General features: G+C 40.8%; 2 protein-coding genes and 2 pseudogenes across 2 annotated transcripts; 3 read left to right on the forward strand and 1 right to left on the reverse strand.

Annotated features, from left to right (window-relative positions):
• Positions 1-49686: 49686 nt before the first annotated feature.
• Positions 49687-211880, forward strand: LOC124803364 (cilia- and flagella-associated protein 45-like). The gene is made up of 8 exons (XM_047264550.1): positions 49687-49929; positions 50185-50325; positions 58644-58804; positions 78472-78661; positions 84650-84823; positions 95997-96170; positions 186161-186376; positions 211569-211880. The coding sequence occupies exons 1-8, from the start codon at positions 49687-49689 to the stop codon at positions 211878-211880; spliced, it is 1611 nt and encodes a 536-aa protein (XP_047120506.1).
• On the forward strand, positions 120975-121092 carry LOC124803582 (annotated as a pseudogene).
• LOC124802616 (cyclin-H) lies at positions 128761-213343 on the reverse strand. The gene is made up of 3 exons (XM_047263502.1): positions 213288-213343; positions 152333-152691; positions 128761-130727 (listed from the first exon to the last, which is right to left on the reverse strand). The coding sequence occupies exons 2-3, from the start codon at positions 152681-152683 to the stop codon at positions 130068-130070; spliced, it is 1011 nt and encodes a 336-aa protein (XP_047119458.1). The 5' UTR covers positions 152684-152691; positions 213288-213343; the 3' UTR covers positions 128761-130067.
• A 65737-nt stretch (positions 213344-279080) lies between these two features.
• On the forward strand, positions 279081-279198 carry LOC124803514 (annotated as a pseudogene).
• Positions 279199-288358: the final 9160 nt, after the last annotated feature.

Raw genomic sequence — 288358 nt, forward strand, 5'->3', positions numbered from 1 at the left:
ATGCGGGCTGCTGTTCCTCGGCTGTGTGGCTGCGATGTAAACAGGAACTGATCACGTGCACAGAGAGGTTTACTATTACCTACGCTCCAGGGGTATTATTCAACGTTAAAGGGGCCTACACATGCACCAACCGACCGACCGACAAATTGGATGTGTGCAGGTATTTTGACCGACCGATACACCACTTCCCTTGTCGAGATGTCGGGCGTTTGGACGGCCCGACAGCCCCCCCCCCCCCCCCCCCTTTCCATCTCTCCCACATTTCGCAAAGTATGAATTGTATAGCGCTGTTGTGCCAACCACACAACTGTAATGAGTAAGAAGGTGTCAACGTTACCTTACTCACTACAGGAATATAAAAAGAATTTCATTTCGAGCTTAAAACGAAACTCGTAGGAACTCCAAGGACTTTCGTAAGAAAGCTCACGCGGAGTGGAATGCGACGAATGCTTGTATACGATACGTTTGTGACGTAAGCTTTTTTTACCATATCATACCAGACTACGAACAATTATCATGTCTACGTGCCGTTAAGCGGAGAGACTATAATAGTCAACGTTTGCTCTATCGTCTTCTGAATTGCACTCCCTCTTATTTGTCTTCAACTGTACTATCCGAACAGCACAGCAGAAATACTCGTTCTCAACAAAGTAAAATTGTCTCTGTACCAACACATAGCACTGTCATGTACTCAGAATCATTTTCATATATCCGACTTTGGAACAATTTTCCGCAAAAACAGAGAAATTAAATTTCTTGCAAACTTCAAAAGACAAGTAATGGTTCACGCTCTATCACAACAGCCATCTACATTCTGTGCAGCTCATTCTTATCAGTCTCCCTCCCCCAGAACTTGTCCCCAGCTCTTGTCAGTTATATTACGTTCTTTCTTAACAGCCACTGTCACTGTCATTTCAGTCTTCTCCCCTTCCGTTATCCATTTCGCTCCTGATAATCTAAAGATGGCTTCAGATGTGCCAAAGCTAAACCTTATCATTCCAAATGCCCTTCACTATAATAATAACAATTATTATTTTTATTAGCGTCATTTATCATTGTTGTTATTATCATTATAGGTATTATAATTGCCATTATTGTTATCATTATTGGGAGGTTTCGTGATATGTTTTGTATGTGTTGCTCATGGTCAGACTTAATCTGCTGAGGCTAAATATGCAATAAATAAATAAATATTTATTTCCTTTGTTGGCTTGCTGTTCACATAATTTTTTTACAAATTAACTACTTACTTTTATCAGTTGAAATTACTGTCTTTCTATGGTGAATTGAGTTACATCCATTGCTATGGCTCCTTGGACCTTTCGCATGAGCAAAATGAGTAATTATTATTTTCTTATGCGAACCCCAGCAGAGCAACAAGTGAAGTAAATACTCGCTCATATTAGGTTATTCTTCTCTTTCACGCGGGATGCCCGCAGTACATACCAAGTAGTTCAGAACAACTTAATATCTTTGTCTACTGTGGTTAAACGTTTTTTGTATTGCATTTGTAGCCTGAAGTTGAGATCTGTACCTCGAAACATAGTGCTTTATTAAATAATTTAACTAAATGAAGAAAAATTGGTGACTGGTATCGGCCTCTGAGACACCTTCTCTTACTTATTTAATTTATTGTGCATTTAAAAGGAAGTTTATCATCACTGGAATTGCTTGCCGGCAAGGAGTTTATCGGCAGTCCTTATATTTAGAAATGTATTTTCTAAACGTAAGCAAAAGTTGTGAGTCGGCCGGAGTTGCCGTGCGGTTCTAGGCGCTACAGTCTGGAACCGCGTGACCGCTACGGTTGCAGGTTCGAATCCTGCCTCGGGCATGGATGTGTGTGATGTCCTTAGGTTAGTTAGGTTTAAGTAGTTCTAAGTTCTAGGGGACTGATGACCACAGCAGTTAAGTCCCATAGTGCTCAGAGCCATTTGAACCAAAAGTTGCGATTTTATCAATTCGACTCTCTTACAGGGACAAGATGTCATTGTTTAGCTTCTCTTCTCGCACTACCAACATGTCAGTAGGGTCTAGCTCTGTATTCGTCAGCCGCTGTGAACCAGCGTTTTTCTATTAGTGTTGTTTTAGTTGCAACTCCTCAAAACAAAAAGAAAAAAAACAAAAAAAGGTCGCTCCACGGAGAACTGTGTAAACTTGCATGTTGTTTAATCGCATTATGAATCTCTCCTTGTCAATATTTCACTATCCTGCTTCAAATTGCTTAGCTGTCAAATGGTCGTTAATGGGCCAATGATTGTCTGGAGAGTGATTTGCAAACAGAAACTGGAGGGAGTTATCCAGTGTGAAACCCTGCAATATACTGTAACTTTCATGTGCCACAAAAATTTTCTTGGTCACCACTCAATTTAATTAGAACTGGGAAAATTTAATATAAGAACTGAATTAATCTCTGAATTGGTAAGCATAACTAATGTAAACAAAAAGCTCGAAGTGAATATATGGAATCAGCATATGCGAACATTTTAAGTACAGCCATTAAATCAAATAATTGAGAGCAAGCAGGAACTTAAACCTCAACAGAAAGAGTTAGATGATCAGACAAAAGCGTACAAATATAAGACCTGTCTTTTGCTCTTCAGAAACGCCAGCTGGGATGTATTAAAATAATCTTACAAAAGAAGACGGGTTTGTCGGAGAAACAATCATCACCCTTTAACGTAATTTATTAAAATAAAACATCGTATTAAAAATACGCAAAGTAATTCTAAACTACGATCTGTCGTTGCCTGTGATTTAATTAATTAACTCACTCATATTATTATTATATTGAGTGCTGAGGTACATTGCGATGATGAAAGTAAAGGAAATCATAGGCGCGGATGGAAAAAGCTCATACAAACCTACTATACCCACACACACAATAATAGATATAAAAAGCATTATGACCGTCACAATAAGCCAAAGTCTCATCCCTATCGCTATGATTGAATTATTGTGGCCGGCCGGTGTGGCCGAGATGTTCTAGGCGCTTCAGTCTGGAACCGCGCGACCGCTACGGTCGCAGCTTCGCATCCTGCCTCGGGCATGGATGTGTGTGATGTCCTTAGGTTAGTTAGGTTTAAGTAGTTCTATGTTCTAGGGGACTGATGACCTCAGCCGTTAAGTCCCATAGTGCTCAGAGCCATTTGAACCATTTTTTGAGGGCGTGCTCTCGGCACTCGGGATTGGAATGTTGGTGAGTGAAGACGGTACGCTTGAGAGCAACTTGGCGCTGGTGAGTGTATTAACGTGTGATGGTGTGTAGCTATTGTAACTGATGTTCGATCTGCTAGTTCATTTTCAAGTTCGGTAATCGAATTATTATATTTTTCAGAGTGTAGTCATGAATGTATTTTCTGTATTTAGTAAGTTTTTCCGATCCTTGCTTTGTGCAACCAAAACACCTGGTGTAGGAAGTTCGTTACTCCAGCACAGATTTAAAATTCAATTGTCTGACTTTTCTTTTAATTGAGATGTATTTTTGACTTTTTCTCGAGTGTACTTGTTTTATTTCCACTACACTTCATTTCGTTTCGGTTTTAAGATGTTCATGCCACATGTTGGTAATTTCACAGTGTGTAATTTCAGGACCATCTTCGGTATCTTTTATTCTTAATTCCACATAATATTTTACTGCTGTTTGTGTCTATACGGTTTACATTTGTGTTCTTGAAGTTTTCACGAGTCTTAGTAATTTTGCTTTGTTCGTGAATTTGCGTGTGTTTCATGCCACCGTAGCTTAGCTTCATGTGCAAGGTCATGCAGATAAATTTCTTTGTTGGAAAGTGTTCCACAGTATTCGTAATCACAATAATTCAGAATGGTTCCAGACTTATAGTGCCTAGAACCGCTCGGCCACAAGGGCCGGCAGCACGCTCTCGCTGCAACGAACTTCCCCTAGGTAACAGGAAAATACCAGAATGGTCCTTTCCGCCACCAACTTAACTAATGTCGAATTACTACTGAAAGGGTACAAACCTCTTTGCCTTGACTGAGAAAGCTCGTCGGCTACACTGTTGCTACCACAGCAGGCAGCCAGATGCTGTACTGCTACCATATATAAGACAAATTCAACATACATACTCACTCATTGATACAGAAGATAAAGATAGAAAAGATATTTGGGAGCACAAAAATGTAGATTATGTACATTGTATTGCATGCTTATTGGAAAAATTGATACTTTAATATAACTGTGTACCTCTGAATGGGGACAAACACGAAGTACAAAGCTAAATTACAAATACTTGAGCGTGACTGCACGAAATACAAGTTAAATAGTATGAAACGAATCTAACAGAGGCATTTCAACTGTTTCTATTAATATACTTATGTTTGATCTTAATCCTCTTGGTTTCACAGGGTGAATTGCCATTTCCTAATCAGCATTCGCGCCATTAACCTCATCTTCAAGCTCAGACATCACTGCAAAGAAATATGCATTCCTCTTCATTATCATACTTGTAAGTCTTACCTCATCACAAACTCTTTCTCTGCCACTGTTAACTTCATTAAACATAGTCTGAGCATGAACATCAACACTGACGGTATCGTCATCATCCCAAGAGGTACTGGCAAAAGTAGCAAGTTTATTGTTGGACATAAGCGGACCAACAGCTATAGCATGCAAATATATTAATATAAAATGGATTACTTATACAAACGGTCTTAGAAGCTTCAGTAATGAAGATGAACGCAAGTTTAGAGTTTGTGAGGCTCACCTTGGAATTGGGAAATTGTAGGAATTATACTTTATCTGTAAAGTGGTGTAGAGAACTAAAGAATGTCAGCAAACTCCAGGAACGAAAGAGTGTAATGTTCCTAGTACAGAAAGATGGAGAAGAAGAGCCATTAGGAAAGCGCAAATTCTGGTGAGGGACAACAGGACAAAGGTAAGTGTGATACTCATATCAGTGTGAAGTCTCTGTGCAGGTCTGCACGCGGGCGAGTGAACGTGAGACATCCATGGTGCCTGGAAGCGTAGCTGCGCTGTCGAGGGAACAAGTTCACATGTAAAATCCTGGCAACCGGAGCTGCAGTCATTATCCCAGAGCATCTAGCAGTGCAAGCTGCAAGACGCATATATGAGAGAGCATTGCAGTGTTCCTATACAAGTGTCTTAGTGTGGGCGCGCAGATTCAAGAACGTCACCCACCACAGTGACATTGTTGTTGGTTCACTTTACATATGTACTCAATCCAGGAGTGAGCTGCAGAGAAAGCACTGCAACCAGCTTTAGGCATGGTGATCACACTAGCCATCACCGCTCCTGACACCATACCTGGATCAGTTGGTGCTCATGCTAGGACAACTGGACCTGCAGCACCAGCCCCAACTCTGGTCGGCAGGAGAGCCCGAGGGCACCATACGTCTGGAGGCTGTCAACATGACCAACCCCCACCTCACCACAAAGGAGCATCGAACTTGATGGCACCTAGATGAACAGCCTCATCTGCACCACCACTGCCTCCAGCTTGACAGCTCAGGATTGCTGGACTCACAGCAGAACAACCTCCCAGACGACCTCTAAGGGTCACTTTCGGCCCTGCGGCCTACAAGTATCCGATAGCGTTATCGATAACACACCGCCAGAGATATCCACGCAGCTGGGGGAGGTCAGTCACCCAGATGCAGCGTGCCACTGCCAGCAACAAGACGAAAATTTCAGATACCCGCTCCGTCACCTGGGCGTGGACAAAAGCCTCGTTCCACAGATGAAGGAAGGCCAGCACGGCAGTACTTGTCACTTGTGGTTCTACTCTTGCACGCTGCCTACCTACGAAATCCATGGGTGTAATTCTACGACGATGAATGCTGCAATGTTACTCACACTTTTCTCATGGACTCTATTTCGATTATTTGTGATTATGCAATTGACTAGTCTTGATGAACTAGTTTTTGATGTGAATAGACTGTTATTACTCCAATAAGTGACAATTTGCGTGTCGTTTTAATGCTGTCAAGTCGTGCATTAAAGTGTGGCTGTGAGCAAACATTAAATCATGAAACCAGTTGGCGTTGAGGGAGCGGCATCACCATAAACAAGGCGGCCAATATTGTCTACAGAAAAGGCAGATAGCCATTCCACAGTTAATGGAGAGCAGCATCTACCTTGTATTCGAGGCGGAATTGCTCTGGCTGAAAATGGAAACTATGGCAAAGTATCCCAACCATCAATATGACATATCAAAGAATGCTGCACATTGTGTGGCAGCACAAAATAAACTTGAAAGTGTGTTGCCTATAAAATAGCAAGTAATGTCTGCCACACACTAGGTCGTTGCAGAGTATAAATGTGAACACAGAATTAATGGACTCGAACCAGTATGGAAAAAAATACGAAAAATCCAATGTATTCATGTGCTTAGGACACTTATAGCTTTTTTCTTGTTTTGTTGGCAAGTTGACTATTTCTGAAACAGTTTTTTCCTGTGTGTGTAGTGGTGTGCGTTGATACTTCGTGACAAAGTAAAACACATTATTATTACCGTGAAGCATATGGACAATCAGTGATGATAGGTTCCTGCAGGGGTTGAGATACAAAAGTCGATGCAAACAGTTAGTCCTAACAATTAAATTTAAGAGCAGAATTGGTTTTTTGTTTAATTAAGAGGAATAGTGTTAAAGTAATTTTTTCCAATTTAAGCGCATTTCTTGTCGAGTATTAATATTATTAATTAAGCGAAATTAGTTTCATTGGAAAAAAATACTATTCTTGTTTGTTGGTGTACCTGTATGTTCGTTTTGTTTAGGGTAACCAGCATATTCCTTATCATTATTTTGATTTTGTTTTACAGGATTTTCTTATCTAGTGTAAAGTATAATAAGAGTTCTAGGTATAAAATTTAATAAGAAATACAACCTTTTATTAAAAATACCTAAACAGCCTTGGTTGATGTACCTATTAACGCCTTTTTTATTGTGGTACCGGGATATTTCATGCCATGATTTAGTTTTCTATTGGAGATGTGACTAAGTAATATAGATTTGCTAAAGAAGGTTTTAAATGATGGAGAGTAGTATGGCTCAAGTTGTGTAGTGTAATTTACTTGTTAGTGTACATGTATGGACCCTTTGTGAATGGTAGCAACCATATTGCTTATCATCATTGTGTTTTTCTTTTGGCCGGGTTTCATGACAAATATTAAGTATAGTAAGAGTTTTAGATACAAAATTAAATAACACGCACAAATTTTAATGAAAAATACCTACATAATCTTTGTTGGTGTGACTATTAATTGCCTTTATTGTGGTAAAGGAATCTTTCATGACATGAACTGGTTTTCTGTTGGAGAGGTTAACTTATATTTGACTATGTAATATGGATGTGCTAAAGGAATATTAAATGCTGGTGCATAGCTATGGGTCAAGTTGTGCAGCGACTTTCTTTTGGAGGAGTTTTTTGTCTAGTGTTGAGTGTAATAAGAGTTTCATATATAAAATTATATAAGAGACACCGGTTTTAGTGAAAAATACTTACATAGTCTTCATTGATTTACGTGTTAATGGTTTTTCATTGTGGTACAGGGATCTGACACGTCATGATTTAATTTTCTATTAGAGAGGTTAGCTTATATGTGACTATGATTTATGGGAAAAAATACTATTCTTGTTTTCTTGTGTACCTGTGTGTTCTTTTTGTGTAGGGTAACCAGCATATTTCTTATCATTATTTTGATTTTGTTTTATAGGGTTTTCTTATCTACTGTTAATTATAATAAGAGTTCCAGCTATAAAATAAATAAGAAATACAAATTTTAGTGAAAAATACCTAAATAGCCTTTGTCGATGCACCTATTAATAACCTTTTTGCATTGTGGTACTGGGATCTTTCATGTCATGATTTAGTTTTCTATTGTAGATGTAACTAAGTAATATAGATTTACTAAAGAAGGTTTCAAATAATGGAGAATAGTTATGGCCCAATTTGTGTAGTGTAATTTACTGTAGCGAAATTTACTTTTTAGTGTACATGTATGGACGGACCTTTTGTTAATAGTAGAAAGCATGTTGCTTATCATCATTGTGTTTTTCTTTCATCTGGGTTTCTTGCCAAATATCAAGTATAATAACAGTTTTAGATACAAAATTAAATAACAGGCACAAATTTTAGTGAAAAATACCTACATAGTCTTTGTTGGAGTACCTATTAATTGACTTTTTTGTGGTATAGGAATCTTTCATGACATGAACTGATTTTCTATTGGAAAGGTTAACTTATAAGTGACTATGTAATATGGACGTGCTAAAGGAGGTATTAAATGTTGGAGCATACCTATTGGTAAAGTTGTGCAGTGAAATTTATTTGTTAGTGTATGTGTATGTTTCGTTCTTTTACAGTAACAAGAATATTTGTTATTATCATTGTGAATTTCTTTTGGAGGAGTTTTTTTGTCTAGTGTTGAGTGTAATAAGAGTTTCATATATAAAATTATATACGAGACACCAGTTTTAGTGAAAAATACTTACGTAGTCTTCATTGACTTACCTATTAATGGTTTTTTATTGTGGTACAGGGATCTGACATGTCATGATTTAATTTTCTGTTAGAGAGGTTAGCTTATATGTGACTACATTTTATGGGAAGAAATACTATTCTTGGTTTCTTGTGTACCTGTGTGTTCTTTTTGTGTAGGGTAACCAGCATATTTCTGATCATTATTTTGATTTTGTTTTATAGGGTTTTCTTATCTACTGTTAATTATAATAAGAGTTCTAGCTATAAAATAAATAAGAAATACAACTTTTAGTGAAAAATACCTAAATAGCTTTTGTTGATGTACCTATTAATAACCATTTTGCATTGTGGTACTGGGATCTTTTATGTCATGATTGAGTTTTCTATTGGAGATGTAAGTAAGTAATACAGATTTGCTAAAGAAGGTTTTAAATAATGGAGAGTAGTTATGTCTCAAGTTGTGTAGTGTAATTTACTGTAGTGAAATTTACTTGTTAGTGTACATCTATGGACCTTTTGTTAATGGTAGAAAGCATATTGCTTATCATCATTGTGTTTTGCTTTTCGCTGGGTTTCTTGTCGAATATTACGTATAATAAGAGTTTCAGATATAAAATTAAATAACAGCAAAAATTTTAATGAATAATACCTTCATAATCTTTGTTGGTGTGCCTATTAATTGCCTTTTTCTGTGGTACAGGAATCTTTCATGAGATAATTGGTTTTCTATTGGAAAGGTTAACTTATATTTGACTATGTAATATGGATGTGCTGAAGGAGGTATTAACTGTTGGAGCATAGCTATGGGTCACGTTGTACAGTGAAATTTATTTGTTAGTGTATGTGTGTGTTCCTTTCATTTATGGTAACAAGAATATTTGTTATCATCATTGCGATTTTCTTTTGGAGGAGTTTTTTGTCTAGTATTGAGAGTAATAAGGGTTTCAGACATAAAATTATATAAGAGACACACATTTTAGTGAAAAATACTTACACTCTCTTTGTTGATTTACCTATTAACGGTTTTTTATTGTGGTACATGGGTCTGTCATGTCATCATTTAGTTTTCTATTGTAGAGGTTTGCTTATATGTGCCTACGTGTTAAAAGAAGTATAAAATGATGGAGAGCAGTTGTATTTCAAGTTGTGTAGTGAAATCCTTGTAACTGCTAAGGTAATTATTTATTACCAAGTATCCCACTCTTTTACGATGGAGGAATGCAATGATTGTGTATTATGTTGGAATTCTATTAAATCCAGTTAATGCCCATTCACCGATATGAATGGTTCATGATAAGTCTGTGAGCCTTAGAGTAGCAAGAATCAATTCAGCCGCCTTACCTACCCTACCCTGACTGTTTGAAGCAAAGTGTTTTCGTTATCATCGGTTTGTAGGGAACAAATCCAGTTAGACATCGAAAGAAGAGACAGGTTGATGTTCAGTTTTACTATATGGGAGGAGAATTTTAATTGGTGCCTGTGGAGTTTTCGTGGGAACAGTAGTGGCACCGTGAATACTGGGCGAAAAGGGTCATTTCTGCAAACAGCTCCTATTGTGATAGGTGTCCACAGGAACTCGTTGGTGAGCTCAGCTACAGTGCTTGCATATGTCCCAGGTGACATTATGTGAACTTGTAGAGGCTTAGTGAGTCTGGGGAACACTGACGCTTTAGCAGGTAGCGTGAACTACGCAGCAGTGGTTCACCACTTCCACATTAGGCGTATGGTTGAAACGACCTAAACGAGGGAATATCGAGGACGTGGCCCATTGCTGCTGTCTCCAAAATTGTTCTAGACGATTCTTATTAGCAGTTCCGAGGTATCCAATATGTGGGCTCGCAACAGGGAATGACAAGCACATTATTGGTCAACGAGGAGGAAAAAGTATCAAGGGATAAGAGACACCCTTGAGTTGGAGACACAGCGTGGCAGTGCTCCAGCGTGAGCATGGATCGAGAGAGAATAAAAGATGATGTGGATGTAACTGTGTACAAGTACAGATTTGGGTAGCAAATGAGACGTCTGATAGATGAAATGATCAGGCACTATTATATTTGAGCTGAATTAAATGAGTTTGATTCAGTGGAAAATATTGTTAGGCGTTCTCCTACAAGTGCAGATATAGCAAGAAGGAAATTGCTTCAGGAGAAGTAGCCTTGTAACCTTTCGATAGCAGACTGGAGATAAACGCGCCATCATTTAAATTCCTTTCCAGAGCCGGGGTAGCGTTGGTAAATGTGGGCACAAAAGCCTTTGTACTGTACTGTTACTTTGTTGTTCTGTTTCTATTTGCTAGTTTCCATCTTAGTAGTTTACCACCTTGTTAATTTTAATATACCATTTTGTGGCCAGTCTTGTATGATTGTTCATCTCTCACATTCCAACTGTAACGAACTAATGCACGTGAAAAGACAACTGTAAATTTTCTTTACAATTTTTTTAAATATACACTATATGTAAATAAATTCTCTGCACAAATTTTGTAAAAATTATTAAGCAATTTACTTTATACTGTATTCGAAATTTGTAGAATATATGTATAATGTTTTATACACTGGGCTTTGTCAGGTCATAGAATTGTAAAACTGTTATGAGTAAGTGGTTTTCCAAAGTTCCTTGTAAACGCTACAAAATGACTGCATGAGACCTGCTCCGAGGTTTTCCCATAGTTGATTGTAAAGAAGTGCACTGGACACATGTTGTGTTTGCCTCTGTGTGCGAGGCAAAGTGGAACAACCACGAATTTGGCAGTGGTCACAAGAAGAGACATCTTAATGGCTTCAGCTAACTTGGTGTTGTCAGGCAAAAGTTCTAGCCAGAATTACCCCACGTCACTCACAAAGAGCCAGAGAAAGTGTACACGAAAACCCGTCACCACTGTAATCAAGATGTTGACAGTTTGAGAGGAGTATTGTTTAGACTGTTTAACATGTACAAGACAAGCCCAGTGCATGTATTTGTTAAATAATAATAACACAGTTGTTCCAATGCAATTATAATTTTGTCGAAAGTGTTTGTCATTATCCTACTGCCATTATTACCTGGGATAAGTTCCTGCACCAAATCCTAATTACAACCGAGTATCATTGCGTTAATGAAATAACCTACATTTATGTATAATGTAAACGAGCCACTGAATTTGTTTGCAATATCGGTTTTAAAGTAATCTCGCTAGCTGAATTGGCTTAACGACTAAACTGTTTCCTAAAGATTGCCAGTCATAAATTTGAATAGTAATCAGTACTATCAAATTAATTCAATTATTTTTATGGCAATTAATGCCATGAACCTTTTGTATTTTTCTAATACGTTAATCGTGTTTGTAAACCGACTTTGTTGTGGCTTGACATCCAGTATTCCAATGTTGAATAATAATTTTGAGTGCAAAATTATTTCATCTACATCTACATACATACTCCGCAATCCACCATAAGGTGCGTGGCGGAGGGCACCTCGTACCACAACTAGCATCTTCTCTCCCTGTTCCACTCCCAAACAGAACGAGGGAAAAATGACTGCCTATATGCCTCTGTACGAGCCCTAATCTCTCTTATCTTACCTTTGTGGTCTTTCCGCGAAATATAAGTTGGCGGCAGTACATTTGTACTGCAGTCAGCCTCAAATGCTGGTTCTCTAAATTTCCTCAGTAGCGATTCACGAAAAGAACGCCTCCTTTCTCTAGAGACCCCCACCCGAGTCCCTGATGCATTTCCGCAACACTCGCGTGATGATCAAACCTACCAGTAACAAATCTAGCAGCCCGCCTCTGAATTGCTTCTATGTCCTCCCTCAATCCGACCTGATAGGGATCCCAAACGCTCGAACAGTACTCAAGAATAGGTCGTATTAGTGTTTTATAAGTGATCTCCTTTACAGATGAACCACATCTTCCCAAAATTCTACCAATGAACCGAAGACGACTATCCGCCTTCCCTACAACTGCCATTACATGCTTGTCCCACCTCATATCGCTCTGAAGTGTTACGCCCAAATATTTAATCGACGTGACTGTGTCAAGTGCTACACTACTAGCGGAGTATTCAAACATTACAGGATTCTTTTTCCTATTCATCTGCATTAAGTTACATTTATCTATATTTAGAGTTAGCTGCCATTCTTTACAGCAATCACTAATCCTGTCCAAGTCATCTTGTATCCTCCTACAGTCACTCAACGACGACACCTTCCCTTACACCACAGCATCATCAGCAAACAGCCGCACATTGCTATCCACCCTATCCAAAAGATGATTTATGTAGATAGAAAAGAACAGCGGACCTACCACACTTCCCTGAGGCACTCCAGATGATACCCTCACTTCCGATGAACATTCACCATCGAGGACAACGTACTGGGTTCTGTTACTTAAGAAGTCTTCGAGACACTCACATATTTGGGAACCAATCCCATATGCTCGTACCTTAGTTAGGAGTCTGCAGTGGGGCACCGAGTGAAACGCTTTCCGGAAGTCAAGGAATATGGTATACATTTCATCCACGGTTCGCAAAATATCGTGTGAAAAAAGGGCGAGTTGCGTTTCGCAGGAGCGATGCTTTCTAAAGCTGTGCTGATGCATGGACAGCAACTTCTCTGTCTCAAAGAAATTCACTATATTCGAACTGAGAATATGTTCGAGAATCCTGCAACAAGCCGATGTTAAGGATATTGGTCTGTAATTTTGAGGATCCGTCCTTCTACCCTTCTTATATACAGGCGTCACCTGCGCTTTTTTCCAGTCGGTCAGGACTTTACGTTGGGCAAGAGATTCGCGATAAATGCAAGCTAAGTAAGGAGCCAACGCAATAGAGTACTCTCTGTAAAACCGAATTGGAATCATATGTGATTCAGAGAAGTTACTTCAATATTTTCGGGGAGATTAGAACTGTAGATTTATAATGGTAAGCATTATTGTGTCGCAACTCCTTTTCATTTTCTTGTACAAGTTATGTAACTCACAGTAGTGACTGTACAAATCATAGTACCAGCCATTATTCCAAATTTGGCAGAACATGTGTTTGTTTAAGTTAGAGTAACTTCATTTTCAATCGAATATGAATATTTTACGTTTGAACTCACGGGACATATACAGAGTAATTAATTGTTTACGTAGTGGAACTGTATGTAGTGGACTCGAGGCCATTGGTTCTGCAATATTCTTCTTTTTACTTTCGCAGATAGTGAGCCCTTCTACATCTCCATAGTGACTGGCACTATCTTTATCGAAATTATTTGAAGCTGATGGGGAGATGAGACTGTTGTTTTCGACAGTATTTGTAGATTGCCTCACCTTGTATCACGTTGGCTTCGGAAGCGATTGCCTTTTTTAAGAACTTTTAGGCAAAGAGCACATAGTTATACTGATACAGTCGAATGGCTGTGACGGTGTGACATGACGGTTGAAGGAATCAAGCTCCAATTCTTGTGATATGAAGTAGTCAGATGGAATAGGAGCCTGCTTTAGTCTCACAGGGTACTCAGTATTTTGTGATGTTAGTGACACTAATCTATTACATACGACATATACATAGCGCAAGCAGCAGGCCTATGATTAGCCTTAGAGAAAGAAAAGCATGTAAGAAAAAGCAGGTAAGTTAAAACTAGGTATAAAATAACTACACGAAGGACTGGGTGAGGACCCGTTTTCGCAAATTTTGTGAAAAAGTTCCGGGGGGACGTATTTAAGTAACGAGGCGAAATTATTGAACCAAGCTGCCTTCACCAGGAAATCACAGTAGTATAAGAATGTAAAAGTTACAAAGAACACGTACCTTATAAGTAGCGATAATGTATGCAGGGGACTGGTGAGGACACTATAAATAGCCTGAATCATAAAATTTGGAAACATACCGGAAGTTGACAGATTTAACAAACCAGATCGAATTATTGAACCAGGAAAACTAATTAGAACTGAAAAGTAACAAGGAACAGGTAAGGGACAAGTAGAAGCAGTAAGATGTACGGGTCAGGCGAAATTAAAAAGAAAATAGAGTGTCCTAAAAAAGAAGCCACAAAAACCTAAAAAAAGCTGTAAGGTTTCATTAAACAAGTAAGATGCAAGTAGGTATAATACATACAAAGGACTAGGTCGGTATTCTACACTCCTGGAATTGGAAAAAAGAACACATTGACACCGGTGTGTCAGACCCACCATACTTGCTCCAGACACTGCGAGAGGGCTGTACAAGCAATGATCACACGCACGGCACAGCGGATACACCAGGAACCGCGGTGTTGGCCGTCGAATGGCACTAGCTGCGCAGCATTTGTGCACCGCCGCCGTCAGTGTCAGCCAGTTTGCTGTGGCATACGGAGCTCCATCGCAGTCTTTAACACTGGTAGCATGCCACGACAGCGTGGATGTGAACCGTATGTGTAGTTGACGGACTTTGAGTGAGGGCGTATAGTGGGCATGCGGGAGGCCGGGTGGACGTACCGCCGAATTGCTCAACACATGGGGCGTGAGGTCTCCACAGTACATCGATGTTGTCGCCAGTGGTCGGCGGAAGGTGCACGTGCCCGTCGACCTGGGACCGGACCACAGCGATGCGCGGATGCACGCCAAGACCGTAGGATCCTACGCAGTGCCGTAGGGGACCGCACCGCCACTTCCCAGCAAATTAGGGACACTGTTGCTCCTGGGGTATCGGCGAGGACCATTCGCAACCGTCTCCATGAAGCTGGGCTACGGCCCCGCACACCGTTAGGCCGTCTTCCGCTCACGCCCCAACATCGTGCAGCCCGCCTGCAGTGGTGTCGCGACAGGCGTGAATGGAGGGATGAATGGAGACGTGTCGTCTTCAGCGATGAGAGTCGCTTCTGCCTTGGTGCCAATGATGGTCGTATGCGTGTTTGGCACCGTGCAGGTGAGCGCCACAATCAGGACTGCATACGACCGAGGCACACAGGGCCAACACCCGGCATCATGGTGTGGGGAGCGATCTCCTACACTGGCCGTACACCACTGGTGATCGTCGAGGGGACACTGAATAGTGCACGGTACATCCAAACCGTCATCGAACCCATCGTTCTACCATTCCTAGACCGGCAAGGGAACTTGCTGTTCCAACAGGACAATGCACGTCCGCATGTATCCCGTGCCACCCAACGTGCTCTAGAAGGTGTAAGTCAACTACCCTGGCCAGCAAGATCTCCGGATCTGTCCCCCATTGAGCATGTTTGGGACTGGATGAAGCGTCGTCTCACGCGGTCTGCACGTCCAGCACGAACGCTGGTCCAACTGAGGTGCCAGGTGGAAATGGCATGGCAAGTCGTTCCACAGGACTACATCCAGCATCTCTACGATCGTCTCCATGGGAGAATAGCAGCCTGCATTGCTGCAAAAGGTGGATATACACTGTACTAGTGCCGACATTGTGCATGCTCTGTTGCCTGTGTCTATGTGCCTGTGGTTCTGTCAGTGTGATCATGTGATGTATCTGACCCCAGGAATGTGTCAATAAAGTTTCCCCTTCCTGGGACAATGAATTCACGGTGTTCTTATTTCAATTTCCAGGAGTGTATAAACAGCCTCCAACGAAAAATTGCATAATATATTTAGAGGCGACAAATTTAAGTAATCAGTTGAAATTATTGAATACAGTTGTCTTAACGAGGAAACTACAAAATAAATAAGGACTGAAAACTAACAGGAAACAGGTAAGTTAAAAGTTGGTACAGTATATATGCAGAGGGCTGTATTAGGATTCTACAAGCAGCATATTTATCTAAATTTGGGAATATGCTTCAGGTGGACAACTTAAAATCTCAAAGTTATATTATTGAGCAGGATTCACTTAATCATTAAGGGAAAGCAAATTAATCAGGACTGCAAAGTTAGAAATAACAGGGAAGTTACGAGTATGTGTATTTTGTGCAAGGGGCTGGAACAGGATTATACAATCAGTATGTATTATCAGATCTAGCACATGTTCAGGTGAACAGATTTAAGAGTATGGACGGTATTACTGAAAAAGGCTGACTTATTCAGGAAACCAGGAAAAAGTCAAATTTACAATGTTACTCAGAAGAAGTAAGATACAATTATGTCTAATGTATGCTCAGTGCTGGGTGATGATTCTACAAACAGCCATCATCGCAAAATCTGGAACATATTCCAAGTGGAAGGATTTAAGTATTCACAAAACCGCAAAACAAATCAGAATTGGTAAGTAACAAGAACCAGGTAAGTTACAAGTATGTAGTATAAATACAACAGACTGGATCAGGATTCCACAGTCGGCCCGTATGACAAAATGTGGGAACATATACCGTATTAAAGTAACTAGGTGACATTATTGAATCGAGCTGTTTTTAGCACAAAACCACAATATGAATTCGGTCGGAGAGATTACAAAGGACAGGTATACTATAAACAGGCGTAATGCATGCAGAGTGCTGATATTACAGGATTCCTGTATCATAAAAATTGATAACGTATTCTAATTGGAGAGATTTGAGTGCCTAGACCGAATTATTAAACCAGGAAACCACAAAAAAATCAGAATTGATAAATGAAAAGGAATAGGTAAATTGCAAGTAACAGGAATACATGCATAGAATGGGATGAGGACGACATAACCATTCTGTATCACAAATTTTCGGAACGTTTTCTGAGGAGACAAATTTAAGTAATCAGGCGGAATTATTGCACAGAGTTGTCATAAACAGGAAACCACAAAATAAATAAGAATTGGAAACTAACATTGAACACATAAGTTACAAGCAGGTGGAATATATACAGCAGGCTGTAATGAGCATTCTACTGTCAGCCTGTAATGCCACATTTGGGAATATGCTTCAGGTGGACAGATGAAAATATCAAGTGGAAATTAATGAACTGGGCTATCATAATCACCAAGGGGCAAACAAAGAAATCAGAATTGTAAAGTTAGAAAAAAATTGTGTAATTTATGCAGGAAGTTTGATCAAGATTCATAAAGTCAGCGAGTACTACCAAATTTCCGACATATTCTAGCAGATAGATTTAAGATTCCTGGAGATGTTGCTGAACCAGTCGGTCTTAATCAGGAAACAACTCTAAAATGAAACTTGCAAACAAAGAATAGGTTATACTCCATACGACGAGAGAAGAGCTCTGACAGTTAGCCTTGGTGCAGGTGCTTGGCGCATCCACGACGGCCAATCAGATCATGAACATTTGTTTACGTTACTGTGGCTACGCCCCAGTGTTGTTGTAGTGCTGGGCGACCGTTGGTTCCAGTCAGTTGCACCACGTGCTACGTTCCGGTTTGTGTGTATAGGTGTGCATTCCGCTACTTCTGTGAGTTTCTCGCTGTGTATATGAGTGGAAAAGCGTGTATAAGTGTGTATAAGTGGCAAATGGCTGCCTATAGTGCAAAAAAGAGAGCTTTTGGGAATTGAGCTACGCTGAAATCCCAAGCACGCGAATTTATATACAGATTGCATGTTTACTTTGAAGGGGAAAGGGACAATGGTGAGCATTTGATATCAGTGAGTAAAGTGGTTGACAAGAGTGGCAGAAGAACTGAACGTCTCTTCAGCGACAGTGAAGAGAGTCACAAATGATAAAGAGATTGCTAATTCAGCTGCGAGCCCTGTTATTGTGATGCCTGGAAAGTCAAGGGAGAGACCGTGTCATGTGAGTGAAACAGACCACTTTGCCAAAAGTGCTATCAGGCAACACATACTTACGGACTATAGCAGGAAGGAGTATCAGACACTTAAAAAGTTTATGGCATCTCTGTCGGACAGTGGTTTGTTCATAGGCAGAACGACAAGTCTCTCCATTGTTCTGAAAAAAAACTGGCTTCCGTTGGAAAAAGTGCTCAGAATGAAAGGTATTAATGGAATGCGGAGACACTGTAGCATGGAGATGTCTTTTCCTGTGCAAGTTGCTAGAGTGAATCCGGAAAATGTAATATGGATTGACGAAACATGGGTCAACGTGCGTCATGAACGTTCCGTCGCATGGACAGACGACACGCGCCACAGAACTGTGAGTGTGCCATCTGGTAAGGGAGGGCGACTAATTACAGCCACAAGTAGGTGTAATACATACAGTGGACTGGATGAGGATTCTACAGTCAGCCTACGTCACAATGTTTGAGAATATGTTTCAAGTACTTAGCTTAAAATATCTAGGTGAGATTGTTATACCAGGCTTCTTAATAAGGAACTACAAAAAATCAAAATTGCAGAGTTACAAAGAACATTTAAGGTGTAAGTGTGTGTAATACATGCAAAGGGCTGAGTGACGATCTCACAAACAACCCACATCACAAAAATGTGAAAACATATTCCAAGTAGATGGATTTAAGTAGCCTCAAAACCAAAAAACGATTCGGAATTGGAAAGTATCAAGGAGCAGTTAAGCTACGGGTGCATGGAATAGGGGCCTTAATTTCATCCATTGTTGTCAGTATTTCTTCCGTGAATCTGTTACCTTCATAAAGTAAATAACAACCGCTCTCAAAAACAATCGTGATTTTATTTTGAGGGGATTTTTCATCATTTTATGGAATATCTCAACAGACTGAATGAGTATATTAGAATATGTTTGTATCATAAAATGTGGGAACCCAGCGGACATATCTAAATGACTGGGTGTTATTACTGATCTGAAATGTCATAACTAGGAATCACAATATACACAAGAAAAAGTTACAAAGGCAAGGTAACGTACAAGTATGAACAGGTAACACGTGCAACGGACTTGGTGAGCACTCAAGAAAAGGCCTGTATCACTGAATCTGGGAACATATAACAAGTGGACCAATTTAAGTACCTAGAAGAAATTACTTAACCGAGGTGTCATAGCTGGAAACCATAAAATAAATGTGAATGGAATATCTACAAATCACAGGTAAGTTACAAGTAGGTGGGATGGGTAAGCATTCTATAAGCAGCCTGTATCATAAAATCATGGAACATGTATCAAGTGGCCAGATTTATGTATTTTGATTAAATTATTGAACTGAGCTGTAACAACTGGAAGAAAAGCAACTAAATAAGAACTGAAAATTTGCAAAGAAAAGTGAGTAGGCTATTTGTGCAAAGGGCTGGATGAAAATTCTTCAAACAGTCTTTACCACAAAAGATGGGAACATAAATTGAGTCTACATATTTAAGTGTCTACATGAAATTATCGCACAGGGCAATCACAGAACATATTGGAATTAAAAAGTAACAACATACTAGTAAATTATGACTAGGTTAAATGTATACAAAGGATTGGCTGAGGATTTTACAATCAGACTATGGCACAACATTTGGGAATATGCTTCAAATGGACAGCTTAAAATGTCAATGTCATATTACTGAACCGGGATGCCTTAATCACCAAGGGAAGACAAGTTAGCCAGAATTGGTAAGTAAGAAATAACGGGAAAGTTATGAGTATGTGATGTTTATGCAAGGAGCTAGATAAGTATTATACAATCAGCCTGCATCACAGATTTGGCACATGTGCAAGTAGACAGATGAAAGTTTGTAGGTGATAATATGGAAACAGGCTGTCTTAATCTGCAAACTACGAAAAAATAGAAAATGCAAAGTTACAGCATCAGCCTTCTCAGAAAATTTGGGAACATATACCAAACGAACGGATTAAAGTATTCACAAACCAACAAAACAATTCAGAATTGGAAAGGAACAGCGAACATGTAAGCTACAAGAATGCGGAATTTATGAAACATACTGGACGAGGATTCTAAAAATCAGCCAGTACCGCAAAATGTGCGAACATGCTCTAAGCGGACATATTTAAGTAATTAATGGAAATTATTTAACTGAGCTTCCATAACTAGAAACCAAAATTTAAGTAATAACTGAGAAGTTGCGAAGATTAACATGCAGTTATGTGCATTATGTGTTAAGATCTAGGCAAGTATATGCCTTGTATAAAAAAAGCTGGGAACAAACATCAAGTTGAAACATTTAAGTATCGAGAAAAAAATTATTAAAGCGAGTTGTTATAAAATAGAACTGAAAAGTTACAAAGAACATGTAAGTTACATGTACATGTAATATATGCATATGGCTGGGTGAGGATTCCACTAATGGTCTGTGCCACCAAATCTGGAAACATGCATCAGGAGCACAGACTTCAGTAATTAGAGGAAGTTATTGAACTGATCTATCATAGCTCGAAACCACAAAATAAAGGAGAATTGCAAAGTTACAAAGCTCAGGTGAGTAAGTAACATACGCAAAAGTATGGAGGAAGATTCTGCAGACAGCCTGTATCACAAAATTTGGAAACATATATGATGTGGACAAACGGCCTTGCCACAGTGGTAACATCAGTTCCCATCAGTTCACTGAAGAAAAGTGCTGTAGAGGTTGGCTAGCACTTGAATGGGTGACTGTCCTGGTCCGTCAAGCGCTGTTGGCAAGCAGCCTGCACTCAGCCCTTGTGTGACCAATTGAGGAGCTACTTGATTGAGAAGTAGCGGCTCTGCTCACTAAAACAAGGGAAAAACAAAAAGTCTACATTGCAAAGTAAATTTCTTAAAAAAATGCTTCTCTTTAATATCATCCCAAGAATCTTCTTCCTCACTTTTATCAAAACATAACAATGTGTACAACTTGTTTTCTTGAACATTAGTTACTACACGAGACTGGAAGTTCCATGTATTTGAAGAGACAGAAGGAATTCTCTTGTTGCAGAGTGTCCTTAACAATTCACTTTACTTAGGCAATGAAGTGAAAAACATTGTAAAACAAGAAATATTTGCGAAGAACAATGTAAAAGACTTTATGATTTTGCTGCAAGCATTCTGAATAATGAAATTGTGGGCATACTTGGCATATGAGCAAGTACTCTGCGTCAGAGTCTGTACTCCACCACGACTTCTCTTCATTAGAGGGTCGCCATCGTATGCCTGAGCAATCAGTTGTTCTTGAAACTTGAAGGGTTCTAGAGTTCTTTTTAGAACCTCACTAAGCCGACATGCTAGCCTATCATTAATATTTTCGAAGAAAAAGAATTTTTCAGCAGTTTTTTCCCCTTAATATACTGCAGTATAATGACATATTGACTTCTGCTCGTAATAACTATTGTTTCATCTGCCTGTGTACAAACAAAAGTGGGAGCACTAATGTCTTTCATCAGTTCTTCAATGTAAACTTAATACATGCACTCTAAATGTTCCTTTTTGTATCATGTGTGACATATCTTTATGTACAGAAATAGTAGAACTGCTGAAGTGGTCAGTGCTCATGTTGTCAACATTTCCTTGAAGAGATAACAAATCTAAGAAATTGCCACAACAGTTTGCTGACTCCTATTTTTCGTTGTGAGCCCTTGGTGGTAACACATGAGCACCACAAAACATTAAGCACTCTACTATTCTGTTTAATATGTGTCTATACTTCGTAACTAATTCATAAAGTTTCTGAATTGAATTTCATACGCTGAATCAGTCTCAGCAGCAATTTAACTGAGCCAAACACTCCATATTTATAAGGATTTCTTAACTGTAGTCCACTTTCTTTGTGTTTCTTAATTCGTTCACTTAAATGCTTTAGATCTTTACAGCTGACTGTTGTCCACAATCCTTCACCACCAAAAATCAAATAGTAGATACAAAATAATTTTTGTGTCTCTTTACTCCTTGTTAACTAAGACTTTTTACAGAACCAAGTGTTCCACAAAGTTCTCTTCTTCTTTCCATCGCGTTTAGACATCAAGAAATCTTTTGGTTGGTGCGCTTCTAACCACTTGATTCTCATCTTCTCTTCGATACTTAATAAATGAAAGGGCGTTTTAAGCAAACAATCTATGTTATTCATTTTAAAATCACTGTTCGAACATTCGAGTTTCAACCACACAGCTCCAGAATACAGGACACTGTGGAGAGGTGGCCTCATTCGCTGTTTACCAAATTTCCCATTGATTAATTGCAATAGGGGCGGGGGGAAGGAATGCAGTAAGGCACGTGACAGCAATTACAGTTAGGTGCATGTAGACAGGTGGGCAATGGGGGAGAGTGGGAATGTGACAGGGACAGCAGGGTTGCTGGGGTGTGGGGAAAGAAGGGCATGGGTTAGGTGGTCTGTCCATTGCGCCAACTCGAACTGGCCCTAAGTTGCACTAGGGCAAAGGCTGAGGTGGAGAGAGAGAAACAGCTTGGCCACGTCGCTGCACCTGAAGTTTTAGGAGCTGGGGGTTGGGGAGTAAGGAATATCTGCAACTGGCGCCATGGCATGGCTGGGGTATAGGGAAAAACAGATTCATCACTGAAGAATGGTATGCTTTGCGTGTGTGTGAAGCAGAGAGAACTGCGTGTGACCACATCTGGTTTGTAAGCTATATTGTGGCACAATCATGTCGTACTCGAAAAGTTAGATATAAAACTGAAAAAAAATATATGAAAATTTTTTATGGGGCCTAGACCCTCTGACCCTTTGGAACAAGTTGCCACTGAAGTGTAATATATGACAATGGATAGTTGAGTATTCTATAAACAACCTGTATCATGAAATATGCGTTCGTATATGAAGTCGACAGATTTAAGCATCTAGACGACATCCTGAACCAGGAAACCACAAAAAATCTCAATTGAAATGTAACAAGGAACAGGTAAGCAAAAGGTTGGTGGAATATATCCGATGGACTGGTTTAGGATTCTACAATCAGTCTGTAGCACCAAATATGTCTCATGTTTTAGTAGAAACATCTAAAGTTCTAGACAATATTACTGAAACAGGCTGTCTTAATGAAGAAACCAAGAAAAATCAACATTGGAAAATTACAAAGTACAGGTAAGATGTAACTATGTGTAATATTTGCAAAGGGCTGCATAAGGACTCAACAAACAGCTCACATCACAAAATTTGAGAACATATTCCAAGTGGACAGATTTAAGTATCCATAAAATCACAAAACCAATCACGACTGGAGAGCAGCACTGAAGAGGTAAGTTAAAAGTGAGTGCAATATGTGCAAAGGGCTGATGAGCATTCTACAATCAGCCTGTATTGCAGCACTTGGGAGTATGACTCAAGTGGACAGATTAAAATATCAAGATGAAATTAATAATCCAAGAGCCTAACAATGAAATCATAATTGCGAAGCTAGAAGGAGTGGGAAAGTTACAAGCCTGCGTAATTTATTCAAGAGGTGGAACAGTATTCTGCTGTCAGCTAGTATCACTAGATACAGCATATGTTCAAATGGACAGCTATAACATTCTAGGCTATATTATTGAACTAGGCTGTCTTAAACAGGGAGCAGATACAACAGAAATGCATTGTTATGAACAACAGGTAATATGCAAGTATGTGTAATATATGCAAAGGGCAGGGTTTGGATTCTATAAACAGCAAACATTTAAATATTTGAGCACATTTTCCAAGTGAAGAGGTTTCTGTATTAATAAAACCACAAAAGAAATTAAAGCTGAAAAGTAACAACTAATAGGTAAGCTAGAGGTATGGGGCAGACATGCAGTCGCCTGGATGAACATCCTACAATCAGCCCCTATCACAAAATGTGGAAACATGTTACAAGCAGACATATTTCACTAACTATGTGAAATTGCTGAAGCGAGCTGTCATATCCAGAAACCACTATATACACAAGTGTTAAAAAGTTACAATGATTAAGTAACATACCCATATGTGCAATATATGAAAAGTGTTCGATGAGTATTCTATAAACAGCCCATATCACAGAACCTGGCAACATACATAAGGTGGACAGATTTATATATGTAGAGGAAATTACTGAACTGAGCTGCCACAAGTGGAAACAACAAAATAAATAAGAACTGATAAGTTGGAAAGAGTACGGGAGGGCATAATTGTACAAAGGGCTGTATGAAGATTCTACAAACAGCCTGTATCATGAAATTTGGAAAGATATATCCAGGTTACTGATCTAAGTGTCTAGACAGAATTATTGAAACAGGAAACCTCAAAACAAATCAGAATTAAAAAGTAACAAAAAACTGGCAAATTACAAGTATGTTGAATATATTGAATGGACAGAATTGAAATCCTAGAGTTGGCCTGTGTTACAGTATTTGGTAACATGCTATAAGTGGACACCTCAAAATATCAAGGTGAGTGAGCTGGAACAGGATTCTACAACTAAATTGTATCACGAATTTTGTCTCCAATTTCTCCCATTCAAATGGGCATATTTAAGATTGCAGATTATATTGCTGAACTAGGTTGCCTAATCAGGAAAACAGGAAAAAATCAAAATTGCAAAGTTACAGACACCTTGTAAGATGCAAGTATCAATAATATATGCAAAGGGGAGGTGAAAATTCGACAGGCAGCACTCGTCAGAAAATTTGGTAACCTATTACGAGGTAATGCACCAGGAAACTACAAAACAAATCAGATATGAAAAGTAGCGAAGAACAGGCAAATTACAAGTGTGTGGACTACGTGCTATAACCATCCAGTACTGCAAATTTCTTGAACATTTTCTGAGGTGACAAATCTAATTAACCAGGTGAAATTATTGAACAGTGTCGTCTTACAAGGAAAATAAAATAATTAGATATTGAAAGCTAAAGGCAACAAGTAAATTATAAGAAGTGCAAAGGGTTATATGAGGATCCTACAATCAGCCTGTATTGCAAGGTTTTGGAACATGCTTTAAGTGGCCAGCTTAACATATCAAGATGTTATTACTGAACTGGGCTGTCTTATTCACGAAGGGCCAAATGTAGGAACCAGAACTGCAACGTCAGAAAGAACAGCAAAGTTATGAGTATGTGTAATTTATGCAAGGAACTGTATAAGAATTCTACAACCACCCTTTATCACCAGATCTGGCACATGTTCAAGCAGATAGATTTAAGACTCTAGGTCATATTATTGAAACAAACTGTCTTAATGATGAATCTAAGAAAAAATCAAAAGTGCGAAGTTACAAAAAACAAATAAGATTTATGTGTATTTAATGTGTTCAAAGAGCAGGTGAGGATTCTACAAACAGCCTGTATCAAAAAGGTGAAAACGTATTTCAAGCGGACGGATGTCACTATTCACATGACCACAAATCGAATAAGAATTGTAAAGTAACAAGGAACAGGTAAGCTGTAAGAATGTGGAATGTACACAATAGAGTGGATGAGGATTGTACAATCAGCCTGTATCACAAACTGTGGGAAATTCTCCACATGGACGTATTTAAGTAACAAGGCGAAATTATTGAACCGAACAGTCATAACTAGATACTACAACATAAACAGAAATTGAAAATCTACAAAGATTACTTGTAATTAGGTGTAATATGTGCAAGAGACTAGGTGAGTATTCTACAAAGGGCCTGTATCACTGTACCTGAGGACATCTATAATAATTTGCGAATACACTTCAAGTGGACAGCTTAAAATATCAAGATGATATTACTGAACTGGGCTGTCTTTATCACCAATGATAAAGAAAGAAGAATTGCAAAATTAATAAGAACAGAGAAGTTACAAGCATGTGTAATTTATGCAAGAGCTCGCTAAGGGACTCTACAATTAGCCTGTATCATCAGGTATGCCACATGTTCAAGTGGACACATTCAATATTCGAGACAATATTACTGAACCAGGCCGTATTAGTCAAGAAATCAAGAAAAAATCAAAATTCGAAAGTTACAAATAATAGGTAAGATGTAACTAGCTGTAATATATGCAAAGGGCCGAATGAGGATTCTACACACATCTCACATCACAAAATCTAAGAACATATTCCAAGTGGACAGATTTAAATATTCTCAAAACAACAAAATAAATCCGAACTGAAAAGTAACTGGGAACATGAAGGTTACAAGTATTTGGAATATGTACAATGGACTGGACAAGGATTCTACAGTCAGCCTGTATCGCAAAATCTGGGAACATATACGAAGCCTACAGATTTAAGTATCTAGGTGAAGTTGCTGGAGCAGGCTGTCTTAATCGGAAATGCCTTGCACAAAATATTTCATGGGATGCTTACTTCATGTGCTGCTCATGTGTACGAAAGATCCTCTTACCAGGATACTTATTACATGTAAGCATCCACAAATGAGACCTAAATTCTACACTGTCTCCCTCATTGACGAATGATCCTTGAAATTAGTTCTGAGTAGATGCACAAGCTACGACATCGTCGTGAAAAAAACAGTGACCCGTATATGTAATAAGTTTCCTTTAATTTGCGTCTACGGTCACAAACGTTTTGTTACAGATTACCGGTTTCGGTCTTTAATGACCATCATCAGATCTGTTTCATAAAAACAATGTTCTAATGTAGAGCAGCCATAGTGGCATCGTCAAATGTTAAATACGGAATCAGCACCAGCATCGTCAAATACATATAACATCACACGCACGATTCATGTTGTCAGCAGTACTTCTGTTTCATACGGTACTACTGTTTCATACAGTACAGCCCGATCGAAGTGGTCCTGCAGATTCTCGATTAGGTTTAAATCCAGAGAGACTGGTGGCCAGGGGAGTACAGTAAATTCATCTTGCTGTCCTTCGAACCACGCATGCACACTGTTACCAGTGTAACACACTGCATTGTTCTGATGACAGATACCATTGTGCCGAGGAAACCGAACTTCATGTGGGGATGTACATGGTTCCCAGTGATAGATGCATACTCGTGTTCATCAACTGCTGTTTCCAGAATGACTATATCACTGTGGGAATGCCAGGAAAACACTCTTCAGGTCATAATGTTTCCTTCCGGTTGCAGGGTGTTTGCTTTCAGACGTTTCACGTCATACAAGCCAACGGCCATCAGTCAGATGGACGTCCAGTTGCGGTATTGTTGTGAAAATTTCAGCCTTATTCGCTGATGAACAGCAATCAGCCTGAGTACATGAACCAGGGGGCTGCTGCAGAGGACCATACGCAGCAACCGTCGTTGAGCCCCTTGGTTCATATGGACGATCAGTTGCTGAAGAGTTGCACGTCTATTCGCCTGTACAGATCTCTACAACTATCGTTCACCCCTACCATCTACGGCCCGTGGTGCGCCAGTTACCTCGGTGCCAGTTTTGGATAGCGCCATATTGCCATGCACTGTATACTTTAACCAGGTGGCATGTAAACGGTATACAACCTTAGATCTTTCGGAAATGCTTCCTGTCTTGCCACGACATGCCAATGATGTACCCTTCTGGACGTCAGATAAATCGCTCCGTTTCTACATTACGGCAACGACTGCACTGTTGTCCACGCCCACGACACGTTTTATATACCCTCCGCTACTAGTGTTGCCACTTGCTGTCTGTGAGCGGTTGTTGCATGTTGACGTTTAACATATGCGGTGGTCAATTAATGTGACTGGGCCGTGTATATTGTTCGGTCAGCTGTGCAGCATCGTACAGCTGTGTCATGTACCTTGCGTAAAAATGTGGGCTCGCCTGCAGCGAAACAAGTATCCTCACGGATAGTGCAACGACGTCTGGAGCACCATGGGCTGTTAACAAGACGGCCATTGTTGATGCTTCCCTCTGACACGTCCAAGATATAGGTTGGTTGGCTGGTTGATTTGGGGACGGGAACCAAGAAACGAGTTCATCGGCCCCGTCGGATCAGGGGAGGATGGGAACGAAAGTCGGCCGTGCCCTTTCAAAGGAGCCATCCCTTAGTTTGCCTGAAGCGATTTAGGGAAATCACCGAAAACGTAAATCAGGACGGCCGGACACGGGTATAAACTGTCGTCCTCCCTACTGCCAGTTCAGTGTGCTAACCACTGCGCCATCTCGCTCGGTGGTAGAGATTGGTAAGGGTGGGTGGCGACAACACTGGACATAGGGCGGCACCATGTCATATTTTCAGACGAGTCCCAGTTTGTGTATGGCATCACGAAGGACGTACCTACGTGTAGTGACTGCGAATAGATTGGCAGATTTTGCTCATCATCATCATACGGCCTACCTGCCGTGATGGTATGGCTTGCCATTAGGCACAGAACACAGTCATCTCTGGTTTGTGTAACATATTATTTGGAGAGAGGGCGTTAAATTTCTGGCCGTTAAGGCTGGCGGATGTGCCCTATCTTCGACGACTCCATGACGTCCTAGCAACAAGATAACCCAACACTACACTTTCCTTACAGTACTGATCGAGACTTAGGGTATACCATTGGAGTATTGGAATGTCAAGAAACTGGCACATCAGCATCCTTGACTTATAAACTCTACGATAGAGTTGTAGCTTCATGGAATTATGTGCCAGTATCTTATCTGTCATCCATGGACAATTCCGATCGATGCCCAGCTGGGTTGGAGTCATTGTTGCTGCCAGAAGTGGTATCACTGTGTACTTACACACGTCAACAAAAGATCTGCATCACGACTTTATTTCGAAAATCTCGGCTCAGAAAAAAATTGACACTGAGGCATGTGCGTATTTTCATTTTCAATGTCTTCAGATTATTAAATTAAGAAAAAAAAGTGTAATGACAAAACCATCTGATTCCCATGAGAAGAGGGGTCACAGCACTTCTCAGCGCCCCTTGCTCGGATATAGGCTTCAGTGCGTCTTGGCATATCACTGATGAGATCAATCCAGCCCTGGCCCAAATTCTCCCACTCTTCAAAGTCGCACAGAAGGTGTAACCATTGTCGGCGTCCAAAAACAGCTCATTTCAATCGATCACGCACATGTTCTGTTGAGTTCATGTACAGGGTACAGGCAGAAGATTCCATTATTATGAGTCTTGCATGCTGAAGGAACGTGTTCGCAAGAAGAGCACGATGAGCACTTGAGTTATCACCCGTAATGATCTCTTGCCCATCAGTAGGTCCGTGTGTTGCGGTGAAAGCGTAGTGCTCGCCACAGTCGTCGGGAATGGCGATTCGCACCATGCAATCGTTTCCTAACAGACTGATACGATATATGACGTCTTGTAGATTCTTCGAACGCCGAATTCAGTTCTGCAGCATTGAGCCCACGTTTCATTTGATTCGAAAGTCGTAGATATCTATCATTCTGTGCACCTGTCGAATGTGGACGGACTATGAAATGTAAGTTCTCAACAATGGCTGTCAAATGGAACCGATTCCATTTCCACACCGCATATCTTTGACTCTGGTGCACTCGTCCAGCAACTTGCCTGGTTAACAAATCTTCTACACGTAACGTGATGATGCGGAGCCGACACTTGGTCGGGAATTATCCTTCGTGGCATGATGATGTTCACTCTACTGTTCCACAGATGTCTCTAAAGCGTCCACAATGGTGCTATACTTTCAATTGAAACGCTGCAGTCCATCTGAGTGCGGCGTGCTACCAATAGGTAGCGCTCAAAGTAATTGTGTGAATGTTTACAAACAACGTGAGGATCGGTACAGGAGCAAAAAAATGGCTCTGAGCACTATGGGACTTAACATCTGAGGTCATCAGTCCCCTAGAACTTAAAATTACTTAAACCGAACTAACCAAAGGACAACACAAACATCCAAGCCCGATGCAGGATTCGAACCTGCGGCCGGTTACAGGAGCAATCACAATAGCAATACACCCGCACAATACGGGGATAACGCAAAACTTTTGTCGAAGTGTGTATATGTCGCAATCTTTATACTACCAAATCACTAAGAAATTTAATAACGTAGTTTCCCAACTGCAACGTACACGAAAAATAAATGGAATTTCGTTAGCTGCTATTGTTCTGGCATTGCAGTTTTAATGACCAGCCGTACACATTGCGTATTTATTATCATTAAACTTTTACTTCCGTTAAGTGTCGCTAATAGTTTCATGGTATTCCGATAGTTTTACTGTTACTGTTGAAATACCAATTGCTGAGACGTTTTGTATGACAAAATAGAAATATCTGTCTCTAAGTAGAAAGTTGTCTGTTAACAGGCACCACTATTTCGGCTTAGGCGTTGTTTCATGAACATGCCGATGAATTTCAACATGGATCGTGGCCAGATGAATCATCGTATTTAATTAACAAGCCTAATCTGTGCTCAGTTCTGGGCGGGTAATTCCATAAATATTTTCTCCCTTCTCATCAGGGACTAAATAAGACGACTGTAAGAATAACAGTATCATGTTACTCTGTAATAACTTGACCAGCTGCATGAAACCAATATGCCACGAACTACAATTTGTGCTACACACTCAAGTTTATTAAACCAGCGTAAAAATACTCCTCTCGGAGCACAAACGCGAATATGCTCCTGCTCTAAAACATTCTGAAAACTGGGCTACCAGCTGCCTCATTCTACTTTCCTCAGCACCTTTCAAAATGTTACCAAACATTTTGGCATGCGAACGTATTCGCGCTCTTTTTAATATGGAACTCACATCTCTCTCCCACAACATCCCAAACAGTAACTTGATCAAACCCTCTAGTCCATCGCTGTAAGTCCCTCGTACCCATTCACTCCCACTTGCCCATCCTCACTCACTCACTTAGCCCAACTCATTATATCTTCATGTCTCCCTAATCGTCACTGTCTCCTGTCTCACAGTCACAGTTTCTTTGTTTCGTCCTACAAATACTGTCTTCTCTCACTGTCACTGTCTCTATCTAGCTGTCTCCTATTGCTACTATCTCATTCATTCCTTCTCAATGCTGCTCTCTCTTCTCACTCTCATTATCTGTCTCCTGCTCGTTGTCATTGTCATAGACTCTGTCTCATTATCACTGTCTCTCGTTCACTTCCACTTTCTTCTGCTTCATTCCTCCCCCACTGACACTCTCTCCTTCACTCTTTTTCTAGCTCTATTCTATCACTGGCACTATGTCCTTCTCTTTTTCTCACACTGCCAATATCTCCTTCGCTCTTTCTATACCACAACCACTGTCTTCTATCTTCCACTACTTATTACATTTCCGCCCCTTTTCCGCTGCCAGTGTCTCCTTCTCTCTCAGCATAAAAAAGTGCGAATATTTTCGCATCCCAAAATTTTTGGTAAAATTTTTAAAGGTGCTAAGGAAGGTAGTATGAGGCAGCTAGTATCTTACTTTTCAGTCAGTCTTTTAACGAACAGGAGCATATTAAGCTTTTTAATGTTTTAATAGGAACATTTTTCCGCTGATACTACTCTTTTCCCAACTACAGCAGGGCATGTCACTTTATTGGTCTATAATATGTTGATACTTTACTTGCTTGAAACTGAAATAAGGGAAAACTAATTTTACACTTCAGACCGGAGCTTAGGTGCATGTTTTGCATGTGCTGGAGTACTGCAATATGTGCTTCCTAAAACCCTTCTGATGGCAACGAAGGCACTTTACAGCAATTTCTCCGTGTTGCGACACTTTATAAACTATGTTTTCATCTCACACCAGATATTGCATGCGTATTTTACGCGTAGTAGGGTAAATTTGCCAACGTCAGATCACCGAAGTTAAGCGCTGTCGGGGCTAGGCTAGCACTTGGATGGGTGATCTGCAGAGCGCTGTTGGCAAGCGGGGTGCACTCAACCCTTGAGACAAACTGAGAGATACTTGATTGAGAAGTAGCGGCTCCGGTCTCGTAAACTGACATACGACCGGGAGAGCGGTGTGCTGACCACGACCACATTCCCCTCCGTATCCGCATCCAGTGACGCCTGTGGTCTGAGGATGACATGGCGGCCGGTCGGTACCGTTGGGCCTTCCAAGCCCTGTTGGGACGGGGGGGGGGGGGGGGAGAGAGAGAGAGAGAGATGGTAAATTTGAACCATATCTCGGAAACGGATAAATATATTCAAGCAAATTTTCACGGTTGTTCAGGATCTGGATCTTAGGAATACATCATAAATATTACAGCCATTTTCTGTGCATAGCCGTATTGGAATCCACGTTTTTTGTGTGTTTCTCGAAAACGCATAAATGTTTTTCAAAATGGGAAGCTGGAACTTCTAGATAAATTCCTAAAGAATAAAGTGTTCAAATTTTTTTCAATTTTCTGCGATTAGTTATTATTTAGATTTGGCTTCACTTCATATTTTACGTGGAACTTCTAGATAAATGCCTAGAGAACACACCGTTAAAATTTCAGCAACTTTCTGAAGTTATTTATTTTTCAGATTTCGCCTCACACCATATTTTACGTGCGTATGATATGTGTAAACACAGGGTAACTTTGAACCTCTGTGACTCGGAAAAGGATAAAGATATCAATAAAATTTTCAAGACTGTTTGAAATCGAGAGATTAGGAAACATTAATTCGTAACAAAGCTGACACGTCGCACATTTAGCGAATGATTAATGTTATTTATTTATTACAGCTTTTTGCAACCGTTATCTGTTTCAGAGAAAAAACACTACATGACTATCTCTGAAATACTGTGAAATTCCATAGCTTATAATCTTCCGGGTTGCAGTGCATGACAACTACTATCTCTGTACCCTTGCAACAACTACAGGAAACGCGCCGAACTTCCTGCAATACATATGCTTTACGATAAGTCCAGTCAGTGTTGTTAAAGAATCTTTCAAGAAAAAATTTATGTGACTCAAGGAACTGCATCGCTGCTTGACCGAACCGAGGTACGTAGAACCTTTCGGTACCAAAATTTATTGTTTTACGGGAAGTGGTGATATACGCTACATTTTCTACAGTGATTAACTAGAAACGAAATCTGACAACCTCACTGTTCAAATGGTAATTGACTGTTTAGTTTAATACTATTAACGGCGTCTGTGTCACGTTCAGAGGGACTGAAAACGCTAAAAAATGAACTATAGTTTCTTTGGATATGACAAGGCATAGTTACTGTTAGATCATCTGACAACCTCATCAAGCTTTGGCAGTTCACTTCTAGATATCATATCTGTCCTCTCAAAGCGTAGTTATTATAATTCTTACAAAGTGTCGTTCGCATTTTTACAATATGTGCTAAATACGTGAAGTTCCATTCGTAATAGGAATCTTTAAGATACTTGTCTTAAAAGGGTGAATTCATTACTCCATGATTCTCTGAAATATAATCGTTCCTTAAATCCGAGAAAATTAATCTTCTACTTATAGATTTTTCTAAACTGTTGAATGTGATATCAAAGTGGAGGTAATGAAATGATTAACGCTGCTTTGAAATACTTCAAATTTGTCGTACAGATGTGATACATGAAGGAAAGACAGGTACAGCTCTTGAAAAGCTTCCAGAGAAATTTTGTACCATTGGTCATGTGTTTCAGTACATGATTTATTTTTATGAAAATGTGGAAGATAACTTGCAATAGGTTACCTTCAGTTGAATTGATAACGGATATCTCATTTAAGTGGTGTAAATTGGACTCCTGTAATCATCCAAGGGTGCATTATTGTTTGGAAAGAACACCTATAACACAAACCGCGCTTAATCATCTACATTGATCACTAATTCTTGGCTGTAGTTTATCCCTGGAGAAATATAATGTGGGCAGCGGAATTCTATGCAACTAGGTTGTCGAATTCATGTGGTAACCAGATCTCCTCTTAAGCTTCTGTGGGTGTTTATCATTCGTACGTCAAACCCGTTGACTGAAATATGGGTATTTTCAGAGAATGATTGCCTATCGAAGTCACGGGGTCCAGACAATACATATCGAACTTGCGATCGTAAATGGATCATGCAACTCTGGTGGCGGGCGTTATGAGTATGTTAACGGTGGTCACTACAGCAATGACAAAAGAGGAGCGTTACAAAAATACTTGTAATTGCAAAGGAGACGACTTACTTTACTCGTCGTCAGTGTTGTCTTCATGTTAAAGTCCATTAAGGCGGCCTGGATGGATAATTTGGAAGAGTCGAACCATGTATTCTTCCTGATACTCGTTCGTTTTACGCACTGTCCGTAATGACATTGTAACGGTATTTCAGCATCGAAACTGTTCTTACTAAGTTTTACACACTTCGCACCACCACAGTCTACACAGTCCCTTCTTTTCTCGTCCGGTAGTACTCCATATTTGCGACAAAAAGTCAAACAATTTTCTATGCTGGATAAACATGGAATTAGATTTTTCCATGTGAGAGAAACCGCCAAAGAAACATCAAGAACATCAGACGTCCCACACACTAACGACATAAGTCATCTGGGTTTCCCTAGCAAGTCACAAATAGTTCGGGAGGTATGTAATTTAGAGCAACTACGGGAACAACCGGAAACAGATAAAAATGACGATCACAAATAATTGATCACAACGCCCGCCACAGGAGTTGCACGATCGATTTACGATCGCACGTTCGATATGTATGTTTGGACCCCGCGACTTCGATAGGAAATCATTCTTGGAAATTACCGAAATATGGAGATGGTTTAATCATAGGCCAACATGACTCTCTTCGGGTCATAGGTTACAAGATGTCAGCGTCTACGATGTGTTGACTTATTGATGTCGATTTGAAGATAGTCGCTCGACTATGGAAGAGCAGTTTATGCAGTTGAGTTGGAAATATCTATCATTTAGCCTCTCTTACGTCTCTCCAATAACACAGATGAATTACGTAATACAAATGAATGAAAAGTTTTGAAGCTTGTTTTTTGCTGTGTGTTATAAGGTTTATTCTGTCGCAACTGTAGACTTTGACGCTTGAAAATGAGCTTCGAATCTCGATACTGGTCGATGTTGTGAACGGAGCAGCATTACGCAACCGGCGGTTATAAGGATACTTACTCTCAATTTAGTTTCCAGGTTTTACAGCTAAATATATACAGGGCATGGTGGATGTTACTTCGCATCCACATTAATGATTTTCTATATTTTTCATTTGCATTTTGAGCAAGAAAAAATAACCGCCTACATGGTTCAATATGCATACTTATGAGCCAGCAGTCTTTCTTGAAAACAAATACTCTAAATTTATGCAGCGGTGTAGCATGAGAACAATGTCGCCTTTCTTTCAACTATTCTTGTTTAAATTTTCTGAGCATCTTTTCTGCATAAACCTTTTACTTTCATGGAATACTCCGACCTATTACGATCCCAGCGGTGGCATCTTTCTGAATTCGTTCGATATTGGCTACCATGGCTTCTTAGGAACGCATGGTCTTGAGGTAGCTTCCTTAAATGGTAATCAAAACGCCCTTGGTCCCGATTTTGAATCCTGTCCCCGCTTAAATGTTGAATAGAAACCGTCAGCAATGGCGGCCGAAGACATCTAGCATAAGAAGTCAGCCTCATTCCGCAAACGGTCTTGTCAAGGAGGGCGGTGGAGTGAACAAAGGTTCAGGGCACTGTTTTGTCCTTCCGATGGGGAAACTAACACTACAAACGGAGGAATCAGCAATAATCAACGTCATCAGGATGCAGAAGACAATGGAAACTACTCCATCACTCCATTAAACACACATAGCGTGTACCCACAGAACATGTGGCAATGGAAACCACTCCATTAAGGACACATAACGTGCATTCAGACTCTGTGCGGTTTGTGATTTTAAAAGTGTAATGATAATCTCTCCTTTAACAAAAGATTACGGAATAGTCTCTCATTAGGATCTCTGGGAAGAGGCCACCAACGGGGAGGTGACAATGAGAGAAAGATTGAATAATCAGCGAAAGGATAACGTTCTACGAGTCGGGGTGTGAAATGTCAGAAGTCTGAAAGTGGTATGGACGCTATAAATTCTGAAAGAGGAATGCCAAGGCTCAGTATAGATATAGTGCACGTCAACGAAGTGAAATGGAAAGAAGACAAAAATTTCTGGTCGGATGAATATATGATAAAATCAACAGCAGCAAGAAATGGTATAACGGAAGTAGGTTTAGTTATGAACAGGAAGTTAGGGAAGAGAATGAGTTATTGTGAACAGTTCAGTGATAGAATTGTTCTCACCAGAATTAACAGCAAACCAACACTGACAACGATAGTTCAGATATACATGCCGCCTTTGCAAGCTGAAGATGAAGAGATAGAGAAAGCATACGAGGATATGGAATGGGTAATTCAGTACGTAAAGGGAGATGAAATCTAGTAATCATGGGGGACTGGAATTCGGTTGTAGGGGAATGTATAAAAGAAAGGGTTATGGGACAATATGGGCTTGGTAGTAGGAATGAGAGAGGAGAAAGACTAATTGAATTCTTCAGTAAATTTTAGTTAGTAATAGCGAATACTTTGTTCAAGAAACACAAGAGGAGGAGGTATACTTGGAAAAGGCCGGTAGACACAGGAAGATTTCAGTTAGATTGCATCATGGTCAGGTGGACATGCAGAGATTCCGAAATCAGATACTGGATTGTATGGCGCACCCAGGAGCAGATATAGACTCAGATCACAGTTTAGTAGTGATGAAGAGTAAGCTGCAGTTTAGGAGAATAGTCAGAAAGAATCAATGAGCTAAAAAGTGGGACACGAAAGTACTAAGGAATGAAGAGATGCGCTTGAAGTTCTCTGAGGCTTCAGATAATGCGATAAAGAACAGCTCACCAGGTAGTTCAGATGAAGAGGAATGGACATCTCTAAAACCGACAATCACAAAAGGTGGAAAGAGAAACATATGTACTAAGACGGTAACTGTGAAGAAACCATGGATAATAGGAGAAATACTTCAGTTGATCGATGAAAAAAGGAAGTATAAAAATGTTCAAGGAAATTCATAAATGCAGAAGTACAAGTCAATGAGAAATGAAATAAATAGGAAGTGCGGGGAAGCTAAGGCGAAATGGCTGTAGGAAAAACGTGAAGAAACGTAAAAACAAATTATCGTTGGGAGGACTGACTGAGACTTTAGAAGAGTCAAAACAACCTTCTATGATATTACAAAGCAGTTGTGCTGCCATTAAGAGTGCAATGGGAATTCCGTTGAATGCAGAGGAGAGGGCGGATAGGTGGAAGGAGTACGTTTAAGGTCCCTGTGAGAGGGAAGATTTGTCTGATGATGTGATAGAAGAAGAAACAGGAGTCGATGTAAAAGAGATAGCGATTCCACTGTTAGAATCTGAATTTAAAAGAGCTTTGAAAGATCGGATAAGGCAGAAGGGATAGATGAAATGAAATGTCGTGTGACTAGGGCCTCCCGTCGGGTAGACCGTTCGCTGGGTGCAAGTCTTTCGATTTGACGCCACTTAGGCGACTTGCGCGTCGATGGGGATGGTGATGATTAGGACAACACATCACCCAGTTCCTGAGTGGAGAAAATCTCCGACCCAGCCGGGACTGACATTCTGTCGCACTGACCACTCAGCTACCGGGGCGGACAAGGGATAGATAACATCCGATCAGAATTCCTAAAATAATGGGGGGTAGTGTTGGTAAGTGGAACGTATGAGTCTGGCGATATATCACATTTTAGGAAAACATCATCCACACATTTCCGAAGATTGCAAGAGTCGACAAGTGCGAGAATTGTCACACAATCAGCAGGACATCACATGCAACCAAGTTGCTGACAAGAATAATAAATAGAAGAACAGCAAAGAAAACCGAAGATGTGCTATATGACTATCAGTTTGGCTTTAGGAAACGTAAAGGCACCAGAGAGGCAATCGTGACGTTGTGGCTGATAATAAAAGTAAGACTAAATAAAAATGAAGAGAAGTTCATAGGATCTGTCGACCTTGGAAAAGTGTTCGACAATGTCAAGTGGTACAAGATGATCGGAATTCTGAGAAAAATAGGGGTAAGCTATAGGAAAGAGGGATAATATACAATATGTACAAGATCCAAGAGAGAATAATTAGAGTGGATGATCAAGAACTTAGTGCTCGAATCAGAAAGCGTGTAAGACAGGGATGTAGATTTTCGCACCTACTGTTCAATCTATACATCGAAGAAGCAATGACAGAAAAAAAAGAAAGCTTCAAGAGAGGAATTAAAATTCAGAGTGAAATGACATCAGTGAGTAAGTCGAAGAAAGACGAAAGTAATGAGAAGTAGCAGAAACGGTGGTTACGAAGTAGATGAAATTAATGAATTCTGATACCTAAGCAATAAAATAACCCGTGACCGACGGAGCAAGGAGGACATAAAAAGCGGACTAGCACTGGCAAAAAAGGCATTCCTGGCCAAAAAGAGTCTACTAGTATCAAACATAGGCCTTAATTTCAGGGAGAAATTTCTGAGAATGTACGTTTGGAGCACAGCATTATATGACAGTGAAACATAGACTGTGGGAAAATACACTCCTGGAAATTGAAATAAGAACACCGTGAATTCATTGTCCCAGGAAGGGGAAACTTTATTGACACATTCCTGGGGTCAGATACATCACATGATCACACTGACAGAACTACAGGCACATAGACACAGGCAACAGAGCATGCACAATGTCGGCACTAGTACAGTGTATATCCACCTTTCGCAGCAATGCAGGCTGCTATTCTCCCATGGAGACGATCGTAGAGATGCTGGATGTAGTCCTGTGGAACGGCTTGCCATGCCATTTCCACCTGGCGCCTCAGATGGACCAGCGTTCGTGCTGGACGTGCAGACCGCGTGAGACGACGCTTCATCCAGTCCCAAACATGCTCAATAGGGGACAGATCCGGAGATCTTGCTGGCCAGGGTAGTTGACTTACACCTTCTAGAGCACGTTGGGTGGCACGGGATACATGCGGACGTGCATTGTCCTGTTGGAACAGCAAGTTCCCTTGCCGGTCTAGGAATGGTAGAACGATGGGTTCGATGACGGTTTGGATGTACCGTGCACTATTCAGTGTCCCCTCGACGATCACCAGTGGTGTACGGCCAGTGTAGGAGATCGCTCCCCACACCATGATGCCGGGTGTTGGCCCTGTGTGCCTCGGTCGTATGCAGTCCTGATTGTGGCGCTCACCTGCACGGCGCCAAACACGCATACGACCATCATTGGCACCAATGCAGAAGCGACTCTCATCGCTGAAGACGACACGTCTCCATTCGCCCCTCCATTCACGCCTGTCGCGACACCACTGGAGGCGGGCTGCACGATGTTGGGGCGTGAGCGGAAGACGGCCTAACGGTGTGCAGGACCGTAGCCCAGCTTCATGGAGACGGTTGCGAATGGTCCTCGCCGATACCCCAGGAGCAACAGTGTCCCTAATTTGCTGGGAAGTGGCGGTGCGGTCCCCTACGGCACTGCGTAGGATCCTACGGTCTTGGCGTGCATCCGTGCGTCGCTGCGGTCCGGTCCCAGGTCGACGGGCACGTGCACCTTCCGCCGACCACTGGCGACAATATCGATGTACTGTGGAGACCTCACGCCCCACGTGTTGAGCAATTCGGCGGTACGTCCACCCGGCCTCCCGCATGCCCACTATACGCCCTCGCTCAAAGTCCGTCAACTGCACATACGGTTCACGTCCACGCTGTCGCGGCATGCTACCAGTGTTAAAGACTGCGATGGAGCTCCGTATGCCACGGCAAACTGGCTGACACTGACGGCGGCGGTGCACAAATGCTGCGCAGCTAGCGCCATTCGACGGCCAACACCGCGGTTCCTGGTGTGTCCGCTGTGCCGTGCGTGTGATCATTGCTTGTACAGCCCTCTCGCAGTGTCCGGAGCAAGTATGGTGGGTCTGACACACCGGTGTCAATGTGTTCTTTTTTCCATTTCCAGGAGTGTAGTATAAGAAGAGAATCGGAGCATTTGAGATGTGGCGTTACAGAAGAATGCTGAAAATTAAGTAAAAAAAGGAATGAGGAGGTTCTCTGGAGAATCGGAGACGAAAGAAAAATATGGGAAACACTATCATGAAGAAGAGACAGATTGATATGACATTTGTTAAGACATTATGGTATAACTTGCATGGTACTAGAGGGAGCTATAGAGAGTAAAAACTGTGGAGGAAGTCAGAGATTGCGATAGATCCAGCAAATAATTAAGGACGTAGGTTGAGAGTTTTACTCTGAGATGAAGAGGTTGGCACAGGAGAGAAACTCGTGGCGGGCCACATCAAACCAGTCAGAAGACTGATGACTACATTATTGGAAGTTTCGAGACTGGTTTTATTCCAAAGGTGAAGTTTCCTATCAGATGTCACCAAGGCCACAAAATAAAAGGACTTTGTACAAGTCTTATGTATTTTACGTGTGGCTACTGTGCACTGTTCACACTGCTATTCTCTTATTGGATGACGAGAGGCAGTACTATGGAATAACGTCTCTATAAATTATGTCCAAATAATGTGAACAGTCGACGAAACGGATTGGTCGTGTGGAAAAAAAAAAAAAAAAAAAAAAATTCTACACAATTTTCTACACAAGTGATCTGAAGATGGCGATTTAATTTCGCTGAAACTAGTTATCATTGTGTATTTTGATGCGCTCTGAACGAATAAACTTCAGTAATAAGAGATTCTGAGATCGCCTCCAATACAGCTGACATACAGATGGCATATTATCACAGTGCTACAGTGATCTGTATACGGATTCCTACGCACATACCCTTTTTTCCAGTACTCACCCTCCAAATCTAAGTTTGTTCATACCATTCAGACTTTCACGTCAGAGACAGAAAATGCCTCATATCATGACTAATGACCATAGACCAAAAATTACAAAAATCTACGTTTTCCGTTCGCCGTATTTAGTACCGATTTTTATGTGTTTCTCTCAATTAAATTCGCTTCGTACTCCTAAATATTTGAAAAGTTTTACGAGTTCTAGAAATTTACTACTTTTCGTTTAATCGAACTCTTTCTTTCGCTTCTTACTCCTTACTATTTGAAAAGTGTTAAAAGTTCCAGAAATTTACCACTTATTGCTTAATCGAATTATTTCGAGATTCAAAACACTCACAACAATGAATTTTGTCAATGTATCTTCTAGCATTAGGATATATCTGTCTGATTCAGCAACCCTACGATGCCGATGTTACGTCTCTTGAGAATTTGGTCAGGAGTTGCTGTTATTTCTGACGCATTTTTTTGTTCTGCATGACATTTTTTTTCTATTTTGGCAGCTCTCGTACCTTCAGATATATTCTGCAACATCTCGTTTCAAATAGACCGCATTCTGTATTTCTTTACACATTGCTTTGTGTACTTACTGACTGGCGCCACCTAGAGTGAGTCACTTATCTCTGGTTCCGCGAATCTATCTTCAGAACTCACAGAGTGTTCACTGTCTTCTTATTTGGCCTGTATGTCCCTTACACTCAACAATGCATTAGCAACTTCGTAACTTTTCTATTTTTGTACACAGAATCATAATCGAATTGTTCAAGCTCCAGTCAGGACAACATATCCGCCATGCTTGCTATCCGTGTGCTATCTCCTGAAAGCACATGATCTGAAATACTTTACAGAGCAGACTACACCTAACAATTCCAATTCTATCATCTTGAAACTTTTCTCCACATTATTAAGTGTTCTGGGAGTATAAGAATATGGTAGGTCATTTCCTACATTGCCTTGGCTCTGCAAATCTCCTAGTCCATCCAGGCAAGCATCAGTGGTTATAATGAACTGTTTTGTGAAATATGATTACTGCAATGCGTGTGGTTTTGTTATCTTCTCTTTTAACTTCTGAAATGGATGGTTGTTACATGGTTCAACTTTTCTCCTTTCTTTAGTTGTTCATGCAGTAATCTAGCTCTCTTGCTGAAACCATTTATGAACCACCGGCAATATCCAATTAACCCAAGAAACGACTTTAATTGTTTTGTGGGTAGTCTTCACAACATTAACTTTCTTTGTGTCTGGTATTAAGCCATCTCTAGACAACACATACCCCAAGTAAGTTATTCCATTGTGCAAGAACTCGCATTTATCAATTTGTAATTTCAAATTAAGGAGCCTCAGTTTTTCAAATGATTTTCTCAACATGGCATTATGCTCCTCTAGCGAATGCCCAAAAACGACAACTTCATGTAAGTAAATGAATCATTTACCACATTTCAAACTCATCCTTAATAGTCTTGGCATACGTTTTTTCTCTTACTGCCTGTAAGCTGTACTGAAAACCGTTTTTTGAGGGTCCTTCTCATCTAGTAACACGTGGTAGTATCACTTCACTACATATTATATCTAGAAATACTTTGCTTTCCCTAAACTGTGTAGAATTTCATTTATTTATGAACGAGGGAAAACTGTTGACGTAGCATTCATTTAAGCATTGTTAAATAGGTACATTTATGATAACCACTAACGTCCATTTTGGTCAGAATAATTTGGAAGTTCCACTTATGAAATAGAGCTGTTAGTTTATAGATTAGGATCTCGCTTATCTACCTTCCCCTGAGGTAAGTACAGACGGTAAATCTCGCATGACGGATTTCCTACAGCATCACAGAACTATCTGAAGTGTGCTCATCTCCCTTAACGCCCTTTAGTAGCAGCGTAACTGTTGCTACTTCTTCTTTGTCAGAGTGGAAACTCCCTCTCTGAATGTCTTTGCTCAGCGTTCCCAATCGTAGGAGACTGCTGGGTGATGACTCCACGTGAATGGAAGCTAGCAATCATGTACTTACAACAAGCCTGATAAAATTGTGTCACTGGAAACTGACTCATCATTTAAGATATCAAGTGTCTTCAGTGGCTGCGTCTCCTGGCCGCAGACATCTAACTCCAGGCATGAAACTATACTCGGTGGGACCCGCAGAAACAGCATTTTCATTTCTGCTATTTGTTCACGCATATCGGTAAGCACTTTGGTTTCTTCACTCGGTTTCTTCCACATTAACAGCGGCGGCTGTTGTCACAGATTACAACGTAGAATGGTACTGATACTATGTATGATTCCAGTCCTCACAGACATCTTCAATCTCTCTGTTTTTAGTTGTAAATATGCTACTGAATGGAAGCAAACCTTAATTCAGCCAATATCCAAGAGCCTACTTTCTGCTCCTTGAACAGAAGTTGGGGGCGGGGGGGGGGGGGGGGGGGGAGCTGGAACACTTTTCAGACTTTCGTCTCCAGCCAGCTCTGTAACTGAAGTTTAGTATATTTTCTTATTTTGTTTTTAAGTGATACCATTCCGTTTTTGTATGCTGAAATCTTTTTCGGATTTTCAAAAATACCCCAGAAATGGAAGGTTTCTCCAAATGTGAAAGATGATCCAAGACATAAGATGGTCACATACCAAGGAACAACTCTTCTACTGAAATTTAAAAGTGCTGCAGTCGAGAAAAGCCTATCAATTCTGCGTTTAATAGTCTATAGGTTACATTACGCTGAAGAGCCAAAGAAACTGATACCGCTATCTAATAACGTGCAGGGCCCCTGCGAGCAGCCAGAAATGCTACAACACGACGTGGCATGGACTCGACTAATGTTTTAAATAGTGCTGGAGGGAATTGACACCGTGAATCCTGCAGGGCTGTTCATAAATCCGTAAGAGTGCAAAGGGGTGGAGATCTCTTCTCAACAGCACGTTGCAAGGCATCCCAGATATGCTCAATAATGTTCATGTCTGTGGAGTTTGCTGGCCACTTCGAAGAGTGTTCCTGGAGTCACTCTGTAACCATTCAGGACGTGTGGGGTGTCGCATTCTCCTGCTGGACTGCCCCAAGTCCGTCGGAATGCACAATGGACATGAATGGATTCAGGTGATCATACAGGATGCTTACATACGTGTCACCTGTCAGAGTCATATCTAGACGCATGAGGGGTCCCGTATCACTCCAACTGCACACGCCTCACACCATTACAGAGCCTCATAAAAAAAAAAAAAGGTTCAAATGGCGCTGTGCACTATGGGACTTAACATCTGAGGTCATCAGTCCCTAGAACTTAGAAATACTTAAACCTAACTAACCTAAGGACATCACACACATCCATGCAAGAGTCAGGATTCGAACCTGCGACCGTAGCGGTCGCGCGGTTCCAGACTGAAGCGCCTATAACCGCTCGGCCACACCGGACGACACAGAGCCTCCACCAGCTTGAACAGTCCCCTGCTGACATGCAGGTTCCATGGAGTCATGAGGTTGTCTCCATACCCGTAAATGTTCATCCGTTCGATACAATTTGAAACGAGATTCGTCCGACCAGGCAACATGTTTCCAGTCATCAACAGTCCAATGTCGGTGTTGACGGGCCCAGGCGAGGCGTAAAGCGTTGTGTCGTACAGGGATCAATGGCACACGAGTGGGCCTACGGCTCCGAAAGCCCATATCGATGATGTTTCGTTGAATGGTTCGCACGCTGAGACTTGCTGTTGGCCCAGCAATTTGCGGAAGGGTTGCACTTCTGTTCACGTTGAACGTGTCTCTTCACTCGTCGTTGCTCCCGTTATGCAGAATATTTTTCCGACAGCAGCGATGTCGGAGATTTGATGTTTTACCGGATTCCTGATATTCACGGTATACTCGTGAAATGGTCGTACGGGAAAATTCCGACTTCATTGCTACCTCGGAGATGCTGTGTCCCAATGCTCGCGCGCCGACTATAACACCACGTTCAAATTCATTTAAATCTTGATAACCTGCCACTACAGCAGCAGTAACCGATCTAACAACTGCGTCAGACACTTGTTGTCATATAGGTGTAGCCGACCGCAGCGTCGAATTCTGTCTGTTTAGCCGGCCCGAGTGGCCGTGCGGTTCTGGGCGCTACAGTCTGGAGCCGAGCGACCGCAACGGTCGCAGGTTCGAATCCTGCCTCGGGCATGGATGTGTGTGATGTCCTTAGGTTAGTTAGGTTTAATTAGTTCTAAGTTCTAGGCGACTGATGACCTTAGAAGTTAAGTCGCATAGTGCTCAGAGCCATTTGAACCATCTGTCTGTTTACATATCTCTGTATTTGAATAAGCATGCCTATAGCAGTTCCTTTGGCTCTTCAGTGTATTACTCTACAATATACCAGTTATCAGTAAGTGAAAGCAAATTAATTAGGAGTATTATCAGAAACCAGCTATAAGGTAAAGACATTTTAAAATAAAAGGTATTGAAAAGTGATATACAATTTCATTTTCAAGACAGATAAATTTGTTAAACCATTAAAGAAACTCAGTTCATTTTCTAATATCATATATTCTCTAACGGAAGATCCATTCCGTTTCAATGTACAAGATAGTGCATCACGGAGGAAATACGGCTTAACGATCCATGCGTTATATAATGGAAAATCCAAGGCAGAATAATGGCAATATTATGAAAAGGACATATTGCTACTCACCACATAGCGGAGATTCTGAGTCACAGACAGGCACAGCAAAAATCTAATAAACACGCTAGCTTTCGGCCAGAAGGCCTTCTTCCGAAATAGACAATATACACAAACACATTCAAGCAAACGCAGCTCGCACTGCATGTTCAAATGTTCAAATGTGTGTGAAATCTTATGGGACTTAACTGCTAAGGTCATCAGTCCCTAAGCTTACACATTACTTAACCTAAATTGTCCTAAGGACAAACACGCACACCCATGCCTGAGGGAGGATTCGAACCTCCGCCGGGACCAGCCGCACAGTCCATGACTGCAGCGCCTTAGACCGCTCTCGCACTGAATGATCACCGTCTATGACCAGACCAGACCGACCTCGGCAGCCAGAGATGATCATGCAGTGCGAGCTATGTTTGCTGAATGTGTTTGTGTATGTTGTCTATTTCAGAAGAAGGCCTTCTGGCCGAAAGCTAGCGTGTTTATTAGTCTTTTTGCTGTGCCTATTTGCAACTCAGCATCTCCGCTACATGGTTAGTAGCAATCAACACTTTTCATACTAGTGTCAAGCGTTATACAGGGTGTAAATTATATGTTGACAAACCAGAATGACTCGAAAAATAAACTTCACACGAACAAATGTGTAGAATTCAAAGTTGATTATTTTCGAGGGGGACATCTGCTGGTGCTAAAATTAGCCCGCCACCCCAGCCACCTGTGGGTGGGGCGGGACACAACTTTAAAATTTCAAATGTGAACCCCCATTTTTTATTGCAGAATCAGATTCTACATAAAAACTACGTACTTTTGTCTTAAACATTTGTTTAGATTCTTGGTAGTTGGTGCCGTAACTCTTGCAAATCCATGTTCTCATTTTTGCGTGGAAAATGGTGACGGATAAATAAAAAGTAGGAAGTTTGGTTAGTTAGTTAGCTAGTCAGATGATTCGTTTGATAATTAAAATTTGTGTGGCCTCATGACCACGAAACAAACAAAACTTACGCGAATCTACGGAAAAAATTAATACAGTATTTGGCTCAACATTTGTAAAACTCTTAATCCCCTCTCTCAAACCCCACCCTATGGGGAGAGAGGTAAAGTTCTCGTTGTAGCGAATCAAAATTTTCGAAGTAAATAAGTATTTTTTATTTATCCCTAACGATTTTCGACGCAAAAATGAAAACATGAATTTTCTTGAATTGCAGCGCCAAGTACCAAGAATCAAAACAAATTTTTAAGACAAAATGTACGTAGTTTTTTATGTAGAATCTAATTCTGCAATAAAAAATGGGGGTTCCCATTTGAAATCTTAAAGTTGCCTCCCGCCCCACCCCCAGGGGGCTGGGGTGGCGGGTTAATTTTAGCACCAATAGATTATCCCCTCGAAAATAATCAACATTGGAAGCAACATATTTTTCGTGTGAAGCTTATTTTTCGAGTTATTCTGGTTTGTCAACTTAAAATTTACAACCTGTATAGCTAGTTTTAAAACTATATGGAATATTACTCACCATAAAATTGTGCAACTGAAGAGTTAACAGTACCTTCCAAGCAGCTTTAATATTTCATGCAGCACTCAAATGTGTGAAACTAAAAATAGTTACAAATGCTGCACACAACGCAACCTCATACCTCACAACAAAAACAGTACAAAATGCCAGAAACAGCTTATAGCAATCTCTAGTGTCCATTCCTTCATGCGATTCTAAAACCGGTCACTAGATTGAAACATCGACCAGATAATTTAATGCGTTCTTCGGTACGCTATCATCAAGGTTCAGCGCTCTTTCCACACTAAGAGCTATCCGGTTTCATTGTGTTTGCACTATACATACGATTTCTTGAATTTAGTGCAGTACAAATTAACCATAACGTTCCGCTAGAAGTACACTACTTGCCATTAAAATTGCTACACCAAGAAAAAATGCAGATGATAAACGGGTGCTCATTGGACAAATACTTCATACTAGAACTGACATGTGATTACATTTTCACGCAGTTTGGGTGCATAGATCCTGATAAATCAGTACCCAGAACAACCACCTCTGGCCTTAATAACGGCCTTGATACGCCTGGGCATTGAGTCAGAGCTTGGATGGCGTGTACAGGTACAGCTGCCCATGCAGCTTCAACACGCTACCACAGTTCATCAAGAGTAGTGACTGGCGTATTGTGATGAGCCAGTTGCTCGGCCACCATTTACCAGACCTGGAGACTGTGCAGTCGAACATTTTCTGTACCCAAAAAGGCCCGTACAAGACCTGCAACATGCGGTCGTGCATTGTTGTTGTTGTGGTCTTCAGTCCTGTGACTGCTTTGATGCAGCTCTCCATGCTACTCTATCCTGTGCAAGCTCCTTCATCTCCCAGTACCTACTGCAGCCTACATCCTTCTGAATCTGCTTAGTGTATTCATCTCTTGGTCTCCCTCTACGATTTTTACCCTCCACGCTGCCCTCCAGTACTAAATTGGTGATCCCTTGATGCCTCAGAACATGTCCTACCAACCGATCCCTTCTACTAGTCAAGTTGTGCCACAAACTCCTCTTCTCCCCAATTCTATTCAATACCTCCTCATTAGTTATGTGATCTACCCATCTAATCTTCAGCATTCTTCTGTAGCACCTCATTTCGAAAGCTTCTATTTTCTTCTTGTCTAAACTATTTATCGTCCATGTTTCTCTTCCATACATGGCCACACTCCATACAAATACTTTCAGAAACGACTTCCTGGCGCTTAAATCAATACTCGATGTCAACAAATTTCTCTTCTTCAGAAACGCTTTCTTTGCCATTACCAGTCTACATTTTATATCCTCTCTACTTCGACATTCATCAGTTATTTTGCTCCCCAAATAGCAAAACTCCTTTAATACTTTAAGTGTCTCATTTCCTAATCTAATTCCCTCAGCATCACCCGACTTAATTCGACTACATTCCATTATCCTTGTTTTATTTTTGTTGATGTTCATCTTATATCCTCCTTTCAAGGCACTGTCCATTCCGTTCAACTGCTCTTCCAAGTCCTTTGCTGTCTCTGACAGAATTACAATGTCATCGGCGAACCCAAAGTTTTTATTTCGGTTCCATGGATTTTAATGCCTACTCCGAACTTTTCTTTTGTTTCCTTTACTGCTTGTCCAATATACAGATTGAATAGCATCGGGGAGAGGCTACAGCCCTGGCTCACTCCCTTCCCGACCACTGCTTCCCTTTCATGTCCCTCGACTCTTATAACTGCCATCTGCTTTCTGTACCTCCGCTTTCATGCATTATCCTGCTGAAATGCAGGGTTTCACAGGGATCGAATGAAGGGTAGATCCACGGATCGTACCACATCTGAAATGTAACGTCCACTGTTCAAAGTGCCGTCAATGCGAGGTGACCGAGACGTGTAACCAATGGCACTCCATACCATCACGCCGGGTGATATGCCAGTAAGTGCGATGACGAATACACGCTTCCAATGTGCGTTCACAGTGATGTCGCAAAACACAGATGCGACCATCGTGATGCTGTAAACAGAACCTGGATTCATCCGAAAAACGACGTTTTGCCATTCGTGCACCCTGGTTCGTGGGTGAGTACACCATCGCAGGCGCTCCTGTCTGTGATGCAGCGTCAAGGGTAACCGCAGCCATGGTCTCCGAGGTGATAGTTCATGCTGCTGCAAACGTCGTCGAACTGTTCGTGCAGATGGTTGTTGTCTTGCAAACGTCTCCATCTGGTGACTCAGGGATCGAGACGTGGCTGCACGATCCGTTACAGCCATGCGGATAAGATGCCTGTCATCTCGACTGGTAGTGATACGAGGCCGTTGGGATCCAGCACGGCGTTCCGTATTACCCTCCTGAGCCCACCGATTCCATATTCCGCTAACAGTCATTGGATCTCGACCAACGCGAGCAGCAATGTCGCGATACGATAAACCGCAATCGCTATAGGCCACAATCCGACCTTTATCAAAGTCGGAAAGTGATGGTACGCATTTCTCCTCGTTACACGAGGCGTGACAACAACGGTTCACCAGGCAACGCCGGTCAACTGCTGTTTGTGTATGAGAAATCGGTTGGAAACTTTCCTCATGTCAGCACGTTGTAGGTGTCGCCACCGGCGCCAACCTTGTGTGAATGCTCTGAAAAGTTAAGCACTTGCATATCACAGCATCTTCTTCCTATCGGTTAAATTTCGCGTCTGTAGCACATCATCTTCGTGGTGTAGCAATTTTAATGGCCAGTAGTGTACTTAGTCACAGACTAATTAACCAAGCCCAACGAAGCAGAAGAGCTACACATGTAAGTAGGCGAAAACACAGCAGAACGATCTCTTGTTGACAGGTACGATGGGCGTTACTGTGGAAGATGACGTTTGTCCAAAGAAAGAGGAAGGTGGGCAGAAGGAGAACGAAGACGGCGCTCAGGCGGAACAGCTAGACATCCCACAGCCCGGAGTTCTGAAGCTGGAGAAGATGCGCATCGTGACTCCAGACTACGTCCGTGAGATCACCGTGCCCAGGGCCAAGAGTTCCCCCGAGGCGCCGCTGATGCATGCTGGCGACTTCCAGAGACTGCGGGCCCAGGCCAAGGTATGTCTGCCATCTGCACAGACAGGAATACATGTATTGTTTCGTTATTTAGGAATGACACAAGGTTTTCGTAGGACAAAATACACTGGTTTATTATAAGTCTACAGAATAACGCTTAACAGCGATACTAAATTTCCTTTGCGGCAAAGAAAGCAAGACAATTCGTGTCTGGTAAGACACAGATAGGTAAATTTCGGAGAAATTATTAAATAAAACTGTTCACAGCGCAAAACTTTATCATGTATACGGTTGTAGGTTCTGACGCTCGAGGAGAGGAAGGCGCTGTTGGACGAGAAGGAACGGATGAAGGAGAAACTGCTGAGCGAGAGCCAGGCCAGGAAGGACCAGATGAAGGAGTGGGAGCAGCAGCGCCAGCAGGACCGCAGGCTCAACGACGTGAGTCTGCTGAGTTTGTAAGAGCACTCGACATGTCGTTTAAGAACAACAAAAAGCATAGTTCATGTATATGTGTATGTATACGTATGCAAATTTAGAGCTTGATTTCACAAACCTGGAATAGGCACTAGGCAGTGGTCTAGTAGAAGCCATCCCGGTGCTGGCCTGAAATAATTTAGGGAAACCACGAAAAACCGAAATCAGGATAGTCCGATGCAAATTGAAGTCTCCACCCTCCCAAATACAAATCCAGTCTGTTTGAAACAGCGCAACTTCAGACGGCTTATTCCTTGTACGAGGGTAATCCCAAAAGTAAGGTCTCCTATTTTTTTATAAGTACATAGACCTGTTTATTTCTACAATGGTTTACATCAGTTTATAGCTTGAACATTTAGCTGTTCTTCAACACAATCACCATTTCTGTCGATGCATTTTTTGTAGACGCTGTGGCACTTTTTGTATGCCCATGTCATACCAGCTCGCCACCATGCTGTTCAGAAGGTTATGAAACTCTTCTTTCACCTCATCGTCGGAGCTGAATCGATTTCCGGCCAAATGTTCTTTTAACCTAGGGAACAGGTGATAGTCAATGGGCGCCAAGTCAGGACTATAGAGTGGATGGGTGATTATGTTCCACTGAAATTGTAGCAGGAGAGCAGCGGTTTGCCGAGTGATGTGTGGGCGAGCGTTGTCATGGAGAATGTGATCGCCCTCGCTCAACATTCCTCTCCTCCGGTTCTGAATTGCCCGCTTGATTTTTGTCAGAGTCTCACAGTACCTGTCAGCGTTAATTGTGGTCCCAGTGGGCATAAAGTCGACCAAAAATACCTTTTTCTGTTCCCAAAATACGGTTGTCATGACTTTACCGGCAGACTGTGTTTGTTTGAATTTCCGCGGCTTTGGCGAAGAAGGATGCCGTCACTGGCGTAATTGTTGCTTGGTCTCAGGTGGAAAGTGGTATGCCCAGGTTTCGTCACCCGTGACAATTGAGTCCAGAAAGTTGTCCTGTTCGGCTGCAAGGCGGTGCAGAATGCGCGGGAAGCATCAACTCGTTGCCGCATGTGGTCCTCAGTCAGCATGCGTCGCACCCATATTGCGCGCACCTTCCGGTGTTCAATGTTTCCGTTAAAATTCTGTGAGCGGTGCTTCGGAAAACCTCCGAAACCAACGTGCAGAGATCATCCAGGGTGATCCGCCGATCTTCACGCATGCTTTGCTCAACCTTCAACACTGTCTCTTCAGAAATTGACGGTCTCCCGCTCCTTTGTTCGTCGTGAATTTCGGTCCGACCAGCTGCAAACTCTCAACACCACTTACGAACATTTTTGACATCCATGCAAGACTCACCATACACTTCCGTCAATTGGTGATAGATTTCAATCGGCGCAGTGCCCTATGCGTTCAAAAACCGAATAACTGCGCGCAATTTGCACGTGGCGGTAACATCCAACAGGAGATCCATACTCAACGGCTGTCAAGCCAAGACTGAGCGCCTCAGAGCGGCTTGCGCATGTTTACACACAGCGCGTGAAGCACTCTTCATAACAGTGTGACCAACTGCCACACAAACAGAGTTCTGTACTTATGAAAAAATGGGAGACCTTACTTTTGGGATTACCAAGAATTTATTTACTAATGTAGACAGCTAATACTACAATGTTTTCAATACCGATCACCGCACACAGCCTACATAAACATATTATTTCATAATATAATTCTACACACACTATCAGCTGACATCAGGGTCACGGTAAAGATGCTTGAATTTCATTTTGTGTACCGGAAATTCCCATTTGCTCGCCTAAGTAAATGAGTCAGCATACCTCCAAAGGAGTGAGATATTTGGCTCAGAAAGAGGATAAGATGTTAGTACTATACGGAACTTTAGTGTCAGGTTTCCAAGAGAAGAAAAAAGATTATTATAATACCTTCCTCTATAATAGTATAGTGTGAAAGCGTGTTATGAAATGATGGAGAAGTTTTATTATTATAACTTCTTTGTGCTACATTTTTTTACCAAACACTTATTCTGTTTAACCTAACTAATCCTTCATTGTACAGAATGTATTACTTAAGAGGGACATTTAACAGCCTCTTTAAATAAATCTGTTTCAGTAACCTCTTTTATCTCCTTAAACAATTTACTCCACGATTTTGTTCCTTCATAAAAAAGGCTCTCTTGTTCTTTGTGTTAATTGTTTTTTGGTAAATGTAATTTCAGACTAGATTTTGTTCCATTATCAAGCCGTTTGTGAAGTAATTATTTTCAATGTGTACAACTGGCAAATGTTCTCACACAGTGTATTCAAAATCCTTATTGCTTTGAACAGATCTATACAATGAGGCTGACTGCTATTTTTAGTTATTATTCTTGTTGACCTTTCCTGTGGTTTGGAAAGTCTCTACACTTTTTTTGCGTTTGTTCCCTAGGAAAGAATTCTACAGCTAAGAAATGAGTGTACATATGAATAGTATGTAACTAAAAGACACTGACTGTAACACACTGATGACGGGACTCTGTGGATTAAGAGTATTCGCATAGTTAGAATGATACTAGTAGCTTGTTTAATTAACTATTCTGGTATTCACATTTGTGCACCTATTGATGACTCCATAGACATACAGCCTACGACAAATAAGTCTGATGATTGAAGTCACAGAACCGTAGCTGTCATCGCAGTTTCATATAGTATCTCTGTAATCGGGTCCAAGAACGCACACATTGCTTCCAGCCGATAATAGTTTCATCTTTTATTTAGGATCGATCGACACTGTTGGGGGGATGTATGAATGCTTCCATGCGAGTTTTTATTTTTCCACGATTGCAAGGCAAATTTTGAACCTATATCTCATAATTCCTCCGTATAAATTGTCACCACATAGCCAAATTAAATGATGATCAACTAGCATAACTTAGGTAACCTTTGTGACTGCAAAGAACTTATTGGAAACAATGAAAAGACATTTCTCTGTTCCTAAGACGAAGGTGGTTCTTGATGATGCTAGTAGGGATTGGATGAATGCTCTCCGTGTGGAAGGTAAGTACACAAGTGATCAGCTTGATGTAACATATTCGTACGAGGGGGATAAACGTGGGACTTATATGGTCTCAGATGGTCACGCGAACTAGGGTTTTACGCGCTTGAACACTAGTTCTCTGTGTGCTATACGACACATGACAGGAGTTGTCGTCGTTGTCGTTGTTGTTGTTGTTCTTGGGGTCTTCAGTCTGAAGACTAGTTTGATGCAGTTCTCCACACTAGTCTATCCTGTTCAAGCATCCTCATCCCGCATATCTACTGCAATCTTCTTTCATTTACACGTACTCACTGTAGTCAAGCCTTGGACTCCCTCTACAATTTTTACCACCCGCGCTTCCCTCCATTACGAATTTGATGATTCCCTGGTGCCTCAGTAAGTTTTCTATCAACTCACCCCTTGCATTAGTCAAGTTGTGCCATAAATATATACTTTCCCAATTTGGTTAAGTAGCTTCTCATTAGTTACACGCTCTACGCATTTAATTTTCAGCATCCTCCCGAAACACCACATTTCAAAAGCTTTTATTCTTTTCTTATCTGAAATGTTTTACGTCCACGTTTCATTTCTTTCAAGGCTACATTCCGGAAAAATACCTTCAGGAAGGATGTGTTATTTAAATTTTTATTTGATATTAGGAAATTTCTTTCCTTCAGAAATGCTTCTTTCATTGTTACCACTCTGTATTTTACGTCTTCTCTACATGGGACATCGTCAGTTATTTTTCTACAATTCAGTGTCTCTTTTTCTACTCTAATTCCCTCAGCATCGCCTGATTAATTCAACTATATTCAATTACTCTTCTTTTACTTTTTTATGTTTACCTTATATTTCAAGGCACTATTCATTCCGATCACCTGTCCTTTCAAGTGATGTGCCGTCTCTGATAGAATTACAATGTCATCAGCAAGTCTTAAAGTTTTTTCTTCATTCTGAACATCGACTTTGTTTTCAAATTTCTTTTTGGTCTCTCCTTAGCTCGCTCAATTTACAGACAAAATAACATGGAGGATTGGCTATAACCCAGTCTCACTCATTTCTCAAATACAGCTTCTCTTTCACGTCCACCGACACTTATGATTCAGATCCAACTTCCCTTTCATGTCCTTCGACACTTATGACTGCAGTCTCAAGTTGTAAATAACCTTTCGCACCCTGTATTTTATCCTTCATACTTTCAGGGTTTCAAAGATCGTATCGAGTCAACATTGTCAGCAACTTTTCCTAAACCTACAAATGCTATAAAGCTTCTCTCATGCTAGTCATAACTCTGAAATGAATCGCGCAGCTCTTTCCTGAAAATGTTCAGTATCTGCAGTCATCTATAAACAGATTTCCAAACATATAAGCAGCACACAAGAATGTGCCGATGATAAGCTTGCAAAGTGCTTCTTTCGTCAACGAAAGTTATACCTCTCTAGGAGTTCTCTCAACAATTAGTAATCTGGCATTTCACACTGTCGCTTCACATTTAATTGTACCAATGGGGTACGCTGAAGCACTTAAGCTATGTTTCTATCTCTGATGCTGTACACAAGGAAAATAAGTTCCTGTGAAAGAATCAGAAAGGATTCATGAAAAAAAAGACTGTTGTGTGTATTTTCATACACAATATCTCTCAAGCAGGAGATGCAAGTTACGGGTAGATTTTCGTCTACCTAATTTCCGAAAGGCATCCTGGATTGTACTACATCGTCGACTGCGTAGCAATATACGATCATACGGAATGTCTTCGAAAATATGTGACAGCATCGTCGAATTTTAGAACACAGTAGGGGAGACGGGTGCACGTTTACTCACGGGGCACGTTTACGGAGAGCACTTTTCTCGGGAATCATCCTTGATAGAGCGCCACCGGCTTTGAAATATTAGTATTGCCATCTTCAGAGGGCCCTCACAGACTTCACGAGACCAGTTGAGTGGAAGTCTTAGCGCGAAGAAGGTGGGTAAATTTTGTTACCCAGATATCGAAGATTGTTGGGTGCATACCTTTTAGAGTTAGGAACAGATAAATATGTGTTGGTTTACCGTGATTATTCTACTTTATAAGGCATATTTTTGGTATAACCTGAAAGCCTGAAAATTATTACTGTAGTGTAGAAACTAGTTCAGACGTGGCGATGGGGCACATTTACGCATTTCTGTTGGGGCGCTTTACGCACTATTTTGTATTGACATCTTAATTGATACCCCAGTCAAGGAAGCTTTAAGACAACAGCGGTTGGAAACGCAGTCTAAAAATATTAAGGTACATTAGAATAAATTGCTAAAAAAACTGTTTGGACTTAACGAATATCAAGCAGAAAGAATTAATTCTACGTGAGCGAGGACTAATAAGGTCAATAAATTGCTAAAAGCAAGACCAAGGAAAATGTGGAAAGGCCTGCTTGTGGTGTCGTCATTAGTGTGGCAGGTTTTCACATGGTAGCTCTCTACGTTCTCCTGTCTTCTGTTATCCTCTTTATGTAGTGTAATCTCTTCTTTCCTTAGTGTCATCTATCATCTTGTATCTTCTCCTTCCTCTCTATCTCTTGTCATAAACTAGTTCTTCTAAAGCGTCTGTTAAAAGGAATTCCATCTCAATGAATGTCCGATCCAGTTCTTCTTCCTTTCTCTTACAACTAATAGTAGACCTGTGAAGAGGAGTCGGCCGGAGTGGCCGTGCGGTTCTCGGCGCTACAGTCTGGAGCCGAGCGACCGCTGCGGCCGCAGGTTTGAATCCTGCCTCGGGCATGGATATGTGTGATGTCCTTAGGTTAGTTAGGTTTAATTAGTTTTAAGTTCTATGCGACTGATGACCTCAGAAGTTAAGTCACATAGTGCTCAGAGCCATTTGAACCATTTTTGTGAAGAGGATGGAAATGGCCTTGTATTTACTGCTTGAAACGATACGACCAAACCAACAGGAAACCAAGAATGGGTCCTTGCTTTAGATGTAAAAGTTGGGCTCACGACGATTGTGCCACAGTAAACACTTTATTTTTTATGTGGATAAATTTCAACTCAGACAGTGATGATTAATAGGCCTTTAATTACCATTCGAACTTCTATGTAGGCCATAGTATGCTAACTTCAGGGGTAGTGATTGTATGTGGTGTTATTTCAATGATTACGAAGCCTAGTCATATTTACAAAGAACTTGATAGTATGAGATCACATATCGATATGACGTCACGCCCCATCTGGCCTCAGTGCATTCACTGGTTCGGTTAGAAAGGTGTTACGTCCTCCCCTGAGACGAACTGCCCTGCAACTGTTGTAACTAGTTCTTGATGTCCTGGAGGCACTGATCCGGGGATTTTGGTAGTCATGGTAGAATCTCAGCATCATGCAGACAGTTCGTAGAAACATGTGTCACGTGAAAAACGCCACCACGATATTATCGCATGAGAGGTACCACATGAGACCGCGGGAAACTATGTTGTGCCGACAGAGTTCCCTCAGTCATTACCAGTAGCGTCCTGAAGTCATACACGATGACTTCCAGCACCAACATACCATGAGCAACAACACCGTGCCTCTCCCAAAAGATCGTAAGAATGGGACTTCTTCCCAGATCGCTGCCATACTGACCGACGTGGTCATCTGGGGTAGAGCAGAACTGCAGTTCATCGCTGTGCACACTGCGCCGACATCAACTGTGAATGCTTCCCGGTCGCGGAACGACTCCAAGCACAATTGGGCGAAGTGGGGCGGTGGTTAGCACACTGGACTCGCATTCGGGAGGACGACGGTTCAAACCAATATCCGACCATCCTGATTTAGGTTTTTTGTGATTTCCCTAGGTCGCTTCAGCAAATTCCAGGATGGTTCCTTTGAATGGGCACGGCTGACCTCCTTCTCCATCCTTCCCTAATCCGATGGGACCGGTGACCTCGCTGTTTGGTCCCCTCCCCTAAATCAACCATCCAACTCCAAACACAGCAGTTTGTATTGTAGTGTAAACGACAGCCCATGTTTGAGATAGTAATTCCCGAGTCAATCTACTGCTAATCTCCGATCAATTGTGCAGGATGACAAAAAACGTTACAGGGAGACTATTACTTGTTCCCGGGGACAGGTGCAGATGTGAAGCGATTACGATTTGCTTGGCGCACAATACAATATTCCTCCCTAGTCGTGGTCACACCTGTTCGACCGGAAGCCCGTTGACGAGTAAGTGTGTCCTCGGGTTCCTATGCAGTCCAACAGTGAACCCCTGTCACATATGAATGCCCCACAAATCTCGATATTGTGCGACTCGAACAACTGACCAAAGGGAGGTCCACAATGAGGCCAGTTTCAAACTGTGCCAGGTGCTAATAACGCTGTCTCATACGAGTATGTGGCATCTCTGTGCCGTCCGCAGTGATCACTCAACATCTGATGCTATTCACGACTCTTATGTACCTTACCTGAACTCGTAACAGCACTAAAAATGAACAACATTAACGGACTTCAGTGGGCGTTCTAACCGCCACAGAGAATTGCAGCGCTAATCATTTACATAGCCGCTGATGGTATGTATGTGTACGAAGTTACACTGACATCCGACCATGTCTGGGAATTTCACTTTGTATTCCAGGCTGTGAATGATGGATAAATTGTGCGGCCACCTCATATATCTGACATACTGATCATAAGAAAAATATAAGAGAGATTAAGGCACGTAAACTGGTATACAAACAAAAATTTTCCCTTGGTACGACGTGTCCTTCGAAATGCACTGCATAGTAATTTGGAGACTAAATATGAGAATTCTTTCTTTGTCTTTCTTTTGCTACAGCCTTTATCCCACATTGTGTGCAGGGTCGGCATGGTTATGAACGGAATTGGCATGGTTAATTTTAAGGGGTGGCCAGATGCCCTTCTTGCCGCCACCCCCTACCCCCCGGGATGAAAGTAGTTTACCCCAGCTGTCTGCGTCTAGTGTAAATCGTGAAATTGTGGGAATATCTTTCAAATGTCTGCGAGTCGTGTAACTGAGGCGGGACGTAGGGACCAGCCCGGTATTCACCTAGGAGGATGTGGAAAACCGCCTAAAAACCACATCCAGTCTGGCCGGCACACCGGCCGTCGTCGTTAATCCGCCGGGCGGAGCGATCCGGGGCGGGCGCGCCTACTCGAGTCCAGGAAGCAGCGCGTTAGCGCTCTCGGCTACCCTGGCGGGTAAATCTGGCAATGTAATACAGGAAATATTCTTCATCTCATGCATACGAAAACTAGACAAGATGCAGATGACGTCGAATCTTTGCAGAGGCGAGTTCCTCTCGATGACACGGTGCCTCTCCGTATTCCAGCTGGAGAGAGATGCTCGCAAGAGAGCGACTACGCTGCTGAAACACGCGTTCGAGCTGCGCCAGGAGAGCGAGACCGAGGTCCAGAAGGCCAACCGGCTCATCCTGAGCACCCGCTGCCACGCGCTCCGCGACGCACAGGTGCAGAGCAACATCATCCGCAGGTGAGTAACAGTCCTCGCCGTGCCCACTACCACACACAGCTGTTCACCTCCGCCAGGAAGTACACTACCCGATCAAAAGTATTCAGGCACAAATTAGTGGACTTTAAGGGGAGGTTTACTATCTTTCTCCCGAAAAAAGCATGTTCTTTGAGAATTTTTTTCTCGGATGTGTTATAGTTACCAACGTCAAATTTGGTCAAACTGTTTATTGATATTTCCTCTACAAACTGGAATTTTTTCGACCGGAAATGTCGGAGAGCAAAGGCGGAAGTGCCGTCGGAACGAAACAAAATTTCGATGTAGACCTCCACGCGCGGTATGTCACAGGTCAGCCGGCTCGTCTAAAATCAAAATTGAGTTTGCGTTGGCGAATTATATAAGATTCTTTAGGAATTGTACCTCGCTTAAGTTATTTGTATCATTGGAAACAAAATGGTGGCCATTTGAAACAAAATAGGGTTTTTTCATCGATTTTTCGACTTCGTCGGCCAAGTAAAAATTTTTATAGTTGATGGATCGGAATAACAGTGGTACAACTCCTAGACAATTTAGTTAGTTTCACCGGAAACAAAGAATTATGCCAATCGGTTCAGTAGATTTGAAGTTACCTTTCAGCGCGATAAAAAAAAAGTCATTTCGAGAAAAACGCGTTTGAAGTTTTGACTGTATATAAATGAAATATTATGCAACTTACGGTCAATCCGCTATTCCGGGTCCATAAATTAGTCCTTCCTCTTCCTCATAGAGGGCGTTCTGTTCGATCTGGGCCATCCTGCGCGGCTCCAGAGCCGATCGTAGCCGCGCGGGATTAGCCGAGCGGTCTCGGGCGCTGCAGTCTTGGACCGTGCGGCTGGTCCCGGCGGGGGTTCGAGTTCTCCCTCGGGCATGGTTGTGTGTGTTTGTCCGTAGGATAATTTAGGTTACGTAATGTGTAAACTTAGGGACTGATGACCTTAGCAGTTAAATCCCATAAGATTTCACACACATTTGAACATTTGAGCCGCTCCTACGGCCGGTAACAAGCGGTTTTCGGCCGCTTAAATCCGGTGGTCGTCCGAATGTATGGCAAACTGCGTCGAATGGAGCCTCAGGGCGACGTCCATCGTTGTCATGGTCTTCAGAACTACTGAATACCCTTCATTGAAGCTGCTCACTATCAGGAAAGTCGCAGTCTCCACAGTCTTCGCACCAGAATGCAAATGCTTGGAGGCTAACTTCCAAACACACGCGTTCAAACTTTCATTTGAATTTTGTGTGTTTCCTCCCAAGCACCGGTACAATAACTCGTCCTCCGAAAGGGCTTCGTAGATCGGATGCATTACTTTTTGAACTTCTTTGGAGAGCGGCTGGTCGTGGTGATATTCGTCCAGATGTCCGGTAGCCTCTGCAATGCGCCACTTGCACCAACTAGTTTCCCCAGCCGGACAATTTTGGTGTTGTGGGTGGTCATTCGTCGAACACTTGTGGAAATACGTTGCCCAAATTGCCTTCTTCATCTGTTCCACCGAATTGGAATTCCATCGGATTACCAAGCCGTAGTACGTCGTAAGCTCCTTGATCACTTGATCACTTGATCCTTGGGCAAGCACATAGAATAATTTTTCGCGGCTACAAAGTCGAAATTCCCGAAAAAAACTGGTGCGTGGAAAAGTCCGATTTCAAGCAGGTCCATTTTTTTGCTCAACCGCGAATAACAAACATTTCTGTTCCGTATTCTGAAAAACCGTTTCAGGGGTGGATTCTGAACACTTTTATGGATCCAAAAATGCAACTTAAAAAATCGATTTTTTTGTACCAAAAGATAGTAAACCTCCCCTTAATATCGGGTGAGACACCCTTCGCCTTAGTGACGGCTTGGGCTCTCGTGGGGACGCATTCAGTGACGTCTCTGAGTATCTGTGGAGTAATGGCAGCATGTTCTTCCTCAAGATCCGAAACCAGAGAAGTAGTGCTGTTGGATGCTACGGTCTCGAGCGAATCGACGTACTTACTCAGCAACCGGTGGACCGGTGTATCATTGGATTCACGTCGGGACTCTGGGCAGGCCAGTCGATATCGGGAATGTTGTTGTCGTCCACAAACCTTTGCCTCGCATATGCTGCTTTACGACAGAGTACACAGTCATTCTGATACAGTCATCGTTTCCGATCTGTTCCTCTTTTTTATGCAACACAAAATACTGGAATCGTGTTCATATCCTTCCACATTCAATGTTTTCACATCGCAATAATGGGACCACAGCCTAAGCACGAAAAACACCCGGATACAGTAAAGCTACCTCAACTGTACTTCATTACACATGATGGCAGCTAAAGTTTTTCGGCCTGCCGCTGTGGTCGAGCGGTTCTAGGTCATTCAGTCCGGAACCACGCGGCTGCTACGGTCGCAGGTTCGAATCCTGCCTCGGGCATGGATGTTTGTGATGTCCTTAGGTTAGTTAGGTTTAATTAGTTCTAAGTTCTAGGGGACTAATGACCTGAGAAGTTGAGTCCCATAGTGCTCAGAGCCATTTGAACCATTCGGGCATGGATGTGTGTGATGTCCTTAGGTTTAAGTAGTTCTAAGTCTAGGGGACTGACGACATCAGATGTTAAGTCCCATAGTTCTTGGAGCCATTGGAACCATTTTAAAGTTCTTCAGGTATTCGCCAAACCCAAACCCTGCCGTTGGATTGCCACAGGGCATCTCTCCAAATTATTCGTGTCCAGTGATCCATCTCTAATGGCGTCGCTCTTTACACCATCTCAGGCGCCTCTTAGTACTGACTACAAATATGTGTGGCGTACAAGGGTGTAAGACAGGGATGTAGTCTTTCGCCCCTACTGTTCAAACTATACGTCAAAGAAGCAAGGACGGAAATAAAAGAAAGGTCCAAGAGTGGGATTAAAATTAAAGGTGAGACCATGGCTGTCAAAGATAAAAGACCAACGCAGTTATGCCTTAAAACAGATAACTTATAGAAAGGTTGACAATCTTAAACTCAAAGCCTCTGCACCAGGTTATGACTAAAATGTAACAAACTATGCATGGATTTATATAAGTTCAAACACACTACGCTGACTTACACTATTAGAATATATCGGCCCTTTCACAACGAATGCTGCATAACGCATGCATCGTTATTAACGAAAGATGACATAGGACATAAAACAGCGAAACTGTAGTATGTAAGATGTAACTGCGTTGGTCTTTTATCTTTGACAGTCATCGTCTCAGTTAGACATGCGCAATGTTCCCCGCCATGTTGTTTTGCAGCGCATTATCTAGTCCTACTTAGTTTCACGTGAGCTCCCGAGGCCCACCGCACGGCGTCCATGGAGACGAGGCGCACGCCAGAGCTTAAGTCTCGGTGTTGATTTAGTACTTATGTATCGCATTTTTAAAATGTGACTACGCCTATTCAGGCTGCTTTAATTTTATTTCTAGACCATCCCCTCTTAGACAAATTATAGATTCAGGTATATCTTCTGAAGAAGGCTCAATTATTTGGGCCGAAACCTAGGTAAAGGTTGGTTTCATTACGGCAATCGAGGCTGATAGTTTCCTATATATTAGAGTATCACGATTGCTGACTGTGCTGCAATGTTGAAAGTATTAAAATATCAGTGTTAAGATTCGCTGATGATATTGTTTCACCCACCCACCCAGTTACACACACACACACACACACACACACACACAAACGCGCGCTTTGTTGGTATCCTCAGTGAAAATGACAGAATTTCTAAACCCGCAATCATCATCCTAAATTTATAATATTCGAATTGAGATAAACACAAAATATCGTAAATCAAAAATCGGAACACGCATTGAAATCCCAAGTCTTAACTTGAACTAGCAACTAAAATATCAAAATCACAATATAGACTAACAACGAACATTTCAAAGAATCCCAAAGAAGTGTGATAGGCCACTTACTAGTCTGCCCCCTTAGCTGAGTGTTCAGCGCCTCTGACTACCATGTAGCGGGCGCGGGTTCGATTCCTGACCGTATCAGAGATTTTTTTCCTCTTGGGAATTGATATTGTGTTGTTCTCATCATCATCGACCCTAAGCCGCTAAATGTGGCGCAACTGAAAAGACTTGCAACTCTACAGCCGAACTTCCCCTGGTGGGGACTCCCACACATCAATTTACCATATGATCATTTTATTTCAGGACCTTAGCGTTTACACTATATTTTAATTATCTAGAGGATAGCATTGTAAGCTCCATGAGGATGTTCGTGGATGGTACAATTGTGGATAAAGAGGTAGCAACGCCAGAAGACTGCAGGAAAATGCAGGAAGAGCTGCAGAGAATCGGTAATAGATGAAGGGATTGTTGGTTGAGCTTCAACATAAACAAATGTAACGCACTCCGCATAATTAGGCGAAGAAATCCACTAGCGATCGATTACATTGTCGGCGGTAAATCACTGGAAACAGTTACTACCACAAAGTACCTAGGTGTACTCATTCGGAGTGACCCAAAGTGAAACGGCCACACACACAAAAAAAATTACAGAATAGGCAGAAACCAGTCCATGATACACTGGGAGAACCTTAAGGAAATGTAATTCATTTACGAAATAATTGTCTTACAAAACCCTTGCAAGATCGATTCTTGAGTGTTGCTCATCAGCTTTCACGTTGAGTTAACAGAGAGAAGATTTAACAAAGAGCGCCGCGTTTCGTCACGGGACCGTTTACTCGCCGCGAACGTGTTATGGAGATGCTCAACAAACTCCAGTGGGAGACATTACAAGAAAGGCGCTGTGCGTCACAGAGCCGTTGCCTGTTGAAATTCTGTGTTTGTACATCCCAAGAAGAGTCTAGTAGCACATTACGTAGAGCGAAATGACAATGAACAGAAAATAAGATGGATTAGAGCTCATATGGAAGTTTACCTACATTCATTCTTCCCGCGCGTCTTTGACGAATGGAACAGGGAAGGGGGCAAACGATAGCGGTACCAGAAATGCCCCCCCCCCCCCCCCCCACACACACAATAGACACCCTGATGTGGCTTGCTGAATATAGATGTACATGTAGAAAGACAAAACAAGCCATGACTCGTAGCCATATTGTAAACTGGTATTTAAGTGCGTGTCTAAACCAACACGTTCTTAGGTATCAAGAAGTGGTTAATCTGGTTGTGGTTGGAAGAGGATGGGTAGCGGGCCATAAAATAATAGAGGAAGACCAACTCTTGAATACAGTAAATAGGTTCAAATGGATGTAGCTTGCAGAAGCTGTGCAGAAGTGAACAGACGTAGCATAGCCTAGTGTGTGTAAGTCAGCAACGAGTCATCTTTTGGTTAGCGTTGCTGCCTCTCGATTAAGTTTGATTCTCAACAAGTTCGGGGATTTTCTTCGCTCTGGACTGGGTGTTCGTATTGTTGGGTTGGGTTGTTTGGGGAAAGAGACCAAACTGCGAGATCATCGGTCTCACCGGATTAAGGAAGGATAGAGAGGGAAGTCGGCCGTGCCCTTTCAAAGGGACCATTCTGGCATTTGCCTGGAGCGATTTAGGGAAATCACGGAAAACCTAAATGAGGATAGCCGGACGGAGGATTGAACCGCCGTCCTCCCGAATGCGAGTCCAGTGTGGTTCGTATTGTTCTCACTATCACTTCATGCTCACGATCATTGATGCGCAAGTCGCCGAAGTGGCATCATATAAAAAGACTTCCTCCAGGGGACAGAACATCCCAGAAAAGGGCTCCTGGGCAAATATGCCACATGCGCATTTCATGTTATTTCAGCTTCTATAACTTACGTGTTCGAGTGGTCTTTCCTTTATCAACTGCAGAGAAATCATTTCATATCCCCATTAAACTTGTACACGTCTGACATAACAACTGAATATTTTACATGTAATACTCTACAGTGTTACTCGATATGTAATAACGAAAGTTAGGTCTTTCGATGATTAGTTGCCGTTATTTTATGGCCGCACTATCAAGTTGACTAGGTACTCACAATGCAATTATCAGTCAGTGTATTATCACATACCAGTGCACCATAATTACAATCTTTAGGTGTTGATTGTATTTTCTGTTACTACCACGTGTTAGAGAATCTTTACACCTACAATATACGTCAGTATAATAATCTGCATAACCGACTATAGTAGCGCCGCCTCGCTGTGTGATGCTACATCAAGAGGTAATCGGAAACCTAATTAAAGAAATTTTTATCTCTGTGTTTAGCTGGTAATAGGAGGAGAACTGGTGTTGCACGTTCTTGTGATCACTAACGGAAGTTGGGCTATGTTTCCACTCAGTCGTACTCAAAAGAACACACTGGCCCTTTCAATACATCTTCACCAGGAAGTGACTCATAAAAAATTGCCCTTTTAGTAAGGGGAGTACCCTTTGAGGAGGAATATGTTTAGCTACCAGCCAGCATGTTTTTCAACCCGCTGGGTGATAGCGGCAGGGAACTGTGTGAAGACCTCACTGATCAGCCAGAACATAATGACCACCGACCGACTATCGATATAAACCCAACCACGTGATAGCAGCGTCACCTGCCGGGTAATGACTGGTAGTCAGACACAGGCACGGTGCATGTAGTATCACTGAGCGTGCTGTCCGTGTTTAGAATGGGGAAGGTGAGCGATCTCTCCGAGTTTGACCGAGTGCAGATCGTGATGACCTAGCGGCTAGCACGAGCATTTCGGAAACTGCACGACTTGTCAGGTGTTCGGGGAGTGCTGTGGTGAGTATCTTCAATACGTGGCGAAACCAGGGTGAAACCACGTCCAGATATCGTGGAGTTGGGTGGCCACCGCTCTTTACAGATGCCGGACGTTGTAACTGGGCAGACTGGCGAAATGAAACAGGCGGCGAACTGTGGTGAAACTAACATCAGACTTTAATGCTGGTCAGAGTACAAGTGTGTGTGAACACAGTGCACCAAACACCTCTAACGTTGGGCCTCCGTAGCGAACGATCCATGCACGTACCAATGTTAACACCACGACATCGGCAACTACGACTGAAATGAGTACGTGACCATCAGCATGGATATTGGCACAGTGGCAGAACGTTGCATGTTCTGATGAATCTCGATACATTCTTCATCATGCCGATGGAAAGCACGAATCCGTTGTCTTCCAGAGAAACAGCTTCTTCATGCATGTAGTGTGGGAAGAGACAAGCTGGCGGCGGCCCCATTATGCTCTAGGGAACATTCAAGCGGGCATCCATGGGTCGAGTGGAGCTCATGTAAGGAACCATGACGGCCACGGAGTATCGTACGCTGGTTGCAGACCATGTGCGCCCCTTCATGACGATCATATTTCCCGATTTCCCGACACCAGTGGCATTTTTCAACAAGATAGTGCGCTATGTCACAAGGCCAGAGGTATGATGGAGTGGTTCTCCTGCCCCCCCCCCCCCCCCCGCCCAACTCGCCAGATCTGAAACCGATCGAATACATCTGGAATGTGGTTGAACGTGGCGTCACAGCTCATCGCCCCCTTCCCGGAATTTACGGGAATTAGGTGACGTGTGTGCACTTCAGCTGCCTCCAGCGACCTACCAAGGCCTCATTGCTTCCATGCCTCGATGCGTCACAGCTGTTACCCGTGCCGAAGGTGGACACATCGGCTATTAGGTAGATGGTCATAATGTTCTGTCTGATCAGCGTATACTGCCACAGCATCTACTATTACAGGTTCCGTACACAGAGTTCAACCTATAGCGTGTAACACAACCCGCACTAGGCTAGCCATGAAAAGCCAGGACTCCCTGCTGGCCAGCCACGATGTAACCAGGCCATCTCCCAGGCCCAAAACGACACTGAGGATTTCTAAATTCTTGTCCTGTTAGAGGCCAAACACAAAAGCGTAGCCGCTGAAATCCCCCAGGATCCAGAAGGACTACTGAAGTATCGATCGCTCTCCCACACAGTTGTTCGCCCTGTATCTCCATAACCAGTACACCACATTTACGACTGATGTGGCGAACTTTCCTGCCTCTAACTATACAGCAAAGAGGAGGTGTCAGTCTGCTTGCGCTAGAGATAGATAGAGCAAATGAAGCGGAAAGCAGCTAACTATAAAGCATCCATCATTTTCTCTAAGACCTCATGATCTTATGCTGTCGAGAGACAACCTTATTCACAGCTCCCCCTCAAGATGTACGCATATCAAGAGTGCTGAAAATATGCCACCTGTGACCCCCTAGTTATTTCCATTGGCGCACAAATCGCCTGCCTTGGATCCACTTCCGGCCGGGGTGGCCGAGCGGTTCTAGGCGCTACAGTCTGCAACCGCGCGACCGCTACTGTCGCAGGTTCGAATCCTGCCTCGGGCATGGATGTGTGTCATGTCCTTAGGTTAGTTAGGTTTAAGTAGTTCTAAGTTCTAGGGTACTGATGACCACAGAAGTTAAGTCCTATAGTGCTCAGAGCCATTTGAACCATTTTTTGGATCCACTAGAAGTCGTACGCCTATAGTTCTTGGACACCAGACTGCTCGTCAGAACGCTAATCTCAAACTTTTTCCATCGGTCATGGAATGATTATCTGTGGTCCTCCAGAAGCTCATCCATCTGTCAACGGGAACATTGGGCTAAATTTCCCTCCAGCCTCCTCCTCTCCTCACTCGCTACCTTCCTACTCACTCACTCCTCAAAGTGAACTATTCGAGAGGAATAACAGCGTGCTGACAGTGAGGTATAACACTGCCTGACACCGAAACATAAATGCGACATTTACTCTGTACACGCTCTTAGCACAGCCACCATCATTAAACAACTACATAGAAAAATCACACTTGCCAAATGAATTACGCAAATATAACGAAGAAATAAAAGAAATGAAATAAGATTCTAAGGTTTCCCAACAAAAATGCCATATGGCACCACTGTTTTCTATACGTAAACAACTTTTCCTTAGATTGATATACATACATCAAAAAAAGTTTTACATCACCTAAGTTCCGAGAGTTCCGGTACCTCTACAGAATATTGGAGCAGAGATCAACATGAACATCATTCCCGCCCTTTTTATTGCTCATGAAAACCACACAGTACATGTTGTACCACCAATACAGCAAGACCTTCAGAGGTGGTGAACCAGATTACTGTAAACACCGGTACCTCTAATACCCAGTAGAACGTCCTCTTGCATTGATGCATGCCTGTATTCGTCGTGGCATACTATCCACAAGTTCATCAAGGTACTGTTGGTCCCGATTGTCCCACTATTCAACGCCGATTCGGCGTAGATCCCTCAGAGTGGTTGGTAGATCACGTCGTTCATAAACAGCCCTTTTCAATCTATCCCAGGCATGCTCGATAGGGTTCATGTCTGGAGAAAATGCTGGCCACTCTAGTCGAGCAATATCGTTATCCTGAAGAAAGTCATTCACAAGATGTGCACGATGGGGGGTGCGAATTGTCGTCCATGAAGACGAATGCCTCACCAATATGCTGCCGATATGGTTGCACTATCGGTCGGAAGATGGGATCCACGTTTCGAACAGCCGTTACGGCGCCTTCCATGACCACCAGCGGCGTACGTTGGCCCGACGTAATGCCATCCCAAAACCAGCTGGGAACCTCCACCTTGCTGCACTCGCTGAACAGTGTGTCTAAGGCGTTCAGCCTGACCGGGTTGTCTCCAAACACGTCACCGACGATTGTCTGGTTAAAGACATATGCGACACTCATCGGTGAAGAGAACGTGATGCCAATCCTGAGCGGTCCATTCGGCATGTTGTTGGGCCAATCTGTTCCGCGCTGCATGGTGTCGTGGTTGCAAAGATGGACCTCGCCATGGACGTCGGGAGTGAAATTGCGAATAATGCAGCCTATTGCGCACAGTTTTAGTCGTAACACGACGTCCTTGGTTGCACGAAAAGCATTATTCAACATGGTGACGTTGTTGTCATGGTTCTTCCGAGCTATAACCCGTAGGTAGCGGTCATCCACTGCAGTAGTAGCCCTGGGGTAGCATGAGCGAGGCATGTCATTGACACATCTTTTCTCTCTGTATCTCCTCCATGTCTGAACAACATCGCTTTGGTTCACCCCGAGACGCCTGGACATTTCCCTTGTTAAGAGACCTTCCTGGCACAAAGTAACAACGCAGACGCGATCGAAGGGCGGTATTGACCGTCTAGGCATGGTTGAACTACAGACAACACGAGCCGTGTATCTCCTTCCTGGTGGAATGACTGGAAGTGATCGGCTGTCGGACACCCTCCGTCTAATAAATAGGCCCTGCTCGTGCATGGTTGTTTACATCTTTGGGCGAGTTTACTGACATCTCTGAACAGTCAAAGGGACTGTGTCTGTGCTACAACATCCACAATCAACGTCTATCTTCATGAGTTCTGGTAACCGGGGTGATGCAAAACTGTTTTTTTGGTGTGTGTATCACGTATACACATTCGAGGTCGAGCGCAAACATATGAAACGTTAAATGCATATTTCCAGTGTATGGAGACTTCAACGCTTGGTTGAAAGACGAACCCGGAACTGGTAGTGCTAGAGACCTGTTCCATTGCCTGATAGCTTAAACTAGTGCCCATTTGAATTTCTTGTGAAATGTCACAAAAAATATTGAACAAGAATGAAATGACTTGAATACACCACACAAACGGTATAACACGCTTTCATAGGGTATTGTTTGCTCTCAAAAAGGAAAAGAACAAAGATTAGGGTTTAAGACGACGACGAAAATTAGCGCCAAAGGACGAGCTCTGATTAGAAGAGATGGGGAAATTAAAGGACGACGTTCGTTTCAAAGGAACCATATCAGCATTCGATATGATAGGTTTAGGGAAATCATAGAATACATAAATTTGGTTTCTCGGATGACAAGCTGAAGCATGCTCCAACCAAGAGTAAGTCCACTGTGCCACCTTCCTCGGTGTTTCCTCCCATTTTTCAGCTCAATATATGATGTCCCTTCAGAATTTTATTCAGATATCTCTGCCTTAAATATCTGCCTCAAACATATATACCATTCCGCATCTGTTGACTTAATGCAAAGGCCATACGTGGCAGCGTCTTTTAAGCTAAACATGTATACAAGAAGTAAGAAAATCTTTTCAGTTAGGACTGCGTGGCTCAAAGAGGAGTAAATTAACACCATCAGAATTGTGAAGCGCAACAAAATGCCGGGTGGCTGTAATTAAAGTGCAGTTTCTCACAGACGTCCAGTGTGGTCTTTAATCATCGTATGATACCGAAACTTGGTATATATTCTAATGCGTCATTGCGGAACCGATTTACGCTAGAAAAATTATTCAAATTTTGTCCATCAGGTGCAAGTCTGCCTCCGGTGGTCATATTGAACAAATTGTGTAAGCGGCGGTTAATAATATCAACATTATGCCACTTGTTTGACCTTTTCTGCCCTCATGCCGTTGCTAATTCATGACATATGGAAACATTCTGTACTTCTTTCTTGCATTCACATTGCCAGATTTGCACGTGGTGCGCAAAACTGGAATTAATTTTTTCAAGCGTGAATCGGTTGCGCATTAGAATATATACCAAGTTTCGCTATCAAACGATTATTACAGTTCCCACTGGACCTCTGTGAGTAGCTGCACTTTAATTATAATCATCCAGTGTAAACAAGGAAAATATAGAATGTTTCATGAGGAATCTTTATTACTAAACAACTATCCCGGAACACGGGGTACGGTATCCACGCCCACTCACAGGTTCTCTGTCTAGCGGCTTCCTGGGACAACAAAAATATGGTTCTCTATATGTAGCGTAATCAATGACCGAATTTAAAAATTTAAAGCCCTGTCATAATCTGGTAATTAAGAGGTACAATCTTATGTTAAGGCTTGACACAGTAAGCTATATATTTCACTTAGAAACTGCGTTTGTCTCGAGGAACGTAAAAGACGGCGAGCAAACGGCTGGATTTTATTGATCCACTATTTGAGAATGAGAATAGTTAACGACTTCGAGCAAACTTCGCATAAAATATCAAACCTTTACAAAATTTCTACTCGCTAACACCTCCCACATCATGATGAAAAGAATAAGTTTATCGCTTACTATGTTTCTGCTGTTCATGCAGTAAAGCAGCAGCATCAGGCATGACGTTTTAATGTTTGAATTTATTACTTCTTTACTGCTTACTCTATTCGCAACTCAGCTTGCAGACAGTACCGACATATATCACTGAATGTACCTTTAATATTATAACAATGTACGATACATTATTCAGGAGATCTGACGTCGTAAAAATTGAGGTGCCTGAGAAACTAGCCATTACTTCAAATAGAGCGCAAATTATCCTGTTTCTACTCATCCAGTGTTTCATAATAGGAGCGCTTTGCGACTTTTAACAAACTTTAAGCATAATTTCAAATCTTTCCAATAGTTTTTCTCGCTAAAGGCAAACGTTTAGCACCTTAACATATTTATAAATTAATCAGACATTTCAAGCTGTTTTATACGTGAGAGTTCGATTTTTTAAAGAATTACTAATTTACTAGAAGTAAATATTTTAGGAGGTGGTAGAATAGACTAATTCGAACAATACATTCTGTATAACATGTGACCAATTTTTACTGCTCATGCAGATACAATTAACAGAACGTAACGCGAACAAATACTCACTGAAAGGGTTAGGCAAATGATTACGTTTAATGTTGATTTTCATAAAACCATCTCCGGCTTGAATGGAATTTCAGATTCTCTTGACAACACCATATGTAGCTCTTGTGACGTCGTCTTAGAGTATTTTATGAGAGCAGCACTATTCGTAACTCGAACACTCAATTTATCTCTTGTGTTTACTTTTCCTCTGTGGCCTCCTCCTACCAACCATACCTATAGGCAAAAATCTGAAGAGGTACGGTCCGATTAGTTTGGCGACCTAGAAGCGTTACCATTTGTGTCGATACATGATGTGTCATCTGACCTTTAGAATATGGACGGACACCGTCATGCTGGAAGAACATACCCACCCTTGCAACCAAAACAGCGTCTTACAGTAATGCTGCAGATTCTGTTTCCAGAAAGACTGCAGGAAGAGGCTCTGTAAGAAAATTCGATAACACTGCCGGGCCAATCAGTTGATATTCTATCATACCACACTGCAAATTTACGGAGAAACGTTACTGAAAATGTGTCTTCAAAAACACGTGTTGGTTGTCGTCGGACCAACGATATGAGTTAAGAGAGTTATTGACACCGTCACGAGAAAAAGTGGCTTCATTAGTAAGCAGTATTAATGGGATTGGCAAAAATGGTCACGTTTCTTGGCCACCACAGTCCCCGTTCCTTACCCATTTAGGTTTTTGCCTATAGGAACAGTTTAAAGGTCCACAAAGAAAAAGTAAAAACAAGAGACGAAGTGACTGTTGGAATTATGAATAGTACTGCGTTCATAAAATACGCCAAGACGATCTGAGAAGAGTTACTGCCAAGAGAATTGAAAAGTTTCAAGATTTTAAACATGGCTGAAACAGCAACTGTTGAAATTCTTCACAGCAAATGATGACAGCCAAAACAGTTGCAGGATAAAGATTTATTAAAATTCTTGACAACGGTTTCAGTATATCTAAATATACCTTCATCAGAAGTAAAATACACTAAACTCACATCCTGCAATGGAGATTCATAAAACAATTGTGCCAAAGGTGTCGTCTGCCCATAATTATGTTGTATAAATGGAGATGATGTTTTAACTACTGACGACGCCTTTGGCACAATTGTTTTATGAATCTCCATTGCAGGATGTGATTTTAGTGTATTTTACTTCTGATGAAGGTATATTTAGATATACCGAAACCGTTGTCAAGGATTTTAACAAATCTTTATCCTGCAACTGTTTTGGCTGCCATCGTTTACCGTGAATTGAAAATTGCTTTCAAATCGGAGGTGGAATTCACCGAAATCAGTTTTTAAATTAATCATTTTTCTTTACTTACCGCTTTCGGCTATTATTTTCTGTAGTTTACTTTTTAGCAGCAGTATCTGTGTAATCAATAAAAATTGGGTACACATTATATGGATGTTTAACGGGAAATACACTCTAAGACAAGACAAAAAAAACAAAAAAAAAAACGACGCATCACGAAGGAATTATCCGAATAGGACGGAAATCTGTAGATGTAATATACATGATTTCAATTTTAAAAAATTGATGATTTATTTTGGAAAAAGTGCTTCACAAATTGAGCAAGCCAATAACACGTTGGTCCATCTCTGCCCCTTATGCAAGCAGTTTCTCGGCGTAGCATTGATTAGAGTTCTTGGATATCCTCCGGAGGGATATTATGCCACAGTCTGTCCGATGGGCACGTAGAAGAGCCATGCCCACACTCCTCCAAACATTCTCAATTTGGGAGAGGTCCGGCGACTTTTCTGCGCAAGGTAGGATATGCCAAACACGAAGACAAGCAGTAGAAATTCTCGCGGTGTGGGGGCGGGCATTATCTTGTAGAAATGTAAGTTCAGGATAGCTTTCGATGAAGGGCAACAAAACTGAGCGTGCTGTTAGGCTGCCGTGGATGACGACCAAAGGGGTCCTGCTGTGAAATGAAATGGGACCCCAGACCATCACTCATGGTTGTCGAGCCGTATGGCGGGCGACAAAAGGGTTCAAATGGCTCTGAGCACTATGGGACTTAACATCTGTGCTCATTAGTCCCCTAGAACTTAGAACTACTTAAACCTAACTAACCTAAGGACGTCACACACATCCATGCCCGAGGCAGGATTCGAACCTGCGACCGTAGCAGCAGCGCGGTTCCGGACTGAGGCGCCTGTAACCGCTCGGCCATAGCAGCCGGCTGGCGGGTGACAGTCAGGCTGATATGCCACCACTGTCTGGGAAGCCTCCAGACACGTCTTCGCTGGTTATCAGTGCTCAGTTCGACGCGGCTCTCACCACTGAAGATAGTTCTACTTCAATCAATGAGATTCCAGGCCGAATAAGCCTGACACAACTGCAGATGGGCTTGTTGGTGTACGGAGGACTATAGTAATCAGCGCAAGGGATGCCTTGAGCTCAGCCTCTTTCTGTGAGCCATCTGTTGATGGTTTTTGAGGTCACTGAAGCACCAGCTGCACGTCGGTTCGGTGATAATGATGAATCCGGGTCTCTAATTGCCACTATGTCTATTGCACGGTCCTCACGTTTTATCGCCTCTCTAATGATGATGATGATGATGATATTTGGTTTGTGGGGCCCTTAATGCGCGATCATCAGCGCCCGTGTAAATTACTAACCTGTTCACTGTCCAGTCTCGCCACTCTCCCAAAATGATGATGAAATGATGAGGACAACACAAACACCCACTCCGCGGGTGGAGAAAATCCCCGACACAGCCGGGAATCAAACCTAGGACCCATGATTCAGAGGCAGCAACGCTAACCACCAGACCACGAACTGCGGAATGTCGTTTCTCTAGGTCGACCTCTTCCTTCTTGATGCTGTATTCGGCCATTGTTTACCCATTACCTCCGACATCGTCGAACAGTGACCTGGTATCAAAATGGTTCAAATGGCTCTTAGCACTATGGGACTTAACTTCAGAAGTCATCAGTCCCCTAGAACTTAGAACTACTTAAACCTAACTAACCTAAGGACATCACACACACCCATGCCCTTGGCAGGATTCGGTTCCAGAATGTAGCGCCTAGAACCGCTCGTCCACAGTGACCTGGTATCGACAAGTTCCCTGAGTATTATCCTTGCAGCTACGCGGTGTAACATGCGCTGCAGCGTCACACATTCATAGATCGGCGGCCAAAGTTTACAGTTTTGCATTCTCGGTCAAAACCTGTACGAATGTCAGTTTGTGATCAGTTTGCATAATTCCTTTGTGGTGCGTCCTTTTTTCTTTTTGGTCGTAGAGCGTAGTCGACATTTCCACCTGCTACTACACTGTTCCTCTTGGAACCGCCTGCGTACCATAGTTGACGCTACAGTAACAGGGGACTGGGTGTTTGCGTTGTTCTCATCATTTCATCATCATCATCATCACCATCATCATCATGGGTGACATTGTTTAGATTGGAATGTGAAAAAATTGGACTGTGTGAAAATTGGGACTTTGTACCGGCGCTGATGACCGCGTAGTTGCGCGCCCCACAAACCAAACATCATCATCATCTAGAGTAACAATTACAAAATACCCAAAATGTTACGACAAAATACAAAGCATTATTAAAAACAAATGGCTCTGAGCACTATGCGACTTAACTTCTGAGGTCATCAGTCGCCTAGAACTTAGGACTAATTAAACCTAACTAACCTAAGGACATCACACACATCCATGCCCGAGGCAGGATTCGAACCTGCGACCGTAGCGGTCGCCCGGTTCCAGACTGTGGCGCCTAGAACCGCACGGCCACCCCGGCCGGCTATTAAAAACAGATCAATAGACATTTACTGTTCACTTTCACTCGGAAGTACATAAAAATACAACTGATCTAAACGATATATACACAGTATTCAGTACCGCTGCTGCTGCTACTACTGAGCTGCTTTCTGCTCTACAATTTGAGATATATGGACTGTTTACTGTTTAAAAATGGTTCAAATGGCTCTGAGCACTATGGGACTCAACTTCGGAGGTCATTAGTCCCCTAGAACTTAGAACTAGTTAAATCTAACTAACCTAAGGACATCAAACACATCCATGCCCGAGGCAGGATTCGAACCTGCGACCGTAGCGGTCGCCCGGTTCCAGACTGTGGCGCCTAGAACCGCAGGGCCACTTCGGCCGGCATTACTGTTTATAACGGTCACAAAATTCAAGTAAATCAAGTGGCACTGTCGCTTCCAATGGATTGATTGGCACTACAGTGCTAATACATTTTACAGTAGCAATAGCAAAATACGTAAATTCTTAAATTCTTACAAGAAAATAAATAGCAGACAAGTAAATAGTCTGTTGACTTCTACTCAGAAACATGTAGGAAATCTAAAAGTGGTATACGAACTAAATCCTATTAGTCCAAGCGGTCTGTGACGGATTAATGTTAAGTTTACAAAAAATATTACCTGAAAACAAAAAAACAAAAAAATGTGAGCGTACAGGAATTCAAATTTTAAAGAAAACTTCTTTTTCATGAAACTTGTGTCAAGAGTTATAAATTGGGTTCTCTATAATTTGTTAACATTCATGTTCCCATGGTATTTACGGCAAGTATAGCCACCGATAAGTCAAAAAAGTAATTGTATGAAAAATTAAAAAATATATTAATTTTAATTATTTTTCGATATATCTCGAGGTTTGTTTTACAGTGCTCTGGAATAACTGGCTAGAACTTCTCAGCATATTGCCCTACAGTAACGGTTTTTGGCTGATTTTCTTCCCAGAGAGTTGTGCTACCGCTTTATTAAATAATTTTTACGATTATATTAATTGTAAGGACCAAAAAACGACTTCGGAAAACTTCCCACTCTGTGCTTACACACTTAACTTTAATACTCAATTAATAATACTAAAAGTCAATGAAAAATATGCTACCATTTTTTCCGTGAGAAGCTAAGCATTGAATATGGACCTCTAGCGTATCGCTGTAAAATGTCAATTACATCCACCAGACTTTAAAAAAAAGTTATCTCGGCTCCAGAGGATTATAGATTTTTTTGAAAGATCGTAAAAACTGCCAGCGGTTTCATTCTTTAAAATTTATTTTCATAAAATAAACGTTGAGATAGTTAGTTTAAAAAACCACCCGTAATAGTGCAAGTTTTCCGAAGTCAGATCGTTGCAATTAATGCAATCGCAAAAATTATTGAATGGCTTGGTAGCATAACTCTTTGCGAAGAAAATAAGCCTAAAAACGTTTCTGTAGAGTCATCCACTGAGAAAATCTAGCCAGTTCTCAAGAAAATCAGTATACCTTGAAAAATAATCAGTATTTCTTAATGTTTCAAACAAGTATTTTATTGACTTACTGTGAGCTATACTTAAAGTAAAATAGCAAGTATGGGAACGTAAATTTTAACGAGTTATACACATCCCGATTTTACCATTTTTTTCTGTACGTGTCGAAAGATCAGAAAGCAATCAATAGTAACAAAAAAGGAATCGCTAGATCTTTTTTAAGCCAAAACTTCTTCATTGAATAACATAGTAGCACAACTCTCTGCGAAGAGAAAAAACCCTAAATCAAACCAGCCGCTGAGAAGAGAGAGCCTATTATTGAGAGCGCGGTTTTTCCAAAAAATTCGGTACATCTTGAAAAATAATCAACATTGGAAAATTTGGAAATTTGTGTTAATTTCTTATGGGGCCAAACTGCTGAGGCCATCGGTCCGTAAGCCTACACACTACTTAATGTAACTTTAACTAACTTACGGTGTGGACAACACACACACCCATGCCAGAGGGACTCGAACCTCCGACGGGGGAGCCGCACGAATCGTGACAAGGCGCCCTAGACCGCGCGGCTACCCCGCGCGGTAATCAACATTTTTTAATTCTTCAGTTATGTACTTTTTTTTTACTTATCGTGGTCAATAGTTGCAGTCAATAAAGAGTATGGGAAGGCGCCATAGAGAACACGATTTTTAAAGTTTTTTTCGCTATATCTCGAAACGTAAGATAGTAATCGATACTCCTAAAAAGCAATCAATACATCTTTTTAAGCCTTACAACCTCGATCTTCGACGTTTTCCGATGGGAACTATACTTTTTCACTTACTTAAGGGGCGTAGGACGTAAAACGGGGCTGACTTGGAGCAGGAAAGGCACCAGAGGACATTTTAATTTCCACTGTCTATACTTTTACAAGTAAATTCATAAAACTTTGTAAGCATGACCAGGAAGGATTCAGGATTCACACTTTTAGCAGCGGAAGTTCAAAATCATAACAAAATAATTTTTTTACATGTGAAATTTCATGATTTTTTCACTTACTATTTGCTGCATTTTTTGCTATAGGTACACTTTTCTTCATAAGTAAGAGAGACTGTTCGATGAATTTTGCACAGCATACAAACCGTACTTACAGGTGTCTGAAACTCTAGAATCTATTTAATTTATGAAACAATGAATGGGCTGTTACGTTTTAAACTTTATGTTTAGAAAAAAATCAAATTTTGTAGTTAATTATCTCAATTTTTACCACAGTTTTTAATAGATTTGGATAATTCTAGAGTTTCCTACACCTGTAAGTGTGGTTTGTATGCTGTGGAAAACTCATCAAATAATCTCTCTTACTTATGAAGAAAAATGTACATATAGCAACAAATGCTGCCAACAGTAAGTGAAAAAATGACGAAATTTCATATCTAAAAAAAAATTATTTTGTTATGTTTTTGCACTTCCAGTGCTATGAGTGTGAATCCTGAATCCTTCCTGGTCATGCTGACAAAGTTTTATGAATTTATTTGTAAAAGAATAGACAGTAGAAAATAAAATGTCCTGTGGTGCCTCTCCTGCTCCAAGTCGGCCCGTTTGACGTCCTACCCCCCGTAAGAAAAATCGTTTCTTCAGCTTCGCAGGTTTTTTTTATTTTTCTTTTTTTGCTAAGTTCGCCATCTTGGATTGCTTTCATGAAAAAGAAACGCTATGTAAAATTTGGTTTCCTACATGCTCAATTTTTGATAGCCAGGTAATAATTTCTGCAATCACTTCTCCATAGTCCTTTGCTGTGATGGTGCTGCTGCCGCTGCTGTTTATTTCGAGTTTTCCACGCAGCCTGACACAGCGTGACGGCGGTCACTGCATAGGCGGGAGGTGGAGGCGGAGGAGGCGCGGCTGGACCAGATGATGGAGCAGGAGCGGCAGCGAGCGCTGCGCGCCGAGGCGGAGCGGTGCCAGAGGCAGGCCGAGCGTACACGCGACCACGTGTCCAGCCTGCTCACGCAGATCCGCCAGAACGAGGAGCTGCGCCAGCTCGAGGCCCAGAAGCGCGCCGACGTGCGTAGCCTGACTTATTGACATACGGTCCCTTTTTCAGCCCACTTGTAACCACTCTAGGCACTGGCGTAGCTAGGGCAAAACTGGATATGAAGTGCACCGCAGCCAACACGGGGTGTGTGAAAGGAGATTCCTGGCTCTGTGTCAGATGTGCACATCCTTATCTGATCGCCTCACAGTTCAGTGCAACACAGTGGAGGTGTAGTAACATCTCTATACCTTTCGAACTATCAGTAGAGATTTAAATTATATCGACGTAGCCCTAAAGATTATTTCTAATTTATTATGTAAATTGAAGGTGGATGGGGGACAAAGAAAAGGAACAAATGACATCAGCTGCATCGGGACTTAAAAGCGACGAGTGAAAATGTGTGCCAGACTGGTATTCCCCTTGAACTCCAACAGCATTGCAGATACTCTCCAGCTGTATTGGAATAGCACCTGAGCTTCGAATAAACTGGGGGATCCGGCCTGAATCCAGGCGTTGTTGCTTGAATCGAAGGAAACTACACAGTGCCAGAGACTTTTTCAAAATTTGGAAACTATAACCTATCAGAAAATGCAAAAAGGTGGGAATTTAAGGAGATGGGACCTGGATAAACTGACTAAACCAGAGGTTGTACATAGTTTCAGGGACAGCATAAGAGAACAATTGACAGGAATGAAGGAAAGAAATACAGTAGAAGACGAATGGGTTGCTCTGAGGGATGAAGTAGTGAAGGCAGCAGAGGATCAAGTAGGTAAAAGGACGAGGGCTAGTAGAAATCCTTGGGTAACATAAGAAATATTGAATTTAATTGATGAAAGGAGAAAATATAAAAATGCAGTACATGAAGCACGCAAAAAGGAATACAAACGTCTCAAAAAATCAGATCGGCAGGAAGTGCAAAATGGCTAAGCAGGCATGGCTAGAGGACAAATGTAAGGATGTAGAGGCTTATCTCACTAGGGGTAAGATAGATACTGCCTACAGGAAAATTAAAGATACCTTTGGAGAAAAGAGAGCCACTTGTATGAATATCAAGAGCTCAGATGGAAACCCAGTTAAAAGCAAAGAAGGGAAAGCAGAAAGGTGGAAGGAGTATATAGAGGGTCTATACAAGGGCGATGTACTTGAGGACAATATTATGGAAATGAAAGAGGATGTAGATGAAGATGAAATGGGAGATACGATACTGCGTGAAGAGTTTGACAGAGCACTGAAAGACCTGAGTCAAAACAAGGCCCTGGGAGTAGACAACATTCCATTAGAACTACTGACGGCCTTGGGAGAGCCAGTCCTGACAAAACTCTACCATTTGGTGAGCAAGATGTACGAGGCAGGCAAAATACCCTCAGACTTCAAGAAGAATATAATAATTCCAATTCCAAAGAAATCAGGTGTTGACAGATGTGAAAATTACCAAACTATCAGTTTAATAAGTCACAGCCTGCAAAATACTAACACAGATGAATGGAAAAACTGGTAGAAGCCGACCTCAGGGAAGATCAGTTTGGAATCTGTAGAAATGTTGGAACACGTGAGGCAATACTGACCTTACGACTTATCTTAGAAGAAAGATTAAGGAAAGGCAAACCTACGTTTCTAGCATTTGTAGACTTAGAGAAAGCTTTTGACAATGTTGACTGGAATACTCTCTCTCAAATTCTAAAGGTGGCAGGGGTAAAATACAGGGAGTAAAAGGCTATTTACAATTTGTACAGAAACCAGATGGCAGTTATAAGAGTCGAGGGGCATGAAAGGGAAGCAGTGGTTGGGAAGGGAGTGAGATAGTGATGTAGCCTCTCCCCAATGTTATTCAATCTGTATATTGAGCAAGCAGCAAAGGAAACAAAAGAAGAATTTGGAGTAGGTATTAAAATCCAGGGAGAAGAAATAAAGAGGTTCATCGATGACATTGTAATTCTGTCAGAGACAGGAAAGGACTTGGAAGAGCAGTTGAACAGAATGGACAGTGTCTTGAAAGGAGGGTATAAGATGAACATCAACAAAAGTAAAACAAGGATAATGGAATGTAGTCAAATTAAGTCGGGTGATGCTGAGGGAATTAGATTAAGAAATGAGACACTTAAAGTAGTAAAGCAGTTCTGCTATTTGGGGTGCCAAATAACTGATGATGGTCGAAGTAGAGAGGACATAAAATGTAGACTTGCAATGGCAAGGAAAGCGTTTTTGAAGAAGAGAAATTTGTTAACATTGAGTATAGATTTAAGTATCAGGAAGTCGTTTCTGAAAGTATTTGTATGGAGTGTAGCCATGTATGGAAGTGAAACATGGACCATAAATAGTTTGGACAAGAAGAGAATAGAAGCTTTCGAAATGTGGTGCTACAGAAGAATGTTGAATATTAGGTGGGTATATCACGTAACTAATGAGGAGGTATTGGATAGGATTGGGGAGAAGAGAAGTTTGTGGCACAACTTGACTAGAAGAAGGGATCGGTTGGTAGGACGTGTCCTGAGGCATCAAGGGATCACAAATTTAGCATTGGAGGGCAGCGTGGAGGATAAAAATCGTAGAGGGAGACCAAGAAATGAATACACTAAGCAGATTCGGAAGGATGTAGGTTGCAGTGGGTACTGGGAGATGAAGGAGCTTGCACAGGATAGATTAGCATGAAGAGCTGCATCAAACAAGTCTCAGGACTGAAGACCACAACAACAACCAATCAGAGCATAAATCGTTTCAGCAATTTGTCTTTTGAAGAGGGTCACGTCTAGCTTAAAAACCATGAGCCTCAGAAATGGCAAGGAGTTGTACATATTATCAGCCATGTTTAACACAGGACAGGTTTCAGCTGGTTGTTAGAGGCCCTTCCTGGAAAGTGGTCTCACTAGCCCAATCAATGGAGACCAAAACAGATCGAATAGTGGAAAAATATGTCTAGTCACAAATTTTTGTACACTTGTAGGAGGAAGTTCCATGAACAACTGAGGGAGTTCCATCAACAACATACTGACCAGTGCTGTGTGATCTCTGGAGTGACGGAGGAGCATTTAAAGGTCACTTCATGTTTTTCTTGCTTAGGTCAAAAACTGTGGCTTCTAGCAAAAATGTTTCCCAGTACAGAATTAAATGCCATCAAATTTCCTACGAAAAGATCCTATTATTTTTTCTAGGACTAATAGTTTTCACATTGCAGGGAATGGAAAACCACAAATTATTAAAATATTTTTAAGGGTTAAAATTAATGCTTACTGTTAAATGAAGTGTGTTAAGAACAAATATTAAATGTGTGTACGACATTTAAGTGTATTAGATCTGTATTAAGGAATAATTTGTGTTTTGGGAGTATAATGAGGTGGAGGGAGGATGAAATGGAGGGTAGATGCATGAGGGAAGGTAGGTCACTGGTAAGCACTTCCTTTCTCCATAGATCTGCAAACTAAAGAGTGAGCATCTTATGAATTAGTGGCAACACAGTGAGCAGACATGGCCAGGAGGTTGTTTATTTTCCACAAAGTGCATTAACAATACATGAAATACAAGTAAGAGTTACTTACAATGCTAATGCAAGAAATGAATATCGACAGATTCTTCACAGTTCCCTGTACACTGTTCTGAAGTGCTACACATGAAATTAATTCTTAGCTATCTTCTGTGAAATGCAACTTGCTCCACCACCAGCACTGGCCACTTTTTGGTTTACAGGCTGACTATACCTTTCCAGCATTTCCTGTCCATTTCTCTCATGTCAATAAACAAAGTAATTTCACTGACCTTGTGCTTACATAGTGGAGTTATTTTCAGTTTATTAAGTAAATCCTTATTCACAGTTTTTAAGTCAACTTTTATGTGGAGTATGTTCATATAAATAATGGCTGAGAACTATTTAATTTTTAAGCATGATGTTGCCAGTGACCTATGTAGAGTTGGTGGGAAAGGGATTGATCTAGTAAATGTGGTATCCTGCTGCTGTCTATTATTAACAGCATATTGTAAATCTGTGTAACCATACTGTAGTCACTGGGTGCTGAACTGGTGAATGACCAGAAAGTTACTGCACTTCTCTCACCATCAACTCTTTTAGTGGCAGACTGCATAAATCTCTTCCATACAGGAATTGCAAGCAGCAAGAACTTGCAAAGTGGGCTGCACTGAGCAGAGGCATCTACCACACAAACACAGAATGTCTTGAAAGAAGGGTGTGAATATGTCTGATGGAATGGGACTGATCATGTTGAAATTTAGAACAATAATCTGCTGTAATGCTTTACATGTCAAAATATTTAGTAGAGACAATTAAACTAACATGTTAACTTGGGATTGGCTCTTCATTGTGGTGGCCATGTGAAATCACTAGCTGTTGAGGTCATTTAAGTTCGAGCTCAGTTAAGAACTGCAAATAAGTACTCACTTAATTAATGGAAAATAACTCCTCTATGTAAACATGAGTTCAGTGAAATTATTTTGTATGTTCACATAAGAGAACTGGACATAAAACATTGAGGAGATATTGTCTTTTTGTAAAGTAAATTGTGAGCAGTTCTCATGGTGGTGGAAGTCACCTTTCCCAGAAGAATGTTACAGCTGCTGTACAAGATAACTAAGAAATAATTTCCCTTTTGCATTGCAGAACAGTGTGCAGAGATTTACCTAGAATCTGTCCATATGCATTCCTTACATTAGTATTATTAGCAACTCACATCTGTCTTTCACATATTGTTAATGCACCAGACACATTTACATACTGCACTGCCAGAGATTTGTAAGGTAAGCTGTGGAAGGATTGACATAACTTTATAAAACACCCTGTAGTTGCTTTTTGTGACATAGTGAAGTAAAGAGAATAGGAAATTGCCTGCTTGCTCTTCAGCTTGCTGACATATGAAGGAGGGAACTGCAAGATCTCAATCTGATGACTTTCTTTCCCCCACATATCTGTTCTCCACCACCACTCCAGCACACCACACTTCCAAAACACAGTTTATCTCTTAATGCAATTCTACTGTATATAGATGTGTTACACATGTTTAATATTTGTTCTTAACGCACTTCATTTCACATTAAAACACTAGTTCTAATAACCTGCAGTTTTTCCATCCCCTGCATAACTATTAGTAATAAGAAATGAATAGGACCTTCTTTGTAGGACATGTAATGAAGTTTAATTTTGTGCTGGAAAGATGTTTTTGCTACCAGTTGCAGTTTATGATTTATTCAAGGAAAACATAAGAAAGTCATCTTTAAGGCCCCTCCCCTTCCCCCCCACCTTTGCCATGTTCACTCTGCACCAATCATGATTTTTAGTATGTTGTTCATGGCACTCTCTCCCGCCACTGTGAAAAATTTGTGACTACATGAATTTGTTCCTCTAATTTTCCTTTGTTGCTTGGACTAGACCAGTAATTTTCCAGCTAGATAAAAACACTTATTCTGACCATACTTGATGTAAATAGCAAATTCAACAACATTTGTGAGTCTATAGCTACAATCAACAAGCAATACAGAAGTTGAGTAAGGAAGGCAGAAGGTGAAAGATCCATGACAAAAATAGCAATAATAAAAAAGAGGGAAACTGGAAGACTGACTTCCAAAACCTAAATGGAAACAACTGAAATAGAACCTAGCACTGTATCTGTGCCAGTAGTACAGCTGACCATAGTAGAATTGAACACATAAATAAAACTTGTGTCAATTTGTCATAGAAAAAATGTTGTTTAATGAAGTAAATTTACAGTGGATGTTTACTCCAAACATGTAAAAATATGCTCAGATTTATGTCAATGATGTATTATTTCCAGTGCTTTAAAAATACTGCCAAATCATGCAAATGTATGTGTAATCTGGGTTATTTTCAATTCACACCCTCTAATGGCTAATTTTCCCATGAAAAAAATTGGCATTTCATGGCTCCTGACAATGTAGAAGATGTAGCATGTGCTACATCAATGAACTGCCACTGACTGGCAAGGCAGTTCTGTAGTAATATGACAGACATAGTTTTACTTTCCATTAAAATGTTTACTTTTTGCTTCAAATTGCAGGAGAGCCGGCGGATCAATGAGGCACAGATGAAGTTACAGCTGGAAGAACTGGAGGCACTGCGCAAGAGGACTGCTGAGCAGCAAGCATCGCGGATCAAACTGGCAGAGCTCAATGAGCAGCTGCTGCGCTCGAAGAAGGAGGCACTCGAGGAGCAGCGTGATGCAGACCGCAAGGTGACTGCCACTGGATACAAGTATGGACTGGTCATTCAACAGGCAGCCACAGAAACTTAATGCTCATGCATGAGACCCTAATCATACAGCTTTGCGAGGCAAGTCTTAGCTAATGTAAATGAGGTCCCTGCCAAAAAATGTGTTTCACAGTGAGCAAGATACCTGTCAGTTTTGGGTTCAAAACAAACTGGCTCACTTCTCTTGTCTCACATGATGTAAACATTGTTCCTCGTTGTCTGAGAGACAATGAACCAGGAGGAAAGGAGGAAGTACAACAAAAGTGTGATGATGTGGTTCTCTCATCCAAACTGATGGCTCACCCTTTCCATGTCTGTTTTGCACCATGGTTTTCTCTGTCAATGAAAGACCAAAACATCTGCCTCAAGAAACAGCCTCACAACAACTGTTTAATGAAGCAAGTCTTGCATAGCAGAAATACAGTTTTATGATTTCTAGCCATGTGTCTGATTCAGTTCCAGAACAACCCAATAAATTATTGCATGCTACTTTGTACTGGGTGCAGATTTTGCTCATCTTCTACATGACTGTAGTTCATACTTAGATTCATGTGTACTGTTCTAGTATGAGGTGCTTTTCAGTTGTTTCTGAGAAACTGAGGTTCACAGTCTTATGAACCTGTTGAGTAGCACATGAGAGTGTCAGCCACCAAGAGCAGTCATTAGCACAGCTGGATACAAATGACATCAAATGCTTCTTTCACTAAAATAAATCATGTTTCTTTGGAAAGAAATAATAATTATAATCACTGTAGTATATTTATGGCAAAGTATAACAGGGAATTGTGATGAAATGAACATTTTTTCAATGAATTTGTGATTGTGTCACAAACACAGTGTACATTATTCAAAGCAGGTATAGCTCAACATGACCTCACTAAAATATGCCCATGAATGGCGTCAATAAATAACTGTTCATTTCATCATGATTACTTATTATACCTCAATTTTATCTCTCCATGAATGTACCATAATGGTTAACATTATTATTATTACTGTTATTGTCATTTTCCAAACAAATATGATTTGTTGCAGTGATATAAGGTTTTTGTAGAAGATCAGTAAAAGAAAAAAATATTACAACACTAGAATGAAGGATGACAGATGTCTAGTTTGCCAGTTTATCCAGTTGTGCTAATGATGCTGATTGATAACTAGTGCTTTTGTATCATATTCAACAGTCTTGAAAATATTTGACCATTATTTCTCAAAAGTTTTTGAGAAGTGCACTGTACTATAGCAGCATTTTCTACATCTATGTATGAACTAAAACTGTGCAAAATATGAGCACAATCAATAACCTATTACGTATATGCTTTCCAGATAGGCAGGTGAAATTGGAATTCTCAGGAGAGAAGATTGTGAAAAACATCACCAAATGCTCAGCACTGTGTTACGGCACAGAATTCTTGAATGGTGGCATAGAGCTGTTATTGACACAGCTTCATAACATGACAAATATCAGAGGATGTACTAAAGGATGCCCATATGGCAGTTTCTAGTGTGTATGGGGAGGAGAGAGGGGGGCAGACCTGTGAGTATGGAGTATTTTTAATATTTTGGAAGACAAATGTTTCCCTGAGAGCTAGGGGCAGCTGTGGCCCCCTCTTGCTCCCAGGTAAGGGCACCCTTGGCTGCATTGTCTATACAGATGATCTGCTAATTATAGTATCTGTTAACACAAGTGCTAAATTAGAAGAAAACAGTAGGGAAGTTCTGGAAACAATTAGTATCTGCTGCACAGAAAATTAATTAATGCCATCAACGCTCAAAACAGTTTATATGTTATAAAAGGAACAATATCAAGAAACCCCACATTCAGAAAGGACCAAACTGTCAAGAGAAAGGAAGTATATAGGTACCTCAGCAGAAAGATCTAAACATTCATGTACATGCAGAGATAATTTTCTGGAGAGGCATTGAAATCATGAGCAAAATAACAAGAATTGGCTAAAGTAGCTTTCAGTTGCACCTGAATGCAGTAAGAACATGTCATAATGCAGTCTTAATTTGTATTGTGGGCTCACAGTGCCAGAAAGGAAAAGACAGCACAAGATCTTCAGTGAGCACAAGGAAATGTATTCTTGTGCCTGACATGCAGGTATACAACAGCACTGAGAGAGGTGTTGCTGGTGATACTAGGCTTACTGCCACTAAACATAGCTGTAAGAAAGAGAGGTGTACAATATTGGATCAAAAAGGGTGAATACAATTAGTATAGAATATCCTGGTGCAAGAGCCACATCAAATAAGGAAATAAAGGCATCCATTGATACAGAGTGGTAAGAAATCTGGGACAGGGCAGAAATAGGAAGAGGAACCTACCAGTTCTTTGCTAAAATAAAAGTAAAATCAGTAATGTCACATTTTCTTCTGACAAAGCAGCTATACACTGCCCATTGGGACATAGTCCATATCTCAGCTACTGACTGAGAATATACAACACAGTCACAGACAATAGCAAATATGGAACAATCAACACCCTGGACCACATTGTCTGTAAATGTGCCATTAGATGCGATATTACAGACCAGAATAGGAATGTCTTTGGTAATGCGTCAGTCTGTAACATAATAAGAAGAGAAGTTGAACTTGCTTACTAACTGACATCTTACATGGCTGAGAGGCAACCAACAAGATGCCATGCACCATGAAAACAAGATGCACCACAGCAGAACATCCATTTACAATAGCCTTCCAGAAGCAAGGAGGAGACGAGCCTTGAAAGGATCAGCAAAGGTTTCCTGAAATCCTAACAGCCATCACCCAATCTCTACACCTTGGGTGGCATGACAATACAGCCCCTGTGTGTCCTGAGATGTGCCTCAGTGAGCCAGGGACTAACTATTTGGACAATTGAGGGAATTTAGTTTTGTTCTGATATTAAGTATAACAGTGTAGTGTCATGTGTGTTGTGGATTCTGGGTCACATACATCTGTGTGCCATGTGGCCAGAGAGTATTACATAGATTTTAAAGATTGTTTATATTACTTTTCTTTAAAATACATATTTTACGTAGCTTTTTTCCTTGGACACCATATGCTTAGCTGTTCTAACGAATTCAAAATTCATATAAAATATTCTGTTTTGTATTCATATTACATCCAATTCATGTACAACATTTGGGCTATTCTCATATGTAGATAACAGACTAATAGAAGATAGCAAATAGAGAAGTAGGCTTCCCTTTGGCAATGAATGTGAAAAACAATCATACAAGTATTATGCTATTTCTGTCCCTTTTTATGAGCACCTGCTCATAACAATTGTAAACATTATTTGTAGAGCCAGTAGTTCATGCATAAATAGATGATTTTCACAATGCTACTAAACATTTCTTCTTAAGAGAAAGCTGATCAGAAATTTTATAAACTTATACACTCATCATGTAGTTACAAATGAATCTCTGCAGCAGAGTGTGTGCTGTTTTGAAATTTCTTAGCAACATAGGAATCCATTCACAGCTTACACCCCATCTGCCAATGTCTTTCTCACCCACTATTAAACCTGCACAGAAACTTCCCTGCACACCTTGCTAGACTAGCACTCCACGAAGAAATAATATCATGAAGAAATGGTGTAGCTACAGCTTTGATAGCTGTTTCCAGAACAAATATTTCACTCTGAAATAGAATATATGTGAAACTTCCCAGTAGATTAAAAGGAAAAGTGAGATACTGTTAGAGTTGAAGCTATGAGGAAAGAAAGTTAGAAATACACCTAAGTCACAAATATATCTCATTAAAAACTCTTTCTACAAATTATCTGAATACCTGCACTGCTGATTGCTAAAATTGCAAACCCAGTAAGGATATATAGTAAAAAAATAGTACTTATTGTGCATACACTATGTAGTAAGATTAAATTTGTAAGTGATTTATGGTAAACAGGATCTGAAACTTAGAATGCAGAGCTGCCATCAACAATAGCTCTAACTGTCTGGGCATGGAGTTAAACCTGGTGTGGATGACAGAGTTACATCATTCTAGGCTGCTTCAACTAAAGTTCAGTACCCACAGTGGCTGGCAAGTGATGGCACACCAGGCTCACAGCAACCCATAACTAGATGTTTTCAATGTGTGAGAGATCTGGAGCATGTGCTGTCCAAGGCAACTTTCAAATAACATTTGTATTGTGAGGCAGGTCAGGGCAGCAGGAGCAACTTACCATCTTTTACCCCTTGTAGAAAAATAATATCACAGAGACCTCTGAAATAGGGCACAGCCACCAGTCTTAACAGGTCACTGATACAAGAATCATTCAATAAGTAATGTGTCACATTTTCTTCTCAGCCAGTTTCAGTTGAAATAAGCAGAATTTGTTGTGGAACATAATGGATTATTCCTGCTTCAGCCCCTATAGTTTCATGAAGTTCTGATAGGTAGCAGTGCTATATGTAGTCTTGAAAATGACATCAGTAATGGAGGTGCAGTCCAAGTAGAGATCTGTCACTGAGTTTCTTTAGCAGAAACCAGAGCATCACAGATGCTCTTAGGTGCTTGTAGAATGTCTGTGGAGACCTGGCAGTGGACAAAAGCTTCATGAGTCATTGGGAGGGGCATCTGTCATCATTGCAATAAGGTAGTGCAAACCTGTCTGATCTCCCATGTGCTGGCCGGCCGCACACAGCTGTGATTCCTGCAAAGTTCAACATGCAGACACTCTCATCTGAAGTGATCAATGGATTACAAGCAAACCTATTGCTGCACAGCTGAACATCTCTGTTGGTAGTGCTGGCACACTTATCCGCCAGTTGGAATAATCAAAGGTGTGCTCCTGTTGGTTTCCTTACCACCTAACAGAATGCCATAAGGAGCAATGAAGGACCACCTGCACAAAATTGCGTGAACATTATGAGGCTGATTGTGACAATCATCAGTTGAACATTGTCACAGGCAGGGAAACTTGGGTTCGTCACTTTGAACTGGAAACAAAATACCAATCCATGAAGTGACGTCACACCATCTCTCCTCCAAATAAAATGTTCAATCACACCCTCACCCAGTAATTTCATGGTGATGATCTTCTGGAACTCTGAAGGGGTTTTATGTTATCTATCCTCCCTCATGGAGCAATGATCACCTCTGAAGTGCATTGTGCTACCCTCAGGAAATTGAAGAAACAACTTCAACTTGTCCATTGCTACAGAAATGCAATTGTTCTCCCCCTCCACGACAACACAAGGCCTCACACAAGTCTGGGCACCCAAGAGGAACTCATAAAACTTTGTTGGACTGTTCTTCCTCATCCACCTTACAGCCCAGATTTCACACCTTTCGACTTCCATCTGTTTGGCTCAATGAAGGATGCACTTTGTGGGAAGGTTATTGATACAGCAAGAAGTTGGCTCCAACATCAACCAGTAGAGTGGTGCTATGCATCCATACTGGCCCTCCCAGTAAAGTGGTGTAAGGCCATCACATTGAACAGGGATTATGTTGAAAAATATAGTTTTGTAGCCAAAAGAGTGGAGAATAATATGGTGTATTGGAATCCTGAATAATAGCAACCTGCTTTCAGAAAAAAAATATGTTGTTTTACTTATTGAATGCCTCTTATGTAGCAGGTGTTGTCTAAATTGTGAACCAGTGGTGATTCTGTTAGGCACCCATTGGCACTCCATACAATATGTTAAGTATTGGCAATGTTCATTCTCCTTGGAGCCTCCACACACAGATATGTCCAAAATGACATGCAGTACCAGATGACATGGTGCCACTCCAGTACTTGGTGTCGTCATTTGGTACACCATTGTTGGCACACCTCTCTGCAGCTGTTACAGGAGAAGACACAACAATTATGACAGTCCATGGTGCTTTAGATATCACTGACTGGGCATATATCTTGCTGCAAACAAGGCCCCTTTGTGACTCATGGTAAGTGATGTGGCTGTACAATTCTGCATGGTCAAGTAAACAATGTGTCTGTCCTCTCATGTGCTCATTGCATGGGGTCATTGAGCTTCTGCACAGCATTGTGAGTATGGCCATCCTGAATGTATTGCTTTCATATTTGCTTGAAAATTGTGTTACCTATACCAATTTGAGCACCAATATTGTGGAATGATAAACTGCACTCTCCATAGGCCATCTTGCCATTGCAGAATTCTGACATGTGCTGATAAATGTTTGTTCTTCATGTGTGAGGCATAATGTGATCTTCACAAACAGCCCACCTCCAAATCTGATTCCTGACTGAGAAACCTGGTGTGTAATGTTTACTTATATACCAAATTACCACCTACTTTCTAAGGTTTTGCTGAAATGGATGTCATGTGCATATCCTAACATAGGACACTTGCTGCCAGTATGGCATTTGTTGCATGCCACTTCCATGGTGTTGCAAATTTGATGGCCAGCAGTATAGTTTCAATGACTGAAAAGTTCTGTTAGTCATGTGGAAAGGATATGGCCAAAGTTGCATGACAAGTGGTAATGCTCTGTAAACAGATCTCAGTGTTTACAGATGTAGGTAACAATTTTCCTTGAATAATGCCAACATTATCAAGTGAATCTTAAGCTACAAATAAGAGATAAGAAGCAGTTGCTTAGCAGAACTGAGGGTCCTACTGTTTTTCCAAAGTAGTACCTTTCTTTCTAATTTACTCGATTAAAATTAGCTACCATACACTATATGATCAAAAGTATCTAGACACCTACTAGTGGACATTACTTTGGGGTGTGTCACCTTCTACCTTTATTATCATTAAAGCTCTGCTGGGGACACATTCAATACAGTGTCAGAATGACTGTCTGGAGGAATGGCAGCCTATTCTTCCACAAAAGCCAAAACCAGAGAAGATTATATGTTGCATGCTGAGATCTGGAGTTAACTCATTATTCTGTTTCATGGCAAAGGTGTTCCACTGGGTTCAGCTCAGGACTCTGGGCAGGTCAGTCCATTTCAGTAATGTTATTACTGATGAACCGTTGCATCACATATGCTGCTTAATGGCACAGTGCATTGTCATACTGGTATAAATTGTCATTGTCTCCAAGATGCTCCTCTACTGTACACAGTGCACAACACTGTAAAATGTGTTCAAAACCTTTTGTATTTATCATTGTCTGAAGTGCAATAGGGGGACCACAACATACCCATGAAAAGCACCACCAAACCATAACACCACTGTTTGTACTCCACATTAAGGCAGGTAATGTACTCCAGGCATTCACCAGCCTTAATTGCTTTAATTGGACTGTCACAGGGTATAGCATTATTCATCACTCTAAATCATTTATTTCCAATCATCCACTGTCCAGTGGCAGTGCTGTCTACACTGCCTCCAGTGCTGCTTAGTATCGACTACAGAAATGTGTGGCTTATGAGGAACTGCTTGACCATTGTACCCAATATTTCAAGGCCATACTTTATGTCTCAAGCAGATCTCAATCATCTTATGTGTGATTTAAATTTGCCAAAGCAATAGGCAGCATTTTTAGCTTCATAATTAACAGGATGAATTCTTATTCTTCAGAGTACAAAGTGAATGTTTGTTGGGACCACCATGCTGTTTATTCTGAATATTTCTTCACAGAAGATGACTTTTTTGTAATGATATTGACTCTGTTATGGGGAATCACAGCCATGATTTCCACATAAATTAATGGCACTTGTACATAGACACCAACAAAGAAATTCTGAAAGCACTACTTCTCCATTATGGGAAGTTAGTCTGAAGGAGACATATAAGTACTTTAAATTGCTTCTCACACTTCTCCAGTAAGGGATATACAAGTGGCATATATGTACAAATCTCAAAGTAATAGCAATTTCCTTCAGTATTCAGCTTGAGTACGCAGAGGCAGAAAAAAGCATTATTATGAGAAAAAGTGCTACTCAGAATAAACTACTACCTGAACAGAAGAATGTAGTGAATGCTTCTCTTGTTGATGTCAAAAATTTCTATTTACCTCCAAGCACATTAAATTGGGTCTCGTCAGAAACTTCGTGAAAGCCATGGATAAACATTCATGAAGATTCATGTAACCCTACTCCTGAGAGACAAGGATTAGTGAAGCAAAAATAAAGGAAGGAATATTTGTTGGACACCAGATTAGAGTTTTAATGTATGAAAAACTTTTTCTTGATTTTTTTTAGTTATGTTGAAATTCTGCAATGGCTGCTTTTCACAGGTGTCAGTAAGTCAGTTTGTGGCAACTCAGCAGGTAATAGTTTGCTTTTCAATTCATTGAAGACCGCCCTGGTAGCTGAATGGTCAGCATGACAGAATGTCAATCGTAAGGGCCCAGGTTCAATTCCCGACTGGGTCAGAGATTTTCTCCACTCAGGGACTGGGTGTTGTGTTGCCCAAATCATCACCATTTCATTCTCATCGATGTGCAAGTCACCAAAGTGGCGTCAAATTGAAAGACTTGCACCTGGCGAATGGTCTACCCGATGGGAGGCCCTAGTCACATGACAGTCAGTCAGTCAATTCATTGAACATTCTTTCATTGCTGTTCTTCACTTGTTTTGACTTTGTTTGACTTCTTTTTCTCAGTAAGAGTTGTGCTTTCATTTTATCTGCTAGATTGCTCCCTACATTTTTGTAGTAGCTTCGCAATATTGTTACACATCCATGGTGGGTCTTTCCCGGCCCCCACAATCTTACATGGCACAAACTTATCTAGCATACAGCTTACAAATACTGGAATTCCTGTCAAAGATCTGACCCCTTTTCCTTCTCAAAACTGAAAGTTGACTGTTGAATCTTCTTCTTCTTCTTTTACTTGCCATTACACATGTTTCTATGGGGTTGCCTTTGTTATTTGGGTTTTGACAATGTTAATGACAATTGACGAGTGGATGATTTTTATATAGCATATATTGAAGTAGGGTGTGGGAATCAACCTGATATTTACCTAGTTGTATGTTCACTGCTGATGGTTAGGAGTTTTTAAAATCATTTTCCCTGTGATTTTCTTTGCCAGAAGTATTTTCTACCTCTCTTAACTTTTCAGTCAACACCAATGTCAATTCTGCACCTATAGTTTTGTGGTTAGTAAGTCCTATCTCCATTATTGCTGTAGTCTTCAGGCAAGACTGGTTCAGGGCAACTTTCCAAACTCATCTTAACTACTGCCACTTGAATTCACTCTAATCCACTCACTGTATTCAATACTTAGCCTCCAACCTTGGTTTTTAACCTCCACATTTCCCTCCATGACCAAATAAAATATGCTTTGATGCCTCAGGATGAGTCCTGTCAAACAGTCCATTCCTTTAATCAGTTAGTGTGATAAAAGTATTTTCTCCCCAATTTGCTGATCTTTAGTATCTCTCGGAGAAACTACATGTACTATTCAACTGATAGTATATGTCCTTTGCTAAATGACTGAATTACAGAGTCATCATAAACCTTAAAATTTTTATTTCTTCTCCCATAATTCTTCATAGCTTCCTCTACCTCATAATCAAGTACAGATAAAATAACATAGGGAGTAGGCTACAACCCTGTCTCACTCTTTTCTCAGTTAATACCTCCTTTTGTTACCTTTAATTCATAGAAGAGCGGTCTGTGAAAAATTCAAAGCTGTTAATTTCCAGTAGAATTAAAATGTTTTCCTCATGGTCTCATCAACTTCACAAATAATTTTTAGGAAATATGTTGAACAAAACTTCCCTGCCTACAGTCACAAAAACTTCTCTGACACACTACAGTCTTTCCTCTATACTCCACAAAAACTTGGTGTCATGGTGTATGAAGTGCTGGCATTGAAGCTGGACCTCATGCCAATAACACTACCATTTTTTTAATTAATTTATTAGTTACATGCTGTCTATCACGGGAAGTCTGGCAGCACCCTGGCTATTGCACTTAACCTAATTATTAAAACCAATTTAAAATACATACAGATACATATTTTTAAAACAAAACAGCAACTACAAGATGTCTGACAAGATGCTGATGGGTATGTAGATAGGATAAATGGCTTTTGTGAAAGACTTCACAACCTGGGAGGGGAAACTGGTTAAGATAATCCTGGAATAGGATGTGAGGGTACTCAGAGATGCAAAGGTCCTCTGTGCTGTTATAGGCATGACAGCAGGGCAGAATTCTCAATTATGGGGATACAATCTCCTCAATTATTCTGTGATTGTTGTTTACAAGAATCCATAGAGATTTATCAAAACTAGAATTAACTGCAGGTTTGGGTCTATACAAGGTCACCAATTTTCATCACTTGTGTGTCATAATAAAGGTAAACAACAAAGTCAGACATTAATAATCAATTACACACTGCACACATAAATACAATGTTACTGTATGCATAATTTGAATTTGTGGAACAGGTGCTGCCACCTGGTCATCCACCCGTACTCTATCCATATCATTATATTATCATTGTGACATAATCAACACATCAATTTATGTTTATTAGAAAATTCATCGGATCAGTTGTGCTGGAAACACCCTGTACAATAAATTACTGAGTGATCGGTTGCCTACTCTAATATCCTTCCACTCCAGTAATGTGTTGACAGATTCGGAGAATGGTGGTGATATTATTCGTGTGGCAAATATGTCTGTGTTGTGCCTGCCACAGTTCCAGGGGCTGAGGCAAACACATCACTTGGGAATGGCCATTGGCCTCTACACGAAATAAATACCCAACCAGTGAACAGAGTGGCAGTCCATATTTCACTGCTCAAGCCACCATATCCTGATTGTCAAATGTTTTAAAACTTTTATGTTACTTTCGGGACACAAAGTTTGAGTAGAACTCTGTGTGTGAGCGTGTAGTTGTTTAAGACTGCTTTGGCTTTGCTCATCAGTAACGCTTTTTGCTTATGTTGTTGCAGTCATAGCATTTGCTTTCTGCTGCATTGTTGGTTATCAGCTTAATGTAGATTTTGCTTTCACATGCTAAGTTGTTAGGGGCAATGGCCTGCCTAATTTGTGACTGGCAGTAGCACAAAACTTACTTTGTTGCAGAACAGAAAAGTGGTGTTCCCTTACATTTTAAGTATATCGCAGTTTTAAATTCCACTATGATGAACTGTATGCCTGCTCTCTGGCAACACTACTGTCTTCAGTATACCACAATAACAAATTACTTTCTTATGTAAATTGAAGGAGGTTTGCAGTCCTGCCTGAGGTGCACCATTTGCCACACCCCTTTTATATAGCACATTCTTTTTTGCCATACAGGTTGAAGAATATATGCGTCGAAAGGCAGAGCGTGAAGCAGCTGTCGAGGAAGAACTACGACTGCAGCGGCTGGCCAGAGAACGTGAGATAGCACAACTGCGGACAATGCAGGAGCGTGCTCAGGGGCTGGAGGCAGAGCAGGATGAGATGAAGGCCCAGAGAGCACAGGATGAGGTGAGTGTCAGGCTTACCAAGACAAACTGTGAGGCAACAAGAAGCTTCACACTAGAAAAACAAAATGTGCATGTGTATGGGAGTGACTTCATTCAAACATAATCAGCTGTTTAGTTTGAAACTTCCTGGCAGATTAAAACTGTGTGCCGGACCGAGACTCAAACTTGGGACCTTCGCCTTTCACAGGCAAGTGCTGTGCCATCTGAGCTACCCAAGCACAACTCATGACCCGTCCTCACAGCTATACTTCCACCAGTACCTCATCTCCTACATTCCAAACTTCACAGAAGCTATCTTGCAAACATTGCAGAACTAGCACTCCTAGGAGAAAGGATACTGCAGAGACATGGCTTAGCCACAGCCTGAGGGATGTTCCCAGAGTGAAATTTTCACTCTGCAGCAGACTGTGCACCGATAGGAGGATGGATCCTGAGTCGTACTTGGGTAGCTTAGACAGTAGAGCACTTGCCCACAAAGGCAAAGGTCCTGAGTTCGAGTCTCAGTCTGGCAAACAGTTTTAATCTGCCAGGAAGTTTCATATCAGCACACAGTCCACTGCAGAGTGAAAATTTCATTCTGGAAACCTGTTTAGTTTATTTGCCTGCAATCATATGACAAAGAACATATATGCCAAAATTATAAAATCATTCATTTAGACCTAAGGAAATTTTTCTGTCATACTTAAAAAAGGCTGCTCCTTTTCTCCTGATAAATTGGGCAATAAGGTCAGTTACCGTAAAAGAGTCAATTACTGTAAAAGAGACTGAAATTAGTTGTCGGTGCTATATGTCATTCAGAGAAAAACAATTTATCTTTTATCTATAATGAAAGAGAAAGTCATATATTGCATTGTATTGAAAAATTGTCCTCTTGTCTATAAAAGCAGCTTATGTATAAGACATAGGACAGATCAATTTATATATATACATGTAAAAAGCATATGATGATACATTACAGAACTTACATTTCTATGCATACACATTTTAAATAAAAAATCATTTCTGAAATACACTTCATACTTTTAAATATCCTTATATGAAGCAAAAACAATGATGCTGTGTCTTATAGATTCTCAAAATGTTTTGAGCTCAGTACTTGCTGTTATGTTTTCAGGAAGTTTGTTATGAAGGTTAATTTCCATATAGAATGTACCTTCAAGCACAGGGAAATGTGGATTTAGGTCAAATGTAATTTTTCACTTTGTCTGGTACAGTGATAATTAAAGTTACAGCTCGTTTTGCAATCTACCATCCATACCTATTTCATATATTTTGAAAAATGCATGTGTTTCCATAAAGTACTTGGTAAAGGAGGGTTACTGGAGATGTTATACAGAAGAATATGAATCTCTAGGTTACATGAAAACATGATGCTAAAAATCCTTTCTGCAATTAGAATGTACTGTTAGCTACGTTTGTGTTTCCCCAAAATGTGACCCTATACTTAAGGTGATAATCAAAGTAGGCACGATATTCACTCTTTACTGTCTCCTCATTAAAGAGGTTTAGTGAATAAAGAAGACATAGAGTGTACAAAATAACTTGTACTGTACCTGTACAGATGGAACATTAGGGGAGGGAGGGGAGATGGGGGGGGGGGGGGGGGGGGGGCAGGCGGGTGGTTCTGTTGTGAATAACCACCAAGCAGTAGGGGAGATACAGTTTGACAGACAAAGCCTGTGCACAAATGCATATTCTGCACAACTTGTAAGGTATAGTTAGCTATTTTGCTAACTCTTATATTAGCAGGTTATCTACAATCAATAATTCAACAAATATAGATGTTAAAAGTCAACAGTTTCTTAGTAGAGTACTAAAAAGAAATAATCACGTAAACAATGAATCAACCTTCACAAAACAAGTCTGACAAGGCACTGCCAAAAGGGAATGTCATAAAATACAAAAGGGGTAAAAATGTAGCCTATCTGACCACGTTGTTTACTATGATACAGACAATGAAAGATAAAAAACATAAGAACATATTTCTCCGACATCAAGTGCAAGTCTCCCACTGACAACTTGTTTGTCAGTATTAACTAAATATAAAATTTTCTTCTTCTTCTGCATTTGTTCTGAAGCACAGAATCACTGGGAGGTACTTGCAACTATGTTTTCCACCTGCTTTTCCATTCTCATTGTTGTGGGACTGGAATAGCTAGTGGTTTTTGCAACCCTCTCTAGTACATTTTTTAAATGAGATTATGTTCCCTTGTTTGTCTCTTCCAACATTTAATGACACTTCATATACTCATGCATGCCTGATTATGAAGAACTTTTTCTGTCCTATGGTGCATAAAAACTGCAGTGCCACACTAAGGAATGGAGAGAATGCTTGAAGCATGCAGGTTGGTAAACGATGGCCAACTAAGTTGGCCACTCACTCAGCACAAAGGGGTGGATTTTCCAGTGCTTTGGATGAAAGTGTGTTTCTGTGCAAGAACCATGTTATTTAGTGCAAGCTCTAGCAGGGTTTGCCTAATTTTGCATTCAGATAATCTATATACATATTCCATTTTAAATCACTTTGCAACTGTAATCCTAAGAATTTGGTGTCTGTACTGCTGTTGTTGTGGTTGTGGTCTTCAGTTCAGAGACTGGTTTGATGCAGTTCTCCATTCTACTCTATCCTGTGAAAGCTTCTTCATCTCTCAGTACCTACTGCAACCTACATCCTTCTGAATCTGCTTAGTGTATTCATCTCTTGGTCTCCCTCTATGATTTTTACCCTCCACGTTGCCCTCCAATGCTAAATTTGTGATCCCTTGATGCCTCAGAACATATCCTACCAACCGGTCCCTTCTTCTTCTCAAGTTGTGCCACAAATTCCTCTTCTCCCCAATTCTATTCAATACCTCCTCATTAGTTATATGATCTACCCATCTAATCTTCAGCATTCTTCTGTAGCACCACATTTTGAAAGCTTCTATTCTCTTCTCGTCCAAACTATTTATCGTCCATGTTTCACTTCCATACATGGCTACACTCCATACAAATACTTTCAGAAACGACTTCCTGACACTTAAATCTATACTCGACATTAACAAATTTCTCTTCTTCATAAACGCTTTCCTTGCCATTGCCAGTCTACATTTTATATCCTCTCTACTTCAACCATCATCAGTTATTTTGCTCCCCAAATAGTAAAACTCCTTTACTACTTTAAGTGTCTGATTTCCTAATGTAATTCCCTCAGCATCACCCGAATTAATTCGACTACATTCCATTATCATCGTTTTGCTTTTGTTGAAGTTCATCTTATATCCTCCTTTCAAGACACTGTCCATTCCGTTCAACTACTCTTCCAAGTCCTTTGCTGTCTCTGACAGAATTACAATGTCATTGGCGAACCTCAAAGCTTTTATTTCTTCTCCATGGATGCTATCATGAAATATACCATGATGTAACAGTTAATTGGCAAACATTCATCTTCATTTCTCAGCACTCTCTGATGCTGCAGTAGCTGTAAAAGAATGTTGCGAGTATCTGCTCCACCAAAATTTTCTGCAACTTGCTGAATTCTTAACAGCGTAGCTAATAATTTGGTAGTGCCCCGGTAGCTTAGTGGTCAGTGTGACAGACTGTCAATCCTAAGGGCCCAGGTTAGGGACTGGATGTTGTGTTGTCCTAATCATCATCATTTCATCCCCATCGATGCGCAAGTCGCCGAAGTGGCGTCAAATCGAAAGACTTGCACCAGGTGAGTGGTCTACCTGACGATTGGTCGTCATCACACGCCATTTTCATTTTTTCAGTGCCAAGAGAAATTTTGAGAAATCCATGACAACAGAATTACATATTTATATTGTAAAACTGTAACAAAACTGGTTCACAAAAATATGTTGGAAAATGGAGGACAAGATGGCTAATTCATCACTGCTTATATATATTTCTAACAATAACTGCTTATATCATCTATCATTAGAAACAGAAAGTTTATGAATTAGAATGAAAGAATTGCTGGCCGCATCCAGTTACACATTAATTTGTTCCTGTCATATTGCAGCATAAAGTTTCTCATGGCTTTTAGCTTTTAATATTGAAATTCATATTTTATGATAGTGATTTTTGTTAAGTTGCTTATATCACAAAGATTATTAGTTGGAAAATGTTCCTAACATATGCAGAAGTTTATTCCATAAATGCCAACAAAAAACTGGTTTCAATCCTTCTAAAAGGTGTCCTGGAATTACAAAATGAGAATTGCTTATGTTTTATTTCCAAGTATCAACTAGTAACAGACAAACCAGTGCAGAGATATTTGTATGATCGCTGAGGTCAAAATGAAATTAATATCAGAATATGAATCAGTATAATAAATTGACTTCTATAAGATCAGATAAGTGAAATAAGATTGTTACAAAATTTATGTAAGCCTATAAATATGGCAGCCTGACATCTGACGTCAACAATTTACGTCATACCCATCCTAAAATCATATACTGGTATGCTTCAACCAACTGGTTCAGCATTGATAGAGGTAAATGGGATGTACTTATTCTTGATTAGAGTGCCGTGAATTGTTAGAGAGTTCTTTTTTCCACTATTTAGTATAAGCTGATTATTCTCTGCACAGTTGCTAAGTTGTTTTGTGATGGTGCTTACTGATTTTTGTAGTTTGTCATTACTTTCTTCTTCTAATAGAATTTTATTTATTTATTTAGGCTTTGGTTTAATAGACTCTTGGGTCATCTGCAAATACAATAGTTTTTGAGCATCCACGATGAAGATTAGATCATTAATGTACAAAATGAACAAATGTGGTTGCATTTCTGGTCCTTAAGTTACGCCATATTTAATCAGATTACACTCTGAGATACGTTAAGTAATATTTTTAAACTTGACACTGGGTGTGTTTTATGCTCACTGCTGTTTACAATTACTCAGGAAAGCACTGATCCAAGTTTTGGATACACCTCAAATACCACACTTTTTCAAGCTTTGACTGTAGACTCTTATGATCCACCATGTCAAAAGCTTTTGATAGGCCAATATTTAAAGTACTCATAAATGGCAATTATTGTTGATCCCTTATTTTTTAACTAGTATTGTTTATTACACAGGATTTACGTTTTATTTATGAATTCCAAAAGTTTGTCTTGTACAATTACTTGAAATAGTTTTTTGAAAATGTAGGAGGAAATTGTAATGAGTTTGAATTCCTCCCACTTTTTTTATAAACTGAAATTACTCAAGACAGTTTCAGTACCTGAGGAAAAGCTCCAGCTCGGGGTGAACTATAATGTAAGTGTGTAAGTGGTTCAGTTAAGTTTAGAGCACTCTTCTTTAAGACTGGTATTGAGGCCCAATCAGTGCTTAAAAGTTGGAGTGTTTTTTAGTAATTTTGTTGCTTCTGCAGCTTTGTCTTGTGTGACAGTACTGATGTACATTGAACTGTAACATGTACTAATTTTATACAGGGTGCAGCAGAACTGACTGAGCAGTTTCTATCGATTACCACTGGGGCTGTGGTTGGGAGTAGGCAGTTGCATGTGGTCTGCCTTAGTTCAGCTGTTGACCCTATTTCAGTTGGCAACATGGTCTGGACTGGTGCACATCAAGGTTTTGTCATTCACACTTATTATGAAAACAACAGATCTGTGATAGCTACACAAAGAGCTTTTCGGCAACAGTTCAACATTCCATGCAACAACACCATTCTTAAAGCAAACACCAATCGGTCCTGGGTTTTGCAGTTGGAGGAAACTGGTAGCACACTAAGAATAGATACACATTTCCAATGCAGATCCATCAGAATGCCAGAAAATGTGCAGCAGGTGAGAACAGCAGTTCAACAATCGCCGCAACATTCTGCTCGACAAAATGCTGTTGCATTGAGAATTTCAGACCACAGTTTCAGATGGATTTGCAATGCAGTTTGAAGTTCCGTCCTTTCAAAATAATGATTGCTCAAGAATTACACCAAGTAGACTAGGCCAACTCTCAAAATCTGTGTGAGCAAATGCTTGCTCAGATCCCTCCAAATGCAGCTTTCTTCAGTAGTGATGAGGCATATTTTCATCTTTGTGTGTGTGGGCTGAAAATAACCCCCGAATTATTCATGAAAGACCGCAACATTCTCCTAAAGTGACAGTGCGGTGTGCCATATCACAATTTGGTGTAGTAGCCCCTTACTTTTTTGAGGAAGAAGGAGTGACCGTGGCAGTGAATTCCACATGTTACGTTTCAATGTGGCAAAATTTTCTGAATGGACGAGATTGTTGAAGAGTATGGACTGGGGGACTTGTGGATCCAATAGGATAGAGCTACTGCTCACACAGCTTGAATTTCACTTGATGTTGTGGGAGAAATGTTTCCAGGATGCCTCATCTCTTTGAGGGATGATGCCAGGTGGCCTACGCAGTCACCAGATTTGAGCATTTGTGACTATTTTCTTTGGGGATATCTGAGGGAAAAGGTTTTCAAAAGCTGCCCTCACACCCTACTAGAGTTAAAAGAGTGGATTATTGATGAAGTAAATGCCATAACCTGCGATATGCGTGCAAGAGCTGCTTGAAATGTCAGGGACCATCTACAAAAATCTATTGATGCTAATGGCTGCCATCTTGAGGACATTATTTTCAAAACTAAATGAATGTAAAATGGTATATTGCACTAATTTAGAAAATAAAAACATTTTTTCTCTATACATCCAGATTCACTTTTTATAGCTCCTTAAAACTGCTTAGTCACTTCTGCCGCACCCGGTATTTGTTAGATTGGATATTCTTTTTCATGTTTAGTTCTATCATATAATTTGAAAGACCTGTAAAAATGTTGTAAGCTACTTCTAAGGGGCTTATAACATTTTTTTTATTTTCTTGTAGAAATGCTATATTTTTACATGGTGGTATGTTTTATCGTTTCCTTTTTGTAGTACTTGTTGTGGTCTTTGTGTATTCCATATATCTGGTAACTTCATAGCTTACACTCAAGCAGCTGCTATGTACAGGACAATGAGGAAATAAACAGTAACTGCATTCATGATGCTAGAGTACAGCTGTATAACTTCTACAGTGTGGATCTGGAAATGTTGGCAGCAAATAGTGAAAGGAATTGTGTACATTGTCATGAAACTTTCCTCTGGACAACTCCACAAGTAATTAATTTGTATCAATGTTGGTCTAATGGGCTACCTACTGTGGCACATCAAGTACTCCAACAAAAACACTTCTGCCCTCAAGTACAACATTTCAAAGTACTTGTAAGGTGAACATGGCAGCTTGATGCTTGAATCACTAGGCTCACATATGGGAGAATTCAAAGTCAAATGTGCATAAATTTGGGTTTCCTATAGATTCCCTAAATCACTTAAGAGGTATGTAAAACACATGCAGAAAAGTGTATGCATAAATTTGACCTGGAAATAATGTATTCTGTTATAGTAAACCATCACCCACAGTCTCTATAAATTCTTTAAATGATATCATTTTCACTTTCACCTGTAACTGTTTTGTTGTGCTATTGCAGTTTTGTTTTTTGTGTCATTTTCAAGCACAAGATTTACATAATTTTACTTGCATGTAAGTAACACAACCCTACTCATGTCACTGATAATAACCATTGACTCTGCTACCATCAAGGGTAACAGTTCGACAAGAATGTTATTTTCTACTTCCATACCATGAAAATTGACATTCCAGCTCTTCAACAGCGTAGATGGGATCATTTTTATGCAAGACAGCACACCTGCGCACATTCCAAATCCAGTTCAGCAGCTGCTGAAGTGCCATTTCAGAAATGATAGAATTATCAGCTGCCATTTCCCTGCAGCCTAACTGTCCCAATCACTTGATCTTAATCTGTGTGACTTCTGGCTGTGGGGCTACCTGAAAGATGTTGTGTTCAGTATTCCCATTGCAAACTTAGCTGCACTGAAGGTATGCATTGCATAACACATACTGAATGTGACCCCAGAAACATTTCGATCAATTGGTGGACCAGGCTGTCTCTCTATTTCAACTTGTTGCATAAAATGGTGGAAAGCATATTGAACATGTCTTTCACCAGTCACATGGGAATTAATAATCCAATTTGATTTTGATTGATGCTTTTCTGCAGTTTATGGCCTGAGGATAGTTAAAAATCAGTGTGATTGATGCTCTTTATGTGGTTTCTGGCCTCAGGGCAATTAAAAACCAATGTGATTGATGCATTTTATGCAGTTTTTGGACTCAGGACAATTAAAAACTGATGTGAGTGATGCTTTTTATGTGGTATTTGGCCTCAGGACAATTAAAAACCAATTTTTTCCCATCCAGTGTGTTGTGACCTTGCTGTGGTGGATGGGCTTACGTAACTAACAGTATCATACCTGTACACCCATGCACACTGAGTAGTACAGTTTGTTTAATGTCAAACGTACATCTTAGGCATTGTTGTATAATTCATTTGTCATTTGTAATTGACCACTATTAAATTATGATGCCTACAGTGCCATCTATTGCTACATTTTGTAACCATTTATTTTTCTTCTGCCATATGTTTCCCCCTTCTCCGATAATATTCCATTGCAATTTGACTTCATTCTGACCAATGGTATCATTTCTACAGCAGTTTGAAAGTTTAACTTTAATTATAATCACCCTGTATATCAGCTGAAAGCTGGAGCCTGATGTTATGCACTGCTGCACACCTTTGCATGACAGCTCTAAATTCTGTACAGTCCTTCATACCATCCTGTACACACAGGCCACGAGGGTTCTCACTGTTTTTCTTATGTTCCCGACTTCTGCATCATGACTCAGACTCTCCTTTGCTCGTTCTACAGGCATCTCTTTGGCACACAGTACACCTTCCACAGTTCCTTACCATGTGCTGCTATGGCCCGGCTGCCAGTTACTTCTTGTGGTGCTGCCCTCGTTGAAGTATCCTTGCAAGCCCTCTGCAATATGGTACAGCTGTCTGTCCACAATGACAACCCATTGCATCTTTACCTGCTACAACCCTACAACCTCCCTAATGCTCCCTACCTCCTTCCTGGAGTGGGGGGGGGGGGGGGGGGGAAGGGGAGCTTTTCTATTTTTTGGGAGGAGTAGTGCAGTGTATGCAAAGCTGGGCACCTCCAAAGTGGGCCACTCTTGTTTCTGGCACAACATCTGTGCCCTGCAGTTTGCCGGCCCTTGGTCTGGAGGTGTTCCTCCTTCAGAGACATTTTACATGCCTTGCTTATTGCATCATGTATTTTGATTTGGTGCTGATAACAAACAGGCTTAATACTAGCAGGCACCGCCAGGAACCACCATCATTGTTCATAGGCATCATATGCAGCAACTAAGGTGGCACTGCTATTGGGGATTAGTTTGCCCCTGTGGGCCACATGATGATCAACAGCCCACAGGTATTCCTCCACCACTGTGCAACCTCCAGCAATCTGTTGCAGTCACAGCTTTGCTCCAGGCCACTCACACTGGCCACCCACAGTGTTCCATCTGTCGGAGCTTCAACCTACTCTCTACCATACTGCATCGCTCTGTTACACTACCCAGCAGCTAACACACATCTTTCAGGGGCTCAGTGCTACTGTGTAGTGGTGCTACATCAATTATTGAACTGAAGTTTTATTTTGAATTTGAGTTGTATTTACCTCTGATGAAGGATGATCATTTCTGTTATTACTGTCTTATGTGAGACTGATTTTCTGTGATGATACTACAATAAACATGTATTATTAGACTATTGGAGAATCATCATTCTTCGTTGTGCTGTTCACTGTCATTATATTGGGCTGCACACAATATATGCAAAAGCCATGCTGTTTGGACTTCCCTGTCATTGTACTCTGAGCCATCTTGTCTTTGGCTTGATAAACAAGTTAACCGTCTAGCATTTACTTATATTGTGTGTTGCAGTAGTAATGAAATACTTTGTAACTGAAGGTAAGTGACCATAGAAAATCATGAGAAGACATTGTACAAGCTACAGCAAATAAAATGTACATAATATGATCATCCCTAATTTTCACAACGCACTTGATTTGCCTTGCACATAATGTGCAGTGACTGTAACATTTAGTCTTGACTTCAAGATGAGCTAAATATACAAATTTAACAATTATAGATCTAAGCACAATAAGTTCGGACAGCTATTTAGAACATGGCCTTAATTTTAACTATGGACACAAAGAGCAACTTATTTGATGGGTGTCTTATTACATTAAGTTAAAATTAAAAATAAAACCAATGGTAATATAAAAAGTTAGCTCGTCACAAAATTAAGGCATGGCATCAGTTCACAGTGTAGCTGGTACTTCTCCATTCCAGTGCTACATGTAAGCAAAATTTATGTGGCACAACTATGCAAATTCCTGGATGGAATAATACTTAATCTTACTTCACCTTGTGAGGTCTAAGTTTCTCCCAAAATATACAACGCTCAAATAACTTACTGAATACAGCCAGGTGACATCATCGGCAACTGCAATATTTTGAAAGGAGCACACCTTGCCATTTTCAAGGCAAAACTGCAGCAAATAAGCATGGCGCAAGGGAATTTAAAACCTCGGTTTTCAGAGAAACTCTGTAAAGATAACACACACAGAAGCCATCTGTAGTGAAATTAGTAAGCAATGGATGAGGTGGCATAAAATCTGTCCCTCCATTTATTCAGAAGGAAGAGAGCAGGATTCCACACAGAATATAAATGAAAACCACCATCTCTACCTTTATAAGGCTGCTTGCTAATTTAATTTCAACAGTGTCCTTATTAACACTATCCCAGTTGCTGTTATGGCATGTCATATATTGGTCAGACTATAAGGTCTACGAGGACCACTGTACTGAACATAATCGGCACACACATTTACAATAGCAAAGCAAATCTGTCACTGCAGAACATTGTCTTGGCACTAGTCATCCTATGGAATATAACAACATGGAATATAACAACATGCGCTTCCAGCTATTGCCCAGATAGCACAGTAAGCCAGTTTCAAACTTGTTTCCAGATGTAAAGTTCAAGTATATAAGCTTGATCAAAGCTGGAATATTCAAGCCTGTTAGTTGGATTCAAGCTTGAAACAAACATCAAAGTTGGCAGAGTTCAAGCTATATTTCAAGCTTGACTTATCAAGTTTGGCTCCAGCTGTATCTACACACGTGGAATACAGCCTGGTATTTACAGCTTGTTTTAAGCTATATAATTATTAATCTGAATTTATTGAACCTAATTAATTAAATAAATATCAGAATGGAAATGGTGTGAAAAAAATTATCAAGGCATGTACGTTTAAAATATTTTATTTTCAAAGTGTTTAAAATTGTTTTATTTTAAAATTTAATTATTCTGAAGCCCCTCCGGCCCCAGCACACAGAACAGAGCAGGATCAAATATCGCTGACTTCGCTGGTATAATGATCCTGTAACAGGTAAAAGAAAATGTTAGCCATACCTAAACATAAAAAAATGTAAAAAGTTGAAACTGATCAACCTAAATATAATTTATGCCCCAGATTAGCAAAATAACTTCAAACTCACTGATGTAGTAAGAATCATTAACTAGTATAAACGTCACTGAGTAAGCAGCTGCTTCTGGTGACTTCATTCCAAAGGGTTTTTAAAGTAATTTGAAATAACTTTTTGTTTGAAATTTTGAAAGTAAAGATGACATTTGGGTAACTTCACAACAGTCAACAATCATTAATGCACGTCACAAAGATAAAATGGCCGTAAACCCAGCAGAGTCAGACATTTGGGTAACTTGACAACAGTCAACAATCATTAATGTGCGTCACAAAGATAAAATGGCTGTAAACCCAACAGAGTCAGTGCAAGGCTTATAAATGCTTGTAGCGCTTCCCATGGATGTCTATGGAAGCTATGCTGCGCGCGTGTCTGCTGTACAGCCATCCAAGGAAATTACAGTTTATTTCAAGCTTGGGAAAATTATTTTAATTCAAGCTAAATTTTTACAGCTTGATGTAAACTGTGTAACAGGTTGATTTTTCAATCTTGAATTTTCAACTGAACCTAAACTCAATATCTACCTTGAAATAAGCTGTGTAACAGGTTGATTTTTCAATCTTGAATTTTCAACTGAACCTAAACTCAATATCCACCTTGAAATAAGCTTGAGTGCTAGCTGGGTGGGATAGAATTATTAAGGAATCTGTTGAAAATAAATTAGAAAGTAACTTCATAGATCATGGTTTTTGTTTAAGTTCTGCATAAAATCCTGCTCTCTCCCTTCTTAAAAAACAGAGGGGCAGAATTTATGCTACCTCACCTGTTAATATCAGTGGTTGTTGCCAAAATCACGTGGTTGAATTCCCGTAAGTTATTTGTACTTCATCTTCACAAACTGAAGTTATCTTCCTATGGCTCCATGTTAATAGGCAAGATCAGTATGCCTTATTCATTGCAATCTTGTATTCTGAGCTTTTGAAGAGGAAATAGTCTATTGAAGTGTTCCACACAAAATTTTCATGCAAAATAATGGAAAAGCAATTACTTACCTATAGCAGACAGACGTGTGGTGCATAAAAACAAGCAACACAAAATAGTGTTTACACAAGCTTTTAAGCTCTTGATTTTTCTGTAGTAAAAGTACATACATTCACAAGCATTACAACACAGACCCCCAAAGCACAAGTCTGTGGCCACTGTGAAACTGACTGACCAAGGGTGTGTGTGTGTGTGTGTGTGTGTGTGTGTGTGTGTGTGTGTGTGTGTGCACTTATATTAGAGAAAGAACAAGTGCTTGAAAGTTGGTGTAATATTGTTTTCTGTTGTGTGTTACTATGCACCATACATCAGTCACATTACGTGAGTGGTTGCCTTCCCTTTCTCTTACATGAATATTTATGTGGAACACCCAAGTAGAATATTTCCTCTTTAAAAGCTCAGGTTTCAAGATTGCAATGAATAAAGCATACTGACCTTGCCTATTAACCTGCAGCCATTGGAAGATAAAACTGATGAACTTCAGTTTACAAAAGTGAAGTATAATTACGAGTGCAGTGTGGGTACTGAACTGTCAACAATTTATTTAAAAGCAATTGTGAAATGTGATGATCTTTCTGTTGGTAAAAATTTCACTTTGATCTAATATGTTATGAAGTGAATTAACTACATAATTAAACTTATTATTAGGCTTCCCCAGGAACATGGACCTTATCATGGGGAGGTGGCTTGCATGCCAAAACTGTACAGATAGCTACTTATAGACAGGCCAGGCAAATGCATGGCTTCTGAAGAGGGGCATTAGCCAGTGGTCACACAACAGTCTGGATGATCAACAGATTTGGCCTTGTAACACAACAAAAATGGCCTTGCTGGTATTGCAAACAACTGAAAGAAAGGGGAGACTTACAACTGTTATTTTTTTCACAGGCATGCAGCTCTTCTGTAGGGTTAAATGATGATAGCATCCTCTTGGATAAAATATTCCAGAAGTAAAATAGAAAATAGTCCCCTGTTTGGATTACTGGCTGGAGACTACTCAGGCAAATGTCGCCATCAGGAAAAATGAAACTGGCACTATATGGGTTGGATTGTGGAATGTTAGATCCATTAATTGGGCAGGAAGGTTAGAAAATTTAAAAAGGGAGATGCATTGGTTAAAGTCAGATATAGTGGGAATTACTGAAGTTTGCTAACTTCTTGTCAGGTGAATACACTGTTATAAATACAAAATTGAATTGGGGTAATGCAGGAGTAGGTCTAATGTGAATAAGAAGATAGGAATAATGGTAAGCTGTTATGAGTAACATAATGAACACACTGGAGTAGCCAAGATAGAAACAAAGTCAACACCCACAACTTTACATGCCAACTACTTTCACAGATGATGAAGAGACTGAAGGAATGTACGATGAGATAAAAGAAATTATTCAGATGGTTAAGGAATAGGAAAAGTAATTTTGATGGGATACTGGAATTAAGTAGTAGGAAAAGGAAGTGAAGGAAAAATAGTAGGAGAATACGTACTGGGGTGAAGGAATGAAACAGAAACCCACCTGGTAGAATTTTTAAGAGAGCATAATTTAATCATCACCAACACTTGGTTTAAAACTCATGAGATATGGTTATATACAGTGAAGAGACCTGAAAACACCGGAAGGTTTCAGACTGGTTATATAATGGTGAGAAAGAGATATCAGAACCAGATTTTAAACTATAGGACCTTTCCAGAGTCAGATATGGCCTCTGACCACAATTTATTGGTCATGAACTGTAGATCAAAACTAAATAAACTACCAAAAGGATAGGAAATTTAGGAGACATGACCTGGATAAGTTGAAAGAACCAGGGGTGGTTGGAAGTTTCAGAGGGAGCATTAGGCAGTGATTGATTGAAACAAGGGAAAAGAATACAGTGGCAGATGAATGGATTTCTTTGGGAGATGAAAGAGTGAAGGCAGCGGATGATCACTTAGGGAAAAAGACAAGGTCTGGTAGAAGTCCTTGGGCACCATAGGAGGTATCAAACTTGACTTTGAAAGGAGAAAATATAAAATTAAAGCTTATGAAAGGGAATACAAACATCTAGAAAATGATACTGACAGGAAATGCAAAATGCCCATGCAGGAATGGCTAGAGGACACATGTAAAAATTCATGTAGAAGCATGTATAATTAGGTGAAAGGTAGTTACTACCTAGAGGAAAATTAAAGAGGCCTATGGAGAGTAGACAAGCAGCTATGTGTGCATCATAACACATGGAAAACCAGTACTAAGCAAAGAGGAGAAAGCGGAAAGGTGGAAGGAGCATATAGAGAGCAGATACATGGGAAATGAAGTTGAAGGCAGTATTATAGAAAGAGCGGGCACTGATGACTGTGCAGCTGAGCGCCCCACAAACCTAACATCATCATCATTATAGAAAGGGAGGAAGACATAGATGAAAATGAGACATGGTACTGTGAGAAGAATTTGACAAAGCACTGAAAGACCCAAGTTGAAACAAGGCCCCTGGAGTAGATGACATTCCATCAGAATTACTTATACTCTTGGAGAGTCAGCCATGACAAAGCTATTCCATGTGTTTTGTAAGATATATGTGGGCAAATTACCCCTACACTTCAAGAAGAAAGTTGTTGTTGTTGTGGTCTTCAGTCCTGAGACTGGTTTGATGCAGCTCTCCATGCTACTCTATCCTGTACAAGCTTCATCATCTCCCAGTGCCTACTGCAGCCTACATCCTTCTGAATCTGCTTAGTGTATTCATCTCTTGGTCTCCCTCTACGATTTTTACCCTCCACGCTGCCCTCCAGTACCAAATTGTTGATCCCTTGATGCCTCAGAACATGTCCTACCAACCAATCCCTTCTTCTAGTCAAGTTGTGCCACAAACACCTCTTCTCCTCAATTCTATTCAATACCTCCTCATTAGTTATGTGATCCACCCATCTAATCTTCAGCATTCTTCTGTAGCACCACATTTTGAAAGCTTCTATTCTCTTCTTGTCTAAACTATTTATCGTCCATGTTTCACTTCCATACATGGCTACACTCCATACAAATACTTTCAGAAACGACTTCCTGATACTTAAATCTATACTCGATGTTAACAAATTTCTCTTCTTCAGAAATGCTTTCCTTGCCATTGTCAGTCTACATTTTATATCCTCTCTACTTTGACCATCACCAGTCATTTTGCTCCCCAAATAGCAAAACTCCTTTACTACTTTAAGTGTCTCATTTCCTAATCTAATTCCCTCAGCATCACCCGATTTAATTAGACTACATTCCATTATCATCGTTTTGCTTTTGTTGATGTTCATCTTATACCCTCCTTTCATGACACTGTCCATTCCGTTCAACTACTCTTCCAAGCCCTTTGCTGTCTCTGACAGAATTACAATGTCATTGGCAAACCTCAAAGTTTTTATTTCTTCTCCATGGATTTTAATACCTACTCCATGTTGTGGGTTGGCAAGACAGCCAACCCACTATGAGAGGAAGCCAAAAGGCACGCGTTTTAGCTCACGCAGGCTGGTGTGAGGTCTGGAACAGGTCAAGGAAATGAGACTAACAAAAAACGTACATAGCTGCTGGAATACTTAACTTTAATCCATAATTGGTGAACATCGCTCTTGACGGTACATGTTTTACAGCATCAATAGTAACTGGTAATGGCACCTTGCTAGGTCATAGCAAATGACGTAGCTGAAGGCTATGCTAACTATCGTCTCGGCAAATGAGAGTGTATTTTGTCAGTGAACCATCGCTAGCAAAGTCGGCTGTACAACTGGGGCGAGTGCTAGGAGGTCTCTCTAGACCTGCCGTGTGGCGGCGCTCGGTCTGCAATCACTGATAGTGGTGACACGCGGGTCCGACGTATATTAACGGACCGCGGCCGATTTAAAGGCTACCACCTAGCAAGTGTGGTGTCTGGCGGTGACACCACACTCCGAATTTTTCTTTTGTTTCCTTACTGCTTCCTCAATATACAGATTGAATAGCATCGGGGAGAGGCTACAACCCTGTCTCACTCCCTTCCCAATCATTGCTTCCCTTTCATGTCCCTCGACTCTTATAACTGCCATCTGGTTTCTATACAAATTGTAAATAGCCTTTCGCTCCCTGTATTTCACCCCTGCTACCTTCAAAATTTGAAAGAGAGTATTCCAGTCAACATTGTCAAAAGCTTTCTCTAAGTCTACAAATGCTAGAAACGTAGGTTTGCCTTTCCTTAATCTTTCTTCTAAGATAAGTCGTAGGGTCAGTATTGCCACACGTGTTCCAACATTTCTACAGAATCCAAACTGATCTTCCCCGAGGTCAGCTTCTACCAGTTTTCCATTCGTCTGTAAAGAATTTGCGTTAGTATTTTGCAGCCATGACTTATTAAACTGATAGTTCGGTAATTTTCACATCTGTCAACACCTGCTTTCTTTGGGATTGGAATTACTATATTCTTCTTGAAGTCTGAGGGAATTTTGCCTGTCTCATACATCTTACTCACCAGATGGTAGAGTTTTGTTAGGCCTGGCTCTCCCAAGGCTGTCAGTAGTTCTAATGGCATGCTGTCTACTCCCAGGGCCTTCTTTCGACTTAGGTCTTTCAGTGCTCTGTCAAACTCTTCATGTAGTATCATATCTCCCATTTCATCTTCATCTACCTCCTCTTCCATTTCCATAACATTGTCCTCAAGAACATTGCCCCTTATAGACCCTCTACATACTCCTTCCACCTTTCTGCTTTCTCTTCTTTGCTTAGAACTGGGTTTCCATCTGAGCTCTTGATATTCATGCAAGTGGTTCTCTTTTCTCCAAAGGTCTGTTTAATTTTCCTGTAGGCAGTATCTATCTTACCCCTCATGAGATAAGCCTCTACATCCTTACATTTGTCCTCTAGCCATCCCCGCTTAGCCACTTTGCACTTCCTGTCAATCTCATTTTTGAGACGTTTGTATTCCTTTTTACCTGCTTCACTTACTGCATTTTTGTATTTTCTCCTTTCATCAATTAAATTCAGTATCTCTTCTGTTACCCAAGGATTTCTACTAGCCCTCGTCTTTTTACCTACTTGATCCTCTGCTGCCTTCACAATTTCATTCCTCAAAGCTACCCATTCTTCTTCTACTGTATTTCTTTCCCCCATTCCTGTCAATTGTTCCCTTATGCTCTCCCTGAAACTCTGTACAACCTCTGGTTCTTTCAGTTTATCCAAGTCCCATGTCCTTAAATTCCCACCTTTTTGCAGTTTCTTCATTTTTAATCTACAGTTCATAACCAATAGATTATGGTCAGAGTCCACATCTGCCCCTGAAAATGTCTTACAATTTAAACTCTGGTTCCTAAATCTCTGTCTTACCATTATATAATCTATCTGAAAACTTTTAGTATCTCCAGGGTTCTTCCATGTATACAACCTTCTTTCATGATTCTTGAACCAAGTGTTAGCTATGATTACGTTATGCTCTGTGCAAAATTCTAGCAGGCGGCTTCCTCTTTCATTTCTTAGCCCCAGTCCATATTCACCTGCCATGTTTCCTTCTCTTCCTTTTCCTACTGTCGAATTCCAGTCGCCCATGACTATTAAATTTTTGTCACCCTACACTACCTAAATAATCAATTTCTTCATCATCTGCAGAGCTAGTTGGCATATAAACTTGTACTACTGTAGTAGGCATGGGCTTCATGTCCATCTTGGCCACAATAATGCGTTCACTATGCTGTTTGTAGTAGCTTACCCGCACTCCTATTTTTTTATTCATTGTTAAACCTACTCCTGCATTACCCCTATTTGATTTTGTATTTATAACTCTGTATTCACCTGACCATAAGTCTTGTTCCTCCTGCCACCGAACTTCACTAATTCCCACTATATCTATCCATTTCCCTTTTTAAATTTTCTAACCTACCTGCCCGATTAAGGGATCTGACATTCCACACTACGATCCGTAGAATGCCAGTTTTCTTTCTCTTGATAACGACGTCCTCTTGAGTAGTCCCCACCCGGAGGTCCGAATGGGGGACTATTTTACATCTGGAATATTTTACCCAATAGGACACCATCGTCATTTAATCATACAGTAAAGTTGCATGCCCTCGGGAAAAATTACGGCTGTAGTTTCCCCTTGCTTTCAGCTGTTCGCAGTACCACAACAGCAAGGCCGTTTTCGTTAGTGTTACAGGGCCAGATCAGTCAATCATCCAGACTGTTGCCCCTGCAACTAATGAAAAGGCTGCTGCCCCTCTTCAGGAACCACTCGTTTGTCTGGCCTCTCAACAGATACCCCTGCGTTGTGGTTGCACCTACAGTATGGCTATCTGTATCGTTGAGGCATGCAAGCCTCCCCACCAACGGCAAGGTCCATGGTTCATGGAGTAATAATTCCAATTCCAAAGAAAGCAGATGCTGATAGGTGTGAATATTACCAAACTATCAGTTTAATAGATCATGGCTGCAAAATACTAACACATATTTTTTACAGAAGAATGGAACTGACATTAAGCAAGATCAGTTTGGGTTTTGGAGAAATGTTGGAACATGCGAGTCAATACTGAGCCCATGATTTATTTTAGAAGATAGGTCGAATAAAGGCAAATCTAAGTTAACAGCTTTTGTACATTTAGAAAGGTAACGGGGTGAAAATACAGGGAGCAAAAGGTTATTTACAACTTGTACAGAAACCAGATGGCAGTTATTAAGAGTCAAAGGTTGTAAAAGGGAAGCAGTGGCTGAGAAATGTATGAGACGGTGTTGTAGCTTTTGTCCAATGTTATTCAATCTAGACTCTGAGCAAACAGTAAAGGGAAAAAAATAATTGGAGAAGAAATTCAAGTTCTGAGACAAGAAATAAAGAAATTTTCCCCAAGACATGGAGATTTGTCAATGACACTGTAATTCCGCCAAAGACAGAACGTTGGATGACTTGAAAGAGCATTTGAATGGAGTGGAATATGTCTTGAAGGAAGGATATAAGATAAATATCAACAAAAGAAAAACAAGAGTAATGGAATGCACTTGAATTCAGTCAGGTGCTGTTGACAGAATTAAATATGGAAAAGAGGCACCAAACACAGTAGATGAGTTTAGATGTTTGTGCACTGAGATAACTAATGACTGCTGCAGTAAAGAGGATGTAAAATGTAGATAAGTAATGGCCAAAAAAGTATTTCTTAAGAAGAGCAATTTCTTAAGATTGAATGTAGATTTAAGTGTTAGGAAGTCTTTTCTGAAGGTATTTCTCTGGCATATAGCCTTGTATGGAAGTGAAAGGTGGACAATAAACAGCTCAGACAAGAAGAGAGTAGAAACTTCTTAAATATGGTGCCACAGGAGCTTAAATATGGTGCCACAGGAGATTGCTGAAGATTGGATTGGTAGATTGTGTAACTAATGAGAAAGTAGTGAATAGAACTGGAGAGAAAAACTTGAGGTAAAACTTAGCTAAATGAAAGGACTGGCTAGTAGGGCAATTTATGATATATAAGGGGTCATAAATGTAGTATTGGAGGGACACAGGGGAAGGGGTGGAAGATATAATAAGCAAGTTCAAAAGGATGTAGGCACAGGGTAGAGTAACAGGGAGGGCTGCATCAAACCAGTTTTCAGACTGAAGACCACAACTAAATTAGGCTCTGCCTTATTGCTGATTTGGCATATATTCAACCAGCTACTATGATGACTTGTTTACAAGAATTCTTGAAACACTGACAGAACTGCTCCTTCCATATAAAAACTGCAGATATTAAAATTTTGAGCTGTTAAAATGGAAATCAGGGGTGAGAAGAAAATGTCAAACTTTTTGTGGTATACATTAAAATCACCAAATCTAAATCACATAAACAATGAACTCAACAAGCAGGCAGAATGGCTGGATAACATAATCTACAATTTTCAGTTAATAGAAGCTGGATTTAATGTAATTAAATTAGGGATTTCTGGTAATGAAGCACTGTGGCTCAGGACATCTCTAATCAACAGAACATACAGTGGAAAGTGGTATTACTGAACAGATAACCTAAAATAATCATTTAAATGTAGTGAATTAGAAGAAATTAGTCATAAATATGAGACAGAATTGCAGGGCAGTACTTATCAACACGAGGCAAAATGTTTAGTACTGCTGATAAAAACACATAAAAGTAAAAGTGTGTGATATTATTCCAGCATGTTCTGAAGACAAAATTTTAGATTTCTAATATTTAAATCAAGTTAACAATCTTTGCTATATTTTGAAACCTTGTCAAGACCTGATTGAATGTTGTTGCAGGTTTTTTTTTTACAGATAATATTTCTTTATAGAACAATACCATCTGCAAAAAATCTTTGTATGTCCATCCTTGTAATGGATGGTCACAGGACTTTGGCTGTTCAATATGAAATGAAAATTAAAACACCTGCAATCATCTCTTTTACATGTAATTTATTGAAGCAACCAGTTTTGATGTTGAATTACACCATCTTCAGGCCTATGTAAAAAATAACAACAACAACACACTTACGTGAGCAAAAATAGTAGTAAAAGGCTGATATAAAAATTGAGAGATCAGTAATATCCTAGGGAATTTACAGTAATTATTTACCAGCAGCCAAAATGTACAGGATGTTACATCAGTGTTAGTGTACTATGTCGCATACTTAATAAAATCAAAAACGTAATACAAAAAAAAAACAGCACATCTACATCTACATCTACGTCCATACTCCGCAAGCCACCTGACGGTGTGTGGCGGAGGGTACCTTCAGTACCTCTATCGGTTCTCCCTTCTATTCCAGTCTCGTATTGTTCGTGGAAAGAAGGACTGTCGGTATGCCTCTGTGTGGGCTCTAATCTCTCTGGTTTTATCCTCATGGTCTCTTCGCGAGATATACGTAGGAGGGAGCAATATACTGCTTGACTCTTCGGTGAAGGTATGTTCTCGAAACTTCAATAAAAGCCCGTACCGAGCTACTGAGCGTCTCTCCTGCAAAGTCTTCCACTGGAGTTTATCTATCATCTCCGTAACGCTTTCGTGATTACTAAATGATCCTGTAACGAAGCGCGCTGCTCTCCGTTGGATCTTCTCTATCTCTTCTATCAACCCTATCTGGTACGGATCCCACACTGCTGAGCAGTATTCAAGCAGTGGGCGAACAAGCGTACTGTAACCTACTTCCTTTGTTTTCGGATTGCATTTCCTTAGGATTCTTCCAATGAATCTCAGTCTGGCATCTGCTTTACCGACGATCAACATTATATGATCATTCCATTTTAAATCACTCCTAATGCGTACTCTCAGATAATTTATGGTATTAACTGCTTCCAGTTGCTGATCTGCTATTTTGTAGCTAAATGATAAAGGATCTATCTTTCTGTATATTCGCAGCACATTACACTTGTCTACATTGAGATTCAATTGCCATTCCCTGCACCATGCGTCAATTCGCTGCAGATCCTCCTGCATTTCAATACAATTTTCCATTGTTACAACCTCTCGGCACACCACAGCATCATCTGCAAAAAGCCTCAGTGAACTTCCGATGTCATCCACCAGGTCATTTATGTATATTGTGAATAGCACGACATAGTAAATTACCATTAAGCAAACAGTAGTAAAATATAATATAAGAGATAGGTACAAACAAAATAAATCAATATGTGGATGATACATGGGTAAGTGGACGGTAGTTAGGTGACACAATGGATTGCAGAAAAGTGTACAGGAATATCTTTAGACTACAGCAGGTATATGAAAAGGTATATTAATTGAAATCAGAAAGCAAGGAAACCAAAGAAATGCACATCTGTATGACAAGTAGTCCTTACAAGGGACAAGTAAGGTGATAGTGTCAACTATCATCAGGGAATCTGATATAGTCAAAGTGGTTAAAATGAATATGTAAATATACAGGGTGGTCCATTGATCGTGACTGGGCCAAATATCTCACAAAATAAGCGTCAAACGAAAAAACTACAAAGAACGAAACTTGTCTAGCTTTAAGGGGGAAGCCAGATGGCACTATGGTTGGCCTGCTAGATGGCGTTGCCATAGGTCAAATGGATGTCAACTGAGTTTTTTAAAATAGGAACCCCTATTTCTTGTAGCATATTCGTGTAGTATGTAAACAAATATGAATGTTTTAATTGGACCACTTTTTTAGCTTTGTGATACATGGCACTGTAATAGTCACAAACATATGGCTCACAATTTTAGACGAACAGTTGGTAACAGGTAGGTTTTTTTAAAATACAGAACATAGATACATTTGAACATTTTATTTCGGTTGTTCCAATATCATACATGTACCTTTGTGAACTTATCATTTCTGAGATCGCATGCTGTTACAGTGTCATTACCTGTAAATACCACATTAATGCAATAAATGATCAAAAAGATGTCTGTCAACCTCAATGCATTTGGCAATACGTGTAACGACATTCCTCTCAACAGCGAGTATTTCACCTTCCGTAATGTTCACACATGCATTGACAATGCCCTGATGCATGTTGTCAGGTGTTGTCGGTGGATCACAATAGCAAATATCCTTCAACTTTCCCCACAGAAAGAAATTCGGGGACATCAGATCCGGTGAACGTGTGGGCCATGGTATGGTGCTTCGACGACCAATCCACGTCATGAAATATGCTATTCAGTACCGCTTCAACCACACGCGAGCTATGTGCCGGACATCCATCTTGTTGGAAGTACATCGCCATTCTGTCATGCAGTGAAACATATTGTAGTAACATCGGTAGAACATTACGTAGGAAATCAGAATATATTGCACCGTTTAGATTGCCACCGATAAAATGGGGGCCAATTATCCTTCCTCCCATAATGCTGCACCATAAATTAACCCGCCAAGGTCACTGATGTTCCACTTGTTGCAGCCATCGTGAATTTTCCATTGCCCAATAGTGCATATTATGCCGGTTTACATTACCACTGTTGGTGAATGATGCTTCGTCGCTAAATAGAATGCGTGCAAAAAATCTGTCATTGTCCCATAATCTCTCTTGTGCCCTGTGAGAGAACTGTACATGACGTTCAAAGTCGTCGCCAAGAAACTCCTGGTGCAAAGAAATATGGTACGGGTGCAATCGATGTTGCTGTAGCATTCTCAACAGCGACGTTTTTGAGATTCCTGATTCTCATGCAATTTGTCTGCTACTGTTGTGCGGATTAGCTGTGACAGCAGCTAAAACACCTACTTGGGCATCATAATTTGTTGCAGGTTGTGGTTGACGTTTTATGTGTGGCTGAACACTTCCTGTTTCCTTAAATAACGTAACTATCCGGTGAATGGTCCGGACACTTGGATGATGTCGTCCAGGATACCGAGCAGCATACATAGCACACACCCGTTGGGCATTTTGATCACAATAGCCATACATCAACACAATATCAACCTTTCCTGCAATTGGGAAATGGTCCATTTTAACACGGGTAATGTATCACAAAGCAAATACCGTCCGCGCTGGCGGAATGTTATGTGATACCATGTACTTCTACGTTTGTGACTATTACAGTGCCATCTATCTCAAAGCTAAAAAAGTGGTCCAACTAAAACATTCATATTTCTTTACGCACTATACGAATATGTAATAAAAATGGGGGTTCCCTTTAAAAAATGCAGTTGATATCCGTTTGACCTATGGCAGCGCCATCCAGCGGGCCAACCATAGCGCCATCTGGTTTGCCTCATCAGGCTAGACGAGTTTCATTCTTTGTAGTTTTTTCGTTTGATGCTTATTTCGTGAGATATTTGGCCCGGTCACTATCAATGGACTACCCTGTATATCTATATGTTGTGTAGTAAATACAAAATTTTGAGTTAGGGTACATCATGACTGTAATGAGGGCAAATCAGTCTATAATTTGTATCCAGAAATGTGCCAATGAACAGCACGGAAGTACTGTAACAAATATGGCTGAAAAGATCACGTTTAGAATTGTGTTTTGGATGGCTAGTTTTGCTGCTCGGTTCCTGTGTGAGTTAGGAACTTGAGGTAAAAAGTGTTTGGTTTAGCCTGCACCATTGGCCATTTGTGTAGCCTTTTGAACATCTGTTTTACAGCAGCTACGTTACAGTATACTAAGCAAGGTTTGAACAGTGAACTGGTGCTGGCACTATGACAAATTGATTAATTCTTTCTGAAAAAGATTTTTATTAAGCTGAAATTACAGGTCAGCTAATGGCACCATTGGTATGTGCACCATTCGGGTTTTATGTGCAAAAACATTCAACATTGTTTGGATTTTACTTGCAAAACAGTCATCTTTAAATAACTTCAGATTGGAGCGAGACCGAAGGTTCAAATTTGTTCCAACAAGTACATCACTTAAATTTGTACAAATTGATTCAAACTTTGCACAAAGGTAGACAAAGGGTTAGAGTTAAAAAGAAATTTTTTTAACCAATAATCCTTATCTAGCCAATGGCCTTGCCACAGTGGTAACACTGGTTCCCATCAGATCACCAAAGTTAAGTGCTGTTGGGCTGGGCTAGCATTCGGATGGGTGACCATTCGGTCTGCCGAGCACTGTTGGCAAACGGGGTGCACTCAGCCCTTGTGAGGCAAACTGAGGAGCTACTTGATTGAGAAGTCGTGGCTCCGATCTTGGAAACTAACATATGGCTCAAAGAGCAGTGTGCTGACCACATGCCCCTCCATATCCGCATCCAGTGATGCCTATGAGGTGAAGGTGACATGGTGGCTGTCAGTACCTTGGGTCTTCATGGCCTGTTCGGGAGGAATTTAGTTTAGTTTTAATAATCCTTATTTGTTGTTGGGATAAGATGGTTTAAAGTCGAGCTAAATGTAGGACAAAAAATTTGGTCTTACGTGAATGGAATGTGTGAAAACAGTTTAAACTGAAGCAAATAAATAAAAAAGGTATTCTTATGATAAAACAGAAAACTCGTTTTCAAAAATCTACCTTCATTCAGCTCTTATATGCAAAAAACATGTTTTTGTGAGATTTTTTTCCCTAGATGGCCCTTCTTTGTTTCCCACTTGTATGAATCTGTCCAAATATCATAAGAAGGTGGACAAATACTAGTAATGGTAGTTCTGTTGTTTTGTGAAAGCTTCATCCATTGTCATGATACAAGCAACATGGTTTGAACAATAGTAAAAAAACCTATACTGGACCAGTTCTTACCCGAGTCAACAAAAATTTATATCAGTTGCCAAGCTATGGCAGTCTAATGTCAAAATTACAGTAGAGTAAAAATTTGGAACCAGAATCAAAAATACTACTATCACAACACAAAAAAAGATGAATATGTTGTGGGTAGAGTTAGGGATGTAAAAGAAGATAACTTGTTTCTCAATTTATTTGGCAGCTTCAAAGACATTTAAATCAAAAGATCTTGAGATCTTCATGTTTTTTTACTGGTTAACCCTACTTCCCCAGTACAATGAGCTCTCTTATACCCACCCTCTATTAGGTGTATGGCAAGGCATGTAAGAACAAATAGACACAAACTTGTGTGCTTCTAGAGAGTGGGATGCATTTACAAAAGGAAGTACTGAGAATAGTGAAGGATGCTTCACACCAGGCAATGGCATCAGCTGGGAGGATCTGCTGTGGTCGGTTGCAGCCTCAGAGCAGCCACTGTGATAATAAAGAACATGAACAGCAGAGATCACAACACACTCCATGGTGCACACATGGAGCCATCGGTCAATGACTCCATCTAAACTTGTGCCTAGTCCTATCAAGTTAGCAAAAGTTTTAAAAACGTGTAAGATATACAGTTATAGCTTAAAGGTAAGGACAATCTACAGATTGGTTTCAATACCACAGTGCTTTGTTAGGTGTGGTTCTGTCAGATGTGGTATGCCATTACCTTCTTCTGGTGTTTGAACTGACTCACCCAAACTGTTATAAGGGGACAAAGTTCAATGTTGAATCCAAACCATGGTGCAACTTGGTATTTTTTACATTAATATTACCAGAGGGTAAATGAGTGATGAGTGACATGAAAGTTCTGGGACTGACAGGAGACCAAACCCAAGACCTTGGATCTGTAGTATTGCATTTTATCACTGAGCCACATAGTGTAAGATCTGTAGCCAGCAGAATTACCACATTTTTTGTGAGCTGACAAACTACGTAATCTCCTTAGGTGTTATAGACTAATGGTCTTGCCTCAGTGCTGGGCAACCATCTGGGTCTGTTCGGTGCTGTTGGTAAGCAGGATGCCTTCAGCCCTTGTGAGGTCAGTTGAGGGGCTACTTGAGTGAAAAGTAGCCGCTCTGGTCACGAAGACTGACAACAGCTGGGAGAGTGGTGTGCTGACCACATGCTACTCCACATCCGCATCCAGTGACGCCTGTGGGCCGATGATGACACGACAGTTGGTCAGCACCGTTGGGCATTCAAGGCGTGTTTGGACTGAGTTTAGGAGTTATACATCAAAAATTAATATCTGTTGGCAGTGTATACAGTGCCTAGATAAAGTATTACTCTGCAAAGTGAACGGTAGACGTGGGCACAGTGATAACCAACTTGATCAAGTATGGAAGGTCATCATGGAAAATGCCTTCATGAGCAAACACAATTCACTAAGTTAACTAACAATAAGAAGGAGTGACAGAGTTGATGCAAAAGGTGAAGAAATGTGCAAGAAAAATGTTAAAGTAAGTCTGTGGTGTCTATGTCAGGAAGGACACAGGTACCTCCCCCAAAGAAAAAGAAGCAAAATGCATACAATAACTACCACAATGACAATATGGAATATTATGTTAGCAGGTAGCAATTACGAGGTATTGCAAGCAATACAAAGAAATACAACCTCTGAGAAGACTTCACAGAATATCATGCAGAATGTGCCTTCAGAGTTAATGATGTGAAAGAAAAATCTGCATAAATGAATTAGAGTCCTCAAACCCAGCTCACATAATTTACCTTTCTGAACATCATGTGACCACTGGTATGGAACTTTTAAGTGATACAGGATTTGCGTTAGCATCTCACTTTTGTAGAGCAGAAATTGAGACAGAAGGAGCTGCCACATTGATCAGGAACTGTCATAAAGTTAAGAACATAGACATTCATAAATTTTGCCTAGAACAGCATATGGAAGCATGTGCAACAGAAGTAGAATTTCATAAAAAAGTCCTTCATAACATTAAGAGTATATCGAGCACCTACAGGTAACTTTTGTTCCTAAACCACCCTGAAGCTGTACGGGCCCATTTAACAACCAAAACAAAGAAATAGTGGTTGCTGGTAACTTCAATGTAGATTTCCTTAAAGACTCACCCAATAAGAACTTATTTGAGCTAGTAACATTATCATTCAACTTAATTCTCATTGTAAAGTTTCCAACAAGGGTAGCCAATTGCTGACAAACAGCCATTGATAATATCTTTATAGAAAAGTCCAATGAACAAAATTATATTACAAAACCAATAGTCAATGGCCTGTCAGGCCATGACATGCAGTTCCTTCTGTTAAATGTTAATACTGAACAGGATATAAAATCTGTTAAATCGGAACTCAAGAGGGTAATCAATATGCCAAAAATTGATTATTTTAGGACACTCCTCAGAGACATTCACTGGAGTGATGTTTACAGTGCTCATGGCATGAATGAAAAATATAACACTTTTGCCAATAAAGTGCTTATCTCATTTGAACCCTGTTTTCCCCCAAAACTAACCAAGGTTAAAGCAAAGTCTACAAAGAAGCCATGGATCACTCAAGGAATAGAGGTATCTTGTAAAAGAAAAAGAAACCAGTATCTGTCAACCCAAAACAGTTTGGATGTTGATGCTTTAGCATATTACAAGAACCACTGCAAAATATTAAAGACTGCAATACTGACATCAAAGCAAATATATTACAAGGAAAAGATAGTCCAGCCAGATACCAAAATAAAGACAATATGGGAGGAGACCGGTAGAACCAGACACGAAGAGGGGCAGATAGCATTAAGAGTAAATGATACATTGGTGACAGATGTGTATAGTGTTCCAGAACTTCTTAACATTTTATAACTGTTACTGAAAAGATGGGGTTGTCAGGTTCTGTAGATGCTGCCATGGGGTACCTCAGACCAGACATTTCAAGTAATTTCCATATCATGAATTTGACCCTCACTACCCCAGCAGAAGTAATGTCCACCATAAAATCTTTAAAATCAAGTGGGTATGATGAAATATCAACAAAGTTAATTAAAGAATGTGATTCTGAGTTAAGTAACATATTAAGCTATCTGTGTAACCAGTCGTTTATCAGTGGAATATTTCCTGAATGGTTGAAATATGCTGAAGTTAAGCCACTGTTTAACAAGGGTGATAAAGAAATATTGCCAAATAACCATCCAATTTCACTTTTGCCAGAATTCTCAAAATTTTTATAAAAGGTAATGTACAATCGGCTTTATAGGTAATGTACAATCGGCTTTATAACCATCTTATCAGAAATGATATACTGTCAAAGTTGCAGTTCGGATTTCTAAAGTGTTCTGATATTGAGAAGGCTATCTACACTTACAGTGAAAATGTACTTAATTCATTAGACAAAAAATTGCAGGCAACTGGTATATTTTGTCAAAGGCATTTGACTGTGTAAATCACAATAACCTTTTAAGTAAATTAGAATATTGTTGTGTAACATGAAACGCTGCAAAATGGTTCAAATCTTATATCTCTGGCAGGAAACAAAGGGTGTTATTAGGAAAAGGGCATGTATTAAGCAATCAGGCATTGTCCAACTGGGGACTAATTACATGTCGGGTCCCACAAGGTTCCATCTTAGGGCTATTACTTTTTCTTATGTACATCAATGACCTTTCATCAGTAACATTATCAGATGCCATATTTGTTTTGTTTGCCGATGATACAAACGTTGCAATAAATAGCAAATCAAGTGTAGTCTTAGAAAGATCGTGTAATAAAATATTTGTAGAAATTAATCACTGGTTCGTAGCCAATTCTTTGTCACTAAACTTTGGAAAAAAAACCTTACATGCAGTTCAGAACTTGTAAGGGGTGTCCCAAGAGTACATGCCTAACATGTGATGACAAGCAGATAGAAGAAGTGGACAGTGTTAAATTCTTGGGATTACAGCTTGATAATAAATTCAACTGGGAGGAGCACACCACAGAATTGCTGAAGCGTCTGAATAAATCTCTACTTGTAATGCGAATTCTGTCAGACATAGGGGATATAAAAATGAAAAAGCTGGCATACTATGCTTTACTTTCACTCCATAATGCCATATGGTATTTTTTTTAGGGTAATTCATCAAGCCAAGCTAAAGTTTTCCAGGCACAAAAACGTGCAATAAGAGTTATATGTGGTGTGAACTCAAGAACATCCTGCAGTGGCCTGTTTAGGAAACTTGTGATACTAACTACTGCTTCCCAATATCTTTACTTCTTAATGAAATTTGTCGTTAAAAATATATCACTTTTGGGGGGCAACCTAACTTCTGTACCGTTGCAGTGCAGTAATGTGTGCATTGTACACTCATGCTCATAAATTAAGGATAATTGCAGAATGTGGTGCCATACAACATGGCACTACACAAAACTGGCGCTAATAGCATAGGCACATAGGGGAACACACGACACAGATCTGTACGTCCACGGTATTGGTGATAAGTTGAGAAAACTGTCCCGAAACCCATGTGCTACAAAATGCCACTGTTTCCTGTGCATGTACCCTGACATCAATATGGGATATGATTACTATGCACATGTACACAGGCCACACAACGGGTTGGCATACTCTGGATCAGGTGGTTGAGCAGCTGCTGGGGTATAGCCTCCCATTCTTGCACCAGTGCCTGTCGAAGCTCCTGAAGTGTCCTAGGGGTTTGAAGACATGCAGCGATACATTGACCGAGAGCATCCCAGATGTGCTCGATGTGATTTAGGTCTGGAGAACAGGCAGGTCACTCCATTCGCATGATATCTTCTGTTTCAAGGTACTCCTCCACAATGGAAGCTCAGTGGAGCCACGCATTATCATCCATCAGGACGAAGGTGGGACCCACTGCACCCCTGAAAAGGCAGACATACTGGTACGAAATGACGCTCCGATACAACTGACTTGTTACAGTTTATCTGTCAAAGACATGTGTACGTGCACCAATCATAATCCCACCTCACACCATCAGACCAAGACCTCCATACAGGTCCCTTTCAAGGGCATTAAGGGATTGGTATCTGGTTCCTGGTACACGCCAGACGGAAACCCAGCAAGAATCACTGTTCAGACTATACGTGGACTCGTCCGTGAACATAACCTGGAACCACTGTGCAAGTGACCATGTTCTGTGTTCTTGACACCAGGCTTTATGGGCTCTCCTGTGACCAGGGGTCAGTGGAATGCATCTCACAAGCCTCCGGACGAATAAACCCAGTCAGTTCAGTCGTCTGTAGACTGTGTGTCTGGAGACAACTGTTGCAGTGGCTGCAGTAAGGTCCCGAGCAAGGCTACCTGCAATACTCCGTAGCAGTCTGTGGGCACTGATGGTGAGATATCAGTCTTTTTGTGGTGTTGTGCACTGTGGACGTGCCGTATTGTAGTACCTGGACACGCTTCCTGTCTGCTGGAATCATTGCCATAATCTTGAGATCACACTTTGTGGCACACGCAGGGCCCATGCTATGACCTGCTGTGTTTGACCAGCCTCCAGTCGCCCTAGTATTCTATCCCTCATAACGTCCTCAATTAGTGTTCTATGAGCCATTTTCAACACACAGTTACCATTAGCATGTCTGAAAATGTCTGCACACCTACCTGCTGCACCATACTCTGACATGCACCACGCATCTGTGTATATGGACTGCTGCCAGCGCCACCGTGCGAGAACCGAGGTCAAATGCACCGCATGGTCATACCTCGAGGTGATTTAAACCCACAAACTGCCCACCAGAGCATTGTTTCACCATATATCAGCATTATCCTTAAAGTATGAGCATTAGTGTAGATAAGTATTGTAGTAGTTCTATTATATGTTTATTACCTTATAAATAAAAACAACTTTTTTTTTTTAAATTCAGTGAATTAATGCAATCTTAGTAAATGAGTTTTTTAAAATGATCCATTCATATAGTGTTCATTTAAACAAAAAACAGCCAAGTCACAGCACTGTATGGTCGCAATGTTTTGACGAGTTCCTTACTTTTCATTTTCACCTTGACGAGTTTCCTACTCATCATTTTTGCCTGAAGACGAAGAGTAGGAAACTCTTCGAAACACTGCAACAACACAACACTACAACTTGTCTGATACAGTGAGATTTCACAATGAAATTTGATGAGAAAACCTGCAACACATATAGGTAGGGACTGGCTGATTGCACCGACTGAGCTTTCATTCACAGTCATTAACAAAACTTACAACAGCCACATGGTGATATACGACCCTTTGTTTTGAATATAATGACTGCATGGTAGGTAGTGTACACTGGCTGATAGTAAGACACTAAAGTGCAATTCTTCTGAGTAGAGAAGTAGTATATCGATTGACAGCAAATTCTAAAAATGTTCTGCCTTCAGTGATGCATCTCAGATTTGAAACTTTTATATCAGAGTTTATTATGACCATGTAAATTTTTGCTGGATGAAGGGAGCAGTGTCAAAGGAAAATGAGAAGGCACAACTGTACTGGTTGACATGCATCTCCAGCTTTCCAGAGGAAGAACAAAATACAAACGATGTGGTGATTTTTACATTTACTAAAGCTTATCTTCTGGTAATTTTTTTTCTGACCACCACTTCTCTGTAATATTCCTATCCCAAAGGAGCTTATTCAAACCTTTTATATGTCCCTCCTGTAAGGTTGGTCTTTGTTAGGCATTTTTCCACTCTTAAAATGACTATTTTCCTTTGCAGTACATGATTTACTACTTTGTATTTTGATTTTCTGTTGATCTACTAAGTCTCTTTGGCTGTCAGTCTCAAATTGAGTTGTATATGTACTTGTAATTCACGCTTTTTTATTCTGTTAGTGAAATAATTATTTTCTGTGTTTGTATGCACCCCTCAAGACATTTTTTTATTTTTTATAAGCATACGTAAACACTTTAGTTTGCCTTTCTGATTTGCAAACTGCTCATACTGTCTTTTAAAAAGAAAACAGCTTTGAAATAACGACACCATCAGTTGGCTTTTGTTATAATGTGAAACAGTGAGAACCGTCCAAATAAGTTGATACAGAAAACAAATCAAAATATATAAACCACTGATTTATTTTACACCTTCAGTAATACATTAAAAGCTGATGAAAATGGTAAAGTACTCAAACATTTGAGTAATAAATAATTATTTACATTACTTTCAAACTCTTTTCCAATCCTAACATAAATCAGGCAATAACCTAATGTCCCTTCAGGTACTTAAACCGCACTGGCTATGAATGCATGCTCTTAAGAAAAAGACAGCCGATACCAACATCTTTTGATTCATGTTGATGTTAATCATTGGCAACTTTTTATTTTGGTAACTACAGTCTAATTATTTTTATTTAAGAGTAATATTTTCTGTTTGTTTGCTTGTCGACAGTCTCAGTTTAGGTGTATACATTTATGAAAAGAAATATCTTCAGCCTTTTAAAAATCATGTATTCATTTCAAAGTATCACAATACTGAAACAACTGGAACTTATGCAGTATGAGCTTCTACTGTTTAACAGCCTTATGTTGTTATACAAATTTACATAAACTAAAACTAAAAGCTACTTCTTTTCTCACAAAAGCATCATATTTCTGCATATTGTCCAATTAAAAGAAAAATAAACATGTTTTGGAATGTAATGGAAACAATAAAGAATACACAAATTGTTTCAGTCTCAAATCTGGCTTATGAATATATGCTGATTTGTGCAGGTATTTTATCTGTTAGTAGTCGAGATAAGTCACATCTGCAAATAATTTAGTTTCAACAGTTATTGTCTGTTAAAAATACTGAACAATTTGTGTATTTAGCAATATCTCATTTTTAATGTGACAAGAAAACAGTGTAAATGTTATGCCATTAGCATGTTCATCTCTCTCTCTCTCTCTCTCTCTCTCTCTCTCTCTCTCTCTCTCTCTCTCTGAATACATATTTACCATGAAGATGACATTTTGTCCAAGGTATATTGATTTAACAGTTTCATATAAAACTTTTGGTACAAATTTATGTAACCAAATTTGATTACAATCCTAAAAGACTATTTTAATTACTGCACACACACACAGTCTGAGACAAGGCACTTTTTATTTATTTGAATTATAATACTTGTAGCAATGCAGATGGAATAATACACATATGGTACATCTTGTGTGTATGACAAAATGATTTGAAAACTGTGAAATAAGATATATTAAGTATTTTTACCAGCTATCATATGCATCAGTGATGTCGTGCACACAAACATGAATAAAGATTGTAGCCACGTTTATTACAAAAATATACCTGCAGCAGAACATAAAAACAACAAAAATTTACACTTGCATAAAAATAAGTATCTGGTTGCATAAAAACATGTATTAATAAATAAAAAAGGAAGCTAGTCATTAAGCTGCAGGTGAATGCACTTTTGAGACACCCAAAAGTGCCTCATCATTTGCTGATTGATCACGGATCATTTTGGTGTACAGGTACCGTTCGTCATCATCGTCATCTTCATCAATCATGTCCAACATTCTTTTCTTGTACACATAACTATCAGGATTATGGGCTTGATTTCTACACTTTTCTAACTTCTTCTCCAACATACGCATCTGATCTTTTGGTGGTAATTCAATACACTTGATCAAAGAACGGATACACCTGACAGCTTCAATAAGACCCGAAAGGTGCTCCCTACCAGATGGGCCAATCAAAATATCCATTACGTATGAATCTAGATTCTCATTGATTTTGCTTGCAGCATGGAGTATCGCAGCTAGAGCAATTTGTGATGGCGAGTACAGGAGGATAGCATCAGTCAGGTACACACGCTCCAACATTTCCTCAATTCCTGGTCTCAGTCTCTCTGGGTCACGTAGACTACCACGAGATTTAATGTCCACAAGCAGGCCTTCCACAGGTCGGAATGGATGATGAACAGTTAAGTTATAGTTAAGATGTAGCATCAACAGCAATTCATTGTTTAGGATTATCTCGGCAGCCTTTTCACGATCTCCTTTAATATTTGACACAAACTGTGCCATTGACACGTTGAATTCTTCTACCTGAAAGACATTCAACACATGAATGTTATTTAATTTGGTTCAACTTAAAAACAATATGGATACCAGTTCTCACAACATTTACTGAATTATTAAAACATAAACCTGTTGCAGCAAATAACAAAAAATTAACACTAGGGGATTTAGCTAAACAGCTTCCTACTAGGGCATATTTTACAGCATGGAAGGAAAAAGAATAAATACCTTGAATAACCTGGCAAAAACAACTAATAGAATAAAGAAAGAAGATGCTGACTACATACAGATTCCCATACTGCATTTCACAGCACAGTTACCTTTTAAACTAATGAGGAAGGAGCACTTATGGTCTTCCCCAGAACAACACAAGTACCATACAGTAACACTTAATCCGTACCCATATAGTAATGTAGTGCAGCATGCAGTGATCTACTTACATTCTATTCATGTATGTTCCTCACATTAGTTAAATTAGTAACCAATTTGTTTTCTACAAGGGTAATCCCAAATGTAAGGTCTCCAATTTTTTATAAGTACATAGACCTGCTTATTTCTCCAATGGTTTGGTTTACATCAGTTTACAGCTTGAACATTTAGCTATTTTTGACAATCACCATTTCTGTCGATGCATTTTTGTAGATGTTGTGGCAGTTTTTGTATGCCCATGTCATACCAGCTGGCAGCCATACTGTTCAAAAAGTTATGAACCTCTTCTTTCACCTCGTTGTCCGAGACGAATCGCTTTCCGGCCAAATGTTATTTTAACCTAGGGAACAGGTGATAGTCACTGTCACTGGGCACCAAGTCAGGACTATAGGATGGATGGGTCATTATATTCTGCTGAAACTGTTGCAGGAGAGCAAAGGTTTGAGGAGCGATGTGTGGGCGAGCGTTGTCATGGAGAATGTGTACGCCCTTGCTCAACATTCCTCTTCTCCGGTTCTGAATTGCCCGTTTGAGTTTTTTCAGAGTCCCTCAGTACCTGTCAGCACTAATTGTAGTGCCAGCGATTTAGCTCCGATGACAAGATGAAAGAAGAGGTTCATAACTTTCTGAATAGCATGGTGGCGAGCTGGTATGACATGACATACAAAAACTGCCACAGTGTCTACAAAAATGCATCGACAGTAATGGTGGTTATGTCGAAAAATAGCAACATGTTCAAGCTGTAAACTGATGTAAACCATTGCAGAAATAAACAGGTGTAAGTACTTATAAAGAAACAGGAGACCTTACTTTTGGGATTACCCTCGTGTATAGTGTTAACACTTTGTATTTATGTGTTCTTTATATTGCACATGGAGAAAAGAGGTTTCTGTGTACCTTTCCTAGAATGTAATTTCAATTTTTCAGACCTTTTCTTGATGCTTCTACCAATAATTAGTGATCCAGGTATCACATGATTTGTATATTTTCAGGTTGTTATGGTGTAATGAATAATCTGTCAAATTTTGAGATCGGCTGTCCAAATTGCTGCTCTTCTGCTGATATCCTGGCCTCATTTCTTTCTGCCACAGTACTATTGCAATTACGTAAATGTTCTGCTAATTGAATCTACATGCCTTCCTTAAACACTAAGTCCCAGAACAATGAGATGGAAGTTAAAATTTCCATGTTGCTGTAACTCATAAAGTAGCCCTTATCTCTACAGTGCTCCATCATTGCTGGACTCGTCTACTTGTAGCACATGGGTATTAATGTAGGTGTCCAATGCATCCATCATGAACATTTCATATTTAAAGTAATAGATGAACTGTCCCAACTCCCACAATGAATCTGGTGAGCACTCATTTTCTGAAGTAACATGTTCTCATTCATACCAATTCTGTAGTGCTGCTGTCTTCATAGGTGAGCAGAAGTTAAGTGACACAGTGTTTCTCTATCTTTGAGGAAAGACTCCCTGCAGGATGAACTCTTACATCTGAAGAACATTTTCGAATGAATGGATATTCCCAGCAACGAGTTCGCAAGACATTTCACATGAAACTAAGAATAGTGAGGACAATAAGAATTCTACTTTGAAGTCAAATACATTTCTGCTGTAAGTGAGAACTCTTTCCTCAAAGAAGGCCAGATCCTTGAGAAACATCTTGTCAAAGTGATCTTCTGTCCTCCTATGAAAGCTATAGTCCATCACATTTCTGTGAAGAATGACCTATCGCTTCAAAAGGTGTCTGCATGCAAGATTCTTTGTGAGAGTTGGAGCAGCTTATGTACTGATAAAACAACACTAAATGTTTGTGACACATGCTATGAAAACCAGTGGTGCACTCACTTCTTACAACCAGAAAAGTCAGCAGTGATTAAACATTGTACACATCTAGCTCACTCTAAGAACTAGTGATATGAATTGTTTAACTTCCTCCTCACTATTTTGGGGCTCAATGTTTGAGAAAGCCATTTGATCAACTGAATATCTAAATAACTGCAATAGTCAATTTAATTTAGATACAACATGGAATCTGGCCACTGCTATCACTAAATTTCAAAGAAGTCACTGCAGTGTCATCATCACTAAAGACACAACGGAAAAGGTTTGACTATTTGAACATTCTCTCCATCTATCAGAGCGAGCGCACACATCTGCAAGCTATACCTCTTTCCTGCTGACCAGTAGCTGTGGTGCAGACTCTCATGTCCAGCCCCTCTCTGGCACTGTGTCATCATCTCTTGGATCACTCCGAAAATGGCCAGAAAATATGCAGCCAAAATACATACATCAAAAAACGTTTTGCATCACCCCAGTTTTCAGAACTCCTGAAGATAGGCATTGACTGTGGATACTGTATCACAGGCACAGTCCCTTTGACTGTTCAGAGATGTCCTTAAACCCACCTAAAGATGTAAAAACCATGAATGAGCAGTGCCTATTAGACGGAGGGGGTCCGACAGCCATTCAGTTCCAGTCATTCCACCAGGAAGGAGATACACGGCTCACGTTGTCTGTAGTTCAACCATGCCTAGATGGTCAATACCGCGATTTGGTCGCATCTGCATTGTTACTTTGTGCCAGGAAGGGCTCTCAACAAGGGAAGTGTCCAGGCATTTTGGAGTGAACCAAAGCGATGTTGTTCAGACATGGAGGAGATGCAGACAGACAGGAACTGTCGATGACATACCTCTGTCACGCCACCCAAGGACTACTCCTACAGTGGATGACCGCTACCTACGGTTTGTGGCTTGGAAGAACCCTGACAGCAACACCACCTTGTTGAATAACGCTTTTTGTACAGCCACAGGATGTTGTGTTACAACACAAACTGTGCGCAATAGGCTGCATGATTCGCAACTTCACTCCTGACGTCCATGGCGAGGTGCATCTCTGCAACGACCACACCATGCATTGCGGTACAGAAGGGCCCAACAACATGCCGCATAGACTGCTCAGGATTGGCATCATGTTCTCTTCACTGATGAGTCTCTCATATGCCTTCAACCAGACAATCGTTGGCGAAGTGTTTGGAGGCAACCCAGTCAGGCTGAACGCCTCGGACACACTGTCCAGCAAGTGCACCAAGGTGGATATTCCCTGCTGATTTGGGGTGGCATTATGTGGGGCCGACATAACCCGCTGGCAGTCATGGAAGGCACTGTAATGGCTGTATGATACGTGATGGCCATGCTCGGACTGATACTGCAACCATATCGGCACCATTTGATGAGGCATTCATCTTCATGGACAACAATTCTCGCCCTCATTGTGCATAATGACATCGCTTGACTAGAGTGGCCAGCATATTCTCCAGACATGAACCCTATGAAACATGCCTGGGATAGATTGAAACAGGCTGTTTATGGACAAAGCGGCCACCAACCACTCTGAGGGATGTATACCGAACCGCCGTTGAGGAGTGGACAACCTGGACCAACAGTGCCTTGATGAACTTGTGGATAGTATGCCATGGCGAATACATGCATGCATCAGTGCAAGAGGATGTGCTACTGGGTATTAGAGGTACTGGTGTGTACAGCAATGAGGACCACCACCCCTGAAGGTCTTGCTGTATGGTGGTACAACATGCAATGTGTGGTTTTCATGAGCAATAAAAAGGGCTGAAATGATGTTTATGTTGATATCTATTCCAATTTTCTGTACAGATTCCAGAACTCTCGGAACCAAGGTGATGCAAAACTTTTTGATGTGTGTACAAGTAGAAGAGTCGGAGTTTACATGGCTACTTCCTCAATAAGCCTATTTCAACAAAGTTCAAAGAGAAGAGAGAGTGTGTGTGTGTGTGTGTGTGTGTGTGTGTGTGTGTGTGTGTGTGTGTGTGTGTGTGTGTGTACAAGACAGACTGAAAAGCGGGGCACCAACTGCCTCATCTTATCTTCCTCGGCACCTTTAAACATTTGTGTAAAAAATTTTGGCATGCAAATATATTCACACTCTTTTTAACATGCAACTCACCTCTAACTTCCATAAGCTCCCCTAACTGTAACTCACTCACATCCACTAGTCCATCACTGAAAGTCACTCATATCCATCCACCCCTACTTGCCATATCTCACTCATTCATTCAGCCCAATTCGTTGTTATTATCTCTGTGTTTATGCTTGAAAATGAATCCAAATGTACAATCAAATTCCTCAAAATGTCTCATAGCTGATTAGATGGGAGTAGCTCCAAACACACAGGACAACACAAATAGGCATATTTATACTTCGTGTTGCACACAACATTAAAGTTGTCCCTCAGTTATTAGGTAAGAGCCAAAGAACTACATGCTACAAAGAGATTGCATTTAGAAATGCTTATCAATAATGTGAGAAGGTCAAATTGTACTGCACTACAAATGAAAATGTCAAGAGAGCAAAACAAAGCCAGACAAGAACTCAAGTGAAAAATAAACTTTATGTTGTGCATACATATAAATGTTCTGTAGATGACTGCAGAGCAAAATATTTTCCTAGGTTGGCAATACAAGTCATAGATTGGACTAATAATTTTCTTAGATACACCTTGAAATGCAGAGATACAGAAAAATACAACCAGCAGACAGTGTACAAAAATCAATTGTGGAAGCACATTTCAGCCAGACAGGACGATAGTTTTATGTATGCTAGAAAGAAAACTGTAACTCGAGTTCCAACTGTGCAGCAGTAGGTTAACATTAAAATGCAACTAAGCATACCATAGTGGGAAGATTTAAGATAGCATCTATGTAATTCATGCTGCAGATAAAGGTTTGTTAAATGCAACAGAAGAATTGTAAATGATTAAGGGGAAACAAAATAAACATGAAAAATGTGATACATGAACCATGCAAGTTCAATGTGAATAAATTTTTCTGCTTTCTCAATGAGGTGTGTTAACAAATGGTTTGTACATATCAACATGACACACATTCCCATAGAAGTCTTGTAACTTCTTCAGTTGTGCTTTAATCATACACCTGACCAATAAGCTTTGGGGTAAATATTACAGATTCAAATCATACCAATTTGCGTCTGGTTCTGATATGGAGGCATTACCCTTTGACGTGCTGTAAGTTGATGTTTAGCGATTAACTTTATGTGAGATTGTAAAACATTGCAGTCTGCACAGATCTGATGATGTTTGCATCTCAAGAGCAATTTGTGGCCTTTTATCTGAATATTAATTACAATGGTTGCTGTTGCCCCAGCAAGGGATGCTCGTGTTTGATGACTATGTCCTATAACAGCAGCTGAATGATACACAGTGGTGGAAATTATTATAACAGTACAAGGCTATTTACATATTTGGTATTGCACGAATTTTTCCTGTACAGTGTACAACAAAGCAAAACAAAATACATTCTCATTTCACCATTAGAATTAAGTTGAGTACTTAAAAATTGAGAGAAGTCAGTCCTTTGGGTAAGAAGGGACAGAAGCTGGTATAAGGCAGGTCTGCTAGAAGACGCACACAATGGTGAATGTCACTAGTTCGCTACAGTTACAGCTTGGAGGCCCCTATCGGCTGATGAGCAAGCAAGTATTAAGACGTACAAAGAAAAGGGCCTGTCTAATTGCCAGATTGCTAAGAATTAGGGCATTTGTATTGTGTTATTGATAATTTTGTCAGACTGGGTGCACAGTATGACAAAAACGGGAAATATGGCAAGACACAGGAATTGTCAGAATCAGATATGCATTTGATTCTGCATAAAGAAAAAGTTGACAGTTTTTGTGTTCCTCTCAAATAGTGGTTGATTTGCAATTATCAGTCACTGCCAAATGCATTAAATAAATCCTAGCCCAAGACATGAATCCAGCATTCAAGAAACAGCTCCATAAGCCACTTTTAAACAATGTGCATAAGGAGGCTTGACTGAAGATTGCAGAAACTACGTTGTGGACTGTAAAATGGAACAAAGTAATTTTCAGTGACGAGAAAAGGCTTAATTTGAATGGCCCAGATGATTTTCAGTATTAGCGGCACGGCCTCCATACAGAAAAACACATTTGGACGAGTAGAAACTTTGGCGGTGGGCAGCATTTTCTGCAAAAGCCTGTCCAACATAGCATGGTTGCCCAAAAAAGGAAGTCTGATGATTATACAGGAATGCTGGAAATTGAACTGGTTCATATATTTGAGAAATTTGAGATGATAGTGTAATATTCAAACATGATAATCCTGGGATGTACAGGTCTGCCAAGACAAAGTTGCAGTTTCTAGATAAAGGAATTCCATTTCTGAGCTGGCCATCGTGACGTCTGGATTTAAATCCCATGGAGAATATGTGGGGGATCGTAGCATGATGTGTTTATTGCAATGAACAACAGTCTGAGGCTGTGGCTGACATGAAAACTGTAATTCTAATGAAGCGACCTCAATCTCAGAAGAAGAGATCACTGCCTTTGTACAATCAATGCCTAAGTGGATTTCCGCAGTTATTAAGAACAATACAGATTTGACTAAATTGTTGTGATTTATTAACTGTATACATTATGTTATTTTGATGACAATTCATAAGTGCTTTTATATCAGTTTTCAACTCTTTAGGTTGTGTCGTTTCTTCAATTTTTTTAAGTACTAATGCAAAAGGTAAAGTGAGAATGTATTTCATTTTGTTTCTTGTCAACTGTACAGGAAAAAAAGTGATAAATACCAAATATGTAAATAAGCACTTTTTTTTCCACAAATAACCAATTGCCGTTATACCAGTTTTCACCACTAGAACAAGATTTTACTCACATACCATGGTCATGACACACACAATGTTAAACAGGATCCTGGTCTAAAAATTTGGTTTTAGGCTCATTGCCTGCATTTACGTTAGTCTTGGTTAGGCAATGATGGACCTTGCTGAGAGAGATGGCTTGAACTCCTCAACAACGCAGATAACAGTGGAATGGTAGAGAGACAGCACGAAGGTGGTTCACTGCCAGGCACTTTATTGTGAACAGCAGAGTAATCACATTGGTGTAGACTGTAGGTTCAACAAGGATGGATGACTGGTTGGTTGATTGGGGAATGGGATCAAACAGCAAGGTCTTTGATCCCATGATCTAATGTGACAGAAACCAAGGGAGGAACAACACAAACAGCACAGTCTAGTCGCAAACAGCACAGTCCAATCCAGTCGCAAACAGCACAGTCCAATCCAGTCGCAAACAGCACAGTCCAATCCAGTCGCAAACAGCACAGTCCAGTCGCATACAGCACAGTCCAGTCGCATACAGCACAGTCCAGTCGCATACAGCACAGTCCAGTCGCAAACAGCACAGTCCAGTCGCAAACAGCACAGTCCAGTCGAAGGGAAGGGGAAACAGAGAAACAAAAAGGTAAAAGGAACTTGGGGGCAGCAGAAAGAGGAAAGGAAAGGAGGGGGAGGGGGAAGTGAGAGAAGGGGCATCCCAGAAATGCTACATGCATTGGGGCACCAGCATCACCACCAACCCTTTCCAATGCCTACACCATACCATGGTGAAACACAACAGAGACAACACCAGGAGGAGAAGACACAAGAAAGAGGGAAACAAAAGACGTCAAAATGTAGGGGAAAATGTGGGGAGAACCCAGCCAGTGTGGAGGCAAGGTCGACACCTCCATAGCATCAAACACAATGTTAATTGATGGACTCCATTTCCAGAGTGAAATTCTAGGTTTTAAACCTGTGAGGACAAACCACTTTCATGAAGAAAACTGAGGGGCAGACATAACATGTGAGGGTTGCTCACTAACACCTGGGACAAGGAAGGTGGGACGGAGAATTTAGTGTGAAGAGACAAAAGGCGGGGGCAGTCCAGCAAAATATGGATGATGGTGAGAGGGGGGGGGGGAAGGGGGGGGGAGTTCTGGGGGTCCCCACACCTACAAAGGGGAAAGGGGGGGGGGGGTGGCTCATTGTGGATAAAAAGAAAAACCATGGGTCAACCTAGTATGGCCAATACAAAAAGAGCAAATATAGACTGGGACACTCAGATGTTTAGGACGGGTGGTAGGGACAGAGCATCGAGTGACATTATACTGAGTGCACTATCCGAAAATTACCTTGAGTAATTAAACAGAGAACCGACTCGTGGAGATAACATCTTGGACCTACTGATAACAAACAGACCCGAACTTTTCGACTATGTATGTACAGAACAGGGAATCAGTGATCATAAGGCCGTTGCAGCATCCCTGAATATGGAAGTTAATAGGAATATAAAAAAAGGGAGGAAGGTTTATCTGTTTAGCAAGAGTAATAGAAGGCAGATTTCAGACTACCTAACACATCAAAACGAAAATTTCTGTTCCGACACTGACAATGTTGAGTGTTTATGGAAAAAGTTCAAGGCAATCGTAAAATGCGTTTTAGACAGGTACGTGCCGAGTAAAACTGTGAGGGACGGGAAAAACCCACCGTGGTACAACAACAAAGTTAGGAAACTACTGCGAAAGCAAAGAGAGCTCCACTCCAAGTTTAAACGCAGCCAAAACCTCTCAGACAAACAGAAGCTAAACGATGTCAAAGTTAGCGTAAGGAGGGCTATGCGTGAAGCGTTCATTGAATTCGAAAGTGAAATTCTATGTACCGACTTGACAGAAAATCCTAGGAAGTTCTGGTCTTACGTTAAATCAGTAAGTGGCTCGAAACAGCATATCCAGACACTATGGGATGATGATGGCATTGAAACAGAGGATGACACGCGTAAAGCTGAAATACTAAGCACCTTTTTCCAAAGCTGTTTCACAGAGGAAGACCGCACAGCAGTTCCTTCTCTAAATCCTCGCACAAACGAAAAAATGGCTGACATCGAAATAAGTGTCCAAGGAATAGAAAAGCAACTGGAATCACTCAATAGAGGGAAGTCCATTGGACCTGACGGGATACCAATTCGATTCTACACAGAGTACGCGAAAGAACTTGCCCCCCTTCTAACAGCCGTGTACCGCAAGTCTCTAGAGGAACGGAGGGTTCCAAATGATTGGAAAAGAGCACAGATAGTCCCAGTCTTCAAGAAGGGTCGTCGAGCAGATGTGCAAAACTATAGACCTATATCTCTTACGTCGATCTCTTGTAGAATTTTAGAACATGTTTTTTGCTCGCGTATCATGTCATTTCTGGAAACCCAGAATCTACTATGTAGGAATCAACATGGATTCCGGAAACAGCGATCGTGTGAGACCCAACTCGCCTTATTTGTTCATGAGACCCAAAAAATATTAGATACAGGCTCCCAGGTAGATGCTATTTTTCTTTACTTCCAGAAGGCGTTTGATACAGTTCCGCACTGTCGCCTGATAAACAAAGTAAGAGCCTACGGAATATCAGACCAGCTGTGTGGCTGGATTGAAGAGTTTTTAGCAAACAGAACACAGCATGTTGTTACCAATGGAGAGACGTCTACAGACGTTAAAGTAACCTCTGGCGTGCCACAGGGGAGTGTTATGGGACCATTGCTTTTCACAATATATATAAATGACTTAGTAGATAGTGTCGGAAGTTCCATGCGGCTTTTCGCGGATGATGCTGTAGTATACAGAGAAGTTGCAGCATTAGAAAATTGTAGCGAAATGCAGGAAGATCTGCAGCGGATATGCACTTGGTGCAGGGAGTGGCAACTGACCCTTAACATAGACAAATGTAATGTATTGCGAATACATAGAAAGAAGGATCCTATATTGTATGATTATATGATAGCGGAACAAACACTGGCAGCAGTTACTTCTGTAAAATATCTGGGAGTATGCGTGCGGAACGATTTGAAGTGGAATGATCATATAAAATTAATTGTTGGTAAGGCGGGTACCAGGTTGAGATTCATTGGGAGAGTGTTTAGAAAATGTAGTCCATCAACAAAGGAGGTGGCTTACAAAACACTCGTTCGCCCTATACTTGAGTATTGCTCATCAGTGTGGGATCCGTACCAGATCGGTCTGACGGAGGAGATAGAGAAGATCCAAAGAAGAGCGGCGCGTTTCGTCACAGGGTTATTTGGTAACCGTGATAGCGTTACGGAGATGTTTAATAAACTCAAGTGGCAGACTCTGCAAGAGAGGCGCTCTGCATCGCGGTGTAGCTTGCTCGCCAGGTTTCGAGAGGGTGCGTTTCTGGGTGAGGTATCGAATATATTGCTTCCCCCTACTTATACCTCCCGAGGAGATCACGAATGTAAAATTAGAGAGATTAGAGCGCACATGGAGGCTTTCAGACAGTCGTTCTTCCCGCGAACCATACGTGACTGGAACAGGAAAGGGAGGTAATGACAGTGGCACGTAAAGTGCCCTCCGCCACACACCGTTGGGTGGCTTGCGGAGTATCAATGTAGATGTAGATGTAGATGGCAGATGCTGCCAGGAGAGGCAGAGGAAGAACACAACATGGGGGAGTCTCCTTGATTGCATGAAGTTTATTAAACAGTGGGCTCCTGAAACTCTCGTAAGAGGAGGCAGAATAAACAACAGAACACCACTGGAGTGATGGAGGCTTTTGGACCCAGGAAGAGATCCATCTGAATTTAGGGATGAGAAGCTAATCAAGGGGGCCAAAAGGGGGGGGGGGGGGGGGAGAGAGAGTTGGGAGAGTACAAGGAGAAGAGGCCAAGCGGGAGATGAAAACAACAGTGGAGTGAAGCAAGACAGAGCCCACCTAGTAAACCCACTCGAGGGTGGGCAGTAGACAGGAGATGTTCAGAAGCTGCGAAAAGAATAGAATATGAGAGGTGAGCAGGGGAAGAGTGGATAGTGATGGCTTAGGAAACCAGAAGATGGGACCTTCAAACCAAAAGGGGAGGAATCTCATCGTCAACCGGAAGCTTATCAACAGGGGTTAGGTGGAAGGTACCAATGGCAAAACGTACATCACAATGGTGAACTGGGTTCAAGAGGAGCATCATGAAGGTGCACCTGACCTATAAACTTGACAACCACAGTCCAGACGAGACAGACCTAATGCCTGATAAAGGCAGAGAAGGGCTGACTAATCCACACCCCATGAGTTGTGGGCACAGAAGTGAAGGGTACTGGGTTTACAAAAACAGCCAAGCTTCAGAAGGTATACATGGGGCAACCAAGTATGCTTGTTGTCAAAAAGAATGATGATGATGATTTGGATTGAGAGGGCACTCGACATCGTGGTCATCAGCACCCTGACGAAAAGTCAACATGAAATCTATGGGTGGGGACGAAGGCTGTCCTCACATGTGGAACAGTTTACAACGTACTTAAGTCTGCTGCCCTTCCCCACCAGTTTAGGAATGAGGCCTGACAGTTCACAAAATTTCACTAATCTCTTAACACTGGTATCGGTATCTACGAGGATGGTGGGCAGATCTCCAACCAGACCAAGGGCTGCCATAATATCAGTATACAAGACACACATAGTCACAATATGCTGAACTGAAAGCGGCACGCCACAAACTTCACAGAATGGTGGAACCTCCTACCGGAGGAGGAAGCCATGTGTGAAAGGGCTATGCCCGATGCGCAGTCCGGTAAGCAAAACCTCCTTCCAGCGGCGAGGCTGACATGAAGTCCATCAAGCCCTTTTGGTCGACTAGAGTGACCACAGTTTGTAGTTTGACACCTGCAACCATTCAGTCTCCCATTGACACATGATGCATCTGTCAGAAAATGAGATAATGGCATGAAACAGGATGGGACATTGATGGGCAGCACCATCCCAACATCTTTCCTTGGCAGCTCTGTCAGCCATGTTGTTACCCTGTATCCCAACGTGAGCAGGTACCCAGCTATAGATCACCTCCTTGCCATGGCATTGGAGCTGCTGTAAGGAGTCGTGGATGAGCTGAATCAGCGGGTCTACCGGGTACATTTGGTGAAGTGCTTGCACTGCAGTAAGAGAGTTGGAACAGACAAAAAAACTTGTACGGTGATGTCTGTGAACCCTCTCCAGTGCCATCAGAATGCCATATAACTCCACATCGTAATTTGTAAATTGTTCTGGAAGACTTTAACAGCAGGAGCTTGTCTGGATGACTTACTGACAGTAAAGAAGTGTTCAGATAAAATGTGAACCATGTCTTCTGGCGTGTCCACCAAGACCCCAAAATTTGACAAGGCCGTAAGGGGCCTTGCCTGAAATCTGTCTTATTGATTCCCAAACGTGAACAGCGGAAGTGGACTGGTTAATGGAAGTCATGAATCCCCTCCAGGAATCCCTCTTCCATTCTTTGATCACTCGCCTTGCATGTGCTCTCACAGACCTGAAGGTATGAAGATTGTCTATAGCTGGACACTGTTTGAAGTTCCGCAGAGCTGTCTGTCTGACCGATTGCCAATCCACAGTCATCATTCCACCAAGGTATAGACCGTCATCTGAGATGGTTACTAGAACTGGGGATAGATTCTGTGGCAGCCCTTTGGATCTCAAGAGTGATGTGGGCCACTGCCTCCTGTGCACAATCCTTTTGTTCAAAAATAGCCTGCCGACTGTACTATAACCAATTTGCCCTTTGTATCACCCACCTGCGTGGTCTCCTGCTGGCCACCATCCTAGGTGGCAGACTAATCCACACTGGGACGTGATCACTAGAATGTAAATCTGGAGCCACTTCCCACTGAACTGAGTCTGCAATAGCTGGGGAATGAGAGCAAAGATCAACAGCCAAAAAAGACCCTGTAGCTGTGGAAAAGTGAGTCATCTGACCTGCATTCAGGAGGCAGATATTCTCAGAATGGACGAGCAAATCTTTGACATTTATAGCATCGCATGGGATTAGGAACAAACGGGCATACCTTAAGGTGGATATAGCCTGCAAGAATATGTTCCGGTAATTCGGGAGTACTAAATGTTAGAATAAACGTTGTCAATTGTTCCAATTTGCCATTGACTCTCCTCATATAATTCTGTACTTTCATGACACATTCTTCCACTCTTCACGGCTCTCTGCAGGGTCCACCTCCATTACATAGGAGCAGGTAACCACCCTTACTACAGTTAAGGCTGTTATGCAATTGAGCCTCGACTGGGTAGTCACCTAGGTCTTACATCCCAGAAGCTTAGATATTTGGTTGGAATTAGCAGTTTCCACTAAAAGCATTCTATTACGAAGTCATTTGACACTTTTCAGAGACCCAGCAATACCTTCTAATGCCTTGTGAATATAGAAAGGGGATATCTTCTCAAAGCTTCCCCCATTTCGCTTGATTACAATGAAAGTGTTATGGCACACTAATGCCCTGTTACTATTACTCTGAGGATTCTTTTTGGCAGGATAGACCAACCGAGCTCTCTTTGAGGAGTGAGTGTACGTGCTGCCTGATGGCACATCTGTCCTGTCAGTAGTAGTAGTTTCATGAGAGAGTTCCATAGAGATCCCATGAGACGCTAGGGAAACAACCATCGACCCAGGCAGAGCCCTGCATGCCTGAGCAAGCCTGATACCACTGGGGGAGGGGGGGGGGGGGGGGGGCAGGTGCCCCAGAGGTTGCCTGCTAAATACTGTTTTATCTCAACAGCCATTCACCTCCTCAGCACATAGCACACCTTGAGGTTGAGGGGTTTTTATAGAGGTGTGTACCTTCCTCGCAGTCCAGGCAGTGAAGCCATGATCCCCGTTCTCTGAAACGGACATTTTACCACTGCGCCACACAATGGTCATTGAAGTATGACCAGAGCTTATGGTGACAGATGACTGGTGGCACTTACCTGTCTCCAGCTCAGGACCCCAGGGCCACCAAGCCCGTACACAGCAAATGAATGCTGAGCCCCTGAGGGAGTCAAAAAGAAGACCCACGAATTGGAACTGAGGGACACAGTCACATGTTATGCGTCAAGATAGTACAATGACAGAAATGCGCCACCCTCGACTTAAGGGGGAGAGAACTAGAAAATGTGTGAGCCTGTCCACATGGAAGAACACCAGATAGCATCTTGAAGCTGTCGTTCCACAAAGACTACCAAGTGGGAGCAAGCTCAAATACACAAATCATACACACACAGAGCAGGGGTGAGCAACTTTCCAGCAGAGGCCACAAGTCCATTAATAGTGATGATAAAAAGGACACTTAATGCAGAGCCCTGTGGAATGCCATTCTCCTGGATCTGCAAAGAGCTGAGCACGGTGTCAACTCAAACTCTGAAAGAGAGAGGAAATGATGAATAAAAATTGGGAGGGGGCCCTTAAAACCCCACTCACGGAGCATAAGTAGGATGCGACAGCACCAAGCTGTCTTATCCCTTACACCTTACAAAGATCCAAGGAAACTGCGACAAGACGGTGGTGCTGAGAAAAGGCTTGCCAAACTACAGTTTCCAATCAAAGCAGCACTAGTAAGGAGATAAAAGTTCCTGAGATTCAAGAAACCAGCTGAGCTGATGATCCCTCATCCATACAAATAACTTGCAGGAGACAATCATCAGACTGATGGGCTGGTAGCTATCACGGGACAACAGATCCTTGCCAGGCTTAATGACAGGCTCCACAATACTGTCCCTCTACTGAGATGAGAAAATGCCTTGGAGCCAAATACAGTTAAACAACAAGAGGAGATATTATTCTGTGGAAGTTTGAGGTGTTGAAGCAACCTCTGGTTACGGATGGAACCAGAGCCAGGGCTTGAATCACGGAAAGATGAGTCAGAAGAAGTTCCCTTTTATTGTAGGATTTCGTCTGACAAGTGATAAGACACAGGTGGGAAGATTCAGCCCGTTGTTTCTGGATGAGGAAGTTGGCTGGATAGGAGGCTGACACAGATGCCACTGCAAAATGGATCGCAAGGTGTCCTGCAAGAACTGATGGACCCATGTACTAACAACATCCATATGGACCAACATGCAAATGCCACTAGATGCCTTCAAAGGGCTGACCCAGTACTGACAGAAATCCTGGAACCCACAAAGGATTACTTTGTGAACATCAGTAAAAGGAGATTCCTGGAACTGACACAAGCTGCTGAGTAAAAAGAAATACGAGATTGCAATTCTGGGAGGTGACAGTAGTATCCATTACAGTTCCACTGAATGACTACAGAACAGTGATCCAAATGGGAGGGAACAGACTGAAGCCAATCATGTCACTGGTCACCATCCATCACCAAGGACAGTGTGACATCCATAAATAAAGACATCAGACACAGGTTTTGAGATGGGAGATGGCACCTCCAGGAGCACCAGGGAGGGGGCCTCCAGGAGCACCAGGGAGGGGGGGGGGGGGGGGCTCTTGTCCAAGAACTTACATTTTTTCTTCTTCTTCTTTTCTTTCATACGTCAAGGAGGGCACACACTGAGGGAGAGCAGGCTTGTGCAAGATCCAGAACGGAAAGAGAGCGAGCAACTTTGGGGAGCATGGACAGTGAGTCCCCCAGCTGAGTTGTGTGCCAAAGAAGGTGGAAGAAGGGGGAAACTTCTCTGCTGACTAGGGAAGGAGAGTGGGACCCAGAGGGGGGAGTATGGGAGCAGCATGGGGAGGGGGGGAGCGGGTAGAGTGGAGGAGAGAGGAGCGATATACTGGCGTAAAGAGGAGGGAAGGAGGGGGGGGGGGGGGGACAAAAGGACATAAAGAGAGACAAAGTTAGACTTAAACAATGAGTAAAGTTGGTCCTATTTCTGCTGAGCCTCAGTGTACAATAAATGATCATGGGACTTACAGTCTCATACCTTCTCTTCCTTCTTATCATCAGGGCAATTTGGCGGGCAGGAAGAGTGATGGCTGTGACAGTTAATACACATGAGTGACAAAACACTGGAGCTCCCCTCATGGAGTGGATGTCCACATACTGCATAGAGCATCCGTCGTACAGTGGGAAAGCTTGTGCCCGAAGCGCAAATACCAACAACACCTCATGGGTGGCAGGGTGTACAGCTTCACACCATAATGGTAACACATAACCTTGACCTTTTATGGGAGGGTATCTCCTTCACACGCCAGAATATAGATGCTGATGTCAGTGCGATTGTCCTTAAGACCTTCCTGAACATGCCTGTCACTCCAGATTGGCCCAGGGCTCTGCATCAGTTTGAAGGATGAGGTCACTACAAAAAATGAATCCCTGAACCATATGCAAAGTCTGGTGAGGAGTAATGGACACCAAGTTGTCGCCAAGGAGGTCACAAACATGGACTGCAGACTGGGCAGCAGAAGTAGTTTTGATCAACAGCAAACCTGACTCATCTTACTTGCCTTCAATATTTTCCACAAAAAATAATGGCTTGGTGGTGGTGAAAATTTCCCCATCAGGCCTAATGCAGATCAGGTAGTGGGCAAAGTGTTTCACCCTAAGCTAGTAAGCCTCTTCCTAGGGTGTAGTCAGGGAAGCAAAGGCCACAGGGTTGTAGAAAGCAGCATTAAATGACCCATTATCAATTGAAGAGACGGCCTTAGAAGAAAGGCCAGTTTTTGTGGAGGTCAATACATTTCATACGCAAAGCTTCAACTGATACCACCCACTCCGATCAGGGGCTATCGCCATGAGCACCACCTAGGCACAGCAAGGATTGTCTGGCACGGCAGCCTTTTTCCAGGAGTTCCAATGCTCCAGAATGATGAGCAACCACTCTTAGGCATACCTGAGGAGGTAACAGATCAGGTATCGAAAGTGTGATCGCTGTGTTATCAAGAGGTCCAGCCAGAAGAGTACTTAACAGCTCCATGCGCAGACTTGCTACATGTGCTGGTGACCTAGTAGGGTGATGGGGGTGGGGCTACAGCGGGGAAGGAAGAGGGGAAGGAGGGGCAGCGGGGAATCTATGCTGTAGATGCTAGGGAGTTCTTCACCAAATGGCTCACACTAAGGAGAGAAAATTTAGACGTGAAAGTCAAATCCCAAACAGGGGACCAAAACCTTCAAAAAGGAAGGACAAAAAGGAAAAGGCAAGAGGAACAAAAACTGGAAGGAATACAAGAAACCAGGCAGATAGTCAGGTCAAAATAAGTAAGAACACCAAGAGAGGGGAAGGCAGACAGAGAATGAGCACAAGGAGGGAGGGGCATGGGGAAAGAAATGTAGCTCAGGAGGGAAGAGTGGGCCGCAATAGTTTGGGGCCCTGTGTGCACGTCACACATGAACTTAGGAAAGAACTGTGAGCCCCCTGGGGGCCAACGACAATGGAATTTGTGGAGAAGTCAAACAAACATGTAGCTCCTGAAGAGGGGCAGCAGCCTTTCAGCAACTGCAGGGGCAGAAGTCTGGATGGCTGGCTGATCCGGCTTTGCAACATTATCAAACATGAAACTACAGCTATTACTTTTCCTGAGGATATGCAACTCTACTGTATGGTCACATGGTGATAGTATGCTCTTGGATAAAATATTCGAGAGAGAAAATAGTCACCAACTCTGATCTCCAGGTGGGAACTTCTCTGGAGGATGTCTTCATCAGAAAAAATGAAACTGGCCTTCTACAGATCAGAGTGTAGAATGTTAGCTCTCTAAAATGGGCAAGCAGGATAGAAAATTTAAGAAGAGACTTGGACAGGTTGAAGTTAGATACTGTGAGGATTAGTGAAGTTCAGTGCAGGATGAACAGCACTTCTGGTCAGGTGAGTACTGTGTTATACAGGGTACCACTTTCCACTGTGTACCAGAAGTCTAGGTATAATCATACATTGTTACAGAAACTGCCACCTAATACCAGCTGTACCATGTAACCACAGTTACAGTATGTGTTGAAAATGGTTTCCATGTGTCTCAACACATCCATGTATGTGCCATAGCATGTTCTGTCTCACATGTTCACATTGGCCAGACTGCATTCAAACAGTGTCGAAGGCAGCATGAATACACTGCTCCAGTGCCTCCACTGCACTGATGCTGATAAATCACTGTCACCACACCATGGTGAAGATACCACTCAATGTAAAGGTGGCCTCATCCGTGAATAGGATGGGTGACACAAATCCCAGAATTGTTGTTGCCTGGTGACAAAACTGCTCCTGATGTAGAAAGTCTGTCGCTAGTAAGCCCTGCACGTGCTTTATGTGATAGGGGTAGTAACAACTGTCATGGAGAATGTTCCTCACAGTTGTCTGACTTACCCTGTACTGGCAGGCCAACTGCCTGGTGGTCACCTTCCACATTTTCCTCCAAGTCTTGTGTCCGAACATTTCAGATACGTCCTTCACGAATTCCTGCTTCCTGAAATGACCCTTTCTCAGACAAATGGCGAAACACTGTTGCAAATATTGAAAGCTGTGATTGTTATCAGCAGGGATACATCTCCTGACATAATCTTGCTGCCTGCCACTTATTGTCATTGACCTTTCTGTAATGGAACCATTGTGTACAACACTGGATCACACCCACTACAAGGTGAGTCAGCAAGAGAAGTGAATCGGCTAGAAAATTATGTATTACTAAGGCAGAAGAGGATGCTAGGGCATAAGGTAAGAGGAACAGTACCACCCTCTAGGAGACCATGCATACTTTAACTGTTGCTGCATGGTACAGCATGTATTACACTACAGTCTCTGAAACAAAGTATGATTGAATAAATGGTCTCTATCATGGAAACCATGCATTTCCAGACATAAGTTCATTAGGCCTTTTTTGTTCTGTACCCTCTCATCAATCAATTTCTAGAGTCTGTACATGGTGGAAAAAATCACCCACTATATACAAAGTCAAATCAGAGTAATGATGGAGTATGTCTAATAATGAATAAATGTGTGTAAGCTGCGATGAACAGTGTAGTGAATACATTATCACAGCCAAGATAGGCACGAATCTGATACCTGACACAATTTTACAAATTTATATGCCAACTAGCTTGGCCGATGAACACATTACAAGAATGAAAGATGAGGTAAAAGAAACTGTTCAAGTAGTTACAGCAGAGAAAAATTTAACTGTTATATGGGACTAGAATTCAACAGAAGGAAAAGAAAGACAATGAAAAATAGTAGGAGAATAAGAACTGGAGGAAAGGAGTGAAAGGGGAATTCATCCGGTAGAATGTTGCACAGAGTATAGTTTAATCATTGCTAACAGTTGGTTTATAAATGGAGACAGGAGGTTGTGTACATGGAAGAGACCGGAATACACTGCAAGTTTTCAGATTTGCTATAGAATGGTAAGGTAGAGGTTCCGGAACCAGATTAAACTGTAAGACACTTACAGGGGCAGAGGTGGAAGCAAGAATATGGGACCTAGAAAAGTTGATATAACTAAAGATTGTTCTGCATTTAAAACAGAGCATCAATGAACAACTGACAGGAAAAGGGGGAAGAAATACAGTAGAAAAATATGGGTGGTTTTCAGAGATGTAATAGTGAAAACAGTAGAGGCTCAAACAGGTAAAAAGACAAAGCCTAGTAGAAATCATTGGATTTCCCAGGAGATATTGATTTTAACTGATGAAAGGAGAAAATATAAATATGCAACACATGAAGCAGGCAAAAGGGAATACAAATGTCTAAAAAATGACAGTGGTAGGTAGTACAAAATGCCTACACAGGAATGAATGGCTAAAGGAGACATTAGTATATAGAAGCATATATAATTATGTGAATGATAGATATTGCTTGTTGAAAAATTAAAGATGCCTTTGAAGAAAAGAGAGGCAGGTGTAGAAATATCAAGAGACCACATGGAAAACCAGTACTAAGCAAAGAAGGGAAGCTGGAGGGTGGAAGGAATATATAGAGCGACTGTACAAGTGAAATGAAGTTAAAGGCAATATTACAGAAAAGGAAAAGGATGTAGATGAAGATGAGATGGGAAGTATGAAACTGTGAGAATAATTTGACACAGCACTGAAAGACCTAAGATGAAACAACACCCCTGGAATAGATGACATTCCATCACAACTACTGATTATGTTAAGAGAGCCAGCCATAACAGAACTATTCCATCTAATGTGTACGATGTGTGAGATGGGTGTAATACCCACAGACTTCAAGAAGAATGAAATACCAGAGAAAGCATTTAAAAACTGGAATACACTCTTTGAAAGTAGTAAAGTAAAATACAGGGAACAAAAGATTATTCACAACCAGTAAAGTAACCAGATATAAGTTACAAGAGTCGAAGGGCACAACAGGGAAGCTGTGGCTGAGAAAGGAGTGAGCAGGGTTGTAGTTTATCCCCAATGCTAAACTGTACATTGAGCAGGCAGCACACGAAACCAAAGAAAAATCTGGAGAAGGAATTCAAGTTCAGGGATAAGAAATAAAGACACTGAGGTTTGCCGATGGCATTGTAATTTTGTTAGAGACGGCAATGGGTTTGGAAGAGCAATGGAATGGAATGGGCATTCTCTAGAAAGGAGGATTAAGATGAACACCAACAGAAAAAAGAAGAGTAATGGAATGCAGCTGAATTCAGTAAGGCGATGCTGAGAGAATTAGGTTTACGAAAAGAGACACTGAACACAGTAGATGAGTTCTGCTATTCAGGCAGCAAGATAACTGATGATGGCTGAAGTGAGAGGTTGTAAATGTAGACTACCAATGGCCAAAAAAAGTAGAGTGTAACCTTGTACAGAACTGAATGTGGACAATAAGCAGTTTAGACAAGAAAAGAGTATAAGCTTTTGAAATGTGGTGCTACAGAAGAATGTTGAATATTATATGGGTAAATTACGTAACTAATGAGGAGGTAGTGAATAGGACTGGAGAGAAAAACTTAGAGCAAAACTTGACTAAAAGAAAGGACTAGCTGATAGGAAACTTTATAAAATATAAAGGGATCATAAATTTAATATTGGAGGGGTGGGGTTATTCCCAAATAGAAAGACTTGCACAGGATAAAGTAGCTTGGAGAGCTGCAGCAAACCAGACTGAAGACCTCAACAACAGTGACATTTCCTATTCTCCACTATTGGCATAGCATTTCTTTGCCTTTTCTTACCTCCCAACTATTTTTCTCACAACAAAAAAGCTCCTCTTTCAAAAAATAGGTTTCTATCAATGCTCTTGACATTTATTCATCAGCGATCGGTAAGCCTTTGTCTTCTTTGTGTTAATGTAGAATGTGAATATCTATAATACTTGTGCTATTCAAATGATCTCAAATTAATCTTGCCTGGTGCATTGCTACAAACAACCTGCTTTGTTCTTAAGATTTCAGTTTTAATTTATATGAAGTTGACACACATAGTAAGTTTCAAGTTTTGTCTTCTCTAGTGAAATCATTTTTACAAGCAGCACCCTAAGTTTATATTATCAAAGCTATAAACTCACAAAATTACTATGTTAATCAACAATCTAATTTTACTAATACTATCATTTAAATAGTAGATCAATATTAGTCATTTTTATATAAAATCTCTCTCAGACCTTTGTTGCCAAGTAGACACATGTAACGAGCATCTCCTTAGGGTGATAATCCATAGCAGAGTTTCGCAGATAGAATCGTTTGAAGTAGTGGAAAGCAGCACCCATAACAGCCCGTGGAACTGGAGGCTGAAAGCGTCGACAAAAATCTCGTAGGTGGAGCTCAAACTGACGCACCAGGCAACGTTCTTCTGCAGCTGTCAGGAAGAATCTAGACATGTCACCTGCCTTAACGGCAGCTTCATCTTCACGGTGGCGTTCTATGTACTGGGCATTGGCTTCTGTACGTAATGTAATAAGCTCTGACTCATTACTGAATGTCCAGCTGCGTTTTTGAGTGCTGGACATATACATGATAGTGCCTGTGCACAAACAAAATGAAAGTATTAGAGGCATGAAGTTAAAAATATACTGCACACAATTAAAATTAAAGATTTAAGAACAGAAACTTTCTGCTTACAAAGCAGCAGCTGATATAGGAACTGCCACATTCAGAGTAACATCATCCTTTATGTGACAAGTGAGAGGAAAGAGTTGGAGAAAACATAAGTATTCTAGGATTAAGTAGAAATGTCACCTAGTATTCCATCATGAGAAGGAAACAAGTCACTAAATTTGTAACAACACATGGGATTTCAAATAATTAGAATTAACAACCAGAAAGCACAATTACAACAGAAAAATTATTAGAAAAACACAATGGGGTTAGAAGCACAGCCGGGCACAAAGTAGATAGTGACAAACAAAAATTATCTAATGGAATTTAGGAAATAGCAGAAAAAGCAAAAGATAAAAGATAGCTAAAACAAGCATAAGTAAATAAACCTAAAGTGAGAGAAACTGGCAAGCTAAGGAATAAAATTGTGTTGACAACAAGAGACAATTGTATAAATTAATTCTAACATGGAGGGCAGAAATGAAAGAAATGCAACTAATCTTATTCCCACATGGAAAGACAATTGTATAAATTAATTCTAACATGGAGGGCAGAAATGAAAGAAATGCAACTAATCTTATTCCCACATGGAAGTTCTGGGATACTGATGATGGAAGGAAGAATCTTTATTGCCTGCCTAGTGAAGCAGTGTGTTGCAGTCCACTCTGCAAATTGTTTTGCATTTTGTTACTGGACACTTTTTGCCCCAGTCCGTGCTTTCTTTAAAAAAAGTCAGTGTCAGAAATAAGATAGGTTGCTACATAATAATCATCATCAGTAGCAGCAGCAGCAGCAGCGGGTGGCGGCCACATTTCCTATCCAAGTACCGAGCCCAGGTATGCCTGCAATTTCTTTTTCAATGGGAAACAGCTTTGAGTGATATTCACTCCCGCAATATTTCATGTCTCATTGGTCTGGATGCCTCCCTCAGTCTCTTGGACTCCATTCCAGCTCCGCCTTTGTCTAGCAGTCAAAGATGTCTTCCCCCCTTTTTTGTCTTCCCTTGTAACCTAACAGAGAACTTTCTATGCCCCACTGCACAGTTGTAAGCTTCTGTCTAGTATATTCATGAAGTGTCCAGGTTTCATAGCAGAAAATCTGACTGCGGAGGAAACTCATGAAAAACTATTTTTTTCAGTTTTACTGCCATGTTTGACCTGGAGATTGAGTGTCTTCCAAATGCTTGCCAGCCTAGCTAGATGTGTCTAAAGAGTTGTGATCTTTTGTCTCCCATCATATTTAAAGCTAGCCAAGGTAGATGTATTCTCTGACACTGTCCAGTAGTGTGTTTCCTACTGTGCATCAGTTCTTAGACATAACTTTTGTCTTAGAAAGAGTTACATTCAGTTCCACTGTTTGATATTCTGGAGTGATATCTGATCCCATTGTTTGTAGTTCTCCAGCATCATTTGCCAATAGTACAATGTCAACTGCAAATCTCAGGTTGTTAAGTCTCTTCCTGATGCGTCTAATTCCTTTTTGTTCCCAGTTCAATTTTGACACAGTCATTTCCAGAAAGGCTGAGAAGAGCTCGGGAGAAATGAGATCACCTTGTTTCACTCCTCTGTGAATCGGAAACTCTTAGAGTTAAACCCCTGACACTAACAAAAGCTGCAGAGGTTTTGTGTATATGGTACAGTATTTTAACATCAGACACCTCTACCTCTTACTCAGCTAGGGCTTCCAAGACTGCAAGATTGGGCTAACCGAATCAAAGTCTTTTCAAAATCTACAACAGCTATACATAAGAGGCATTTGGCATTCATTTATCACTTCTCGGTGAACAAAAATATTACCTGGTAAGCAGAATGCAGCCTGCTCAATGGGTTGAGTCACATCAAGGATAGGGCTAATACGATTTAACAATATTCACGTAAAAACTTTGAACTAAATGCAAGTTAGGCTTATGGGATAACAGCTTTTACGTCATGATTTTTTTGTGGAGCAGTGTTGTTATTTCTTCATTATATGAGGCCAGGATTGATGCATGGGCAATAGAAGAAGTAAATATTTCTGCCACATGCTCATGAGATTCCTCACTAGCAAACTTCAGAATATCAAAGGACAACTCATCAGAACAAGCAGCAGTGACCTTTTTCAAGGTATCAAAAGCATATCTGACTTCCGAAGGAAGTGTTTGGAATTTTGGGTGCAAAGGTGAAGTCAGGTAATGTTGTAATTACCTTTTGTTTTGTATACAGATTACTATAAAAACTCCTGATGAAATTTAAAATTTCCTCTCTATACGTAAGTCTACCATTGTCTCCATTTATTGCAATAATCTGCTTCTGGGCAATCATAATATTCTGTTTCTGTTTACCTCTATTTACGCACGTTTTGCTCTCTAAACTGGATCTTAGAATGGTCTCATTGTTTTTATTTAAATTGACTGTTCAGAATACTCTATTTGCCACATATGGTATATCTCACAACTGGCCCTTCCTCTGACAAAGCAATTCTTGGCAGTGACTAAGGGTTTGGTGGGGCAACTGAATGAAGGTATGTAAAACCGATTTTTATAGCAGGGACAGTAACAAAGTATGAATCAAAATGAAAGAAAAAGAGTTGAAAAATGACGTATGGTTTGGCCAAGGTATTAAGTCAACAGATGAGAAGAAGAAAATCAGTTATTTGCATCCTACTGATGATGTCATGTGATATGGATAACAAGCTCAGATTGGGGAATGAAATCGCCTGCAGCATTTAGAATAATCCCAGTGTTTCTCCCATAAAAACCACAGAAAATCTAAATCTGAATGAGTGGGCAGTGATTTGAACTACTATAGCCCTAAAGGAGAGTCCACTATCTGATCACTGTACCATGTTGCATTGATTGCAAGGATAATGTAAAGTTGTTACAAGTGTTATATCAGGAGGAATGAACAGGAAGGCTTCATTTTAGCCATGGCAAGAATTTAAAACCTCAGGGGGAAAACCGGTTCATATTTACGTAACATGCTGATACTGTATGATAAAGAGTTACAATCATTTGTTGCTTTTAGATGAATTAACAGTTCTTGACTGGCTAATATAGTTTAAACAACACTGGCTGAGTTGCATGTAACCTATGGTCTAGGAGTAGTGCCTCTGACTAGTAATCAAAATTTCTACGAACCAAAATCAAAACCAGCAACGGTTTAAATTCTGAATAAAAACCTTCAGCAATGGTGGCCAAACATTTCTGGGTTTGAGTGTCACCCTTGTTCCGCCACAGACCTTGTCAAAGAGAACAGGGCAAGAGGTCTGGGGCATCCTCTTGCACTGGAGATGTCAAACTGCCACAAAACCCAGAAAAATCATCTATCATCAACAGCATGGTAATGCAAGGCAATGAAAATCACTACATGATGTGTATCCACATAACACGTGGTCTGTAATTGAAAAAGTGTCATAATAATCTCTCCTCATGGAGAAGATAAAGCAATTAGTTCTCTATTTGGATCTCTGAGAGGAGATCGCCTATGGGGAGGTAACCATGATCTATAAAAAAATTGAATAACCAATGAAAGGGGAGCACTCCATGAGTCGAAGCATAGAATGTTAGAAGTCTGAATGTGATAGGAAGCTAAAAAAAGGTTGAAAAGGAAAATGCAAAGGCACAATTTAGAAATCATGAAATGAAATGGAAAGAAGAAAAGGTTTCTGGTTAGATGAACACAGAATTATGTAAACAGTAGCAAACAATGGTGTAATGACAATACATTTTGTTACAAATAGGAAAGTGGGGCAGAGAGTGAGTTACTGTGAACAGTTCAGTAGTATGGTTGTTCACATCAGAAGCGAGGCAAACTAACGTCAAAAACAATACCTCAATGAAAATAATCAATTACTGATAATACAATATAAATGGGTAGATAAAAAATCTACTCACAAACAGCAGCACGGGAACACACACACACACAAAAGGATTTAATGTTTACAAGCTTTTGGAGCCCGTGGCTCTTTCTTCTGGCAGAAGAGTTGAAGGGGAAGGAAGAGGGGTGAATGAAAAGGACTGGAGAGGTTTAGGGAAAGTGGTACAGTTCAGAAAAGTTGCCCAAAGCCCCAGGGACTTACCAGACAGGATGAGAAGTCTACTAGTATCGAGCATTGGCCGTAATTTGAAGAAAAAACTTCTGGGAATGTCAGTTTGGAGCACAGCATTGTATGGTAGTGAATCATGGACTATTGAAGAACAGAAAAGTAGAAAATTGAAGCATTTGAGATGTGGTGCTACAAAAGAATGTTGAAGGACTGATAAGGTAAGGAACGAGGAGGCTCTCCATACAATGGGCAAGGAAAAGAATATATGGAAAACATTGACAACGAGAAGGCCAGAATAATAGGACGTGTTTACACAGCAGCAAATAATGTCTATGGTACAACAGGGTAAAAAACTGTAGAGGAAGGCAGAGATTGCAATTAGCCAACCAATAATTGAGAATGTAGGTTGCAAGTTCTGCCCTGAGATGAAGATATTGGCCCAAGAACGGGCTGCATCAAATCACTCAGTAGACTGATGACATAAAAAAAGGTTGGGTGTAAGGACTGGATAGAGAATGACTGTATACTGGACTCCAGCAACCACTCTCTGAAAAACACGGACAAACTGGCTTAAGAAACAGAAGAAAGTTGGTTATAATTAAATAAGCGATGGTAGTGGCATTATTAGGCACAGAGCACTAGTGCTCTGTTACATAAAGATGGAGAAGGAATAGAATAATTCCTCCTCCGCTTTTGCCTGAATCAGAATGCTTGGCCAGTAATTTGGATCCTGGGCCTCCCAAGTACTATTCTAGTGTTTTAACCCTTTTCTCACCTTGTGTGCTGGTTGACATATGGGTCATTCCGTGTCAAGTCATCCAGGCCATCGTACCCATTATCTAGTTGTGAACTGAGATTTTGTGTACTGATTTTCTATCTAATTTCATGTACTTTTGCCCATTTTTATTGCTTTATGTACATTTTGTTGGTAGCAACTGCTGAAAGTTTGATGCAATGCGTTACTTCAAAGCAAACTGTAAAAATTTGAAAAGTGGCTGCAGTTTTTAAACAAAAAATAGTATGCTGGCAGTTTTTTCCCTGAATATCCTTCCAGGCATGTAATTTCAGAAAACACATTAGAATTGTCCAATTAAATTTTTGTGAATTAATTTTATTTTTAAATCAGAAAAAAATTTTGGACAGTTGCCGCCCCCCCCCCCCCCCTCCCGCCCCGGAAAACAGTGAAAATATTGGGAAGTGATCTACAAATAATAAAGTTTCATCACACAAAGAATCAGTTTTGAGAAATGAATGGCACTGGGGAGGGGGACCATTCCCAAATCAACTCAATGTAAAAACACATAGCATTTTGTTTATAATAATTAAGCATTTTGTCAAAAGGCAATATTATCAACACTGCACAAAATGCTGTGCTACGTGATGAGACACTTTGATCCTTAGGTAATATATTTTTGTATGAGAACCACTTTTCTTTCACCAACTTTGAGGACTCTTTGCTTAGAGAGTAAGTATGGCCTGTTGCCATGTTGACATCAACTTGACACAGAATGTGAGAGAAAGTAACATCACAAACATCATTATCAAGCCAATAGGATGGGGATGGTCCATGAGGATGCATGAACCCCACTGTAACGTCTCCTTCTTCACAATTCACCTTCTCAACAATTCCCAAACACCAAGAAGACTCATATGCACATTCAACATAACAGGTGGGCTGCTCAGAGACCAAGTTGGTGGCACAAGAGTAAGTAACTGAATTTTTTCACGATTATTTGTATACTCAATTTTCTGTTTGATTTTGTCCGTGAGTTCATCATGATGTTTTGCCTTTTCTTCCAGTTCTGTTAAATCACTGTCAGGGATAGTGCTTGTATCAGAAGCCAGCTCAACTTGATATGTATGTGAAATTTTAGTTTTCAGAGTTCCAGCTGAGCAACTGAATGCAGCTTTGCAGGAGATACTCCTAAGCTAGTTAAGCTAGTACTGAGCACAGATTTTTCAGGATTCTGGATCTTCACGTTACTGTCATTTATATAGTCTGGTGATGAGTCGTCACTTGCTTGTTTTTCATTAATAAGTTCAATATATGTTGGGCACATTTTCTCCCCAGGAATAATGCTAAAGCCTCTCATTTTGAAGGTCTCTGCCTTTTCTAAACTAATTTCACCACGTATATCTTGCAGATACTGTCCAAGAAAACACTGCTTACTTGTACTTTCCATACTGCTTCAGCCATAAAACCAATGTCTGTCATAAAAAATTCGAAAGATGATTGGTGTAACCTAAAAAGTAATTAAATAATTAAAAATCATTCTATTCCATTGTTTCATTACAAAATTATTTCATGTTATTATTGTAAAATTAGGGGATTTACTTTTGTTTTGGAATGAACAGTTAAAAACTGCAACAATTGAATTTTTAACTAATAACTGACTGAGTACAACTCAGTACAAGAGCTCAGGACTGCATGCTCAATGAACATGACTCAAAACAAAGGAACTGAATGATGTAAATGGTTGTAATGTCAATAAAACAATGTTCTCAGATATGATTTGTTCCTAGGGAAATCCAGTGTAGCCAACTTCAGCAATTTGGTGGTTACATGGTAGTCATGAATTAGCAACTTCAATATTTTTGTTTAAAAGAAATTATTTGCAATTTTTTATGAGATGTACATGATGGATATTCACTACAAGAAGCATGATTATACAAATATAAATCTTGCTCTTTAACTAAAAATTCAAGCTTCCACTGCAGAAACTGTGAGGACTATTGTATTTTTAAATTATAAAGGAGCTTGTCTACGAAAGTCTGAATTCCTGAATCTATAAACTTGGTTTTATCATAAGTGAAAAGGTAATTGACCTGCAACACCAACATTTTGGAAATGTGAATATATCTGGGTAAACTTCCACTACCCAAAATTTCAAGGATTTGCGTGACAATGGGTGTCATTTCCTAAAATTTCTGGATGATTTGACATGGAATGACCCATATGAGAGCTGTCCCAGTGTGGACTGGTTTCCTTACCATTTTTCTAGTCCATGAAAGTAAAATAGTTAATAGAAAGTACAGGCTTTATTAAGGTGAGGAGGAAGAACACTGGTTTGCATTCAGATGAGATGTTTATTAGCCTACTCACCACACTATTGAAACCCTATTGAAGCAAACACAAACCGTAGAATAAGCAATGATTCTCAAGTTTCAGAACATGTTTTACAACTACAGGGGTCAAATATGAAAAGAGCATAGAAGGGGTTTTTTACTTTCGATATGGAAGATGAGATAGTACAGGTAACACAAAACAAGCCACACTCAATGTAAGCCAACCATTACGTGTTAAATAAACTCACTATGTGTGGCTTCTTTTTCTTCTAGAATATCTTAGTTTCTCATGGTCTCTGTGAAATGTTTTCTGTTTTAGAGTGTTCATTTTACAAAAATTTCAAAGTTACACGTTAACTGTATTTTATACATCTAAATAACACTTCTATTGTATGCAATAGCTTCTGAGCTACTATTATGTGCAAACATTTATCAGTTTTCTGTGTAGTTGTTTCCTGACCCAATGATCTTCTGAACCTCAAATATTCCCAACATAAAAGCTGTTGAGATACATTCAGTCTGACTTAATTTCAATGAAAATATGGCTAAAGATGCTGCATTTCATTAGATCATATTTAAAAGACTTTTTGTTCAGTTGTTTACATCTGATATAGACGATAAATAAACTATAATATTAAGCAATTTAGATTTTAGTGTTTTGGCGCACTACTGTCATAACAGTCGATTACTTTGTATTTTCTCAGTTTATTTCTGTTCTTGTGATATTTTGGTTTACCATTCTATTTCTTTTGCTGATCTGGTATTACTTGGCATACTCAGGCACTGACCATACGTTTTGGTGAATGTGGTGTCATTTATCTAACTCATCATCATCATCATGATTTCCTTCCAGCAAGTGGGTAGGTACTTTGTGAACGATATGCCTCCATTGGTTTCTGTCCTGGTATAGCTTTTCCCTCTCCACTACATCCCATGTTACTCTTCTCTTCTTGTGATCTTACTTAACCTGGTCTGTCCATCTCTTTCTAGGGCACCCAACTGGTGTTCTTCCTGGTACCTCCATCTCCAAACACTGGCATGGAGTTCGAATTGGGTGCATTCTCTTCACATGACCGAACTACTTCAATTGCAAAGCACTCATTCTCTCCTCTGTAGTGAATGTCACCTGCAGGTCTCTCCCTACATAATCATTACTGACTCTGTCTCTCCTAGTTTTTTTGTAGAGCTGACCTAAGGATCTTCATTTCACATTCTTGTATTTGACTCTCTTCTCTCTTATTTATGAAACAGGCCTTTAGATTATACATCATCACTGGCAGGAGATAAGTTTTATACATGGTCTGTTTGGCTTTTTGAGGGATTTCCTTGCCCCAGATTAGATTTCGTACTTGGTGCAAGAAGCTAGATCCTTTTGTTATTCTGTTTAAGACCTCTAGTTTTGAACTTCCATCGCATGACATGATGCTACCCAGATAATTGAAGCTTTTCACATATTCAACCTTCTCCCCCTCTAGTATGATGTGACAGGGTGTGGGTGTCCTGCTCATCTTCACTGCCACTGTCTTGTTCCTACTCATAGTTAACTTGAATTTTTTAAATTTTTTGTTCCAGTAATCTCGTCTCCTCTGAACCTCCATTTCCATCTCTCCCCAAATGGCGATGTCATCAGCAAAAACAAAAGTGTTTAGATCTTCATTTTCTTCTTCCTTGATTTCTTTCATGATTGTGTCCATAAGTGTAAGGAAGAGTAAAGGAGAGATTTCGCTGCCTTGATGAACATCTCTTTTGTCTTAAACCATTTTGATGTTCCACCTCCTACTTGTACGCTGCACTCACAACCATTGTACAGCATCCGGACTTTTTTAATTAATGAATCAGGAACATTAAGTTTTCTCAAGCATTCCCATATCTTATCCCTTGGTACACTGTCATATGCTTTTCTCCAACTCCATGAATACTACTATCAAGTCCTTTTCTTTTTCCCAATAAGGGAGAAAATGAGCTCTATTGTTCCCCTATTACTTCTGAACCCACGCTGTTGTTCCTCTAACTGATGTTCTAGAATTTTCTGCAATCTTTTTTCTATGACCTTTTTCATTATCTTAAGGCAATGTGATTCCTCGGTAGTAGGTGCATTTCTTTCTACTACCTTTCTTGAACAATGGTATTATAATGTTATTATAATTCCTTTTTTCCATTCATCTGGCACTGTTTTCTTTCCATATCACTCCCAGCACCTGGTGCAACCATTGTATTCCATGGACTCTTGCGTCTTTAGTCATATCGGCTGTCAGCTCATCTACTCCAGCTGCCTTCCCACTTTTCACCTGTTTCAGGGAATTCTCAGTTTCTAACCAAGAGATTGGATCCTGCTCTTCCTCTAATTCAATGACTTCGGTGTCACTTTCTTGTGCACCTTCCCCATTCAGTAAGATTTCAAAATAATTCTTCATCTCTTCTCTGATACCTTCCATGTCCCTAATAATGTCCCCATCCTCTATTTCAATCGCTTTTATGTCTTCTCTATCAGATCTTTTACTTTTCAATAACCCATATAGCAGTTTCTGGTTCCCTTTGCTATCCTGCTCTAGTTTCTGGGTGAATATTTCCCTAATCTTTTCCTTTTCTTCTTTCACAATTCTCTTTGCTTGGAGTTTCTTTTGTCAATATTCCTTCTCCAGTGTTGTTACCTTGTGCTGATCTTTTGGTACCAGCTGCTGGTTCCGATTTCTTTTTTCAAAAATGTTTTTCTTTGTCATATTACGTTTTTTAATTGCATCTTTTACTCTATTATTCCACCAACTGGTTTCTTTGTCTTTCACTTTACCCTTTATATTGCCGCATATCTGCACAGCACTGTTAACTATTGATGTTTTAAGTAGGTTCCACTCTTCCTCTGCACAACCCCTTTCAGTTTTTGTGCTACTATATTTTGGAAACTTCTCTTATTTTATTCTTCTTCTTCTTCTTCTTCTTCTTCTTCTTCTTCTTTTTTCAAATTCCACTTCAACTTCAACTTCCACTTCCACTTCCACTCCCAAAGAACAAGCCTCAGATTTGTCTAACTACTAAGTGAATATTATAGGTGTGAAAATGTAAAAATATTAAGGCGAAGAACATGCATTATCAAACCTTAACAAAAACAGATTTTAATTACCAGCAATCAGATATATATTTGCTAGCCACTTTCAAATGTACAGTCTTAGACATAAAAACTGACCGCCGGCCGGCCGCCACAGAGACTAAATCCGAGTCGTTCACTTAAGGTGGCCAATAAAACTGACCGCCCCTGACAACTCTTAAGTCCGGCCATCTGCACAATCTGGCAACACTGTAAAGATACGGAAGTGTTAGAAGGAAGTGTTGTCTACTTCCTAGTTCAGATGGATGGAGTGAGCCCATGGTCTTGCGGTAATCGTCATGCATTCTAAACTTAGAGTCGCATGTTCGCATCCAACTGATTTTTTTTTAACACATTTCGGTCTAAAGTTATGAGTCTGATTGAACATCGAAGACAATTCGCTTAACATTCTACCCACCCGCAATAACAAGTATTACAGAAACAATTCCACAGGACAGCTCGTGGCTGCGTCGCGATCATAATAGCTTACGCTCGAGCGTTTCCTCGCGCTGCAGCGGCTACCGGCCACCGGCCAGACGCCACACGCCGCCTGAAATCCGGCGCTGCCCATGTGAAGGCGGCGCCACGCTGTCAGTGTACGTATCAATGCCATTTTCGAATTTGAAGTTCTAGTTATCATCTTGCAGTTAAGCATTGGATTTTGCATACTTGAAAATCATGAACTACAGTTAAGCATTGTAAAATTGAGTCGCAAGTGGAAAAAGGTGTAACATCTGCAACACAACGTTTACTTTTGGTATAACAGAGGGGAGAATGTAGAGGAGGCAGCTAGAAACATTTGAACTGTGCGTGGAGCGAGTGCTTTTGGGAAAAATATGCCAGAAAGAGATATTCTTGTTTCAACAAAGATCGTTCTGGCATGAATGATTTTCCACATTAATGAAGTCTCAACTACTGATATATGTGACATTTTACCATTTTACCATCACGCGACATTTGCATTCAACAGGCAAAGTTCAGAGGTCTGGTGTAGGAGTACCGCATGCTCTAATTCGAAACAACAAAAATCAACGGAGTGACTATTATTGAACGTCATCAGGTCGCTCACTGAGCATTCCTTTGCAGTACTGTTACTGGTGACGTGATCGTTAACTTCCTAAGAAGTAATGAAAGGCAAAGCCACACCAAAAAACGTAGACTAGAGCAAAGAGTAGTGTGAATATAATATTTTATGTTTGATAGCTCCATAAGTGTGTTTTGGACTACGAATTCTGCCCCAAAGGGGTGTGTGCAACACAGCTGGAATTTGTTGTCAACAACTGAGAGACCTTTCGGTCACAGTGTAAGAAAGTCGATCAACAAAACTACATCACCTGTGCTACTGCATGATAACTCACTCTATTGATTTGAGAAACAAAACTATCCAGGAGATAGGGAAGTCCTCTCTCAAAGCACTTGCCCCTCTCGTCATATATTCGTAAAATTTTACCTTTCCCGCTCTTGATCGATCAACCGTCAAGGCAATTCATTTCTCGACGAAAATACTCTTAAAACTACACTGGTTTAATGACATCGTTAGAACCAGTGGTCTTCTGCAAACGTAGAATTTGCAAACAACTTAGGCATAGTCAGATTGTTGTAGACATCGTGAAAGAAAATTCAGCTGCTGATTAATTTCTCTTTGATGATTAATGTTACGATTAGAAAACTAATGGAAAATGCAATTAAATTATTCACTGTGCCAATACAAATTAAATTCAGCTTACTACAGAAACATTACGACGGCAATCTATCTTAATAAAGTATTGTGTGTCTGTAAGACGATTGAGCCTATTTTAACACGACTTTTGACTTCGAAAAGATCTGTATTTACTTCATTTCCTGTATCATTCGCAAGTATTATGAAAATGTGGCATTTCATAGATAAAATTATGTATTCACAACAACAAAAAATATGTCGGCAGATAACAAAAGTGGCATTATGAAATTGGCAGTACCGTCAGTTTGCCGCTCTGACACTAAGGGTTACTGTAAGTAGCAAGCCGAATTTTGCTCGAGCGTTATCTTACGATTCCGTTACTGAGTTTGTATCTGCCTGCTTGTAGCTCAGCTACAAAAGAATAGAAAATCTGGCTTTCAGTGAGTCTCGAAAGGCGAACGAAAGCAGCTTGCACCTGGTAGCCAAGCATGTTACCTGGGAACTCGTTTTTTTCTAAAGTGGAAAGACATCCTTTTGTAGTTGAATTGTTAGCAAATGTCAGTCAGACATGTGCCGTTGGTCTAAGTGTTTCGGTATGTTGAATTTGTATCAATGATTTTTCTACAGGTTTTTTCTGTTCCAAATAGAGTGTTGAAGTCTCCCATTAGTATTTTCACGTTGTTGTTGTTGTTGTGGTCTTCATACCTGAGACTGGTTTGATGCAGCTCTCCATGCTACTGTATCCTGTGCAAGCTTCTTCATCTCCCAGTACCTACTGCAACCTACATCCTTCTGAATCTGCTTAGTGTATTGATCTCTTGGTCTCCCTCTACGATTTTTAACCTCCACGCTGCCCTCCAATGCTAAATTTGTGATCCCTTGATGCCTCAAAACATGTCCTACCAACCGATCCCTTCTTCTAGTCAAGTTGTGCCACAAACTTCTCTTCTCCCCAATTCTATTCAATACCTCCTCATTAGTTACGTGATCTACCCAGCTTATTTTCAGCATTCTTCTGTAGCACCACATTTCGAAAGCTTATATTCTCTTCTTGTCCAAACTAGTTATGGTCCATGTTTCACTTCCATACATGGCTACACTCCATACAAATACTTTCAGAAACGACTTCCTGACACTTAAATCTATACTCGATGTTAACAAATTTCTCTTCTTCAGAAACGATTTCCCTGCCATTGCCAGTCTACATTTTATATCCTCTCTACTTCGACCATCATCAGTTATTTTACTCCCTAAATAGCAAAACTCCTTTACTACTTTAAGTGTCTCATTTCATAATCTAATTCCCTCAGGATCACCCGATTTAATTTGACTACATTCCATTATCCTCGTTTTGCTTTTGTTGATGTTCATCTTATATCCTCCTTTCAAGACACTGTCCATTCCGTTCAACTGCTCTTCCAAGTCCTTTGCTGTCTCTGACAGAATTACAATGTCATCGGCGAACCTCAAAGTTTTTACTTCTTCTCCATGAATTTTAATACCTACTCCGAATTTTTCTTTTGTTTCCTTTGCTGCTTGCTCAATATACAGATTGAATAACATCGGGGAGAGGCTACAACCCTGTCTCACTCCTTTCCTAACCACTGCTTCCCTTTCATGCCCCTCGACTCTTATAACTGCCATCTGTTTTCTGTACAAATTGTAAATAGCCTTTCGCTCCCTGTATTTTACCCCTGCCACCTTCAGAATTTGAAAGAGAGTATTCCAGTTAACATTGTCAAAAGCTTTCTCTAAGTCTAACAATGCTAGAAACGTAGGTTTGCCTTTCCTTAATCTTTCTTCTAAGATAAGTCGTAAGGTTAGTATTGCCTCACGTGTTCCAACATTTCTACGGAATCCAAACTGATCTTCCCCAAGGTCCGCTTCTACCAGTTTTTCCATTCGTCTGTAAAGAATTCGCATTAGTATTTTGCAGCTGTGACTTATTAAACTGATAGTTCGGTAATTTTCACATCTGTCAACACCTGCTTTCTTTGGGATTGGAATTATTATATTCTTCTTGAAGTCTGAGGGTATTTCGCCTGTCTCATACATCTTGCTCACCAGATGGTAGAGTTTTGTCTTGAATGGCTCTCCCAAGGCCATCAGTAGTTCTAATGGAATGTTGTCTACTCCGGGGGCCTTGTTTCGACATCGCCCTTGTATAAACCCTCTATATACTCCTTCCACTTTTCTGCCTTCCCTTCTTTGCTTAGAACTGGGTTGCCATCTGAGCTCTTGATATTCATACAAGTGGTTCTCTTCTCTCCAAAGGTCTCTTTAATTTTCCTGTAGGTAGTATCTATCTTACCCCTAGTGAGACAAGCCTCTACATCCTTACATTTGTCCTCTAGCCATCCCTGCTTAGCCATTTTGCACTTCCTGTCGATATCATTTTTGAGACGTTTGTATTCCTTTTTGCCTGCCTCATTTACTGCATTTTTATATTTTCTCCTTTCATCAATTAAATTCAATATTTCTTCTGTTACCCAAGGATTTCTATTAGCCCTCGTCTTTTTACCTACTTGATCGTCTGCTGCCTTCACTACTTCATCTCTCAGAGCTGCCCATTCTTCTTCTACTGTATTTCTTTCCCCCATTACTGTCAATTGTTCCATTATGCTCTCCCTGAAACTCTGTACAACCTCTGGTTCTTTCAGTTTATCCAGTCCCCATCTCCTTAAATTCCCACCTTTTTGCAGTTTCTTCAGTTTCAATCTGCAGTTCACAACCAACAGATTGTGGTCAGAATCCACATCTGCCCCTGGAAATGTCTTACAATTTAAAACCTGGTTCCTAAATCTCTGTCTTACCATTATATAATCTATCTGATACCTTTCAGTATCTCCAGGATTCTTCCAGGTATACAACCTTCTTTCATGATTCTTGAACCAAGTGTTAGCTATGATTAAGTTATGCTCTGTGCAAAATTCTACAAGGCGGCTTCCTCTTTCATTTCTTCCCCCCAATCGATATTCACCTACTGTGTTTCCTTCTCTCCCTTTTCCTACTGACGAATTCCAGTCACCCATAACTATTAAATTTTCGTCTCCCTTCACTACCTGAATAATTTCTTTTATCTCATCATACATTTCATCTATTTCTTCATCATCTGCAGAGCTAGTTGGTATATAAACTTGTACTACTGTAGTAGGCATGGGCTTTGTGTCTATCTTGGCCACAATAATGCGTTCACTATGCTGTTTGTAGTAGCTTACCCGCACTCCTATTTTTTTATTCAGTATTAAACCTACTCCTGCATTACCCCTATTTGATTTTGTATTTATAACCCTGTAATCAGCTGACCAAAAGTCTTGTTCCTCCTGCCACCGAACTTCACTAATTCCCACTGTATCTAACTTTAACCTATCCATTTCCCTTTTTAAATTTTCTAACCTACCTGCCCGATTAAGGGATCTGACATTCCACGCTCCGATCCATAGAATGTCAGTTTTCTTTCTCCTGATAACGACTTCCTCTTGAGTAGTCCCCGCCCGGAGATCTGAATGGGGGACTATTTTACCTCCGGAATATTTTACCCAGGAGGATGCCATCATCATTTAACGATACAGTAAAGCTGCATGCCGTCGGACAAAATTACGGCTGTAGTTTCCCCTGCTTTCAGCAGTTCGCAGTACCAGAACAGCAAGGCCGTTTTGGTTATTGTTACAAGGCCAGATCAGTCAGTCATCCAGACTGTTACCCCTGCAACTACTGAAAAGGCTGTTGCCCCTCTTCAAAAACCACATGTTTGTCTGGCCTCTCAACAGATACCCCTCCGTTGTGGTTGCACCTACGGTACGGCCATCTGTATCGCTGAGGCACGCAAGCCTCCCCACCAACGGCAAAGTCCATGGTTCATGGGGGGGATTTTCACGTCATCTTGGTGAATTTTGCTCATAGTATTTTCGTGTGTGTTCCAGAATTTTCCGACATTTTTGGTGTTTCTCTTATTTTCAATGTTGGTGGGGGCATATGCATTGATGAGAGTATATTTTTTACTGGGGCTCTGAACGAGCACAGTCATAAGTCGATTGTTGATGGGTGTGATTTCTTTGACAGAGTTGATGATAGATCTGTGTTCGAGAAAAGCAATGCCGAAGTTTGGTACGCCTTTCACTACCTTTAGTTGTATTTTGCTCTTGAAGATGCAATGGTTTCCGTAATGCAAGGTTTCACTGTCAGTTAGTCGTTGTTCATGAAGAGCAAGGATGAGAATTTTTTGTTGGTCGATTTCTTTTGTGAGATTATTTAGTTTTCGTGCTTGGATCAATGTACCGATGTTTAGTTTTCAAATTCATGTTTTCTGCTTGTAGGGAAATTTACCAGAGATCTTTGATATTCTATGCCGTGCTAACCTGGACTCCCCAGAATCCAAAAATCCAACTGCCGCCTGTCGACAGCCGGGTTGTGTACCACCTGGGGTAAAGTTGACTTTGCTTGCACAGTTCATGTTTGCTTGTGTTCCGTTGGTTTGGCTTGGGTGATACCAGGACCGGACAGGACCAGAGGGTGTTGAAGCCTTTTGAAGCAAATATTTTCAGCCGAGCTCATTGAGCTAACAAACGGTGACCAGAGTAGCGGTGATTTTCACTCAGACGTGCGTGAATTTTGGGTTCAACAGATTGAGTAGCCGTTAAGGATTGTGTTAAGTGTTTGGTTCACCCCAAGTATTTGATTTCCTCGGTACCACCCGTACGGCGGAGGGTTTCCCCTATCGGCCCCACGGGATTTTTATTATTATTATTGTCATTATGTCATCAGCAAATCTGATAGGGTGCATCTTCCCACCACTGAAATAGATGTGCATTGATAGATTCAGTATTTCCATCACATAAATATGGGTTATAATTACGTTACATTGCTGCTAGTAGACATATTTCTCAGTTTTTCTTAGGCAGTTGCTACCTGTTACTCCATCATATGAATTTATGCTATTGTTGCATTGTTGCAATACAGGCGTTCAAATTATCCGATTTCTGTAATTTCATTTCGATACCAGATCGCTCTAATCGGATTAAGCCAGTCAGGCTTATTGTGGATATCTGAATACGACTCTCATCGTTTGATAGACTGGGTAAACCACATTCTTAATCGGACGGTTAAATGTAGATCACTCGTTTATGACAGGGCCTGAATTCTTAAACACTGTGGAAAATAATAACACAATGTGCTTATTACTAAAATGTTATTTAAATATAAATGTATGAACGAACGAGATAAGTTTATTTACAGAAGCAGAGCCCCATCAATCATAGCAGAGCAGTGCGAGATTGGTTTCAGGGCCAAGAGAGGATAAAGCTGTTGCCGTTTGTTCCACGATCATCGTACATCAACCAGATAGAGAATATGTGGGCAGAGGTAACAAGGTCATTGCCATGTGCACCTACAAATGCAAGCGACTTTTGGACGAATATAGAAATCGTATGGTGGGAAGTAAACCATTACACTACACTGCCGACGACTTAATGAAGTCAATGCCCCTACGCCTTCGAGAAATCTTACGTAATGATGGTGGGTGGGTTGGTTACTAAAAGTATACTCGTCCACAAAACCCATGTGGACAATTATCTGATAGTCGGTCAAGCTTTGCTTTGTCGCATCTGTTTAGATACAAGTCCATTTACTTTCAGTCTCCTCCTTACAATTCTTACAATGCAAGGTGATTGAAAAATCTCATCCACTCGACGCCAACTGAGGAATTGACTAGTGCATGTGTTGCTCAACACACACTAGTTGTCACCCTCACTGGAATCAATGACTGACTGTGTGTGTGTGTGTGTGTGTGTGTGTGTGTGTGTGTGTGTGTTTTCGTGTTCACGCACGATCTGAATCAAACTATTAACATTAGAGAGACAAGCAACAATAAATATTGTATGAAATATGACTGTAAAGTATTTTAATGCGATGGGAAGTTAGAAACTGAATTTTTACCCAACCCACGACCTGCATATTACGTTACGTTAAGTAAGATGTATTAACTTTATAGTATCGTTAGCAGAGACAGTGCGCTCTTGTTGTCGAGGCTCGCGACAAGTGCAGCGATTAGCAGTGCCCAATGCCGCCGCGATTTGTTTATGTTGGTTGAGCGTGGACACTGCAGCAGACGCTTCGCCATAAATAGAAAGAAATCACCTTGGCTCTGACTGCAGTGAGCGGATATCACTGCCTGCGTGTTCTTATAGTAACCAACGTGAGACTCTACTCACAGGTGCCATGGAGCAATTGCAACGGGTATCATGTCATTAGTCATCAGAATATTAAGCAGCGATGAAATGTCCACTCTATTTGAATCCCAAGAAGATAGGAACCTTCTCACAAAGGAATGTGAGGTGATATCTAAATTTATTCAACATACAAAAATTAACTGCAGGGCTTTCATGTATGCAGTAGTAGCACACAAGGAAATATTATGTCTCGGAAGCGTATATTTCATTTCCTCTTCTCATATTAACGCCCTTGTTTTAGTATGAAGTGAGAAAAAAACATGAAAAACTAAAGTTCCTGAGAAGCATATCAGTCATTTCCTCTTCTCATATCATAACTTTTATTTTAGTATGATGTAAAAAAACAAACAGTTTAAGTTTGTGAAGCGTAATATGACACAAGATGGTTATCGTAGGCGCTATCGGAAACGCAAAAAGCAGGGAGCTGTCCATTCTTTTGTCCAACAGTCTGTCTCCTTTCATGCATTACTCCCGCTGGGAGATTCTTATTTAAGGACTTGTTGGCATCAAGTTCTTCATCAGAACAAGCCTTATGTTATTGTGCTAATTACGGTATGGAAAAAATGCAACAAAGACGATTTCCCCTAAAGCAGTGGGGATATTTGCAAAACTCTGAATTCAGCAATGACTGCCAGCCACCATAACACTTGACAGAATCCATGCGGCAGGCAACACAACTGCGCGTGCACTTCAGACTTCATTCAGTAAGACGTCAGGAGATGGATGGAAACGTCTAGCAATTACACTTTTATAATTCCCATATGAGTATTCCGATAGCCAAAAGAAGCCGTTAGTGTGAAACTATCGGGAACTGCATTAATATCAAACTGCAAGAACTTGAGACAATACATGGACTCTTCTCTTCGCTGGGTGACCTATTACTGTTATTTAGAATTCTCTCCGTCCTAGGCGTAATGCAAACGGAACTTCAGAGGCGCTTTCCGCTATTCTTCACAAACATCAGCAACTTGTAATCACTGCGAATTACAACTGCGTGATGATATGGCTCAGGTTGTCAGTAGTTGTGGTGGTGTTATGCTGTCAAACTGCTTACATTAACGTTAATGGTGGCACAAATAATTTAGCGCTGACTACCTACTTAAGTAAAGATAGTGTTGTGGCGTCGTCGCTTCTCTTTATTTGGCCTCAGCTTGAGTAATCCGATCTAACGATCATAGCACTCCATTCGCGGGCTGCTAATGATACAGTATGACTACAGAAATCATTGCGGGTATTACATTAATTCTCCAATGAATTGCTTAATAAATATTACCCTCAGCTATGCAGCTGGAATGACCCCTTACATAGGACGACGGTTCAATCCCGCGTCCGGCCATCCTGATTTAGGTTTTCCGTGATTTCCCTAAATGACTCCAGGCAAATGCCGGGATGGTTCCTCTGAAAGGGCATGGCCGACTTCCTCCCCAATCCTTCCCTAATCCGATGAGACCGATGACCACGCTGTCTGGTCTCCTACCCCAAACCAACCAACCAACCTTACATAGGTACTCTCTGTTGCACTTGATTAAGGGATCAGTTCGCTGCAATCCAGCTTCTACTGTTCGTAAACACTCGTATACTTCATAAATGGTTCAAATGGCTCTGAGCACTATGGGACATAACTTCCAAGGTTATCTGTCCACTAGAACTTAGAACTAATTAAACCTAACTAACCTAATGACATCAGACACATCCATGCCCGAGACAGGATTCGAACCTGTGACCGTAGCGGTCGCGCGGTTCCAGACTGTAGCGCCTAGAACAGCTCGGCCAAAACGGACGGCATACTTATTACTCACCATTCGTTATTTGACTAAATATGAACTACAATCTGATTCGCATACATATGACATGGGTTAGCGCCAGCACAAAGCAATGACTAAGGGTTGGATGCTGTTGAAGTCCCGTTACACTGATGGCAAGACTAATGTTCGCAAATCACCTCTATTGCCTCGCAAACCAATTGCATCTTAAATATCGAAGGACCGACGTCCACATTGTCACAGCGCATTGAAATACAGCTAAGACGGCAGATGAATATTTGTGACCGACTGGGCTTCGAACCTGGACCTCCTGCTTACTAGACAGACATGCTGATCACTGCACTATTATTTATTTATTTATTTTATTTTATTTTATTTTATTTTATTTTATTTTTTGAAGTTTGAGAAGACTTTCAGCACCAGGTAGGCAGAGGCCAAGAGGGAAGGGGTCGAAGATCCGAGGCCTGACCTCAATGCCTTCCCCATACCTGTCACTGAGTAGCTGCATTACTCCCATGTATTCCATGTTTGCACCCATATATACCTTTAAATTGTGGAAAATAATTGAAGTAGTAATTAAGGTAAAATAAATTACAGATTGCGTGCGTTCCTTGTAGAACATAACTTGTAACAGTGAAAAAGGTGACGGAAAAATACATAACAAACATTCTTTCAGAAATATATTCACAATTTAAGTTATTTAGCACTGGATGCATATGAGGTCTGTAAGGAAGCCATATATTTTTCCACAAATGAAAAAAAAATTCGGAGCCAGAGGGGTTTTGCCAAATTAGAATAGTTCTGATTTTAGAACCAACGTAAAAGAATATTCCAGGAATAAAAAAAAAGTGAAAGAACAGTATTGTGCTTCTAATAAAAAAAACTGTCCACCTCTTCGTAGTCCATATAAAGCAATAGATAAAAAAATTGAAACCATTCCTTATACTTGTTATTCTTCTTCAGCGTAAAATGTTCTTCTGCAATATAAAACATGTACTTTTCAAGTTCTGTTTGTTACGACGTAAAACACAAACTGTCCCAGAAGCCACGAATAACTGTTATTCTTTGCGGACGGGTAACATTTCCAGTCGGGTTGTAAAGCTTCAGTTATCGGTATATGACTTTCTGCGGTTCTGTTGATGGTGCTAATTTCTTCCTAGTCCAGTTCCAAATTCGGATTCTATTTTTACATAAGAAGATGTGCGCTACAGTTTCTACAAGCCGACATTTGTCGCAGTACGGAGATGGTCTCAATTTGATTTTCCATAATCGTTCCGCTGAGGGTATGGTTTCGTTTACAACGTCGCACCATACGGCACTGACTAGTTGGTAGAATTTTATTGTTGATATTTTTCCAGAAGTTCCTCCAGTTTTTTGTAGATTAATTTACCGGAATTGGCTTGTGAAGACAACGTGTGATAATATAATCATAGACAGTTCTAGTGTTGGTTTGTGCTGGTGGAAGTCTTATACAGCTCCAATCGCCATTGTGCTTTCGGACGTAATCTAGGCTGGCATGGTACATCAACAGGAGCGTTCCTATCCCCAGGATCTAACGAGAGGAACAGAAGTTTCGTGATGCCTGTCTTAGTGGCATGTAGTAGTTTAAAAGCACGTCTTTAATACCAAGTCCTCCATTTTGCCTCTGCAAAGTCGCCGTGTGGAGGGATACTTTAAAGATATTTTGTTTCCACACATACCAAGAGGCTACAGCTAATATTTTACGTGCAGTGACCTGCAGTATCGGCAAGACTGCTGCGACATGATATATTTTGCTAAGTGTGTATGTATTTATAAAGTGAACTTTCTGCAGTCGGTCTAACAATCGCATGTCATGGTCCTTCAACAAGGTTCCGATGACATTAAGTTTCCGCTCCCAATTCTTGGATTTGCCCTTAACCTCAAGCCGAGTTGGAGTCTCTCTTCAGTTACATCCAACCAGTGTGCACCTGTTGCACTATTGTAAGAACCGAGATGCAAGTTCATTTGGCTACAAGAATGCGTATGTTCCTCCAGCATGACGGGGCTCCTGCACATTCTACTCGTCAGGTGACATTATCCAAACCTAACATTTCCCGGAAGGTGGATCATTAGATATGGGCACTTTTCTTGCCCTTCAATGTCCTCGGACCATATCTCTTTGGATTTTTGCCTGCGGGGATGGTTAAAGGCGAAGTCTACAAATAAGAAGTAAACCCAAGAGCCGATTTGATCGTTCGGGTTACGAATAGTGCAGCCCTCATAAAAGAACGCAAAGACGACCTCAGTAAGGCTACACGTGGTGTTATCAAGAGAAGTCAAATGTACATTGAAGTTGGTTGGTGAATTTTTGAAAATAAACTTTGAATGTCCTCATTTGCCTTTGCTTTGAGTTTGTTAGCGTTACGTACTAACAGCTGTATCTCTGTACTCAATAAAAAGTGGACGCATTTATACAGAATTTTTTTCGTCTGTACTACCACCTGCTAAAACATGTACTATTCCTCCTGAAACACCCTGTATATTGAAATATGTGTGGTGTCTGTTCTTTCGGACATGTCCAAAAGAAAATGCTTCAAGGCATTCTGCAACGACCTTCGATCTAGTTGCAGGGGCTGATACAGATTTCAGAGCTGCTTGGCTGTCTGAATAAAAGTTGATGCTACAATTTTTGTAGGGTCTACTCTAATTTTCCTCCGTGCACATGCTGACAGAAAAAAAGTGTAATACTGTGGCCATCTTCTCTAAAGAGATTCTAAGCAGTACACCAGACCTGGTACTTTCATCTGTTTTCGACCTGTCAGTAAACCACTATATTATGTCTCCTGCACGGTGTTGTGGTTCGTTTTTCCACTGCTACCTGCTTCCAACTGTTACATGGCAAAGTTTATTGAAACAGCTAGAAGTTATTGTGTAGTTAGTCGGCATTTCCCCAGCCATCGCCTTACTGATTTGGGATTCCGTATATTCTAACTATATCCAGTTATTTCCAATTTTTAGCCTATTTGTCCCTGCCGCTGCCTCCATTTTAAGCCACAGGTGCAAGGCGGGCATGTCTAGCATAATATCCATTCCATGAGTGGATGTCCTGCTAATTCCATCTGTTTGTGAAAGCAGGCCAGTCTCTGCACTTTGCCAGACTCCCTAGCAGCCACCTTCTGTTCGACTCTGTTCATATTATAGGTCAATAAATTATCATTGGTCTTTTTGCAGGGATGTATATCCAGTACGTACTGGGTTTAGACCCCAGTTTACCCTAAAGCAGCTTCTAGTGCTTATAAGATTATCTTTCACAGTGGAACATATTCTTTATGTGAGGTGTTCATAATAGTTTTCCATCCAGGGCTACCTCTAGATACACTACAGCCCCTCTAAAGTTTCATCGAGAAACGTAATTTTTCAGTATGTGTGGTGGACATGCTTCTCCATAAATAATACTACACCAATTTTCGTGGGGCTTGTCTTTAAATACTTTTTCACAGTGTTCAGTGCACATAGGTTTAACAGTACTAGCAAATTTTCTAAGTCTTACTGTGAATAGATCGTCTACTTATTCTTTTCAAGAGTAGTCTCCTACATTCAGCTCATCTATGAGTTCATTCACCACTAGGTTCTTCATCTCTAACCATTTACTCGAAGGTCGTATTACCCGACATCCAGGAAGAGACAGAGAGCATCCAGAAAGGGTAGTGCTTTTTCCACCTTCCCAACAAGTTGGTGAAGTGTTACTTCACATGATTTGCTTCGCAAGTATTATGAAAATGTGGCAGTTCATAGATAAAGTTATGTATTCACAACAACAAAAAATATGTCGGCAGAAAACAAAAACGTGGCATTATTAATTTAGCAGTACCTCACGGTTTTCGCTTTGACACTAACGGTTATTAAAAGAAGCAAGACAAATTTTGCTAGGGCGTTGTCTTACGATTCCCTCATTGAATTTTTATCTGACTGCTTGTAGCTCCGCCACAAAACAATTAAAAATCTAGCTTTCGGCGAAGCTCGAAAGGCGAACAGAGGCAGCATGCACTTGACAGGCAAGCACGTTACCTACGAGCTAGCGAATAGGCGCGGTGTATTCCACTTACATATTGACCCAGTAAGCGCTATGGCAGATGAACCACAACATAAGAGGCGACAGTAGTTGTATTTCTCATGTGGAACGACTTTCGTGGACTCAAAAGGATTAACTGATATCCTTATGTCACGTCTCAAGCGAAAATCACTCAGTATTAAATTGAAATGACACGATAATATCAAGTGAAAAGTGAATTTAGCAGGATAGTTCTGTGCCATCAAGGAAGTGACTCGTCGGTCACAGAGTTGCCAAACATATTCTGCGATGTTGCCAAGTTTCACTTATACCGCCAGGAAGGATACCAGCTGATGTGTTCTGTGAGAGACCTCGGAAGTGACTATTGCTTCGTTTCAGAAGTTGCGGGTGGCAAAGGCAGCAAGATCCTCATTATATGTCAATGAGTCTTATTCGCATTTCTGTAACTAGGTTTAGGGGCTATAGTGCAATTACTTGTAATACATCGATGCACTGAATGCAAACTGTCATAAATTAATAACTGCGGCAATTATTTGTGTTTTACTGACTTAATCAGACAGAAACCTTGAAAGCGTATTCACCAGACGCGATTCACAGTTTTGGAACTTCTCCAGTGGTTGAGTTGGCAATGTATATTTGCTGTACAATATTGTTATTGAGAGCAGCGTATTCACCAGACGCGATTCACAGTTTTGGAACTTCTCCAGTGGTTGAGTGGCAATGTATATTTGCTGTACAATATTGTTATTGAGAGCACTTTCATTGGCACATCCACCAGAAGACAGGCATGGCCTGGCTTATTGTTGTCAGCTTTCCTGACGGATATTCTGCCTTTGTTCGAAACGTGAAGACTTAGGGTGAATTCGAACATTCCATATGGCGAAAATTTGATGTTTCTATTCTTCCAGCTCTAACATTCAAATAACAGTTACAATACGCGGCAGAAAAGCGCCTGTGAATCAACAGTTAATAATGCAATCATAATTAGTGGAATCTGACAAATTCCATCTGTCATCACATAATTGTGAAAAACTGCTTTTTTCATCTTCACAGCACCATAGTATGAACTCAAGGGTTTCATAGGATACCTATACTTAATTTCGTTGTGATCGTTTTCAATGTCAGTACGGGAGGAGCAAAAACATCTGACTTGAAACATAGTTTTCCAGCGGGATTTGAATCTTTGGCTACAGTTGCAGTAGCACGTCCAGTGAGGTATCAAGAATGTGAGCAATCACTCACTGCTATATTATAGGCTAGGGCAGAGAGAAGCTGGTTTCCAACAAAGTAAACGACGAGAGACGCTGTCGCTGTCACTTACTAAACAGGAATTGTTCAGAAAATTACAAATATATCTAGTGAAATGAGTAGGTTGATGCAGCTCCAGTCCGGCACTATCACTGAGTTGCCAAACATTTTCCGAATAGCACTTAATACAAAATGTGTATATGTGTGTGTGTGTGTGTGTGTGTGTGTGTGTGTGTGTGTGTGTGTGTCTGTTCTTTCGGACATTTCCGAAAGAACACACACTACGAATCGAAATAGACAGCCTTGTTAATCAATTAAAGATTGAAGGACGGATGTCCAGGCTGCCATGCGCATTAATATAGAACAACGGCGTCAGATGAAAATTTGTGCCTGACCAGGTTCGAACCCGGATTCGTAGTGTCTTTCCTTTCGGACATTCCCGAAAGAACCGCGCATGTGGTATTTGGCAAAGATGGGAATTCGCGTCTGACGAGGAGCGTATGTAGATAGGTGCTGAAAAGAGGCTGGCTGCTGCGTCCCGACAGTGCCCACCGTCGGAGGTTCGAGTCCTCCCTCCGGCATGGGTGTGTGTGTTGTCCATAGCGTAAGTTAGTTTAAGTTAGATTAAGTAGTGTGTAAGCTTAGGGACCGATGACCTAAGCAGCTTGGTCTCATAAGTTCTGACAACGAATTTACAAAATTTTAAATCTAAAATACTGCATCTCGGTTCTTACAGTAGTGCAATAGGTGCGCACTGGTTAGCTGTAACTGAAGAGAGACTCCAACTCGGATTGTGGTTAAGAGCATGATAACTTAAATTGTGAATATATTTCTGAATGAATGTTTGTTATGTATTTTTCCGTCACCCTTTTCACTGTTATAAGTTATGTTCTACAAGGAACGCACGCCATTGGAGGCAGCAATCTGTAATTTATTTTACCTTAATTACTACGTCAATTTTTTTCCACAATTTAAAGGTATATATGGATGCAAACATGGAATACATGGGAATAATGCAGATGCTCAGTGACAGGTATGGGGGAGGCATTGAGGCCAGGCCTCGGATCTTCGACCCCTTCCCTCTTGGCCTCTGCCTACCTGGTGCTCAAAGTCTTCTCAAACTTCAAAAAAAATAAATAAATAAATAATAGTGCAGTGATCAGCATGTCTGTCTAGTAACCAGGAGGTCCAGGTTCGAAGCCCAGTCGGTCACAAATATTCATCTGCCGTCTTAGCTGTATTTCAACGCACTGTGACAGTGTGGACGTCGGTCCTTCGATATTTAAGATGCAATTGGTTTGCGAGGCAATAGAGGTGATTTGCGAACATTTGTCTTGCCATCAGTGTAACGGGACTTCAACGGTATCGAACCCTTAGTCATTGCTTTGTGTTGGCGCTAATCCATGTCATATATATGCGAATCAGATTGTAGGTCATATTTAGTCAAATAACGAATGGTCAGTATACAGGTACGCCGGCGGGGGTGGCCGAGCTCTTCTATTCTGAAGTGCACGCACAGTTGTGTTGCCTGCCGCATGGATTCTGTAAAGTGTTGTGGCAGCTGGCAGTCATTGCTGAATACAGACATTTGCAAATATCCCCACTGCTTTAGGGGTAATCATCTTTGTTGCATTTTTTCCATACCGTAATTAGCACAATAACATAAGGCTTGTTCTCATGAAGAACTTGATGCCCACAAATCCTTAAATAAGAATCTCCTAGCGCGAGTAATGCATGAAAGGAGACAGACTATTGGGCAAAAGAATGGACAGCTCCCTGCTTTTTACGTTTCCAATAGCGCCTACGATAAGAATCTGGTGTCATATTATGCTTCACAACCTTAAACTGTTGGTTTTTTTACTTCATACTATAATAAAAGTTATGATATGAGAAGAGGAAATGACTGATATGCTTCTCAGAAACTTTAGATTTTCGTGTTTTTTCTCACTTCATACTAAAATAAGGGCGTTAATATGAGAAGAGGAAATGAAATATACGCTTCCAAGACATACTATTTCCTTGTGTGCTACTACTGCATACATGAAAGCCCTGCAGTTAATTTTTGTATGTTGGATAAATTTAGATATCACCTCACATTCCTTTGTGAGAAGGTTCCTATTTTATTTGGATTCAAATAGAGTGGACATTTCATCACTGGTTAATATTCTGATGACTAATGACATGATACCCGTTGCAATTGCTCCATGGCACCTGTGAGTAGAGTCTCTCGTTGGTTACTATAAGAACACGCAGGCAGTGATATCCGCTCACTGCAGTCAGAGCCAAGGTGATTTCTTTCTGTTTATGGCGAAGCGTCTGCTGCAGTGTCCACGCTCAACAAACATAAACAAATCGCGGCGGCATTGGGCACTGCTGATCGCTGCACTTGTCGCGAGCCTCGACAACAAGAGCGCACTGTCTCTGCTAACGGTACTATGGAGTTAATACATCTTACTTAACGTAACGTAATATGTAGGTCGTGGGTTGGGTAAAAATTCAGTTTGTAACTTCCCATTGCATTAAAATACTTTACAATCATATTTCATGCAATATTTATTGTCACACACACACACACACACACACACACACACACACACACACACACACAAACACACACAGTCAGTCATTGATTCCAGTGAGGGTGACAACTACTGTGTGTTGAACAACACATGCACCAGTCAATTCCTCAGTTGGCGTCGAGTGGATGAGATTTTTCAATCACCTTGCATTGTAAGAAATGTAAGGAGGAGACTGAAAGTAAATGGACTTGTATCTAAACAGATGCGACAAAGCAAAGCTTGACCGTCTATCTGATAATTGTCCACATGGGTTTTGTGGACGAGTATACTTTTAGTAACCAACCCACCCACCATCATTACGTAAGATTTCTCGAAGGCGTAGGGGCATTGATTTCATTAAGTCGTCGACAGTGTAGCGTGATGGTTTACTTCCCACCATACGATTTCTATATTCGTCCAAAAGTCGCTTGCATTTGTAGGTGCACATGGCAATGACCTTGTTACCTCTGCCCACATATTCTCTATCTGGTTGATGTACGGTGATCGTGGAACAAACGGCAACAGCTTTATCCTCTCTTGGCCCTGAAACCAATCTCGCACTGCTCTGCTATGATTGATGGGGCTCTGCTCCTGTAAATAAACTGTTATCTCGTTCGTTCATATATTTATATTTAAACAACATTTTAGTAATAAGCACATTGTATTATTATTTTCCACAGTGTTTAAGAATTCAGGCCCTGTCATAAACAAGTGATCTAGATTTAACCGTCCGATTAAGAATGTGGTTTACCCAGTCTATCAAACGATGAGAGTCGTATTAGGATATCCACACTAAGCCTGACTGGCTGAATCCTTATCGGATTTGCTGATGACATAACAATAATAATAATAATAATAATAATAATAATAATAATAATAATAATAATAATAATCCCGTGGGGCCGATAGGGGAAACCCTCCCCCATATGGGTGGTACAGAGGAAATCAAATACTTGGGGTGAAACAAATACCAACACAATCCTCAACGACTACTCAATATGTTGAACCCAAAATCCACGCACGTCTTAGAGAAAATCACCGCTACTCTGGTCACCGTCTATTAGCTCAATGAGATCGGCTGAAAATATTTGCTTCCAAAAGCTTCAACACCCTCCGGCCCTGTCCGGTCCTGGAATCACCCAGGCCAAACCAATGAAACACAAGCAAACATGAACTGTGCAAACTGTCGACAGGCAGCATTTGCAATTTCGGATTCTGGGGAGGTCAGGTTAGCACGTCAGAGAATATTGCAGATCTCTTGTAAATTTCCCTACAAGCAGAAAACATGCATCTGAAAACTACACGCTGCGTGGGATTAGCCGGCGGTCTAAGGCGCAGCAGTCATGGACTGTTCGGCTGGTCCCGGCGGAGGTTCGCGTCCTCCCTCGGGCGTGTGTGTGTGTGTGTGTGTGTGTGTGTGTGTGTTTGTCCTTAGGATAATTTAGGTCAAGTAGTGTGTAAACTTAGTGACTGATGACCTTAGCAGTTAAGTCTCATAAGATTTCACACACATAAGGACTTTTTTTTTATATAACAATACATCGATACATTGATCCAAATACGGAAACTAAATAATCCCACATAATAAATCGACGGACAAAAAATTCTCATCATTGTTCTTGAAGAACCAAGAGTAACTGTCAGTGAAACCTTGGAGTACGGAAATCATTGCATCTTCAAGAGCAAAATGCATCAAAAGGTAGCGAAAGGCGTACCAATCTTGGTCATGGCATTTCTCGAACACAGATCTATCATCAGTTCTGTCAAAGAAATCACATCCGTCAACAATCGACTTGTGACTATGCTCATTCAGAGCCCCAGTAAAAAATAAACACTGATCAATGCACATGCCCCCACCAACATCGAAGATAAGAAAACACCAAAAATGTCGAAAAATTCTGGAACACACTCGAAAATACTATGAGCAAAATTCACCAAGATGATGTGAAAATACTAAAGGGAGACTTCAACACTCTATTTGGGACAGAAAAAACCTGTAGAAAAATCATTGGTAGAAATTCAACACACCGAAACGCTTAGACCAACGGCACACGTCTGACTGACATTTGCCAACAATTCAACCACAAAACGATGTCTTCCCACTACAGGAAAATACCATTTCTCAGGTAACATGCTTGGCTACCAGGTGCAAGCTGCTGTCGTTCGCCTTTCGAGACTCACTGAAAGCCAGATTTTCTATTCTTTTGTAGTAGAGCTACAAGCAGGCAGATACAAACTCAGTGAGGGAATCGTAAGACAGCGCTCGAGCAAAATTCGTCTTGGTACTTTCAGTAACCCTTACTGTCAGAGCGAAAACCTTACGCTACTGCCAATTTCATAATGCCACTTTTGTTTTCTGCCGACATATTTTTTGTTGTTGTGAATACATAATTTTATCTATGAAATGCCACATTTTTATAATACTTGCGAATGATACAGGAAATGAAGTAAATACAGATCTTTTCGAAGTCAAAAGTAGTGTTAAAATAGGCTCAATCGTCTTAAAGACACATAATACTTCATTAAGATAGATTGCCATCGTGATGTTTCTGTAGTAAGCTGAATTTAATTTGTATTGGCACAGTGAATATTTTAATTGCATTTTCCATTAGTTTTCTAATCGTAACATTAATCATCAAAGAGAAATTAATCAGCCGCTGAATTTTCTTTCACGATGTCTACAACAATCTGACTATGCCTAAGTTGTTTGCAAATTCTACGTTTGCAGAAAACCACTGGTTCTAACGATGTCATTAAACCAATGTAGTTTTAAGAGTATTTTCGTCAAGAAATGAATTGCCTTGACGGTTGATCGATCAAGAGCGGGAAAGGTAAAATTTTACGAATATATGACGAGAGGGGCAAGTGCTTTGAGAGAGGACTTCCCTATCAATACAAGTGCCTGAGAGACGACTTTCCTATCAATTTCCTGGATAGCTTTGTTTCTCAAATCAATAGAGTGAGTTATCATGCAGTAGCACAGGTGATGTAGTTTTGTTGCTCGACTTTCTTACACTGCGACCGAAAGGTGTCTCAGTTGTTGACAACAAATTCCAGCTGTGTTGCACACACCCCTTGGGGCAGAATTCGTAGTCCAAAACACACTTATGGAACTACACTCCTGGAAATGGAAAAAAGAACACATTGACACCGGTGTGTCAGACCCACCAAACTTGCTCCGGACACTGCGAGAGGGCTGTACAAGCAATGATCACACGCACGGCACAGCGGACACACCACGAACCGCGGTGTTGGCCGTTGAATGGCGCTAGCTGCGCAGCATTTGTGCACCGCCGCCGTCAGTGTCAGCCACTTTGCCGTGGCATACGGAGCTCCATCACAGTCTTTAACACTGGTAGCACGCCGCGACAGTGTGGACGTGAACCGTATGTGCAGTTGACGGACTTTGAGCGAGGGCGTATAGTGGGCATGCTGGAGGCCGGGTGGACGTACCGCCAAATTGCTCAACACGTGGGGCGTGAGGTCTCCACAGTACATCGATGTTGTCGCCAGTGGTCGGCGGAAGGTGCACGTGCCCGTCGACCTGGGACCGGACCGCAGCGACGCACGGATGCACGCCAAGACCGTAGGATCCTACGCAGTGCCGTAGGGGACCGCACCGCCACTTCCCAGCAAATTAGGGACACTGTTGCTCCTGGGGTATCGGCGAGGACCATTCGCAACCGTCTCCATGAAGCTGGGCTACGGTCCCGCACACCGTTAGGCCGTCTTCCGCTCACGCCCCAACATCGTGCAGCCCGCCTCCAGTGGTGTCGCGACAGGCATGAATGGAGGGACGAATGGAGACGTGTCGTCTTCAGCGATGAGAGTCGCTTCTGCCTTGGTGCCAATGATGGTCGTATGCGTGTTTGGCGCCGTGCAGGTGAGCGCCACAATCAGGACTGCATACGACCGAAGCACACTGGGCCAACACCCGGCATCATGGTGTGGGGAGTGATCTCCTACACTGGCCGTACACCACTGGTGATCGTCAAGGGGACACTGAATAGTGCACGGTACATCCAAACCGTCATCGAACCCATCGTTCTACCATTCCTAGACCGGCAAGGGAACTTGCTGTTCCAACAGGACAATGCACGTCCGCATGTATCCCTTGCCACCCCACGTGCTCTAGAAGGTGTAAGTCAACTACCCTGGCCAGCAAGATCTCCGGATCTGTCCCCCATTGAGCATGTTTGGGACTGGATGAAGCGTCGTCTCACGCGGTCTGCACGTCCAGCACGAACGCTGGTCCAACTGAGGCGCCAGGTGGAAATGGCATGGCAAGCCGTTCCACAGGACTACATCCAGCATCTCTACGATCGTCTCCATGGGAGAATAGCAGCCTGCATTGCTGCGAAAAGTGGATATACACTGTACTAATGCCGACATTGTGCATGCTCTGTTGCCTGTGTCTATGTGCCTGTGGTTCTGTCAGTGTGATCATGTGATGTATCTGACCCCAGGAATGTGTCAATAAAGTTTCCCCTTCCTGAGACAATGAATTCACGGTGTTCTTATTTCAATTTCCAGGAGTGTATCAAACGTAAAATATTATATTCACACTTCTCTTTGCTCTAGTCTACGTCTTTTGGTGGGGCTTAGCCTTTCATTTCTTCTTTGGAAGTTAACGATAAAGGCATCACAACACGTCACCAGTAACAGTACAGCAAAGGAATGCTCAATGAGCGGCCTGATGACGTTCAATAATAGTCACTCTGTTGATTTTTGTTGTTTCGAATTAGAGCATGCAGTACTCCTACACCAGACTTCTGAACTTTGCCTGTTGAATGCAAATGTCACATGATGGTAAAATGTCACATATATCAGTAGTTGAGACTTCATTAATGTGGAAAATCATTCATGCCAGAACGATCTTTGTTGAAACAAGAATATCTCTTTCTGGCGTATTTTTCCCAAAAGCACTCGCTCCACGCACAGTTCAAATGTTTCTAGCTGCCTCCTCTACATTCTCCCCTCTGTTATACCAAAAGTAAATGTTGTGTTGCAGATGTTACACCTTTTTCCACTTGCGACTCAATTTTACAATGCTTAACTGTAGTTCATGATTTTCAAGTATGCAAAATCCAATGCTTAATTGCAAGATGGTAACTAGAACTTCAAATTCGAAAATGGCATTGATACATACACTGACAGCGTGGCGCTGCCTTCACATGGGCGGCGCCGGATTTCAGGCGGCGGGTGGCGTCTGGCCGGTAGCCGCTGCAGCGCGAGGAAACGCTCGAGCGTAAGCTATTATGATCGCGACGCAGCCACGAGCTGTCCTGTGGAATTGTTTCTGTAGTACTTGTTATTGCGGGTGGGTAGAATGTTAAGCGAATTGTCTTCGATGTTCAATCAGACTCATAACTTTAGACCGAAATGTGTTAAAAAAAATCAGTTGGACGCGAACATGCGACTCTAAGTTTAGAATGCATGACGATTACCACAAGACCACAGGCTCACTCCATCCATCTGAACTAGGAAGTAGACAACACTTCCTCCTAACACTTCCGCATCTTACAGTGTTGCCAAATTGTGCAGATGGCCGGACTTAAGAGTTGTCAGGGGCGGTCAGTTTTATTGGCCAGCTTAAGTGAACGACTCGGATTTAGTCTCTGTGGCGGCCGGCCGGCGGTCAGTTTTTATGTCTAAGACTGTACATAATCTCAAACAATTTTCTCATTGTTGCGCTATATATTGAACATAATACGGCCACTGCTTTTTCTCCATAGGTCGAACGAGAATGGCGCAGAAAGGAATTAGAAGCAGCTCGTAGGAAAGCTAAAGAGGAGGATGATCTGAAGAAAGCACGGGCAGAACAAATGCTTGACAGGAGGAGAACTATAGCACTTGAAATAGCCAGAGAGAAGAGAGAGTTTGAACGCATTGTAAAAGCACAGAGAGAATGGCAAGAAGAAGATGAAAGACAGGACAGAATGAAAAAGGAAGTTAGTGTAATTTTGATAATTAATATTATTAGAGAGCTTAGGTATTTGACAGTGTGATTGTTAGTACCTCAAATGATTCCCTAATCTCTTCCACCAACAAGGGAACAAAGTAAAATCTTGTAGCCAACAATTTAGGCAGATCAGATAACACAGAGCCTCTGACAAGATATTACATTCACATCACTGAAAAGAAGAGGGCCGATCCAGTGGTATACCTGGTGCAGCCATAAACTTGAATAACACACTCATAATGAAACATAACATGCTGCAATATGTACGTCATAAGCTCCACACACAGAACATATCATTAAATAATGTATCCCTGAAGCAAAGGCCAAAGCTAAATCCAGAAGTAAGTAGGATGACTTCATTTTGCCTTTACAACATGAAGAACAGCAATGACAGCACCTTATTATCCCTTTCTCCAACTGATTTTTGACCCCTTATCTCAGCAGTGAGGTTGTCACTGCACTTACAGGGACTTTATGCCATACCACTGTAGGCAGCACACTGATCACTGCTGTAGCCACCTGTTTGTTCTCCTGAATTCCTTTACCATCTGATTTACAGCACAATATATACTCCAAGAAAAGAAGAATAGGGGGGGGGGGGGGGGGGGCAACTGCATATGACACACCACACAGGAATTATCTGTATGGGGTGGAAATCAGAAGTCAGTAGATGTGATTTACTTGCACAGGCAAACAAATCATTACAACTTCAGAAAAATTGAATGCTTTATTCAAGAGAAAGAGTTTCACAAATTGAGCAAGTCAATAATATGTTGGTCCTCCTCTGCCCCTTAAGCAAGCAGTAATTCAGCTTGGCACTGACTAATAAGAGTTGTTGGGTGTCCTCCAGAGGGATATTGTTACAAATTCTGTCCAATTAGTGCGTTAGATTGTCCAAATCCCAAGCTGGTTGAGGCCCCTGCTCATAATGCCCCACACATTCTCAACTGGAGAGAGATACAGTGACCTTGTTGGACAACATAGGGTTTGGCAGGCACAAAGACAAGCACCATAAACCCTTGCCATGTGTTGGCGGGACTTATCTTACTGAAATGTAAGTCCAGGATGGTTCACCATGAAGGACTACAAATTGGTCCATAGAATATCACCGATGTACCACTGCACTGTTAAAGGTGCCGTGGATAACAACCAAAGACATGGCAACCCAGCCCTTCAGTTCTGGTTATCAGGCCATGAGGTGCGCGACAGTCCGGTTGGTATCGCACCACTGTCTGGAGTGTCTCCAGACACTAGTGATCGAGGCTCAGCTCGAAGTGGGACTTATCACTGAAGATAATTCTACCCCAGTCAATGAGATTCCAGGCTGTAGACGTGTCTGGGGATGCTCCAGAGAGTGGTGGGATACCACCCTGACTGTTGCCCGCCGTACAGCCTAACATCCAGGAGTGATAGTCTGAGGTGGCATTTCTTTTCATAGCAGGACTCGATTGGTACGTATGTTGGTTGGTTGGCTGGTCTGGAGTGAAAGGGACTAAATTGCAAGATCATCAATCCCTTCATCTGTTACGTGGCAAACTAGGGGTGGTCACCAAAGGAAGGAAGGAAGGAAAGGCAAATCTTGGAAAGCCAAGTGTAACTAACACAATAAAAAGAAACAGAATAAAAGCCAGAAAAAAAGACAACACAGACAAGTCATCAAAAGATCAGTCAAGACAGAGCATTAAAAATCAAGATATGAAAATAAAGAGAATAAAAAGGTGGAAAGGATAAAAGCCAGGCTTGGACACCAAGCAGTCTGACAAGGGGCCTCTGGGGCCGAAGGAGGAGAAAGGTGCTCCACCATCCCCCAACCCCTCAGGCGATAAGACCAAAAAGCCGTACCTTACAAGGGTGAATACAATGCACCTTTGCAGGCAAAAACTTAGCACCAGATCAGCTGCTTTGGCTAGCACCAGAGGGAGCATGTCAGGAAGATTTAGATGCCACCTCGGAGGAGCCAAATTAGGGCAGTGAGGGGGATCCTCACGTTGGAAAATGGGGCCATGCGTCAGCCAATGTTGAGTCAACAGCGGATGGAGGATTCCCTGTGAGAAGCACGCAGGGAAGACTGTCACATGGTCATGGTCTCCTTCATTGTTCTCAATTTGTTTGGGGAGATCAGGACAGACCATTCTGATTTCCAGACTTCATGCTATCTGTGGCATAAAAATGACCAAAGGTCTGGTACCGAGAGCCCCATTTCCAGAATCGGTGACCAGCTTGGCCAACTGGTCAGCTCATTCATTTCCTGCAATCCCAGCATTACCAGGGGTCCAGATGATAATAACTGGCCATCAGCTTGATGGAGATCAGAGAGAAGATCCTGGATAGCCGCAACCAGTGGGTGAGTCGCCTAGCACTGTTCTATAGCCTGGAGGCTGCTCAGGCGATTGCTACAAATTAGGATACTCTTGCCAGTGCAAGAACGAACATGGTAAAGTGTTAGTTTACTGGCCATCAATTCAGCAGTGAATACACTCTCTGGGAGAGTGGAGTTCACTGCACCATGCATGTGTGGTGTCCATTGACTGTTGAGCCACTGGTGAATACTATTTTCAAAACTGGATACATCTCGAGGGCAGCCAAGAACAGGTGGCAGAACTTGTGGGGTCGGTGGAATCTTTCGGACCAAAGGAGACTTCTGAGACAAATCCGAGGTTGGGACACAAGTCATGGGGGCAGACGTGATGTCTCGCCCACCAGAGGCGACAGTGGAGGAAGTTGCAGCTCCAAACAGAGACCATGCAGGTGTGCAGCAATTGTAAACCTAGTTGTGTGTCGCTGTTGTGGGAGGTGGAGCTCCCTTCCAGGGAAAAGGACACAGTAGTTGGGATGTTCAGGAAAGCTACGAATGCATACAGTGTAGCTCAGCAGGTGTTGTTCGTGCCTGATAGGCAATGGAGGTCGCCAGCCTCGACTAGTAGGCTGTTTACAAGGCTAGTTCAGAAGGTTCCTGTTGCAAGTTGGATCCCCACAATGATGAATGGGGTCCAGTATATGCAATGCTGAGGGCGATGGTGAACTATACGCAAGACTCCTATAATCAGGATGGGACAAAATCAGGGCTTTGTAGAGCTACAAAAGTGTAGAGGGATATGTACTCCAGCTAGTGTTGTCACCGAGGCAGCGAAGTGTATTGAGGTGTTGCCAGCACTTTCGCTTAAGTTGGCGGAGGTGGAAAAGCCATATAAGCCAGGAATTGAAGACCAGTCCCAAAAAGTGGTGCATCTCAACTTCAAGAAGTAACTGATCATCTAGGTAAAACTCTGGGTATGGGTGGGCAGTATGATGGTACAGAAATGCATAATACGAGTATTGGCAGTTGAAAACTGAAAGCCAAGAGTGAGAGCCCCTGACTGCTTGTATGAGGACCTGTAGACGATGCTCAGCAACACCTATACTAGAGTAGCAATAGTACAGGCAAAAGTAGTCAGCATGTAAGAAGGCCGATACCAAAGATCCCACAGCTGCCACTAGACCATTGATGGCCCTCAGAAACAGAAGGATTGCTCAGTACAGAACCCCACGTACCCCGTTTTCTTGAATATTGAGTGAAGCAACCACTTGAACAGGGAACTGGAGCAGATGAGAATGTGTGTAACTAGAACTTTTTTCATTTGTACCAATGCCCTTCACATTTCATGTACTTCATCTCATAGACAGTAAACTAATTTAGAAATCATATCTCATCTACACCTACAGACATACTCTACAAGCCACCACATGGTAAATGGCAGAGGGTATATGGTACCACTACTAGTGATTCCTTTTCTGGTTCCACTTGCAAATGAAGTGGAGGAAAAATTACTGTCCCTCTGCCTCCGTATGAGTTAACAAAGTATCCCTATAATATATTTGTGTTAATCGGACCTATCAGAAACAAATCCAGAAGCATACCTCTCAACTGTTTTGATGTCTTCCCTTAATCCAAACTGGTGTGGATACAAACACTTGCGCAGTACTCAAGAATGGGTTGTGCTAGTGTTCTGTGTATAGACTCCTTACAGATGAGGTAGTACTCTTCCCTAAAATTTCCCCAATAAAGCAAGGCCGATCATTCATCTTTCCTACTACTGACGTTACCCTCTCGTTCAGTTTCCAATTGTGTTGTAATCTTAAGCTTAGATATGTTTTTCCTACTCATTTGTATTAACTTACAAATCTTGTACATTTAGAGCAAGATGCTACTCAGCACACCAAGTAGAAATTCTTTCACTCAATGACAACACTTTCTCATACACTACTCCACCATCAGCAAACAGCTGCAGATTGCTGCTCACTGTATCAATCAGATCACTGATGTATATAGAGTACAATAGTGGTCCTATCACACTTCCCTCAAGCACTCCTGGTGATATCCCTGTTTTAACGAACACTCGCCATCCAGGACAATGTACTCTGTTCTGTTACTTAAGAAGTCTTCAAGTCATTCACATATCTGGATACATATTCTATATGCTCAGACCTTTATTAACAGTCTGCAGTGGGACACTGTGTCAAATGCTTTCTGGACATATGGGAATATGGAATCTAGGGGCAGCCACTCCCCATGATTCACAGGAAATTGTGTGAGAAAAGGGCAAGCTGAGTTTTGCCTGAGTGATGCTTTCTTAATTCATGCTGATTTATGGACAGCAGCTTTTCTGCTAAGGAAAATTATTATATTCAAAGCTGCTAAGGAAAATTATTATATTCAAACTCACAGTATGCTCAAGAATTTTGCAGAAAACCAATGTTAATCCACATCTACATCACATTCTGCAAGCTACCTAATGATATGTGGCAGAGGGTACTTCTTGTGCCACTAGTAGATTCCCCCTTCCTTGTTTCACTTGCGAATAGTGTGTGGGAAGAATGATTGTCAGTAAGACTAAGCAACAGCTCAAATTTCTCGAATTTTCTCACTGTGGTCATTTTGTGAGATGTATGTGAGAGGAATAAATTGTTGTCTGACTCTCCCGGAAAGTGCTCTCCCAAAACTTCAATATTAAACCTCTCCATGCTGCACAACTTCTCTCTCATAGTTTGTTAAGCATCTCTGTAACACTCTTGTGTTGACTAAATGACCCCAGATGAAACATGCTGCCCTTCATTGTATCTTCTCTCTTTCTCTCTCTTTTATCAGCCCTATCTGATAAGGAACCCATACTGATGAACAATACTCAAGAATTAGTCGAACAAGAGCGTTGTAAGCCACTTGAGTTACATTTACTTAAGATTCTTCCTATGACTCTCAGCCTGGAATCTGCTTTACCTGCTACTTGTTTGATGTGATCTTTACACTTGAGGTCACTCTTGATAGTTACTCCTAGATATTATATGGTACGTACTGTTTCCAGCAGTCAGTCATCAATAGTGTAGCTGTACAGTAGTGCATTTCTTTTCCTCGGCATGCACAATATATTACATTTATTTACGTTCAGGGTCAACTGCCAGACCCTGCACCATTCATCAATCATCTGCAAGTTGTTCTGCAAATTGATACGGTCTTCTGACATTGCTACTTTTTCTTACAGACAGCCACATAACCTGTGAACAAACTGGAGGAGCTTCCAACACTTTCTGCTAGATCATTTATGTACATTGTAAAGAGTAATGACACTATTACACATCCTGGGGGTACTCTGCAAATTATCTTTTCATCAGTCAATTTTGTTCTGTTAACATTGAATTGTTGAGTTCTATGTATAAGTCAGTCTTGAATCCAGTCGCAAATCTGGTTCAATACTCAGTAAGCCCTTTTTTTCACTAAATGGCAGAGCAAGACAGCGGAAAATGCCTTCCTGAAGTCAGGAAACATGGTATCAGCCTGAGTGCCCTTGGCTACAGCACTGTGGATCTCATGGAGGAACAGTGAGCTGAGTTTCACAAGATCTCTGTTTGCAGAACCCATGTTGATTTTTATAGAGGAGAGTTTTGTCCTCCATAATTCTCGAATATAAACATATTCCATAATTTTACAACAGATCAAGATCAACGATATTGGCGTACAATTAAGTGCATCTCTCCTTCAACCCTTCTTGAAAATGGGAATGACCTATGCTTCCCCCCCCCCCCCCCCCCCAGTTGCTAGGTACCCTTCACTGTTCCAGTGACTCATGATAAACTGCTGATACAAAGAGAGCAAGTTCTTCAGTGTAATCTTAGTGGGATCTTATAGGTATCTCCTGATGTGTTCCTATAATTAAGCAATTGTAGTTGCTTTTCTGTTCCATTATCAGTTATCTCAAAATCTTATACTTCGACATTTCATGATGACTGAAAAGAGGGACCAGGTTATTGTTATGATCTTCCATGGTGAAACAATCTCAGAAGACTAAATTCAAGATTTTGGAGTTCTCTATGTTATCTTCCACTTTGGAGCCAGTAAGGTCACTGAATGAATAGAATCGCTTACTGATTTTATGTAAGATGAAAATCTCTTACAGTTTTACTCAGATTGGTTAGCAAAATTTTACTTTCAAAATAACTGAATGCTTCTCTCATTGCTCCCCTTGTGTTAACTTTTCCATCATTCAGCTTTTGTTTGCCACCTAGGTTTTCACTTATCTTGAATCTGTGATGAAGTTCTCTTTGTTTACGTAGCAGTTTTCTAACACTGCTATTAAACCATGGTGGATCTTTCCCACCCTGTAAAATCTTGCTGGGAACGTACTTGTCTACAGCATATTGCACAGTGCTTTTGAGTTTTTCTCATTTGCATTCCACATCGTGGCTCTCAGCACTGAATATTTGATGCTGACTATTCAGTTACTCTGCATATTGTATCTTGTCACTCTTGCTAAGCAAAAATATTCTCCTACTTTTCTTCACATTTCTTTCTGTTTGTTGCAAAGAGGTCTAAGACGTTATGTTCACAAGTTGGTTCTTTCATTATGGTCGTGAAGAAATTATCAGACAAGGCATCTACAATAATGTCACATGAATCCCTGTCTCTGGCACCAGTTCTGATAGCATGACTGTCCCAAGCTATAAATGGCAAGTTGATGTAGCCCCCTATTAGAATGGCAGGATCCAGAAAATTACTAATAATATTCTGCAAATTCTCTCTGAAGACCTCTACTACTACAGCTCCTGATCTAAGAGATCTATAAAAGCATCCAAATACCATTTTGACCGACCTTTGATGTTTATCTTCACCCAGATTAATTCACAGTTAGAATCTGTGATAATCTTGCTAGATATTATCAAATTATTTGCTGCAATAAATACGCCACGATCAATGGTGACTAAAATATCCTTACAATAAATATTCCAATCTGAAAATAGGATTTCATTGCTGTTCTTTTCTGGTTTTCAACCAAATTTCTGTTCTTAATATTATCTGAGCATTTGTTGTTGTTGTGGTCTTCAGTCCTGAGACTGGTTTGATGCACCTCTCCATGCTACTCTATCCTCTGCAAGCTTCATCTCCCAGTACCTACTGCAACCTACATCCTTCTGAATCTGCTTAATGTATTCATGTCTTGGTCTCCCTCTACGATTTGTACCCTCCACGCTGCCCTCCAATACTAAATTCGTGATCCCTTGATGCCTCAGAACATGTTCTACCAACTGATCCCTTCTTCTAGTCAAGTTGTGCCACAAACTCCTGTTCTCCCCAATACTATTCAATACCTCCTCATTAGTTATCTGATCTACCCATCTAATCTTCAGCATTCTTCTGTAGCACCACATTTCGAAAGCTTCTATTCTCTTCTTGTCCAAACTATTTATCGTCCATGTTTCACTTCCATACATGGCTACACTCCATACGAATACTTTCAGAAATGACTTCCTGACATTTAAATCAATACTTGATGTTAGCAAATTTCTCTTCTTCAGAAACGCTTTCCTTGGCATTGACAGTCTACATTTTATATCCTCTCTACTTTGACCATCACCAGTCATTTTGCTCCCCAAATAGTAAAACTCCTTTACTACTTTAAGTGTCTCATTTTCTAATCTAATTCCCTCAGCGTCACCCGACTTAATTTGACTACATTCCAAAATCATCTTTTTGCTTTTGTTGATTTTCATCTTATATTCTCCTTTCAAGACACTGTCCATTCTGCGCAACTGCTCTTCCAAGTCCTTTGCTGTCTCTGACAGAATTACAATGTCATCGGCGAACCTCAAAGTTTTTATTTCTTCTCCATGGATTTTAATACCTACTCCGAATTTTTCTTTTGTTTCCTTTACTGCTTGCTCAATGTACAGATTGAATAACACTGGGGAGAGGCTACAACCCTGTCTCACTCCCTTTCCCTTTCATGTCCCTCGACTCTTATAACTGCCATCTGCTTTCTGTACAAATTGTAAATAGCCTTTCACTCCCTGTATTTTACCACTGCCACCTTTAGAATTTGAAAGAGAGTATTCCAGTCAACATTGTCAAAAGCTTTCTCTAAGTCTACAAATGCTAGAAACGTAGGTTTGCTTTCCTTACTCTTTCTTCTAAGATAAGTCGTAGGGTCAGTATTGCCTTACGTGTTCCAGTATTTCTACAGAATCCAAATTGATCTTCCCTCAGGTCGGCTTCTACAATTTTTTCCATTCGTCTGTAAAGAATTCGTGTTAGTATTTTGCAGCCGTGACTTATTAAACTGATAGTTCAGTAATTTTCACATCTGTCAACACCTGCTTTATTTGGGATTGGAATTATTATATTCTTCTTGAAGTCTGAGGGTATTTCGCCTGTCTCATATATCTTGCTCACCAGATGGTAGAGTTTTGTCAGGACTGGCTCTCCCAAGGCTGTCAGTAGTTCTAATGGAATGTTGTCTTCTCCCGGGGCCTTGTTTCGACTCAGGTCTTTCAGTGCTCTGTCAAACTCTTCACACAGTATCATATCTCCCATTTCATCTTCATCTACATCCTCTTCGATTTCCATAATATTGTCCTCAAGTACATCGCCCTTGTATAGACCTTCTATATACTCCTTCCACCTTTCTGCTTTCCCTTCCTTGCTTAGAACTGGGTTTCCATCTGAGCTCTTGATATTCATACAAGTGGTTCTCTTTTCTCCAAAGGTCTCTCTCATTTTCCTGTAGGTAGTATCTATCTTACCCCCTAGTGATATATGCCTCTACATCCTTACACTTGACCTCTAGCCATCCCTGCTTAGCTGTTTTGCACTTCCTGTCGGTCTCATTTTTGATACATTTGTATTCCTTTTTGCCTGCTTCATTTACTGCATTTTTATATTTTCTCCTTTCATCAATTAAATTCAATATTTCTTCTATTAACCAAGAATTTCTACTAGCCCTTGTCTTTTTACCTACTTGATCCTCTGCTGCCTTCACTACTTCATCCCTCAAAGCTACCCATTCTTCTTCTACTGTATTTCTTTTCCTCATTCCTGTCAATTGTTTCCTTATGCTCTCCCTGAAGCTCTGTACAGCCTCTGATTCAGTCAGTTTATCCAGGTCCCATCTGCTTAAATTCCCAGCTTTTTGTAGTTTTTTCAGTTTTAATCTACAGTTCATAACCAATAGATTGTGGCCAGAGTCCACATCTGCCCCTGGAAATGTCTTACAATTTAAAACCTGGTTCCTAAATCTCTGTCTTACCACTATATAATCTTCAATTAGTGATATTAGTAGGTTGATGCCTAAGTTTGTAGCATTTTTGCTTTGCATCTTGGCATTTCAGTTGCTATCGATTTATTTATTGATTGTCATTTTTATTTGTTGTTCACTGTTGCTATCTGAGGTCACATATTTTCATCTTGTCACTTGGAGAAAGTGAGTGGGGCCGCGGACGCTAAAAAATGGAGTGCCCAGTAGAAAAATCTGATCATTTCTGACATACTCTTGCATCTGAGTTCAATGGAGGGGTGACAGTGGCAGAAGCAGCCAGAAACATTTGCACCCTGTATGGGGATAGTGTCATTGGATAGAGCTTGACAATAAAACGGTTTTCTCATTTTAAGGAGGATCATTTTGACATTGGTGACTCTCCACATACACGAAGACTTTTTAAGTCTGATGAAGATCATTTAAACACAGTAATCCACAATGATACACAAAAATCAGCTGGTCCAGCTCTGCTTGCTCATAATCAACTGGCTTGTGAACAACCCCAATCATTCCTATGCTGTATCATTACTGGTGATGAGAAATGGTGTCTTTATGCTAACATATGGGAAAGACAAGAATGGTTGAGGCCAAACAAAGCAGTAACTCCCCATACAAATACTTGCATGCATCCACAAACGATAATGTTATGCATCTGGTGGAACAGCGATGGTGTGGTGTATTGTGAATTGCTTTCCCGAGGTGTAACCATCACTGCTGACATTTACTATCAATAATTGAGACATCTTGCAAACGAAACCCAAGAAAAATTCCCAGGAAGACTGCATGAAGTGATGCTATTCCACAATAATGCCTGCTTGCATTCTGCTAGACTGACAAAAAACACTATATAGGAAATGGGGTAAGAAGTCGTGCTGTACCCACCTTATTCACCTGATCTTGCACCCTCAGATTTTCATCTTTTCCACACTCTAACAAAAACGCTTCAAGGAACTTCCTTTCTGGATGAAAATGCACTCTGAACATGGCTCGACGAGTTCTTTACCTCAAAACCATGTTATTTTTACAGTCGCGGAATCAGAAAGTTATCTCAGCATTGGCAGACTGTTGTAAATAGTGAAAGAGAATATATTATTGATGACTGAAGTCTCTGTTATGTGACACTGTTGTGTTTTTTGAAATTATGGAAAAACATTGCTAACTTGGGCACAAACCCAATAATTCTGGGACCTTTCCTGGTATGCTCCTGCAGTTTGCATAATATTAACTTTTTCTGTACCTGATCTATGTGAACAAGCATTCTTTCTATGTAGTGCATGCCTAACCTATATTAAGTGGAGCCCTTCAACTCTCCACTCGATAGCGGAGGTCAAGAAATTCACATTCAATACCACTGCAGAGTCATCTGAGGCTCTGGTTTAGACCTTTCACTCTGCTCAAAACCAGAGGACCATGATCAATCCTGGGTATGATTCTACATAGTCAGCTTAGCATGCACCCCATATGCAATGCTAGTTGCCTTCACCAAGACAGCCATCTGGCAAAATGAACTGAGGATGGCCTAAGAACCCAGGCAGCTGGTGTCATTAGTGTCAATACAAGGTGCAACAATAAAGTAATGAGACTGATTTTCTTTGCAAGATATGGCAACCCTGCAGGCTTGTGTAGGCACAATATCTTTGACCTTGGTCTATAAGCTGCTTCTAGTCCAAGTGGCACTTCGATGCAACTGCTCAGTCGTGAGTTGGGCTGTAATAAGTTAACACTTGTTTGTGTCTCTCGTCACAGAAATGGAACCGCATAATATTGCACAACAGTATGCTATTTCTTTTTGCGTTAAATTGGGTGAAAACGCGACGACAACTTACGGTAAGCTTCAGAAGGCTTTTGGAGAGGAGGTTATGTCAAGAGCTCAAGTTTTTCGTTGGCATAAAATGTTTAGTGAAGGCAGAACAAATGTTGAAGATGAAGATCGCAGTGGACGACCATCAACCTCACGGACGGATGTCAACTTGGCCAGGGTGCGTGAACTTGTATGATGTGATCGAAGATTATCCATGAAAATCATTGCAGAAGGACTGAACATCAATCAAGAAATGGTTCATCTAATAATAACTGAAGATCTTGGTATGAGAAAGATTTGGGCAAAAATGTTCTCCAAAAATCTCACACCACAACAGCAAGAAACACGAAAAAATGTGGCAGCCGATCTGTTAGAGAAAACAGAAATCAATCCAGAATTGTTTAGCCGTGTTATCACAGGTGGTCAAAGTTGGTTTTTTCAGTGTGTTCCAGAGACAAAATGCCAAAGTTCAGAATGGTGCTCAAAGCGACCACCCTGGGAAAAAAAAAAAAAAAAAAAGAAAACCCCTTGCATGTCAAAGTCAAAAGTGAAGTGCATGCTTGTGCACTTCTTTGATTCCAAGGGAATTGTTCATAAAGAGTGGGTGCCTCCTGGGCAAACAGTTAACCAATATTACTACAAAGAAATTTTAGAAAGGCTTCGTAAAAGAGTTCTTCGTGTCTGTGCCAACATTGCTGATAACTGGATTCTGCATCATGATAATGCGCCATCCCGTACTGCTCTGTCAGTACAGCAATTTTTAACCTCAAAACAAATTTCAGTACTACCACAGCCACCTTATTCAACAGACATCACTCCGTGCGACTTTTTTCTATTTCCAAGAGTCAAGGGACACCATTTTCATTTTCAAACAACACAAGGTGTCCAAAAAGCTGTGACAAGGGTCTTTGAGGATATTACAGAAGAAGAGTTCCAGAAATGTTACAATCAATGGCAGAAGCGCTGGAAAAAATGTGTGGACTCAGAAGGGAACTACTTTGAAGGAGACAACACTAAACTTGACTAAAACAGTAAGCAACATTTTTTTTAACACGTCTCATTACTTTATTGTCACATCTTGTATGTGCCACTATTTGCAGCCAGTTGCACCCAGCATATTCAATAGCGGTTAGCAGAAAGCCTCCTCCATGTCATGGATGGGGCTGCCACCCCCTCCCTCCGCCCCCTGGCAAATTTACTGAGTGCACATCACAATTCTTTCATGCCCTGCATGTTATTTTCCTGAGGGGCTCCATTGACTAGCATACCCACCCTCTGCACTTTTCCAGACTAGGCAGGAAATTCGGTCACTGGCCCATCAGGGGAGGCATCCCATGCTAACTAAGAAGTAGTATCATCACTGGATAGCTGCTCGTCCAAGTTGCTAAGATGTAAGAAAGCTAGCTGTGTGGCCCATTCCCTCTTTCACCGTCCAGTAATATGCGAACCCACCACTGCCTGCCACTCACTCTCCAGTGATGATGAATGGGTCAGATATTGTGTATTGGAAGACGCAGTACCAACCACGTCACCAGATGATTCCAACAGCTCCAAGGCTGTTGCAGGTCTCCTCACCAGTGCTCTGATAGTGCCGCTGTTTTTTTGCAACAGCCAGAAGCCTTTCGTCAGTTGCCATTGCAGCTCCCAGTTGTTTACACACAGTGGTCAATTTTCCTTGTATGCTCAAAACAAGTACAGTTCCCATCCATATTGTGCTGTGTAAAAAACTGAATAAAATCTCAAAATTACAAACAAAGCAGTGGGGAGGAGTAACTGTAAAAGTGCAAAGAGGCAAAGGGGAAAATTACCCGACTGTGATTCTTCTGAGGGGAAAAGCCCAAGCTGCCAACTCACTGAACACAACTGCATAGCACACAAGGAGACAATGAAGTGAGAATACAAACTGGCTCTCTCAATGTTCAACTACTTGACTGTGGAATTTCAGTTGGTGTAAAACGACACTACTAAAACTACAGTAAACATAGAAGCATATGGAAGAAAACAGAAAGTATCTCTAATGTCTCTTAGATGGCGCTGAGGGTGATTCAAAATCACAAAATGAAAAGTGTAAGTTGCTACATAAACACTAACTCACTGAACACAACTGCATGCTGGTCTGTATTTTTGCAGGTCCATTCTCATACCACTCTTATATAAATGAGTCACCTGCACTTTTTCCCAGTCACTTGGAACTAGGAGAGAGATCCATGATAAGTTCAAGGTAGGTATGGAGTCAATGTTGTACAGTACTCTCTGTAAAACTGAGACTTCTTTCAATTGCTTCTCAATGTCACAGATGCCTATTTCTATGTCCTCTGTATGGGATGGTCAAACAGTGGTATGTCTGCATGATTATACAGCATGAAAGACTTTTTTAATGTGAAATTTAAAACTTTAACTTCCCTTTTGCTGTCTTCTACTGTTACACTAGACTGGTCTTCTACTGATACACTAGACTAATCAATGAGTGACTGGATATAAACCTGTGGTGCATTTAGTGATTTTACATAGGACCAGAATTTTCTTGGGTTCTTGGCAAGATCATTGATTAAGATGATATAGTGGAAGTAGTAGTATGTTTCCCACATCAATCTTTTTACAGGCACACAAACTGCAAACTTTTGCCTGTTGAAATTTCTGCATTCCTTTTTGAACTGAGAACACACCAGTGTCTGCTTCCTTAATATTTTCCGAATTTTGTTATTAAACCTTGGTGGGTCTTTTCTGTCCTCAATCCACTTACTCAGCACACACTTCTCCACAGCACCATTTAGAATTAGTTTAAACTTTACCCGTAATTCCTTTACGTCTGCCCTGAATTCCTCTCTTGCCCCAACCTCTTCAGCCCAGAGTTGCACTTGCAACCTACGTCTCCAATTATCTGCTGGATGAATTCCAATCTGTCTTCCTCTACAGTTTTTATCCTCTACAGCACCATCTAGCACCATGGAAGTTATTCTTGATGTCTTAACATATGTCCATATATTCACTTCCTCACCAATTCTCTGGAGAACCTCCTCATTCCTTACCTTATCAGTCCACCCAATTTTCAACATTCTTCTGTAGAACCACATCTCAAATACTCCGACTCTTCTAGTTTTCCCACGGTCCATGTTTCAATACCATACAATGCTGCACTCCAAACACATATTCTCAGATTTTCTTCCTGCTTAGTGTATTCATCTCTTGGTCTCCCTTTATGATTTTTACCCTCCACGCTGCCCTCCAATACTAAATTCATGATCCCTTGACACCTCAGAACATGTCCTACCAACTGATCCCTTCTTCTAGTCACGGTGTGCCACAAATTGCTCTTCTCTCAAATTCTATTCAATACCTCCTCATTAGTTATGTGATCTACCCATCTAATCTTCAACATTCTTCTGTAGCACCACATTTCGAAAGCTTCTATTCTCTTCTTTCTAAGCTATTTATTGTCCATGTTTCACTTCCATACAGTCTACGTTTTATATCCTCTCTACATCGACCATTGTCAGTTATTTTGCTCCCCAAATAGCAAAATTAATTTATTGCTTTAAGTGTCTCATTTCCTAATCTAATTCCTACAGCATCACCTGATTTTCCCATATTCTCCCATAACCTTTCTTCTTCTCCTTCCCCTTAACTGCATTACAATTCCCCATGACTGTTATATTTTCATATCCCTTTATGTACTGAATTACCTGCTCAATATTCTCATACATTTTCGCTACCTCTTCATCTTCGGCTTGCAACTTCAGCATGTATTCCTGAATTATCATTGTCGTCATTGGTTTGCTGTTGATTCTGATGAGCACAACCCTATCACTGAACTGTCCACAGTAACTCACTCTGCCCTAACTTCCCATTCATAACAAATCCTACTCCCATTATACCATTTCCTGCTGCTGTAGGTATTACTCTGTACTCATCCGAGCAGAAATTCTTTTCCTCTTTCCATTTCACTTAACTGACTTCCACTATACCTGGATTGTGCCTCAGCATTTCTCTTTTCAGATTTTCTAGTTTCCCATGGGGAACTATTCTGGTATCTTTTGCCAATGGAGAGATCATCACAACACTTTTCCAATTAGAGGCCACATATTCTGTGGATACATATTGTGTGTCTTCAATGCAGTGGTTTCCATTGCCTTCTGCATCCTCATGCTGTTGATCATTGGTGATTCCTCTGCCTTATAGGGGCAGTTTCCCACTCTGAGGGCAAGAGCATGCCTTGAACCTCTGTCCACTCCTCTGTCCTCTTTTGACAAGACCACTGACAGAGTGAGGGTGACTTCTTATCCCGGAAGTTTTGGCCACCATTGCTGGTTATTTTTATGCAAAATTTAAGCAGTGGCAGGGTTTGAATCCAGGACTGAGGATGATTTGATTAATAATGAAAGACTCCTGCCCTAATAGTGCATATTATGTCCAACATATTGGGACTAAATGATGTCCATCCATTGCCTACTCTTTCCAGGATAAAAATTCTACTAGCCTTCTTGATGGATTTATTAACTTTAGTAACCATCATCGCTGAGATGACATCATGTTCACTGATTCTTGTGTCTGTTCTGATTCAGGCTTTTTTTGTAGCTACAAGGTCTGAAATATTTCTATTGTGCGTGGGTTGTCAATACATTTTACGGAAAACGTGTTCAGAGCTACAACAGAAGACTGTCTGCCTGTACCATCTGCAATGAATCTATACACTTACCAAACCATACTTGGTAGATTAATGTTGTCTCCAACTAATACTGCGTAGTTGGGGTACTACTTCACTACTGAGCTTGGACTTACTTTGAATGACTCTACAATTGTTATGGTGGAATCAAGTGGCTGGTAAAACCATCTGATGACTGATTTGAATTCACTTAAGAAAGTTACTCACATCTAGATAACTTCACTGTCAGACTAAATTTTAACAATGCTAGACAACATTTTTCTCAACTGCACCGAACATTACCCTTGCAATGGGGTTTACTAACCAGTCTTTTCTACATAAATTCTATGCCTCACTAAATATTTCAGAGCTTTCTACTTCGGGTCTCACCCAGATCTCAATTCTGTGTGTAATTTCTGCCTGACATCTTTTCTGGAAGGCAGTAAATTTGGTAACTTTGCTATCAATGCTTTGATAGTAGTTTAGTGTCAAAGTTTTGATATTCCATGAGTTTTTACTTTGGATCTCAAGGGCACTATCACAGTAATTTCCATTGCCTAGACCCTTCAATGGAAATTTGCAAACAACTGCTATGCTAGAACAAGATGTTTTAAAATTGGTTTTATGAAAGATAACCAGAACGTTCTTACTCATATTCCAGGGCATTGAAATTAATGTTGATTTTATCGAGACTATGTTGTCACAGCCAGCTGCAAAGCCTGGGCAGGAAGTGGAGTGAATTTCTCAACAAAAGACATTTAATATGCTTCTGTGTGAACCCCAATTAGTTTTGTTGCTCATAGGCAATTTGCTAATGCAATTTATTAGAGTAGTGGCCACAGCAGGTGTAATACTGGTAACTGTGCATCAAATAAATGCTTATAGCTAATGCACCATGAGGAGTTGCATCTATTTGGGTAAAGTGAGCTAACCATCCTCAGAACAGAGGATGAGCATGGGGTGAGTCCTGTACCCACTTGGAACATGTATTAAGACCTCATGTAGGAGTCTTCAAATGCACAAGTCTTGTTGATCCATATGCCTGACACCCAAACCAGACTTTGCAACAGTGTTATAAAACTAGAGCAGACGTGTTCTGCCTATGACCCAAAAATTTTGACTGACGCACTTCAGGATACTAAGTGCTGTAAAGGACCTGGTTATCATTTCCATAAGGTGTATTAGTTTATGATAAGAAAAAAACCTGTAATCTTACTGACTCTTACACACTCAAAACAGTGTCCCTCGGAAGTCCAAGAAGTTGACTAAAACACACACAGAACGGCTGACACTAATGTGTAGGCTGATTAGTCTTTCACTACTGTTGCATTAGGGCACTAGTCTCTTAACAGTGCAGCTAATGCTACTGTTAGTAACAGCAAAGATGATAATACTTAGAACACAACATTCAAGGACCAATTTAAAGGGACTCTGCCAATGTGATACCTGAAGATACACGAAAGGAAAGATCGAAGAAATATGGGTAGGTGGTTACATTCATAGAAATGCTCAAAGTTATTGGGTTTCCAAGTGATATTTAAAGCCTTCAAGGTCCAAAAACATAACACTGAAGTGTTGCTTGTGTAGGATAGCACATTGGATCTAGTCAGCTCCAGGGGGGAACTGTTTAGCCTCACTCAGACAAGGCATGGCTTTACCTCCCATACCATGATTTTTCCTACATAATGAGTGAAATAGTCACTTGGCCAAGTACAACTCTTGCCTCGTTTTCAGGAGAGTTACTATTATCAGATCCCTCAAAGGATTGTGGAAATGGTTATATAGAAAGACATGAGCTGTACCTGGGAGATGCCATGCGATGGTATAATCTATAACAGATTTTCTTCCTGAACAGGTGTTGTGTTCCAAGCCGCATATAACACAAAATCCAATTCATAAATGGAGAATGGGCATTGGTTCAGTACAAAGTATTCAAAACCAAAGCCTCAACTGCCCCTTTCACCAGTAGCTCTGGGGTGCAGCTAGTGGCAGCCACTCCAGAGAAGTGTGTTCCTCTGGCTGATATGGAGATTTTAATTTCTACACACATCAAAAAAAGTTTTGCATCACCCCGGTTTCCAGAACTCCGGAAGATAGACGTTGACTGTGGATATTGTATCACAGACACAGCCCCTTTGACTGTTCAGAGATGTCATTAACCTCACCCATAGATGTAAACAACCATGCACGAGCAGCACCTATTAGACGGAGGGGTTCTGACAACTGATCAGTTCCAGTCATTCCACCAGGAAGGAGGTACATGGCTCATGTTGTCTGTAGTTCAACCATGTCTGGACGGTCAATACCGCGGTTCGATTGCGTCGACATTGCTACTCAGTGGCAGGAAGGCCTCTCAACAAGGGAGGAGCCCAGGTGTCTCAGAATGAACCAAAGCAATGTTGTTTGGACATGGAGGGGATACAGAGAGACAGGAACTGTCGATGACATGCCTAGCTCAGGCCGCCCGAGGGCAACTACTGCAGCAGATGACCGCTACCTACGGATTATGGCTCGGAGGAACCCTGACAGCAATGCCACCATATTAAATAATGCTTTATGTGCAGCCACAGGATGTCGTGATATGACTCAAACTGTGCGCCATAGGCTGCATGGTGCGCAACTTCACTCCTGACATCCATGGTGAGCTGCATCTTTGCGACCACAACACCATGCAGAACAGTAAAGAGGGGCTCAAAAACATGTCAAATGGACCGTTCAGGATTGGCATCACGTTCTCTTCACTGATGAGTGTCGCATATGCCTTCAACCAGACAATCATCAGAGACGTGTTTGGAGGCAACCCAGTCAGGCTGAATGCTTTACACACACTGTCTAGCAAGTGCAGCAAGGTGGGGGTTCCCTGCTGTTTTGGGGTGGCATTACGTGGGGCCATCGTACGCCACTGGTGGACATGGAAGGCGCCGTAACGGCTGTACGAAACGTGAAAGCCATCTTCCGACTGATAGTGGAGCCATATTGGCAGCATACTGGCAAGGCACTCATCCTCATGGACGACAATTTGCGCCCCCATCATGCACATCTTGTGAATGACTTCCTTCAGGATAACCACATTGCTCAACATTCTGCCCTTGACTGCAGAGGGCCACTGTTCATTCCACCAAAGGACAGGCAGTCTTTACAAGCAGCATGAAGTTTGGAATAAATGCATCAGTGTTTTTGTGGCTCATGGTTGTAATACAGTCTACTCATTACTAGATACTCTGACAATGTTGAAAAATGGAAGGTCAGCTGTGCAGTATCCATTTTGCTTTCACTGTAACGTTTTCAGCAATCATGTTAGGTACCACCCAAACTGATCATTGCGTCATTAGGAAAGTGATAAGTGACATGCAAATCATGAAACACTTCCCACTGAGCAGCAACTGCAAGGGCAGGAAAGAAATTTTACAGATTAGTGACAGAATAATCCTAGAGCAATACTAGTGTGTGTGCTCTGTCCTGTGTTCATAAGACCTAAAGTTACCAAAGAGACAATGCTCTCAACTGCTCAGTCTAAGGGGCGCATAGTAATTGAACTGTGTAGCACATTAAAGGAATGTATGGAGTATTTGCACAGCATGACTCTACATTAAAATCATTACAGCGACAGGCAATAGCATGTATGACCTCGTCCCACTAAGGCTGTTATTTCTGCAGAGGCTGTAACCCCACAACGTAGGTGACATTCTTTTAGATGTGCGTTGAAGACATGTAGGGTGGTCTTCCCTGTACTATGATTGTCAAGTCCTTCACTAAGCCCTGAGCCCAATTACATTCCACTGAAGCGTGTGATCAATTTTATTCATGACTTTTTTATCGTGTCTGCCCCTAACACATTGCTCACATTGTAAGACCTGCTTCACAAGAGTAATTTCCTGCTCTACATCATCGGTGGGGGAATGTCACATCTCCCTGTTTAAATCACCCACCAACAATGTTGGGAATGAATTGTTGACATTAATGAACAATGGGTTATGCCAGGTATAGAGGTCTAAAATCCTGAGTGTGCTGAATGGAGCACATGATCAGAATCGTGTGAGAATGGCATTGTCTGCTATGCTCAGATGTTATAGTCAACTCTGGCTGCACTTACTCAAATTACCATAGTGAATTTTGTGCTTTTATCCTGTTATGTAAAATAAATTTAATTTTTGTTATGCAGGATGTTACCATCATGATCAGACAAACTCTTTGGGCTGATCAAGAACTACAATGATTAGTTTGCAAATGTTTCAGTCACACGTTATTAACCAATACAGCTGGTAATAGACAGCATAAGATGTCTTTTTACAGAATTTCTTACTGTGGTGTTCCAACCAAAATTAATCAATTCACACTAGTGTGACAAATGGTGAGAAATGAAATGAGTGCCATTCTCTCTTGCCATTAGCAAGTCATAATGATGATTGTTGAAGTGATCCTGCTTGTCACCCTAGCTATGAAAGGTGAAAGGTCAGGGGAAACTTACTAGTTTATGGTCAAGACATTTCCTTCATGTGGTTTCAAAAATGGAATCGTTTACAGCTTCACAGTTATAACTGCACTGATAAGGATAAGCATACTGGAAATGTATCTGACCCCTCCCTATGTGCAACAATCTGCAAAGACCATTAGCGCAGTAATGCTCATTCTGTGCCAGCAGAAGAGGTAACATCACAAACTGTAAAACTGCCCTGAGGAGGACGGTTACTTCACACTGAACAGCTTCGGCCATTTGAATGGTGTCACAATGTGGCACTGTGGGAAGCTGGATGGATGCATCACAGTTTGCTGCACATGTAGGGCGCAGTGTATCAGTGGAACGTTGGGCGCAGTGTACCAGTGGAGTGTTGCTGTTTTCAGCAGCAGTCTGTGGAACACTTCCGTACCTATAGACAAGGTTCTGAATGTCTGCATAGAACAGAATCACTCAACATGGATGCATTATGTGAGCAGTGGTGGCTGAACGAATATAATAAAAGAATAAAATTCAAGCCAATGTTGCACCTGCTGTCATCAGGGACCACTGAGAACTATCAGCTTCAGCAGGATTAAGATGGCGTATGCTTCTGGCCAGGTTACCACTGACACCATGACACTGTCTAGCATGGCTACTCTGTTGTTGTGAAGCAGCTGACTGGACAGTGGAATAGCACTCTGTTGTCTTTAGTGTAGAGTATGTTCCATCTGTATGTGAGTGATGGATGTACATGTGTATGACATAGATCTGGTGGCTGCTTGTTCCAGTGAGCATTCACCATAATATAAAGGCCCCCATTCCAGGGCTCATGATGCGGTACATCATCAGATACAACTCATGGTCACATTTGGTGTTTCTGCAGAGTAAAGTAACCAGTGTCTGGTACACTGTACAGGATCCTATTCCCATGCTACTGTCATTTCTTCAAAGAGAAGATGATCTGCTTTTTCAGCAGGACAATGCACACCCACATATGGCTGTTGTGGTACAATGTGCTCTTCTTGGTGCACAACAACTGTTCTGGCCACCAAGATCACCTTAAATCTCACCAATTGAACTCATTCTTCAGAGCCTGCAAGAAGCATTGCCAAATTCCAACAAAAGGTGCAAGATCCTTGGGATAATCTACCACAGGATGCCATTTGGTGCCTTTATGAACATTTGCAAGCAAAAATACATGTCTTTGTTGCCACCAGAGGTGGATATGCTTTGTATTGATGCAAGTATTTGGTCAGTATGGGAAGCATCTGCACATGCGAAACAGGTTGATGTAAGTGTAAATGAGACAATGCGAATTGTTACAGGCTGTCTCAGACCCACACCAACGGGTAATTTGTACCTACTTGCTGGAATTGCTCCATCCAAGATCAGAAGGCAGGTGGCAGCAGACACTGAGAGAACAAAGAAAGAAACAGATTCTCGACACCCACTGAATGGGCATGCCACTCAGGCTCAGAGGCTTAAGTCTAGAAATAGCTTTACTGCAAGAACCAAGATCCTTGATGGTTCACAGGAAGATAATAGAGTCCGTAAATGGGAGAATGAACAAACCGCACTGCAGATAATACCAAAAGAGCAAATGGCACCTGGAAACAAACTTTCTTATACAGTGTGGAGAACACTAAATAGGCTGAGGGCTGGTGTACCCAGATGCAAAACTAATCTGTGCAAGTGGGGACTGCTGACTAACGATGACAGCGTTCTTTGCGGATGCGGAGAGGTACAAGACGAGGCACATCTGCTCATGTGCCGACTACTGCCGGAGCCCTGCAGTTTTAGTGACCTGCTACAAGCCAACGACAAAGCCATAGCGGTGGCTAACTATTGGAAAAATAAAATTTGATCTGGACACGGAAAAGTAAAGTAAAGTAAGTATTTGGACACTCTTTACCTTGGAAGTCGTGTGTCATTTGGTCAGAATATATTATCATATACTCCTACAATGATGAACTACCTGTCACCTCTCTTGTCATTGTCCTTGAGGGTGTTGCATTTTTCTTCTGGCAGTGGAGTAATCTTGGGTTGCTGCAGTTGTGGTCTGAAGACTGGTTTGATGCAGCTTTCCAAGATGGTCCACCCTGCACTAGTCTCTTCCTCTACTGCAGCTGATTACCAAATCAACTGTTCCTTAGTGCCTCAGGTACGTCCTATCAACCAATCCTTTTATTTGGTTAGGTTTTGCCATAAGTTTCTTTTTTTCCAATTTGGTTTAGTGTGTCATTAGTTATTGTGTCCATCCATCTAATTTTCAGCATTTTTCTGTAGAGCCACATATCAAAATCTTCTAGTTTTTTCTTCAACAAACCACTTACTGATCACATTTCACTTCCATTCAAGATACATTCCAAATACTTCCTTCAAAAAAGACTCCCTTATATTTAAATTTATGTTCAGTGTTAACAAATCTCGTTTTTGTAAATGCTTTTCTTCCTCTTCACTTGTGCTCTACTTTGGTGTTCATCAGTTACTTTTCTGCCCAAATAGCAAACCTGTTCTACTACTTTTAGTGTCTCATTTCCTAATCTACTTCACTCAGCACCACATAATTCAACTACATTTGGTTATTTGCGAGGTCCATATTATAGCCTCATTTCAAGAGGGTGCCCATTCCATTCAACTGCTCATCCAAGTTCTTTGCTTTCTCGGACAGAATTACAATGTCATAAGCAAACCTCAAAGTTTTTATTTGCTCTCTCTGAACTTAAATTACCTTTCTAAATTTTTCTTTGGTCTTTTTCAAAGCTTGGTCAATGGAAAGACTGAATAACATTGGTAACTGGCAAACAAAAAATTTGTTTCACTTCCTTCTCAACTATTGCTTCCCTTTCACATCTTCAACTATTATACCTGTGGTCCAGTTTCTGTACAAATTTTAGATAACCTTTCACTTCCTGTTTCATCCCTGCTACCTTCAGAGTTCTGAAGTGTACAGTCCAGCCAACATTGCCAAAAGCTTTCTCTAACACTACAAAATAATGATACAAAAATACATTTGCCTTTCTTAAAAATCTATTTTCTAATGTGAGCCATGCACTCGTGCCTTGTGCATTTGCACCATTTTTCAGAACGTCAACTGATCTTCCCTGAGATACCCTCTACCACCTTTCCCATTGTTTAATAAATAATTACTGTCTGTATGTTGCAACCACGACTTATTAAATTAACAGTTTGGTAACATTCACAGTTCTAAGCACCTACCCTTTTTAGAATTACAATTATCACCGCCTACACAGCATAGTTCATTCTGAACCCAACCCGCTCTTTTCTCACGTCACATTCTGAAAGCCATTGACCAAAGCAGTCTCATACATGCAGTACGTCTTGACTTCCAAAAAGCATGTGACTCAGTACCATAGGTGTTTTTTGTTATCCCATTTACAGGGTTCACCAACTCACATCAAACTATTGCCTTCAAACCTAACCTACACCTTGGGCTAAACTATAGATCAATGTGTCACAAGTTTTATTTTTCTTGCTTTCAAATTCATTGGCTTTGCCAACTAACAACAAAATTATGATATATGCACCAAATGGTACACTGACAGCAGCCATAAACATAAGCTGACCATTTGTATTGAACAGTCCTATTGACCTTCAAGCCACAGTCTCCTGCACCCCCCCCCCCCCCCCCCACACACACACAAACACACACACTTCTGGTAGATCTGAAAAGTGCTATTAACAAACAAACTTTTGCATTACATGTGTAGTGTTTGTGTGTGCTTCTCAACAGCCCATGAGAATATGCAGATGAAAGATGATTTGTAAAAGCTAAATGTAGGTAATCACAAATTCAGTCAAAAAATGTCTTCACACAACAGAATGACATTCAGGGGTAAAGAGACTTGTTAACTCACAAATACAAATTAAATTTAACGTCATTTAGTCATAGATGACAAGCTGCCAGTACCCAGCTCTGTACTGAGGATCCTCCATAACCCAATAATATAAACTAGTCATAGATGACAAGCTGCCAGTACCCAGCTCTGTACTGAGGATCCTCCATAACCCAATAATATAAACTAAGGTAATGACACCAAACAATAACAGTTTTAAGCCAAATTTGCATAGATTAATTTCCGCTGAAAACATGTCCACATTTTAGATCTGCATCAATAAAATCCACTGAAGATGGCATAAAGGTCCTGAATCATATTTCGGTCTATATGAAAAAATAGTGTTTGGGGTAAAAGTTACGTAATGAACCCCCCTTGTATTTACCAATATGTCAGACATAAACATTAGACTTCACTACAGTTCAGTTTGTTACCACAATCAGGTTTTCTGCTTTCATATTCATTGGCTTCACCACTTTGTAACCAAATTGTCACCTTCCAACTCAAAGCTAGATCTTGGGCTGCACTACAGATCAGTCTGTCATCAAATCAAGATTTTGGGCAGCTTTAGCTGTGCATAATGGGTGGAAACTATATACTGTAAAAGCATATATTACCGAAAAGTTTTTATTACACTGTCTGTGGTATTATGCTAAAGTTTAAGTTGATGCATCACAACCAAAACAGAAAACATTAAGTACTTGGGCTTACCACAAGGACATTCTGTTTCTCAGCAGTGACTTATCATTCGACAACACTGATCACATGTAGAGGAAAAATGTTTGAAATGTCTCTTAGAGGTGTGACTGCTAACAAATAAATCAATCTTGTGTTTACTGCTGTTAGAAGAGTAACTGGGCCTACAGATACATAATACTTGCAGGAGGCAATCAAACACAGACAAGCAGTCATTAAACAAATACAAGAAAAGGAACAGGAACGCATCAGACAGAGACAAGAGCTTTTCAAGGAAATAGAAATTCTGAAGGAAGAAGAAAAGCGCTGTGAACGTCATATAAAAGAAACCATGATGCGGAAAGTGAGGGAATTAAGGTACGGCAATCCAAATTTTGATTCCTTAACAAAACTATATCTAAATAAGGTACTCATCCTAGTAATATATTTCAGGAAGGATAAGCTACCTGAAGTTTACATCAAGGAAGTTGAAAGACAACTGAAGCTTGTCAAAGAGTAAGAGTTTTCCTTCATATGAAATGGAATATAAATTAGACAATCTCATGTCAAACAATTTAATTTCTATATTATTTAAAACTTTGTAAGTAATTTTCAAAACACAAATATTTAAACAATGAAAAAAGGAAAAACAAGAAATAAATTTAAGTACTTGACAAATATTTCTTTAACATTTCTAATATTAAGATTTCAATGAAAATACTTATTTGCTATCACTTCCTCGACCACCCCATTTCTCTTTCAAATAACCAATTTTCACAAAACTACTATTTACAGTTTGTCTTTCCTTGCCTCACATGAAACTTTACACTTATGATCTTACTAGGTAAACAATTTTTTCTCTAAACCAACACCCAGACTTTACTCTGAATGTGTAATATGGCACTACCTATTTCTCACCTCATTACCTACTCAAGCTGAGTATTTCTTAACCAAATATTCACTGAATAGTTATTCAATTACCTGATTAACTGGATATTCAATAAGTGAACATTCCTATTTACTGCACTGGCAGTAGCAATTCCTATTATAAACAGGCCTCTAATGCTACAGCATGTAGGAGGTCGTTCTTTTATATTTTAATGTTGACACATGGATATTCAGCTTTTAGTGACTTATAATCGGTATTTATAATATAGTCACAAAGGAAGAATTTGATTTTTCTTTTTTTTTTCAAATTTATGGCTTTACTGATAAGTCGGCCTGGTTCAAATGTGTCTGAGCACTATGGGACTTAACTTCTGAGGCCATCAGTCAAACAACCCTGTCTCAGTCCCTTCCCAACCACTGCTTCTCTTTCATGTCCCTCGACTCTTAAAACTGCCATCTGGTTTCTGTACAAATTGTAAATAGCCTTTCGCTCCCTGTATTTTACCCCTGCCACCTTCAGAATTTGAATCCATTTCATTACAATATCTCTATATAATTTTCTCAGTCTTACTTTGTGTGGAATTTCGGTGAGAAACTTCGCTTTATAATTTAAATAAATATCTGCGTATGCAGAGTAACCACACTGAAAATCCGTAACACGGAGTACTGTAAACCATAAATTCTCTGTCAAACTTTTGAAGCTGGGGCGTTATTTGTGCAAGCAATAAAAACAGCATCAAAAGAATATGTATAGCATCCTGATGCAGAAGCGGAGCATCATTTCATTCTGTGTTTGTTCGTCGGGAGTAAAACAAGAAATGACACGCTGAAGATATCTAGTGATTCTTGCTTAATATTTCGGGGCGATTTAACACCAAACATTTGCGTTACTGACAACAGGGCACTCAGAAACTGTATTTACAGACGACAACGGTCAAATATTACAAAAGTGTTTCTAACAATTCAATACCACGAAATATCGATTGACAATTTAAAACTACACACAATTCTTTAAATATCTGAACGTCACAACACTCACCGCATGTGTACGCACTCACAACCAAAATATTACAAAGTTATTCGTTGGAAGCTAGTATTTAGTTACTCTTTGCCTTCACATTCCACAGATGTTGCTGTGAACTGTATAGTCCATGGTCGCCTGCTGGGTGCGAACGTGAATAGTCTGTAGTAAAACGGCCCCAAATACAGCATCAAGTCTCAAACTTGTTGTCCCTTTCACCCATAATAAACCTTGATGCGAAATCACGATGAAAAATTTACACTGCATCTAGGAGAAGTATTTATATTTCTGCTCTAGAGAAAACAATGCAGGGTAAAATTTAGGAGTCGATTTGAGAAAGCGCTCTTGATTTAATTAGCTTGTAAGAACTAAACCGCCTTTCCAAACAAACCCTATTTCCACTAAGACAATAATAAAGAAGCGACACAAATTCTGTTTCTTCTTGTTGACTTGCTACTGCATGACAAGTCATATTTGCTGGCATTTGCTGAGCACAGAGACACTTTTGGTTTTCTGTTGTTGAGTCCAGTCCCAGTGTAGCAATTTTGTACACATAATTAAGATTAAATAGCATTTACGAAAATGCTGCAAAGGGTAACTCTACAAGGATGAGCTATTAATTACAGCTTAATGTTAATTATTAGGATCAATTGCATTAGATCTCAGTGTCGAATCTAGGCATTCAAGCAGGTGTTAGAAACGATAACATACCGTATCCATCCTGGGAAGACCGTGGATATAAAATATGTATGTGTTGCTTATCAGTCCACCCTGTAGACAGTGTGGTGCATCAATGTTAGCAAATTCGAAGCTTTGAACGATTTCAAATCTCCAACAATTGACTAACTGCCAAATTATAATATCGACTCAAGGGCTTTGCTGGCGTGTGATCAGCATCCAACTGGACATGTTGGTCTCAGGCTTTGAAATTTAGGAGCACTTAGGGTTGACTGAGATTGCTGCGACGATATTCATGTCAAGATTTAGCACTGTTTGTCTAAGCTCTTCAGGCCATCGTAAATGATGTTTACCTATAGCTTACTATTCAAAACTTGACTTAATGGACAATAAGATGGCTCTTGTAGATCCTAATGCCTGTATTACTTCCTATTAGCGACTAGAAATTTCATAATTGTAGGATCTCAATATACAGTCATGGCGTTTAAAGAGAAAACATATGCCATCAGATTGGATGAAGAGGGCTATCAGAATTCTGGCGAAGAAATGAAAGTGAAATAAAATAAAAAAAAAAACGAAATTTGTTTTATTGCAGAAGAATAGATAAGGAATTATACAGGTATAAGCTTCAATCCCAACAAGAAAAATAAAATCATATATGTAATATTTAAGAAACTGAAAACATACTATCAACACTTCTTTTAAAAGTAAACAAAAATATTTGTATAAATGATTAAAACCTCATATTCTGATGACAGATGGAAGGTCTACAAATAGTGGAAGATAAATGTCAGCTAACAGGAGGGGAAAATTACTGCCCTTCAGGCTGAATTAGACAAGGCCAGGGGAGATCTTGACAGGTTAAGGAGGGAGAAGGGTAAAGAGAGGTGGGAAGTGGCAACAGGCAACAGGAGGAACAGGCCTAGAACTTTGTCTGACAGCTTTATAGTGAATGTGGAAAATAGATTTGACCTGTTGCTTCAGTTAGAAGCTGGTGAGCCTCAAGCAGTTGCAGGTGTAGACAGGGCACAACAAACTTTCAGCAGAACAGATTGAAAAGTAAGAATGCGGGGAAATCAGAAAAGAGAAAGAAAGTGTTGTTGTTAGGTAGTTCCCATGGAAGAGGTGTTGGCCAACTCTTGCAGGATGAACTAGGATCAGAATACCAGGTCACCAATTTTTTTAAACCTAGTGCTGGTCTGGAGCAGGTGACAGAGGATTTAGGATCACTTTGCAAAGATTTCACTAAGGAAGACACCGTGGTTATAGTGGGTGGGGCAGGTAACAGTATTGACAGAAATCCTGGGTACAGTATAGAGTGTGACCTGGCGAAGATTGCATCAGCATCGAAGCATACTAGTGTTGAGTTTGTATCTGTTCTTGGGCGCCATGACCGACCTCATTTGAACTCTTCTGTCAAGAGAGTTAATTTGGAGCTGGAACGGCTGCTCATGTCGGGTGCGGGGTCACACATTGGTGTGGTTCATGTTGATTCTCTCAGTAGGTGGGATTATACTAGGCATGGCCTTCACCTCAACAGGAAGGGGAAGGGTAAATTGGCTGGGGAAATAGCAGGAAAGTTAAAGGGGGGAGGCACTGTCATGAGTGGTAAAATACCAGTGGTTATAGGATTCAGAAAAGACCCTTTTTTAGGGTAGGGAGGACAGAAAGAAAGCAAATTTTAAGAGAGGTTAGAACTGAGACAAACCTTCAGTTTGAAAAAGAAATCAAAAAACATAATTCCAGCTTATTACATCAGCATAAACAGCCATTGGTTAAGAATTTTCAACTGTCAGCAGATATTTTAACTCCACCCAATTTTAACTCAGACAATGTGAAATGTCAGCTATCTTTATTGCATCAAAATATTCGAGGACTGAGAAATAAAATTAATGAATTAACTATATGCATAGATGAATTAGAGTCTTCAAACCCAGCTGACATAATCTGCCTCTCTGAACATCATGTGACCACTGGTATAGAACTTTTAAGTGTTACAGGGTTTAGGTTAGCATCTCACTTTTGTAGATCAGAAATGGAGAAAGGAGGAGTTGCCACATTCATCAGGAACTGTCATAAATTTAAGAACATAGACATTCATAAATTTTGCCTAGAACAGCATATGGAAGCATGTGCAACAGAATTAGATTTTCACAAAAAATCTTTCATAATAGTAAGTGTATATCGAGCACCTGCAGGTAACTTTAATCTGTTTGTAAACCACCTTGAAGCTGTACTGGCCCATTTAATAACCAAAAACAAAGAAATAGTGGTTGCTGGTGATTTCAATGTAGATTTCCTTAAAGACTCTCCGAATAAGAACTTATTTGAGTTAGTAACACTATCATTCAACTTAATTCCCACAGTAAAGTTCCCCACTAGGATAGCCACTTGCTCACAAACAGCCATTGATAATATCTTTATAGAAAAGTCCAATGAACAAAATTATATTACAAAACCAATAGCCAATGGCCTCTCAGACCATGACATGCAGTTCCTTCTGTTAAATATTAATACTGAACAGGATATAAAATCTGTTAAATCTGAGCTCAAGAGGGTAATCAGTAAGCCAAAAATTGATTATTTTAGGACACTCCTCAGAGTCATTCACTGGACTGATGTTTACAGTGCTCATGGCATGAATGAAAAATATAACATTTTTGCTAATAAAGTGCTTACCTTATTTGAACACTGCTTTCCCCCAAAACTTACCAAGGTTAGAGGAAAATCTACAAAGAAGCCATGGATTACTCGAGGAATAAGGGTATCTTGTAAAACAAAAAGAAAACTGTATCTGTCAATCCGAAACATTTCCAATGTTGATGCTATAGCACATTATAAGAAATACTGCAAAATATTAAAGACTGTAATATGGATGTCAAAGCAAATATATTACAAGGAAAAGATAGTCATATCAGATAACAAAATAAAGACAATATGGGATATAGTGAAGGAGGAGACCGGTAGGACCAGACATGAAGAGGAACAAATAGCATTAAGAGTAAATGATACATTGGTGACAGATGTGTATAGTGTTGCAGAACTTTTTAACAAACATTTTATAACTGTTACTGAAAAGATGGGGTTGTCAGGTTCGGTAGATGCTGCTATGGATTACCTTAGACCAGACATTTCAAGTAATTTCCATAATATGAATTTGACCCTCACTACCCCAACAGAAATAATGTCCATCATAAAATCTTTAAAATCAAAAACATCTAGTGGGTATGATGAAATATCAACAAAGTTAATTAAAGAATGTGATTCTGAGCTAAGTAACATATTAAGCTATCTGTGTAACCAGTCGTTTATCAGTGGAATATTTCCTGAATGGCTGAAATATGCTGAAGTTAAGCCACTGTTTAAGAAGGGAGATAAAGAAATAGCATCAAATTTCCGTCCAATTTCACTGTTACCAGCATTCTCAAAAATTTTCGAAAAAGTAATGTACCGTCGTCTTTATAACCATCTTATCTCAAATAACATACTGTCAAAGTCACAGTTTGGATTTCTAAAAGGTTCTGATATTGAGAAGGCTATCTTCACTTACAGTGAAAATGTGCTTAATTCATTAGACAAAAAATTGCAGGCAACTGGTATATTTTGTGATCTATCAAAGGCATTTGACTGTGTAAATCACAATATCCTTTTAAGTAAACTAGAATATTATAGTGTAACAGGAAATGCTGCAAAATGGTTCAAATCTTATATCTCTGGCAGGAAACAAAGGGTGTTATTAGGAAAGAGCTTGATACATGTCTATCAGGCATCATCCAACTGGGAACTAATTACATGTGGGGTCCCACAAGGTTCCATTTTGGGGCCCTTACTTTTTCTTGTGTATATCAATGACCTTTCATCAGTAACATTACCAGATGCCAAGTTTGTTTTGTTTGCCGATGATACAAACATTGCAATAAATAGCAAATCAAGTGTAGTCTTAGAAAGATCAGCCAATAAAATATTTGTGGACATTAATCACTGGTTCCTAGCCAATTCTTTGTCACTAAACTTTGAAAAAACACACTACATGCAGTTCAGAACTTGTAAGGGGTGTCCCAAGAGTATATGTCTAACATATGATGACAAGAAGATAGAAGAAGTGGACAGTGTTAAATTCTTGGGATTACAGCTTGATAATAAATTCAATTGGGAGGAGCACACCACAGAACTGCTGAAGCGTCTTAACAAATCTCTGTTTACAATGCGAATTTTGTCAGACGTAGGGGATATAAAAATGAAAAAGCTGGCATACTATGCTTACTTTCATTCCATAATGTCATATGGGATTATTTTTTGGGGTAATTCATCAAGGCAAGCTAAAGTTTTCCGGGTACAAAAACGTGCAGTAAGAATTATATGTGGTGTGAACTCAAGAACATCCTGCAGAAGCCTGTTTAGGGAACTAGGGATACTAACTACAGCTTCCCAGTATATTTATTCCTTAATGAAATTTGTCATTAAAAATATATCACTTTTTCAAACCAACAGCTCAATTCATGGAATCAATACTAGAAATAAGAATAATCTTCACAAGAATTTAAAGTCACTTAGTCTTGTACAAAAAGGTGTGCATTATTCAGGAACACACATTTTCAATAACTTGCCAGCAGCCATAAAAAGCTTAACAACCAATGAAATTCAGTTTAAGAGAAGCCTAAAGGATTTATTGGTGGCCAACTCCTTCTACTCCATTGATGAATTTCTTAGTAAAACCAACTGATTTGTATATAAGTACAACATAACTTCTGCACAATTTCAGTGCAGTAATGTGTTCACTGAAAATTTGTGTGTGTGTGTGTGTGTGTGTGTGTGTGTGTGTGTGTGTGTGTGTAAGTATAATCTAACTTCTGCACCATTTCAGTGCAGTAAAGTGTTCATTGTAAATAAGTATTACAGTAGTTGTATTACATGTTTATTACCTTATAAATAAATAAAAAACGTTTTTTATTTTAAATTCAGTGCATTAGTATTTGTAAAATGACTCTTAGTGTTCATTAAAAATGACGATCATTCCACTTGGGACCTGTGGAATGGTACATTAGCTTATTTGTTTTAGTTGTAAATATTTGTCATGTATTGTTGTTTTTCTGACATGTTCCACATCCAGGAGGACCTCCTCACTACAGATCAATTGGAATGAAAGTAAATCTATTCTAATCTAATCTAATCAACATGATAATGAAATGTTTCTATCCTAAATTAGTTCAAAAACTAAAAATTGTTATATGTGAAAAATGTGGATATTACAGCAGAAATAACATAGGCCAAATATTAAAAGAATACGCTGGAAAGAACAATGTATTTACATTAAACACTTTCTTCCAGTAAAAAGAAAACAAATAGTGGGTGAACTTCTTTAATGAAATAAAAAAAATTAAAAAATTAAATAGTTACCTTATTTAAATTTGTTTTTTGTTATTTGCTGTTTTGTTTTCTTTCAGTCAGTACGAACTTTCTTGTAGCACCTCTTATTTACATGTGGTAATAAAAATTCATCTAGACAGAATTAAGTACATTTAAAATTACGTGAATTCATATTAACTGATTAAGAATATTTAGTTGAGAATTAAATCCTTTACATAATTCGGCCTTGGCACACATTTCCTAAATGCAGTGGATTTTTTTAAAATATTTACTGAATTCTTTCCCAGCATTAGCTATGGAACACAAGACTGTTTCTATTCGCAGAAAATGGTTAAATATTGCCAAGCCGACGTTTAATTATCATTGATAAAACACAGTTCACTATACATTTAAGTTATTTGAAAGAACCAACAAATTGTTAAATTTCAACGTTAACTATCCGCCTATGAATGCACAAATGTGAAACTAGTAATAAATTCCGTCAGTCTCTGGATCGCTGTAAAAGAAAAACGTTTTCTTAATTCACTGCTAATTTTTATCTGCTCCCGATTTACGGGTATGGTTAATTTTTCTTAGCGGAACAATTTTTTAAATGTGCCGCCGTTGCAAATCGTTCGGTCGCGGCACAGCCCAGCAACACCGCTAAAAATGCTGAAAATTCTTTAAAGAAATATTATGGATGACATGGGCAAGCTAATTTACATTAGTAATACACACTTTTGCTAAATTATAATGTATTTAGACCACAACAATAATTCAACTTACATTAGTTTGTAATTTCTCCTCTAATGGTGGCTAACTCTAGATACAGACAAATGAAGTCTACCCATTCATAAAATGCTACATCACAGGTTCTTCTCTCTCTCAGCTCTCGAGGAAGACGACAAAGAATACACACTATGTGGTGCTTTTTATACTACTGCTGACCATTAACATCTCTTTGTAATCTTACAACATTATTTTCCTCTGTGGCTGAATTTTACATTTTTGTTATCGCAGATATTGACACATTTCGCAATTACATTATGAGTATAGAAATATTACAATCATAAATACATCGAAAATATTACTACAGAAAATATTACAATAATAACGAATATCCTTTACACAAAATTAAATAATATTTTTTGTTAAATAATTACAGTATATACAAATTGCTTCATAGCGGCGTATATAGTGCAATCAAATTTTGGTTTATTAATAGTGTGACTGTTGCCAGGGAACGTTATATTGCCCCCTGGCAGCATTTGGCAAAGAGTTTCTATATTTTGACACAATGGTGCCAGTAATGTTCTTTACAATTCTGTATTTTTTTATGGAATGGCTCTTTTAATTAGTCCCAGGGTTATATATGTTCATGGCTCCCATATTTGGGCGTAGGCAGACAGGAAACCTGGGCAAAACTGTGCCGGAGCCCAGCCGTCCCAGTTGGTTCGTGATTAATCTTGTCTCTTTAACAGTCATTCTTTTGAATTGATTTAGCAGTTTGTCATGAATGGTTACATAATATCACAGTCACATACAGTTCAACGAAAGTTTGTTGTGTGTGATTAACAACTCGTTATTATTATTTTTGCGATGTACTGCAAGGTCACTTGTCCTAGGATATATCACTTAGTTTTTTGAAATCATTTAGCACAATGTCACTTTTCATAATGTTCCCACTACCTACGTGATACAAATCATGTTAGTGTTCATTTTCTCTTGTCAATTTACAGGTATACATAATAAATGTTCACTGTTTATCAAGAATCGAGCTCATTGACATGTTATGAGTTTGTGTAAATATTTTGGAATATGTCAATAATGCTGTAGTTGGTGAGCGGTGCGGAGTGATTGTTGAGCGGCGCTTGGCACGGCACGTCGGCTCCGTGTAGGTCATCGCCCCCGGTGTTGACAGCTACGGCGCGGAGAGGCGTGTGGCTGTCTGGTCTGCTACGGGCTGCTGCGGCCGCTGCATGGCTGAAGCAGCCGGATGCGCGTTGTATATCAGCTCGCCCCTGAGACATGTTCTTGCCGTGCTCCAGCAAACATGCAACACGTTCACAAACAGTGTAGTATCCTTATGGGCATTTTTCCTGCTGTGGGAAAGAATGCACACAGTTATTGGCAGTTATTATTCAGTAGGCCTTCACTAGTCTGGTTTGCACAATGTTTCGTTGCCACAGTAACATGTTTTATGGGCACACAATAGTTTTTCACCATGTCACGCAAGTTTTCACCTTAGGACAAAATGTATCTCTGTAGTCAATGCGCTTTTCTGGCTTCCCTTGACACACAAAGAGTTATAGTTTGACACTAACTTGGTCCACCGTCCGTTATCGGCTCACTGTTCATGTCGTGCTAGTTCCTTGTCCACTTGCACACACGGTGATGATACAGTTTCTTATTGCTTGTTCAAAACAACCTCGTGACGTATTGCTGCAGGTTTAACAGTCACTGTCTGTCTCTGCCACACAATACTGCACTTTTGTTTAAGTTTTTTCATTTACCATGATCGTTGTGCAATTTTTGTAACAGCACATTCGTAACTTCTTTGTTCGCTCTTTATCAAGGTGTGTGATATTTGCGTACATGGTAACAAATATTAAAATTTCGTATTAGTTTGCCCAAAAATCATCTATATTTATGTTCGAGTAGATTTTATTTGTGCATTCCAGCCGGATTCAGGCATATTGTTCAACAACTCCTTTGAAATTATGTCTCACTTTACTTGCAAGGTCCTACGTATCTACAGTGTGGTCTCTGTAGGCTAAAATTGACATGGACTGTATCAGGCTAGCTCCTTTTTACTGATTGGATCTGCACATGCTTCAATTGAAGCTTCTTTGTGCGTAACCTTGCGCTACTTAAATTTGCAATAAGTTTGCCTCCCATGGTGCCCTCGGGTCACTACTGGGTGCATTATTCTCTTTGATAACACTGGTTTGAAAATAAAGTTCTCAGGGTCTCATATTATTGATATTATTCTGGGTTCGAATCTGTCAATCTGACAGCTACACATATATACATATAATAGAAAAGATTGTACCAAGAAATATTTCAAGTGTGACACACATATAGAATATTATGCAGTACACAAACTAATCACTACTAAAATGTTCCTCCTGACTGACCTCTGTCACAATTTAACACTATAAATAATTGCACTAATCAGGTTATCTGTCCAGACATTTAGAGCATGTTTAAGCTAACACTAGTTAAAAAAAGACATAACACAAATATTCATAAACAAAAGAGAAAGTCAATCATATTCTTTTAATAAATACTTCTACAGTAGTACATTATCTCTACAGATCACACATCATTAATGTTCATTCATTTTCAAAAGAATGGTGTCCCTTTTTTTACACATAACACATAGGACTATTAGTCATTTACTGTAAGAATATTTTCACATCCTTAGACAGATACAGTCCCCGTACTCTCCCTGATTGGGGATCTGCTAAGAGTTAGCTACTATTTCCTTCTTGGACTAAGGAATGGAGTATGAGGCTCGACAGTAGGTTTTGTGAGGCTTCACCTCGATATTGTATTGATATCCCTTAACAATTCCTCGTCGTTCTGAAAATACATCTGCATAGTTAAATAATAACTGTACCAAATCCTGCTGTTGCATTGAGTTCAGATTTTCGGACTGTGATACTTTGTTCACAAGTGCGTCCACATTTGCTTTTAATTGATCACTTTGTACATCTGGATAATAGAGATTTTGTCATAGAGAATGATTGTCTAAATGTAGTAGCCACTGATTCCTACATTTTATGTTAATAGCATTACAATTAGGCACAGGTACCTCTTCAGATCTGAGAATGGACAATTCTATCCTCCTACCCGTGTTCATCAAACTTAATTTTCCCCGGGAAAGGTCGATTACTATGTCCCTTTCTCTCAAAAAATCTACCCCCAAAATGCAGGCCACCTTTAAACCCTTTACTACCAGGAATGAGCATGCTATGGCTTCTCCCCCTATATACATCTCTACCCGCACTTGGTGTTTAATTATTTGTCGCTGTGCACTGATGGCTCCAGTGACTTTGTAATTGTTCACAGGAAAAGTCAGCATACGCTTTTCTTTCCTCAGTACTCTGAATAAGTCCATACTCATGACACTGACAGTAGCACCTGTATCTACGATTGCTTGCACATCAATATTGTTAATTTTCATCTCTAATATCGCTTGTACTTTGTCTTTGTGCTCCTTTATGCACGTGGATGGTTCAGTTATTAATTCATGTCCCATCTGTACCCCGTCATTATACCTGAGGATACAGATTCCCGATGTTTTGTTCTGTGTTGGGCTGCTCTCACTCCAAACCTCAGTCGACGATGGAGAGCGTATCTCGGCTGAATCTAGTTTGTTGAATTATTACAGGTGGTAGGGTGTGGCTGCTCTGTGTTGCTGACCTCCACTATGTGTAAGTTGGGTTGCGTCGGCCGCCACGGTTGCGCAATTGGCGCATTTTGTGGTGGCGGTCGGTTATTGTCATATCTTTTACTGTTTTGCTGGTCCGGACTGGGCCTCTGGTTCTGTGGCCAAGTTCGGTTTGCATCGTTATAGGTATTAGCGTTCCACGGCCCCCTGGCATTTTTCCATCTACTATTGTTTGGTGGGCCTGTTTCATATCGGTCCTCTGACCTTCTTTTCCTGTCATTTATTCACCGGCGGACTATTGCCGTTCCGGTCTCTACCTCTATTCCCGTTTCGTACATAATCTTGTCTCCTATTGTTACCTCCGCCGTTTCCATTATTTGGTGGAGGCATGTTATTTCGACAATTTCTGTAACCGTTTCCGTTACTTCTATACTGTTCAAAGGCTGCCTTAACATCCTCCTGAATAAGGTCAATTGAGTCCAGAACAGACAAGAAATGTTCCATGTCGTTCTCCGGTACGTGTATAAGTTTTTCCTTTACGTGTATTGGCAAGTGTGATTTCAAAAGTCTGATCAAATCCCGGGATGAAATCTGCTCGTCCCAGTAACGGGTCTTATTAATGTATGTCTCAAAATACTTTCGCAAATTGCCTAATCGTGGAGAATACGGCTCTGGATTATATACCTCTTTCCGTAATCTCTCCTGAATACATGTTGACCAATATTTGGCCAAGAATGCCTTTTCAAATTGTTCATATGTGTCACAACTGTCAGCTGCTTCGGTTGCCCATAATGCATCATCTCCTTGAATGTAAGACACAACGAACTGTATTTTCCGTGTATGACTCCAAACGCTAGGCAAAATGTTTCTAAATCCCTTGATAAACACTACAGGGTGAACAGATTTCTTCTCCATTGTAAAGATCTGAAACTGTCGGTTTTTAATCAGGCTTTCTTCAATCACTATTTTGGAGTGACATTTGTTTGTTTCGCTAACATTGGTTGCCTGTTCTGTCTCGCAGCCGCAATTTTTCACTGCTGTACTTATATGCCTTTCAATGTTGGACCTCACCTCCAAAGTGAATTGCAGTGACGCAGTCATTGCCCTGTGGAAATTTACTGCCTCACCAACACAGTTAGACTGCAATAGACCGGTGATGCTGTATTGTAACATATCACAAAAATTAAAAAAAATGGACCTGGCTGGCGTGACACACGCCTGTGCGTCGCCGTGCAGCAAGCTGTTTTCCAGCTCCACAAGACGACGGTTGACATTCCGCTGCCACAGCGGAATGTCAGTGTGCACCGCCCCTTTTAGGCCCTGCACTTCCGCATAGGAGCCCACGTTTTTGGCCTCAATCGCGGCGTGCACCTTCTCGTCTATTTTTTTTATAAATTCGTTTTCAATTTTGTGCACTTGTTCGGACATTTTCTGATCAATTACTTGACTTGTGTCGATTTCTAATTGTTCCATCCTGTTAGCCAGTACACTAATTTCATCTACGATACTGGCGTTAGCCACTTGGATACTATCTACTCTTTCGCTCAGTTCTTGCACCGCTTTAGGTATGGTTTCATAGTTTTGTCTCAAACTAACAATCTCACTTTGCATAGCTTCCAAAGATTGCATTAACTGCAAGTCTCTCTCATGCAGGCGTCGATCACGCTCTGCTTGTTTAGCATCACATTCTCTATCGCGTTCTGCTTGCATATGTGCAAATTCAGCTTGGAAATTGAGCATGCGTTCGAACATAGCTCTTAATGATTGCACTTCTGACACCTCACCACTCTCTGGTCCGTGTCTAGTGCTTGTGGGTGGCACAGTATTTCTACTATCAACTGAATCACTGGCTGGCAGTGGCAACATTTCTTGCCCTTCTGCCCCCAGATTCTGACATTGTACTTCCTGAACTACGCCACTAACATTACTTTGTTCCCACTTTCTAACTCGGTATCACTGCTTGCTAACTGTTGTTCATTATCCATGTTTATATCTTTCTGACTACGCAATCTAACAATAGTCAACAAAAGAAACAAAATCTGAACTAAATATCGTAACACTCAGGTCTCACTGACATAATCACACAAGAAATGGTCATTTGTTGAAACACACCTATTATATACTACAATGACTAACTACTCAAATGTCCTGTTATTTTTTAAAAAAAGAACACTAACAACAAGCACACCACTAATGATCCGAGAACACTGCACTCAGCCTACTTTACTACCCATAGGACAACTACACTGTAGCTTTACCTTTTGGTGATCTATCTTGGGTGCAGCTGCCCCCTGGTATTGTGGTAGGTAATTAATTTTTCGATATTATAAGCTCTCTTCTTCAGCTTGCCTCTGGGTATATAGTGTTCTCATGCAAAAAAATCATATACAGGTATTACCACACAATATTGGTTAGACAATACACACAATACATGAAAAAATTATTAATTGTTCTCCAACAAAGTTCGACTACAATAATTCCCTAGTTATCTCATGGGTATTTTGTGGCCACTGCATATTCGTGCCCCACGTTGGGCGCCAATTTAATGAAATTAAATTTAAAAAAATAGTTACTTTTTTATAATGTTTTTTGTTATTTTATCTTTTGTCTTGTTTTAGTATGTTTTTTGTTATTTTTTCCTTCTTTCTTTCAGTCAGTGCAAACTTTGTTGTAGCACCTCATATTTACATGTGGTAATAAAAATTCATCTAGACAGAATTAAGTACATTTAAAATTATGTGAATTCATATTAACTGATTAAGAATATTTAGCTGAGAATTAAATCCTTTACATAATTCGGCCTTGGCACACATTTCCTAAATGCAGTGGATTTTTTTAAAATATTTACTGAATTCTTTCCTGGCGTTAGCTATGGAACACAAGACTGTCTCTATTAGCAGAAATTGGTTAAATATTGCCAAGCCGACGTTTAATTATCATTGATAAAACACACTTCACTATACATTTAAGTTATTTGAAAGAACCAACAAATTGTTAAATTTCAACGTTAACTATCCGCCTATGAATGCACAAATGTGAAACTAGTAATAAATTCCGTCAGTCTCTGGATCGCTGTAAAAGAAAAACGTTTTCTTAATTCACTGCTAATTTTTATCTGCTCCCGATTTACGGGTATGGTTAATTTTTCTTAGCGGAACAATTTTTTAAATGTGCCGCTGCTGCAAATCGTTCGGTCGCGGCACAGCCCAGCAACACCGCTAAAAATGCTGAAAATTCTTTAAAGAAATATTATGGATGACATGGGCAAGCTAATTTACATTAGTAATACACACTTTTGCTAAATTATAATGTATTTAGAACACACAAAAATTCAACTTACATTAGTTTGTAATTTCTCCTCTAATGGCGGCTAACTCTAGATACAGACAAATGAAGTCTACCCATTCATAAAATGCTACATCACAGGTTCTTCTCTCTCTCAGCTCTCGAGGAAGACGACAAAGAATACACACTATGTGGTGCTTTTTATACTACTGCTGACCATTAACATCTCTTTGTAATCTTACAACATTATTTTCCTCTGAGGCTGAATTTTACATTTTTGCTATCGCAGATATTGACACATTTCGCAATTACATTATGAGTATAGAAATATTACAATCATAAATACATCGAGAATATTACTACAGAAAATATTACAATAATAACGAATGTCCTTTACACAAAATTAAATAATATTTTTTGTTAAATAATTACAGTATATGCAAATTGCTTCATAGAGGTGTATATAGTGCAATCAAATTTTAGTTTATTAATAGTCTGAGTGTTGCCAGGGAACGTTACACTTCGCAAGAGAAAAATTGAATAAAAAAATAAAACAGACTGTACTTTGTCAAACAATAAAGAAACTGAACAGGATGCGACTTTTTTTTAAAGAATACCAAGTGATCATAGGTTAGTGAAACACATTACAAAAATGTATACCAATGCTAGGAAGAACCAAACTCATTTGACAATAAATCATCAATACCAGTACATATTATGAGATTTGATTTAAGGTGAGGGAGGTGTACCACCTTAAATTAAGCAACAAGTTCAACATCTTAGAAAACTAAGATGACAAAGATATAGACAAAAGGATGACTATTGAACAATGATATTTAGGCGAACAGCAAAGATCGTTGCGTGTGTGAAATAGACAAAAGCAACAAGTAACTCCAATGGAATAAGGCAACTGGGAAATGAAAAGAGAGATGAATTAAACAACATTTTTGAGACATATCTTTTCAATTGATCAAGAATATAGAACGAAACTTTGCTATGAGAAACAGAGAGAAAGTGCTGAAGCAACCTAAATTTAAAAAAAAAAAAAAGGTTTGTGTTGATCAAGAGTTGAATGCATGCCAGTGACATTTACTAATAAGAAAGCCATTTCAAAAGTAATAACGGCTAAGGCCTGTGACAGAGTTTGATGAGTGAGAAATGGAGCCAGCTGGAGAGGCTCTGCGGTTCTAGGCGCTACAGTCTGGAGCCGAGCGTCCGCTATGGTCACAGATTCGAATCCTGCCTCAGGTATAAATGTGTGTGATGTCCTTAGGCTAGTTAGGTTTAATTAGTTCTAAGTTCTAGGCGACTGATGACCTCAGAAGTTAAGTCGCGTAGTGCTCAGAACCATTTGAACCTTTTTTTGAGAAATGGATAAGTTTAATTAGTAAAGATTGAAGCCTGTAGTAAAATTAATGCAGAATGAGCTTGCATAATTATTTGCAAAATTTCTTTGGAGACTAATACATTATCAAGAATGGAATGAAGCCACAACTGTTCTACTTCAAAAGAAAAGACAAGCAGACAAAAAAGGTCATCTTCTTAATGTACAAGATTTACGTTGGAGTTACCACAAGGAAAAAACATCGAATTTTAATTGAGCAAAGGAGCAAACTGGCTATAGATTGTGCTATGTACTATTAGTTGGATTCTATTGATCGTATGGTGAGAGGAATATGGGTGCAGTACATGACGAAGATCTATGTTTTAGTTAAGAGAGATACAATTAGACAACTACATGTTACGAAAAATTATCTATTAAAGTGCTAATGCATGGTGTAGGAAAACAAAGTATTCCTTTTAGGGGTTTCTGTGGGAATGCCCTTTGATTTGATTTCAAACTTGATTTATCCAAACTGGAATAAGGATTTACAACAAACTTTCACAGAATATAAAGGAGGACACTGACTATCCTCTTGTATTCAAGAGGAAACTGTTCTTAAGGAAAGAGGTTTATAAAGAATTTTTGGATGATATGTTGCACTCTTGTGAAACTGGGCTTTCTTATATACTTCTCTATAAAAGTCATTGCTGTGTGTTGTTGGATAGCCCTAGAACTAACTATTTGATGAAGGAAACAGGGGGATGAGATTTAAAAAGATGCATACCTTGATAGACACAGAGATATGGGAGAGTCTTAATTTTAAATTGCTTGAAAATATCGCTGTAGGTCTCCTTATGTACAGCTCCTTTCACTTTTCCTATTGCTCGTTTATTAATAATAAATGCATGTTTCGCCAGGCTTGAAGTGTCCTAAAATAAGACACCATATTGCAGTGTGGGTACACATCTTTGTTTGGTCACTGCAACAGTTTTTTAGCATTCTTGATGCATAATAGCATTTACTTAACTTTTTATTGAGCACTTCTATGTGCTTGTCCCACTTCAGGTACTCGTCTAACCAAATTCCTAAAAATTTCATATTTGGAGTTTGCTTAACTTCCCAATTATATTAGGCTTTACATTATTTGAGATACAGCTGAAATTTATCTATAATGTTTTTTTCCTTATTTATAAATAAAACAGTTGGCATTGAATCATTTAGCTGCTTCTTCTGTTGTTATTTCTGTTTTTTGGGCAAGTTGGTCTCATTCTGAGCTTTAAGAAAGAGACTTGTGTCATCAACAAGTACAGCATCAGCTTCTGTTAAACAGCAAGGCAAGTCATTTATGAACACCAAAAACGACAGGAGTACCAACACTGAACCTCAGTGTACACCATAACTAACTTTCTTATATGCAGAAAAGTGTGAGTTTCTTTCATTAACTATTTCTGTTTTCTTGTGTCTGTCAGACAAGTATTATCTAAATGACATGTGAGCAATACTATAGATTCCATAACATTATAGTTTTTTGAGCAATAGTTTATGACCAATAACATCAAATGCCCAGGATAAATGTGAAAACACCCTACAGGTTACTTCATTACTATCTATAGAAAATAGAACAGTAATTAGAAAACTATAAATAGCTGTTTCAGTTGATCTATTATATCTAAGGCCATTTTCATCATTGAGAAATATTCCGCTTTTGCTCAGGAAAGCAGAGGGTCTTTTGTATATTACTTTTTCTATATTTTTGAGAAACAGGGTAACACTGGTAAAGGTCTGTAGTTTTTACACCATAAGGATTCAATTTTTGTGTAATGGTTTTATAATTGATAGTTTAAGTTCTCTAGGGACTTAATGGTACTGAAAGAACCATTAATTCTATCTATAATCAGTGAAGCAATATATTTGCTGTGTTTAATTACTTTATCTGCAAATCCATTGCTAGCTACTTTGAGGACTACCTTTTAAGCAATGTGACAGGTATTACTTTTCATTCCTATATGTACATCAACTGAATAAGGGACAATGTTTGTGTCTTCTGACAATGTACATAACAAACAACAGAGGACTCAAAAAGAATACTGTTGTACACAATGTCTGTTTCTAATTTTGATTGTATATTGATATGTGATCAATCTGGAACTTATAGATCTGTTTTTGTCCTGTAAATAAGAAAAAAAGTATGAACCCACTGTGTCTACTATTTCATCATACGATTTAGTGGTTCATGTGAACAAAAACAATAGACAGTCACAAAATATTCCCAATGCCAATAATTTCAGCTTTTTAGGTTCCAGTATGTTAGCTATCAATCCAATGATGATCAGTTTGCCTTGAACCTTATGTAGTAATTATTAACTAGTAGTTTGTCTCCTTTCTTGTGATGTGCCTTGACAACAGCATGTTTATATTTGTCTCGAAAAACCTTAATATCAAAAAAATTACTACATAAGTAACTTAGTATATTGCAGATTTCAGCTGAATGACATTTCATTATTGTACTACTGATTTCATAATTACACTTTAAGGAAGTGTTCAGACACAAACTATCTGTTGCAGTCAGACGAATGTTAGAAGTGGATACTGTATAATTGGCCATTTACATGATGTAAATGAACCTGCAGAACAGAGCAATAAGTATATGTAACATCTTAGAGTTGGATTACTAGATTTTGAGAACACTTTTGACTTTATTTAAGGAAATAATCTATGCATACAGCCATTGAGGAAAAGGCATTGATGCAACTAATGTTAGTCTACTGAAGAATACACAACATATTTCATAAAATTTGATACTCTCAGTTGAAGCATAGAGTCTAATTTATTCAAACACATTTATATTAAAATTGCCATGATCACACTAAATATAATGACGAAGTTGACTGGTTTTGACAACTAAGCAGGCATTGTCAAAGTTTTTGAAAACGTGTAAAACCTACACTTATTTTCAAATATAAAACTGAAAAGTGCATAAGTATAAAAAATAATGCATACTCCTTGCTTTTACAAGGTAATGTGTCACAGTCATGGTATGTTCATCTCAGGCAGTTAATATGAACTTCCATTCCTGAGTCTGTGCCATATTTATAGGAATGGGAAGATGTGCACACCATTTCTCTGACACATAACATTGTTATAAGACTGCCAGATGGGTGACTATGTTTCATATCTCTGAAATTTGAATTTCATTTTTAGTAACAGTTATTGAATTTTGTCCAAAACTAGTCAAATTTGTCAAGTTCAACAAAGACAAGTTTAATGAAGACATATTATGTATGGCGTTGTCATGACTGTGATATGAGAATATATGAGTGAGGCATAAGGCGAAATCTTACAGTTTAAGACAAAAAAAAGTTTTGTGGAAACAACTAAATCGGAAGTTACATATCCAAATGTGCCACTGTGAACCGCCACTTACTTGTGAAAACATGTATCAGCTGTTTCTGTAAAGTGTATAAGAGGAGGAGACCAGCTTACTCATGTAATTAAACCGCACATCATTTCCTGTGGTGGAATCTTGTACTCGAGGCACCAGTTTACAATGAGCAGAAGCTCCTGGAAAGAATTCTCACTGTCTGTGATATTGTTTGAGCAACAGAAGAGTATAACACAGGCTTGTGGAGTGATATCCTGCCTGTATAGAAGCTGGTGGATGGTAGTTTGTGCAGCTGTTGAGAATGAAGCATTTGGTGCAAATTGCGAAGATAAACAAAATCATAAATAAAATGTGCCTACCTGAATTTTTATCATCAAGCTTGAAATCTTCTCATTTTTGCTTATAACTTTCGACTCAGTCATTTGAAAATCAGGATTCGCTATCTCAGTTTGATACATTTGCTCTTCTCCATTGCCTCGAAAGTTATTGTCATTATCATGGATACACCATGTATACATTAACATTACAGTGTCTATCACACTTCATCAGGATTGTAGGAAACTCAACATAAAAAAAGAAGTCAGGTAATGAGAGTCCACTTCATATTTCAATAGACTTAAATGAAGTTCCCAAAACTACGAGCTGTATAAAAGCAAAGAGAATATATCTTAATAGAACAAACATGAACCATCTTCGTTTTACAGATACTATATAGTACTGTTCTTTTCTAGTTCAAAGAAACTTCGAGAATACATAGAATGATTTAATATAGCAGTTCTGAAGATAAAATGAAAGTCAATTAGAATACCTCAGACAATATGTAATTAATGTGTCATAAAGGAAAAAATTACTAAATAACATTTAAGTCATAGAGCCAATAAATGAGCCTTTATGACAATGTTCATTGCAAACAACTACTGTGATGTGATGTGCTGTGTCTAGCACAGCAGAAAAGATGTAGTCAGCAGTGAGCTGACAATAAATATTTTGTGTGTTTTCACTGGTATTGCAATAGAGATGGAAGAAGCTAGAGAAGGACAAGGAAATCTGTTGACTCAAACAGGCAAAGTGGTGGTGTTTTAGTTACTATGTTGTTTATTGGGCACAGTGCTAGGCGAAATGAAAGTAATAATGTCTCATGTTAAATACTGAAAATAGAGAAAAAAACCTTCAAATCGAATATTTATATGATTAATTACTATTAGTATCCATTGAGCTATAATAAAAGTACATCATTGGAAAGTTAATTTCAGAAAGAAATTTCATGTTTCAGGAGGTAATCGACCCAAAGAAAAATTTAGGAGTTATTGTTATTTCAAATTTTGTAATTAAGCAGTAGAATAGAAAACTAACATCTGCTAAAGAAAAACGGATGCAATTATGAGTAATGTGTCAATGAACCACACTTCTTAATTGGTATTAAGTGATGAAGAGAGATTTGAGTAGTGTTCACATTAGTTTCATCAATTGCGATTGACTTATATCAGTCATCTGTGAGTAATAATGAATAGAAAAACACACAAAACATGAAGTGCGAAAGGATTAGTATGCACAAATATTGAAACAGCTTCATATTTATAGATTTATTTCGTATAATTACTTTATCAGAGGTATATTGATGATTATTAATTCACAAGCATTGGTAAAATTCACAGCACGAATGCATTTATAAGTCCCAGTCTTGATACCATCAGCAGCTTGTATAATGACCAAATAGGTACCGAAAATAGTCCAATGAGAAAGCCAAAGTCTGAAACCAGTGAACACAATACCAGTCTGCAGAAGAATTTACAGGATAGAGACTTGTGGTGGTCTTCATCAAACCAGTAAAAGTCTGATAACTCCTAGAAAAAGAAGAATGCAGACAAATTTCGTGATGCGGGTTGGCTGACAGCAACGGGAGCAGGTTGGTGAGTATCATGAGCACTTAGCATCTGCGAAGACAACAAAGTAGCAGTTGGTGTTAGCAAAAGGGCATGACGTGGTGCATGAACAGCTGGTTACGGGACTGGCAAAGGCATCACAGTCACAAACTTTAACAGCATTTCTGATTAAGCATGGTTATCAATAGTACTGATGGACACCAAATCCCTTCCATCATGTAAGGCACACAGGACGACAGCTGGTACTGTCACGGATGATGGCGACAGCTGGAAGTCTCCCATTTTATGGTTACTCCAGCTTGGTGGTAAGGAGATGCAGGTATGGATAACTAGCATTGGAGCATCATTATCTCTCTCATTATCGTTATGCATAGGTAGCGAGAGCAATGAGGGTTCTGGAGCAAAGAACCCATTGTTGTCCTTAGATAGAGAAACTGGCCACTTGGCCTAGCCTTCTTATATAAACAAACAGCACGCCAGTGAACCACTCAATTGTTTATTTAATGCAAACAAACTGCTCACTTGTGCTGTTATGTTAGATTTACATAAGTCCAAATTATGACCAGATACTTGTAGCCTAATCTTGATTACCATAATTTATGGCCCAAAATGGCTGTCTTATCCTATACCCTCCTCCTCTCCGAGGAGTCCACTTGTGCTCTTATCCTAATGTAAACAGTCCATTCACTTGTGCTCTTCTATTATATTTGTGTAAGTCTATTTATGACCATGTGCTTTTAGTCCAATCTTAATGGCTGTAATGTGTGTCTGATAATGACTACATCTCCTCCCCCTCTTCTCTAGTCCAGGTCAATGGGCTGAGTGACTAAAATTTTTCCCCCATTACTAGTCCAAATTATGGCTCTGTATGTTTGTCAGTCACCACAAAGTGTCAGAAGCAGAGATCACCCATACAGAATAAAAAGAGGGAGATTGTTACATTTGAATGAAGGTATTATTAATACTTCCAGCTCTATCATTGCTCATTATTATTCGTTTTGTGTTTTTCATTTTTATTTCTCCCACAGTGCAATAGACCCTTGATGGTTCAGTGGAGAAGCAACTATCTACACCACCAAAGCAACAGAACACAGACAGCTTACGTTATTTATGGGATCAGGACACACAACTTTTTCTGGACCCTAGTTTCCACTGATGATGGCTTATATCAGATCAGCCTTCCTGTGACTAAGTTTCCAGCCTTTGCACTGCAGCAGCAGTATGCTGATGATAGACAGGAGCAAGACATCAAAGAACAATCCTTCCAGGACGTTGAGTTCCTGCTATCACCATTATCAGCACCACTCATCAGGTGGTTACTGTATCATACTTCTCCCATGAAAGTGATGTTATTCTCTGTAATGTGCAATCTAAATGTGAGTTGGGGTAATCAAATTGTTGTGGGCATGCCCTCTAATGATGAGTTCCTTGTAGTGGCAATGTTTAAAACCCTCAGTTTAGTAGCATGAAAGTAGTGGTTTCATACTGTGAATGATATGCATTATTTCAGAATTTTGTAAGGTGACTGTCAAATGACTATGGTGTTACTGGGCTGTCATACAATATGCATTCGAGGCCACCTAACATGAAATCTACAATAATGAGAATTCTAGACAGTACACTCACTTTTAGGAATCAACGTTCAGGAACTTGAAATGTGCTAGGTTGGCCAACAAATGTGCTGTGAATGAGCATGTTGAGTGGTGTGAAAATGTGTATGGATTTTTTAGAAATGTGTGGTACAAACTTACTAAACTCACCTACTGAAACACTTCAGATAACATTTTGCTACTAATTTCGTTGTCTTTTGTGCTTCTGTACACAGTATGAATGCTGCATCATCATCATCACTGCCTCATGTTGCTAAAGAAATATGTATACATCTGCACTTATTTGTGTAGCTCACAATGGTAGCTAAAATAAAAGGAAGACTATAATTGAATGATTATTTCTCTAAAATGTGTTTCAATTTAACTAAAATTATACTTTTATACAGATCATCCAAAGAAGATAAAGTTGTGTAATCACTATACCGAGGCCAGTAAAGTAGTTGATTCATAAAGAGCGCCTTATACAAAGCAGACTAAGGTAGTTGATTCATACAGAGAGCCTTTTATGAAACAAAGTTGACCCACTTGTCGTGTCATATGAAAATACACTCGCCAACCCAACAGTGGATTCTCTGGTTTGCTCTGGGAGCAGACTGAGTGGAACTGTAACACCTAAAATATTTAGTATTTTAGCCATCATCAGCAACTGTAGTCATATGTAATGAAATAATAAGCAACCAGTTGCGTAAAAGAAATTTAATTTCATTACCAGTTTCAGGCACTTAGTGGCCTTCTTCAGAAAGCTGTACAGGAAAATACACCACAAATAAGTATGTCAGATAAGAATATTAAAATTAGGGACGCAAAGTCTAGAAATTTTAAAAATTTAAAGATGAAAAATGGTACGTAGTTATACAAACCGCATTATTTGCGAGTGTCAAGAATAAAGTGCATACAGCAAAATGTCATGTCCTGAAAAATATACAGGAGTAATAAGTAATACAGCACTAAACCCATTAATACAATAAGAGCTGTAGTTCACATTGTCTGTACAAAACTAGCACAAAGAAGCAAAACAACAACTGCAAACATCATGCCAGAACAGGTCCCAATCGGCCAATGACATGCATATCTTGATGTTGGTCTCAGACTGTGGGTGAAAATACGATAAAGTAATGAAACAAATTATCTGTAGTTGTCATAACGCTTAAACAAAACTGTAAGTGGATATAAGCAGTGTAGTAAATAATATAAAATCCTGATGATAAATCAAATAATTAAATATCGATGACGAGTGGCGCTATGGATAGGCAATTTGGAAACTAATCTGTAGCGAGGTCAGCAGCAGGCTTGAGGGAAACTGTCAACAAAAACAAAGTGTGAAGCGCATCATGGGGCAGGAACTTGTGTCTGGAATAAATGGCAGAGACTATTCTCAATCATTAGCTAATATTAAGTATCAGAAAGTGGCTGTGGAGGAAAACAAACGTGAGCAATATTATACAATAACTAAACAACTAACACTGGCGTGTATGCTGGTCGCAAGTACGTTTCGTGAAAGAACTGTATCTATACCAGTTGTATGCTACTGTAAATTTTAGAAACATCAGTGAATTGGTGTAGGGATGTTAATGGCGTGGGAGCAGGAAATAAACCCCTTGCAAACAACGTGCAAGATGCATCAAGGGGCGGGAAGCAATAGCTGGAGTACATGGAGAAACAATTCCTAGTCAGTGGCTAAGATGAACAATCAAAATTAACTGTAGGAGGAAGGAAACGTAGGCATCGTTGTAAACTTTTAATGCAGTGAATAATTAGTCTAGAAATATATACAAAGTCCTAATTACACTAGCACCATTCACATAAGATGTGTGGAATAAGCACAATAGGTTTGACTATATGACTGTGAGTGAATAAAAGTGCTTATTATCTGTAACAATTACTTGTAACTATAGAGTAAAACATCTGTAACTTTAAGAATGGATTGTCTACAGGTCATTGTTTACATAAAGCTGACCATATGTGGCAAAATAAATCACCACCTATATGTTGTAGATGGTTTAGCACCTGCAATAATAGATGGTTAACTACCTGGCAATATAAGTGGCTAACCACTTAGAACTGGAAATGCTTTCCTACTTAGAACTGTAGGTGCCTCATAACCTGTAGCTATAGATGATTGTTGCACAAAAAAATATGTAAAAAAGTTGAAACCTAATTACCTGTAACAAATGCACTAATAATAAAAGGTAGACTAATTGTAGCTGGGAGCAGCTGTTTAAATGTAACTGTATCTAGTTGATTAACAGCTGGCAAATGCAGCAATGTCTGGCCAAACTGTAATGTATAAAATACTATTTAAAAATTTACTAGTAATAAATTAGGAAATTGTGACTATGTGCATATAGCCTCTACTAACAAGTGAACCTCCCCATCGCACCCCCCTCAGATTTAGTTACAAGTTGGCACAGTGGATAGGCCTTGAAAAACTGGACACAGATCGATCGAGAAAACAGGAAGAAGTTGTGTGTAGCTATGAAAAAAATAAGCAAAATATACAAACTGAGTAGTCCATGCCCATGATGAGCAACATCAAGGAGAAGGTGAGTTCAGGAGCTCCGTGGTCCTGTGGTTAGCGTGAGATGCTGCGGAACGAGAGGTCTTTGGTTCAAGTCTTCCCTCGACTGATAATTTTACTTTCTTTATTTTCGCAAAGTTATGATCTGTCTGTTCGTTCAATGACGTCTGTGTTCACTGTAATAAGTTTAGTGTCTCTGTTTTGCGACCGCACCACAAAACTGTGCGATTAGTAGACGAAAGGACGTGCCTCTCCAATCGGAACCGAAAACATTTGATCGCAAGGTCATAGGTCAACCGATTCCTCCACAGGAAAACGCCTCTGATATATTCTATACGACACTGGTCACGGAATGTGCGTCACATGCCAGGAATATGTTGTCGACCCACCTAACTTATACTTAGCGAATGGGTAAAAAGATTCTTCTACCTTGCCCGATTTAGGTTTTCTTGTTGTAATGACACATTCCTATGCAGAGACATACAATATCTTAAAAGCTGCGCCAAAGATAAATTGAGAGGCATGTATATTATAATCTTTGTAAAGTTCACATTGGATTCTCTTTTGTTTGATACTCCAAGGAGCTAAGGGACACTTTCGATTGTTGCCTTGTGGAGGATGGACGTGATTTTTGGACTGTGCGGAAAGGCAGGCATATGGTTGGTAATTATGGTTTGTGCGACGAGCACAGCAAGTCTTATTGTGTTGTGAATAAAAAATAATGAAAAGTATCGAAGTATTACGAAAATTATTTATAGCGACGTAGCATAGTATTCCTTGGTTTCCACCATCTTCGTGAAGTGAACCGATGCCGACTCATGATGGTACACACGGTCAACAAAGAGAAGAACATCGATGGCGACTAATGAATTAATATTGTGGCAGAAGGACTAATTCTACGTCTAAGGTGAGAACTCTGATTAAATCAACAATGACGTGGAATTTAAAATATAAAATGTTTTTTATTTATTTCGCCACACTGGCGACCGTGACAGGACAGTGCTGGTGGAACAAAGAGTAAGTACTTCATTGTTGTGCTACAAATGTACTTGTACTAATTACTGTTTCTCTGTTACATGACGCACATGGAAAATGACGAATAAAGTGAAACAATATTAACTGTATAAACGGATGGCACAATAACCAGAAGGAACAAGGACAAGGATTTACAAAACTAACATAATCGTGAGTGACGCAGCTCAGTCGGAATTAAGGTAGAAAAGCGCAAACGCATGCAGTGGCTGCACCTTGGCTTAGCTCCACTTAAAGCAGAACCTTTTCCTGTCCATATTAAAATCCTGGTAGTGTTTGTGGCAACACACAATTACACTTTGATAATTACTTTTTTATGTTCAACAATCGCAGAATTAGAAGACGTAGTGCGCCATCTTGTAAATTTCCGACGCGCAACAAATAACAATCGCGAGATATTTTTATTAATTCAACTGTGAGAGAATTTAAAGATTTAGATTAACAGTAAAGTACAGATAAAAATAATATCTTCACAATGGAATCGAAGAACTTTAATTTGACAAACGTTCATGGACACGTCACCGACTCTGACAATAGTGCCGTAAATGATGACGCAATTAGTTGTTCAGCACAACATAATGTAGAAGTAAATACAATTCAATTGCACTCCACAGGGATTAACAATAACGAACCACTTGCAAATGAAACCTTGTGCACAGTCGATGAAGCATCGATTACCAGATCAGATGAAAGTATTTCGTGTGAAATCAGTGAACCTAGCCCGGTTTCGATTCAATCAGACCGTGGCAGAGAAACAATGGCAACAAATAATGGCATAAATACAAACACACAAGCTTCGTCAGTTACGCTTGAGGCATTATATAGTCTGATGTCAAACGTGAGCGAGAAACTGGCGACTCTAGAAATCAGCCACAACATGACAAACACAAAATTGTCAAACATGGAAATTGGGTTCCACCAGCAGTTTTCAAGTGTAAACACGCAATTTGAAAACATACACAGACATTTCGATCAAAGCTTAAATAAACTCACCAATGAAATCGATCAAAAGATCGAAAACAAAGTCATCAAAACCGTCAATAGTGTATACAATGTATTGGCAAATGACTTAGAAAAGAAATTGTCAGATCTTACAAACAAACAGGAACAGGAACTGTCAGAAATAGCAGAAACACACAATCAAACACAAACCGTACAAAAAGAAATACATGAAAACGTACAGGCTATTCAATTAAATTTAACAAGAGTACAGTCCGCATGTGAAGAAATACCTGACCAAGTTAATAAAGTTAACGAAGAAGTCGGTTTTCTGAAACAGGAGACTCGACGTATCAACGCGGACATTATCAAAATAAATGAAACTTTAGAAAACGGTAATGTAAATGAATCAATAACTGACCGGGAAACAAAACTTTTTGAAAAATTAGGTAATGAAATCAAAGTAGCCGAGGATAGAATACGCAAGGAAATTGCTGACAGACTGAATGTTTCAAATGACTTGCCTACGTTAAGCAACAGGCAGCGCGACACTTATTCGCCCGTGCCAGATTACGATGTCAATAACGCAGAACATCACGCGCCCAGTCCGGCGTATGTGCACGCACCGGCACAGGCAAACAATGGCTATTCGCCAAACGCGGTGCTGCAACAGGCAGTAGGCGTGTCGCCTTGCATCTCGACGATTCTAGTCGATGAGAGCCTGTTGAAACATAGACAGTTTCCAGTTTTCTCCACAGAATCCAGAAAAACTCATCCAGTCGTATTTGTAAGAGCATTTAAAAATGTCTTACCAAGAAACTGGACTGAGGCACAGAAGATTAGATATGTAGTAGGCTTCACACAAGGCGACGCACTTTTGTGGGCCACAGACATGGCTGAACAGTGCGTCACCTACGAACAATTTGAACGAGCTTTCTTGGAGAAATATTGGTCTGCTGGGGTCCAAGAAAGACTGCGACGTGAGGTATTCAACCCACAACCGTTCAACCTAAAAAACGGCGGGTTGAGAAAGTATTTCGAAAAGTACTTGAATAAGACGCGCTATTGGAACAATCCAATACCGCACGTAGATGTTCTCAAAATTCTGAAAAACAGACTAACCGCGAACTTACGCGAAAAATTGGTAACCATACCGGAGAACGACCTTGAATACTTTCTTTCCGTGCTTAACTCAATTGATCTAATATACGAAGAAGAGCCGAGCACAAGTAATCGGAATGAATATTCCGGAAACAATCAAAACAACGGTAACGGATATCATTTTAATGGCAGTGGACAAAACCCACACAGTTGGCATCCGTATGCGACAAGGCCAAATAATGGAACCTGGAATTACGGAAATCGGAGGAATTCGGCGCCACAGAGACGTGAAGACCGAAGGTATAGTACAGATGACGGTCCACGCCGGTATGGAAATGATAGAAATCACGTGAATGATTGGTCAGGCCCGCGTGATGAAAGGCGGCACACAAATGAAAATTACAATAGTTACAGTAATAGGAATGATAGACCAAGGAGGAATAGCGAAGGCCGGTCGCAATAAAATGTTGCACGCAGCGGTCCGGAAACTAATTGGCGACAGAATAACCACTCAGTACACTTTGTAGAGGTAACGGACAGTACTGAAGCAACGCCTTTGTCTCCCACGGTAAACAACAATCGGTCGTCATGAGCCCCCACCGGCCGACCGATTTGACAACAGGGGGCACAAACAAGCACACATTACATATTAGACAATTAATTTTAAGATATGATCAGGATGCGACCGTAGAAGATGGTCTATGTGAAGAAGAGATGAAAGCACCGGACAAGGTAAGTGACCTCGTGCAGGCTGTAATAACAACAAAAAGATAAGAAAGGTTACAGAATTTAACTTTGGACAGGAAGTACTATTACGTACCCACCCAAAATCCTCTAAAATTAAGGCATTAAACAAAAAGTGGCAGTTGTTGTATGATGGCCCTTTCATTATAATAGACAAACCTCACCCAGGATGCTATCTGTTAGGTAACACACGAACGGGCAAGGTGAAAGGGTTATAACCCCACAAGGACATCAAGGAATTTTTTCATTAAAGGTTATATATTATTTTAGCAAAATTGAAATTATACAACCTTGGATCACATAGTAAAATTGCTGTCATTAACCTAAGAAACTTGCGAAAAAAAAAACCTTTAAGTCCAGTGTTCGTAGTTTAAGAAGTACATTGAAAAAGACAGTCAGTTAGTGAAAAACATGCATTAAACTAGAAAACATAACGGAAATTTCAGTTAAACATCGAAACTAGTAATCAACTGGGGGAATATGCCAGCTGAACAACGCATAGTTAACCACACCTAATGAAACATGTGTTACTGTGAGTCTTTAACACTATAAAATAAACCATACGGTACTTTGTAGTCTAACTCAGTTATTTAAGAGAGAGGAACGAAGACAAATTAGCGCGAAGGTCAGAGTTTGTTCGCTTGAGACGAGCCACAAACCACGCGTCGAAGTTGCAATCCAACGCTCAGCTCATGAGCACGCGATAGCTGCATGTCAAGACGAGGTCATTGGCCGCGCTGTAGGCAGCGAGCCGGGGAGAAATCTCCCCCCTTCCCTGTCCGATCAGCTGAGTGTATACAAAGCAAGAAGGCGCATGCGCGGTCGAGTCCAGGCGTCACGTGACTCTATTACACGATGGTGGCTATCAGGAATAATGTTCACCAACAATGCAGAGTTTTCCCCGCACCTACAGTCCAGTCGTGGTACATAAGCGCGCTTGCGCGGAACGTTTAAAAGTTTTGAGACCATGCTTACTATGAGACACAGTGATGAAAGCCATTCAAAAACAAGAAAGAAAATGGTACACAAGTCTTGTAAATAGTAGTTTAGAAAATTTAATTATAAGCTGGTACTACGTAATAAAAGTGAACATGCAAGTACATACTGGTCATCGACGGTATTGTAATATTATATTATACTGAGTAAAAATCTTAGCTTGTACGGAAGGAGAAAAAGAATAAATAAATAAATAAATAAATAATGCAGATATATAACCGGAAGAAAGGCTATGTACACGAGAACAACACACAATTACATATAGGGAAAAAGCAGCAAAGAGGAAAGAAAAGAGGTAACGCATGCATTTACATTACACAGTAGCTAGCGATTTTCAGAATGAACAACAAGGTAAACGCGGGAATTTTTGTGACTAAGGAAAAGAGTGACACAAGCTTTAAAATAGGATAATAATAAACAGATGTATGCAGCGTGAGTAATGAACTGAATCGCTCTCAAAACAAATACCTAGGGTTTATAGAGAGAGAGACACACATTAACGTTAGGAAACACCTGAAGCACTCAGCAAACAACTTTATAGAATATATAAGCTATACACGAGGGTACATGTACGAAAGCTAAAGTGCAAAGAAGGAAAATAGGGAATGTTGCGCATTAATGGACTGTAAGGCAGTTATGTATGTAAGAAGAAATATTTAGTTGTAAGTATTATTAGTATAAGGGACGATGCTCAGCACACCCTGAATTATTTTGGAATATTGAAGGAATGGTGCAGGGTACCGAAAAAGGGCCCCACCAGCAAAGTGTATATTGTAGTGGTAGATATTTTTTTGTGTATAAACGTATGTATGAATGTGTGAAAGGCGAAAGAAGCCCTGTACATGTACGGAACTTAAACAACGTAGAAGTGTATAAGGAAAATTAAACTGTAAGACAACCTCGTATAAACAGGTATACCTAACGTCAAGAAACAACTTAATTAAAACCGTAAGACTCTACGAGTTTACGAGAAAATGCGAAAAACCTGATACAAAGTGCAACATTAGCGATGCTTCACTCAAGTATGCAAAAGGAAGGTATGAATTACTTTACCCACTTGAAACATGAAAGGAAAAACCATGTCAAAATTATATCTTTCACACATATAACAATTTACAGTCACAAAGAATGAAAATGATGTCGCCGCTATACGAGAAACAGGTAAGTAGTGTGATCGACGACCTGTAAGCAAAGGAATCGTCTATAAAATGAATTATGAACAAAAACGTCATAAAGAATTTCATGCTGCACTGAAGCTATGAAGGTCTGATTGTTCGTGTACATAGATTTTCATGACAACCGATGCATTAAAATGTCTATTTTTTCTCCCATGATAACACAAGACGCCTATAAGCGCACTTTAATTGAAAATGATACACGCACACAAGGGCGTGCCGCTATTATGAAACACTGTACATATTGTGAGTGTATGCTTTCCCGGCGCATACAGCTGGCGAAGAGTTCTCGGGCTTCCAGCCGGGTGGCGGTGTCTTCAAACAGCGACGTTTCGACGAGTGACATACTCATCATCTTCTGGCGAAGTGCCGAGACTTTACTCACTCAAAATCACAGACATCATCTGTCTGGAGATGGGGGAGGCTAAGCAGCATGGCTGCTGTTCCTCCTTTATCAGCGCTGTTGTCATCAGTGTGGCCTCTCGGTGGAATTGGCCTCTGGCTACCTCGCTGAGTTTAGTCTAGCGAAGTAGTCGGCTGCTGCTTGGTCTTCTGGGGCAGGCTGCCGCCTGCCGGAGCGAAACTCTTCCCGCACCCACTTCGCTGTGGCCTCAGTGATGTGGTCCCAGTCCGAAGGGGTGAAGATGGGGTGGCTGTTCAGCAGTTTGAGCTCCTTCCGTGTTATCGCTTCGTGCAACATGCCACGCGAGTGGCGAAGGTCGCACGGTACGTGCGGAAGAGGTGGCTTCGCGTGCGCCGGCGTGAAGGGGTACGGATTGTCCCCGTGAGGGTACGTCCCGTCCTTCAGCGACGCCGCGATCTTCTTCAGGAAGGGCTGCACACTCCGCTCGTCAGGGAGCGGGAGGGGCAGTCCTTCGGTTTCCGCCTCTTCTTCATCTTGCGAAGAAGCGGTCGGCAAGTCGTCGTCGGATGGTTCTTCTTCTGCCTCTGTCTCCAAGCGGGGAGACGGTGCAGGCGTCCCGACATCTACTTTCATGTGAGACGCCGCCTGCATTGCTGCAGGAGGCGAGTCGGTGGACGTCTGAGTGGCGGCATCCACCCGCAATGGCCGCCTCACAGGGGCGGGGGGAGCTGGAACAGGCGGCGACTTCTTGAGAAGCCGCAGCTCCTCCCGCAGCTGTTGAAGCTGTCGGTGGACGGCCACTAGCTCGTCCTTCGTTGCGGCCCTTTCGGCCGCGATGGCTGCTTGTAGGTCGGCCAGCGCTTGGTCGGTTGCCGCTTCGACGCGGCACGACGGGCGCCCCTCGCCGGAGCGGGGAGGCAGTGCGGCCGACTTGGCGGCAGACACCTCAGAGCTTGCTGTGGTGTGCTGCCGGCGGTAGCTACAGCTGCGCGAGTTGGCGGCGTGAGGTCCGCCGCAATTCGCGCATCTGTTGGCTGCTCCACGTGGTTTGGGGCAGTTACGGGTGTCGTGTACGCCAGGAACGCAACAAGAACCGTCCAGCTCACGAGACGCAATCAGAATGCTCTGACGGAGACACGAACGGCGCACCCGCTTCCCCCTCCACCTCGCCCGCCGGCTCCTCTGGACCCAGCCTCCCGCGGCCAGGTGGTGGGGGGCACGCCGCAGGTATAAAGGGACCGGCATCCGCAAAGTCTCGGCACTTCGTCAGAAGATGATGAGTATGTCACCCGTCGAAACGTCGCTGCTTGAAGACACCGCCACCCGGCTGGAAGCCCGAGAACTCTTCGCCAGCTGTATACGCCGGGAAAGCATACACTCACATTTACGACACCTCTACGGGGAGGAGATGCTCTGTAGCTTCAAGCTGCTGCAGAAAGAACGCAAAAGGAAAGCCAAATTGCTCAGCTCACTGGCTTTCCTCCAACGTTGCCGAGACAAGAACATCTTGCCACGATTTGCGGAATTAAGACATCCTGTGAAAACGAAGAAAACCGAACGTATTTTACGGCGAGCAGGGATGGCCATTGTCAGGGAACGCATTCACTACACACGGCAAGAACTGGACAAGAATGCACGCATCCTGATCGCATGTCACCTGAAAATGGCAGAAGCATTACCGGCATACACTTGGGAGTGGGTTGACTGCAGCTCTCACGCCGACAGTGAGGTGCAGAAACGACATGTTGCTGCAAAACAGATCAACAAATTCGGCAGACTCTCTGGAGCTCAGTCGACCCAGAAGGTGACAAATAGCACCAGAGCTATTGTAAATTTGACAGATAAGGTGCTAGATGCAGCCACAACTTCTGTCCTCACGAAAGGGTTGAACTTTGCACCTGTACCAAGGACCATACCGAAACGGGACATCATCAGCAGCGTAGAGGAAGCAATCCGGGGCCTACCCAAGGAGGAAGCTGAGCAGATCCGAAGGGAGACCTGCAGGATCATCGACAAGTCACGACTCCCTAAAGCTAACATTACTGCGCAGGAGCGAGAGGCTATCCGCGCACTGAGGGATGATGCTGACATCATGGTCCTCCCAGCAGACAAGGGAAATGCGACGGTGCTGATTCGCACAGTCGACTACCAACAGAAAATCTGCTCTCTGCTGCAAGACCCAGCCTACAGGAAGCTCAACAAGGACCCTACATCGACGATGACCAGGAAAACCGTGGCGCTACTGAAGGACTCGGATCTACCAGAGGCAGTGCAGAAACGGCTGTATCCCATAGCGCCAACGACACCGCGCCTGTATGGGTTGCCCAAGATTCACAAAGATGGGGTGCCTCTACGGCCGATTCTGGACACTATCAACTCACACAGTTATGGACTGGCCAAATAACTGGCGACACTATTGAAACCACTGGTGGGACACTGCAGTCATCACGTGAAAACTCCGCGGATTTCGTTAGAATACTGAAGGACATCCGAATACAGAGTGATGACCTACTCGTGAGCTTCGACGTCACCTCCTTGTTCACAAAAGTACCGCTACAAGACGCCTTGGCGCTCCTTAATCGGCACTTCGAGCCTGAAACAGTGAAGCTCTTTGAATATGCACTTACGACCACCTACTTCAAGTGCAATGGAGAGCATTATGAACAAGTGGATGGAGTGGCCATGGGATCTCCCCTTGCTCCAGGGATCGCGAATCTTTACATGGAACACTTTGAGGAAGTGGCACTACAAACTGCTCACCGTAAACCCAGGCACTTCTTCCGCTATGTGGACGACACTTTCGTGATTTGGCAGCATGGCAGGCAGGCACTGGAGGAGTTTATGGACCACCTAAACGGCATACATGAGAATATAACCTTCACGATGGAAGTAGAAGAGAATGGCTGTATTCCATTCCTGGACATACTGATCAGGAAGAAAGCAGATGGCACGCTGGGCCATTCAGTATATAGAAAAAATACACACACAGACCTGTACCTCCATGCAACCAGCTGCCACCATCCGGCGCAACGCCAGTCAGTACTGACCACCTTGGTGCATAGGGCGCACGTCATTCGTGACAAAGAAAGCCTCTCAGACGAATTACACCACCTAAGAGAGGTTTTTCGGAAAAACGGGTACAGTGAAACACAGATTGGCAGGGCCTTCAAGAGGAGACAGGCTGACAAAGTTCAGGAAGAGGAAGTTAACAAGAGACTCGCCTTTCTTCCATATTTGGGGCCCACATCAGCCAAAATCGGGAGGCTATTACGAAAATCTAACATAAATACCGTCTTCCGACCACCGCCGAAGACGAAAGAGCTGCTGGGCTCAGCTAAAGACCCACTCAAACTAAACACACCTGGTATATACAACATTGCCTGCGAATGTGGTGTGCAGTACATTGGTCAAACGCAGCGCTGCATCTCAAAAAGGTGTGAGGAACACATCAGGCATGTTCGACTTGGACAGATAGAGAAATCTGCTATAGCTGAACATAGCATCAAAGAAAACCACACCTTTGACTTCGAAAACACCAGGGTGCTATGCCGAGCCGGGAGCTATTGGGATAGCGTCATTAAAGAATCAATAGAAATACGGGTCCACGAGAACCTTGTGAACAGGGACGAAGGCTATCAACTGAGCGCGGCCTGGAATCCAGCATTAGCCGCAATACGCCAGGAACGCAACAAGAACCGTCCAGCTCACGAGACGCAATCAGAATGCTCTGACGGAGACACGAACGGCGCACCCGCTTCCCCCTCCACCTCGCCCGCCGGCTCCTCTGGACCCAGCCTCCCGCGGCCAGGTGGTGGGGGGCACACCGCAGGTATAAAGGGACCGGCATCCGCAAAGTCTCGGCACTTCGCCAGAAGATGATGAGTATGTCACTCGCCGAAACGTCGCTGTTTGAAGACACCGCCACCCGGCTGGAAGCCCGAGAACTCTTCGCCAACTGTACATATTAATAGTAGCTGCACCCTGAACTTCAAAATTTTATGTTTATATGTCCATGTTAAGGTAGAAAGTTTTATTAGAGGTAATGATTTACAAGCACACCAGAATGTGCTTACGCCCAAAACACTGTACATATTAGGGTTATGCTGCATATAAATGATTATTTCGTGCATTTTCAGATTTTATACGCAAAAAACCGTAGCATACACGTAGTCGTTGCCACTACCCTAAGTAGAAGGTAGAAAACTCCCTTCCCAAGCTTCAGTGGAGCGGCTACAGGTGTATTCTCTGCATGCTGATGCATGTCGTTGCGTATGAAGAATACGTAACGGAGGTAAACCTTAACTTATACTCGAGTTCAAGAAGTAAAACAAAGGACTTGTTCCTTCTAACAGATTAACGGAAAAAGGCGAGTGTGTGTGTCAGTAAAATCCAAGACGAAGAAGCCACTATGAGTGGTCAAAAATTTTTTCAATTTTAGTCGATAGTTTTTTCCTGTAGTTAATGTAAACAATGTATTGTATGTATTATATGTTATTCCATTGTATGTGATGTATTTTGTATTTCATGCCAAGTCCCGTGACTTACAAATTATGTGCATTGACCAGAAGTATTGAGGGGAATGAATCTCAGTGCAATAGATAAAAGGGGTTAATGCGAAGAAAAAAAAAAAGTGTAGTGAAAAGGAAGTTTCGATCGCAATACTCGCGGTTAAAGTGGTGTGTGTAGAAATTAAAATTGTGCAAAGTAGTGCTACGTTGCAAGTGTCAGCGAGCCTAAGCAAGTGACATCGAAAATTGAAACTTGTATCGTCAAACGACCCATGGCGTCACAGTAGGAAAGGACAACGCCAAACAAGTTTGACATGGTACGCTTCTTACCAGGAGCTGCATCGACGGGATCGTCCTCCGCCTCGCACATAGTGTGGTGTGTTCTTTGGGGCACATATTCCAATGTACCTCGTCGTATCCAGTCTAAGTACTGGAAGGAACTACAAAAAGCACACGCATACTGTGGTTCGGAAGTCTCGACGGTACCCGCACGTCAGTGTATATTCAGTGCACTGGCGCGCGCATTCCACCAACGTCGCCCGCTAACGGACAACCAAACAATCAGGCGCGCGTATCACCCGCCCATATTCAACACGGGCTAGCGAACAAAGCTCGTCGCCCCAGAATAAATACAGAAAGCAACACAAGGACTTAATTTTCACCTCTGATGAGGAAGGAAACGTTTGTATGTAACGTTGTATTCATTGTATATTTTATTGTTCAAACTTTACTACATGATGTCATTTTCTCAGTATTAACCAGAACTTTCTATATTAGGATTAAGGTTTGTAAATATTAGCATAAGTATACCAAAAAACTGACACACACTCATAAATACCGAAGAATTCAGAGTACCATGAAAATAAGACAATAAAAATGAAGTTTGTAAATAAAAGACCCCCAAACCTATCAATTGCAAGGTCGACTACTGTATCCTGTCAATCAAATAAAATTTTCTAGTGACAGTATACAGTAGGGGGGCAGTTGTAATGACACATTCCTATGCAGAGACATACAATATCTTAAAAGCTGCGCCAAAGATAAATTGAGAGGCATGTATATTATAATCTTTGTAAAGTTCACATTGGATTCTCTTTTGTTTGATACTCCAAGGAGCTAAGGGACACTTTCGATTGTTGCCTTGTGGAGGATGGACGTGATTTTTGGACTGTGCGGAAAGGCAGGCATATGGTTGGTAATTATGGTTTGTGCGACGAGCACAGCAAGTCTTATTGTGTTGTGAATAAAAAATAATGAAAAGTATCGAAGTATTACGAAAATTATTTATAGCGACGTAGCATAGTATTCCTTGGTTTCCACCATCTTCGTGAAGTGAACCGATGCCGACTCATGATGGTACACACGGTCAACAAAGAGAAGAACATCGATGGCGACTAATGAATTAATATTGTGGCAGAAGGACTAATTCTACGTCTAAGGTGAGAACTCTGATTAAATCAACAATGACGTGGAATTTAAAATATAAAATGTTTTTTATTTATTTCGCCACATTGTGGATGTGATAATCACTCCCAAAAAAGTGATGAAAACATAAGAGTTTGTCACATAAACTGACAATAAAGAATTAAATTTTTCACTCGAGGGAAGACTTGATCCTAGGACCTATCGTTCCATAGCTCCTCTCGCTAACCACGGGACCACGGCGCTCCTTAACTCCCACTGTCCTTGATGTTGCCTATGTTGGCATGGACTACGCAGTTTGTATATTTTACTTATTTTTTCATAGTTCCACACAACTTCTTCCTGTTTTCTCAATTGATCTGTGTTCAGTTTTTCCAGGCCTATCCACTGTACCAGCTTATAACTAAATCTGAGGGGGTTGCGATGGGGAGGTTTCCTTGTAAGAGTTAGGAAACTAGCATACTGACTGCATCCTACTGACTGAAACTTACTGAATATAACTACAAAAAATATCTGTAGTAGTGTCTGTAACTTACCTAATGATAAAATTCTATCTATAAAAATTAATAGGCTCATATAATTAACTATCTCCATTCAGGGAGTCCAGTCATATACCAGATTCTGATTGTTCAGCACTGCAGTCGTAACAGACCAATAATTGGACTAATACTATAGTTACTTTGTTTTATCATTTTATTGTACTTACAACCCTACTCTGAGACCAACTTCAAGATATGCATTTCATAGGCTGATTGGCTCCTGTTCTGGCATGATGTTTATAGTTGTGTTTTGCTTCTTTGTACTAGTTTTGTACAGACACTGTGAACTACATGTAGGCATCTGAGAACTCTTATTGCATTAATGGGTTCAGTATTGTATTACTTGTTGCTCCTGTATATTTTTTAGGACCATGGCATTTTGCTGTATGCACTTTATTGTTGACAGGAACAAGTATATACGATTTTTACGTTTGAATTTTTAAAATTTTTAAACTTTTCGTCCCAGATTTTAACATTCATATCTGACTAATACTTATTTGTGGTGAACTTTCCTGTAGAGCCTTCTGAAACTGGTAAAGTAATTTAATTTATTTTATGCAATTCGTTGCTTATTATCTCATTATACTTAAAGTATGAGTTCACTTTATAACTATATAGATATGAAGATTTAGTTCATACAATCCATTTCTACAGGAATGATCTGAGTATTTACAACTGTCTCTGAATATTAAAGTATCATTTGATACTGACACATTTACAAGGCTCCTTAATTGAAGAATAACTGGCATAATGTTCTGCCTAAGACGTTTAGTTGATTGGTGACCTATCTAAGACAATCCTCTCATCTTGATCGTTGACTGTGAATTGGGGAGAGCACTCCTCTGCTCAGCCATAAGTAATGAGCCATTGTGGTGATACAGAGAACCTCCAGCAGACATTGCTATGCCGATGTTGATCAATCATAGGTGTGATATGCAGCGACTATACTCTTCCATGGTTTCGTTGCAAGATGCCAACCTTAATTTCACCCCATTCTTTGGATGACACCACATTACCCCCCTCCACCTCTTCCAACCTCTGCAGTGTCGCCATGTGGGACGGATGCACATGACAATGGTGGGGGAGGATTGAATGTGGATGCAATGACGAGACAGGGAGTGTAACTGAAGCCAATGGCAGCAGCTCCCTGCCCACTCGCCGCTCCCTGGAATCCACCTTGCGAGTGATGAGGAACAACAGCTGAAAGACCAGTCACAGGGTGCATGCCTACATCCGGAGACACAGACGCTGTGGTCAGATGAACAGCAAAGGGATAGCAGGGCGTCAACTTCTATGGGTAACACAGTGAATGGTTCAAGCTGTGAATGGTGGAGATACGGAAATAGCATCTGGTGTGGGCCCTCTCGACATGCTGGAAACATTCTGTGGCAGAATCACTGACACACTCAGTGCTGATTTTGGTGAGATGTTTCAGCCCTGCAGAAACTTGGCTCACATAAGGAGAATGTCTGACGGCTTTGGTAATGATTCTGTGCTCTCACCACTGTTTCTTCCCAAAAACTTTGTAGAAGTCTTCATCTTGCGACTGAAATTTTGCCTGGCCTGTCGGAATGAATTGTTTCCATGGCAGCTGCAGAAGATGCGACATGGTATGTAGTCTACAACTGTGTAACAATTCTGCCAGCTGCTTTCCCTCATCTGGAAAGGAACAATAAGAGTAAGAAAAATCTTTAAAGCATGGTCCTGTGTGTGGGAGGAATGGAGTTTTTCCATATGACATCTGAACATTAAAACGAACCGTTCAGCTTCACCATTGGACTGAGGGTTTGCCATTGGTGGCACAAAACTGCTGGAAATCGGCTGAGACCATGACCTCTGGAAGGCTATCAAGACAAAAAATAGAAGAAGAAGTCAATACCATGCTCGTAGTAGATGTGAATGTCATGGGAAGAAAAACAATTGTAAATGTCTACTATTAACAACCAGCGTTAAATTGCTTATTGGACTTTTAGTGAAGTATTAGGAACTGTCAAACTCAATTAATAGTCATCTGGTATTTCAGTGGCAACAACGAGAATTGGCATAAAAATGTCGGCTTCTGTTTCCACGAATTTCGGGCCCATCGATCTAGATTTGAGCTGTTAACGACATTTCACTTGGATAAGGTTTTATAGAAACATTTACTGCGACCAGTTTAATCCCTCAGCAAGAAGTACTGAAATGAAATTTATGTACACACACTTACAATTTTTGGTGTTGTCTCTGGCTGTTTTTTGTACTTTGTTGAACATTGTTTATTAACCTTATTAATGGGGTTTCTAGTGTGAAAGTTAATGGATACAGTTATTTAAATGCTTATGTGCTCTAAAAGACTTATCGGAAGAAATTATTACTACAAATATGCATGAAAGAAGAAACTGCAACCAATGATTAATGAATTGTTTGAACATAGATTTAATGAGGCTTCTTTTGTTTCGCAGAGCTCCAAACTTTTTATCCATGAATGGAATTCAGTATTCTGTGTCTAAGATATTCTTGGTTCTACTTCTTGTAAGCGAAAAGGGTCTGCTATTGAAGAACTGGACATAACAGAAGGAGAATTAATTGCATGTAGATTAATGTGGGTTCGTTTTGTTCTAGTTAGATTACGACTATACACCTCCAATGTGGCGACACATGGTCATGACATCACACATTGCATGGTCTGGGTTTAGTAGATTTCTTGAAAACAGCAGCATCCTAGTCATCATTTTACTTTAGCAGTGACTTAATGGAAGGCTTCAAAGTATTGAAAGATGCCTTAATCCTTAGAACTTGTAGTATGCGGTCGTTACCACCACTTAAATTAATGAGAAATTCTATTGGTCTGTATCTATCACATTTACCATCGATTATCATAACCTTACAATGACGAACTGGCTGGAGCTCAGTGTGTGTTTCTTTTATACCTAAAAGCAAAGATGATATATATAATTTTTTTCATGTTTTAGAGTCAACACACTGCTGTGTATTCTATATATATATTAAAATTGGCTGAGAAAACAATTTGTTGACTATGGTAGTAGTAGAATGTGATGAAACACTTACGTGTAACTCATTTCCTTTTTCTTTTGCACAAGTGAAGCAAAGCCATCACAGTCATCTGACATGAAATTAAGGCTGTTTAATTCAACTTCCAGTTTAAAAAACAGTGACAGTAAACGAGTCTGTGTTGGAATGATGACAGAACATGAATTCTACTCAGTGAGGGATTTCAAAAATCATTGATATAATGATACAAAAGTCATATTATCTGTGTATGTGTGGATTCACCTATATAATGCTTCAATATTATTTGTTGCCTTATTCCACAGAAGGGTTCACTACTAATCTGCAGGAAAAACTTAATGTATTCCAGTTACACAGTCCAGAATGGTTCAGAAAACTGGCTAAGCTGGTAGCTGAATACATACAGATTCGATTAAGTATGTGATGGAATTAGTGTGCCAAACTTTTCATCTGTTGGGAGACACTATTGCTCAATTATATGATGATGCTGTGCTTCCATATGTAGAAATATGTGTTAATCAACCATATAGGTGTAGAACTACATTCTTATTTAAGTGTGTACATATATCCAACTATATGTGAGACTTTATAAATAAAATGAAACTGTAAGACCTATATCATGGGTTACTTGCTCCTAAATGCTAATGTAAACATAAGTCATCACCATGGCTGAATGGGCGAAACACCCTTGTCACTTCCTGATAATATATGAGTGATAATCGTCCGTCTATCGGATTGCAGCAATACAGATGTTATTTTGTAATTCCTAACTAATTCTGATGGGATCCACTTTGAGCATGTGTATGTATTTTGAGAAACATTGTTTTTCTCAGTTCAGGAGCCTACTCGAAGTGTTAATGGTCGTTAAAACATACGTGACCTCATAGCTTCAAATAATTATGAGCAAATAAGGAGTACCATGATGGATACAGGTATTAGTGACCACAAGGTCGTTGTAGGAAAATTGAATACAACACCATCCAAATCCACCAAAAATAAAATACCTGTGTAAAAAGCAGATAAAAATTCGCTTGACGCCGTCCAAAGAGACAATCTCCATTCCTTCCAGTCTGATTTTGTAAGCATAGTCGAGATGTGATTTAAATTCAAAGAAATAGTATCAACAGTAGCTAGAGAGATTGTACATACCAAATTAATTAATTGGCAGAACTTTTTGGAAATACAGAAGAATATATCCAAAATCATCAGACAAAATAAATGGACGTATCATCACAAACCATTGGAGGAAATTGATAATGACTTTAAAAGAAAGAATATGAGAAACTATAGGACTTTTAGGGAAGAACTAGCAACCTTAAAGCCACCCAATCGTTGTTATCAGCGCCCTGCTCGAACACTTGAGATGAACACAAATGCCAAATGTAAAATCCTGAAACAGCATTTCGAGAAGTTACACAACTGTGAATCACCAGCAGACAAACTTGACTTAATGAACCAGGATTCAACTCCACCTACGCAAGAGGAGATATGAAACATTGTATAACATCTGAAAAACAACAAAGCACCAGGTGGCAATGCTCGAGATTGGAGGTGAGCTCTTGATTGACAGACTAAAAACTATCATATGGTAAAGTGGAGCCATACCAGCAGACTGGAAAACTGGATTGACTCACCGTCTACATAAAAAGGGCGACAAGTCCGACCCAACAACTATCGAGGCATTTCACTCTCTTACTCTCATCAGTCTCTTACAAAGTGCTCTCACGTGCTCTTCTCACCAGATTAGAACAAGAGGTAGAATGTATGACCGGTGAATATCAGGCAGGCTTGTGCCTACATCGATCCTGCCCGGAACAAATCTGGAAACTGAAGATGATACTGCAACACCATCAGTCAAACTGCACAGTAGTCAGCTTTGTAGATTTCAAGAAAGCATAAGACTCACATCATTGGATCAGTCTATTCAATACACTTCATGAATGTGGTGTAGATAACAAAACTACTTCATTAATTGAGCAGACTTTAACAGACACAACCTCAAAAGTAAAATTAATAGAAGAAGTTTCTGGACCATTTCAAATTAGGACAGGAGTGAAACAGGGTGATGGGTTGTCCTCACTCCTCTTTAGCCTTGTATTGGACGAGATTATAAAGAGGTGGGAGAAAGAAATACTGGGAATAAATATGGGAACAAGGACAAACGAATCAACAAAAAAAGCCTTGCTTTTGCTGATGACCAAGCAATAATTATGTGGTCTCTCGAGGAAGCCAAACACGCCATCGAGAAAGCTCATGAGGTTTCCATCAAAACCGGACTCCAAATCACTTATGAGAAAACACAATTCATGGTCTCCAAAAGACCAAATCAGAAACCACTAGATACAAAGTATGGTGACATCAAACAAGTTAAGAGTTTTGGGACAAAGCTGTTTCTACACAAAAGTACCGTTATCGAAGATGGCGGCGATGACGTCATCCAAGATGATGGTCATGACATCATCTGATGATATCATCCAAGATGGCGGATTTTGGCGGGAAGTTTGAATTTTGGCGGGCAGATAGGTCAATTGGGCTACCTCCATTAAACTAACACCACCTCCCCACTCCTCTCCTAGAAAATGGTGGGAAGTTCAAATTCCATCAGGATAATGCATTACACCATGGTTACCTCTACTAACCTAAGGAAATGGATGGAAGATAGGTTACTTGGAATACCTCCACTAACCTAAGTCACCCAACCGCCACCTCCTTCTAGGAACTGGTGCCAAGTTTGAATTTTGGCAATAAAGAAAGGTCACTTGGGCTATCTCTACTAACCTAAGAAAATGGCAGGAAGGAAAGGGCAGTTGGGCTACCTCCAGTAACCTAAGTCACCCGACCACCACCTCTTCCTAGGGATTGGCCGGGAGAGGAATAGACCTGTGCTTGACATAAGTCTTTATTATTTTGCGTGCACTATTTTATTTAAACAATTAGAGGCACTACCACCATCCTGTGTGGTCGCCAAGGGGTCCGGACTCCAACTGACCTAGTAAACAGGACCACCACAAGAAGGTGCTGTCATCCCTCCTATGACATAATCCAAGATGGTGGGGGAAACGACGGAAAACAGTGTGGTCGCCATGGGTTCCAGACTCCAACTGACATAGTACACAGTACCACCGCCAGAGGGCGCTCTCATCCATGATGTAATCCAAGATGGCAACTGTGACATCGTCTGATGACACAAGTGCCATTATCCAAGATGGCAGGAAACAGTGTGTTCACCAGGAGGTCTGGGTCTAGTACACAGTACCACCACCAGAGTGAGCTGTCGTCCATTCCCTGACATAATCCAAGATGATGGTTCAGAGTAGGGGAGAAGGACTCTGCCTGTGCTAGATGTAAGTCTTTATTTTCCAGGCAGTGTCTCTACCACGAAATCTTGAGTCCAACTGACCTAGTACACAGTACTGCCACCAGAGGGTGCTGTCATCCCTCCTGTGATGTAATCCAAGATGGTGATCTGTAGGGGGAAAATGGCACAAAAAATGACTCAATCTGCACTGGCTTGCTTGAGAGAGTAGGGAAGAAGTGTACTTTATTTATTTTGGAATATTTATTTAGGGATGGTTTTTGAAAGATAGTATATTTATCACACTGATACAAAACACATGTTATGACATGTTTGGGGTCATGCCACACAGCCCACAGACCTGTAAACTACTACTACATAACGTTCTGCAGACACGCAGTCAACTCCTGAATTACCAAAATAATTTCAGTACAGATATGCAAACTCCTCCTATATAATGCAGTACACTGATGAGTAGACATGCTCAGTACTCGTAAACTGTCCAAATAGCGCATAGCACAGCCTACAGACCTGCTTGCAAAATAAAGCAACAGACAAGCAATCAACATGCACAAGCACCCTTCGCCACCCCCTCTCGCTAGACCACACAGGAGGCTACTGACAGCACCCACGAAGTGACACACAGGTGCCCATTCAGGTCCTGCAAGCTTGAGGCGGCGACATGCCTTTCATACTTGGTACCTGATAAATTCCTCTGGAAATACATGTTCACCTAGGCACTGCTGCTCACCAGACAGGAATGAAGACCTATTTGCAGAGTGCGCCGATGCTGCAGCAAGCCACCGCTATTGCTCTCACACTGCTGTTGCCTACAGCGACTGGGTGGAAGTTGATTCTATTTTTCGAGTGTACAGTTAGAGTTCTTCAACTGTTATACTGACATCACAGAACTCCAACGTGCACTCACGCCGGTCCCATATGTGAAACACCTCTGGGCCTCACATGTGTTTTACCATTGCTGATGCGATACCTGGGAATACTGACGTCATCGAATAGCACAGGGAGCATTGTTCCTAACACAACATGTGAGACACGTCTAACAGTGCTTAACCACTCAGCATGACTGATGCAATGCCGCGAATTGCACATGCGTAGCTACAGATTCTTTTAGGGCAAGAATTTCTGTGCATACAAGCTGAGACATCAAGAACATGAGCGTTAACAATTTCTAGGACTCTGTACAATTTCCAACAGGTCAACTTGGCTCCTATATTGCATCGCCAGGTGACATCAGTATAAGATTGAGAACCCAGTTAGATGCACTTGTGATGGTTTGTATATTATATTTCAAAATCCATCCCTAAATAAATTGTTCCAAAATAAATAATGTACGCCCCTTCTCTACTCCCTCAAGCAACCCAGCGGAGGCTGAGTCATTTTCGCGCCATTTTCCTCCTCCAGACCACCATCTGGGATTACATCACAGGAGAGATGACAACACCCTCTGGTGGCAGTACTGTGTTCTGTGTCAGTTGGACTCTAGATCTCATGGTGGAGACACTGCCTGCAAAATAAAGACTTACGTCCAGCACAGGCAGAGTCCTTTTCCCACCATTTCCCCCACCACAGACCATTATCTTGGATTATGTCAGGGAACAGACGACAGCTCTCTCTGGTGGTGGTACTGTTTACTAGACCCAGACCTCATGGTGAACACACAGTTCCCTGCCATCTTGGATAACGGTACTTGTGTCATCAGCTGACATCATAGAGGCCACCTTGGATTACATCATGAATGAGACCGCCCTCTGGTGGTGGTACTGTCTACCATGTCAGTTGGAGTCTGGACCCTATGGCTACCACACTGTTTCCCACCATTTCCCCCCACCATCTTGGATTATGTCAGAGGAGGAATGACAGCACCCTCTTGTGGTGATACTGTGTACTAGGTCAGTTGAAGTCCAGACCCATGGATGGTGGTTAGTGCCTCTGATTGTTTAAATAAAATAGTGCTTGCAAAATAATAAAGACTTACGTCAAGCACAGGTATATCCTCTCCCGACCAATCCCTAGGAAGAGGTGGTGATCGGGTGTCCTAGGTTGGTAGCCCAACTGCTCTTTCTTTCCTGCAATTTTCTTAGGTTAGTAGAGATAGCCCAAGTACCTTTCTTTATTGCCAAAATTCAAACTTGTCCCCAGTTCCTAGGAGGAGGTGGCGGTTAGTGGAGGTATTCCAAGTGACTTATCTTCCATCCATTTCCTTAGGTTAGTAGAGGTAACCATGGTGTGATGCATTATCCTGATGGAATTTGAACTTCCCACCATTTTCTAGGGGAGGAGTGGGGAGGTGAGGTTAGTTTAATGGAGGTAGCCCAATTGACCTATCTGCCCACCAAAATTCAAACTTCCCTCCAAAATCCGCCATCTTGGATGACTTCACCACCGCCATCTTGGATAATGGTACTTTGGTGCAGATACAGCAAGTACTTAAAGTAGTTGGGTGAAATGATCAGCAACACTGGTAACGAAAAAGTAGCTCACAAAACAGGAGCAGAAAAATTACATAAAGCTTATACAATGACCTGGAACATATACAATAAGAAATCGCTATCCACCCAAGCCAAACTTCACCACTATCATACAGTTACTCTTCCAGAAGCGCTCTACGCAACTGAAACATCATTAACCATCAACATCAAGGACGTTGAGAAAATGGAAAGTCATATACTCAGGAAAATTTTTGGACCCAAGATTCAAGATGTTGTCTGGAGGCGCAAAAGCTCTGAAGATTTGTACTCAAGGACAGAACATCTCTAATGTAATTTGCACGGAAAAGACGATTGAAATTATATGGACATTTAGCAAGAATGGAGGCCTGTAGGATGACCAAAAAAATCTTCCTTATCATCAAAAGAACTCGCCAAAACAAGGCACACTGGCTAACAGAAACCCAAAATGCTCTCACAGAACTCAGTATTGACCCACTAGAAGCCACACATACTGCGCACAGATAGAAAATCAACTCTCCTAAGTTCACACCAAAAAACCCGACGAGAAAGGATATGAAACTGAAAAAGTCATGGACGCAAGAAAGAAGACAGGTCCATAGTGAAAGGATGAAGAAGTTTTGGGAAGAAAAGAAGAACAAAAAAGAGCCAGAGATCCTGGGTACAGTATAGAGTGTGACCTGGCGAAGATTGCATCAGCATTGAAGCATACTAGTGTTGAGTTTGTATCTGTTCTTGGGCGCCATGACCGACCTCATTTGAAGTCTTCTGTCAAGAGAGTTAATTTGGAGCTGGAGCGGCTGCTCATGTCGGGTGCGGGGTCACACATTGGTGTGGTTCATGATGATTCTCTCAGTAGGCGGGATTATACTAGGCATGGCCTTCACCTCAACAGGAAGGGGAAGGGTAAATTGGCTGGGGAAATAGCAGGAAAGTTAAAGGGGGGAGGCACTGTCATGAGTGGTAAAATACCAGTGGTTATACGATTCAGAAAAGACCCTTTTTTAGGGTAGGGAGGACAGAAAGAAAGCAAATTTTAAGAGAGGTTAGAACGAGACAAACCTTCAGTTTGAGAAAGAAATCAAAAAACATAATTCCAGCTTATTACATCAGCATAAACAGCCATTGGTTAAGAGTTTTCAACTGTCAGCAGATATTTTAACTCCACCCAATTTTAACTCAGTCAATGTGAAATGTCAGCTATCTTTATTGCATCAAAATATTCGAGGACTGAGAAATAAAATTAATGAATTAACTATCTGCATAGATGAATTAGAGTCTTCAAACCCAGCTGACATAATCTGCCTCTCTGAACATCATGTGACCACTGGTATAGAACTTTTTTAAGTGTTACAGGGTTTAGGTTAGCATCTCACTTTTGTGGATCAGAAATGGAGAAAGGAGGAGTTGCCACATTCATCAGGAACTATTATAAATTTAAGAACATAGACAATCATAAATTTTGCCGAGAACAGCTTATGGAAGCATGTGCAACAGAATTAGAATTTCACAAAAAATCCTTCATAATATTAATTGTATATCGAGCACCTGCAGGTAACTTTAATCTGTTTGTAAACCACCTTGAAGCTGTACTGGCCCATTTAACAACCAAAAACAAAGAAATAGTAGTTGCTGGTGATTTCAATGTAGATTTCCTTAAAGACTCTCCCAATAAGAACTTATTTGAGTTAGTAACACTATCATTCAACTTAATTCCCATTGTAAAGTTCCCCACTAGGATAGCCACTTGCTCACAAACAGCCATTGATAATATCTTTATAGAAAAGTCCAATGAACAAAATTATATTACAAAACCAATAGTCAATGGCCTCTCAGACCACGACATGCAGTTCCTTCTGTTAAATGTTAATACTGAACAGGTTATAAAATCTGTTAAATCTGAGCTCAAGAGGGTAATCAGTAAGCCAAAAATTGATTGTTTTAGGACACTCCTCAGAGACATTCACTGGACTGATGTTTACAGTGCTCATGGCATGAATGAAAAATATAAAATTTTTGCTAATAAAGTGCTTACCTTATTCGAACACAGCTTTCCCCCAAAACTTACCAATGTTAGAGCAAAGTCTACAAAGAAGCCGTGGATTACTCGAGAAATAGGGGTAACTTGTAAAACAAAAAGAAAACTGTATCTGTCAATCCGAAACATTTCCAATTTTGATGCTACGGCACATTATAAGAAATACTGCAAAATACACTCCTGGAAATGGAAAAAAGAACACATTGACACCGGTGTGTCAGACCCACCATACTTGCTCCGGACACTGCGAGAGGGCTGTACAAGCAATGATCACACGCACGGCACAGCGGACACACCAGGAACCGCGGTGTTGGCCGTCGAATGGCGCTAGCTGCGCAGCATTTGTGCACCGCCGCCGTCAGTGTCAGCCAGTTTGCCGTGGCATACGGAGCTCCATCGCAGTCTTTAACACTGGTAGCATGCCGCGACAGCGTGGACGTGAACCGTATGTGCAGTTGACGGACTTTGAGCGAGGGCGTATAGTGGGCATGCGGGAGGCCGGGTGGACGTACCGCCGAATTGCTCAACACGTGGGGCGTGAGGTCTCCACAGTACATCGATGTTGTCGCCAGTGGTTGGCGGAAGGTGCACGTGCCCGTCGACCTGGGACCGGACCGCAGCGACGCACGGATGCACGCCAAGACCATAGGATCCTACGCAGTGCCGTAGGGGACCGCACCGCCACTTCCCAGCAAATTAGGGACACTGTTGCTCCTGGGGTATCGGCGAGGACCATTCGCAACCGTCTCCATGAAGCTGGGCTACGGTCCCGCACACCGTTAGGCCGTCTTCCGCTCACGCCCCAACATCGTGCAGCCCGCCTCCAGTGGTGTCGCGACAGGCGTGAATGGAGGGACGAATGGAGACGTGTCGTCTTCAGCGATGAGAGTCGCTTCTGCCTTGGTGCCACTGATGGTCGTATGCGTGTTTGGCGCCGTGCAGGTGAGCGCCACAATCAGGATTGCATACGACCGAGGCACACAGGGCCAACACCCGGCATCATGGTGTGGGGAGCGATCTCCTACACTGGCCGTACACCACTGGTGATCGTCGAGGGGACAATGAATAGTGCACGGTACATCCAAACCGTCATCGAACCCATCGTTCTACCATTCCTAGACCGGCAAGGGAACTTGCTGTTCCAACAGGACAATGCACGTCCGCATGTATCCCGTGCCACCTAACGTGCTCTAGAAGGTGTAAGTCAACTACCCTGGCCAGCAAGATCTCCGGATCTGTCCCCCATTGAGCATGTTTGGGACTGGATGAAGCGTCGTCTCACGCGGTCTGCACGTCCAGCACGAACGCTGGTCCAACTGAGGCGCCAGGTGGAAATGGCATGGCAAGCCGTTCCACAGGACTACATCCAGCATCTCTACGATCGTCTCCATGGGAGAATAGCAGCCTGCATTGCTGCGAAAGGTGGATATACACTGTACTAGTGCCGACATTGTGCATGCTCTCTTGCCTGTGTCTATGTGCCTGTGGTTCTGTCAGTGTGATCATGTGATGTATCTGACCCCAGGAATGCGTCAATAAAGTTTCCCCTTCCTGGGACAATGAATTCACGGTGTTCTTATTTCAATTTCCAGGAGTGTATTAAAGACTGTAATACGGATGTCAAAGCAAATATATTACAAGGAAAAGATAGTCATATCAGACAACGAAATAAAGACAATATGGGATACAGTGAAGGAGGAGACCGGTAGAACCAGACATGAAGAGGAACAAATAGCATTAAGAGTAAATGATACATTGGTGACAGATGTGTATAGTGTTGTAGAACTTTTTAACAAACATGTTATAACTGTTACTGAAAAGATGGGGTTGTCAGGTTCGGTAGATGCTGCTATGGATTACCTTAGACCAGACATTTCAAGTAACTTCCATAATATGAATTTGACCCTCACTACCCCAACAGAAATAATGTCCATCATAAAATCTTTAAAATCAAAAACATCTAGTGGGTATGATGAAATATCAACAAAGTTAATTAAAGAATGTGATTCTGAGCTAAGTAGCAATTAAGCTGTGTAACCAGTCGTTTATCAGTGGAATATTTCCTGAGTGGCTGAAATTTGCTGAAGTTAAGCCACTGTTTAAGAAGGGAGATAAAGAAATAGCATCAAATTTCCGTCCAATTTCACTGTTGCCAGCATTCTCAAAAATTTTCGAAAAAGTAATGTACAGTCGTCTTTATAACCGTCTTACCTCAAATAACATACTGTCAAAGTCACAGTTTGGATTTCTAAAAGGTTCTGATATTGAGAAGGCTATCTACACTTACAGTGAAAATGTGCTTAATTCATTAGACAAAAAATTGCAGGCAACTGGTATATTTTGTGATCTGTCAAAGGCATTTGACTGTGTAAATCATGATATCCTTTTAAGTAAACTAGAATATTATAGTGTAACGGGAAATGCTGCAAAATGGTTCAAATCTTATATCTCTGGCAGGAAACAAAGGGTGTTATTAGGAAAGAGACATGTATCAAGCTATCAGGCATCATCCAACTGGGAACTAATTACATGTGGGGTCCCACAAGGTTCCATTTTGGGGCCCTTACTTTTTCTTGTGTATATCAATGACCTTTCATCAGTAACATTACCAGATGCCAGGTTTGTTTTGTTTGCCGATGATACAAACATTGCAATAAATAGCAAATCAAGTGTAGTCTTAGAAAGATCAGCCAATAAAATATTTGTGGACATTAATCGCTGGTTCCTAGCCAATTCTTTGTCACTAAACTTTGAAAAAACACACTACATGCAGTTCAGAACTTGTAAGGGGTGTCCCAAGAGTATATGTCTAACATATGATGACAAGATGATAGAAGAAGTGGACAGTGTTAAATTCTTGGGATTACAGCTTGATAATAAATTCAACTGGGAGGAGCACACCACAGAACTGCTGAAGCGTCTTAACAAATCTCTGTTTGCAATGCAAATTTTGTCAGATATAGGGGATATAAAAATGAAAAAGCTGGAATATTATGCTTACTTTCATTCCATAATGTCATATGGGATTATTTTTTGGGGTAATTCATCAAGCCAAGCTAAAGTTTTCTGGGCACAAAAACGTGCAGTAAGAGTTATATGTGGTGTGAACTCAAGAACGTCCTGCAGAAGCCTGTTTAGGGAACTAGGGATACTAACTACTGCTTCCCAATATATTTATTCCTTAATGAAATTTGTCATTAAAAATATATCACTTTTTCAAACCAACAGCTCAATTCATGGAATAATCTTCACAAGGATTTAAAGTCACTTAGTCTTGTACAAAAAGGTGTGCATTATTCAGGAACACAAATGTTCAATAACTTGCCAGCAGCCATAAAAAGCTTATCAACCAATGAAATTCAGTTTAAGAGAAGCCTAAAGGATTTATTGATGGCCAACTCCTTCTACTACACTGATGAATTTCTTAGTAAAACCAACTGATTTGTATATAAGTACAACATAACTTCTGCACAATTTCAGTGCAGGAATGTGTTCATTGAAAATTTGTGTGTGTGTGTGTGTGTGTGTGTGTGTGTGTGTGTGTGTGTGTGTGTGTGTGTTGTGTGTGTGTGTAAGTATAATCTAACTTCTGCACCATTTCAGTGCAGTAATGTGTTCATTGTAAATAAGTATTACAGTAGTTGTATTACATATTTATTACCTTATAAATAAATAAAAAACTTTTTTATTTTAAATTCAGTGCATTAGTATTTGTAAAATGACTCTTAGTGTTCATTAAAAAATGACGATCATTCCACTTGGGACCAGTGGAATGGTACATTAGCTTACTTGTTTCAGTTGTAAATATTTGTCGTGTATTGTTGTTTTTCTGAGATGTTCCACATCCTGGAGGACCTCCTCACTATGGATCAATTGGAATGAAAGTAAATCTAATCTAATCTAATCCACTAGAAGCCACACATACTGCGTACAGATAGAAAATCAACTCTCCTAAGCTCACAACAAAAAACCCGACGAGAAAGGATATGAAACTGAAAAAGGCATGGACGCAAGAAAGAAGACAGGTCCATAGTGAAAGGATGAGGAAGTTTTGGGAAGAAAAGAACAACAAAAAAGCTAAGAAGACCATGCTAGTTAATGGTTGCACGTGCTCCTTAGAGGGCGAAGCGAATAAATAAAATAATAATAAGAGATGGTAAAGGTGCCACAAGGTACATAAAACTTGTCAGAACAGAGTTGCAGAAGCAAAGGAAAAAAACATACCAAATATAAAAGAACACAAAATCCCCACATTTGCGAAGTTTTACAGAAGCTCGATATTCAGCATGATCTTGAATGCGAGATAATTTTAATCGTTTCCACAGTGAAACTCTGTCTCGAAATCTGACAGAAAACCCAAAGAGACACTGGTTGCAATTTAAATACACCAGTGGCAAGAAGCAATCGATACCTTCACTGTACCATAACAATAGTAATGTTACTGATGTCAGTGGCACAAGCACAGAGTCATTAACTATTTCAGAAACAGGATTAAGAATAAATGCCAACGTAAGTACGTTACTCGTCAATATCGTCAGTGCTGCAAAGCAACTTAAATCTCTTAATAATAGCGAGGCCTCCAATTCAGACTGCATAACAGCAGTGGCGGCTCGTGCAAAATTTTATCAGTGTGCTACAGTGTGTTGGCCTGTAGCCTTTTGACTTACAAGGTTATAAATAAGAACTAAACGAATATATTAATTTTATATACACAAATGGAACTGTTGAAATATATTTCAATTTTATGATGAGTTCTTTAGTGTTACGAGTATAAAATAAAATGAAAAAAGGAAAGAAAAATTTTGGTGGCAGAGGGGTTCAAAGCCAGAGCAACGAATTCCAAGTCAGCGCAGTTAAGCACTCACCAACGGAGCTGTCACTGGAACCATTCCGCAAAAACCGTTCATATTCTATGCTTGCACAAAACGTTACAATTTCAGAGCAAACAATGAGCTGGTACTGTGAGCTACCTGACACTTGCAATGCCAGATGGGATGACATCAAATCGGAGCATGTGCAGACGAAACCAGACACCTGCGTTCTTTCTCTGAATTGATTTTAGTGTAGGGGGACCATAATTTCAGCATTTGACTCTGGTTTCTAGTTAGCGTAGAGAGAACGCTAAAAATATGTTTTCGTCCATTTTATTTGCGTACGAACATGCATTCGAATAGAAATGGTGTAATTTTAGTGCGATTTCAGGCTCGCATTCGAATAGAAATGTCACAATTTTATTGCGATATTTACAAAGGTAGGTTATGGAGGAAAACAGATGTAATACCTGACGTGTCTAAGGGGGTGTTACAAGCCCCCTGCACTTTGTGAACTACATAAAGGATTTAGGAGCAATCTGAGCAACCCTATTAGATTGTCTGCAGATGATGCTGTCATTTACTGTCTTGTTAAGTAAACAGCCCCTCCCTCCCCCCCTCCCCCCCCCCCTCCACCCATGTATCATGGACCCTGGCGCCGGTGGGGAGGCTTGGGTGCCCCATCGATACAGATGGCCGTACCGTAGGTGCAACCACAGTGGAGGAGTATCTGTTGAGAGGCCAGACAAACGTGTGGTTCCTGAAGAGGGACAGCAGCCTTTCAGTACTTGCAGCGGTAACAGCCTAGATTATTGACTGATCTGGCCTTGTAACATCAACTACAATGGCTTTGCTGTGCTGGTACTGTGAACGGCTGATAGCGAGGGGAAACTACAGGCGTAATTTTTCCCGAGAGCATACACCTCTGCTGCATGGTTAAATGATGATGGCGTCCTCTTGGGTAAAATATTCTGTAGGTGAAACAGTCCTCCATTCAGATCTCCGGGATCCCTTAATCGGGCAGGAAGGTTAGAAAATTTAAAAAGGGAAATGTATAGGCCAAAGTTAGATACAGTGAGAATCAGTGAAGTTCAGTGGCAGGAGGAACACGGCTTCTGGTCAGGTGAATACAGGACTATAAATACAAAATCAAATAGGAGTAATGTAGGAGAAGGTTTAATAACGAGTAAAAAAATAGGAACACAGATAGGCTACTGTGAACAGCACAGTGAACGCATTCTTGCAGCCAAGACAGACACAAAGCCCACACCCACCACAGTATAACAAGTTTATATGCCAACTAGCTCCGCAGGTAAGGAGACTGAGTAAATGTATGATGAGATAAAAGAAATTATTCAGATAGTATAGGGAGACGAAAATTTAATAGTCATGGGGAACTGGAATTCGATAGCAGGAAAAGGAAGAGAAGTAACAGGTGAATTATGGATTGGGGGAAAGAAATGAAAGAGGAAGCCACCTGGTAGCAATTTGCGGAGAGCATAATTTAATCATAGGTAGCACATGGTTTAAGAATCATGAGAGGAGGTTGTATACGTGGAAGAGACCTGGAGACACCACAAGGTTTCAGATTGATAATGTAATGGTCAGACATAAATTTAGGAACCAAATTTTAAATTGTGTGACATGTCCAGGGGCAGATAAGGACTCTGACAAAAATTTATTGGTTAAGAAGTGCAGATGAAAACTGAAGAAACTACAAAAAGGCAGGAATTTAAGGAGATGGGACCTGAGTAAACTGAAAGAACCAGAGGTTGTAGAGGGTTTCAGAGGGAGCATTAGGGAACGATTGACAGGAACAGGGGAAAGGAACACAGTAGAAGAAGAATGCCTAACTTTGAGAGATGAAATAGTGAAGGCAGCAGAGGATCAAGTAGGTAAAAAGATGAGGGTTAGTAGAAATCTTTGGGTAACAGAAGAGATATGAATTTAATCGATGGAAGGAGAAAATATAAAAATGCAGTAAATGAAGCAGGCGAAAGGGAATACAAATGTCTAAAAAATGAGATCGACAGGAAGTGCAAAATGGCTAAGTAGGAATGGCTAGAGGACAAATGTAATGATGTAGAAGCATATATCACTTGGAGATAAGAGAGATACTGTCTACAAGAAAATTTAAGGAGACCTTTGGAGAAAAGAGGACCACCTGTATGAATATCAAGAGCTCTGATGGAAAACCAATCCCAAGCAAAGAAGGGAAAGCAGAAAGTATGTAGAGGGACTATACATGGGAGATGTAATTGAGGGCAATATTATGGAAATGGAAGAGGTCATAGAGAAAGATGAGAAGGGAAAAATGATGCTGCGTGAAGAATTTGCCAAAACACTGAAAGACCTAACTCGAAACAAGTCCCTGGGAGTAGATGACATTCCGTTAGAGGTACTGATAGCCTTGGGAAAACCAGCCATGACCAATCTCTTCCATATGGAGAGCAAGATTTTGTGAGACAGGCGAAATAGCCTCAAACTTCAAGAAGAATATAATAATTCCAATTCTGAAGAAAGCAGGTGGTGACAGGTGTGAAAATTACCGAACTATCAGTTTATAAGTCACGGCTGTGAAATACCAACATGAATGCTTCACAGAAGAATGGAAAAACTTGTAGAAGCTGACCTCGGGAGAGATCGGTTTGGATTCCGGAGAAATATAGGAATGCGAGGCAATACTGAACGTACGACTTGTCATAGAAGATGGGTTAAGGAAAGACAAAGCTACGTTTATAGCAGTTGTAGACTTAGAGAAAGCTTTTGACAATGTTGACTGGAACCCTCTCTTTCAAATTCTAAAGGTTGCAGGGGTAAAATACAGGGAGCGAAAAGCTATTTTAAATTTGTGTGGAAACCGGATGGCAGCTACAACAGTCGAGGGGCGCGAAAGCAGTGGTTGAGAAGGGAGTGAGCCTATCCCGATGTTATTCAATCTGTATACTGAGCCAGCAGTAAAGGAAGCAAAAGAAAAATTTGGAACAGGAATTAAAGTCCAGGGAGAAGAAGTAAAAAAATTCAGGCAAAGGGCTTGAAAGAGCAGTTGAATGAAATGGATAGAATCTTGGAAGGAGGATATAAGATGAACACCAACAAAAGCAAAACGAGGATAATGGAATGTTGTTAAATTAAATCATGCGATGCTGAGGGATTTAGATTAGGAAAAGAGACACATTAAGAAGTAAATGTTTTGCTATTTCTGATGAAAGTCGAAGTAGGGAGGATATAAAATGTAGACTGGTAATGGCAAGAAAAGCGTTTCTGAAGAAGAGAAATTTGTTAACTTCGAATATAGATTTAAGTGTCAGAAAGTTCTTTCCTGAAGCATTTGTATGGAGTGTAGCTATGCATGGAGGTGAAACATGGACGATAAATAGTTTAGACAAGAAGAGAATTGAAGCTTTTCAAATGCATACTTATACGGATATGGTGTCTGTAGTGTGTGGACATACAAGATGAGAATGTATGTCAACGACCGTCGGTAGCTGAAGGTATTAATATATAATTCTAATTTCGTTCTAGACGGCTGCAAGTCATCAATGGTGTCTGTTCTTTCTGACATGTCCGAAAGAACAGACACCGGCCATACCGGCAATATCGGCCATGACCTTCCTCTTTTGTGCGGATGCACACATATTACCCGAACTCTTACGGGACTTGGTAAGAATTTATTCCACGAGTAATGGGTGTGTTGGGTAGGGACACTACGAATGTAGTGTGTGGAATTATAAGGTGAGAATGTGGGTCTCGCGGGAGGCGTGCGAGAGATAGTCTCTGCAGTCGCACTATCCTCTGTGCTCTCGGTGGCTCAGATGGATAGATCGTCTGCTATGTAAGCAGAAGATCCCGGCTTCGAGCCCCGGTCAAGGCACACATTTTCACCTGTCCCCGTTGATATATATCAACACCCGTCAGCAGTTGAAAGTACTAATATATAATTCTAATTTCTTTTCAAATGTGGTGCTACAGAAGAATGCTGAACATTAGACTGGCGGATCACGTAACTAATCAGCAGGTACCGAAGCGAATTGAGGAGAAGAGAAGTTGGTGGTACAACCTGACTAAAAGAGGGGATCGGTTGGTAGGACACATTCTGAAGCATCAAGGGATCACCAGTTTAGTACTGGAGGGAACCATGGGGGGAAAATTGTGGAGGGAGACTAAGAGATGAATACACTAAGCAGATTCAGAGGTATGTAGGTTGCAGTAGTTACTCAGAGATGAAGGGGCTTGCACAGGATACAGTAGCGTAGAGAGCTGGATCAGACCAGTCTTTGGAGTGAAGACCACAACAACAACAAAGTAATCAGATGATCAAAACCAATTGCAAAACGATTTAGACAAGATGTCTGTATGGTGCAAAAAGTGGAATTGACTCTAAATTGTGAAAAGAGCGAAGTCATGCACACGACTACTTACAGGAATACTCTAAAATTCCGTTACACAAGAAATCTCACAAATCTAAAGGCTGTGAACTCAACTAAGTACTTAGGTATCAATCTTAAATAACAGAAGTTGAAATCATCACATAAGTAATGTTGTAGGGAAAGCGAAACAAAACTATGATTTATTGGCAGAACACTGAGAAAATGCAACCGATCTACTAAGGAGACTGCGTGCACTACGCTTGTTCATCCTCTTCTGGAGTACTGCTGTGCAATGTGAGATTTGCATCAGATAGGATTGACATAGGACATCGAAAAAGTCCAGAGAAGGTCAGTTTATTTTTAGTATCGCTGAAGACGGCAGAGAGTGCCACGGATATGATAAGCGAGCTGGGGTGACAATCATTAAAATATAGGCGTTTTTCGTTGTAGTGAGGTGTTTTGACAAAGTTTCAAACGCCATCTTTTTCCTCCGGGCGGCAACCATCTGCATTAAATTATAATAAAACAAGAGTAATCAGAGCTCTCAGGGAAAGATTTAAGTTTTTGTTTTACTGGTGCGCTTTTTGGGAGTGGAGTAGTAGAAAAATAGCTTGAAAGTATTTCGATGAACCCCCTAAACGTCTTGTGACTGGGGCCTCCTGTCGGATAGACCGTTCGCCGGGTGCAATTCTTTCGATTTGACGCCACTTCGGCGACTTGTGCGTCCACGGGGATGAAGTGATGATAATTAAGACAACACAATACCCAGTCCCTGAGCGGAGAAAATCTCCGATCTAGCCGGGAATCGAACCATGGCCCTTAGGATTGACATTCTGTCGCGCTGACCACTCAACTACCGGGGGCGGACGATGAACCCCCTGGCAGGCACTTCATTGTGAATTGCAGAGTAATCTTGTAGATGTAGATATTAGTTGTTACAGGAGACCCTGTGCAGAATGAATGATGTAACATACATGTGGCATTCAGAGAAGCGATGATATTCCACAACCAGAAAGTGTAAAACGAAACACACTTTTATGTTTGATGACGTTGCTGTGGAAAATAAGGATCAAACAAGCAAATATTTCTATTTTTGTCATCATATGGGGATTGAGTCAAGTATACTAAAGGATATCAACGTAGTTAGTAAGAGATAATGCAAACTTTATATTACAGATTTCCAATAAGATAGTATAAATATAAACATACATACATAAAAAAGTTTTGCATCACCTCGATTCCGAGAGTTCCGGAACCTGTCCAGAAAATCGGAATAGAGATCAAGATTAACAACATTTACGCCCTTTTTATTGCTCACGAAAACCACACATTGCATGTTGTACCACCATACAGCGAGACCTTCAGAGGTGGTGGTCCAGACTGTTGTACACACCGGTACCTCTGATACCCAGTAACACGTCCTCTTGCATTGATGCATGCCTGTATTAGTCGTGGCATACTATCCACAAGTTCATTAACGCAGATAGTCCCACTCCTCAACGGTGATTCGGCGTGGATCCCTCAGAGTGGGTAGTGGGTCACGTCGTCCATAAACAGCCCTTTTCAATCTATCCCAGGCATGATTGATAGGGTTCGTGTCTGGAGAACGTGCTGGTCACTTCTAGTCGAGAGATGTTGTTATCCTGAAGGAAGACATTTACAAGATGTGCACGATGGGAGCGCGAATTGTCGTCTATGAAGACGAATGCCTCGCGAATGTGCCGCCGATATGGTTGCACTATGGCATTCACGTATCGTACAGCGGCGTACGTCGACCCACGTAATGCCACCCCAAAACAGCAGGGAACCTCCACCTTGGTGCACTCGCTGGACCGTGTGTCTAAGGCGTTCAGCCTGACCAGGTTGCCTCCAAACACGTCTCCGACGATTATTTGATTGAAGGCATATGCGACACTCATCGTTGAAGAGCAAGTGATGCCAATCCTGAGCGATCCATTCGGCATGTTGTTGGGTCCATCTGTACCGCGCTGCATGGTGTCGTGGTTGCAAAGATGGACATCGCCATGGACGTTGGGAGTGAAGTTGCGCATCACGCAGCCTATTGCGCACAGTTTGAGTCGTAACATGGCGTTCTGTGGCTGCACGAAAAGCATTATTCAACATGGTAGCGTCGCTGTCAGGGTTCCTCCGAGTCATAATCTGTAGGTAGCGTCATCCACTGCAGTAGTAGTCCTTGGGCGGCCTGAGCGAGGCATGTCATCGTCAGTTTCTGTCTATCTGTATCTGCTCCAAGTCTGAACAACATCGCTCTGGTTCACTCCGAGACGCCTCAACTCTTCCCTTGTTGAGAGCCCTTCCTGGCTCTGAGTAGCAATGCGGACGTGATGGAACCGCGGTATTGACCGTCTAGGAATGGTTGAACTACAGACAATACGAGCCGTGTACCTCCTTCCTGGTGGAATGACTGGAACTATCGGCTGTCGGACCCCCTCCGCCTAATAGGCGCTGCTCATGCATGGTTGTTTACATCTTTGGGTGGGTTTAGTGACGTCTCTGAACAGTCAAAGGGACTGTGTCTCTGATACAATATCCACAGTCAACGTCTATCCTCAGGAGTTCTGGGAACTGGGGTGATGCAAAACTTTTTTTTGATATGTGTATTTATCAAACACATACGAGTACTGACATGACATTCAATGGATTTATGATCATATGCAGCGATAGCTGGAATTGCAAACAGTATGGCTTTCTCGCTATCGATAAAAGAAGAAGTTGAATTATGAGTAATACAGATCAAACTTCCAGGAGTTTCTTTTTAAAACTAGTGTACCAATACGCAACTTTCTCAGTATACTGCGACCCATAGACAAATTTGCGCGCATGTCATGCATTCATCGCAAGAGGATAATCCACAGACAAAACATCTGTTAATACGTTGATACGAAAATTGAAGCAATCGATGAAAGTCTCAACACAAAGTTAATGGAATTGGATAGTCTTACTATGTCAGCAGCTATAAAGGGTTAGATGTTTCAATCTAGGGTGAAGCAGCTGAATCAGAAGCCAAAGAAACAATTGAAGCAGTCAACGGATATCTCAATGCAAGTTAATGGAATCGGACAGGTTTGTCAAGGGAATAGCTATGTAAGTTGAGTTGTATGAATTGCTGATGAAGGATATGAATGAATGAATCCATCGACATAGAGCTGAGATAGAAATAAGGAACAACTCAACCCTAGTTAAAGAGTATATAAATTGTGTATTATTTCAAAGCCTGTTTAGTATGCAACAGCATATCAACAAAATGCAGAATTATTGAGGCTCAGAAAGCTATTCAGAGGAAATTAGGACTGCAAAAATTATAACAACTGGAATGAGGTCTTTCTCTATCAGAAACATTTAAGCCAATTGTTGAAAGTCTTCAACAGCTGCTGCACACAGCTAGTAACACAGATGGAGGTAGAGGAGGAGAAGGGGAAGAAAGATATACTATTACCACTTACATTAATCATCACAATGAACAATGAGATAGATGGAATAAATAGGGGATCAGCAGGAATCAACTTACTGTATATGCTGATAAGCAGCCTATAAGTTTAATCAAGACTGCGAAACTTGCTGGAATAAAGAATTTGAAAGAAACCTGGGTTAGTAGATCTATCATTCTTAAAAACTTCAACACTCCAAAGGAGATAGAAATGTGTGTTGAAATATTATGTAAACTAATACACATAGGAAAGGCAACACCCCAGATGCAGAAATGAAAAGCCCTAACAGTTGGTAATTTCAAAATATTATTCAACCTGCATTACCTTGTACACATAATGCTGGAAAAGGTGTCGACATACAGCACAACAAAATGTACATTCTATCTCTGTAATATCCATACATATTGTAAAAATGAGTGTATGTGTGTGTCTGTGTTCCACATATCTTCCTACACCAATGGACCGATTTCAACAAAATTTGGTACAATATCCCTTAGTGTCAGGCAACAATTGCTTGGGGGTAAGACCCACCTATCTGTCATAGTTCAGGATATATGACATCATAAACAATGCGATGTATGGGAAACAGCTGCATCATGCATGACGTAAAAATTTATTACTTCTGTGCTAGTAACTCGCAGTAACTTTCTCAGACAGTATCCACGTATTTCGCTAAATGCACGTAGAAAATTATATCATGGTACCATACATGAGCCAGCATATATGACGTCATAAACTTTGAGATGCGTGAAGAACTGCTGCATTATGCATGACATGTAAAATTTATTACTTCTTTGCCACAGTCTCTAATCGCAACACATTTTTCAGATAGTACCCACACATACGCTGAATGGACCTACAAAATTATATCATTGTGTGACACATAGATCAGGAGATACGATGCCTGTCAGAACTTTTGACAGCTTTCAACTGTGAAGCGTAAACGGCTGTAGGCGAAAACAGTGGCCATCTATAGAGCTACGAAGAGGCATTGCCATAGAGATGTTTACAAAGTCACTTTTCACACACGCAAAGCAGCATTGCCCAGCATCAGGAACTGTCTGGTATCATCTGAAACCAAGTCTACTGCATAATTTCAAAGGCGTTTTCACGAACACATAAAAATTACATTTTTTCGGTATTACACAACAAACATCGTTCATTTTTTGTTTTCGTTTCCACAAAAAATTGGCAAAATGAACATCCGGGAAATGCCGGGTTTGTCAGCTGGTATGTATACTGACGGGAAAAATACCAACATCAAGAAATAATTAATGTAGTGTAATGATATTTCGGGAATACCTTTGTCTAGGTTACATACACTACTGGCCATTAAAATTGCTACACCACGAAGATGACGTGCTACAGAAGCGAAATGTAACCGACAGGAAGAAGATGCTGTGATATGCAAATGAGTAGCTTTTCAGAGCATTCACACAAGGTTGGCGCCGGTGGCGGCACCTACAACGTGCTGACATGAGGAAAGTTTTCAACCGCTTTCCCATACACAAACAGCAGTTGAATGGCGTTACCTGGTGAAAAGTTGTTGTGATGCCTCGTGTAAGGAGGAGAAATGCGTACCATCGCTTTTCCGACTTTGATAAAGGTCGGATTGTAACCTATCGCGATTGCGGTTTATCGTATCGCGACATTGCTGCTCGCGTTGGTCGAGCTCCAATGACTGTTAGCAGAATATGGAATCGGTGGGTTCAGGATGGTAATACGGAACGCCGTGCTGGATCCCAACGGCCTCGTATCACCAGCAGTCGAGATGACAGGCATCTTATCCGCATGGCTGTAACGGATCGTGCAGCCACGTCTCGATCCCTGAGTCAATAGATGGGGACGTTTGCAAGACAACAACCATCTGCACGAATAGTTCGACGACGTTTGGAGCAGCGTGGACAATCAGCTCGGAGACCATGGCTGCGGTTACCCTTGACGCTGCATCACAGACAGGAGCGCCTGCGATGGTGTACTCAACGACGAACCTGGGTGCACGAGTGGTAAAACGTCATTTTTTTCCGATGAATCCAGGTTCTGTTTACAGCATCATGATGGTCGCATCCGTGTTTGGCGACATCGCGGTGAACGCACATTGGAAACGTGTATCGTCATCGCCATACTGGCGTATCACCCGGCGTGATGGTGTGGGGTGCCATCGGTTACACGTCTCGGTTATCTCTTGTTCGCATTGACGGCACTGTGAACAGTGGACGTTACATTTCAGATGTGTTACGACCCATGGCTCTATCCTTCATTCGATCCCGCGAAACCCTACATTTCAGCAGGATAATGCACGACCGCATGTTTCAGGTCCTGTACGGGCCTTTCTGGATACAGAAAATGTTCGTCTGCTGTCCTGGCCAGCACATTCTCCATATTTCTCACCAATTCAGAACGTCTGGTCAATGGTGGCCTAGCAACTGGCTCGTCACAATACGCCAGTCACTACTCTTGATGAACTGTGGTATCGTGTTGAAGCTGTATGGGCAACTGTACCCGTAAAGCCATCCAAGCTCTGTGTGACTCAATGCCCAGGCGTATCAAGGCCGTTATTACGGGCAGAGGTGGTTGTTCTGGATACTGATTTCTCAGGATCTATGCGCCCAAGTTGCGTGAAAATGTAATCACATGTCAGTTCTAGTATAATATATTTGTCCAATGAATACCTGTTTATCATCTGCATTTCTTCTTGGTTTAGCAATTTTAATGGCCAGTAGTGTATATAAGTGATCAATGTTGCAAGATCATAGGTTAAAATTAAGTGTGAGAAAAGCCATTGCAGTTGCGAAACGATAGTGCGTTAATACCCGGTGTAACCACCAAAATGTTGAATGCAAGCATGCAGATGTGCTTGCAGTGTGTCAGATATGAGTATGTGGGACGGAGTTCCATGCCACTTGCACTTGGTCACTCAGTACAGGGACAGATAATGCTGGTTGTGGATGACAGAGCTGTTATCCATTTATGCCCCAGATGTGCTTGATTGGAGACACATCTGGTGATTGAGCAGACTAAGGCAACATGTCGACCCTCTGTAGAGCATGTTCGGTTACAACAACGGCATGTGGGCGAGCGTCATCCTTCTGGAAATAACCTCCTACACTGCTGTTCATGAACGGCAGCGCAACAGGTTGAGTCATCAGACTGACGTACAGACTTGCATTCAGGGTGCATGGGATAGTAACGAGAGTTCTCCTGCTGCCATACGAAATCGAATACCAGACCATAACCCCAGGTGTAGGTCCTGCGTGTCTAGGCAGTGGACAGGTTGGCTGCAGGCACTTACCTGCCCTCCTCCTAACCAATAAATGACCGTCACTAGCGCTGAGGCAAAACCGACTTTCACCAAAAAACACAACAGGCACGTCTCCACCGTTCAATGAGCTCTCACTTGACACCCATAAAGTCGCAAATGGTGGTGGTTTGGGTCAGTGGAACGCACGCTATGGGTCATCTGGCTCGGTGATCTCGAAGAAGTAACTGATTTGTAACAGTTCGTTGTGTCACTACGATGCCAACTGCTGCTCAAATTGCTGCTGCAGACACAGTACGATGTGCCACAGACATATATCAAACACAATTGTCTTCCCTCTCGGAGGTATCATGCGGCCATCCAGAGCTCAGTCTTCTTGAGACTGTGCCTTTCTGTGACCACCATTGCCAGCAGTCATGTACAATAGTTACATTTCTGTCAAGTGTTTTTGCAATATTGCGGAAGGGACATCCAGCTCCTTGTAGTCATATAACACGCGATTTTTCACACTCACTGAGCTGTTTATTTATTTATTTATCGTATCCAAGACATCACCATTTTACAAAAAAATTATATTACAATGCAAGAGAAGCAGTTATAATACAATAATACATGGTTATAAGGTAAATTAACTACAATAATATAGAAAAGTATGTAACATATAATGATAAGCGCTAAGGATGCGAAACAGAGCGATTTTCATATCCCACGTGAAGCCCAATACACTGCAGCTTGAATAGCCTTGTCATTTGCTTCAAATAGGTCTTGAGTCGAACACGGGTTGTTTAGTTTCCTGCAGACCAGTAGGTGTTGTGGGTCTTGCTGTTCTCCACACTCGCAGGGCTCGTCTGCATTAATGTAGCCCCATTTTTCCAAGTTTGCTCTGCATCTTGATACGCCTGTTCGTAGTCTATTCAGGGCTTTCCAGGTCGTATATGGGAGTTCAGAGCCAGCTGTGGGTTCTTCCCTGGGGCTATTCCCTGGTCTTCCTGGGTCCACATTGTACCACAGCTCTTCTCGTCGTGCTCTAGGTGATAAAAGAGTTGCTTCAGTTGTTCGTAGGAAACTCTTCCTTGATTTAAGTCGGCGAGGATGAAGATTGTAACCGAACATTGGATGCCTGGGATCTGTCTCCTATTTATGTTTCTCGATTTCCGCGGCAGTCCTTCTTCTGATGTCTGGCGGGGCTATGCCCGTGAGGTGGTACAGCTGCTTTGTGGGAGTTGGGCGGAGGCATCCTGTCACGATGCGTCCAGTCTCATTCAATGCTATATTTACTTGTTCAGCGTGGGTGGAATTTTGCCAAACGGGTGCCGAGTACTCCGCAGTGGAGAAACATAAAGCTAAAGCTGACGTGCGGAGAACTGTAGGTTGCGCTCCCCATCTGCTATTTGTTAGCTTGCGGATGATGTTGTTCCTGGCACTCACTTTCATCTTTGTGGCCAAACAGTGTTCCTTGTAGGTGAGAGCACGGTCAAGTTTAATCCCAAGATATTTTGGTGTGTCGCAGTGAGATAGATGTTGTCCCTTCCAGCTTATATTGAGTTTCCTCCTTGCTTCCTTATTACGTAGGTGAAAAGCACTGAGCTGTTGATTATCGTATATTAATCGTCTTAAAGTCATTTTTGACTAACATCAACTCACTGCACTAACTAAGGCTCATGACCGTTACAGCATGTATCTAAAACAAACCTGATCTGCGTCCTCTTGGTGGCACTACTAGCAACACTCTTACGTAAATAATGCGAAATTTGAATAGATCTCACAGTTCAGATGTGGAAACACACCTAACAACTCGCACAACTCCTTCTCGGTGATGATTTTTTTTCCATCGGTGTATATGAATTATGATTATACCAATGAAATAATAGTCAACGGTCTTGCCGCAGTGGATACACCGGTTCCCGTCAGATCACCGAAGTTAAGCGCTGTCGGGCGTGGCCGACACTTGGATGGGTGACCGTTCGGGCGGCCATGCGCTGTTGCCATTTTTCGGGGTGCACTCAAGCCTCGTGATGCCAACTGAGGAGCTACTCGACCGAATAGTAGCGGCTCCGGTCAAAGAAAACCATCATAACGACCGGTAGTGCGGTGTGGTGACCACACACTCCTCTTATCCTCTTCCTCACCTGAGGGTGACACGGTGGTCGGATGGTCCCGATTTGCCACTTGTGGCCTGAAGACAGAGTGCTGAGTGCAATGAAATAATGGAACGATTACCACTGCTCATGGCACAGTCATCACTGGGAATGTGGCTTACATGAACAAATCATTTCAGAGCTTCAATAAAAAGGCATCATTGAACAATTATGGAGATACCAGTTTGAGAACTCCACAAACCAGCGCACAAAACATTCTTGTGCAGATACATTATAATTCAAGGTTTGGATGATTTATGGTAGGCAGATCTTGTCGACATGAGACAATATTCATGAGCAAATAAAGTTTTCAAATGTATTTTAATGGTCATTGATTTGCACTCTAAATTTTCTGGGCGTTATCTGCAAAAACAGAGACTGTGAAGGATGTTGATGGGTGTTTGAACAACTGTTGCAGACAGGGATGAATCAGTGTACTGTAAACCATCAAACCATTCATGCCATTCATGGTGGCGAGTTCCACAATAGATATTTCAACAATGGAGGGGTATGCAATGCACTACTACTTAGCAATCTCCCAGTAGAAAGCAAGTATCGTTGAACGCTTGAACAAAAAATAAAAATCTATACGTGGAAGGATTTTACTCGTTGTGGATCATACAAGTCGAAGGGTATTCTTTCACAAATATAGTACAACTGGAGCTTATATGCAACATCAAACATGACGCCAATCGATGTTTATGAGATTCTAAATAAGCTATACAATCATATTAAAATGATGGATCCAAGCAGGCAGAATTTTATTATGAGTGATTTAGTATTTGTTTCAAAACAGAAGACTGCATTTAAGAAATCGTACCTACCAAACTAGTAACTAGAACTTACTGTTTCCAAAGCCGAACTATTAAACCCTAGAACTCACGTCTTAAAGTATGGCTGTGGTAGTGAAATAGCAGGTAGTTTTTACACAGTAAAATTACATAGAAGCAACGGACCAGACGTGTTTCTCACTGAGTGCATTATAAGATGTTGGGAGGAATAAGGTCTTGGTTAAATGGCTTGGCTTCTCTTCTTTGCGCAACAGCTAGGTGGACACTAATGATGTGGTATATAATGAGGTGTGCAAACCTTCATTCGTGCAGTAGTATAGCTTGTCTTGGAGGATGGGCATTCTACGTAGGAATAGTGGTAATCTCAACAAGAACAAAGCTGGAGAAGCCAATTGTGGTTATAAGGTAATTAATTTGTGGGGCGAGATTTGCAAAGAATGTGGTATCGCATTTGCTGCAAGTAAAGATTTGGCAGAGCTCCAAGTTGCAGACTGAATTTTAGCTGGTAAAGCCAAGGAAAAACATGGAAGAAGGGATACTGGAATGGAACAAGGTATTGCAGAAGTTGCGGTTGATACAGCAATGCGCTCCAAACTTAAACTGGGTGCACGGATAAATTTCCAACAAGGTATGAACGCCTCCTGTAGCCCACTTAAGAAGCAGCAGAAAACTCAGGATGTTTAAAAGAATGCGTCCAGTCATCATTATCAGCAAATAAAGGTGTTCTGAAGCAGAAAGTAGCATGGAGAAGAAGGTGAAAGATTAAAGAACCTGGTTTCTATCAGTATGAAGACATCCTATGTTGAGATTAAAGAACCTTGGTTTCTATCAGTACTGAAGACATACTATTTTGAATTGTGGGCTACTTCAGCCAAATGTCCACAGTCTTATAAAAAGGCAAAAAACGCCACTCTGGCTGTAGAAAGTGTTTTATTAAAACCAAGACATGTTGCCAATTTAGGCGCGTCCTCAGGTGAACTAAACAGGAATTAGAAAGGAAGTGTTTTACAATTTTTTCTTCTTACACAGTCTTCTTAAATATTGTTATTCAGAGTAGAATAAAATGGTTCAAATGGCTCTGAGCACTATGGGACTTAACATCTGAGGTCATCAGTCTACTAGAACTTAGAACTACATAAACCTAACTAACCTAAGGACACCACACACATCCATGCCCGAAGCAGGATTCGAACCTGCGAACGTAGCGGTCGCGTGGTTCCAGACTGAAGCGCCTAGAAACGCTCGACCACTCCGGCCGGCCAGAGTAGAATAGTCCTGTATATTAGGTACTTACGTAAGTTGTGTCTACAACATCATTTTACACTGTCTTGAAGCCTTTCCCTGCTACACGTCATTGATCAATTAAAACCAATTAGAAGCATTTGTCAAATTGGTAAAAGGGGGTGTCCTTAAACAAAATAACAAAAGTGTTTGTTGCAGAGAGAATAAAATAAGATCTGCAAACCATACGAAAATATACATGAGCACTAATAAAAACACATTGTATTACCTGCTGGAGGCGACGTGGGCACAGCCATTCGGAACACTGGAGTAGCCAGAGCCCTGCGCAAGCAACCATGAGGAAAACTGCATTGGCCATGGTATCCAAAAACCCAGTGAAATGGCTGTAGAGAAAGTGAGGCTAGAGCATCAACTATTAACACGTGAAGAGGGCGAAGTGCTGTACATAAAAATAAGTAAATTACAGTTTAAATCAACTAGTGATATAAACAAAGACGATACACGGGTAGAAAACTAATTCGGTAAATCCTGAGTGATTGAGACTACTAATGGATATTACTCCCCGCAATTTTAAAACTAGTGGAGGATTTATAAAAAGTGAAAGTTTTTACATGCAGCAAAATACACTAAAAAAACCACACCACACCACAAGGAAATATCCAAATGATACGGAAATCGATAGATGTGATGTACGTGTACAGGTAAACAATTGATTACAATTTTAGAAAAAATGAATGATTTATTCGAGAGAAATAACTTCACAAATTGAGCAGGTTACTAAGGCGTTGACCCACCTCTGGTCTCCACGTATGCAGTCAAGCAGTTATTTGGCTTGGCACTGAATGACAGGAAGTTAGATGTCCTGAGGCATATCGTGCCAAATTCTGTCCAATTGGCACGTTGTATGGTCAAAATCCAAATTATCCCCCAGTCAATGAGATTACAGGCCCAAGACGTGTCTGAAGACGCCTCGGACAGCAGTGGGATACCAGCCTGACTTGCGCCCGCCATACGGCCTGACAGCCAGAAGTGATGGTCTGGAGTGTCATTTCTTTTCATAGAAGGACCCCTATGATTGTCATCAGCAGCACGCTTAGAGCTCAGCGGTACATTGTGGATATTCTACGCTCCGTTTTGTTGCCCTTCATGGCAAGCCATCCTTGGCTTACATTTCAGCAAAATAATCTGCCCACACTTGGTGAGAGTACTGCTTGTCTTTATGCTTGCCAAACCAATACTTTGGCCAGCAAGGTCGTCGGGTCTCTCCCAACTGAGAAGGCTCGGAGCATTATTGCCACAGCCCTCCAATCATATCTGGATTTTCACGATCTAACCCACCAGCTGAACATAATTTGGCACGATATCCCTCAGGAGGACATCCACCAACTCTGACAGTCAATACCAAACGGAATAACTACTTGCATAAGTGCCAGAGGTGGACTAAGGCGTTACTGGCCTGCTCGGTGTGTGAAGCCTCTTCTCTTGAATAAATCATGCTATGTTTCATGAAATTGTAATCATTTGTTTGTCTGTACATATACATCACATCTACCCATTCGGATAATTTCACCGTGGTGGCCGGCCGCTGTGGACGAGCGGTTCTAGGTGCTTCAGTCTGGAACCGCGCTATTGCTACGATCGCAGGTTCGAATCCTGCCTCGGGCATGGATGTGTGTGATGTCCTTAGGTTAGTTGGGTTTAAGTAGTTCTAAGTTCTAGGGGACTGATGACCTCAGATGTTAAGTCCCATAGTGCTTGGAGACATTTGAACCATCTTCGTGGTGCGTCATTTTCTTGTATTAGAGTGTACGTTGTCGAAAAATGGGAACAATGGGCTGGCCGGTTAAGTAGTCCAAATTCAGGTGAGCTCAGGAGAGTTTTGCAAGACTAGGAAAACCGCTATCTTTTTTAAAATATTACGGTGGTTATTCTCCAAATATACTTTTGGCATCCTCTCGTGTATGTCGGTGATCTGATGACCTGCGTAGCGTAAATGCGCACTTAGTGCTGATCATGAATTCTCGCAATTGTTATGCTTTTAAAACCGAGTTGAAAAATTTATGTCTGTCGTCTATGCGATATGGTTGCGTCCACGAATTTCACTGATGATTTCTGTTCCACTTGTTTATATTTTTAAAGAGTTGGTGCCTATTGCCCCAGTCTCCATTCGGCGGTCCACGTTGTGGTGAACCGTAGTGAGTTTGTAGAAAATGCACTGGTCCTCTGACCGCGGTTCACCAAACAAAAACAAGAATGGCTCTGCATCGTCCATATCACGACGTGCCACTATAATGTTTCTTGGGACTCGTATAGGCAGTTTCGTTTGGCAGATTCGTATGAGTTCCTTTGCTTCAAAGGTTGTGTCCGAAAATCGATTTCTCTTCAAAATTTCATTGAAGTATTGCGGAAGACTTCGAAATTATGAAACAGCTTAAGGTTTCATCATTAAAATGACCTGTTTGACAATTTTCTGTTCTCCTTCGCCCAGAATTCGTGCAGAAACGCTTCTTACAGTTCTCCAAATCTTTTGCACTTCGGCTGGATCACGCACGTAGTCGCTGCGGGTTTTTCGCGTAAGTGCGCGTAAATAAAATTGGTGTTTAACCCCCGCATCAGGATCTAGGCATACCTTCTTTGAACTGATCAATCGAAATTTGCGAATGTAGACTATGCGATCTGTCCGGAAACAGTACGAATTTTTGAACTGAGATGAAATATTTCGTATTTCATCCTCGTCCACGTCCCGATATTTTATTCCTACGGTTACTGCTGCATCCATGTTCATTGGAAGTGGTACCGGACCACCGCAAATAAGACTGAGCTTGTCTCTTAATTCCTGCAAATCTTGTTGCACTTTGTGACTGTTTCCATCGATCATTAATGTTTTTTCCACTCGCGTACTGTTCATTGAACCTCTGTCTCTTTGACCACGCTTAAATAATTCGACCATCGCTGACTGATTGCGACGGTTAATGTTTGCCTGAATTGAAAGAGTAATTTTGTATGTTCCTGAGCTTTTAAATCAGCAGGAACAGTCCTATCTTAAATCGTATCACTGTGTGACGAGAAGTAAATTAAAATGATCTCTAAAGCCTATTTCTTTTCTCCATAATATCTTCCATCCTCTCAGTTAAAAATATGGCCTGCCTATACTTCAATTACAATTACTTGCTATTACTCTGACACTATATTGTGGCAACAGGCTGAGAGCATAAACAAATGAGGACTTTTCACTTGCCACCTTGAAAAAGGTAAACCTCCTCTGCCAGAATTGTTTCCTTTGAGAAAAAAAGTCTTATGTTCTGCGAAATGTTTTGTCTTCTTATATAGAAATAAGAGAGTCTGTTTGTTTTCCTAATTGTTTACAGTCGAGGCTGACTGCCATGATATAGTGTCCAAGTAGTAGTTGAAGTTGTAAACTGTGGCTAAACTGTTGCAACGCCGCCTGCCAGTTGCCAGCTACCAACTGACAGTACACTGTTGCAACGCCGCCTGCTAGCTGCCGGCTATGGACTGACAGCTGCCGTTCAGTAGATACGCAAAGACTAGACTTTCGGAGCTGTTTACATGGGCACGAAAATCGATTGTGGAACTGCAAAACGGCTTTATAAAAGCTGATTTCCAGAATCGATTTTGAAGTGTTTACCTGACCAACCAAAAGCGGAACTGGGACATCGCCTTACGAAATCTGGTTTTGGAAACGCGTGTAATCTGGGTGAACGCATTCCCACACATTGCACAATAGATGTCACAATAGTCCTTTAAAGGCAATTCCTTGGCCTCTTTTCTTTCGTGATGTGTTTGTATCCTGAATCATGGGTCTGCCTCTTTTCTTCACAGCCGCGCGGAATGGCCGCGCAGTCTTGGACGCCATGTCGTCGTGGATTGCGCGGCCGCTCCCGCCGGAGGTTCGAGTCCTCTCTCAGGCATGTGTGTGTGTGTGTGTGTGTGTGTGTGTGTGTGTGTGTGTGTGTTTTGTCCTTAGTGGAAGTTAAACTTAGGTTAATAGTGTGTAAGACTAGGGACTGATGACCTCAGCAGCTAAGTCCCATACACTTTACATACATTTGAACATTTTTCTTCGGATTTCACGAAAAACCACACACACACAAACACGACTGTTACGAAATATGCATGCTCGTTACACAACAGTAGCCAAACAGTGGAAGTGAACAGACCACAAGCGGCAGCTTGTCAACAGCGAACAGTTTGTACGTGACATTGATTGTTCTTGGAGGAAGGCAGATCCAACACATGAAATGTCAATTACCAAGTAATTTTAATCAGGCTATAGTGTGTTGAACAAAGGGAGTAAATCCACTAGTAAGTGTCTGGATACAGTGGGAATTCAAATTGGATCGTTAATTTCAAGTTGTTTTCATTCATCTCTAAACCAAAGACTATTGATACTTCAGGGGGGGGGGGGGGGATGGGAGTCATTGGGAACATGGCACTTGCATTAAGAAGCTTTCAGTTCCCATGGGTTTCGTTCTGAAATTTAAAGTTACTGTGCTCTTGACTTACTAGGGGTCTGCCATGGATTTTCGATTGAAGAAGGGGTCCGCCAGCTGAAAAGGTTGGGAAGCCCTCATTTAGGGGAAAGTGTGTCACTTCTGTGTCAGTATTTGGTAATGCCAAGGTTAACCGTGCTTGAGCACGTAGTTGAGAAAGAATTAGTTCTGTAGATATTAAAGGATCGAGTGATTCTGTAAACCGAGAACTCAACATGGAGCTCGAACAAAGCAGTTCGCTGGGTTCTGAAGTAACGGAAAGTCCGGAGAGTAGTATTGACAAGTCATTAGCGACAAACCGCGAAACAGACTACTCACAGAGTAACCTAAAAAAGCAGAAGCTGAGGTGTTACGTGAAGAGATCGTGACAATGTCCCAGGCAGTGGAAGATTCCGTAGCCACTGGCCGCGAAAACGGGACACAAGGTGTAGCCGATCTCACCTCAAATTCTTCTTCCCCATCAAACGCTGTTATACAGTCCCCATTATGTCAAGTGCTAGAAATTAGCAAAGAACATTTCCAAAAGACAGTCGAAAATTTTAAGAAGGCAGACGAGAACAATTAGGTATTGAAGATCAATTTGAGGAAAACAATGATCACCTTAAGAAATTAGAACAACAGTTAACTGATCATGTGTAAGGGTGTGACGGATCAATGGAAAAACTAGTTCAAAATATCGGAGAAGTTAAGAAATGTAAAGATAGAACGAAACATGTCATTGTGGATAAGGTTAGCAATTGCAAGAATAAATTAACCACGAAAATTCAAGAAGTGAAGAAAACGATCATTGAGCTACAAAAGGACGTTCACAGCATTGAAGAATGGAAGACTATAGGCACCGACGACGTTTCGTAACAAAAATATCAATGCCAACAGAATTCAGTTAATAATTATTTTGTAAATGATAGAAGACAGAAACAAAATTCCTACAGAGTTATAGTTCAGGTACGTTCACTGAGCATCTACGAAGAAAAATGCTTTCTTCTTTATTATAGTTGAGTCTGTAGGAATAATAATGGAATCCTAATGTGATGGTTGACACAATTTTGAAAAGTTGGGTTCAATTCTTGACAACTGGAAACGGATGTCTGGTTCCACATCCAGACAGCTTTGGCACTTAGTTTTGTGGGCAGCATAGATCGAGAATCCAGATTCACACATGCATGTTGTGGCAAACGGAAGAAATACACGTTTTGCCTTTTCAACAAGGGGGTAATATTTCTTATTATACAAACGGATCCAAAAGTGTAAGTAACCGTCAATGTAAAAACTTGATTTCAAGGTAGGGTCTGTGACAATTTCTATCAACAACTCATATTCATCTGATGGTAGAATGTTCGGCTTTTTGGATACAGTGAATGGGTTGACCACCCATTCGTATTTCTGCAGCTTCTCATCTTCAGCTGTTGGCAAATAATGCTCCAACAATGACATCAAGCTTCGGAGATGCTCTAGGATTTGATGAATCAAATTCTTCCCTATCGCCAATGTTTTGCTTTTCAAAAACTCCTTGAGAAGTGGAAAACACTCGACCTCCCTCTCCTCGACACTCTCTGCCCAAAAATTGATTTTCCTCTTGAATGCTCGAACTTGGTCGATAGCAGTGACCTTTGTTTAACTTTGCCCTTGGAGTGAAATATTCATTTCGTTCATTTTGGAGAAAATATCTGACAAATAGGCAAGTATACACTGCCAATTTTCGTCATTAATAAGGTCTGATAATTTGGTGTTATGTTCCAAAAGGAAAGCTAAGACTTCCAAACTTAATTCGTACAACCGAGAGAGTACATTCCCACGTGAGAGCCACCTCACTTCTGTGTGGAGAAGCAGGGAATGACGAAGGCTTCCCATATCTTCACACAGTATTGTGAAAAGTCGTGACTTCAACGGCCTTGATTGTATGTAGTTAACGATTTGAATAGATTCGTCTAAAACTTTCTTGAACGAAACAGGCATTTGTTTCGTATCTAAAGCGTATCTGTGGAGAGCACAATGACTACTGCTGCAGTTCTTGGTGTTTTCTTTTATTTTCGTTATTGCTCCGAATGTAGGACCCCTCATAGCTTTTGCACCACCTGTGCACACATCTATGCAATTAGACCATGAAACTTCGTTAGTCCTTAAAAAATCATCCAATAGACAGAATAGTTCAGCACCTGTTGTGTTGGCAGGTAGTGGTCTGCACAATAAGAGGTCCTCCTCAAAACATCCAGTATGTTCATAATGGACAAAAGCCAAAAAAAAAAAAAAAAATCGCCAATCCTGCAACATCAGTGGATTCATCTATCTGCAGAGGAAATGAATTGTGTTGGAAGCGAGAAACAAGAGTGTCTTTCACATCATTGGACATGCCAACAATGCGTCTCTTGACGGTATTATTTGATAATGGCACCGAAGATACGAGATTTACTGCCTTTTCGTCTAGCATGCAAGAAACAATATCATTAACACACGGCTTTATGAGGT

This window comes from Schistocerca piceifrons, chromosome 6 (genome assembly GCF_021461385.2).
Source record: "Schistocerca piceifrons isolate TAMUIC-IGC-003096 chromosome 6, iqSchPice1.1, whole genome shotgun sequence".
In the NCBI taxonomy this organism is placed as follows: Eukaryota; Metazoa; Arthropoda; class Insecta; order Orthoptera; family Acrididae; genus Schistocerca; species Schistocerca piceifrons.

Bases quoted from the DNA above. Each gene is read 5' to 3' on its own strand.
- LOC124803364 (XM_047264550.1), top strand. From the start codon at position 49,687: ATGGGCGTTACTGTGGAAGATGACGTTTGTCCAAAGAAAGAGGAAGGT. The intron at 58,805-78,471 runs GTGAGTAACAGT...GTCACTGCATAG, and splicing joins CAGAGCAACATCATCCGCAG to GCGGGAGGTGGAGGCGGAGG. The intron at 96,171-186,160 runs GTGAGTGTCAGG...TTTTCTCCATAG, and splicing joins CCCAGAGAGCACAGGATGAG to GTCGAACGAGAATGGCGCAG.
- LOC124802616 (XM_047263502.1), bottom strand. From the start codon at position 152,683: ATGTATATGTCCAGCACTCAAAAACGCAGCTGGACATTCAGTAATGAG. The intron at 130,728-152,332 runs GTCTGAGAGAGA...AATGTCTTTCAG, and splicing joins GTGTCTACTTGGCAACAAAG to GTAGAAGAATTCAACGTGTC.